The 288,358-nt window shown below is 42.1% G+C and overlaps 9 protein-coding genes and 4 non-coding genes across 30 annotated transcripts; 9 read left to right on the top strand and 4 right to left on the bottom strand.

The window, feature by feature from the left end:
• Window positions 1-318: 318 nt before the first annotated feature.
• Window positions 319-2,810, top strand: LOC135501826 (uncharacterized). Its single transcript, XM_064794188.1, has 5 exons — window positions 319-373; window positions 671-857; window positions 1,613-1,867; window positions 1,999-2,084; window positions 2,558-2,810. Exons 2-5 carry the CDS (start codon window positions 675-677, stop codon window positions 2,589-2,591), a joined length of 558 nt encoding a protein of 185 aa, XP_064650258.1. The 5' UTR covers window positions 319-373; window positions 671-674; the 3' UTR covers window positions 2,592-2,810.
• A 22,649-nt stretch (window positions 2,811-25,459) lies between these two features.
• LOC135501618 (protein transport protein Sec16A-like) lies at window positions 25,460-57,339 on the bottom strand. 11 transcript variants are annotated; one of them, XR_010449621.1, is made up of 29 exons: window positions 57,273-57,339; window positions 52,080-56,743; window positions 51,715-51,848; window positions 51,156-51,287; window positions 50,128-50,284; window positions 49,757-49,864; window positions 48,781-48,951; window positions 47,936-48,034; window positions 45,210-45,352; window positions 44,774-44,990; window positions 44,453-44,591; window positions 43,892-44,238; window positions 43,581-43,783; window positions 43,164-43,435; window positions 42,542-42,559; window positions 41,544-41,630; window positions 41,112-41,358; window positions 40,733-40,831; window positions 40,235-40,536; window positions 39,860-40,021; window positions 33,728-33,940; window positions 32,242-32,493; window positions 31,995-32,094; window positions 31,591-31,698; window positions 30,835-30,972; window positions 30,081-30,220; window positions 29,226-29,282; window positions 26,682-28,185; window positions 25,460-26,637 (listed from the first exon to the last, which is right to left on the bottom strand). XR_010449621.1 is itself a non-coding variant. In XM_064793829.1 (28 exons), exons 2-28 carry the CDS (start codon window positions 56,732-56,734, stop codon window positions 27,988-27,990), a joined length of 8,763 nt encoding a protein of 2,920 aa, XP_064649899.1. In that variant the 5' UTR covers window positions 56,735-56,743; window positions 57,273-57,339; the 3' UTR covers window positions 25,460-27,987. The 11 variants fall into 11 exon arrangements, 10 of the variants coding, with proteins under 10 accessions (XP_064649899.1, XP_064649893.1, XP_064649894.1 ...); XM_064793829.1 differs by having other exon boundaries at window positions 25,460-28,185; window positions 41,247-41,358; XM_064793823.1 differs by having other exon boundaries at window positions 25,460-28,185.
• Window positions 57,121-60,214, top strand: LOC135501619 (vesicle-trafficking protein SEC22b-like). Its single transcript, XM_064793834.1, has 6 exons — window positions 57,121-57,263; window positions 57,661-57,755; window positions 58,131-58,240; window positions 58,430-58,590; window positions 58,749-58,895; window positions 59,200-60,214. Exons 2-6 carry the CDS (start codon window positions 57,681-57,683, stop codon window positions 59,352-59,354), a joined length of 648 nt encoding a protein of 215 aa, XP_064649904.1. The 5' UTR covers window positions 57,121-57,263; window positions 57,661-57,680; the 3' UTR covers window positions 59,355-60,214.
• A 556-nt stretch (window positions 60,215-60,770) lies between these two features.
• LOC135501839 (neurogenic locus Notch protein-like) lies at window positions 60,771-128,351 on the bottom strand. Of its 2 annotated transcripts, XM_064794206.1 has the most exons (26): window positions 128,157-128,351; window positions 125,242-125,262; window positions 123,948-124,026; window positions 101,811-101,950; window positions 99,100-99,234; window positions 98,027-98,231; window positions 96,781-96,914; window positions 87,872-87,994; window positions 86,791-87,021; window positions 83,564-83,719; window positions 82,478-82,666; window positions 74,041-74,154; window positions 73,212-73,325; window positions 72,671-72,904; window positions 72,359-72,472; window positions 71,596-71,937; window positions 71,093-71,323; window positions 70,300-70,886; window positions 69,117-70,131; window positions 68,607-68,794; window positions 67,756-68,437; window positions 67,397-67,628; window positions 66,831-67,171; window positions 66,251-66,576; window positions 65,704-65,949; window positions 60,771-65,529 (listed from the first exon to the last, which is right to left on the bottom strand). In XM_064794206.1, exons 1-26 carry the CDS (start codon window positions 128,218-128,220, stop codon window positions 64,210-64,212), a joined length of 7,563 nt encoding a protein of 2,520 aa, XP_064650276.1. In that variant the 5' UTR covers window positions 128,221-128,351; the 3' UTR covers window positions 60,771-64,209. The 2 variants fall into 2 exon arrangements, with proteins under 2 accessions (XP_064650276.1, XP_064650277.1); XM_064794207.1 differs by lacking the exon at window positions 125,242-125,262.
• Window positions 128,352-131,377: 3,026 nt separating this feature from the next.
• On the top strand, window positions 131,378-136,105 carry LOC135501413 (U3 small nucleolar ribonucleoprotein protein IMP3-like). Its single transcript, XM_064793529.1, has 6 exons — window positions 131,378-131,527; window positions 131,718-131,825; window positions 133,848-133,922; window positions 134,063-134,142; window positions 134,391-134,442; window positions 134,735-136,105. Exons 1-6 carry the CDS (start codon window positions 131,391-131,393, stop codon window positions 134,832-134,834), a joined length of 552 nt encoding a protein of 183 aa, XP_064649599.1. The 5' UTR covers window positions 131,378-131,390; the 3' UTR covers window positions 134,835-136,105.
• Window positions 136,106-139,825: 3,720 nt separating this feature from the next.
• LOC135501509 (ATP-dependent RNA helicase A-like) lies at window positions 139,826-150,440 on the top strand. Of its 3 annotated transcripts, none has more exons than XM_064793655.1 (21): window positions 139,826-139,900; window positions 140,114-140,284; window positions 140,574-140,717; window positions 140,925-141,164; window positions 141,280-141,422; window positions 143,432-143,478; window positions 144,156-144,292; window positions 144,505-144,756; window positions 144,965-145,234; window positions 145,363-145,587; window positions 145,749-145,905; window positions 146,307-146,416; window positions 146,520-146,733; window positions 146,997-147,165; window positions 147,304-147,456; window positions 147,759-148,031; window positions 148,172-148,339; window positions 148,426-148,609; window positions 148,793-149,076; window positions 149,245-149,448; window positions 149,712-150,440. In XM_064793655.1, exons 2-21 carry the CDS (start codon window positions 140,171-140,173, stop codon window positions 150,013-150,015), a joined length of 3,792 nt encoding a protein of 1,263 aa, XP_064649725.1. In that variant the 5' UTR covers window positions 139,826-139,900; window positions 140,114-140,170; the 3' UTR covers window positions 150,016-150,440. The 3 variants fall into 3 exon arrangements, with proteins under 3 accessions (XP_064649725.1, XP_064649726.1, XP_064649727.1); XM_064793656.1 differs by having other exon boundaries at window positions 139,838-139,943; XM_064793657.1 differs by lacking the exons at window positions 139,826-139,900; window positions 140,114-140,284; window positions 140,574-140,717; window positions 140,925-141,164 and adding an exon at window positions 142,901-142,997 and having other exon boundaries at window positions 141,406-141,422.
• Window positions 150,441-153,258: 2,818 nt separating this feature from the next.
• On the top strand, window positions 153,259-168,420 carry LOC135501139 (solute carrier family 53 member 1-like). Of its 4 annotated transcripts, none has more exons than XM_064792993.1 (16): window positions 153,259-153,436; window positions 154,729-154,780; window positions 155,738-155,839; window positions 156,093-156,388; window positions 156,532-156,633; window positions 156,858-156,938; window positions 159,972-160,050; window positions 160,261-160,448; window positions 160,763-160,942; window positions 161,353-161,500; window positions 161,873-162,067; window positions 162,424-162,599; window positions 162,808-162,941; window positions 163,110-163,292; window positions 165,422-165,544; window positions 166,608-168,420. In XM_064792993.1, the coding sequence occupies exons 1-15, from the start codon at window positions 153,410-153,412 to the stop codon at window positions 165,540-165,542; spliced, it is 2,064 nt and encodes a 687-aa protein (XP_064649063.1). In that variant the 5' UTR covers window positions 153,259-153,409; the 3' UTR covers window positions 165,543-165,544; window positions 166,608-168,420. The 4 variants fall into 4 exon arrangements, with proteins under 4 accessions (XP_064649063.1, XP_064649062.1, XP_064649065.1 ...); XM_064792992.1 differs by lacking the exon at window positions 153,259-153,436 and adding an exon at window positions 154,158-154,376; XM_064792995.1 differs by lacking the exons at window positions 153,259-153,436; window positions 165,422-165,544 and adding exons at window positions 154,159-154,376; window positions 164,528-164,578.
• A 2,889-nt stretch (window positions 168,421-171,309) lies between these two features.
• Window positions 171,310-184,611, bottom strand: LOC135501177 (balbiani ring protein 3-like). The gene is made up of 7 exons (XM_064793074.1): window positions 183,838-184,611; window positions 179,198-179,334; window positions 178,737-178,852; window positions 178,382-178,645; window positions 177,749-177,801; window positions 177,247-177,313; window positions 171,310-175,572 (listed from the first exon to the last, which is right to left on the bottom strand). Exons 1-7 carry the CDS (start codon window positions 183,967-183,969, stop codon window positions 171,980-171,982), a joined length of 4,362 nt encoding a protein of 1,453 aa, XP_064649144.1. The 5' UTR covers window positions 183,970-184,611; the 3' UTR covers window positions 171,310-171,979.
• Window positions 184,612-186,085: 1,474 nt separating this feature from the next.
• Trnae-cuc (transfer RNA glutamic acid (anticodon CUC)) lies at window positions 186,086-186,157 on the top strand. The gene has a single exon. It is a non-coding gene; the product is annotated as a tRNA-Glu (tRNA).
• Window positions 186,158-186,252: 95 nt separating this feature from the next.
• Trnae-cuc (transfer RNA glutamic acid (anticodon CUC)) lies at window positions 186,253-186,324 on the top strand. Its single transcript has one exon. It is a non-coding gene; the product is annotated as a tRNA-Glu (tRNA).
• Window positions 186,325-186,417: 93 nt separating this feature from the next.
• Trnae-cuc (transfer RNA glutamic acid (anticodon CUC)) lies at window positions 186,418-186,489 on the top strand. Its single transcript has one exon. It is a non-coding gene; the product is annotated as a tRNA-Glu (tRNA).
• Window positions 186,490-191,852: 5,363 nt separating this feature from the next.
• On the bottom strand, window positions 191,853-191,924 carry Trnae-cuc (transfer RNA glutamic acid (anticodon CUC)). The gene has a single exon. It is a non-coding gene; the product is annotated as a tRNA-Glu (tRNA).
• Window positions 191,925-195,284: 3,360 nt separating this feature from the next.
• Window positions 195,285-277,506, top strand: LOC135501279 (LIM domain transcription factor LMO4.2-like). Of its 2 annotated transcripts, XM_064793308.1 has the most exons (4): window positions 195,285-195,508; window positions 199,606-199,667; window positions 229,385-229,664; window positions 270,900-277,506. In XM_064793308.1, exons 2-4 carry the CDS (start codon window positions 199,613-199,615, stop codon window positions 271,183-271,185), a joined length of 621 nt encoding a protein of 206 aa, XP_064649378.1. In that variant the 5' UTR covers window positions 195,285-195,508; window positions 199,606-199,612; the 3' UTR covers window positions 271,186-277,506. The 2 variants fall into 2 exon arrangements, with proteins under 2 accessions (XP_064649378.1, XP_064649379.1); XM_064793309.1 differs by lacking the exons at window positions 195,285-195,508; window positions 199,606-199,667 and adding an exon at window positions 209,301-209,380.
• Window positions 277,507-288,358: the final 10,852 nt, after the last annotated feature.

Raw genomic sequence — 288,358 nt, forward strand, 5'->3', positions numbered from 1 at the left:
TGACATTTCTTTCTCAAAGTGGCGTCATAGGCTTTTTTCAACTGGTGTCAGTTTTTTCTCGGAATGAAATGTTAGCATAAAAAAGTATATTTTACGGCGAATAAAAGTTTCAAATCCAAGATTGTCGTCGTACTATTAAAATCAATGCACATCCCCCAAACATGCCTTCGGTTGATCAACATGAAATAGTATTACATCGGCCTGTAGCGCAGCTAGGCCAGCTGTAGGGTCCGAGACTATGTTAGGTGAAAAGAGAAAGGGTGACATGTGGGTCAACTGGTAACATATTGGTCAAATGGTAGCCTTCCAATCCATAGGATAAGGCATTTGGTGTCGATCATCGGTGAGAAGGCGTTTGGGCTGAAAAATCGAGGTATGAAACTTTTGTCAATATCCATTGCTTTTCAAAGATACAGCAATTCAAACGTTACTAACATTTTGTTTGACGAGTGAAAGTCAAAATAGTGAATTGTGTATCGCCACAATTCACCTAAATATTGTCTCCCCACAAAAGTTTTATACTAATTGCATGCCACTGCATCAACGTGAAACTTTTGTGAAGAGGCAATCACTACTGGAACTCGAAAGTCGGTCTTAGTCTCCTGTGTTACAACAACGAACATTTTGTAAATCCGTTTGAGTTACTTAATGTACCTGTGGAAAATTTCAGAAAAATGAAATATTTGACGCTGATATACGTTTTGGTTGTCATGGTAACCGTTGCCATATGTCAGAGCCTTGGACACTCTGGAAAAGATGGAGTAGATGCGACCGAGCAGTTTACTGCGATACGAGAGATCAACCTGTTGAGGAAGAAGGAGACAAAGGATTCGACGGGGGGACAAGTCCCAGATGTGGTAAGATAAAACTCTACTCGATTTACGTAAACCTGGCCACATTTGAGGTGCCTCGTTCTGGCAAATATCCTCAGTTACCATATAGAACTAAAACACTCAAATCACCGGACAGTCGATAATGGAAAGAGAATCGACTCGAATCTTAATTCAAATCTGCCATTGCTGGACATCATTGGCGCCAAAAACTATTTCTTTTGACCCTGTTGACCTCGCTTCTAAAATTATTTTTTTAAACCATTTAAACATCTAAATCAACTGCAAACATTTTCTATTAAATCACCGAGCTATATACATACGATATATTAGGAAATATCTATAGAAATATTGAGTTATACGGTTACCTTGGAACTATTTGTACCCAATTACTCTTCCGCCAGCGTGACCTAGTCACAATCATGGCGCGTACCCCAAAGCCTGTCTTCAGACTGCAGAAAATCTCCGGTCAAACATGAACGCCCTGATGGCTCGGAGGTTAGAGCGCTGCACTATAGACTGGATGGTCACGGGTTCGAACCCCGGCGATCGTATTTTTTCGTTCTTTTTAAAAATCTTCTTCTTTCCATTTTTCATCCATGAACGTGCCCTGTGCAGGCGCACTTCCAACTTCCAATCGAGGAGGCATGTCGTCTGCTTTTAACACATCATCACTTCCTTCAGATATAGAAGAGGCAACCTCGAGAAGAGTTTAGTTCACCATGTTGGGTCTTTTCATTTGTCGTTGATAAAACCTTTGTGTCGTCTTGTTTTTTTCTCAGGAATGGGACGCGAATCTGGCCAGCATTGCCGACGTGCACGTGAGGAACTGCTATTATCCTGAGAGAGATGACCCTGACAATTATGACAAATACATAGACCTTGGAGGCACTGGGACTGTCGGGAGTCTGAAGACCCACCTGGGCGACCCAGGGAGGCTGAAGGATGCTCTCGACCTCTGGGACGATGAAGGCTATTTGTATAACTATGATACCCAGATATGCGTTGGAGGAACAACGTGTAATAACTATCTTCAGGTTGGTTTATTCTGTACAGTTTTGAGGGCTTTAAAACTACGCAAGGCGCGAGAAAAATATTCCAATATGGCTGGTCGGTGCGCAGACAGCAACTCACAATCTTGACGTCGACTTTGTCTTATTCTTTTCAGCTGGTGAACAGAGGCACTAAAAAGATGGGTTGCGCGAGAGGGCTGTGTGGTGGATATCATTACATCGTATGCCTTTTCAATGAAGAGTAAGTCCTTTAATCGGTCAAATGACCTTTGAGTCAAAGTGAACTTTATACAGTCCAAAGTTTCTATCATCACAAGCTAACATCGAAAACCAATTTTCTTCAAATTTTCGCTTTACACATTTGGACTCGCTCACCAGCAACGGGGCCTCTAACTTGTCGCCAACCTTTGATCTGACCCTGAACCAAAGAGTTCCCCAGCAAAATCTGGAAGACGCCAGCACCATCGAAGATCGACAATGATCAAGTGATTTCCTGATGAAGTCTCGTGGTGTGCAGATTGGCGGGAAGAAGACTTCAAAATACACGATGCACCAAAATATCGAGTTTATAAAGAGTATTTTCGGAGCAACAATCTTTGCTAAAGGACACGAGTCAACATTTAAATACTTCTTAATTTGTGAGGTGAAGGTGTCGTTAAGTCTATTATTCCTTTTCAAACAGTTACGATTACGACAATATTCTGCCTTTTACAGGTACGACATTCTTGCAGGCGGAAGGCCTTTCTAATAAAATGGAACTTGGACATGGAACACCAACTTCCTATTGCAAGTCACGCGAGTCAGATATATAACCATCTTTCGACGAACTACATTGTGGTGTATCGTTCCGCCTGCTGGTGATTGATCACATCCGACTGGAAGACAAGGCGCCTCCCAGATCTTACAGGCGACACAAATAACATCATACATATGTACTCCCAGCATATCCTAATCAATAATTACCAATACCCGAGACAAAGTTTTTGTTTTCAATGTGGTTATTTCCACGACAATTCTCATCCAATCAAACCGATCCAGTCCTCAGCGAATTGTTATTTCACTTGGGGTTCAAAGTTAGAGGGTACTGACGGCTTCATCTCAGCACACCTCAACCGAGGCGAGCCGTGCATACAGTGGATGCACTGTCAATACCGAGCGCGCTGGTATTCCTCGACTCGAGGTTGCCCACGTGACCGGACACCGGAAGCCGACGCCCCCTAATCTAGTTCATGACGAGTGAAATGCCGTCAAGTACCAGTCTCTGTAATAAGTGAATGGAGAAGACTTTAATTCAATTTTTTTTAATTCTTCACTTCGTTAAAGGTACATCATACATTTTACATTTTATAAACAATATTTGATTGCGAAAAAATTGGTGAGAAAAGTGAATAGCATTCCGCGAAGATGACGTCACTGCAGCTGCTGCCCTCTATTTCCCCATCGCTGAATTACAGGCCATGTCGGACAAACATGCGGTTTCGTAATGGATTCAGGCTTTCTAACTAGGGCAGTTAGATTCAATCTGGCACATGTCCGAGTGTTGGAAATACAACATAACTGTTCTGAATATTTCTCTCTCTGACTCTATGGTATCATTCATGTTAAAAAAAATGCAGGGTCAAAGATAATTGACTTTGAAATAAGCTCAAATGCGTAGAAATAAGTGTCGATGTCCGACTGTCACGTGACTAAAACGTCATCAATATCTTATGCAAATGACCTTGTGAGCTATAAATAGTAACTTCGCGGGATGCTATTGCCTTTGCTCACCCTTTTATCACAGTTGAATGTTTCAAACCTTTCAAGCCATGCGCCCAATTAGAGCTGAGATTTCAATTAAACCGTGCATTCTGCTCACTGAGCCTCTGAGTTTTAAAATCTGATAAAAACACTTTTCCCAATTAAAGCAATCAACTGGGAATAAGCCTTGAAATCAACCAGAGTTTCCTGAGATTGGTCTTTCTAGCCAATCACCATTGGTCTCATCGATCGGAGGTTCGTTTTCAGTTAAATCAACTGCAAAGATAATCTTTTATATCACTGAGGTATATACATACGATGTGTTGAGAAAAATCTGTACAACTATCGAAATATACGATTACTTGGAACTATTTCGGCTAATCACTTTGCCACCTGCGCGACCTTGCCTCTATTGTGGCGCCCTCGTTTGCATACCGCATAAAAGAGGCGAATTTTCAACATGAAAACCTTGACGGTTCAGCGCTGAAGGTGTTTGACTGTGGATCGGCAGGTCACGGGTTCGACCCCCGGTGAATCTGCCGAATTTTTTTTTCTTTTTTTCTTCTTCCTTGTCTTGTTATCTAATCATCCATGTACAGATGTAAACATTTTCATTATCATACCCCGCACCCAAACTTTTCAAACTCCAGCACATACTGATTCCGGGCGTTCGAGTACATGAATTATGAGGTAGATGTATTGTTTCAATCATCGCAAATCTGCCTAAAACGGCAAGTTTTCTCAGGTACGGGTACGGCAGTGGCGTGCGTCTTTTTCATTGAAACGACCTCGCACGGCCGGCACCGACATATATCGTCGTTGATGATGGAGAGAGCGGTAGCCGGTACATATTGAGCACGGTTCACTAGCAGTTCAATGTGCTCATGACGTGTCGAGAGCAAATCTCACGGGTGGGGCGGAAATTCGCCATATTGCTGACATCATCGGCGCCAACAACTGTTTCTTTTGACCCTGCCGGAGTCTTTCAAAACAATAAATGATTGTGTCTGACCCTGCTGACCTCGATTTTGAAAAACGTTTTAAAAAAGGTCATTCAAACGTTAAATCAACTGCAAAGATAATCTTTTATATCACTGAGGTATATACATACGATATGTTGAGAAAAATCTGTACAACTATCGAAATATACGATTACTTGGAACTATTTCGGCTAATCACTTCGCCACCTGCGCGACCTTGTCACTATTGTGGCGCGCTCGTTTGCATACCGCATATAAGAGGGGAATAAAATCTCCATTTCAACATGAAAGCCTTGACGGTTCAGCGCTGAAGGTGTTTGACTGTGGATCTGCAGGTCACGGGTTCGATCCCCGGTGAATCTGCCGAATATTTTCTTCTTTTTTTCTTCTTCCTGGTCTTGTTATCTAATCATCCATGTACAGATGTAAACATTTTCATTATCATCATTCTCATACCCCGCACCCAAACTTTTCAAACTCCAGCACATACTGATTCTGGGCGTTCGAGTACATGAATTATGAGGTAGCTGTATTGTTTCAATCATCGCAAATCTGCCTAAAACGGCAAGTTTTCTCAGGTACGGGTACGGCAGTGGCGTGCGCCTTTTTCATTGAAACGACCTCGCACGGCGGGCACCGACATATATCGTCGTTGATGATGGAGAGAGCGGTAGCCGGTACATATTGAGCACGGTTCACTAGCAGTTCAATGTGCTCATGACGTGTCGAGAGCAAATCTCACGGGTGGGGCGGAAATTCGCCATATTGCTGACATCATCGGCGCCAACAACTGTTTCTTTTGACCCTGCCGGAGTCTTTCAAAACAATAAATGATTGTGTCTGACCCTGCTGACCTCGATTTTGAAAAACGTTTTAAAAAAGGTCATTCAAACGTTAAATCAACTGCAAAGATAATCTTTTATATCACTGAGGTATATACATACGATATGTTGAGAAAAATCTGTACAACTATCGAAATATACGATTACTTGGAACTATTTCGGCTAATCACTTCGCCACCTGCGCGACCTTGTCACTATTGTGGCGCGCTCGTTTGCATACCGCATATAAGAGGGGAATAAAATCTCCATTTCAACATAAAAGCCTTGACGGTTCAGCGCTGAAGGTGCTTGACTGTGGATCTGCAGGTCACGGGTTCGATCCCCGGTGAATCTGCCGAATATTTTCTCTTCTTTTTTTCTTCTTCCTGGTCTTGTTATCTAATCATCCATGTACAGATGTAAACATTTTCATTATCATCATTATCATACCCCGTACCCCAAACTTTTCAAACTCCAGCACATACTGATTCTGGGCGTTCGAGTACATGAATTATGAGGTAGATGTATTGTTTCAATCATCGCAAATCTGCCTAAAACGACAAGTTTTCTCAGGTACGGGTACGGCAGTGGCGTGCGCCTTTTTCATTGAAACGACCTCGCACGGCCGGCACCGACATATATCGTCGTTGATGATGGAGAGAGCGGTAGCCGGTACATATTGAGCACGGTTCACTAGCAGTTCAATGTGCTCATGACGTGTCGAGAGCAAATCTCACGGGTGGGGCGGAAATTCGCCATATTGCTGACATCATCGGCGCCAACAACTGTTTCTTTTGACCCTGCCGGAGTCGTTCAAAACAATAAATGATTGTGTCTGACCCTGCTGACCTCGATTTTGAAAAACGTTTTAAAAAAGGTCATTCAAACGTTAAATCAACTGCAAAGATAATCTTTTATATCACTGAGGTATATACATACGATATGTTGAGAAAAATCTGTACAACTATCGAAATATACGATTACTTGGAACTATTTCGGCTAATCACTTCGCCACCTGCGCGACCTTGTCACTATTGTGGCGCGCTCGTTTGCATACCGCATATAAGAGGGGAATAAAATCTCCATTTCAACATGAAAGCCTTGACGGTTCAGCGCTGAAGGTGTTTGACTGTGGATCTGCAGGTCACGGGTTCGATCCCCGGTGAATCTGCCGAATATTTTCTTCTTTTTTTCTTCTTCCTGGTCTTGTTATCTAATCATCCATGTACAAATGTAAACATTTTCATTATCATCATTCTCATACCCCGCACCCAAACTTTTCAAACTCCAGCACATACTGATTCTGGGCGTTCGAGTACATGAATTATGAGGTAGCTGTATTGTTTCAATCATCGCAAATCTGCCTAAAACGGCAAGTTTTCTCAGGTACGGGTACGGCAGTGGCGTGCGCCTTTTTCATTGAAACGACCTCGCACGGCCGGCACCGACATATATCGTCGTTGATGATGGAGAGAGCGGTAGCCGGTACATATTGAGCACGGTTCACTAGCAGTTCAATGTGCTCATGACGTGTCGAGAGCAAATCTCACGGGTGGGGCGGAAATTCGCCATATTGCTGACATCATCGGCGCCAACAACTGTTTCTTTTGACCCTGCCGGAGTCTTTCAAAACAATAAATGATTGTGTCTGACCCTGCTGACCTCGATTTTGAAAAACGTTTTAAAAAAGGTCATTCAAACGTTAAATCAACTGCAAAGATAATCTTTTATATCACTGAGGTATATACATACGATATGTTGAGAAAAATCTGTACAACTATCGAAATATACGATTACTTGGAACTATTTCGGCTAATCACTTCGCCACCTGCGCGACCTTGTCACTATTGTGGCGCGCTCGTTTGCATACCGCATATAAGAGGGGAATAAAATCTCCATTTCAACATAAAAGCCTTGACGGTTCAGCGCTGAAGGTGCTTGACTGTGGATCTGCAGGTCACGGGTTCGATCCCCGGTGAATCTGCCGAATATTTTCTCTTCTTTTTTTCTTCTTCCTGGTCTTGTTATCTAATCATCCATGTACAGATGTAAACATTTTCATTATCATCATTATCATACCCCGTACCCCAAACTTTTCAAACTCCAGCACATACTGATTCTGGGCGTTCGAGTACATGAATTATGAGGTAGATGTATTGTTTCAATCATCGCAAATCTGCCTAAAACGGCAAGTTTTCTCAGGTACGGGTACGGCAGTGGCGTGCGCCTTTTTCATTGAAACGACCTCGCACGGCCGGCACCGACATATATCGTCGTTGATGATGGAGAGAGCGGTAGCCGGTACATATTGAGCACGGTTCACTAGCAGTTCAATGTGCTCATGACGTGTCGAGACCAAATCTCACGGGGGGGCGGAAATTCGCCATATTGCTGACATCATCGGCGCCAACAACTGTTTCTTTTGACCCTGCCGGAGTCTTTCAAAACAATAAATGATTGTGTCTGACCCTGCTGACCTCGATTTTGAAAAACGTTTTAAAAAAGGTCATTCAAACGTTAAATCAACTGCAAAGATAATCTTTTATATCACTGAGGTATATACATACGATATGTTGAGAAATATCTGTACAACTATCGAAATATACGATTACTTGGAACTATTTCGGCTAATCACTTCGCCACCTGCGCGACCTTGTCACTATTGTGGCGCGCTCGTTTGCATACCGCATATAAGATGGGAATAAAATCTCCATCAACATGAAAGCCTTGACGGTTCAGCGCTGAAGGTGTTTGACTGTGGATCTGCAGGTCACGGGTTCGATCCCCGGTGAATCTGCCGAATATTTTCTTCTTTTTTTCTTCTTCCTGGTCTTGTTATCTAATCATCCATGTACAGATGTAAACATTTTCATTATCATCATTCTCATACCCCGCACCCAAACTTTTCAAACTCCAGCACATACTGATTCTGGGCGTTCGAGTACATGAATTATGAGGTAGATGTATTGTTTCAATCATCGCAAATCTGCCTAAAACGGCAAGTTTTCTCAGGTACGGGTACGGCAGTGGCGTGCGCCTTTTTCATTGAAACGACCTCGCACGGCCGGCACCGACATATATCGTCGTTGATGATGGAGAGAGCGGTAGCCGGTACATATTGAGCACGGTTCACTAGCAGTTCAATGTGCTCATGACGTGTCGAGAGCAAATCTCACGGGTGGGGCGGAAATTCGCCATATTGCTGACATCATCGGCGCCAACAACTGTTTCTTTTGACCCTGCCGGAGTCTTTCAAAACAATAAATGATTGTGTCTGACCCTGCTGACCTCGATTTTGAAAAACGTTTTAAAAATGGTCATTCAAACGTTAAATCAACTGCAAAGATAATCTTTTATATCACTGAGGTATATACATACGATATGTTGAGAAAAATCTGTACAACTATCGAAATATACGATTACTTGGAACTATTTCGGCTAATCACTTCGCCACCTGCGCGACCTTGTCACTATTGTGGCGCGCTCGTTTGCATACCGCATATAAGAGGGGAATAAAATCTCCATTTCAACATGAAAGCCTTGACGGTTCAGCGCTGAAGGTGTTTGACTGTGGATCTGCAGGTCACGGGTTCGATCCCCGGTGAATCTGCCGAATATTTTCTTCTTTTTTTTCTTCTTCCTGGTCTTGTTATCTAATCATCCATGTACAGATGTAAACATTTTCATTATCATCATTATCATACCCCGCACCCAAACTTTTCAAACTCCAGCACATACTGATTCTGGGCGTTCTAGTACATGAATTATGAGGTAGATGTATTGTTTCAATCATCGCAAATCTGCCTAAAACGGCAAGTTTTCTCAGGTACGGGTACGGCAGTGGCGTGCGCCTTTTTCATTGAAACGACCTCGCACGGCCGGCACCGACATATATCGTCGTTGATGATGGAGAGAGCGGTAGCCGGTACATATTGAGCACGGTTCACCAGCAGTTCAATGTGCTCATGACGTGTCGAGAGCAAATCTCACGGGTGGGGCGGAAATTCGCCATATTGCTGACATCATCGGCGCCAACAACTGTTTCTTTTGACCCTGCCGGAGTCTTTCAAAACAATAAATGATTGTGTCTGACCCTGCTGACCTCGATTTTGAAAAACGTTTTAAAAAAGGTCATTCAAACGTTAAATCAACTGCAAAGATAATCTTTTATATCACTGAGGTATATACATACGATATGTTGAGAAAAATCTGTACAACTATCGAAATATACGATTACTTGGAACTATTTCGGCTAATCACTTCGCCACCTGCGCGACCTTGTCACTATTGTGGCGCGCTCGTTTGCATACCGCATATAAGATGGGAATAAAATCTCCATCAACATGAAAGCCTTGACGGTTCAGCGCTGAAGGTGTTTGACTGTGGATCTGCAGGTCACGGGTTCGATCCCCGGTGAATCTGCCGAATATTTTCTTCTTTTTTTCTTCTTCCTGGTCTTGTTATCTAATCATCCATGTACAGATGTAAACATTTTCATTATCATCATTCTCATACCCCGCACCCAAACTTTTCAAACTCCAGCACATACTGATTCTGGGCGTTCGAGTACATGAATTATGAGGTAGATGTATTGTTTCAATCATCGCAAATCTGCCTAAAACGGCAAGTTTTCTCAGGTACGGGTACGGCAGTGGCGTGCGCCTTTTTCATTGAAACGACCTCGTACGGCCGGCACCGACATATATCGTCGTTGATGATGGAGAGAGCGGTAGCCGGTACATATTGAGCACGGTTCACTAGCAGTTCAATGTGCTCATGACGTGTCGAGAGCAAATCTCACGGGTGGGGCGGAAATTCGCCATATTGCTGACATCATCGGCGCCAACAACTGTTTCTTTTGACCCTGCCGGAGTCTTTCAAAACAATAAATGATTGTGTCTGACCCTGCTGACCTCGATTTTGAAAAACGTTTTAAAAAAGGTCATTCAAACGTTAAATCAACTGCAAAGATAATCTTTTATATCACTGAGGTATATACATACGATATGTTGAGAAAAATCTGTACAACTATCGAAATATACGATTACTTGGAACTATTTCGGCTAATCACTTCGCCACCTGCGCGACCTTGTCACTATTGTGGCGCGCTCGTTTGCATACCGCATATAAGAGGGGAATAAAATCTCCATTTCAACATAAAAGCCTTGACGGTTCAGCGCTGAAGGTGCTTGACTGTGGATCTGCAGGTCACGGGTTCGATCCCCGGTGAATCTGCCGAATATTTTCTCTTCTTTTTTTCTTCTTCCTGGTCTTGTTATCTAATCATCCATGTACAGATGTAAACATTTTCATTATCATCATTATCATACCCCGTACCCCAAACTTTTCAAACTCCAGCACATACTGATTCTGGGCGTTCGAGTACATGAATTATGAGGTGGATGTATTGTTTCAATCATCGCAAATCTGCCTAAAACGGCAAGTTTTCTCAGGTACGGGTACGGCAGTGGCGTGCGCCTTTTTCATTGAAACGACCTCGCACGGCCGGCACCGACATATATCGTCGATGATGATCGAGAGCGGTAGCCGGTACATATTGAGCACGGTTCACTAGCAGTTCAATGTGCTCATGACGTGTCGAGAGCAAATCTCACGGGTGGGGCGGAAATTCGCCATATTGCTGACATCATCGGCGCCAACAACTGTTTCTTTTGACCCTGCAGGAGTCGTTCAAAACAATAAATGATTGTGTCTGACCCTGCTGACCTCGATTTTGAAAAACGTTTTAAAAAAGGTCATTCAAACGTTAAATCAACTGCAAAGATAATCTTTTATATCACTGAGGTATATACATACGATATGTTGAGAAAAATCTGTACAACTATCGAAATATACGATTACTTGGAACTATTTCGGCTAATCACTTCGCCACCTGCGCGACCTTGTCACTATTGTGGCGCGCTCGTTTGCATACCGCATATAAGAGGGGAATAAAATCTCCATTTCAACATGAAAGCCTTGACGGTTCAGCGCTGAAGGTGTTTGACTGTGGATCTGCAGGTCACGGGTTCGATCCCCGGTGAATCTGCCGAATATTTTCTTCTTTTTTTCTTCTTCCTGGTCTTGTTATCTAATCATCAATGTACAGATGTAAACATTTTCATTATCATCATTATCATACCCCGCACCCAAACTTTTCAAACTCCAGCACATACTGATTCTGGGCGTTCGAGTACATGAATTATGAGGTAGATGTATTGTTTCAATCATCGCAAATCTGCCTTAAACGGCAAGTTTTCTCAGGTACGGGTACGACAGTGGCGTGCGCCTTTTTCATTGAAACGACCTCGCACGGCCGGCACCGACATATATCGTCGTTGATGATGGAGAGAGCGGTAGCCGGTACATATTGAGCACGGTTCACTAGCAGTTCAATGTGCTCATGACGTGTCGAGAGCAAATCTCACGGGTGGGGCGGAAATTCGCCATATTGCTGACATCATCGGCGCCAACAACTGTTTCTTTTGACCCTGCCGGAGTCTTTCAAAACAATAAATGATTGTGTCTGACCCTGCTGACCTCGATTTTGAAAAACGTTTTAAAAAAGGTCATTCAAACGTTAAATCAACTGCAAAGATAATCTTTTATATCACTGAGGTATATACATACGATATGTTGAGAAAAATCTGTACAACTATCGAAATATACGATTACTTGGAACTATTTCGGCTAATCACTTCGCCACCTGCGCGACCTTGTCACTATTGTGGCGCGCTCGTTTGCATACCGCATATAAGAGGGGAATAAAATCTCCATTTCAACATAAAAGCCTTGACGGTTCAGCGCTGAAGGTGTTTGACTGTGGATCTGCAGGTCACGGGTTCGATCCCCGGTGAATCTGCCGAATATTTTCTTCTTTTTTTCTTCTTCCTTGTCTTGTTATCTAATCATCCATGTTCAGATGTAAACATTTTCATTATCATCATTATCATATCCCACACCCAAACTTTTCAAACTCCAGCACATACTGATTCTGGGCGTTCGAGTACATGAATTATGAGGTAGATGTATTGTTTCAATCATCGCAAATCTGCCTAAAACGGCAAGTTTCTCAGGTACGGGTACGGCAGTGGCGTGCGCCTTTTTCATTGAAACGACCTCGCACGGCCGGCACCGACATATATCGTCGTTGATGATGGAGAGAGCGGTAGCCGGTACATATTGAGCACGGTTCACTAGCAGTTCAATGTGCTCATGACGTGTCGAGAGCAAATCTCACGGGTGGGGCGGAAATTCGCCATATTGCTGACATCATCGGCGCCAACAACTGTTTCTTTTGACCCTGCCGGAGTCTTTCAAAACAATAAATGATTGTGTCTGACCCTGCTGACCTCGATTTTGAAAAACGTTTTAAAAAAGGTCATTCAAACGTTAAATCAACTGCAAAGATAATCTTTTATATCACTGAGGTATATACATACGATATGTTGAGAAAAATCTGTACAACTATCGAAATATACGATTACTTGGAACTATTTCGGCTAATCACTTCGCCACCTGCGCGACCTTGTCACTATTGTGGCGCGCTCGTTTGCATACCGCATATAAGAGGGGAATAAAATCTCCATTTCAACATGAAAGCCTTGACGGTTCAGCGCTGAAGGTGTTTGACTGTGGATCTGCAGGTCACGGGTTCGATCCCCGGTGAATCTGCCGAATATTTTCTTCTTTTTTTTCTTCTTCCTGGTCTTGTTATCTAATCATCCATGTACAGATGTAAACATTTTCATTATCATCATTATCATACCCCGCACCCAAACTTTTCAAACTCCAGCACATACTGATTCTGGGCGTTCGAGTACATGAATTATGAGGTAGATGTATTGTTTCAATCATCGCAAATCTGCCTAAAACGGCAAGTTTTCTCAGGTACGGGTACGGCAGTGGCGTGCGCCTTTTTCATTGAAACGACCTCGCACGGCCGGCACCGACATATATCGTCGTTGATGATGGAGAGAGCGGTAGCCGGTACATATTGAGCACGGTTCACCAGCAGTTCAATGTGCTCATGACGTGTCGAGAGCAAATCTCACGGGTGGGGCGGAAATTCGCCATATTGCTGACATCATCGGCGCCAACAACTGTTTCTTTTGACCCTGCCGGAGTCTTTCAAAACAATAAATGATTGTGTCTGACCCTGCTGACCTCGATTTTGAAAAACGTTTTAAAAAAGGTCATTCAAACGTTAAATCAACTGCAAAGATAATCTTTTATATCACTGAGGTATATACATACGATATGTTGAGAAAAATCTGTACAACTATCGAAATATACGATTACTTGGAACTATTTCGGCTAATCACTTCGCCACCTGCGCGACCTTGTCACTATTGTGGCGCGCTCGTTTGCATACCGCATATAAGATGGGAATAAAATCTCCATCAACATGAAAGCCTTGACGGTTCAGCGCTGAAGGTGTTTGACTGTGGATCTGCAGGTCACGGGTTCGATCCCCGGTGAATCTGCCGAATATTTTCTTCTTTTTTTCTTCTTCCTGGTCTTGTTATCTAATCATCCATGTACAGATGTAAACATTTTCATTATCATCATTCTCATACCCCGCACCCAAACTTTTCAAACTCCAGCACATACTGATTCTGGGCGTTCGAGTACATGAATTATGAGGTAGATGTATTGTTTCAATCATCGCAAATCTGCCTAAAACGGCAAGTTTTCTCAGGTACGGGTACGGCAGTGGCGTGCGCCTTTTTCATTGAAACGACCTCGTACGGCCGGCACCGACATATATCGTCGTTGATGATGGAGAGAGCGGTAGCCGGTACATATTGAGCACGGTTCACTAGCAGTTCAATGTGCTCATGACGTGTCGAGAGCAAATCTCACGGGTGGGGCGGAAATTCGCCATATTGCTGACATCATCGGCGCCAACAACTGTTTCTTTTGACCCTGCCGGAGTCTTTCAAAACAATAAATGATTGTGTCTGACCCTGCTGACCTCGATTTTGAAAAACGTTTTAAAAAAGGTCATTCAAACGTTAAATCAACTGCAAAGATAATCTTTTATATCACTGAGGTATATACATACGATATGTTGAGAAAAATCTGTACAACTATCGAAATATACGATTACTTGGAACTATTTCGGCTAATCACTTCGCCACCTGCGCGACCTTGTCACTATTGTGGCGCGCTCGTTTGCATACCGCATATAAGAGGGGAATAAAATCTCCATTTCAACATAAAAGCCTTGACGGTTCAGCGCTGAAGGTGCTTGACTGTGGATCTGCAGGTCACGGGTTCGATCCCCGGTGAATCTGCCGAATATTTTCTCTTCTTTTTTTCTTCTTCCTGGTCTTGTTATCTAATCATCCATGTACAGATGTAAACATTTTCATTATCATCATTATCATACCCCGTACCCCAAACTTTTCAAACTCCAGCACATACTGATTCTGGGCGTTCGAGTACATGAATTATGAGGTAGATGTATTGTTTCAATCATCGCAAATCTGCCTAAAACGGCAAGTTTTCTCAGGTACGGGTACGGCAGTGGCGTGCGCCTTTTTCATTGAAACGACCTCGCACGGCCGGCACCGACATATATCGTCGTTGATGATGGAGAGAGCGGTAGCCGGTACATATTGAGCACGGTTCACTAGCAGTTCAATGTGCTCATGACGTGTCGAGAGCAAATCTCACGGGTGGGGCGGAAATTCGCCATATTGCTGACATCATCGGCGCCAACAACTGTTTCTTTTGACCCTGCCGGAGTCTTTCAAAACAATAAATGATTGTGTCTGACCCTGCTGACCTCGATTTTGAAAAACGTTTTAAAAAAGGTCATTCAAACGTTAAATCAACTGCAAAGATAATCTTTTATATCACTGAGGTATATACATACGATATGTTGAGAAAAATCTGTACAACTATCGAAATATACGATTACTTGGAACTATTTCGGCTAATCACTTCGCCACCTGCGCGACCTTGTCACTATTGTGGCGCGCTCGTTTGCATACCGCATATAAGAGGGGAATAAAATCTCCATTTCAACATAAAAGCCTTGACGGTTCAGCGCTGAAGGTGTTTGACTGTGGATCTGCAGGTCACGGGTTCGATCCCCGGTGAATCTGCCGAATATTTTCTTCTTTTTTTCTTCTTCCTTGTCTTGTTATCTAATCATCCATGTTCAGATGTAAACATTTTCATTATCATCATTATCATATCCCACACCCAAACTTTTCAAACTCCAGCACATACTGATTCTGGGCGTTCGAGTACATGAATTATGAGGTAGATGTATTGTTTCAATCATCGCAAATCTGCCTAAAACGGCAAGTTTCTCAGGTACGGGTACGGCAGTGGCGTGCGCCTTTTTCATTGAAACGACCTCGCACGGCCGGCACCGACATATATCGTCGTTGATGATGGAGAGAGCGGTAGCCGGTACATATTGAGCACGGTTCACTAGCAGTTCAATGTGCTCATGACGTGTCGAGAGCAAATCTCACGGGTGGGGCGGAAATTCGCCATATTGCTGACATCATCGGCGCCAACAACTGTTTCTTTTGACCCTGCCGGAGTCTTTCAAAACAATAAATGATTGTGTCTGACCCTGCTGACCTCGATTTTGAAAAACGTTTTAAAAAAGGTCATTCAAACGTTAAATCAACTGCAAAGATAATCTTTTATATCACTGAGGTATATACATACGATATGTTGAGAAAAATCTGTACAACTATCGAAATATACGATTACTTGGAACTATTTCGGCTAATCACTTCGCCACCTGCGCGACCTTGTCACTATTGTGGCGCGCTCGTTTGCTAGCGCATATAAGAGGGGAATAAAATCTCCATTTCAACATGAAAGCCTTGACGGTTCAGCGCTGAAGGTGTTTGACTGTGGATCTGCAGGTCACGGGTTCGATCCCCGGTGAATCTGCCGAATATTTTCTTCTTTTTTTCTTCTTCCTGGTCTTGTTATCTAATCATCAACGTACAGATGTAAACATTTTCATTATCATCATTATCATACCCCGCACCCAAACTTTTCAAACTCCAGCACATACTGATTCTGGGCGTTCGAGTACATGAATTATGAGGTAGATGTATTGTTTCAATCATCGCAAATCTGCCTTAAACGGCAAGTTTTCTCAGGTACGGGTACGACAGTGGCGTGCGCCTTTTTCATTGAAACGACCTCGCACGGCCGGCACCGACATATATCGTCGTTGATGATGGAGAGAGCGGTAGCCGGTACATATTGAGCACGGTTCACTAGCAGTTCAATGTGCTCATGACGTGTCGAGAGCAAATCTCACGGGTGGGGCGGAAATTCGCCATATTGCTGACATCATCGGCGCCAACAACTGTTTCTTTTGACCCTGCCGGAGTCTTTCAAAACAATAAATGATTGTGTCTGACCCTGCTGACCTCGATTTTGAAAAACGTTTTAAAAAAGGTCATTCAAACGTTAAATCAACTGCAAAGATAATCTTTTATATCACTGAGGTATATACATACGATATGTTGAGAAAAATCTGTACAACTATCGAAATATACGATTACTTGGAACTATTTCGGCTAATCACTTCGCCACCTGCGCGACCTTGTCACTATTGTGGCGCGCTCGTTTGCATACCGCATATAAGAGGGGAATAAAATCTCCATTTCAACATAAAAGCCTTGACGGTTCAGCGCTGAAGGTGTTTGACTGTGGATCTGCAGGTCACGGGTTCGATCCCCGGTGAATCTGCCGAATATTTTCTTCTTTTTTTCTTCTTCCTTGTCTTGTTATCTAATCATCCATGTTCAGATGTAAACATTTTCATTATCATCATTATCATATCCCACACCCAAACTTTTCAAACTCCAGCACATACTGATTCTGGGCGTTCGAGTACATGAATTATGAGGTAGATGTATTGTTTCAATCATCGCAAATCTGCCTAAAACGGCAAGTTTCTCAGGTACGGGTACGGCAGTGGCGTGCGCCTTTTTCATTGAAACGACCTCGCACGGCCGGCACCGACATATATCGTCGTTGATGATGGAGAGAGCGGTAGCCGGTACATATTGAGCACGGTTCACTAGCAGTTCAATGTGCTCATGACGTGTCGAGAGCAAATCTCACGGGTGGGGCGGAAATTCGCCATATTGCTGACATCATCGGCGCCAACAACTGTTTCTTTTGACCCTGCCGGAGTCTTTCAAAACAATAAATGATTGTGTCTGACCCTGCTGACCTCGATTTTGAAAAACGTTTTAAAAAAGGTCATTCAAACGTTAAATCAACTGCAAAGATAATCTTTTATATCACTGAGGTATATACATACGATATGTTGAGAAAAATCTGTACAACTATCGAAATATACGATTACTTGGAACTATTTCGGCTAATCACTTCGCCACCTGCGCGACCTTGTCACTATTGTGGCGCGCTCGTTTGCATACCGCATATAAGAGGGGAATAAAATCTCCATTTCAATATAAAAGCCTTGACGGTTCAGCGCTGAAGGTGCTTGACTGTGGATCTGCAGGTCACGGGTTCGATCCCCGGTGAATCTGCCAAATATTTTCTCTTCTTTTTTTCTTCTTCCTTGTCTTGTTATCTAATCATCCATGTACAGATGTAAACATTTTCATTATCATCATTATCATACCCCGTACCCCAAACTTTTCAAACTCCAGCACATACTGATTCTGGGCGTTCGAGTACATGAATTATGAGGTAGATGTATTGTTTCAATCATCGCAAATCTGCCTAAAACGGCAAGTTTTCTCAGGTACGGGTACGGCAGTGGCGTGCGCCTTTTTCATTGAAACGACCTCGCACGGCCGGCACCGACATATATCGTCGATGATGATCGAGAGCGGTAGCCGGTACATATTGAGCACGGTTCACTAGCAGTTCAATGTGCTCATGACGTGTCGAGAGCAAATCTCACGGGTGGGGCGGAAATTCGCCATATTGCTGACATCATCGGCGCCAACAACTGTTTCTTTTGACCCTGCAGGAGTCGTTCAAAACAATAAATGATTGTGTCTGACCCTGCTGACCTCGATTTTGAAAAACGTTTTAAAAAAGGTCATTCAAACGTTAAATCAACTGCAAAGATAATCTTTTATATCACTGAGGTATATACATACGATATGTTGAGAAAAATCTGTACAACTATCGAAATATACGATTACTTGGAACTATTTCGGCTAATCACTTCGCCACCTGCGCGACCTTGTCACTATTGTGGCGCGCTCGTTTGCATACCGCATATAAGAGGGGAATAAAATCTCCATTTCAACATGAAAGTTTGACGGTTCAGCGCTGAAGGTGTTTGACTGTGGATCTGCAGGTCACGGGTTCGATCCCCGGTGAATCTGCCGAATATTTTCTTCTTTTTTTCTTCTTCCTGGTCTTGTTATCTAATCATCAATGTACAGATGTAAACATTTTCATTATCATCATTATCATACCCCGCACCCAAACTTTTCAAACTCCAGCACATACTGATTCTGGGCGTTCGAGTACATGAATTATGAGGTAGATGTATTGTTTCAATCATCGCAAATCTGCCTTAAACGGCAAGTTTTCTCAGGTACGGGTACGACAGTGGCGTGCGCCTTTTTCATTGAAACGACCTCGCACGGCCGGCACCGACATATATCGTCGTTGATGATGGAGAGAGCGGTAGCCGCTACATATTGAGCACGGTTCACTGGCGGTTCAATGTGCTCATGACGTGTCGAGAGCAAATCTCACGGGTGGGGCGGAAATTCGCCATATTGCGACATCATCGGCGCCAACAACTTTTTCTTTTGACTCTGCCGGAGTCTTTCAAAACAATGAATGATTGTGTCTGACCCTGCTGAGACCTGGATTTTGAAAAACTTTTTAAAAAATGTCATTCAAACGTTAAATGAACTGCAAAGATAATGTTTTATATCACTGAGTTATATACATAAGATATGTTGAGAAAAATCTGTACAACTATCGAAATATACGATTACTTGGAACTATTTCGGCTAATCACTTTGCCACCTGCGCGACCTTGTCACTATTGTGGCGCGCTCGTTTGCATAACGCATATAAGAGGCGAATAAAATCTCCATTTCAACATGAAAGCCTTGACGGTTCAGCGCTGAAGGTGTTTGACTGTGGCTCGGCTGGTCCCGGGTTCGACCCCCGGTGAATCTGCCGAATTTTTTTTTCTTCTTCCTTGTCCTGTTATCCAATCATCCATGTACAGATGTAAACATTTTCATTATCATTATTATCATACCCCGCGCCCAAACTTTTCAAACTCCAGCACATACTGATTCTGGGCGTTCGAGTACATGAATTATGAGGTAGATGTATTGTTTCAATCATCGCAAATCTGCCTAAAACGGCAAGTTTTCTCAGGTACGGGTGCGGCAGTGGCGAGCGCCTTTTTCATTGAAACGACCTCGCACGACCTGCACCGACATATATCGTCGTTGATGATGGAGAGAGCGGTAGCCGGTACATATTGAGCACGGTTCACTAGCAGTTCAATGTGCTCATGACGTGTCGAGAGCAAATCTCACGGGTGGGGCGGAAATTCGCCATATTGCTGACATCATCAGCGCCAACAACTGTTTCTTTTGACCCTGCCGGAGTCTTTCAAAACAATAAATGATTGTGTCTGACCTTGCTGACCTCGATTTTGAAAAACGTTTTAAAAAAGGTCATTCAAACGTTAAATCAACTGCAAAGATAATCTTTTATATCACTGAGGTATATACATACGATATGTTGAGAAAAATCTGTACAACTATCGAAATATACGATTACTTGGAACTATTTCGGCTAATCACTTTGCCACCTGCGCGACCTTGTCACTATTGTGGCGCGCTCGTTTGCATAACGCATATAAGAGGCGAATAAAATCTCCATTTCAACATGAAAGCCTTGACGGTTCAGCGCTGAAGGTGTTTGACTGTGGATCGGCTGGTCCTGGGTTCGACCCCTGGTGAATCTGCCGAATTTATTTTTCTTTTTTTCGTCTTCCTTGTCCTGTTATCCAATCATCCATGTACAGATGTAAACATTTTCATTATCATCATTATCATACCCCGCACCCAAACTCTCAAACTCCAGCACATACTGATTCCGGGCGTTCGAGTACATGGATTATGAGGTAGATGTATTATTTCAATCATCGCAAATTTGCCTAAAACAGCAAGTTTTCTCAAGTGGCGTGCGTCTTTTTCATTGAAACGACCTCGCACGGCCGGCACCGACATATATCGTCGTTGATGATGGAGAGAGCGGTAGCCGGTACATATCGAGCACGGTTCACTGGCAGTTCAATGTGCTCGTGACGTGACGAGAGCAAATCTCACGGGTGGGGCGGAAATTCGCCATATTGCTGACATCATCGGCGCCAACAACTGTTTCTTTTGACTCTGCCGGAGTCTTTCAAAACAATGAATGATTGTGTCTGACCCTGCTGACCTCGATTTTGAAAAACTTTTTTCAAAAAGGTCATTCAAACGTTAAATCAACTGCAAAGATAATGTTTTATATCACTGAGGTATATACATACGATATGTTGAGAAAAATCTGTACAACTATCGAAATATACGATTACTTGGAACTATTTCGGCTAATCACTTCGCCACCTGCGCGACCTTGTCACTATTGTGGCGCGCTCGTTTGCATACCGCATATAAGAGGGGAATAAAATCTCCATTTCAACATGAAAGCCTTGACGGTTCAGCGCTGAAGCTGTTTCACTGTGGATCTGCAGGTCACGGGTTCGATCCCCGGTGAATCTGCCGAATATTTTCTTCTTTTTTTCTTCTTCCTTGTCTTGTTATCTAATCATCCATGTTCAGATGTAAACATTTTCATTATCATCATTATCATATCCCACACCCAAACTTTTCAAACTCCAGCACATACTGATTCTGGGCGTTCGAGTACATGAATTATGAGGTAGATGTATTGTTTCAATCATCGCAAATCTGCCTAAAACGGCAAGTTTCTCAGGTACGGGTACGGCAGTGGCGTGCGCCTTTTTCATTGAAACGACCTCGCACGGCCGGCACCGACATATATCGTCGTTGATGATGGAGAGAGCGGTAGCCGGTACATATTGAGCACGGTTCACTAGCAGTTCAATGTGCTCATGACGTGTCGAGAGCAAATCTCACGGGTGGGGCGGAAATTCGCCATATTGCTGACATCATCGGCGCCAACAACTGTTTCTTTTGACTCTGCCGGAGTCTTTCAAAACAATAAATGATTGTGTCTGACCCTGCTGACCTCGATTTTGAAAAACGTTTTAAAAAAGGTCATTCAAACGTTAAATCAACTGCAAAGATAATTTTTTATATCACTGAGGTATATACATACGATATGTTGAGAAAAATCTGTACAACTATCGAAATATACGATTACTTGGAACTATTTCGGCTAATCACTTCGCCACCTGCGCGACCTTGTCACTATTGTGGCGCGCTCGTTTGCATAACGCATATAAGAGGGGAATAAAATCTCCATTTCAGCATGAAAGCCTTGACGGTTCAGCGCTGAAGGTGTTTGACTGTGGATCGGCTGGTCCCGGGTTCGATCCCCGGTGAATCTGCCGAATTTTTTTTTCTTTTTTTCTTCTTCCTTGTCTTGTTATCTAATCATCCATGTACAGATGTAAACATTTTCATTATCATACCCCGCACCCAAACTTTTCAAACTCCAGCACATACTGATTCTGGGCGTTCGAGTACATGAATTATGAGGTAGATGTATTGTTTCAATCATCGCAAATCTGCCTAAAACGGCAAGTGTACGGCAGTGGCGTGCGCCTTTTCATTGAAACGACCTCGCACGGCCGGCACCGACATATATCGTCGTTGATGATGGAGAGAGCGGTAGCCGGTACATATTGAGCACGGTTCACTAGCAGTTCAATGTGCTCATGACGTGTCGAGAGCAAATCTCACGGGTGGGGCGGAAATTCGCCATATTGCTGACATCATCGGCGCCAACAACTGTTTCTTTTGACTCTGCCGGAGTCTTTCAAAACAATAAATGATTGTGTCTGACCCTGCTGACCTCGATTTTGAAAAACGTTTTAAAAAAGGTCATTCAAACGTTAAATCAACTGCAAAGATAATCTTTTATATCACTGAGGTATATACATACGATATGTTGAGAAAAATCTGTACAACTATCGAAATATACGATTACTTGGAACTATTTCGGCTAATCACTTCGCCACCTGCGCGACCTTGTCACTATTGTGGCGCGCTCGTTTGCATACCGCATATAAGAGGGGAATAAAATCTCCATTTCAACATGAAAGCCTTGACGGTTCAGCGCTGATGGTGTTTGACTGTGGATCGCAGGTCACGGGTTCGATCCCCAGTGACTCTGCCGAATATTTTCTTCTTTTTTTCTTCTTCCTTGTCTTGTTATCTAATCATCCATGTACAGATGTAAACATTTTCATTATCATACCCCGCACCCAAACTTTTCAAACTCCAGCACATACTGATTCTGGGCGTTCGAGTACATGAATTATGAGGTAGATGTATTGTTTCAATCATCGCAAATCTGCCTAAAACGGCAAGTTTTCTCAGGTACGGGTACGGCAGTGGCGAGCGTCTTTTTCATTGAAACGACCTCGCACGGCCGGCACCGACATATATCGTCGTTGATGATGGAGAGAGCGGTAGCCGGTATATATTGAGCACGGTTCACTGGCAGTTCAATGTGCTCATGACGTGTCGAGAGCAAATCTCACGGGTGGGGCGGAAATTCGCCATATTGCTGACATCATCGGCGCCAACAACTTTTTCTTTTGACTCTGCCGGAGTCTTTCAAAACAATGAATGATTGTGTCTGACCCTGCTGAGACCTGGATTTTGAAAAACTTTTTAAAAAATGTCATTCAAACGTTAAATGAACTGCAAAGATAATGTTTTATATCACTGAGTTATATACATACGATATGTTGAGAAAAATCTGTACAACTATCGAAATATACGATTACTTGGAACTATTTCGGCTAATCACTTTGCCACCTGCGCGACCTTGTCACTATTGTGGCGCGCTCGTTTGCATAACGCATATAAGAGGCGAATAAAATCTCCATTTCAACATGAAAGCCTTGACGGTTCAGCGCTGAAGGTATTTGACTGTGGATCGGCTGGTCCCGGGTTCGACCCCCGGTGAATCTGCCGAATTTTTTTTTCTTTTTTTCTTCTTCCTTGTCCTGTTATCCAATCATCCATGTACAGATGTAAACATTTTCATTATCATCATTATCATACCCCGCACCCAAATTCTCAAACTCCAGCACATACTGATTCCGGGCGTTCGAGTACATGGATTATGAGGTCGATGTATTGTTTCAATCATCGCAAATTTGCCTAAAACAGCAAGTTTTCTCAAGTGGCGTGCGTCTTTTTCATTGAAACGACCTCGCACGGCCGGCACCGACATATATCGTCGTTGATGATGGAGAGAGCGGTAGCCGGTACATATTGAGCACGGTTCACTGGCAGTTCAATGTGCTCGTGACGTGACGAGAGCAAATCTCACGGGTGGGGCGGAAATTCGCCATATTGCTGACATCATCGGCGCCAACAACTGTTTCTTTTGACTCTGCCGGAGTCTTTCAAAACAATGAATGATTGTGTCTGACCCTGCTGACCTGGATTTTGAAAAACTTTTTAAAAAAGGTCATTCAAACGTTGAATCAACTGCAAAGATAATGTTTTATATCACTGAGGTATATACATACGATATGTTGAGAAAAATCTGTACAACTATCGAAATATACGATTACTTGGAACTATTTCGGCTAATCACTTTGCCACCTGCGCGACCTTGTCACTATTGTGGCGCGCTCGTTTGCATAACGCATATAAGAGGCGAATAAAATCTCCATTTCAACATGAAAGCCTTGACGGTTCAGCGCTGAAGGTGTTTGACTGTGGATCGGCTGGTCCCGGGTTCGACCCCCGGTGAATCTGCCGAATTTTTTTCCTTTTTCTTCTTCCTTGTCTTGTTATCCAATCATCTATGTACAGATGTAAACATTTTCATTATCATCATTATCATACCCCGCACCCAAACTTTTCAAACTCCAGCACATACTGATTCCGGGCGTTCGAGTACATGAATTATGAGGTAGATGTATTGTTTCAGTCATCGCAAATCTGCCTAAAACAGCAAGTTTTCTCAAGTGGCGTGCGTCTTTTTCATTGAAACGACCTCGCACGGCCGGCACCGACATATATCGTCGTTGATGATGGAGAGAGCGGTAGCCGGTACATATTGAGCACGGTTCACTAGCAGTTCAATGTGCTCGTGACGTGACGAGAGCAAATCTCACGGGTGGGGCGGAAAATTCGCCATATTGCTGACATCATCGGCGCCAACAACTTTTTCTTTTGACTCTGCCGGAGTCTTTCAAAACAATGAATGATTGTGTCTGACCCTGCTGACCTGGATTTTGAAAAACTTTAAAAAAATGTCATTCAAACGTTAAATCAACTGCAAAGATAATCTTTTATATCACTGAGGTATATACATACGATATGTTGAGAAAAATCTGTACAACTATCGAAATATACGATTACTTGGAACTATTTCGGCTAATCACTTCGCCACCTGCGCGACCTTGTCACTATTGTGGCGCGCTCGTTTGCATACCGCATATAAGAGGGGAATAAAATCTCCATTTCAACATGAAAGCCTTGAGGGTTCAGCGCTGAAGGTGTTTGACTGTGGATCTGCAGGTCACGGGTTCGATCCCCGTTGAAACTGTGGAACATTTTTTTTCTTTTTTTCTTATGAGGACAACATACATTGTCTCTTCTCAATGGCAATGTCTCAGTCCTGCTGAGAACAGACAGTCACATCCAGCTGAGAGTGAACGAGGACATCATGGATGGCATCTTTCATGAGGACAACATACATTGTCCTGTTCTTTTGGGCAATGTCTTATTCCTGCTGAGAATGTAGTCACATCATGCTAACTGTGATCAAGGACACCATGACTGGCTGTTTTTTATGAAGAATCAAAGGCTGAAGAATTTACCAAACCATCAACTTTTACATAATATAATATTCATTTTTATTCTGCGACACAAACAGAGATCAAATAATTTACACTGAAATAACACCGTATCACCAAATAAAAGCTACCAGAGTGTCTCGATGTCGAAACATGAATCACAAGTCATATCCTATATTGCAAGAAGAGTTATAAAGCCTTTTAATGACCTGACACCAAACCTGGCCCAAGAGTTACCGAGCACAAGCTGAGACCAGAGTCCGCCTGTTCAAAATCAGTTGTCACTTACTTTAATGCTCAACTCTTGCTCTTGTCTCCTTCAGTGAAGCTCATTAAACTTAAACATCAAGTTAAAGTTACCAAAAAGTTAGTGACTACCATCTTTTGAACAACCAGACCCAGATTAGTTTAAAAGATAAGAAAGAAAACATTAGACTAAGCTCTACAACCAGTTTTTTTGCTGAGAATAAGTGTTTTATAATTGAAATCATGGCATAGTGTCATATCATGAGACCCACTGACTCATGGCCCTACCAGCACAGCCACATCTCACGAGACCCACTGACTCATGGCCCTACCAGCACAGCCTTATGTCATGAGATCCACTGACTCATGGCCCTACCAGCACAGCCTCATATCATGAGACCCACTGACTCATGGCCCTACCAGCACAGCCTCATATCATGAGCCCCACTGACTCATGGCCCTACCAGCACAGCCTCATATCATGAGACCCACTGACTCATGGCCCTACCAGCACAGCCTCATATCATGAGAACCACTGACTCATGGCCCTACCAGCACAGCCTCATATCATGAGACCCACTGACTCATGGCCCTACCAGCACAGCCTCATATCATGAGACCCACTGACTCATGGCCCTACCAGCACAGCCTCATATCATGAGACCCACTGACTCATGGCCCTACCAGCACAGCCTCATATCATGAGACCCACTGACTCATGGCCCTACCAGCACAGCCTCATATCATGAGACCCACTGACTCATGGCCCTACCAGCACAGCCACATCTCATGAGACCCACTGACTCATGGCCCTACCAGCACAGCCTCATATCATGAGATCCACTGACTCATGGCCCTACCAGCACAGCCTCATATCATGAGACCCACTGACTCATGGCCCTACGAGCACAGCCTCATATCATGAGACCCACTGACTCATGGCCCTACCAGCACAGCCTCATATCATGAGACCCACTGACTCATGGCACTACCAGCACAGCCTCATATCATGAGCCCACCTGATTCATGGCACTACCAGAACGACATCCATTCGAGCGTCATTGTTCAGAACAGTGTCAGCTTTAATACTATCATTCACTGTCTTCAACAACAAGCCCATTTATGCTAAATGTAACATGACGATGGTTCATGAATTTGGACTGTGTCAGAACTACAGAATATACACATATACATGTACTCAAGAAACTTAACAAATTTACATACATTAAATTACCATCTTTTTACATCCACATTAGTTCTGACAATAGCAAAGTGAAGTCTTCAAATTGAAGCCATTTGAACCTACATGGACAGATGCAGATGACGTCATCACAAGAATGATTTTCAAGACGTGGTTTATTAGATTCAACATGCAAACAGAACCACCAATCTTGACAGTCTGAACTGACTGATAATACTCAAAGCAACAATCACCACCATGTACATTGGTACCTTCGAATCAAATGTAAGACCCTTCGCGAGATTGTATGACAAGCCTTCACCGCTCTGATTCAAGGTGAGGAAGACTACAATGACACTATAACTGGTAACTCTATTCTTGTAATATTTCATAATAATTTCTTGAATTTTTTCTCCCTTGAATAGCAAGACAGCCCTAACTCACTAAGGATACCTTACATGCATTTATAGTCAATTTCTCAGATAGAAACTTCTCCACAATGAATTCTATACATCAATGCACTAAATGTCTGTGTCACAATTCAATTCCGTGAATAAAGGTCTTTTCATTGTCAGACAATTCAACCTCAAATTAGACTCTGCCATGCATATCTTTTCATTATGTCATAAACCACCTCTGTTCAAGTTAACACTGTGAGGTCGGACCAAACACTGTTTGAACACCATGCAGTGCACACCACACATCCAGTCAAGTCCAAAACCAGCACATTCCAACGATTCACAAATAGCCACATTAAAGATTCTGTGATGTCATTCGCTCATTCTGTGATAATAAATATATTAATACCAAGGCTACACTTTACATGTACATCTATGTAGAGTGACAATTCAATAATCATGACCTCCAAGATCATTTTGACACTAATGAGACACACACGAATATATTTTTTCAGAATTACAAATTTTTTAGGATTGAGACTCAACGTCTGCCCATCTGCTCACACAACAGCACCGAGAGAATTAAATCTCAAAAGGCCTCCGAAAATCTGCTGGGCTAACCTCATGCCAAGAGAGATTTGTTGTGCTGATAAGTACACCAAAGGCTTGGTCATAGTTTTCAAGGTATGATGTTGTACCAACAGAATATTCTGTGACACTCATATAGTATTCCCAAAATAGGTGTGATTATTTAGGATAGGCCCTTCGTTGTCCGTAGCGGGGTCCTGCCCTCCCCGGCCCTGCCCCATACGCTGGCTGTTGTGAGTGACTGAACTGTGCAGGGTTGAACATGGCAGGCAGTCCTCCTGCTGTTGGTGGCCCAGTCTGTGGTGGCACTCCACCTTGTGGTGCTGGAGCTGGGGCTGCGGCTTGGTGTTGTTGAACCTGAAGAGGAAGGAGGAAACATTGAATAAAGATATCACAAAGTACAACTCTTAACATTTTGTGTCCTGTACTTAGCAACCTTTTTGGTTTCTGAAGACTTGGGATTTATCAAAGTCTCTTTGCCACTTACTTTTAGGCAGCAAATCACACCATTGTGTGATGTTCAATCTGGGCCCAATCTCTAAACATCTGGTTCAATCAAACTAGATGAAAGAGTTGACTTACACTAACTGAATATTACCTCAATTATTACTCACTGTTTATACCACTGAGTGTTATCTAACATATAGTCTAGAGCTGGTGCTGATTGATAGAGCAAGCAAGAATGATCAAGGTTGGCAGTGCAAGTTGTGTTATAATTGCAGGAATGAAGCACTGACCAGGTTAGATAGCCTAGATAGACTCTGATGGCAAAACCATGATATCATGTCAGATTGATAGCACTGCACTCTATTACTTCATATTCCAAGTAACGCAGTGTAGATTTCCTGTGTGCACCAGTGGCATGACATCCAATACTGTGGCACTGCACACTGTCGTCTAGCATTCACCTCCAAAAACTACCCATTGGAACGAGCCCAGTGGCCAGCCAGAATGATGACAATGTGTGATGTGCTCTACCAAAACTAGGCGCTTGTCGCATCTGAACTTGACAGGTTGATACGGACTTGTTGTTCATTTCCCTATTGTAGACCTTTTGTGAAATGTGACCAAATCAGTTTGTAATAGATTTCACAAAAGGTCTACAATAGGGAAATGAACAACAAGTCCATATCAACCTGTCAAGTTCAGATGCGACAAGCGCCTAGTTTTGGTAGAGCGAGTCACATGTGTAGGCACAAACCTGTAGTTATCAATTTTCAACTAAAGAAATTCTAGCTCAATTAATAGTAAGTTAAAGCTGTAAAGATGACACGGTTAGAGCTAGACTAGAAGTAAGGTTAGAGATTATGGGCAAATTCAAGTCAATACCATCACCAGTATCACATAGAAATCAACTTGTTAACGATGTGAAGCTGTGTCACAATCAAGCACGTTACCAGTGTTATGTTTTGGACCTCCTGGGCTAGGGAGCTCGCCGAACTTGAACGCGACAACTGAAAAATGGGGAAACAAATGCAGACAGACCAACCTACGGACCAAACGTGCACAACCAGCAAAACAGGGCGAGAAGCGACGCAGAATGCAGACGCCTACAGACAGGATGTGATTCCATCATCAGTGTGCTGACTCAAATGAATCCAGAGGTTATGGTCGATGGAAATTGACCATAGGCTCGCCACAAACCTTTGGGGCCTGGTGAAATGAAAGACACACCTGATCAGTTCCTTTAGCTGCTCAAAGGATTCTGGCAAGTTTGTCCATTTCCTGCCTGGTGTATTAATTTGAATCACCACATTGATTATCATTGGAAGATGTTGGATGTAGACTAGTGCAAGGAGTGTTCTTTGCCTTGTTCAGAAGATCTGTCAGTTCGACTCACATGCGTAATGCATTGTAAGTGTTTATAGAGGCTGAATAACTTTGTTGTCACAGTTAGTAAAAGCATCTTGATGCATCCAACTTCAAAATGATGGAATGTAAAGAGCTCAGAGGTGGTACACTCAAGAGATATCCTGGCTGGAATTCCTTCATAAGAATATTGGGCTGACAAAAAGGATCCAGAAAATGATGAAGTATGATGTGTGACCAGGGTTGATCTACCTTTGTTTCCTCACTGGTGTTTGGTTGGATAGGATCTGGTGGTTGTAAGATATGTCCTGTGCAGGGTCTGGGGTACCTCACTAAGCCCACCACCAAAGGTAGGTCAAACTAACATGCACAATACAGAACTAAAACACAAGTCTACCGAAATAAAACAAGCCACCCGAGTCAAGACGCCACGCTACACTTACCTCTTTTGACTGTGGCGGCATGAGATTGTTGCCCATAGATGGCGCTGGCTGCTCTGACGGGGTGGTCGGCTCTGATGTTGGATTGGCGACCTGCGGGTGGGTGGTTGTCTGCTCTCTACCTTCTGCTCCTTCGGTTGGCACTGGAGAGAAGAGGGGATGTGATGCAGCTACTGTCATCAAACATTCTGAAATATTGCCTGCTGCCATGTGACTTACTCAAGAATGGCTGGGCTTCTCCGAGTGATTAATCAGGACCAATCACAATGACCATATTCAGTCAGTTCAGTGATAGCTCAGGAGTTTCTGGCTGTTGCGTCTTGCCCTGCAAGCTTGTAATACAATAGCTAATGCATGTACCAAGTAGAGTATAGTTGTTGTCTTGATGAAGTGGGGCTGCTATGAGGTGTGCAGATGGGCTATAGAGATGTACCAAGTACCAAGTGATATTTCCTGAAGCAAAAATTCACCCCATATGAAGGCTAAATGTACTTCATAACCACCACAAGCTGAATGATAGGCAAACATAAGATACATCAACTACCAATAAAAACCGCGTTTCCTACATGAGAGGATCGAATCAAGGCACAAGTGTTTCAAACAGGATGACATCACAACTATTGTCATGTTACTGTTTAGCACCCATTGTGAGCTCTTTTACATGTTTTAGACCTGAATACACACAGACAACTAACAAATACCTTGTGTCAAACAAATTTCCTAACATGTATGTTTTGATCATGCATGACTACCCTACCTGTAGGTGGCATGAAGATATTAGCAGGCTTGGCCGTGCTAGATGTGCTAGGCATCACATTGAAGAGGTTGGGTGGCACGAATGGGGTAGCTGAGGACTGACTGGGGTTCATTACATCCACATACTGGCCCCGAGCTCCTAAAAACCAAAAATAGACACCAGCACTTTAGTGAGCATTTTGAAATTCTTGAGAATTTTTGAAAAATGGAAAGAAAAATGACTGAAACGTGCACAGCTGGATGTTTAAAGACTACTCAAGTCTTGAGTGTAAACATCTGGATGTCACGACCAAATTGAGCCCAGCATAGTAGATAGGGCAGATTTAGATAAGAAAACAGACAAGGGTAATGAAGACAGATGAAGTGTATTCTCAACACCTTGGGAAACACCTATCAGAAGTAGATTGTAGCGGATTATGCCTCCAGCATGGGTTGCCTCATATAACACCAAGATGGAGTTATCATTTCCCCTGAAAACCTAGCCTGGCACCTCCATCTTGGCCTAAATTGTATCTCCATCAGTTTTATGAGACAACCAATACCTCCAGTTCAGTATCAATTCCATAAAACCATCAATAGGGAATAATCGTTTTAGTTGTCAAATGTCCAACCAAGGCAAAGGCATTGTGGTTTCTAGTTGTGCGGTGATACCACACACAGTAGATTCAAATCCATGCTGGAAGCTTTCTAGTGAGCATGCAGGGTAAACTGAAATTGGATACTAAGCCAAGTCCTGATGGATATAAGTCATCCTTACCTCGTGATTTCTGTCTCGAGAACCTGTTCCCCATTGGCGGCGCCCCAGTATATGCGGCTGGCGCCTGTCCTGGGGTCGGCGCCGATGCACCAAATGCAGGGACAGTAGCTGAAAGTATACACACCATTACGATGGGTCACAACTTATCAGAAGAGCTTTTCAGTTCAGGAATATGAAGTGATCATGAGCAACTATTTGTTTCGTAGATTGCTGCATATCAACTGTAATATGCCTTGAAAAGCATACTTTACGTTGCTTGAAGCGTATACACCTCAAGGTAGAGCCATGAAATCAGCCAAGGCATGTTATATGCACAATACAACAAAGAGTCTGATAAACAATCAAATATATTCAGGAGAAAGTTTTAGCATTTTTCATTTCAAACAGGATTTTTGTCAACTTACGTTTGAGATCTGAGTCCTTAGGTGGTGGAGCAGCAGGGGCTGCGTCCTCCTCACCACCATCTTTACTGCTCCAGCGCTTATTCACAGGATCCCATGTGATCTGAAAACACCGAAATCTCTCATCAACTTGAGTAAATACAGTAGAATCTCTCTATTAAGGACAACCTTGGCACTAACAAGTGCTGTTCTTAATTGAATACAGAGGCCTATAAAAAGAATGAATGTATACAATTCAGACGGTACTCACGGCAGGATTTTTCTCATCAGGCAGAATCATTTGGTTCTTGCCCCGAAATGAAGGCAACTTGTTGAAAATGCTTCCAAAGATTCCCCCTCCACTTTTCTGAGGCTTCTGCTCCTTGGGTTCTGTCGGCTTGGATGGTGTCGCCGGTGATGGTGTCTTGTCCTCGATACCGGACTGTGCACCGGATCCTGCAGCGAAGTCACCAAAGTTCTTTCTCGTTGGAGACGAGGGTTGAGAATTTTGGCCGGCTGGACTCTGGAAAAGGAAGTATAAAAGAACAATTTACTCTCCTGGAAATTCAGCACCTGAGGACTCCAACTTTCATTTCTAAAGAAAGACATCAAGATATCAAGGTGTTTTGTAGACAAACATGTAAAATGAAAGTTGTATGATGTATTTTGATGAATTTGGCGAAGATGATGTTTTGATTTGGTATATAACTGTTATTTAAAAGATTTAAGAACATACACTCAAATGCAGATATGAACAAAAACATAAAACTCTAGAATGTGTGAATCCTAAGACCTAAAGTGAATGCTCAAAAGGTTTGACAAAAGCCGCAGTGAAGTGGATTGAAAACTACAGGTTGTTTTATACCCCATGCTTGAGTCTACTACAACTAGTATCGCTAGAGCAAGGTTTCTCTCAACCACAAGATCTACCCAGGAGGGAAGACACGTGGCCCGTGTCCAAGCTATCTTACTCTAAACCAACAAATCTCCGTAGGCATATAATATTTGTTCGTGCAGAGAGCTGATACTTCACAACAACCACAGCTGTACCTAAGCATATGTTGCATGTAAGTTATGTGTACATTGGTGTATGTTGCATGTAAGTTATGTGTACATTGCACAAACATACACAACTTGTTGGATTTGAATTGTAATTTGGACAGCAGCAGAAAACTAAGGACACGCTGCAAGCAAGCAAGGCTATGATGAAAAGAAAAAGTTCAATCAGTGAAGAAAACTATTTGTTAGCAATCTCTTCCAAAGTCACTACACAAGCTTCAATGAATTTTGTCCTGACTGATGACAAGTTTTCACCAATAGAATCAATGAATACAATTTTTTTGTGTGTTTGGCTTGATAAAACTCAACCAGTCCATGGAATGATAGAGGACAGCACATGCACAGAACCAGGGAGAGATTGCTAGCGGAGTGCTAATCAAAACATGGGCAATCCCAGGACCAAGAAGCCAACTACACTATCAGATTTCTCCACACGACTTTGAGCACAGTAGACAGAAACTATCCCAGAAGCAGCCAGATTGAGATATTTCTTATACTGAAACAGTAAACAGCTAAGCAACTACTTGAGCAACTTTGTGTTCAATGTATGAATTCAAGTCTGACATCCATATAAAGTTGCAGTGTTTTGAAATCAATCATCCTGCATGACACTTTCTCACCGAGCTTGAAAGTCTGAAATAGTTTCTGAGTGAGCTCAAAGTTTCTTTGGGAGAATACTGAAGGTATGAATCTGGCACCTGAGGGAACTGCTTTCTTCCAAAGGTAAACAGGGGACTGAGCTGGCCGATAGATCCTGGACTGTATGGGGCATTCCCCTGCGTCGTGTTGTAGGGTGAGTTCTCTGCACTGTAGGGTGGGCTAGGTTGCCCCGATGAGTTGGTCCGGGACCGAGAATGACCCGAACTTCTGCGGGGGCGCTGTAGGGGTGACCACGACTCTTGGATCTGAACCTAGAGTGAACATGCATTACATTAAGGAACCGGACAGAAAGCAAGGAAATTTGGCCTGATATTGGGCACTGTGATTGAGAACATTCAAGGTGGCCATGCATCAGTATTTTAGTGTGTATAAATGTGACCCGCTCTACCAAAACTAGGCGCTTGTCGCATCTGAACTTGACAGGTTGATACGGACTTGTTGTTCATTTCCCTATTGTAGACCTTTTGTGAAATGTGACCAAATCAGTTTGTAATAGATTTCACAAAAGGTCTACAATAGGGAAATGAACAACAAGTCCGTATCAACCTGTCGAGTTCAGATGCGACAAGCGCCTAGTTTTGGTAGAGCGAGTCACATATTGTCCCTTATCAAGTTCATAGTTCTTTAGCCAGAGCCCAAGACAATACACGCATCTAAATAACATTATAACACCAGTAGCATAGACGTTTTAAAAACATGCTGCAACATACATGTAAGCTCATTGAAGTGGTGCACTTTTCCATCTTTCTGCCAACACACATTCAGCCTTCAGACATGACAAGACAAACACAACAGACAGCACACACACACCTAAACCCATCACTTCAAAGGCTTCAAACTTGGAAGTAGCGGGTTTTTGCACCCATCCAATTACCAGGCACTAGAAACTGGTCAAACGACCCTCTCATCTTCCATTAGTAGATTTGTCTGCCATGGTCATCAAAATATCTGCGTAGCAAGCAAGGACTTCCAAGGATAATTTCTAGACCACTCAGATCAATCCAATCTCTTCCATTTGGAAAGCAAGTGGAGTTCTTCTTGTGTGGGTCCATGATAATCAGCCATAGCCAATGAACTCGATCACATCGAGATCCAAGGAATTTCCGGTACCAGTTGAAAGGTTAGCCAAGATGGTATCCTCAACCTTGGTTGAAAAGTGATCTTGGACAGAAAGATCCATCCACAAACATTAAGAAAACTGACACCAAGTTCTAACAGTATCACAGTTTTATTCAAAGTAATAAATAACACAGGGCCAACCACTGGCTGGTATTCTATGAAATGATTTGACAAATGCTCTTGGCAGTGGCCAGGTCATGGCACGGAGTAAATGGAAGGATTGGAGAGTACTATTGGATGACCCCTAAATGGAAGGCAGCGCAAAAGACAAAATTTACAAAAAATGCCTAACTTAAGTACGAATTTTCACCTACAAATTGTAAACAAACAACAAATGCAATACCTGTGTGTCTGGGCACGATAGAATTAACTTTGGCTCAAAACTCATGCAACATAGAGGGGGTCTCACTACTCTATGTGCCACACACTATGTTACCACATATATCTGCAATGTCAGTGGTCCTCATTCTTTAACTTCATACAATAACCAAACTACAATTCTTTGGGCCTTGAATACGGTGATGGTCGTTTTGGTTTTCTCCACAAGAGCTGTGACATCCAACTGAACCAACCATGAGAGTATGACCCAGATCCTGCAGATTTTAGATTCTTAGAAAGTTCTGCAGCTGAGACATCGATATCCGAGAAATCTGAACTAATGTTAGTAGGTTGGCCACCAGGGGGCACTGGGTACATAGGTGCCTGCTCGAAGCACAGTGCTGGCAGTTCATAAAGGGGCTGACAGGGGTCACCCTGGTTCAACACTGACTTTAGAGCAACGCGGCGATGTGCGGCCTCCTTTCGCAATCTCAGGTTCCGAGCTGTGGCGTGGGAGAAGAAATCGGAATAGTTCTTCTTTGGGGATTGAGGCCTTGGAACAAGATCAATAGTGGGTCTGAGCATAGGAACCAGAGGTGAGCTTGCCACAACCTGCTGCACAGGTGCACCTTTCTCCCTCCCAACAATTTCTCTTTCACTCTTTTCGATGTCTTCCTCCAAGTTGTCATTCTGCTGTAACTTTCTTAATTCTACATCAGAAATTGGTTCATCTATCTGGTACGTCCTTGGTCGCACTGATGTGGCTGTGGCAGACCTGTGTGGAACATCAATCGGCTCGTCAATGCAGTAAGTTCTGCCAAAGTCCGGTTTCTGCTGAATAGGGGCAGTGTGGTACAACTCTTCTGCATTGAGCTTAAAGTTCCCCAAATCACCATACCCAGCAAATTTACCACCAACATTTTTCCGACAGATGTATTTCTGGAAGTCAGCCAGTACAGTTCCCATTGGAACCTCATGTTTCTGTCGCAGGCTATTATCTTGTTCTTGCTTCCGAAGTCTAGCAAACTCATCAGCACTGATAGGAGTATCGATGGGAAATGTATAGGCAGTGCCACCTACTGGTGGTGCACTAAGGTGTTCTGGGCTATCGTCATCATATACCAGGGGAGGAAGTCTTTTTGGAGGAGCAGAGGGAACAAGTCCAGAAAGAGTTCCAGGATTATGAAGGCGACGTGGATCTCGTGCTCTGGCATGTCTTTGAGCAGAGAACTCCATTCCATAATCATCACAGAACTCTTCCTCCTCAGAACTGCTAGTGTTGGCCCCCAGATGTTGCTCCAGTTCTAACTCCCAGGGGTGACTGTAAGAGCGGCCATAGGATGGCCTCCTCCCCAGGGGTCCGGGCCTCACCTGATGCGGGTTAGATTGAGGGTAATCTCGAGACCTGTTTGGATTGTTGATATCATCTGAGCAATATGAATGTTTTGCAGCACCCAATTCATGCACACTTTGCTGGTAATGCTCCCAATATTCTTTCTCAGCCAAAAAGTTCTCATACCGCCGTCGCATTTCTTCATCATTAAACGTGTCATGAGAATCACTAGGAAAGTGTGGAACTCTAAGGAACTGGTGACTGGAGACTGCACGGCCATCATGGCTCCGGGCTTGGGGCAGCCTGGGTGTAAACTGAGACTTCTGTAGACGATAGGCCCTGGCACCAGCAGATAGAGTAGGATTCACTGGAACAACATGACCACCCCGTACAGGTACTTTACGTGTTGAACTTCGGTTTGGGTTCTTCATCTGGCCTGGTCCTGGACTTGGTGCACTCTTCTCTGAAGCAGCATCACCATCTGGTGGCTCTCGTGAGAACTCCGCAAACGGCATGAAATGGGGCTCATCGAGTTGCAAACCATAGCTATGCAGATCTTGCAGTGAAGCCTTGTGACGACCCATGTCAAGGTAGTCGGAGACCAGGTCATCTTCGAATATGAACCGGTCTTGGCATTCTTCATCAGTGGTCTGTCGTGAATCAGCTGAACAGCAGGACCCTGAAGGGCTATTTGGAGTTGAATACTGGTCTTCCTCATGACTTGACTGACTGTACGATTCACTGCTGGAGGATAGTCTCTCTGAAGATACAGACTCAGTGCCGAGAACAGACTGATTCTTATCAAGAGGACCAGAGTTGGAGAGTTCACTCAATTCAGTACAAGTTACATACAATGAATTCTCCTGATGAATAACTTGCTCATCCTGATTTTCCTGATGAAATGAAGATTGCATATTTTCACAAGAAGAAGTCATTGGCTCATCAGAAGCTGGAGTCACAGCAGATATATCAAGATCTGTTAATTCAACCACTTCCACAAAGTCAAGTGAAAGGTTTTCAGTGGTAGGCATTGGAACCTCCTGACCCGGCACCAAATCACCAGTATTCAGATCAGAGTCACAGATTTTATCAAACGTGAAGGACATCATGCCAAGATTACAATAATCAGTGCTACCTGTAACAACATTCAACTCATCAGAACAAGGCTCAGTGTCACTATCAACCAGAGCATGGCCAGGGGCTGTGTACCCAACTGTTTTACTGTCATTTGATAAGTTATCTGGACTCTTATTGCCATCATCTATACTGGCATCGCTATCTGATTGAGAATCTGCATTCTGATGTTGGTCCACAGAACAGCACTTGTCACCAATACCATCGGATGACGACACAGAAGTGCTCCCCATACTTGGTGGTAAGACGACACTGCCATCCAGCGCAGACACTTCAACAGTTCCTGTCTCATCACTTCCTGAATAAGAAGACATAGGTGCATTTCGATGGCGATGTTCCACTGAACACCACTTGTCACTATTCACGACATCATCAACCACAGAAGCAACCGGACTGATACTTGGTGGCAAAGCAACATCGGTGCAGGGACTATCACAGTTTACCTCCGGTCCTTGGACATATCGACGAGATGGTGCGCACTCGTGGATAGTCTCAAGCATCTCGCGATTCGCAGAACTTTGAAGAGACACTGATCCGCATTGTGAGCTGTCCCTCGAATGAGCAACATTTGAAGCCTGGGAGGGCCAGTTCTGCTGAGTCATATCACCAGAGTGAGATGTTATCACTGATTGGAACAATTCCGTCTGAGGAAAACTATTAGTTCTCTTCAGTGTCATTCCGGGTTGAGCAGATTCAACGTCGGATGCTCGACGAGTTTGTAGCGAGTCCCGTTGCACTTGGCCATACTGGCAGATACAGTCGGGATTTATGCAAGGTGTAGATGACCGACGGACTTGACTCTAGGAAGAGAAACCAGGGTGCATGGTCAGTATTATGTCACAATCCAAACATCACGTACATCAATGTCACTTCCTTCCTTCTTCCCTCCATTCGTCCTGATGGCCATATTTTTCAGCTTTTCTTCCATCCAAACTGCATTCCTCCAAAAATGTTGGAATGTTTTTATAGTTTCCAGATTTTTCCGAAATCTGCCACCATGGGCATAAATGTGAACAGGGCTAGAAATATTGACAAAGGCCAGAGACCACCCATCTCATAATCATACCCTTATCAACATTAAAACAAAACAAAACTTATTAGCAAAGTATACTTGCTTACAGAATGGACTTCTGCCCAAAGCAAGTGTTGGCCAAGTGTGGCATCCTGTCATCACATGTTTACCTAATTTCAATTGATGAAGCAGGTGAAAAGCCCAAAGCCAAGGAAGTGAAAGAGGAGAAAACTGGAAGTGCACAAGCCAAACGTTTGATTGTGTTTCATTCAATTAGCTTCATCTACCAACAGCATGCTAGCTAGAGTCTTGAACAACTCAATGGTTAGGCTAAGTATCCAACATGCTCAAGTCTTGGGTTGAAAGGAGCAAATTATACATCTTCTTGTGCCCAGACAACAGGATGAGGAAATGCACTGGCATCCTAGAGAGGTTCTCTTGATGACTGATCAAAGGAATGGGATTGTGCAAAGGGTGTTTGAATATGACAGGGGTGAGTTACGGAGAAGCTGAAGAGGATTGAGAGGAGGAAGGAGGAGAGCAGGTGAAGAGAAACACACAAGGAAAACTGAAGACAAAACGAATACATAAATATAAAAGGTATTCATGACACCAACAACACAAACTAGTCTAGAACAAGCTGTACACAGTCGAATAAAGAAATGATTACTACTACTACAAATACGACAGAAAATGAATATGATATTCATTACAGTTTCAGTTTTGAACGGAAGGCTATCAAGTCCTCTGTATTGACCCAACCTGATCACATGAGAACAAGGCACACCTCTGAGCTCTCATGACCAACCAAGACCAATCGCAGTGATCCCTAAGCAGATCATCCATCAACCGTAAACTCTACAATGCAACTTTCAACCAACACACAAACAAGATAAACAAACAGATACTCATCTAAGCATGCAATAGTTCAGCGTACACACAACATGCACCTACGATGAGCCACTCACTACAGCAAGAGATGTCAAGTGACCAAAGTTACAACACTATCACATCATTACGCAGCAGCCCGAAAGTACAACATCGAACACGAATTTGAATTTTGCATCACTAGACAAACTTGTCTCCAGTCAACAAGGAGACACTTGAAAAAGTAATACAGGAAAGATCTACTGACAATTCAAAACCATCCTGCTCTTTTTGGTTGAGAGGCCAGTCAGGACTTGTACACTTCAATGATACAAAATTCAAGTTCGTTTTCTAAAATACCGAAGTTCTTATCTTGAGATGACTTACCTCTGCGTTGCGGTTCATGCTGCCACCGAATGACTCCACTCCCCCCATGGTGGAGCCACTAGACGTCCTCGAGCGATTAGAGCGTGCTGAGTCTCGTCGGATTCGTTCCACTTCTTGGGCCCTGGCAGCTTGCATTTGTTTATTTGTAGCAGACGACGAGAACTGTAATGGAAAGCAAATATTTCAGGCCAGCTTCAAGGCCAAACTAGTTTCAAGGCCAACCATAAAGGAAGACTCGGTGGCAGACCAAAAGAAATGTTTATAATCATTTACAAAGGGAAGGATTGCCCTGGGCACACCTTTGTGATCCATTGTAAGGTAATAGAGCCAGATTTAGCCTGGAAGCTCGTTTCTCTTCTCCGACATGCCTCCTACCTGTTGCGTTGATGCGCCATAGTAATCAAACGTGCTCGTCGACTCCCCGAGGTGATCCTCCGTCTCCTCACTGGTTCCCGACACGGCCGTATACTGCGAGTTCATGCTAGCTTTCAAGTCCACGTCCTGACCTGTCTGCGCTTCTGTCCCATCAGTCTGATCAGCGCCATACTGTTGTTGTTGTTGTTGTTGCATGTCACCCCATTGTTGTTGTTGTTGAGTGTATGCGTTTGGGTCGTAGTAGTTGCCATACTCGTCGACAGACCATTGTTGTTGCTGTTGCTGATACTGCTGGTTAGGATCTGGGAAAAAGAAACATTTTTTAGCAAAAATCAAGACGTGTTCAAAAATATGATTGTTCTCCTACAGAAATGAAACTGAACAATCCAAGGCTTTCAGCACATTTATAGGCCATTCAAAAATATCAGTCGGAACAAAAATATTGAACAATTTCTGTCATACTGGGTCCATATTTCTATCTCAAGTCACGTTACCTACCCTGATTAGCACCATCTTGACTTTGATAATACCCCTGATATTGCTGTTGCTGTCCGTCAGACGTCTGCTGCTGGCCTGTCTGGTCATAGTTCGTATAACCTGCAAAATACGGACAAAATATCACTGAAATTGTAAGTTTCCACATACTAGATACTTGAACACTTTGAGAATAACGTCCGAAAAAATCATATTTGCTACATGTTTTTAGACAGTCATTGTTGAAATTAGCATCAATCACCCTGTGGAGCCCTTAGATGCAAACCACCATCGTGTACCAAGCCAAGCTACTGAGACAAGCAGTAAGATGAGAGATGAGTGAGGGATACCGTCGTCACATGTTGAGAGTATGATGTTATGTTACATGCACATGCAAACGTACCACCCTGCTGATCCTGACCACCATATTGCGCCACCTGCCCGTCATGGCCGTAAGCAGCACCGTCACCTTGCTCACTCTCCGTCGTTGTGGAGCCAAAAGCCGGCGTGGCCGACCCCGAGATAGGCTGTATCGTACCCTCCTCAAAACCCTGACACACTTTCTGTAGCTGTATCAGCCAGTAGGGGTCCTCGGTGTCATCTGCTGCATGGAGACGCTGTGGATCACTGTACTTTAACCGATTGCCAAGCTGAAGAAAAGAACGATTTGTATTGCAAATTACAACAAGAAAACCCACTCTCTCAAAATCACTTCTCTTCCAAAAACTGCTTATGTCTGTCCACTGAGGATCAAAACCCCTACTCTGACCAACTCAACAGTGAACCAATGTCACCCAGCAAGAAACTCGATGTAAGACTGAATTGATGTACTTACATCATAGACAAGGCGTACAAGGACTGGTGTAAACCTCCCTGGACTCCGCACTATACTCTTCGAGATGATCTCTACGTACATCAATGCCTGGAAAATAAAGGAAACGTATATACACATAAAATGTGAAAGAAAAAAAGATTGTCATTTAGCTAGCCCATTGCACCCAAAATCACCAAATACTCGAAGCCCACCGCATCCAAAATTAATAAAAACTGGAAAAAAAAATTTAATCCTGACCTCCGCCGTTCAGGTCCATGAAGCCCGAGAGCAAAATTTGCAACTGAAACTTTGCAACTGCTCCATAACCAAGTCCTCTTAACTTTTTTTATGACTTCTCACTATCAATGGTGGCATTGTTTGCCAGGTTACTGGTACCGGTCGTTTTATGAGACACTTCCAAAGAAAAAATTTGTGATTTTGGATTATGATGAAAATAGAAATAGAAATATAACAAGCGTTTCATGAGTAAACAACAATAAGAATTCTGCAAATAATGCGTGCGTAATAATAATCAGCATGTGATTGAAACAGTGAACGCATTAAAACATCTGAAATAAACGTAGCGTCAATTTCAAGTGTTCCAAGGTGTTGGGATATCTATTTGGTTCCACACAATAGAAGACTAATCTTGGGAGTATTTTTCAAGTAGTCGGATGGTGGTCATATAGTACAGGTCAAGGAGGAAAGATCTAACAATGGTATACTCTAACATAGATGTGAATATGCTTGCTATCATACTTAAACTGAGCTCAACCGAGGCCAATTTCACCCCGCTTTGGGGAGCTACATGACCTCAGGTCTTCTCTATTTTTAGATGACACAAACAACAAGCCCACCAGGCCTATAGCCATATATCCTACGGTCTGTCCACGTAATTCAGTCACCAAATAAGACCACTATTTTCAAAACACCAACTGAATGATCTTTGACTATGTTACAAGCACATAAACATCTATATTTGTAGTACGGTTTGGATTGAAAACAAAATAACATCAAACCTTATCCCTCAAACTTGACTGAAAGCAAAAACCAAAACACCATTACACAAACTAGCCAATTCAAATCTTCACTGGAAGACAGGCTAGGTCAACCAAAACACCATTACACAAACTAGCCAATTCAAATCTTCACTGGAAGACAGGCTAGGTCAACCAAAACACCATTACACAAACTAGCCAATTCAAATCTTCACTGGAAGACAGGCTAGGTCAACCAAAACACCATTACACAAACTAGCCAATTCAAATCTTCAGTGGAAGATAGGCTAGGTCAACCAAAACACCATTACACAAACTAGCCAATTCAAATCTTCACTGGAAGACAGGCTAGGTCAACCAAAACACCATTACACAAACTAGCCAATTCGAATCTTCACTGGAAGACAGGCTAGGTCAACCAAAACACCATTACACAAACTAGCCAATTCAAATCTTCACTGGAAGATAGGCTAGGTCAACCAAAACAATGTCGGACAACCAAGCTAATCCAATTCAACACTGCTCAGAGTCACTTCACATCAGACATGATCTCAAAGAGACGTCCCCAAAGTCCACTACTACTACACTTTGAGTGACTCTTGTAAGAGATATATACCGCTCGCTAATCAAAGGTGCTTCTTACCTCTTGTGAAAGACCACTTTCAGCCAGTCGTGTGGCATACAGGTATTTATAAGTCTGAAAGAATGGCAGCGAGAATTGAGGATTGCCCAGTCCCTGTGCATATTCGTACACCTCTGTACACTGGATGGCTTCATTCGTGGCGAAGTCCTCTAAGGCCAGGTTATGACTAGATCCAACCAGGACGATCTTTGACGTCTTTTTATGGTACGTCCCGAATGGCTGGTGGGCCATCAGATAGCAGAAGTGACTGGCGTGTAGGCAACCACGGGCAGCTGGAAAAGATTGGTTATGCATAGTTTAGTTGAAAGTTTACACAGATAGGCAGAGAAAACTGCAAGAGTTCACTTCTCAGTAACAGTTCAGAGTCACTGCACCACATCAGCAGACTATGTAGAAACACCCAAACTCACAACTTACCTAAAGTATCTCCAAGTTGAGCAATACTTTTCCTATCCAACTCAGGCTTGTTGGAGTTATTAGACAAAATCATGGCAATATGAGGTCTCCAGTCGCCCCAGCGGTTGTCTGAGATACAAGTGACGGCTGCTGGTTGTCTTCCCGACATCAACTGATACAACGTCTGTAACGGGTCGTTCATTTTCATGGAATTATTAGCAAACCTGAAAACAAGACGAAAGGTTAATGAACGATAATGATGAATAATACGAGATGGTTTGCTCATGAAAGTAGGACCTTGTGTAAGAGGGAGAAGGGTCCTCAGCATTTACCTTGTCATAATATTAGCATGAGTCCTATTGTCCATCTTCGATGCTAAGAACAGCGCATGCCCCCACAGATGATGCTTTGATGCCCATTCCAGCGCATCCTTCTTCCGTCCGTATAAGAGTAAATGTCTGAAACGATCTGTGATTTCATCCACTGATGGTGCAGATGAGACTTTGTTTATAATCGACCGATCGGCAACGACTGTCCCTGTTGGTTCAGTGGCGCCATCTTGATGGTCTTGTGACAACAAGGTTTGCTCCGGTATTGGTATGCCTGTCCGATGATATTCCTGTGACGTGGGTTCATGGCCCTCAAGAAGGAGGTCCGAGATATCACATCCAAGCACCGTCTGCAACAAAGACAATAAAGGTCAAGTTTGAGCAGACAACATCTTCATTCCACATTTTCTCTTAACCAAGGTGAAGGTTTGAAAATATATCAAGAAAAGTTGATTATATCAACCATCTGAATAGTAAGGTGAAGTCACCACGCTGAGTAGTACTCAGAAAGATTGGAACTCGTAATCCAGCTATAAAACGACAAGAAGAAGTTGGCTAACTTACTCCATTTTGCTTGATAAGCAGTTCCAGATACTTCCATATGAGCTCGGCAGACTCTCTGTCCACCATGGCGACATTCTCATGGCAGTGACGAGCTTTCATGTGGCAGAACGCCAGCACATCATTCTTGTGAGTCTCACCCCTGGAAACAAGATAAACAATCTCAATCAGTTTACATCTGGGAAGGGTCAACTGTTCAGACTCCTGGTTGATGCACGTCATGGGAGAGGGGAAACCTCTCACAGTGTAGGTTTCCACCAGGTCACTGGTTTCCTCCCACATCAAACTGTTGTTGATTGACATCATGATTGACAGCCAACTTACTTGATCAGAGGTCCAGGGAATGATTTCAATATATCCGCATCACTGTATTGCGAGTTGTACATATTCTCGACCTCGTGAACCTCCACGCATGCTGGCTGTCCGTCAGAGGGGCGGTTGGGGAGTACCTTGATCAGCTGACCACACGGGCCAAATCGGGCAACAACGTGGGGAATGGCAAACTTTGCTGGCGTCATGCGGCCCTTGGGTTCTTCTGTACCTAAACATAAACAAAGAGATGGAGTATATTTGCATTTTCCAAAAAGTCATCAGGCTTTCATTATGAAACCATCTGTTGCTTGATTGAGCTGGTGTTTTCTTCATTACAGCTGGTCTTACAGAGAAGTTAGTCACAAGCCTCATTAGCCTTCAATGTTCAAACTACTTCCCGGGAGACTAGTTTGCCTCCTGATCTCTGAAGAATACGCAAATAACTTACCAGTGCCGGCCTGGTCAGGCCATGCGCCAGGCTCCTGGTACGACCCATTGTACGACTGGTTATAGGCCTGGTTATAGTCCTGCCCGTACTCTTGCCCATAGCTTTGTCGGCTGCCCGGGCGGGATCCATACTGGTTGTACGTTCTGAAAGATCGGGAGGGGATGGTGGGTCAGATTTACATTGAGTCAATGTTTCCTTGGTGCTACATGACCAGCAAGGAACAACTTATCTATTTCTAGTACTGCATGGGCTTCTTTCTGGTTTGATCTGAAAGAGCAACTTGCAACGCAATCTTTGCAAATATAAGTAACTAGTAACCTGGATCTCTGGGCACAGGGCATCCGTGAGTCATTCATTACCCGAATATCAATCTATACAATTACTTATCAGCTATCTAATTGTTGCTGTCAGCAGTGTGAGGACATTATTTACTACGTTAAGATTATGGAATAAATTTACATTGAGACTTTGACAATCAAGGTAACATTAGGAATTGTGGATGGGAGTACATTAAGGGGAAATGATGGAATACAGGTTTATGATTATGATAGACAGGAACATCATGTCAACTATGCAATCTTAATCATCACCATGTGTGGCTAAGAGAAAACTGCTTCCTATCTGGCCTAGTGGTGTGGAGTGGCACTCACTCTCTGATTTTGAAAAGTGTGCTAAAAAATATCTGAAATGTGCACCAATGGAAAAAACTAGTAGAATGTGCATAGTGATTCAAACTATTGTGTTGTTCCTGTGAACTCATCCATTGCATCAGTAGCTATGAAAAACAATTTGTTACTTAAAGTTATTAAGAATAAGTAGCAAACCATATGTTATGTAATACATGTAGCTCATACTGACACACAAACCTATTGTACTTCACTATTTTAACGAACAAAGGTTATTTCTTGCACTTGGTACTTGTTGTGGGAGATGTAACTCACATGGGTTTGTTTTTGGGTGGAATGAGTTAACAAGTGAAGATAATCTGTATTCGTAAAAAATACACAGCAGGACAAGACATTTCACTACTGAAGATGGCAACTATTAGCTTGCAAAGCTTCAGGTCTCAACAGAATACATGTAGAATGGGTAACATGATGTTGTTGTGGCTCCACTAGGATACACTACAGATCAGAATGGGAAAGTATATTCTAAGTATCATGAGGCATTGCATCGATCTCCCTGTTTCTCAATAACACCATGACCCTGGCACAACCTCAACACCTTCCAACCCACCTCCCTTCTCCAATCGTTATGAAACCTGTACCATGTGATGATGTGAGATGTAAAATGTGCCCCTGATAAACAATGCAATATGTTGTCAAACAAGGCTGATGATAGTATACCACATTCGTGGCCATTGAAAAGAAATCTTCTTTTCTCCTCACATTATACACCTATTGCATCTCTGCACAACTTTTCAGTACATTGCAATATGGAAATGAGCACACTTGAGTCTTGTTATGGATGATGATTGGATGGTATGATGATGTGAACCCCATATTCACCACATATAAGGCCACATGCTGCATTAGAAGTTAGGATGGAAAGCATGGCAGATTGTTGATGGGATGGGCATCGATTCATGATGTAGGCCAAGCTTGCAGGAATTTCTAGCAAAATTTAACACAAGGCAAACTTTGTGCACGAATACTTCAGCAGGCTTGGATGGGATGAGGTCTTCATATTGAGTCATAGACCAACCCAACAGGAATAAATTGACACACCATATGTCTTGCATAAAAGCCAAATAACCAAAAATATTTGGACTTGGTGCAGCTACAACTGCAATCATTTCACAATGAAATGAGCACAGAAACAGTGGTAAGTTGTAGAATGACTGAGCAAGGAAGCACCAAATGAAGCACTGAATCTTGGCAAAGCTACATTTGATCAAATCATGCCATAGCTGAACTTGGAACACAGCATGCTACACTCTGTCTATCCACCATTAAGTCACAAGGTGAAAACCCTCACACTCAAAAAAGGCCTATCCCAACGGACGAGCATAAAACTGTACATTGCGAGAAAAAAAGGCCTGAAATGTGCATATTGAAAGAATCCATTTCAGGACACAATCAATACCTTACTGCAAAGGTAATGTTGACTACATTGACTGTTCATGGCACAACCTCTCATTTCAAAATGGAATGCCAGAGAAGTGTCCAAATCTTGAAATTTGTTGATGAGAAATTCCTTTCGGTTTCTCAAAACAAAAAAACATTTCATGCGTTTTATTTCCACGATTTCTAGGTTTGCAGTAAAGCAAGATCTTGTCCCCACATCTAGACCCTACACCACTGTGGAGACCTGAAGGAATAAGACAGCAAGTTAGCGTAGCCAGCATTCGGTGCTATACACAGCGTGGGCAACAACCTTGCCTCCAGGTCACGGACATGGTCATGGCTTGCGTCTATGTTTATACTTTATATATCAAATCTCTTTTCAAAGAAGCAAAATGCACTATTTCAAATTTTCCATCTGATTCAACTTTTTCAACTTTTCCGTATCTAGCCTCATAAGGGGAAGGCAAAGTACCTCTTTTGGCCCCAGTACGAAGCAAAACTTGAATGGAAAACACATCTTTCAGTGACCACCGCGACACATGTAACGTTGGTACCAACACCAATCTCCATTTTACTCATGTTAACAAGCATAACCACGCTGTAACGCTGGGAACAAGGTTGCCTAACGAACGGACACTCAGACTCTCCCGAGGTCCTTACCTCATGAAATCCTCATAATCATACGAGGTGAAACTCGTGCGGCTACCCGGTCGAGAACCTTGCTGGCTGCTCGACTGAGAGCCGTAGTACGGCGATGGTCTGAAAATGGACGTCATATAATCAAATTGGACGGAAGACACGTGCACTGAATGATGCGGTTAGTCGATTACGTGAGAACATCAAGACAGGACATAATGACAAAATCACCCAACAAAAACAAACCACCTTTCTCTAGTTAACAACGACGAGTCTCTGTGTAAACTTCTTATAAGTTTTGGATGACACACTGGTACTTCTCATGAGCTAACCCCAAGTTATGTTTTGAATATTTGTTGAAAGTTTCTTCAGATGAATTCCAACTAAAATGACCCATATTTTCTCTTCTTTACCAACATGTGACATTTAAGCTTCAACTTTCGACCGAGTATAGACATTTGCTAATCAATCTACTCTGATACACAATAGAAGCCATATCATCTATGGTCAAAATGAATGAAGAAGTTAGTACTGTTATCTGTGAAGCAGCAGTCTCAGTGATTAGGACAACACCACGGGAGACAGAGTATGTGACAAGTCAGCCTTGCACAGAGTGAAGGAACTATACCAAATTGAAACAATGAACACATTATCTTACAAACCATTATGTGTTATCAACTCGCACACAAATGTGTAGGTTTCCTGATCAAGTAGCTTGTTAGCATTGTATTGATGAGTGTTAGCTGAGATGGGCAGAACCTGAGAGGCCCCGGGCTACATGCAATTGGTCCGAGTCTGGTAGAGTGGGGACTAAAACAGATTAGCGGGGTTAGAAGAGAGCAATCAAGATGTATACAGATGTGACCTACAGCTCTCTGTACGGATGAAACGGCGCCACATCATGCCTGGGTTCAGGGCGGAATGAATTATCACGGGGATCATAGAAATCTTGTCGACTGCTGGGTCGCGAGCCAGGATAACCCTGGCGACTGCTGGGTCTTGAATGTGGCGCATGACCCGGAGTCTGTGGCCGCGAGTATCTGAAACGTAATGTCAGAGTCCAAACTGTTAGTCATGCTTCATGCTTGAGAAGAAAATCTGAAGATTTTGGAAACAGGGTATTGCTGGCATTTGAAGCATAGCAAATAAGCTAGTCAAGCAATCTGGATTACTGCCACAGAGGTGGAGGGTTTGAGTCTCAACTTCTAAAACTTCTTGGTTACAATGATGCACTGTTTACATTGTATAATACACTGTGTCTTTATGGCAGTAGTTGTTATGGTTGGTCACCATAACAGCTTGCATTGGTGCAAAATAATGAAGCAGTCAAAACCAAATGTCAGTGATTAGTTTGAGCTGATTTAGTATAGAAATTGATACGTCACTGTTTGTATTGGCATTGAGATCGGTGATCTCATCAAGCACCGCCTGGGTGGAGCTGTCAATTTGTCCAAAACCAAGGTGAGGTGCCTGGGTTAAGGCCTATACTTTAGCACCACACTTGCCACTTCTGGTCAGATAACCAATACCTCAAGTTTAGTATCAATTCCTCGAGCACAACGTGACCTTGAGTATTCGACATCAGATTTTCAATGAAAGACGAGGAAGACGTAAACAAATCTTTACAGAACAGAGGAGAACAAATTTCTCACCCAACTGATTGTCAGAACTAAGATTTATCAAAACTAAAAACAAAACATGCAAGAGTGTTTGATTAACTGCTTTTCTGTTCCACTTCCAAAATAAACAACAAATCCAAGCAAACATAAGATACAAATTTACAAATGAAAACAGGCAGAGGAAGATGCATTAAATGTACATGCTGTACACATTTACACTACATACCTGTCATACTGATCCTCTGGCCCAGGGGTGGCGCCACGAGAGTGCTGGCTCTGCCGGTCATACTGGTCATAACCAGTTTGGCTTGCACGTCGATAATAATCGTAGTATCTGAAAGTAGTTTGTTTTGTGAGAGTTGCATGAATTTTCAAGTACAGGCATCGCAAGTGCTATGACACATACATCTGCACATGTATCGCAAGAGCTATGACACAAACATTACACCACAACAATACAAGATATATTCACAGCTGGTTTGCGACATACAGGGTCTCTCTTTGGCTTTTGTCTAGAGACCCTTGTGACAAGATGTTTGGTGAATCCAAATAGCAAAACTCAACTTCCTCCATGTACTTGGATAAATTGATACAAACCTTTGGTTCTCATCTTGTGTGGCTGGTTGCTGACCATAATACGATCTCAACTCATCATAATAGCCACGGTTATACCTCTCCACACGGCGGTAGTAATCCTCATAATACGGGTCGTCGTAATAACTACGGTTATAGTCTCGATAGTCATATCCGTAATCTGGAAGAGAAAATGACATGAGTACCTCTGGTGCCCGTCGGGTTAACATCTAATCCATCAGACAGCAGTACAGTAAGCACCAGTTTCACATGACATCAATGATATAAAAGGCTATAACGGTTTGATAAGGAATGCAGAAGAAGAGCCACCTTATGAATGATTTCACTTACGTCCCATGTCAACTATTTCAAAGTCCTACTTCTAATCAGCAATACTACTACTAGAGATACATGTTTTCCCAAAGTAATTGACATCCAAAATCATTGACTGGATACAATTCCAACATCCTCATATCTGGGCATGCAACGTGTACAGCATCACTGCATGTAACATAATGTAGTAATGCATGCAGGAATATTAACTTATAAACAGGTCAATTCAATAAAAGAATCAATGTCACCAGCTGTGAGTGACTGACACCTGGTGTTCAGGAAGTTCTTTGAAAACACAGAGAAAAGCTCACAAGCGTTGAATACAGAAAGAGTCTTTGAATAAAACTAAGGAGACAAAGACTGAAAGTCTTCTTACCCAACCCAAGATGCATGCAAAATTCAAAATCGACCCAAAAATAATGATCCCAAACCATGCGATTGCGAAAACAACTATAACACAAGATTTACGTGATCTAATCTAACCAAGCATGCATCAAATGTCTCCTCCATATAAAATGAATGGAGAGCTACAGCAGCTAAACTAACAGCAACACAAGCATAAAATCACATCCATGCCACAAAAAGCGTGCAGTCCCTGAAATAAACCTTTAAAGCAAAACCTGGCACCCCATTTGCAACAACACAGACATCCTCACACCGACACACAAAACGAAACAAAGCATGCACAGCGAGATCTACGGAAAAGGCACATAACGTACCAATACTATATTTTCTCTCATAATCCCTTCGATAATAATCAGAATAGTCATCGCGTTCACGGACCTGCCTCGAGGCAGGGCGGTCCTCGCGAGTTTTTCCTGATGTCTGTGGGTCCACACCATCCTCAGAACCTATTTTGGACAAGTAAATGCAAGTACACCCCGGTATGAATTGAATCTCTGCTGGGCGAGTATAGTAACTGATAGCTGCCAATATCTAGCACATGCAAAACTTGGGTCACAAACTCTTTTAGGCCTAGGACTTGAGAACATTGTAGAGTGGTGAAGTGGTACTATGTTGTGGACATGAGGTTTGGGATTGTTCTACCTGTAAAATGACAAACACCTCAACTGCAGGAGGGCAAATCCACAACCACGATATGAAACTTTGCACCACGGTGAATGAAATCGCTGCCTGGTATAATTTCTAATCTCTTGCTCTTAATTCTCAAATAACCGCAAAGTTTTTCCGTCAAAGTTCACAGTTGAGTATCTATTAGCAGTTTTAGCATACCAAATGCCTTTTTCTGATGAATCCAATACAACTGGAGATACACACCTTGTCTTGACCTGGGTCTCTCATAGTAACCATACTGGTCCTTTTGCAGCTCCCTCCCATAAGGGTCCACGTCACGGAACGACTGTGTGCGGCTCGGGGGACGATTGTAGTCATATTCTCTTGGATCTCGATATCTGGAAAGATTTTCAAGGTTTATCATCAATCAAACTTCTTCTTAGTTTCTGCCCAGGTTTTAGGTGTTTAGATAAAACCAGGTGTTGGTGTTAAACTAAAACCTCGAATTGGTCTTATCCAGACATAGGTTTTTAGGGGTAGAAATTAAGAATAAAACAGACACTAACACCCAACACTAAAACCAAAACCAACTTTGAAATCACCCAATGTAGTATCTTACAAGGGCTCACCTATTGTGTCTTGGATCACTGTAGTTAGGATCAGCTCTCTGCTGTGGATCTCCACGGTCCTTGGGTGTCTGGTACCGTGGATCATCCCTGTATCTTGGGTCATCTCTGTACCTCGGGTCATCTCTGTACCTCGGATCATCTGAATAAAGTGACCGATCCTGTGTTCTATTGCCGTATGGGTCAGGAACAGGATTATCAGGGGTGAGATCCTGATTCTGTGCTGGTCTGTCTTTGGAGGCTGGGGTTGATGTAGCAGGGCTCGGACGCACCTGCTCGTGTCCTACAGCAGCCCGCAGTGGCGTTGAGGGCATATTCGCCACTGGATTCATCCCTGTTTCATCTTTGATAGGCGTTGGCATGTTTGAGGTATCAAAGTTTGGCTTCGCTGGCTCTGTCTGCTCAGGAGTCCGCTCGTGTGGCGCTGGACCCTGGGAATGAGGATCCAACTGGTTTGTTTTGCCGTACTGCGACTGTTCAGGTGTGCGCTCATATCTGGCAGGGACCTGGGAATGAGGATCAACTTGGTTCAGCTGGCCATACTGCGGCTGACTAGGAGCATTGTGGGGAGTTGTCTGCTGATACTGCGGACCAGGTTGGCTATTCGGTGGGTACTGAGTACCAGGTTGACCCGATACATTCTGCGGGTATCTCTGCGGCTCGTTCTGTGTCACTCTCTGGGGTGGATTCTGCTGATACTTTTCACCGGGTCTCTGGTAGTCTCTTTTATCAGGATGCTGCATTTGACTCTGTTGATAGGGATTTTGATGATCAGGTTCAGGTGGTGACCCCTGCTGAACCGTGTTCTCTATATTGGCATGACCTGAAGATGGCATACCAGGCTGACTGCTTACAGGTGGCACTCCAGGCTGACTGGACATGGATGGCATCTCAGCCTGGCCAGGAGCCGGATGATTGCCCCGACTTGCCGCAGCCGGGCTTCCTTGAAACTGTTGGTGTTGTATATTCTCTTTTGCCTGAGGTGGCACCATGTGTGGCTGATAACCCGGTTGGCTTCCTGGCTGCTGGACACCCTGGACCGAATGCTGCCGACTACCCTGATTAGGAGGGAGCTGTCCAGCATCATTGGTCGGCTGTGGTGGACCGCCTTGGTTTACAGAATGAACAGGTTGAGTCCCAGGCATATTAGACTGACCGAATTGTGGTTGGAAACCTTGACTAGCTGGTTCCTGCTGGTAGCCACGACTCGCAGGCTGGTTTGTCTGCTGCATGCTTTGACTTGTAGGAGGTTGAAACATGCTAGCTTTATCATTTGGCTGTGTATTCAGCGGAGGTATATTCGGGAGTGGATTCATGCCAACGACAGGCGGCTTCATCAAGTCACTGCTGACAGGCAGTGGTGCATTTGGAGGCACCACTCTACCTGGTTGGCTATAAGGTTGCACAAACTGATCCGCAGACATTTCAGGATTCGATGTATGTTTTGGCGTAGGTGGCGCAGCTGGGGCCAACGTCACTGCAGCAGCAGGCTCAGGGTTCTCCCATAGTGTCGTTGCTGGGGACATTGTCCCTTCCCTCTGGCCGTGATACTGGCGTCGCAGAGGATCAATCAGTCCAGTATCCTTCGGAACTGGCATCCGATCATCCCCAGGCATGGAGTCTCTACTGCCTCTCCTGTAGTCCGGTAACGACTGTTGCCCCTCTGGATGTGGAACACCACCTGTGAGATACATCTGACCCTTCATCCCCGGCATGTCGGCTGAAGCAGTTGAGACATCAGAGCTCCCACTTTTCGTACGTGACCTAACTGGCCTAAATGGACTGTTAGGATGAGACGTCAGTGGACTTGTCATAATCGGGCTTTGAGCAATGAGCTTGTCTTGAGTGTGTTGATGTTCTAATGTCTGGGGGAATGAGCGGGGAGCATTCGAATGAGTCGCAGGAGGAGACTGATGGGGCTGACTCAGTGACGACTGAGGTCCATGATGAGCATCATGTTGTAATTGAGGGTCCAGCTGATGTTGCCTCGAATCATTTTGCGGTTGTTGAGGATTAGATGAAGTCTGCTGATGTTGATTGGGTGCTGCTTGGGGAACTTGATGAGCAGGTTCCTGCTGCTGCTGGGGACTGACCATTTGTGGTTGCTGAGGATGACTCTGCTGTCCAGGTTGGTTGAACATCTGCTGGGCAGTAGTATGTCCCTCAACTCTCTTTTGGCCATCAGGACTGAAGTATTGCTGTGTCGTCTGGTCACGGTGCATTGATGGATTCTCATTAGGTTTGACGTACTGCTGTGGATCACCATGCTGAAAAGCAGGGCCAGGGTTAAACAACTGTGACGACTGAGCTTGCTGGGATCCAGGATTAAAGTACTCGTGAGTGCTCTGTGGACCTGTTTGATGAGCAGGTGGACTGTTCTGATCAAACATCTGCTGAGCAGTTTGCGGCTGTTGCTGAGGTCCACCTTGCTGAGCAAACATCTGTATTGCTGGTGGCTCATGACTCTGGGCTTGTCCAAACATTTGCTGAGCATGCGGTTGACTCTGAACATCATTGTGTGGAGTGAACAGCTGCTGTGCACTTTGAGGATGATTGAGTTGCTGATGTGGGTTACTTTGCTGAGCAGTCTGCGAATGATCTTGTCGTGGCCACTGCTGGTGACCAGCCAGAGCTTGATCAGGCTGTGAATGGTCTATACTACCAGCTGACATCTGTTGCACAAACGAACCATCACTGCCATAGCTTTGTTGCAGAGGGTCTTGGTTTGTTTGCAGAACCTGTTGATCCTGGTCTCCACCTTGTGGTTTCTGCCCCCACTGATCCTGCCCACCAGCACTAAAGCTATCCATCATCGCAGGCTGAGACGCATCTGGGTTCGCTTGTCCACTGACTTGTGTATTATCAAACTGAGTCGGTGGTGGCTGAGGCTGTGACCCACTAATGTTGGCAGGGGATTGAACACTCCTATTCTCACTCTCATTATCGGACTCTGTTAACGATCCTAAACCCTGTCCTGGCATTGGTTGAGTTTTCCCACCAAACCTTGGACTGCTCCTTGACCTGTACAGGTTATCCTGGGCCAGCTTTGATGGTTCATGTTTCGTAGGCACGTGCTGTAACTCTTGCATTGTTGGACTCGTTCCCCGACTGCTGGCCTTGCTACTCATAGACGCAGCGACCGGTGACATGACATGTGGTGGTGTCATACCCTGTTGGGGCGAATTCCTGAACTCCCCTTGAAAAGGATGTACATGACCTCGAAGAGAACTGCTACTTTTGATTGAACCTTCAGTGCTACGATTAGAGCCAACTGATTGTGGCCTTTCCTGCCTATCATGGCTGAGGAAAGGGAAATGTCCTGCCTGCGAACCAGGGAGAGAATCCTCAGTTGAGCCAGTACTCCTCGCTTCAGGAGAAAGAGGAGTCATTTCTGGACTAGTCGTTTGAGAGGCTGTACGAGCGCCTGAAGGATTGTAAAATTGAACAGCGCTAGTGTTCTGTTGCTGATCTGTTTGTCCAATCGCAGCAGGGTTATACAAGGGAACACCTGAATTCTGATCTCCACCAACAGGAGCAGTATTTCCAAGGACATCAGGTTGGTTTTGCTGTCCTCCATACATCTGTGGTTGGCCCATTGAATTCTGGCGACTATGGGCAGCGCTTGGGGGACCAGACCCAACTGTGAAGTTAGCATTCCCCTGGCTGCTCTGCCTGCTATGTGATAGATTCTGACCCAATTCACCATCACCGTAAGCTAATCCAGGCTGGCTATTCTGTCCGATAGAATCAAATGGTGATGCGGTATGTGGCGCATTAGCAAATGGAGAATTTGCATGGTTATCACCTTGTAGTCCAGACATGCCAAAAGGTATACTATCCTGTCTGTGTACAGACTGTTCATCATCTAATGCTATATCCTGCATCCGATTCATTCCAGCACCAAACCCGTCCTGGGCCCCACTTGGCACATCAGACTGACCACCCATATGGGCCCCCGAGTCATCATAAACAACATCGTCATCACCACCACCAAACATAGTGGAAACTGTCCCTGAGTCTTCATTCTCATCACCAGGAGCTAATGCACCATGGGAGAAAGCCTCTTGATTATTGAAAGAACTTTGGTAAAAGTTTGCCTGCTGGCTTCCATCTAGATTCTGACCAGTACCCTGGCTAAAGCTATCCTGGTCCAAATGTGTTTGGGGAGCATAACCGGGATTGCCCGAATTGTTTGCATTTGGGTCAACATGACCTTGACCCTGATGCTGACCCCATTGATTCTGATTCACATTTTGCAAATCCTGCCCATTGTTCCAACCCTGCTGGGCATTCGAGTCCTGGTTCCACTGATAACTATTGGGATCAGTCACAGTAGCTTGGTAACTATTTGGATCATTGGGGTCATGTAGTTGATAATTATAGGGGTTATTTGTCTGGTAACTGTTTTGGTCTGTCCCCTGATAACTATCACCCAGATCTCCAGTTTGTTGCTGGTCCTCATTGCCCCAATTCCACGCAGAATCATCCCATCCATTCCCTTCATCCACTGGTGCAGTGTTGTTAGGAATTTGATTCTGATTGCCTTCTCCCTGGGGTCCAGCTGTTGGTGTTCCCTGGAACTTTGTAGGGTCAAACATCTGAACCTGACCTGTTCCTGGGTTCTGATTGGCGCCTTGCATGTCCCATGGGTTACTCATGGTAGCCTTCTGAAAAATGAAACAAAGAGGTTTAAAATTATGGACATATACGTAATTGGAAAGGGATGGGAATCCACCAATTAATCTATCTCAAAGCTGATTTATAATTCCAAGCAGTGAGTGCCATGGGCACGGATTAGGCCTATGTGCCAACATCATCATTTGGCTGGCTGTGACGTGTCTGATTTGACTGTGACAACAGCAACGACATCCCTGCAGGCGACGACCGTCGCGTCAGCAAAGTAAAAAGAACAGCGGTTTAAGCACAGAATGATCCCATGCTTCACCACCCTTAGGCCTACTGGCCTATTCGAACCGCACAGTACAAAGAGGGCGTTCATAGTACATAATGTACTGCAAAATACACTGTCACAACCACACAAAAGTGTACTTTTTGAAGACAGCTGGTGGATGAACACCGAAGAAATCAATGGATTATTTGAGAACTGGGGCTATGATAACAAAAATGTGTGGTCCTATATATTAACAAGGGCCTTGTGAAGTAAACGTCGAGATCGGAGCGTCAGAGGTGACTCACGTAACTCGGAAAACTATTTTAGAAATTTGTCATTTCTGTCATCCAAAACTTTTCAGGATGCCATACTTTTGCTACGTGGTTATGCGCATGCGTCGCAGAATGTTAACCCTTGACCTCAAGAGAAAAGTTGGTTAACCAGCGTTATTCTCAAACCAATTAGTTCAATATTTTGAGCATGCAATGATGAATTTAGATAGAAGAAGTCCACAAAGTTTTGTACAAAACAAACAAATACTTTTGATGTTTCAGAAACTTCCGGTTACAAAACTTTTCCGGAAACGCTACTGATTTGAGCATGCGCAGTATGTAGACACGTCACCGACAGTTCTGCTAGAAAATTTTCACACAAATTTCTTAGCTTTTTCTCACTTCTTCTCATCATCAAAAGGGTAACCTTTGAACGACGCAATGATTCTGATGACAATGATAGCTAGGGTGGCTGATGGGCTACCGCTAGCGGCGTCAATGCAGGATGATCAGCAGGTAAACGCACGATTTCACTTTCACTTCTGAAGCCAGTGCATTGAATGCAGTGCAAATGTACAGCACTACAGGGTGTCTCATATCATCAGTAGCCAATGGATGCAGATGGCACGTCGTAGCCCATTATGGCTAATCCCAGACACAACACCGGCATCTGCGGCCTGTGTTTTTGTGCTTATGCAGCTTCAGCATCGCCATGATCCTGCGATCGGGGCTGTTTTCCCAATCCTCAGCCTCAGGAGATTGTTGTTATAATCATAATGTTATAGTCAAAGATGCATGAAATTTTACTATTTTGTGGCAAGGGGCGAGGGACGTAACATATCTAACTATACCTACTTGTGATATTGTTATCGACATGATTGTTATTTTCAGGCTGGACAAAACATGCTTGAATATCAGAACATGGCCAAGCAACTCTTCAAGAAAATCAATGCACAGTCACCAGAAAGATTCTCATTGGAAGCTGGGGCTCTCATATTCCAGTAAGTATGGGGATTGTGAATTTTCTTTTGATCGTCACTCTCTGTCAAGTCAAATAGTTCACTATGCACCGCTCAGTAGAAGCCATAGAGACAGAGAGCCACTAATAGAAGACTGTATGGTGGCATACTATGTGTTCTTTGTTGTTCTGCCCATATTTAAGTTTAACAAGTCTTAAATTTCCTTTGCAGTTGTTTGAATGAGCGAGGGGTTGTGTATCTAGCTCTCTGTGAGAAGTCTTACTCTAAACGGTTAGCGTATGGCTATCTTGAAGACCTGCAGAATGAATTCCAGTTACAATTTGGAGCACGTGTTTCAACAGTATCTAGACCATATAGTTTCATTGAATTTGGTGAGTATTGTCAGTCCTGACAGATGGAGTTATCCACATATTGTATAGCTTAGGTCTTAAGCTACATTTTTGTACCACTCCCATCTTTGTATCTATGTCAATACACAGCCAGATTCCTTCGGTAGGAATTCACAATGCTTGTGTGCTCTCCATTGCAGACACATACATGCAGAAAGCAAAGAAATCTTACCTTGATTCGAGGGCGAGAAGAAACCTTACGAGCATAAACACAGAGTTGCAAGACGTTCAGAGGATAATGGTGCAAAATATAGACGATGTGTTACAAAGAGGGGAAGCATTATCAGGTAATTGTCCCGTCTAGATCTACAGATGCTGTCAGTAAGCTGTGTTCTTACATCTACAAGTCATCTTGGGAATGGCACTTAGTACATACACTCTGAAACCCCCCTTAGTGGACACCTCTCTTTGCAGGACACCCTCTTTTAAAGATGGGGAGAATGATTTGGTCTTTAATCAGGAATTTCTATACAATTTGATCATTCGTCAGTCCCATGAAACCTTGTGTCCAGGTAATGAAAAAGTTCCCTCAGTGTGTGGAGGAGACAATGCATTCACCTTCTTGATTCATCATTTCCTTTTATTTTTCAGAACTTGACAACAAAGCTAGCAACCTCTCAAGTCTCTCACAGAAATATCGACAGGATGCTAAATATCTGAATCTTCGATCATCATACGCCAAAATAGCCGCAGTTGTAGTTATAGTCATCTTATTTTTATTTTATGTGCGATTCTGGTGGTTCTGATCACCATGGAAACATAAACATTGACTGACCACATTAAAAAGTCAACAGTTATTTTGTTGATGGAAATTTGTAGAGCGACTTTTTGCCACCATGGAGGTGAGGGAGGGTGCTGAGTTAGTGTCTCCATTGAAACTGAAAATATCGTGACGGGCACCTTTGAAAAATGTCATTTGTTGCAATTATGGGGCAATTATAGGAAAGACAACTGTTGGATGTTGATCCCAGGTCTTGGTGCAAGTGATATTTGAGGATAATCCCATGACCTCAACAGTTAGAATATCTTCATGCAGAGCTTCAGAATGTGCAATGGTATCTTTGTCTCCTCTGTGCTTCGATTACACCTTCATGTCTGTAATGTTAAATGTCCATCAATCACACCCATGCAAAGACTTCCCCAACGCGATACTGCTTCTGATATTTAGGTAGAGTTTGCCTGGTTGTTTAATCACGCTTGATATTGGTAATAAGTACGTAGCTGATGAAAGGTAGCTGCTTTATTGATATCCTTTTCGATGTACCCTCCTGTTTCCTTATCAATGCTAACACATGTACTTACTACTAGGAAAATGTAAGGATTCTACACTGTGCATCTTCAATTCAACCACAAGCTTGTCGCATATGACTGCATGTATATAGTTTGAATAATTTGTACATTATTTATCTGTATGTAAGAAAATGATTGTGAATGTATCTTGACGTCTGTCTGTGATTGTGAAGTACCTTTCCAACACTCATCCAGCTACCTAACCTCGTCTTGGTACAGATGAAGCCGTAGACTGTCTATGATATCCATGTTTTGTATCCCTGTACATAATGAAATGTTCTGTATGCATTTAGGATGGAGGAGAGACAAGGAAATAAACTTCTTATTCATAGTCATGGTCTTCCTTTTGTTGTTTTTGGTCTTCTTGGCGAGGACTGGTTGTTCAAAGCCTGTATGTGACAATCACTCACAGGAGACCTTCGTATCTTCATGGCGAGGACTGGTTGTCCAAAGCCTGTATGTGACAATCACCCGCAGGAGACATTCGTATCTTCATGGCGAGGACTGGTTGTTCAAAGCCTGTATGTGACAATCACTCGCAGGAGACCTTCGTATCTTCATAGCGAGGACTGGTTGTCCAAAGCCTGTATGTGACAATCACTCACAGGAGACATTCATGTCTTCATAGCTAGGACTGGTTGTCCAAAGCTCTGTCCACGAATGAGACCTAGGTCTTCATGGCTAAGGCTGGTTGATGTCAGTAATGAATGATAGGCACTAGCATGAGACAACCAGGAGTTCACCATGTTTCAGACTGATGTTACTGTCCTCCCTTACAGGGAAAGGATAAAACAGATGATCTCATGCCCTCCAGCTGGTTTCCAGGACTGAAAACACTCATTCAATAGAACAATAACCAAGGAAAGCAGAAATTACAATTGTATAACTAATTTTATTGACATCATTCAAGTATTGGGTCACTAGTTATTGATGATAAATGCATTCGACCAATTCTGTACAAGAAAATCTCATCAACCTATAACATTGATATGTTACAAACCATTGCTGTAGCGACAGCCTCAAGCCATGCAATTGGGTGACAGACGGACTGGGTCAGTGTAGTCCAACGTAAACATAAGTTTTCATTGGGGTTATCCTTGCATTGGCATCCTAACCTGCAGGTATGGGTCACAGCATACACATCCCAAGCCGGTTGATACTCCGAGTCTCAGGATTAACACACAACTGTACAACTGGTGATGATACAGACCTCACAAAAACAAACAAATGAGAAGTGAAAACATGCAAAATCTGATTAGAGTTCAAGTTCAGCATCCAAAACCAAGTTTCTTTATCTTGCCTGAGGCTCATAAAAAAAGGAAATTGTGCAGAACACGACAACCCAACTAAACCCAGTCCAGTCTTGCTAAACCCTGACAATAAGCATGAACACGTATTTACACTTCTTCTTACACTTCTGCTCTTAGCCATTGTCTTAATAAGGTTAAAAGGAAAGAGTATTTGTCAGTAAATCTCCACTGATACCATTGGTAACCATGGAGACATACCTTAAAATTCACCATGGAAACAAAATATTGGAATACTCTAACAAACTTTGACAAAAACTGTCAGATCAAAAAGATGAGATTCTTCATCTGAGAAACAAGTTAACATAGCAACCAGATGTGTCGTCATGCCAACAAACTGATGTGTAAACATTGTCTTACAAATGCTAAAAACCACATGAAAGGCACTGCAGTAAATCACAAGTAACGATATTGATAATTAACAGTGTGTGTCCTCAGATTTGACACTTAATTTCAACAACCTTGGAAGACTGTAATAATTTAAAATAATTTAGTGCATGAATTCTTCTGATAAAGATGTAAAAGGGAAACATTCCACAATACGTAAAATGGGACATTGTCAAAGGCTGATTTAAAATAGTTGTGAAATTATGGTATCAAAATGCTAAGTTTGGTTCCATAAAGGATAGTAAGGCTTAACTATGCAGATACAGTGACAGTCCCAAAGCACATGAAATGCATGGCCGAAGAGCAGATGCACAGATTGGATATTTCCTCAAACTTCCTCTGGATCCTTCAACATATCAAAGGAAGCTAACAACAGTCTCCCTCTGTTCAGCCAGCTGCAAAGTTTTCAAATAAATAATTTACAAAATTCTATGTACACAATCAACGCAAAAGTACCAAACTTAAAATAGCGCAATATGTCGAGAAGCAAAGCCCAACGTAAATATGGACAAAAAGTTTGCAAGAAATAAATTAAAGGTAACCCATAACCCAAGTAGCCATTCAGATTTTCCAAACCATTGAGAATCAAATCATTTTTGATTGTCGACCTATCATTATTAGGAACAGGAAAGCTTTCTTGAGTTTTGTCATAAATGACACCTCACACGCCTTGGAAGACATCGCCGACCTTTGACATTTGATTTCAACAAAACTTGAATTGGCTTTTTAAAAACTTTGCACCTGGCTGACTGAAGACGACTGGTTGTGCTTCATTCTGACTCGAGCTAAAACTCATCAGGAATATTCCCAACAAATTTCCTTGAAAAATTTCACATTATGGATGTTAATCCATTTCCATAAATGAGAATAAAAAATACCCCTAAACAATATCAGTGACCAATATGAGTAAAAATAACATTGACAAATAAATCATGTGATCCTTCAATATTCAGAAAATCACCCCTCCAGCAAAAATGAACCCAATCAATTTTAAGCCATAATGACAGTACTGGATCACGCTCATTTTGAATCAGAGGGGTGTACAAGACAAACCTGACACAAATGATAATGAAAATAGAATGGAGTGACCCAGAACACAAGTTTCAATGTGTATCTACATAACTACACTATTTACAGAATAATAACACAGATTTGCAGATCTTTACAAATGAAAAATAACCCCAATTTGTATTGTGTCACAAAAATGAAATATCCCCCTTAAAGACACAATAGTTGTAACAGGTCCTGTGAAACCCAAAATGCCAAAAACCTCGAAATAATCTCACCAACAAAGTCAGACTGAGGCAGAATATTCCCAGTAGAAAAATAAATATGAACTTTATTTGAGGGATTGATGAAGGAGACACCTACTCTATGACAGAGAGAAGACGTTAACCCTTTAAAGATATCACGTCGATGGAGAAAATATTCAACATTTTCTCTTTCAAGAAGTGTTGCTGAAAGTCGATGACGAAATCAAATCAAGGTTCTACGAAAAGACTTGAATAATGCATTGCAGGAGAACCTCTACATGTGGTGCTCAGGCAGGAAATGGTGACAAGATCTGTTAACCTCCAAAGTTAGAGAAGGCGAGTCTTTAAAGGGTTAACTATCTTACCTAACTACCATACCACACAATGATAGGAGAACATGCCTACACATGGAGAACTCGTATATAAATGTGAAAACATTAGAAAACGTGATATAGGTCATTGTTGTACAAAATATATAATATTTTACATCCCTGCATATACATGTATAGAACTCGATATGCACTACATACATGAACATATGAAGGCCAGCAATGAATATGGGTATATTCAGAAATGATGACTAAAAGTCATTCAATTCTCCAAGGACAACACCACCGGAAAGATTTAAGTCGCATAGGACTTGGATGCTTTCAGTGTTCTGACGAATGAAACCAATGTGAAATATATACATCTTTTCTTCAGAAAATAAGAACCAGAGTTCTTCAAAAGTCTATTGTAGTATCAGCTTCCCAGCAGGCACGAACACTGCGAAAGTCAGAAATCTTCTGTAATCATATTACAACCCAAAATGACAGTACTATTGGTAAGAAAATATGTATGGGAACACAAAAATGTCATCAAGTTACATGTAGGTGTATGCCGAAAGTATTTTCAGTTTGATTACTCACACTTGATACATTTACAGAGCACATTTGGTTTATTGGACTTTCTGCGGGTATATCCTTGCTGCCACTATCAGAATATTGAAGCCATCGTATAAAAGTGCATAGAGTCAATCTCTCACGGGCTCCGTAAGTCTCCATGAATCTCAGTCACATCACTAGCAGTCTTTGGCCACATTATTTACAGTTATTTGTGCATGGTGTTCAGGTTCACATTAGAAAACTATCCTTTGAGCAGTCACAAGGAATCATTTTCAAATCACCTATTCAGTTCCTTTTTACTGTTCTAACACAGCAATGTGTGTCAAAGCAGTTATAGACAGCAGCCAAGTTGGCCCTGCGATGATTACAATAACTTTAACTTCGTGAAACTCAACCGGATGATTTTCTAACGTGAGTACGTGAACATTTAATCTCATCACAGCTCTAGAAGTCTGAACAGTTCAGCTTCAACGTGAACACCTAAATGTAGATCGCATCCGCTAAATGTTTTTTCGCCGCTCGATTGGCGGGCATCTGACCAACTGGTTGCGGGGGACTCGATATGCCTTCTGACCAATCAGAGTGGGCGGAATGTGGTGAGGAGCTTGACCACTGACCTGGCGATTGCCCGGGTGAGTCTGGTGATGGTGTAAGATACAGCGTATCCGGCAGTGGTAGACCATTCACGTGTTGCGACGTTGAGTCCACATGATTGCTATGTTGCGACGGTGGCGTGGGATACTGATCGATTGGTGTCATGTGATGATTATGAAGATTGATGTGTGTTTGTGGAGGATAACCCTTTTGTTGCCGCGACATGTCAGGGCCGATAACGGAGACAGGAATGCTATTCAAATCTGGAGGAAGTCCAAAACTTTCCAAATAATTATGTGGACTATGCCGAAGATTGAACTGTGCATTTTGCATGGCTTGTATGTGTGTGGGCGAGGTTGGAAGTCCCAGTCCCTTCTTGTTGGGCGAGCCAACATTTTGATTGATCGGACTACTACCCGACGAACTCGGGCTGTTATATCCATTGTTGACACTACACTGTGATGCAGGACTACTGCTCGAGTACATCTCATTCATGCCGACCTGTCCATTAGGACTCGAGCTGATGCCATGTTGGCCGGGATACGCCGATCCCTGCACCCGCATGTGCTCCATCGGAGGCATCAACTTTGCCGGCACATACGTCATACGATTGTGGTCCTCGAGAGCTTGCGCCATGGCACAGCTTGTGGCAATGTCACCAAGGGTTTGCATATCCTGTTGTGAAATACCCATATGTCCATTACACGTTGGATCATATCCTTTACTGAGGTCAGGGTAACCCGTAGGAGATTCGATCTCCAAATCTGCCGGACACAGGCCACTGATTGATGAAACCTCGCCATTATGCTGCGCAGATGAGCGTCCATTTTGTTGCGGCTTCTTGCGCTTGTTCTTGCTGCTGCTGCGGTTTGGTACAGCCACCAGGCGGCCATTAGCCGGCGACATCTGATCCTTTGCATGATTGACACGTGACTTCCGCGATTTAGGACGAACTTGCTTCATCCCGGGCGGACAGTACGCTCCATTCGGCATTGATGGTGAATTTGAAAGTCCGTTGCTCATTGGGCTATTCAAATGGTACTCATCGAGAAGGCGTAAAATATCAGGATGCATCCTTTCGTGTGCGACGTCTCTTGGTAACCGATCCATGTGATCTGTGATGTCACGATTTGCATAGTGATCCAGGAGGCACTTGGCGGCTTCGTAGCTTCCCTCTCGCGCAGCAAGGAACAAAGGAGTCTCATCCTGCAAATAGAAACAAGAAACGGGTCTGAATAACTGGGAATGATTTCAGGATCAGTTACAGTCAAAAGGCTGATGTACAAGTCAAAATATCTAAACATCAGCCCCAATGTATCACAATATTAGAGTAGGTGAAAGAACCATCTTTTTTACATTTTCAATTTCGATTTCTCTCACCTTTGCATCTTGAGCGTCCCTGTTAGCACCATGCTGAAGGAGAAGGATCGTGGCCTCAACATTATTGACGGCCGACGCCCAATGAAGCGGCGTCTTTCCGTACTCATCGGTGGCATTCATGTCAGCATCGGCATTGATCAATTCCTCGACCATGCCTTCTACGGCTAACCGAGCTGCCATGATCATTGGTGTCGTTCCGTCGTGCATCCGCGCATTCAGATTGGTGGAGCGATTCCGTAATAAGATCTGAAAGACAATGAAGAGGTAAAAATGCCAGATCTTATTGGTAACAAATTCAGATAGAACTCCGACTGTCCTCCCCTTAAAGACACTTTCAAGCAAGCTCTCCACCCTCAGCATGTCCCCACATCAGAACCAAGTTCTTTAGAAATCCTGGACTTCTTAGGACCCATTCCAAATTTGTTGGTTCTATGATGTGTGGCTGTGGGACATTCTGTTATATACCTACCTCTATCCGTCGTATATACGTCCCAGGGTGGTTGGGAGCCAAATGATTGTCTTTGTGGAAACTCTCCAAATGACTTACCTGGAACACTCCCTGTGCGTCGGCACCAATAGCAGCATGAAGTGGTGTCCGCCCAGTGTTATCCTGGGCATTAGGGTCAGCCCCAGCATCCAGGAGCCGTTTAGCTGCATCAGCTCTTGCATGACGTGCAGCTAGATGTAACGGTGTCTCTCCGGTGCGATCCTTCTGAGCATTCGGTGCTGCCCCCTGCATCAGAAGATCAGAAATAATCGCTGCAGATCCGTCGTCGATTTCTCCACCTTCGGCCGATCCGGATCCACTTTCGTCATCTATACCATCCAGTCCCGCTCCCCTGAAGGAGGCTAGCATCAGGGGGGTGAACCCATCTGGAAGCAAGAAGACAAAATATTGTAACTGTATTGCGAGGCAAATTCACTGTCTATGATACAGCGTGATATCTGTGGCCAAGTTTAAGAAACTGACTGAAATTGTCTTCTGACGGTACAGGCAAGACCATTCGTCACAAACCTCACTCTGCACTCTCTAATAGTATCTTTCGGATCTTTGGGTCAAATCACTCAGTTTGTAAACGTTCTCAAGTAGGACCAGTTCCCACAGGTTTGACTGGTTGTCCTCTTACCAGGTCCTCTAACATCCACATCCTTTGTGTCGATAGCTTCATCAGCAGGTGGACTCATTGCCATAATCGGTGCTCCGTGAATATTGGCTGCATCGCGATGCTGCTGTGTCCATTGCCTTGTGTCTGTCTGATCTAGATCTCCATTGGGGACATCACCATTAGGAGTCGGGTCGGTGGAAGATTCCGTCATCATAGACGGTTCCGTTTTGAATCGTTTTGCCTTCGGCTGTCCCATGGTGTCCTCCTCTGTCCAGCTGCTGCCATCTGGTGGAGACACTGTCGTGTTGTCATTGGCATCAACACGATCTAGTTGTGACTGTTGCGACCCCTTGTGGACATTTCTGTAATGAGGAATGATGAAATATGAATATGAAAACATCTTTTCTGCATTTTCTCTTTTGAGTATTCACTGTGTGTGTAACCATGACTGAGCTCGAATAGCAGTCATAACCAGAAATCGATGAGGGAGCCTTCCAACTCCATTACTGGCGAGTGAGTACATCTAAAGCTCGATTCTACGGTAAGGGTTTGTTTTCTTACCCTGGTAAAAGACTAGCAATACTTACTTCATTTCTTCTCCATCTGGTCCACGACGATGTGATCGCCTCGTCCTAGAAGTCCCAGCTGCACGTAGAAATCCTTCTGGGAACCAGGTATTACCCCGCGCACGACGTCGAGAGACTGTTACAAGTACACCAAGCAACAACGCAATGATGACGATACAAACAGAGCCGGCCATGATGTACGTTAGATTCTTTGTCACATCAGTCGTCGGGGGCTCTCTTGGACCCGTCGTCGCTGCAAAACATGAAACAGAAGCATGAATACATCAATACATCATCGATTTGGCAGAAGCGATGCACACTTTCAAAATGTTCTGAGCCCAGAGTTGACATGTAAAGAAATTGAAAAAGAGGACACTTACAAGATATTTGACCAATCATCACTCCAGGTTCCCATCCTTTGTTCATTGAAGCGACGATGAACTCCGATGCATCTTTCGTATTATCGAAACACTCCAAGTTACTCTCCTTACACTTGCGGATGTCAATCACAAGATAGACTTCTGTCCCATACTCGGCAGCACGTTTGGTTCGGGAGAACACATCAGAGATGTATCTCTTGACACGTTTGACGGTGTTCGGCCACGGGTAGATCATATCATTCCCAGACACATCCTTCTTAATCCTGACAGTCGCACGAAGCAGCATACCCATCCGTCGCACAAACTGGGTGGAGATATTCTTAAATGCTGCTGGAGTCATTTTATAGATCACGACAACCAATTCACCCTTGGCGAGCTTTTCGTTTTCATTATCGCAATCGAGACCATCCCAGGCACATGCCGCTGTGTCACATCCCGTGTCACAATGTCCGTTAGCGAAATGATTGCTGCAGTACATGTCATAGAATGGATTACACTCCTCTACTTTCTCCTCACAGTCAAACCCGTCATAAAGACACGCCTCTGTGTTACAAATCTGGTCGCATTGACCGTTCTTGAAGAGTTCCCAGCATGCATTCTGATTGGTACAGTTCTTGAATGGTAGCGTCCCCAAGGAGCATTCCTTGTTGTCATAGTTACAGGCGTGGGTATTACATTCTTTCTGCAATGGGAGGAAGCAAATCATTAGTTTTGATGGTAGGACTATTGTTCTTTTTAGTTTCCTCATCCAACTTGTCTATCAGCAAAGTTAACCTTTACTGCAGATCAGGATTTAAGGGTGAGCTAGGTATATTCAACGTTTGAAGGGTTTAATAGGTTGACACACTTACATCACACACTCCATTGCTGCCTTTCTTGTCACACTTGTTGAGTTTACACAGCTCCTTCTGTTTATCGAACGGGATAGGTGTGGTTGGTGTGGTTGTGACATCAATGGCGATTCCTCCCGTAAAGTAAGGATCATATATCTCACAGTTTTTACCATTCCAGAGTGGTGGACAGCGACATTGGTACATGGCTGGAAAAGATATGGTTAGAATGATATGTTAGAGCACTGTGTGAGGAGATTAATTAGCAAAGAAGTCAAGAGAATAACGACGCTCTGTATGCAAGCAGGGTCTCCCGCTGGTAGAGGTGTCCGTTACGGCATCTGAATTCAAGTGGTGTCACCCACCAACACCAGGAGCAGAATTAGGCAATTCCAAGTATTCTTTTTTCTTTCAAAGTCAAATTTCTCTTTGTTAGATGTATGATGACTCTTTGTTTTCCAAATTGAAGGCATTTTGTTGAGTCAAAGGACACAACCTAAATTCAGTAGGCAACTTAAACAAAGTACTCACCAACTTGGTTTAGACAGAGTCCACTGTTCATACACGGATTGGACTGGCACTCATCATAGACATCAAACTCACAGTGTATACCAGTCGCTCCTGTCGGGCACTCACAGAAGTAGCCGACGGGACGGGTGTGACATGTCCCTCCACTACGGCACGGTGAACTGTCACAGTCACTGTTGGTATATTCACAGCGATCACCAGAATATCCTTGGGTACACATACAGACTGGTCCACGTTTTCCATTTTTACAAGTTCCACCATGATTACATGGGTTTGTTAGGCAGTAATTGATACGGTTCTCACAGAGACGTCCAGTAAAGCCTGCTTTGCAGTCACAGCGGTAGTTATTGACGAGTTGTACACAATCCTGAGTGCCGACGCTGTCGCATGGGTTAGAGAGGCATTCATTGACGTCACCCTCACAGCGTGCACCAACAAAGCCAGGTGGGCATGCACAGTCGAAGGAGCCAACCTTGTCCAAGCAGGTACCGCCGTGGAAGCAAGCACCCTCATAGCAATCATTCGGGTTGATCTCACACAGCATACCTAAAGCACCCTTCGGACAAGAACACCGAAATCCGTTGATCAAATCATGACATATTCCACCATTTTGACAAGGTTTCGTCGAACACTCGTCGATATCATATTCGCAATTCAACCCTTGGAATCCATCGGCACATTCGCACGTGAAGTAACCAATCAGATCTTTACAGGTGGCGCCGTTCTTACAAGGTGTCGATGCACACTCATCGATATCTTTCTCACAGTAGCTGCCTGTGTATCCCGGCAAACACAAACAGGTATGGATGTTATCCACATCTTTACAGGTTCCACCGTTATGGCAAAGGTTGGCCACCGTTACCCCTCGGCCTTGGGCAGCGACAGCACACGACACCATGCTGATGTCACAGAGTGTACCCGTCCATCCACCCCGACATTTACACGCATACTGATTGGACACCTGGGTACAGGTTGCTCCGTGCTGACAGGGATTCTGGCTGCACCAGTCTACGAAATCCTGAAAAGATAGACGCAAACCGTGATGTGAAATTTCTCAAATACAAATCAATAAATGTCATGGTAACAGATTTTAGACAAGACATTTTTGAAGGAGATCTAATCACACTAAACCAGTCAGCTACTATTGCCTGCCAAAGCCCTTTCCAAGCACATTCTGTACACCTACCTCACATCGTGGGCCAGTGAATCCAAATGGACAATGACACTTGTACGCGCCATCTTTCTCATCGCAGGTTGCCCCGTTCAGACACGGTTTCGACTCACACGGATTGATCCGATGTTGACAGTTGGACCCGGAGTAACCCGGAGCACAGACGCATGTGTAGTTGTTGACGCCATCTCGACAGGTTCCTCCATACAGACATGAACTAGCAGTACAATCATTATCATTCGTCTCGCAGTTCACACCACTGAAGCCCGGCTCACATGTACACGTATACGAGTTGACGAAATCCCGGCACGTTGCTCGATTCTCACACGGGTTAGATGAACATTCATCCACGTCAAACTGACAATGGCGTCCACCGAATCCCTCCACGCACAAACATCTGTAGTCACCGATCTCATCAAGACATGTGCCGCCATTTTGACAAGGGTCCGGGTCGCAGTCATCGTGGTTGTTTTCACAATGGCGGCCCTCGTAACCCGGGACACATTGGCAGACATACGAGCCGTTGGTGTTCTGGCAAGTGGCTCCATGACGACATGGGTTGGATGCGGCACATTCATCAATGTCCTGGTCACACAACAAACCTAGAGAAGGAAACAGGGTCAGCATCATAATCATTCAGTCATAGATTAAGGTGATCTATCTAGGGTTGTTTAAGACAAGGTTACTTGCAGCACAAACAGGGCTACCTGACAATCAAAGGGTGGAGTGCAAGCCCATTGAACCGAAATGGTACCCGAGACCTGATTATTCTGATGTTGAATAACTTTATAGTAATAGGCCTACTTACCCGTATATCCCAGAGGGCAGCTGCACATAAATGACTCGTAGTTTGGTAGAGCGACACACTGGGCGTTGTTCTTGCACAGATTAGGAGAACATGGATTCATCTCGATATCACAGTTCAGGCCGGTGTATGGTAGGTCACAGACACAGCGGTAGCTGTTGATGTGGTCGATACATTGGCCATGCTTGCAGGGACTCGAGGCACACTCGTTGATGTTGACGTCACAGTTCTTACCTGGAATTATAAGGGGTGGAGAACTTGAAATAATTGATTAGAAAAGGATCTCGTCCCATAAAGAAGTCTTGCTATAATTCAATGAGGAACTAACAAGGCACTAGACTAACAGCACCAGGAGCAAACTCTCCTGGACGGACCAGACAGTAAGAGACACACAGATGAAGCAAACTTAGAGTACGCCTTTCCAGACACTTCAACCTGCTAATAAGACGCATCTTCAATTGAAATAAGATACAATTTCTGGTGAGTAATGGGCATCCAGAACGTACCTGTGAACCCTGGGCCACACTTGCAAGTATATTCTCCCATTCCATCAATACATGATCCACCATGTTGGCAAGGGTTGGACAGACACTCATTGGTCTCCACGTGACATTTGAATCCCTCGTATCCTCGTGGACACGTGCAGTCGAACCGATTCAACCCATCGACACAGGTCCCTCCGTTGATACAAGGATTTGACGAGCATTCGTTGATGTCGGAGAGGCAACGTTGGTCATAATAGCCACGTGGACATTCGCAGCGATATGCATTCTCCATGTCGATACAAGTGCCTCCATGGGCGCACGGGTTCGACGCACACTCGTTGATATTTTCTTCGCAATTTTGACCTGGTAAGAAGAGCATTCAAAGGGTTAATGTCATTGTGTTACTTGAAAGACTATAGTAGCTATCTCTTAGACAAGCTGTAAATGAGCTGACCTTGGCAAATATTACAGAGTATTGGTATCACCTGACTGCAATGTTCAGTAAAGAGTCACTAGACAAACTGTTGGAACTGAACCTATCTGACCTGTATACCGACTGACATTAAATCAAACATCCTGTTTATTTTGGATACTTCTTCACAAAGGGAATGCATGTTTTATGATGGTCTGGAGTATGCCAGTTTACTTTCTGTGCTTTATGACCATGATTAGTATCCTGATACTTTAGTTTCTATCTTTTTCGAACAAAATCATAAACCATCAGGGTCAACCAAGGGTAAAACAACAAATAGGAATCTGCCGATGCTGAATAATTGCCACATACCAGTAAAGCCCGCTCGACACTGACATCTATATCCATTGATCGCGTCAATACAGAGGGCGCCGTGGCGACACGGGTTACTCGAACATTCGTTGATATTGTTTTCACAATTTATGCCTGAAAATAATGACATGAAAACTCATTAAACTTAGCAGACATCATTCATTGCCATATTTCTCCAAAACTAAGCCAAGGGTCGGAATATATTTGAAGAAAAGTTGATCATATAATGTCCCAACCATATTTTTTTCAATTTTTTCAAAATGTTTTGTGAGGTTCTGCCGACGACATCCCAATTTGAAAATCAGTCCTCACCTGTCGTTCCTCTCGGACAGTGGCACTTGTATCCATTGATGAGATTATCACACGTGCCGCTATATTGACACGGATTGCTCTCGCATTCATCGATATCGATCTGGCAGCGTAAACCCTTGTAACCAGGCTCACACTTGCATGTGAACTGTCCGATGCCATCCTGACAAGTCCCGTGGTAACAGTCAACGCCAGCACACTCATCGATGTTGACTTCACAGTTCGTTCCCCTGAAGCCTGCAAATTTTAAAATAAATATTCATGAGAAAAGTTCCTGTTCAGAAATTGGAAAGGATCTAAGATTTTGCTACTCTGTGAGAAGTTTCCCGAGTCTGTCAGTTCCTTTAACACCAGCTAGGTGGCAGCACTGCATAATGCAAAGCAGGTGTCGCTTATCATCTTTTCAAAGAGGAACGGCAATGACATCTTACTCCATGAATGGCAACTTGCTAACAAATATTAGTTTCCACTATCCCATTAACCATCGGACATAAGATGGAATCAGAGATCCTTTTTTTCTTCCTTTTCTGATTTTGAGACTTACCTCTTTTACAAGCGCACTGGTAACCATCGATAAGGTCCAGGCAGTTCCCTTCATTCTGGCAGGGGTCGCTAACACATTCGTTGATGTCTGTCTCACAGGTACGACCAGTAAAACCTGGAAATGTTACGAAGTGAAAATGGTTGAAAAAGGTATGAATTGAAGATTCTGCCGAGGGAGTTAGTCAAACCAGGGAAGCAGAAACTATGATTATAAGTATGATGATGATGATGATGATGATGATTATAATCAACTCCATCTCAAAACAACCAACAACAAAATTGTCACATTATTCAACGGTAATAATTGAAAAACAATTTCCGCACGACTGAAAGTCTGCAATGGGTTAAGTTATTACAATTAGCTACAATCTATTAGTACCGATCAGGTCATGGATCGCCAGCGATGGCTCAGATCAAAGTTGCATAAACTATTGCGGTTACTCTAATCGACATGAAAAACAACCGCGTGGAACAAAGCATAAAATCATCTGATTGGCCGATATGTTTTCATAGCGTAATTGTTGATTCATTTCTTGCCGCCATTGAAAGGGGCCATTAGACGCGTCGTCAATGAACACAGCAAGACGCATTGTCGTCAATGATTTGATTACGCAAAAATCGATCAGTGACATTCATCGGGTGGATAATGCAATAGACACGATACGTGATTATCATCCGGGTGGTCTCTATTCAGTGCGATTAGAAGTCTGGATGACTTTGACTGCTTATTTCATCAACCTGATAGAGAATACTCCAGTATATGAGATATTTTGTTATCGCCACTCTACCCGCTGAAATGAACAGGGTTAGAGCCGTTTGTTCAAACTCACCAATTGGACAGTTGCACATGAACTCCCCGATCTTGTCCTGGCAGACGGCACCATTTTTACACGGCTGGCTCGCACATTCGTTTATGTCAGTCTCACATTGGTTTCCAGCATAACCTGCAAGACATAATGAAAAATAAACATTAACAACAAAAAAATAAACGAAAAAGTTATTTGTTTCTGTTGGAAGGACTTGCAACATGACATCAGGAAATACCACCAATCAAACATAACTAATTGCATAATTAACTCAAGTCGTTCTCATAAATTGATATCACATTTTAATCCCTGTTGATTAAAATTTCAGAAACCCCTTCATCAACCATGAAATCTGTTTAATATCGCCCGCTCCCTAAGGGCTGAAATTTTCCCAAAGAATTAGAGAGAATGTGCAAATTAATCATGAAAATTGAAACAGTCTTTTCAACAAAACTTGAACTAAACTACAAGCACATAATCTACTATCAGTGTATTCAATCTTCTCTCTAGTTATGTCGGATCAGATTTGTTACAAAATTTCTCAATTGTAACTCAACCAAAAACACCCATCTATTAGGATTAAAAGGAAAATTTATTCAACGATTATTTGTGTCTGATGAGGACTTCTGTCATGCAAATCAAATTACCCCAAACAATGTTTGAAACGGCACCAAACAATCGCCAAAATTACAATCTCATGTTGAAGAGGAATTAAAGGTCATACGTCGCCTCGGGTCCGAAATTTGAACATTATTTTTCCAATCATGGATTTGTTGAGATTTCACTCGAGGTCAGACCTCACTGCTACCAAAATATAGAATAAATCTTACATCAACAAACACATTAATATTCAAATTTTAGATCAGTACCCTACGGCATGGGGCATTTTATGAAATTAGGGTTAAGGTTTATTATTCTACCCACTCATAATCGTTAGTCATCTAAGTGAATAGTTTACAACTTGTATTTTGATCTTGAGGCAAAATAATTGTGACAGGTTTTAGTCAATTTTGAAAAAAGGCCTCGCGACCTTGGATAAGGCTAATGTTTAGGGCTCATTCAACTGGAAGACCTTCTGCTATATTTTGTCCAGTTTTTTCTCATCTTTGTTGATTTTTGAAAATGGGTATATTATGTCCAAACTAGATGACCACCAATCTCCTTAACTGGCCTGAAATGGCCCAGAACGGTATGTGAGTGACTTGGTTTCAACAGAAAGGTATCTGGATCAGACTGAATGCATGTAAACAAAACACTAAACAACAACTACCAATTCATTTCACTGAGTTGGTCAAAGGCCAAAAAATTGAGGTAATTTAGGTACAAATTATCCAGATAACTTCTATTAGGACCTTTCCATTACTTTGGAATGAGCAAATTAGGTGGAATTTTTGAGAAATTTTATAGTCACTTTTCTTGTCAAAACTGTCCCGTTGAACAGATTATTGACTAAAGCTGACTGGAGATAGACCATACCCATCATCAGACGGTCAGACAGCGGTGGCCATCTTCGGTCTAGCCCGATATAGCCACAGTCAAAATGACCTGTCAGCACTGACAATAGGCCACCCCACTTCTCCGGCGGTGCAGGCCATCTCGTGAAAACACTGTTTCACTTTGTGTAAGGTTGGACAATCACAACTGACCCTTGGATGATATGTGAACATTGACAACGTCAAACACACAGCGTGGGCCGAAGATTTCATCGAAAATAGCCGATGTCCGTTTTGCACCGTGAACTCTGCGGTGATTAATGTTGTACAATGTACACACAGTATCATGTTGGTGCATCCAACCATGGAGAATTGATGTGTTTACTTCACCCTGGCTTCTGAGCCAGAATAGTACAGAATTCTGTGGCATATTTCAATCAAACTTTGAAGAGAGGTATGAAGAACCAGGCAGTTGAACCATCCGATCAGACATAACATCATTTCATTTTAACCTAAAAATACAAAGTCTTGTAGTAGCAAGGACCAGTAAGGAATTCCTGAAGATTCTTTTTTCAAACAGGAAATCTGAGAGTCAATCACGCACACAAAACAAACAAAATTTAAGTTTGTAACCCATTGTTGCACCAGGATCAGTACTGCACCTATCAACACTACAAGTTCACCTTAACGATCGTGGATAGTCATCACCGTCCAATCAACCAACACCAGGGGGTCATCAAAATCTCCACCGAGCAGATGGAATAGAACGAAGGTCATCGCGGCACACGTGGGAAAATTTGCTCGAGAATCAGACAGCTGGAGTTGACCGTACGCACGGAGCGGGACAGCGTGATGGATGCTGGGAGATCGTCCTCAAGACGAGAGGACCATATGGTCACCGAAGATAAGGCAATTCAAACGTCTTGAGAGATCTTATAGATTATTTATATGTTTTTCTAAGCAAACTTGATGTGGACATTTCTACTTGTCTTAGATGTACGAGATATTCATGTTCTTCAAAGCATATTAGGACATATCGCAAATGTGAAAGATAATTTCTGTATTCTTGTTCGATTATTTGGGACATCTTAGTCATAGATAGACACAAACAGGTGATTTGGCACTGTTCTCTAGCCAGCACAACTGCTATTATCAAGAAAGGGTTAATACCGAGACAGGCTATTCCCATCATCCATAATAATCTCACAGATTTCCCCATGAAAATAAAACCAGGGTAAATCGAGTTAACAATAGATTGAAGGTCTGTAGCACTTCAACATGGCATCGCCCCTCTCACTATACAATCTGTTAGCTAAGCTCCTTAAGCTTGATGAACGTTGACGCAAAAAATAATCACTGGCGCTGGCGAATGGACAACGTCAGGGATTGCCAGACCATTTGACATCGCTGCTGGGGTCAGTAGCGATGCGGGGAATCAACGTCGAGGGAGAATCTGAGCAGCCTCGTTAGGATTAGCTGCTTGCTCTGCCGAGACTAAGCCAGGCAGGTGGTGGTAATTGTAAAGAAGATAATAAATGGACCCATCAAACTACTGTAGCGCTCTGATTGAATCATAATCTGTCTGATGGCGTAATATTGAGACATCAGATCATCACATCAATCAGATGGGGTTTGTTCTTTGGCAATGATAGATGATAATCAAATTGTTGAGAGTTGAGCATCAACTCGGATATTGTAAGTTCAAAAGACAATATTGGGTGATTATGGGTAAATAAGTGATGTAGGAGGAGACTGGAGACCCCAGAGGAAGCTGGGCCTCAGAACGTTTAGAGGAATAAAAAAGACAAACATTCACAGCATGAGCTGCACAATATCTGACCATCATGGTGGGAAGATGAGCCACGTTTCAGACACATCAATTAAACCCTTTATGAAGTATAACAATAATTGCATGAATCCCTTTTTGAAAATCAAATAAGAAGCTGATGTTATTCTTCTTAGGAACATCTGGTGGACGTGAGAAATATGACAAGAAATTGACGACTTCTTTCATCTCTCGAGGAGAGTCGCATGAGAATTGGACAAGAATCTGATAAAGGGGACGTCACAATGAAAGAAGATAAGGTTTTAAGACAACACGCTCAAGGGGCTAGAATCGCATGGGAAAGGGGAAGGGGTCGAAACTCTAGCGCCAAATTGGGGAGATTTTATAGCTGAATGGGTGAGATTCTGTCTCTGAATGGTTAGTGTTTCGCCGACACAATGTCCTGGTCGAAATGATACCTCTAAATCTACAAGATTCTACTTTTGAAAGTGCTGAGGTTTCTCAACACAATGGGATGCAGGGTTATGAGGGAGGGTAGGAATTATGGCTGGGGTTGGAAATTCTATACAGAATGTTTGGTCACAGAAAATGAGATAATGACTATTGTGTTTTGAGATAAATGATGGTGTAGCACACTTTACTTGCAATCTGGTCCAAAATGAGATTGTGACGGAAAAGGTTGATGAGATTCCAAGAATGCTTAGCATCATAAAGAATGTGGGTGACCAGGATTGATAAAGAATGTTAACCCTTGCAACTCTGAGGGACCAATTTCTCAACCAAAACCATTTTGCCCCACTCTCAGCACAAACAGTTGAGTGACATCACATAACCCCCCTCCCCCACCCCCCCCACTTTTAAATCGTCTGTCTCCAGAACATGGCTGAAAAACCCAAGCTGCGTGCATGTACAGCCATTCCAAATTGCAGTCACCTTTTCACCAACAAAAAATGTCTTTGATGCACATGAACGAACTTGCCCAGTCACTTGAAAAGTCCTGAGGTGTCAATCTGCCCCTACAAGACTGCAAATCGTGCAACTGTATAATTATACCAACCCTCCTAAAAAGGCAGCTGGCTTTTTTATTGCAGGGAAAATGGCATGAAGAGACGCTCAAGTGAAGCATAGAAAGATTGCAGAAAAAATTGCTGTCCTCCTTTTGAGTTTGGTCAGATCAAGACCAAGGTACAGGCGACTTCGTCACTGCGGTGAGAAAAGAGAGTCGTGTTCCAGCGGCACCCTGAGGCCCTGCACCACTTCAGCCCGAAACAGGCCACAGCATTCTTAACAAGATTTGCTTATCCTAGACCCCGAGGACACTGTTGAACTCTTCTTGCAGATTGTGTGGCCCACTTCATGCTGAAAACACTTTCCTTCTCAAAGAAGCCGATGATGTAGGCCCACACATGGATGTACTTCTTATAATACCAATGTACAGGCTATTTCATCATTGTTGTCATGACATGGACTGTCACTTTTCATGTCCTCTTGGACTGTGCTTCCCCCTTTAATGAACTCTCCAAACAGAACTAATAATATACCTCTGGGGTGTGGGAGCTGACCGCAGCTTTTTGAGGAAGGGATGATGATCTTTGATTTCTGTGGTTAGAAGGATTTGCATCTTCTTAATAATATGCCGACAGGTCTGGTGGCACTGTCACAGGAAACACAATCCAAAGAACTGGTCCACCATCCCCTATTGTCAGACAGAGACAAGTCAAGGACTCCGGCTGATGATCAGACAGCATTGAGAGTCCACAACGATGAGAAGCAAAGTAAGAAACTATTCCACAAGATGGCCAGGCAGAGAACCAGTCGATGCTCAATAGCCAGACAGGGATCAGAAGCCCTCGAACAAGGGTCTTCTCTGAGAAAGACAAGACACCCCAGGCAAGAGATGCGGCATCATTGTGGTGCATCCTAAATGCGGTATCCCCTCTAAGGTTTCCCTTGTTGACATTGTTGCCGTCAAATCAACTGTAGCGTTACCACATCTTCTAAAGCGCCTGTCATCAGAACCCGGTGATAAATTAAGCGATTGGTAGCCATATTTAGCGAAAATGGTTGATAAATTCGTAGGTGGTATTGTGCTTGCCAAGAAGATGGTCTTGGCATTGTTACGGCCCGTCTTAATGACAGTATCTCATTCCACTTTGTTCTGACATTCCTTGTGGACGAAATGAAAGCTGACAAGTTATAATCAGGGTAAAAGGGAAAACCTTCTCCTTATCAGATTGTGTCTGTTGGTCTGCACCCTTGCAGATTCCACAAAGGATTGAGCTGGACAGGTTCAAAACTAGAGGTATCCTCAACTTATCACTGCTTCTTCAGAATTAGTCACAGTAATAACAGCAACTAGTCCCAGAGATTCTAACCCCTCAAAATCTTATTAACCAAGACAAGCGAGAAGGTCAAATCAGTATTCTTCAATCCTAATCAAATGCCAAGATAACACAGAGAAAATGAGAAGAAATTCATGGACATATGGTCAACGCAGCAAACCCCATAGCGGGTAAATAGCGGACAAGAATAGCGAGCACTGCGCTCCATTCTTGATGAAGCTGTGTCGTACGAGATGCGTAAATCCCATTGATACGATATTAGCTGTGTAATGTCTCTCGATGGTCTATTTGTTCCTGACAATAGCCCAGCGGGTGCACTCGCACTCGCCTTATCATGATCGTGAAGTGTCTCCTCTAAAAACCATTGTGGATTCACGATTCTACCCAGCAGTAGCGACGTTGAAATGGCATACGAATTGAATTTTGGAATGTGGTATGAGAAAATCATTATGACTCCATAGGTGGTGAACACTTCAAATTCGGGAACACCCAGTCAAATGGTCTTCACACAGAACATTAAACTTGAGATTTAGTTGAGGGAAAATTAGCATAGATTTGAGACAGTGTTGTGATTGTCTTTGTTTTGGTCTTCATGGACTTGGACAGCGCTGTTTTGATGCATCACCTGCTCTGGACTCTTTCCCAATCCACTCATGAGCACATGGTTGGTCCTTTAGAGAAGATGGGTATAGCATTCAAACAAGTTAGCTGGACAGTCTGTGACAGTATAACTACTGGTAGGTGTCAGTTCGGAAAAGGTACCAGAGAGAGTCGCCCCAACTGAATTCAATAGGGAACAAATTTAGCAAGTCTACATTAGCCTACATATTCAATGACTAACCGATGATGACACGAACTCAGTTTACAGGGGTGACACTTCGTATGTAACCCGACGACCTCACAATACAAAAGCACCTCACTGCTAATCTTATTCAAAACGCATTACACAACATCCATGTCAGGGGGGACTCACCGGAATCACACAAAGTGATACTATATTATCGAATTATTCATCACAGATATACATTAGATTACAAGTTTTTATCACTCCCTGCAGACTAGACCTAATGGTTACCCACAACAACAGTTAAACTAAATGAATTTGTCACTATGCGATGATGAGTGAACATGTGGTCCAGGTTGACATGCTGTAACAGTATGTTTTAGTATGTGGCTCAATGCAAATACTCCTATTCGACGAGTACTAGACACTGCAGCCGATGCATACCCAATTCTGTGGCGGACAGAAGTCTAGGAATGTCACAACCAAAGACAAACACCGTGATTATCAACGTCCACTTTCACTGATATTGCGCCTCCAAGTCTATCTTTATACGGACGCTTTATATCATATTTCACACCCAGCCTATTGTCATTGTATCAACTACAGGTTTCTACTGACACAGACCTGTGATTAGTACACTCCAACCAGTTGTTCCTGTCCCATATTTGAAACCCTCAGGGTCATTCAGGTGGATAAAGGGTCTTAATCAATTGAGTAAGGTTGGGATAGTGCTCTTGGCACTTCACACACTTCTCATGCACATGTTCGCTTGGTATCAAACAAACAAGACCTGAGCCCCACATACACTTGCTGCAGACAATGTACAACTGTGTTTACTCAAGCAGTTTCATATCCTGTTCAATGCCCTGGCGTCAGTTGCACATAATTTGATTTAGGTATTGTTTGCATGCTTCAAGGTATTAGTCAAATCCCTCTTTCTCAGGCTGTAATCCAAAATCAGGCCTTCCAGGCCCCTCCACCTCAAATCATGCATTTATCCAAAGGTTTTCTTACAATATCCCTTTACATTATTTCTCACTTTTTAGTCAAATCACCACAAAGACATTTACACCAAAATCAGATGTAGACAAAGTCACCACAAAGCCACTAAACAATTTTAATCGCACCCGATAACATCTCCCGTAAAATATTTCGGCAAACAATGGCAGATAATGCGCCAAATGGTTGCACGACCTGCCACAAAATAATGAAACTTTTTGACGACAAAAGTCACCACAAAATCAACAAAATGTGCCAAAATAATTTTTAATTCCATGCAAACAATTTCCCTCCAAATATTTCACAAACAATGATGGGTAATCACTGACAACAGACGAAATATTTCTAAACAGACGACCAAACAAATGGCAACAGACCTGTCACAAAATAACACAAAACAAAGTGCTCCGGATTCCACCCAAATTGAATGAAATCGTAATACATTATGTACAACAGATGTACTGTGTTCTGCACTCAGGTTTAAGTGGAGTGCTTTTTCACAACACAAGTGCCACTAATGAATGAAGCGACCATTACAACGAAATGACAGGTCAACAACAAAACATCGCCATCAGTTGGGGGTCCAGGTTCAGGCGGGCTATTGTTCCATGTCCCCCGCGCTCGTGAGAACGTCCTAGGACATCGGACACAGGAAGGAAGTGTAATATATTACGCACATGCTCTGTGTGAGTAAAACACCGTAGGATGGTACGCCGAGAGCGGGATGACAGAAATGGTGAATGGGCGGTGGGTTCTCTCCAGAGGGGGAGACATCATTAGAGTGATCCCTGATGATTCATACCCTAGAGGCTCTCACAAGGCTGATCATAAACATGTCAGGGGACAACTGTTCCAACTCCGTGACAACTTCAAAGACTGAACTGTTATTCTGGAGAATCATTTACAGAAATGTTGCAAGTCACTTTTTCTGACAAGGCCATGAGTCCCATCATTTATAGCCCCATTTTAAATTGCATCAATCATATCACGAAACTTATGACTTCCTGCAGCACCTCTATGAAGGCTAAAGAGTAGGTTTTTCATGTGAAGGGTCTGCTCTCTCCCCTATATTGCCACCTTTTGGCAAGAAAAGCAAGCAATAATCGGCAAAACTTACCTGGCATGCAAACACATCTGAAGGCTCCTCTCTCATCCAAGCAGGTGCCATCATTCTTGCACGGGTTCGATGCGCATTCGTTGATATTGATGTCACAGCGTTCGCCGGTAAAACCTTTGGTGCAGTTACAGATGAAGGAGCCGGCGGTGTTGACACAGAGGCCACCGTGTTCACAGGGCGAGCGGAAACCTAGAAAGAGCGGACAGATCAACTTGTTAACAACAACAACAACATCTTTGAACCATAAGTTTTCGATCATCAGACGTACCAGTTAAGGCTTTTGGCATTTGACAAACTTTTGAAATCGAAGTGCTCATATCCTCTTGTCCTTCCCCAAATGACCCAGTTTCTCAGTCCAGCATCTTAAACAAGCTATAACCAGCCATGGAAGTAAAAGTTATGGTCAAGTTTGAGATTGATGGTTTAAGGTACCTCCCACCTCCAGACTGTAACTTAGGGACAGTCATAAACTTTGCACCCGGTGACAAGACTGAGACACAGAGGACCTTTATAAGGTTTTATGCCACCAGACTGTATAATGGCCAAGATTTTCAAATACCATTCACAGGTTGGGTCATGAGATTTGTGTCTGCGTACTGGACCATTTTGCCATAGTCTCAATCCCAATGAGTTGACACTAAAATGGTTGATAATTGTACCAAATGCATTCGTTCTTTATGGACTGTTTATCCAAGGGCAGGACAATACTAACCCAGCATGGCATCAGAATGCCAAATATGTTATCACTACAACCAGCTTTTAATTATTTGCAGGTCTTTGTGAAGATTTCTCTGAACTTGTGCCACCAATTGACTTCCGCAGATAAAATCTCTGAACCTCAAACCAGGAGAGTCTGAGAGATAACAGTCTTGAGTGTCTGTGTCTCGATTTTCTCATTCAAACAACATTCTGATGCATGTGAACTTCCAGTCTGGTGTCAAAATTAACTTTCTGATGGTACCATTTGTAAACCTATTAACATGACCATTCAACTGTGAGCTCTTGAGGAACACTTCCTGATGGTACCAATTGGACAAGTCATAATCGGGCCTAAAGTATAACAGCACCTCACTGAATTCAACTTACTTTCTGTGCATTCATCGATGTCATCTGAGCAAGAGCTTCCCTCGTAACCTGTTGGACATGAGCATAAGAAGCTGCCATCTATTGGTGAAGTATCACATAAAGCTCCCGCATGACAGGGGCGGCTCACACAGGTATCATTCAAGTGACATCGCAGTCCTGGAAAATACAAAGTCATAATTTTTTTTAAGGAACTCGTTGAACTGTAGGCCTACAACTATATGTGATGTATCATCATCGAGACCATTAATAATGGGTAATAATCATTGAAATTTTGGATAATTTGTTGAAAACAATTGTAGTCTGGTTCAATCTGATAACAAAGATCATCCAATGATCATGTATCTATGAATAACCATCATTTGATACTGCCGGCCTTGCCGATTATTTATAATTGTCGGGACATCAAATACCCATCACTACATTATCTATAATTTATATTGTTTACATAATATTTGATTTCGGGTCATCATCAATATGTAAGCTTTGACTGTGTAGCCTGACTTCTGCATGAAAAGCTTTATTAACCCTTGGTATGATGTAACATCACAGATGTAAGTATAACAATGCATTCCCAGAAAAACTCTCTCAAAGTCAAAAGCTGAAAGTTGAGAACAAAAGTCAACTAACTTTGATAGATCATGGTTAAGTGATGAATTCAAGGTCTCAAGCAAATTCAATCAACCTGGGAAATTTTTAATGAAATCGATAGGGGAAAAGGTGAAGGGTACTTTAGTCCCTCCTAATGAGGAGAGTAATTCACAGCGGTCAACAATCCTGCTGCTCTTGAACGAATGCATCATGATCGGCCGCGTTAATTTATCACGTTTTCTGTAACCTGACACCGCTGTTGAATGGAACAGATAAAACTCACAATAGAGCTCAGATCGTGTTTCACTCACAGAAGTGGTGCACAAAACGTGGAGGTTTTGTTACGGGAGGTTACGGCCCGCGATGGTGAGACAGTGGGAATATTTACATCTCAGAGAGCCAACTGCGGGTTGAACAATAATATCATATTTTGCCAACCTTTTTTATTTTGGGAAAATTGGATGGGAACGCCCAGTATTTTATGATAATACAATCAAATGAGAAAATAGTAGCTCACGCTTTGCAGCAAAACACCTTTGTGGATGTTCACTTGAAAAAAATTGGTCAACCATAAGCATTCTTATCAATGGCTATATTCTAAAGCTAAAATAATTTTAATAACTTGTGATTTCCAAAAAATCTTATTTCACCCAAAAACGACTATCTGAGCATACCGTGTGAACTATTGTCACACTCCAATGATAGACAATTAACACAAGTGCTAATTAAAGAGGCAGCAAGAGAAAATGAATTAGCCTGACAATGGGTGATATCAAGGTACAGTTGATGAAGTGAACACTAGGTGACAGACTTCATGAATTTATAATCAGTTTTACTGAACATATTGTACTGGTGGCTTGAATTCTTTTAGTTCTAGTGTAAGACATTGTCTGCAGATGGCAGTGAGTTCAATCAAGGCAGAGAAGGCACTGACTCAGCAAGAATAGCATTATTAGAATCTGATGTCATCAAATCACTCCAGGGAACTTGTAATGATGAACTGAGTTAGATAGAAATATGTAACTTTTACAAGTCACAACAGCCATCCGAAGAAGAGCTCGTAACCCATTCACAATGCCCCTCGGACAAGATACCACGCAATTAAACGGTTAATTACGTAATGACAGTAACGACCCCTAGGTGACAGTGACCATGACAATACCCGTTGCTCATCACTGTCATCCCATCGCATCAAGTGGTCGCAGGTGGCAGCATTGGACAACTTGCCATCTGTCGCACTGACCGCGAGTGTCATCCACAACAAAAGGTGTATTGTTGATTTTGCCCACTGAAGACTTTTCTTTGGGGCAGTTGAAAGTTTAGACTCTTGTTTTCATATCTTCCTATTCTAAGATAACAGCAGATATAAGAGACTAGGTGGGTTGATTTCAATGATCTCTACCAACAAGTAAAGATCACCACAGCTCATATTCCAATATCTGATTGATTGCATATGCCTGAAGGTCAAAACATTGGTCAAACAGGACTTGGTCCTTTGGCATCACCAATGTATGATGCCTGGATTGTGTAAGTTCAAATGGGAGACACTGCAGACATTTATAGCAGTCTATTCGTACTCAAAGAATATCTTTTCAAGTTAAACACAGATGTCTTGAATTTGACACTTTTCAAGTTGCCTTGCACCGGCTGTTCATCTTGGTTCAAATACTCGTGCAGAAAAAAACTCCCCACTCGTAGCACCCGTGAAGACTGATCCTTCATAGCGTAATGAACAGCTGAACTGCCACCTTTTCTCTCTGAAAACACACACTACACCATCTGTCAAATACCAAACAAATATGCCGCAGAAAAACACAGTTTCACAGGAAGTAGCAAACAAAAAAGTGCCAACCACAAAATAACCTGGAATTTGGTATTTGACCGAGAAACATTCTATACTTCGTAATATTTCACATCATTTGTTGTGACAGAATCATGTTTAGATGCCAAGATCAAAGGTCTGAAGGGAGCCTCCGAACTGAGACGTTTTGTTCCCGATTATCTAAAAGTGTGAGATCATGCGCGATGGATCGCCATGACGATGAACCAAAAGGAGGCTCTGTACAATAACAGACGGCAGATTTTAATGACGATTGCCTGAGGCAAATCATTGAAATGAGTTTAAGAAGAAATGGAATATTTCACCCAGAAAAATGATGGCCGCCTCCCCTCATCGGCAATGAACAGGTGCAGCAAATATGGGCGCTGCGTCTAATATTTTGAGAGATAACATCTCAATTATCATTTGAGATTAGAAAGTGATTTTCCCACAATGAAACCTTACATAACAACATCACCTCTGTGACCTTCAGTCATGTCTTTCTTGCCTCATTGTCTCTCTCAGTGATCATTTTTTTACAAGTCATGTTCGATTCTAATGAAATTTGGTTGCATGGCATGAAAGACCCGACATCACAATATCTCTCTCAGTGTACATTGCTCTTGTCAACATTCTTCATGTTCCACTATGATTGGGCACCCATTGGTTTTAACGCCTAGTTTCAGGAAGTGGAGTCCATCTCACACTGATGTCGAATTGGATGGATCTTCAATCGCCCTGTCATGTGATAGGATCAGGTAGGCCTACAAATAATCTGAGTTTTAAGTCTCATTCAAGGACATCTGATGGAAGTACTCACCAGTCTTCCCAGGCGGACACTCGCAGTAGTAATATCCAACTCTGTCGTGACAAGTTCCACCATTGTAACACGGCCGATTCAAACAGTCGTTGATGTTCTTCCCACAGTCGGCGCCCTCCCATCCATTGACGCAGATACACAGGAACCCGCCATCATGGTTTTTACAAGTGGCCCCGTTCTTGCACGGGTTCCCTAAAGAGCATTCATCCACGTCTTCTGTGCAGTAAGTACCTGGAAAAGAAGGTTGGACCATAAAATGTGAAAATTATTTTGGCCTGATTTGAAAGCCCAAGGGGTCAATATACAAGAACCCCTTCCTCTCTGGTGCCCTTGTGGCTCGCACTGACAAGGTGATGGCAGTTGAGATGACCAACATGAGCTAAAGTCAAATATGTCCTCTGTGTATGCAGTAAAAGAGCCAAAGAAAACTTATCTGTGTCGACCTCACAACCTAGAGGGCCCTAAGACACCAGATAGCTTTCTGGTTTTTCCCTCTTTCAGAGACTTTTGTGATAATCTGGATACAGTACTGATCTCAGGTCCATTGCCTTGACATCAATATAGGTCAGCTGGCATTAGCAGTGAGTGTCAAATATACAGGCATCAGAACAGAATCTAATTCCGAGGTACATGACCATCCATGAACTAATAAGAGTCTACCAACTTCACTCAAGAGCGTGAAAGCCCTTTGTTGCTACAATTTTCCCACAGAACACAGAATACCAATGAATATATCTCAGAACTCGCGAAAACAACAACTTATTCAGCTGGCTGTAAATAAACACTGTTTTACAACCAAGGGAACTGAATGGTACTTCAAACCAATTGTGGCCGCTTTGCCTAAATTTCATGCATCTCAACGGCCAGCTGATAGTATGAATGGGGTCTACTCATGGTTGTTGTAAAACGTAACAAGTCAGTAGCTAAAATATGTAACTTTTTTCTGTAGCATACAGAGACAATTCCAATTGTGGAGGGTTTTATATGTATCAGATCCCCAAGGAGAATAGATTCCCCAGCTATTGCAATCCATGTGAATTGACTAGTTCAAGGTCACAAACGATATCTTAACACAGCTTACCATTATATGTTGGCGGACATTTGCATGTATAAGTTCCAATTCCATCCACACAGGTGGCGTCGTTAGCACATCGGTTATCCACGCAGTCGTTTATGTTAATCTCACAGTTTGCCCCGGTGAAACCTGCAAGAAGAGTCAAGAAGAGAGGGTTGAGAAATGCAATACATGTTTATGTACTATACTGAATGTGGAAGTAAAAAGCTGAAACAGAAATCTCTCCTTCTGGTGATAAATCACTGACAACGACTTAGAAAACCCTTCTCAAATGTTAAAATTGACAGTTACTGTATAGTACCCCCAGGCTTAACCCACCAGCCATGAGGGAATTCCTTTATGGCCCAGTGGTTGGCGCGTTTGCCCCAGAGTGGAAGTTAAGCAACATTGAGCGTGGTCAACCTTTGTATCGGTGACCGGCGCATACAATACAGTTACGGCCTTGTATTTCTGGAAAGAGACCCTCTCTTAGCGATCCAGGCCGCTACTGGGTTAAAGTTCACAGAGCAGAGCACACTCACTTACATTGAAGAATTATAAAGAAGCCAAAGGCCCTGAAAGCCATTTGCCTTTTTCACGGATAAGAAATGAACAGATCTTTTGGCAAGAACCTTGGAGACCAGGATGTGGAGAAGAAACAGGTGAAGCAAACAGCCAATCTGTCATAGAGCATGGGCTGGGGGATAGTGCTGTTTCGAACACAGAAGCGGAAGAATGTTTTACTGAAACAAACGCAGGAAATCTTGATCGAAATCCAGATTGTGCTTGTACCCAGACAGACCTTCTAATTGTTACCACCAATCTTTTGGTGTTTTTCAATTGAATTTGTTTTCATAATCAAGGACATTTTGTTGTTCTTTTGTTGTCATTATCAAAGACATTGTTGTGACTGCAGTTTCCACTACCAAACTACAAGGTTACTAAGCCCAAGCCACTTCACTGGAGTATCTCCTCACTAATTTGTTTGTTATAATTTATTAATCAGAGCTTGGGTCCAACAAATAAGTGTGCTGACTGCAGCTTTGTCCACGTAATCAAATTCAGGTATGAATACTAAATCAGATTTGAGTTTCATAGCACAAGATACGCTACATAAAGTCATAGTTTTATTGTTTGGTTATTGTACTCACATTAGGCGCGTAAATACCACAAATAGTCTACACCATTATACAAACACTTACAGTGTTCTCAATTAACACCATCAATTATTAATTTGTGATTGTGTTCTCAAATGCTGGCATGATTTGTGGGAACTTTCCAATCACAATCAATGTCGCTACAAGCTAGGGAGATGGCTTTGGGTTGGTGTAAAGCAGCTGATTTGTTTGAGCATCCCATCAGTCCTCTGGGCTCCATGTTACCATGATTCTGTCCTCAAATCTGAACTACATGCAGTGGGTTTTGTAGCCATGCAGCAGCCATTTCAGGAAGAATCCTGACTTGGCTTTCAATGTTGCAGAACATCCCTCTCCAATTCTTTTTGAACGTATTTTAAAAAGGTCATGGTTGAGTAATATCTTTTGCTTCTGACCATGACCAAATCAAATTATAGTCAACATAAACGTAATGGTGTAATTCACTCAGTAAGGTTGTTACAATAGAAACAAGGTTTAGTCAATAATCACATTGATTGATAGGAAGCCAATAGCCAATCACCCATGCTTGACAAACAAGTGGGGATCAAGCAATATAAGCAATAAGTTCATCACAACTTCATCAAATGAGCGTCCTTTGAAGTGGACAGATGTAAAGCAAGGTTACACTTCGTGAGTGCAATTGAAGGTGAGACTTTGGTCTGGTCACGTTGACACAGAAAATAGTGGGAAAATTCCGTTTTATAGTTTGTAATTGAGGCTATACATCTAGGTATCCAGAACCTATACAATGTATTTATATGTAATACCAGATCAATGCCAGGTTCATAACTACCATAATTTCCCCATTTTCTGGTCATCATTGCAATTTAGCACCGATTACCTCTGAGCGCCTTTCACTCTGGTGCATAGAAATCCAACCTATTTTTGGTAAGGACTCGTGTACAGGATGCACCAGAGCTTGTAGACAGACTGAGGCAAGGTTGGCTTGAATCAGAGCGATGGAACTTTCATACCTAAGTGGCATCTAAAACTAATCAATAAACCACAAGATCAAAACGATTCCCACACATACATAAAATTCAACCCAAATAATATCGCCAAACAATAACCGCGACAATCGTATTGGATATAAATTTGCATGAACACAAGATATTTGAGTTGCGAATGTGAAATCACGGAAACTTTCCCATGACATGCGATGTCTTTATTTCTCAACAAAGTAGTAATTACTGAGTAGCAAGGTGATTTCAATATTTGTTAAGATTTGCCAATCATAGGTTGGGTGCCTAACCCCCACCAGGTACAAAGGGGTAAACAAATACAGGCTACGTGAAGGAAGAAGAAGTGTTTTGGGGCAATACCAACTCTCACCTGCTGTGAGGGAAATATGATGGGACCTAATTATTCAGGGTTCAATACCACAGAATCTAAGAAATCACAGGGGCAGCTGTGACTGGGAGAAAACACTTCGACCCCAATGGGTGGTAACTCACCCGAGATGTTCACGTGCTTCAAAACAATCGTGAACGACACCCGAACAATATCGTCATTCGGAAGAAAAATTATCAAATTGCATGAAAAGGTGGAGAAATGTTGAGAAATGGTCCAAGGTTATGATGCTTTAGTAAAGAATTGTGACCGTTGAGTGAAGGAGACGAAAAAGGTCAAAATCCTCATCTCATTAATCAAATCACACCTGGTAACAATTAAGCCTAATTGTCGGCCATGATTTTTGACAATTGTATCATCAACATAGGATCATTGAGCAATTCTGATTTTTGAGCGGAGGGGGTGGGGCGGGAGGAAGTTTTTGACAATTCCGTTGCCTTTAACCAGGCTAATGAGCAAAGAGACTGATGGTATTTTGGTGGGAATAGTCGTAGTTTGAATTTTCTCACCAATAGATTGAACGGAAATGGTCTTCAATTATTTGAGTAATTATAGGTGAGAAGGTGTCAGTGGATACTGAAATATTCAAAACGTTTGTATTATTCGAAAATTTTACAGCTGTGCCTTACCATTACTTAGAAATCAGTTGAGAAAATGCCTAATCTTGTTGATCTGAATAATGTAGCTGTGTGTACCACTGGGAAAGACCACAAAACTTTCAATTTTATTTGATGTCATACTGACTAAAATCTACACAAAACCTGATGTCAGGATTTCCTATAAACATCCTAAAAAAGCACCTCAAATTTGTTATCGCATAATCGAATGAAAGAAGAATCTCTGACCTACAGCCTAATATCTCACACACAAAGATAGAACCCGCCAACGCAACAACACAAACCAAAATCTCAAAACGAGGCAACGCAAATCTGTGGGAAAGTGAACGAAAGATCGAAAACAGCATATTTATTCAGGAAAAAACTTGTCATGACAATGCTTTGGTCTACAATTCTTCCCTCGGGCTAGTTACTCTTTGATCAAATCTACACAGATGCGAATAATTCAATTTTCACCTCCCGGCAGATTTCGACGATGCCGTTATGAGAATTTTCACGATCTTGAGACGTGATTATATTAAGACAATAACATCGTCATTATCGTATGAATATGACAATCTCACCTGGTCCGTGCTCCAAGGGCTGACTTATGGCTATTGGGCGCAGAGTAAACTTAAACTTCCGACCGTAAACTCTGGATTAAGACCACATTTTCAACCTAGGGTTAGGGGGGAACAGTATTGAGCCAATTCTCCATCTATTTTGCCCAACATGTAACTTTTCTCTCACATATTCACATTGCTTTATGCACTGACCTGGGGCTATGTGAGACCAAGCAAATACCCCAACCTCGTAAGTATCACAATCTGAACCCACTCAGTCTAAATCACACTAAAGGGTTTATCCCTTCTCCACCCATTCTCAGCAAAAGTACAACTTTTTACAATATTCAATTTGCTTGGGGGATGACCCAGTGCAATCATAACTGAACAAACATTCACCCATACATTACTTGATGTGCTCCACACCAGAACCCAAAGCTTCAGGGGTAACTACCAGGTCTCCACCCATTTCAGCTGAAGCCTTTTTTATGGCATCATTGCTGCATGACTGGGGGTTGTCCTGCTGCATGACTGGGAGTTGTCCCGGTGGCATGAGTAGGATCCTTTATTACATAGGATAACCATTTAATCTTTCCCACCCCTCTCATGTTGAACCTACAGGCATGTTCCCCGCAGCAATCAATCCCTCCTCCCACTTTTGCCAGAAATATGTCATCTTTTGTCACATTCATTACAAAACAATAGTTGTCATTGCCCTTTAGGACCTTCTTGACCAAGGGTCAGAAGTCCTGTCAGGTATCCTCAGGGCAGCTGAAGGGGAACTTCTGTTACCTTAGACAGGCCCGGAAAATGCTTCAAGAACACTTGGATGAAATGAAAGGCCTACTTCAGGTTTAGTTCAATCAAATACGTCCAAATCACTCATATAAGTAGAGAATAAGCCCTATTTGGAATCACAATTTAAGTGGTTTTCTTAATAGAAACAGTGGGTGACAGGAGCCTTGCGTCTGCCCTCCACACCTCAATAGGCCTATTAACAGGGTGTGAAGCCGGAACAATTTCTTAACTTCCCAATATGAAAGTGACCCGAGGAAATTGATCATTTCAATCCAATCAGCTTAAGAAGGTCTATTTGCAGGTTGTGTGAAGCAAGAACACTTTCTCGACTTCCCAATTATTTCTATCCAATCAGTAAAAGTAGGCCTATTTGCAAGGGGTATGAAGTTAGGACACTTATTCTAAACCTAACTCATTGTGGTATAATGGGGAACAAAGAGAAAGGCCAGGCCAGTGCAGTCACTTTTCTGTTTCTGAACAAGCCATGGTTATACAACACTTTCATACCCAACCAGCCCAAATAGGCCTCTTTACATGTTTACTCTGGGGTTTCAAGTGCAGACACTTTCTAAAATAAATTGTATGATATGCCTATTTGTTGTCGGTGTGAACATGTCTGTTGAAATAAACTAATTATTCTGTTAAAACCAGACAGTGTGATCTTTTTGGCAGAATTTCCAGAATGCTGAACAGTGGGACCGTTTTGACAGAAATTTGTGTTCATCAGATTGACCAAATAAAGCCAATTTGTACTGAGAACTGTTGAGGTTGATATTGAGGGCAAATTTTATGGAAGGTCTGAAATAATATTCTCTATGTTAGGGGTTCAAAAGCATATTACAAACTAATTTTACACTTCAGGGGTGTTAGATCAAAATGCACCTGTTCTAAATAAAACATCAACAGCAAACAATCCAAGAAAAAAGTCCCAAAACTTACTTTATTTGAACATACTTTTCATTTGACTTGACCATGGATAACTGCACCCGGACTGTATGTTATATACAGTAGCTTTGGTCAGAGTTGACTTGAAAAGGACTCAGTATGGTTCTGTAGGTAAATGGAATTTGGTAATCCGACCCCAAACCACTTGGCCTATTGTCCCCACTGTGGTAAAGTAATTTATAAGTATTTAGATTCAAGTCCTTGTGTGAATTAGATTGGGTGTGTTACATCATTCGGTGAGAGACTTGTGGCCCTGAATAGTTACTGGTGAACAAACAAGTCAAGTGTTTATGCACAGTATTTGGTTATAAGTATGCACCAGCCGGCTGATTGTCATATACAATGGCGGAATATGGGGGCACACATATTCAGCAGTCCTACACTTACAGTACATTGACAAACTGTGCTATATCAACACAAAGTTTCTTTCAGGAGCAGCTAGGACTTTTGCACAAGACACTGTCATACACATGTGCACATGTACACATGTACACATGTACACATGTACACATGTACACATGTACACATGTACACATGTACACATGTACACATGTACACATGTACACATGTACACATGTACACATGTACCATCAGAAATTGATGTGTTTCATTACAACACAAGTTCTACAAACCACACCACATCCACAAAGATTGCAAACAAGTTCAAATCCCCCTCCCCCAGTCACAAAATCGTCATCTGAAGAAAATATCAATAACAATGCTAAAAAATCGGAGAATCCATCTCATTGTTGAGAGATACCTAATTGACAGATATCAATGAAGCATGTAATCATATTTCCCCTTACCAGGTGGCAAGCGGTGAAAATAGGAAACTTCACAGCCCACGCTGCCGTTTTTACACCTTCACGATATGTTACATCTTTATAGTACTACATTTCTTACTCAATCAAGTGATGGTCTCCATTTACGTTAATTAAAGCGATCACGATGGGCAATTAGACGTGTTTGCTTAACGATGTTGGTGTTCGGATGGGTTTCGGGTTTGATTGTAAGTAATGGCTTCCCACGATCATATTGGCAGAAAAAGAGGCGTATTCACAATGGGGAAGCAGCAGGAGCATCATTGAATCCAAAGGGAATTGTTTGAGAGTGTGAATGGCACAAACGTTATGATGACCTGCCATTTCCTTGATGGGAAAAGCAAGCAATTTGAAACTTGATCCGTCAAGACTGTTTCGAAGGGATTTGTTTTCTTCTTGTTGGGTATGATAACTATCTCTCTCCGGTTTGAGAGAGCTGCACGCCAAATCTTTGGTTTGAGATCTGTGAACCAGCTAAGGGAGTCTGATGGTAGAAGCCTTACATGCTCTGGGCCACTAGCACCCCCGACATAAAAACTCGACTGAGAGCTGACCAAAGAATGGCTGATGGACGAGAGAAGTTGAAAAAGAGCTCTTGACTGCAAAGAACACACACAAACATTGCTCATTCAGTTCAGTTTAAAGTACAATGGAAGGTTGATCATTCACTATCAGAAATATTACACACGTGAACCTATTTAGACATTCCTCCAGGTATACTGCAATCATCTGATCATCATTCAACAGTATGGTCTAACAGTAATGCCCTCCAAACATATGAAAGAGTTTGGCCCAGTTTTTTACTATGAACTGAAGCACACTCTGCAACAGAAAGCAAATCAAGATGGTGGCCACATCTGATAGCCATTGCCCTAGAATTGCTCATGGCACGTGTTCTCTAGTAGTGTGTCCGGCCAGCCACACACCACAAGCATTCAGGAAATCCTACTATAGATTTCAGGAACTGATAGGGCGGGCAGGCCTGAAGGAAATATCACTATTGTTGTGCAAGTTTCTTCTTTGCCTTCATTAATTTTCTTGTCACATGGTCCATGGTCATGGTTTCTCACTTGGTCAATGTTGATGGGGTCTTTAGCTTGCTCTGGCAAAGGCTCCACTTACAAGGAACTCTTACCATGAACTGCGAAGAACCATAAATTGTAGTTCATTCTCAATTTCATGCTGAAAAAGCACTGCTTCACAATGCACCAAACTATCAAATCACTTTTTTGGGTTGTGGAATGGGAATATGCCATTCTTATACGACACATGAAGCAAGTTGTTGACAAAGCGAGTGGGTCAACAAGAAGGTCGTTTGAAAGAGGCCTACTCAGTCATATGCTTCAGAGTGTACACCACCAAAAGGCCAAACGGATCTTTATTCAGGACACTGGTAATTCAATACTTGGAGAGGTTACAAGAGTGTGGAAGTGGGCCATCCAGAGGAGTAGGCCTACTGGTTAAACAACTTGTATGATCTAGTAAGAGACCAAGTTGCCTCTTGAAAAAGCACTTTTTTGTAGTTGTTGCGAAACATGGAAATGGTGAAAACTGCACAAGGACTGAAGCAAGACAGTTACTGAATCGGAGAGCATGTTACATTGAATTACAGCAACAATAGGCCTATCTCAGCTCTAAACCAACATGAACTTCACAAGTAAATCAGAACACAAACCCAATCATCTCGAAGTGAGAGTTCATGCTCTGGCTCATCAGCCATTTCACCACAATTGCAGACATCTGGCACCATATCTAACAGGCTAGTACACAGTTTATTTCGATCATGTTTTCCTGACACAAACTATCTGATAGGCCTTGGAATATTACACTTGTCTCGTTCACCAGTGCCCTTGTGTAATTTTCCTCTACTTCAATAACTGTGATGGCGATGATTACAGCTGATTGGCAGTCTAGGGTGTCATCAGAGTTTGACACTCATGTTTGTGGGGCATCGTCCAGTGGTTGCAGACAATGATTCATTGATTGGCAGCAACAAGGGAATCAACAAATGTAGACAATTGTCCAAAAGGTTTTTCTTCATACACAAAGTGTTCTGTGGAGACCGGGATACTTCCCATATGAACAAGGGGCTCAAAGATAGCAAGGGGTGAGGAAAACTACCTCCTCAATTGGCATATCTGTGTCCCCAGTACACACTGTTTGAACACCAATGTCAGTTACATTAAAAACACTTTGGGATATGATATTTTGAAAGAAATATCGGAAGTCTTCACAGCATTAAGCGGCTACTAGGGATTGTTTATACTGTACACCATGGCTACTACATACATCACCAGGTAGGAGTTGCTTGTTAATACTGTAACCCAAACCAAGAAAGTCATTTCAATGCTTACTAAATAACAAGAATTGCCAGAAGGGTTTATGTACGCAGAATACGAGAGACAGAGAGAGAGAGAGAGCAAGCAGCAGTTTCTCAGTGTGACTAACCAAGTGTACATGGAGAGCTCATTTGAAGATTATGTAAACTAGCTGGGTTCTTTGGTTATGTCTAGAAGTAGAAAACCTGACTGGCCTTACCTATTTACATTGTCCAAAGCCACAAGCATCTGAGGACTATGCACAACTTGACAGCCAATAGTGCTATTTGATAACTGACAAGGGCATATTTAGAATGTAGCTTTGCATACAACAAAGAATGTTACATCAGCCCAGTAGTGTCTTCAAGAGAAATTTATAAGTACTCACCAGGCTTGCAAGAACATTGGTACGTCAGTTGCCCCGTCTTTGTACAAGTGCCGCTATTCTGACATGGGCTAGGGTTGCACGGGTAGTAGGTCTTCTCACAGTTTTTGCCAGTAAGGGTTGGTGGGCAGTTGCAACTGAAAACAGCAAGATATTTCCAGTTAGTCAGAGATAATTTGATCAGAGCGATGAGTCTTTTCTTGAAATCTATCATATCTGAACAGAGATTACGACTTCTTGCCTCACTGCTTTTAACTCTGGTTTCTCTCCGAGTTAAAAGACAAAGGGCCACCTGTAAACTGAACTAACGTTTCCTGATAAAGGCAAAATATATCATTGACGAAAGCCACTTCATGAAACATAGTGCAGCCACAAGAGTTCACTCAAAAACCATTCGAAAACAATCTTATCCAAAATCAATGCTTGTTTCACCTCAAATGCTGAGATATCTATAATGTTTTGGTGTTTTTTTCTTTAAAGCACCAAAGAAGAGAACAATAGAACCATGTACAGTGGAGCAAGAACACCATAAAACACACTGATGATGATATACAAAATGTTAGTTTTTTCATTAACTTGTAAACTGACTGTTATCCAAAATATATAGTAGACAGGTCTGACATCCTGTTTTTTATATTGTCTGGGTTATGAAGATACTGACAGATATATTAATCAAAACCTGTTGCTTATTTGAACGGAACTTAGAACTTTTTTCAACCATTTGAATAATGGTTGACCAGGTTGTGCCTGGTGAAACATATCCAGGCTATTCTGCCAATATTGGTGAAGGGGAATATTCTAGCTACTGGAAGAAGTAACATCAACTGTACACCTATACCCTAACATACGTCAACAAGAGAACCTGGTCAGTCTGATTTGATTCGAATCCTCCCTGATTGTTGTACCTCGTAATTGTCTTATCTACAACATTCTGTTTGCGAGATCAAGAATGTTTCGATTCCAAAGAAAATACTGGCATTAACGGAGCACGGGTTGTGTTCGGCTGTTTCAGGTGCAGACGATAGCGTTGATTTGTTTATGTTTATCCTCCTCTGATCAATCACATCCTTCTCGACGTCGATGCTTATATTCGCTGTTTTATCTTAAACTTTGCAGCACCATCTTGAAATTTGGTACCGTTACTCCAAATTTTGAAACTCCAGTAGCGTACTTCTCATGAAACCCTTAAAAGGAAGTTTGATAATACTCTGGGACACCCTGTAGATTACTGACTCTTGCTGCCCCCTACCTGTAAGATCCATGGGTATTCTTGCATGTTCCTCCATTCTGGCATAATCCGGGCGTCTCCGTACATTCGTTGATATCCTGGGTGCAGGTCGTATCCTTAAATCCCGGCAGACAGTCACACTTGAATCCAGTGGACAGTGACGCACACCCCGCACCATTCCGGCATGGCTGGGAGGCACAGTAGTCATTTAACTCACAATGTGTACCTGAAAAGTGCAAAATTTTAGAATATGATACAGGTATTTACCATCAGATACCACCCATGGAGTTGGGGAGGGGGGGGGTTAAAGAACAGGGCACCAGATAGATATAATTTGTCTTTTTCCTCAGTTGTTTGTGGACGCTATACTAATGTTTGGATTTTACGTTTCCATGCCGGTGTTCTGAGAATCGGTCACATTCCATACAGATAGATCATCTATCATATATTGCATAACAAAACGACCAAAGCCAGTACCTGGATAATGACTGAACCTGATTCTTCCCATCAATACATTAAAATCACAGCCTTTATGTCAAACCACGACATGAAATCAAGCCATATCCGCAGATTGCAGACGCATAATCGCAATATCGATGAATTTAGATTTTTCTATGTCATCGCAGCGGTACCATGTTCAGTGTGTATAGTGCCCTTGTTTGATATCCCTATCATCAATTAAGGGACTTCCTGCCGATAATGGAGGTCTGTCAATGCTCAATGATGCTATACCGCATCATCACTTTTCATGTCGCGACTATCCGTGGACTTTAATGTACAATTGCACGCATCATAGGACAGCGATTTTTAACAGTGGGAAAGTCCGGTGAAATAAACAAGCTCCTCAAATTTTAATGTCAAGGACAGGTGGACTCGCACAGATATAAATTTGGCTTTATTTCCATGGAAGATTGACTTTTTACAACTACTCCAAGAATCTCGAGCTAGAGATTTGACCCCTCAACCGTCCTGAGGTGTTTTCTGACCCAGTTTAGATGGTCTAGAGCAGGGCCTACCATAGCTGAGGTGGGCTCTTTCCCTGTATCAGAATGAGCAGTTGCATGCCTACGCTTTCAAGGAAGCAAGATTCTCACCTCTATATCCTGAGACACATGTACACGTATAGTTCTTGAGGGTTCCGATCAGCTTGCAGTGTCCACCATGTTGACACGGGTTACTAAAACAGGCGCTCAGTGGGTCCTCAGTCTCACATAAAGTGCCTGAATATCCTGAAAATAGACAAGGGAGATACTTGGTTATATCTTTGAGGTGTTCTCAGGGGAGTTCGGAATCCACTGGGATAGTTGATGGGATGTTTTTTAGCGTTAGCAGCCACATAAAGTACATTTGACGGTTTATGCTAGGTGCAAGGAATACTTGGTGAAAGCCAACACCAGCATGAAAAATCTGCGCTCCGCTCGAGAAAAATGTAATTAGTAATGTCATAATGTTGTCTGGGTAAATTAGATGTGTAATTCTACAGAACAGCTTTGTTCTGTCTGAGTGGCTCAGAATGGCATGAGCAGTGAAGAAAGTGCCATAGTGATGGAGATAATAAGCCATTCTGCAGACAAGGGGTCATTTTGTTGCCCAGAGCAGCAATTACAATCACAGGTTTTAGCAACATATATTGCTTGTGTGCATGGTGCTTCAGGAGGGAGTCATTTTATTTGATTAGCAAAGTGATGCCAGAGTTTGGACTCATCAACTCTGCATGTACTTTTTCAAACTGGTTACAAGATGGGTCCCGAATGGATTGGCAGGCTTTGTTACATCCAAAAGATTTCTTTCAGGAACAACATTTTCTTGACAGATGTCTGCTGAGATGGTATCTTTTGGGAGATGGTGAATCTGGGAAGATGCCCAACTGTTCCTAACTGATCTCACTCAATGACTTCATTTATGACCAGAACACACCGACACAAAAAATAATTCACCATTTCTTGATTTGTGATGTTTCTGTTTCTTTCATAAAAAGAATTTATATTCTTAATAGCTTTTGATAAGAATGAAATGTTTTGAATAATACTCGAAGCAGATGCGAAAATTATTTCATTTTTCATCTTGTAGAATCGTGCTGTATTCACCAATTCGTACAGACCTGACGCACAGACATGAGTTATTGTTGACGTTTTGTCTCGATGAATAGGAAGAGCAAGAAAGACATGAACAAGACAAACGTCACGCATGAATGTGCCCAGAATTCGGTCGTGAGACCTTAAAACGCACGTCGCGCTTTTGTGAGCAGCAGATGGACGGCTTGAAAAACCAACATGTTAGTTGAATGTTGTACTTTGTCAAAAAACTTTCCGCGCTTTTGTTTATCAAAAATGGGAGTTTTTGACAAAATAATTTCTTTGTGCGATCATGAGCGCAGCCTGGTGTCATCTGGTACTGTTGTGGTATTTTGGCGCGCGCAACACCGTTGGTCCATTTTCTAGCCATTTGTGGTTGGGTTCGTTTTTTGTCACAGGTCACGCGGACGCAGGCGCTCAGTGATGTCATACATCAACGTCAATGTTTGGATAGAATATGTGCTTGTGTACATTCGGGGACACATGGCTTTGTGGGTATGGTCATTCAGACCTTCATGAGAAGAGCTATGTTTCTTGGCAACTTTCAGGACCAAAACAAAGATTGCACAATAATGACTTATCAAAGAAGTTAGATGACCGAGTTGAGACAGCACATGAACAACTAAAGAAGTCTCCATTCTCAAGAAGAACTTTCTTAACTTTCTGCAGATTTCACATGGTAAACAGTTTCACTTGCACAGAATGCAAAAAATACAGTTTTGACCAGCACTGACACCCAACAAACGAGTATGTTTCAATGGCACCCAATGCCATTGTATTGAAGTAAAATTTACGAAGCGATCATTTTTTCTGTCAATGTGTACTCCTGTTCCCCAGTGCATGCTGACTTGCAACCACTTTTTGTGCAGCGCAGCGTGATCACATGCATTTCACTGCCGGCAGCTCCCCTTAAAATGGAGGGAAAGTTTTAACAAAAGAAACTATATTTGCCATCATTCTTGCACCAGATGTACAACAATGGGTACCCGCACTATCCAATTTACATGTGTCGTGTCGTAAAGTGTTCTTTAGTTAAAAAACAAAAGATTTTACATCAGAGGTGTGGTGTTTTGGTTAGAAACGATGGACAATGAGGGAAGAGGAAGATGGTGAAGCCAGCGGTTTAAAATTTAATTACAATGGCCGCTTCCCTACATAGTGCAAGGTGCATCAGTACTATTCCACAGACTAAATTAAGAACAATTTAAGTTAATTACCTAATCATTGAGGTGACAGTTTTTGTTCTAGATGAAATTAAATTTTGATGGCTGATATTTAGGCCAGTTGTACATTACATATTAATATCATCACATACCCAGACGTTTCCTCATTTGAAAATGATACAGATAATGATATGAGGAATTAGACAGTCGGTTCAGGTGGTGATATTTGGAAACTTGACGCCACCAGTACTAAACATTTAGATTTCAAAGCGACAGGCAGAGCACTGATTACCCTGCTCATCAACATCTAATAAACCTCTAATATTTGCACACGGATTGCACTATTTGGCCCAAAGAAACAATGCTCCTCTATTTGCGGCCATATAGCAAGGTTGCCTCTAAAGCAGGGACTTCTTGATCCTTTCTAAAACCCTGGTAGAAACCCTGCAAGTGTTGAGGTGAAATGTTCACTATATGCAGGTTATCACCTAACACAACATCTCTCAATTTACCATGATCTGTTGGACCAGAAGTGGCAGGTACAAGAAATGGCAGTGACACACTTACCTATAGGGCAGGAACATCTTGGCACTATCCCAGAAATGCTCTGATACACTTGACAAGTACCACCATTCATACAACGATCGGGTTGGTTGTAACAAGGATCGAGGGATTGACAATAATCGCCGTGATATTGGTCTCCGCAGCTGGAAAGACAGGAAACGGAAAATGATTAGTAAGATTGGCTCATGATAGGGGGCGCTATCAACTCAGAAGGGTCTAGGACACATCTTTAGTTACAATCATCACCTTTATGGTACCATTCAAATCAGACCTATTGTTTCTTCTTTTTCAGATCCAGTAACAGCTTATGAAAAGATTGCACCAAATTTTTTTCTAGAGCTTTGGATGTGTGAGGTCCAGTCTCTCACAAAAGACATAACAAAAACAGAAAGCAAATTTTTCTACTTTTTCTATAAGTTATCATGATGATCTAAATTTTCTATGGTGGCACACTTCAGCTGATTACAAGTTGCCATGCACTGTGCTCAACAACCAAGACCATAAAGTAATTGTCAAAATATCATCAAGGTTCCAGCAACAATTTCTGTTTTTCTAAATTCCCTAACCAAACATCATAAACTGCTGCCAAAAAATCTTGGACAACCGTAACAATAATACAACCAGTCAGCTGAGATAATAAAATTTCAAACTCATTTAAGATGGCCGACACAATTAAGATGGCCGACACAATTAAGATGGCCAACACTTTGATATTGCCATAATCAAAACAGCAGCTTGTTGGGGAAAGGGGTGGACACATCTGTCTTGTTTGAATGACCTCATTGACATGGGAACTCTTCAGGGTGTTCACCAATGAATGGCTAAGTTTTCCTTCCTCGTAAACCGATATCCACAGATTGTTTGGAGTACCCCATTGGCTACTTGTGGCACCTGACTTATGCCACTGGTCAAAAGTGATACTTTTCATGCCAACAATAGGCCATTCTCATATTCAAGGTTTTAACCTCAAAACTGCTTTTAGTGACAATTAGAATGACTTACTACCACCCCTCTTGTTGGTCAAAATGTCAAAGAGAAAATTCTTGACATTCAAAACATTGTTTATGAGCCTCACCGTCATTGTAACCTTACACAATGTGCTCTTACAGATGACATTTTTTCCCCATCTTCAGTTTGAAGTTTGTGAAACATTTTTCAAAATGCCCAACAACATCAGCAAACTGCCTCAATATTCATTGTTTTAATCAGCGCTGTCAATAGACAAGTTACCAATCCTTAACTCAGAAACTTCTTTTTCTTCTCTTTCCAAGCCATTCAGCCGGGGCAATTTGCAGCAGTTTGGCAACTTGAGCAGCAAATGTTCTGAATTGACGATGATGTTGGCAAAATGAGGCATAGTTTTCTCGTTGAAGCAAGGAAAGCAATCTTTGTCCATGGATCAATTTTCTACAATTCAAACTTCAAAGGCAATGAAACAATCACCATCAGAAAGCTCATCAACTTGCTGGCACTTTGTATTTCAAAGTGAACAAAGATAAAACCTTATGAAACCTTATTTTTTAGATTGGAGAAGAGTAGGCCTACATTGTGATGCATAGAGCTGAACACATGATGCAGGAATGTCCTGGTGGAGCACATCTGCTTGGCCCTTGGCAAGGGATTCAGACTAAAGAAAGGCGATCTCTTCACCTTTAAGTCTGATTATGACTGTATACATTGTGTAGTGCAAAATCTACTTGCTTTTATTGAAGGTTCATTCACCCGTAAATCTGACCAGAAATTTCTTCAACAACAATACAAGAACAATGTTGACTTTACAGTTGAACAAACATTGCTGAGGACATTACCACTTCAATACCATTTATGATTGTACATTTCAATTTACGATTGTACGTTTCAGAATGAGCAGTCTCGCTCACGAGAGCAAAACATACACGCAGGATACTTGGTTGTTCGATAGTGTTTTTATAGCACTTGGGTACAAAGCTCAGTACATATCGCCCGGGCTCCTAGCTTTTTGTTTTTAGTGAAATACACTGGGTTAACTTACGGGTAGAACTGTACAGTAGGAATCCTATTCCACAAGAAAATGCCTGATTCAGTGACAGACAAGCACCCATAATGCACCAGCATAGCGGCTGTCTCCAGGCCGTTAATCTTGCTTGGAGACATAGGTTGCCAGCATCAGTGATTTAAGTACTGCACCCCTTACTCTCCAAATTGTACCTTCGGCGGATGTTTATCTTTCACATGTCTGTACGTCACAAGTCAAATATCGTACATTCGTTACACGAGTCCAATCCCTTTGGTGGTTGCCTACAGATCACTTTAGACCAAATCAGTTGTTTCTCGGAGTCCTTGAGCCTTGTTCAGCGCTCGCTGTCCTCCATCACAGGAACACGCTCTTGATCGCCACGTTTCCAGCCGGCCGTCACCCAAGTTGTACACACCGCAGTGAAACTTGAAGTATGCAGGTGCTACTCCTTCTGGAGTGTCGGTTCACCATCATAAACCGAAATTGAAATTCGACAAATTTTCAAATTATTTTTAATTTATCCGGCAAATTTCCGCACATCATTTTGTACAAACCACTCATAATTTCACTTGGATCATTCAATGCATTGGACATATGAGTTTATGGTCAGTGGAGTTTAGGGTGAATAAACTAGTGGAATTGGGTATAATTAAAGTACTGTAGATCAGTATTGTTTTCACTGTCTTGTTTTGACCATAATGGGAGGCAAACAGCAGTTGTCTACAGGAACAACACAAAAGAAAGTAGGTTGATAAGTGGTACACACTGCCATTGCTGCCACCAAATCTAGCAGAAGTGCCCAACAATAAAAGAAGAAAGAAGATTTTAAACAAATCATCGATTGTCTGGAAAAAAACTCCCAAGTTTTCATCAGATTAAAATTTCAGAATTAAAATTTTTAAATCTGCCCAAAAAAAGGACACATCATTTGCAATCTGGTGAAATTTTCTGCAGACGATAGGCACCCTTAACCAGCTGTTTGCGAACAAGATGATCAGATGCGGATCCAGTGTCGATTTCAACTCATTTCTTCCTAATGCAATAGGTACAGTCTCTACAGTGAAATGTACTACTGTTGCTGTAACCTTAGGTAGAAATCGATCACAGACAGAATCATGAGAATCTAACCCAACTTTTGTATCAATTGGCCGTCATGATTGACAAGCGCACGTGCAACGTCGGCATGCGCTGATGTCACATGATCACCGCCACCCCGTCATACGAGGGTAAACACCGCCATGTTGCACAACATGGCAGCAACCCAACGTTACATTCCCTGTACGCCAGATCGCTGGGAAATCTCGTCGCAGCAAGGGTACTTGGGAGTTTTGAACAATGGAACACCTGCGTTTTCAACGCGTGTCATAGAGACACAGCCACTTGAATCTTCTTGGAAGTACGGCAACGTGCCCTGCTCATCAAAACGACACTGGGGTGACTTTTTGGCAGAGATGTGTAAGTCAGAAAGACAATATACTGTGACAGCAACATAATGCATCATGTGCCATTTGCTAGAAAGACCATATTTATGAAAAACTTCAAGAATGATATCAGACTGTAAACCAGATGCTTGGAAAAGGAAGGGACTTGCATGGTCTCACGTTATGAATATCTCAAGCTATGTCTGAATCATGCAACTGTAGGTACGCTGTTTAAAGGATAAATAAGGGCATTCTTGATTCTGCGTTGCCAGGACTAATGTCATGGACACTTGTCACTTAACTTAACAGCGCGGCCTGCCTTTCCTCGACCGCCCTTTGGTACGACGGAGCAATCAAAAGGATCAACATGGCAAATAGGAGGACGGCAAAACTGGTGGTCAGAACTTTCTCACAGTCATCATGCAGATAACAAATAAATGAATTTGGACAAAGGTTTCCATCGCAACATAGATCATCTTCACTAGTTTTCAATTCAGGAGGGCTAAAATTAGCACTAATGGTCTAACAGGGGTTTAAATTTAGGGGGCGGACAATGGCAATGGTTGAGCAGGTCAGAAAGAGTCACATAACACTGTGGGGTCAGGCAGTGTCCATGTCTGGTAATGTTCCAAAAAAGGCCCAGACTGAGGAGCAGATGGTCAAGTTTTAGACCAGAGACATTTTTTCTTCAGTTTGAGCATGGTAGGAACCTTTCATGGTTCATATATCACAGCACCCTCAATAGAAGTTGCTATCCATTCTTGGACGACTTAGAACTGGACAGGATAGGTGGAAAAGTTGATTGAGCTATTGGACACCTAGATCATTATTTGCCTCGAACCATGAACCATATCATTAGCCTTGTCTTTCTAATGAACTTCATCAATCGAAGAAAAGAATATCAACCCCTTAAAACAAACTGAAGAAACCTTACAACTCCTTCCCATTTCACCCTCAATTAAACGTTCACAACCCCGTCAAACACTCAAGAGCACTTTTCTGTGTGAAAATTAACTTCTCGAGGTTTACACAGAAGCAAAGGTCTTAAGGGCAAGCTGGCAACCGATTGGCTATTATTTTCACAGCGCTAAATCATACGTTATAAGCGTGAAGTATGGTGGGTGCCTTCAGGGGAGAGATTGACCGTTAGTGGGGTCAAATGCTGAAAGGGGGCAGGTGTGGTTTCAGTTTTATGCCACAGGATGACAAAGGTGGGACTGATGGTAATATTATTCTTGGACATTTTAGGATCCAGAACTGTTCAAGAGTGGATGGTGTCCAATATGGCAGTAACACAATGAAATAACAGCTTTTAGTAAGATAATGGAATGGGGTCATCCCACTGTCTGTGTTGATATTCAAATCTGACAGATTGGGACCAAAGGCAATGTCTAAAACTGATCAAGACCCAATGGTATCCCATTGTCTAAAGATGATTCCAGGGAGTTTTTCCCTGATCATGTTTAACACCGTATACTTGTGGTTGCTGAACTTTACTGACCATCTTTGCATAAACCCCATATCAAAACCAACATGTTGTGCTATCTTTGTTCCATAACGTTACATTCTGTTAGCAACTAATACAAAATAAATAGTTATGCTAACATCCACGTTTCCACACACAAACAAACAGTAATATTTTACAAATCGCTCACTCGATCATTTCACGCTCTTTGATGCAACCCATCGAAAAATATGCATGTTTTCATAATTTCATAACTTTTTCCAACTTCTCTCAGCAACTGAAGCGAGTTCTATGCTATTTTCTACTTGATTAGCATTTACACGTTTTTGCCACCAGTAATGCCCGCTAACTCCAGGTACTATTTTCATAGCTGTAGAGCACAGGAGCAGAGAGTGGAGCGCTAAGGTATAATCTATCCAGGGTCCGATCAGGTGCAGCGAGATGCTAACCTCTCAACAGGGATTTCATGGCTTGAGTATAACCTGAGTACCTTCTACAACAATAGGACCATTTTTCATGGGTCACATAATCCAAAGCTGAGTACTAAACAATTATGTTCCAAACTGTTGCACAACTAAGTCACAATGCTTGTCAATAAACAAACAACTCTCAACAATAGTAAACACTTCAAAGCCTCTGGTTGTCCAAACACAAGAAGTTTCTCACATAAATTAGCAAGACGGGAGTATTGGTGTCACAATACCACATAGTTTTTTTGGCCGAGATTGAGGTCATGACTTTTTGATACTTTATACCACATAATTGGGTAATCTACACAAATTTATTTCAAATATCTTGCCCTACAGAAATGCAGCCTTTGTGTGATTTAGAAAACTAGTTTTCTCTGATCTCGGCCAATTCATTGGGGCTGATTTGCATTGTAATTGAATGCCAGTGTGTCCCTTCTACATGGATTATGTCAATAGCTCTATTACTTGTTTCAAACTTCTTTCATACCCTGATCGTTTGACCGAATCTGACAGAACAATGGGTTAAAGTCAACACGTCATTAGCATTGTGCACATTACAGTAAACATATACAAAAATCATACTTTAGTATAGTACCACTGAGCAAGCAAACAAGTTGCCAGAATTTTACCAGATATATCAGCCGAAACAATGATCAGGCATCGATTAGGCTGCGTAACATGGCGGTGATCTCTAGGCAACCACTTCCTGTGCGGGACCGAAATCAATCTGATCTGACAGCTTGATTTTACGATGTTTCTCGCCTGTTTCAAGCCGGTGCATATCCCAATGTTACAAGGGCACAATTGGATGGTTTAACGCCCTGACTTGGTGCCATCCCACATGTCCCACTAAATGAATTGCGAGTTTCTGGATTATCTGTCTGAAAAGAGCAATGCTAATGGAATAAAGCAAATTGCTTTGAATCCTTCCATAATTTGACATGACTGCTGTAGTAAGTTGGACACAATCATGTTGGTCATTGACCTTTGTTTACAAGTGAGATTAAGTACTTACAGACTAACTCACTTTGTATTGGAGACTTCTGACAAAAGTCTCTTGATTACTGCTACTAAATATCTCTTGCATCAAACAACATTTGCCTTCAGTTGGATTTCGAATCTAGAACGTTAAATATTTGTATGAACAAGTATTTCTCTCCTTTTGTTGGTGCAGGTGCCATTCTGTTTGCTCTTCTCCATACATATACCTTGGTACAAGGGTTTGAGGTTCAAGGAAAGACATTGAGGCTACCAACATGAATGTTCTCCCGCTAAATGACTTCAATATTTCACCAAATTTGATGACTCATAACAAAGGAAGAAGTTTGCAAGAAGGTTGCAGATTAACATTTGAGGAGGAAGAACCATTCACTCAGTCTCAGGGTTCACAATCTTAGTTAATCTCTGATTTAGTGATTTAGTTGGCGCTAATCACCACATCCCCTGTAATGCAAATGGATCATTATGAATCACCAACAAGAATAACAGCATAACATTTTAAACGGTGATGATTTCAGAATCCTGAACTAATCTGAAGCAGATCCGAGGAATTCACTTCAGATTCCCAGGCCCTCCTTGCTCTTAAAGGTGAGAGGTCTCCTGCAGAAAAACGTGCCTCAGGTATATCATGAAAATCGACGAAAAAAAGAAATTGACAATTTACTCTTTTGCACAGGTATGAGAAAATAACCCGCAGTTGAACAAAGGTAATCTCAAATAGACTTTTTACTGAAGGCAAATTTGTGAAATATGAACTCAATGCATTCGTTGCTAACTCCATTTTCATTAACAGCAAAAAAGAAACGTCCCAGGTAAAGAAACTGCATGAACTTTCTATCAAGAGACTGAACTTGTTATGAAGAAACCGATCTTTGTTTCAAGAAACTGAATGTCCAATCAAGAAACTGAACTTACTATATTCTATCAAGGAACTGAAGCCAACTCTCTTCAATCTTAGACTACCCCGCTAACAGCAACAGATCTGTCAAACATAATTATTCATCATCTTGGTTCGCCACAAAGAAATACCGTCAGTGTCAACAAAGTTGTTAAAGATGAAAAATCTCCCTTCCATTTCATCGCACATCCCCACCAAATCACGTCGCAGCGTAACTCTACGCCACAAGACATAATTGCTTGCTGAGAATCCTCAAACGTCGCCCATTAAAACATGACTGTAACATCGCTGATACCGTGCCAAAAAAGGATGTCTTGGAATGAGAACAAGCGGCATCATTTACTCCACTTACTACAATTTCAACTTGCGCTTGCAAATCAGAGACGTTTCCTAAACTGAGTATGGATTTTCGTCTTCAATGCTCCTAATATTTACTACGTTCGCTTCAGAAACGCTCGCGTAGTACCGAGCGTAAATGCAGCAATTTTACTGTAAGACATTGTAAATGTCAATGAGCGGAACTGCCTTGTTACAATATGAGGTAATTACAACTGCTTGAATGCAGAATCGTGGAAAGGGGCAGCGAAATGTCACTATCATACCTCATTTGTTAGTGGTTATTTCCTTGTCACGAAAGCAAGGGTTAGGAACTTGTATGGAGCATAGAAAGTAGAGACCATTTCCGAGATATCTGGTGTTACTAGGACCTCCAAGGCTTGATGGCTCAGATGGACATCATGAAGTCTTTCAATGACTTATGACAGGAAAAAAGTCTCTGGAATTTATTCCTCAAAGGTTTTGTTGGAAAACTTCTCTTCTTCCTTGTTTCCTTCATTTCTTGTGCACAAGCATTGTGATTCAGAAAACTTCAGTCGTGGAGAGAACGTCTCAAGTCCCAGAAGCAGATGGGCCTACACAAGATGAAGTGTGGCGAAAATAGGCGGGAAATCTTGAGTGTGTGCAGAAAGTATCACAAAAAGTTGATAAGAATGCTCTGTACTTCAGTCTACAGTGTCATCAAAGATACATGCATTCTTTTGGTCACTTGGCATGAAACCAAATGAAAGTTTGTTCCACAATGTTTAGCTGAACCAAACAGTGTATAGAAAGAGTACAGACGCATACTAAAAACACTAGGGATCTAAGTTAGGTTAGATGAGACAAATTCTGGTCCAAAGTACTTGAAGAGACTGTCAATACACTCCATACACTCCATAAAGTAGGTTACAGGCAAATACCAAAGGATGGACAAGAGTTCTTTCACAAAAGATGCAGTGTTGTCAAAATGAAGTTCAACATCACCCACAGACATAATATTTAGGACATGTTTTGTTCAGGGTTGTGGAATCATGCTGCGATATGTGGCAGCAAGCACATGTCTTCCCCGGAAACATGGTGATGGGGGTCGCCCTGTGAATTACTCGCGAGTGGATTTATAAGTGTTTGGCGGGTGGAAAGGAAATGGTATACTTGATAATCGTGGAGATATGCATCTGGTGAATGGTGAAGCAATGAAGCTATCAATGGAGTGTTACAATATGTTCATTGTTGGCCACCATTTTGGTTGCTCATGGTCACTAATAGCCCCAGATAAGCTTTAGCTGTGGGTCCTTCAAATGGTGCTGTGTGCCGAAACATCCAAGCCATACCTTCTCATGAATATGTCATCTTCAAACTACAAGCCAGTCTTCTTGTAAGTTGCAAAGACCTTGCAAATGATAAACAAACAAACCTACATTCCAAATTCATTTCATTATCAATTTCAATCTTTGTTCATTTTTTCTTGAGAATTTGAAACCTGCTCTGAATGCGGAAGTTGGTATGGGGATTCTAAGCCGAGTTACTCTTGCAGCTACACCTGGTTTGTAACGAAAGCCAAGAACAACATTACCTACAAATCTACGGATATAACTGATCTTCTCGAGATCTTATTCAGGATACATAAACCCGCTTTAAATTACATTTTATGAGGCAGCAAAGTGTGAGGGAATTCCAAACACGCCTGCGTTTTTTTAATTGAAAATGACCAACAAAAGATTAACAAGAAAGCAACAATAGTAAAAAACCGACAGGCTAAAGCAATATGCCACATCTTCCTCAACAAGGTAAACACTAAGCTAACTGTCTTATTGGCCAACAGCAAAAAACTCACACAAAAAGCTGATGAAATTATGCAGAAATCTACAAGTATTTCTATATTGCACTGTGGATATTGTTTACTAGCAAATGTATGCAACATGTCAAACACATCGCAAACAAGAGGGATTATCTTACAATACTACCCTGGGATAATGACGTGGAAATTGAACAAATATTCTTGTGTTTTTTGCTCTTTCTTGCACAGAAACACTTAAGTAGTTTGTGCTGAATGTTTGCTTTCTTTGCCAGATGCTGAATTACTATCAAAGTGGAGACAGTGAAACAATATGGCCAACCAAATGAACTACCTGACGGCATGTTGTTTAGTATTCCGGTCCCTTCCTCCACTTTATGATGAGCAAGGGAGCCACGAGCCCCTAATGTAATGATGAGACATTTATTGCAATTTATTGCAAAAATTTGTCATGGTTCCACCACAATAACTGATAGAGTACTATTAATGTTCCATGGAACGCTTCAATGTATCATAGCAAGGTTATTTTGAGGCTATTTTGTGTCGTTCCCACAGCGACCCAGGTTACAATGCACTTTTTAATGATGTGAACAAGCGCTGTTACATTGGCACATGGATTCCAGGTCACTGCTCAATAGACAGTTTAGATCACACCGTGGCCTTGGACAATGCCATTACCAGAGGTGAACCCACTTGTCAGTCTTCTGTATAACCATTTCCCTCCACCAAACACGGACAAACTGTATCATACATCCTCTGCATCTTGTTTATGCCTTGTTTACATGGCCTTTGCAAATGTTCTGAAGCAGACAGACCCACCATATCATATCCTATTTCTTCTAAGAAAATAAGTGATAAAGTTCACTTTCATGTTCATTGTTCTTCAACCTGGTGGCCTTTTACAACTTAAGATAGCTTTTGGAAGTAAGGATGTTTTTCATTAGCGACAGAGCAAAACAATGTCAAGGCTTTCTATCATCATACAACAGACACATTTTTTTCAACTGAAGACCCGATCTACAAACTCAACAAGATGATCTTGAGTTGTTACTTGAGAGAAAAGCACCAAGTTTGAGTTACGGACCCTGAGAAGGCCAGCCAGCAATGACCGACTCACCCCTTCATCATAGTAATTTCACATGGGCATGGAAAATAAATCCACATAAAAAATGAAAATGAGACACGCACAATAACAAACCAGCTGCAGTGGTTGTCAGATATTATCTGTGATCATTTGTAGAGACAAAATCTCTAATACGCTAAACACAGCACATTTGTGTCGGGATTCAACGGGCTTTTGTTTGCCCAAATGTTACGAAATCTCACTCATCCTGACAAAAGGTAGCTAGCGGGCTTAGGAAACTTGAATTGCTCCGTCTGGCATTTGTCTCGCCCTTGCGCACCATGTCTGTGAATACGGAATTAAACACTGAAGGAAATATGGTCACGTGTTCACGTGCAATTTGTTCGGTTCCAAACGTGAGTTATTTGTCCGTGAGTTATTTGTCGGTGACATCTTTGTCTGAGAGTTGCTCACAAAAGATGTGCGAGTATTTCTATTGAGTGTTCCATACCTGGCCTAAAAATTATGGCGGGAGAAAAGGACGTATTGTTTACCCCTTTCTTGGTGGACAATTATGTCTTTTTTTTGTCGGGCATTCCATGAAAACAACCCATGACTATTTCTGTGCACAGCATTCAATTCTTGGCGATTTTGTGCGTACGTACAAAGATGGCAGTGAAACCACAATTCACGGCACGTGCCGGTTGTGTGTTGGCCTACAAGTCCATCTGGCCATCTGAAACAGAAATAGTCCGCACCGTCTCAAAGCCTCTATTTGGTTTCATCTCCCCCCTGAAGGCATGAGGAATATTTGCCCCAATATCACCTGTCCCAGGACTAAAGGTCATCTGAGCTGAGGAAACCCTTTAGCAGTTCGAGACCAGACTGTGCCGATTGAAAAGACTCTTTCAGATTGCCCAAGGGAAGAAGTCGTTTTCAAATTCAGACTATTAGAACCTACAGATCGTATCAGTTTTCTCTGATGAATATTACAGGTCTGATATGTCACCATTAAATGGGGGTCTTGGCCAACATATCTTTGGAAACGTTTTGGACTGAGCTCTCTTCTTCCATAGAATTCTTCCAATAAATGGGACCCATGTCATTCACTCCATCCAACCATGGCTCATCACATAGTGCAACAAACCAGCCAAACTGATAGATAAAATGACCAACATGATCAACAAAGGAAAAAACATGAATGTACCACATAATATCCGCTGTAAATGGCAGGCATTTAACTTTTCTAATATTGCCACCCCCACAATGCCCTCAGTTACTTGTGTGATCAACTTTTACAGACGTGAGTCACCACTGTACCTGACAGGCATGCACAACGATTTTGCTTTTTTTCTGGCTGGGAAACTAGGTCAGTAGTAAATATGTGGTGCACTCTACAATACTCTACAGTGTTCCTTATCTCTGGGCAGAGGCGGACAACATCTGCCACGCTTTTAGGTCTTTGACTGGAAAGTAGGCCTGTTAAGAAGCCTTTGATGAAGAAAAAGAATCCCCTCACATCCAGAGAATAAGATATTGTTATTTGACTTCATCTACTGTAGATTGGTTGATTCAGCAATCCTAAACCTCCCAGCCTGAGCTCTGGGGATAGGGATCAAGAGTTGTCTTCTGATACAAGGATTGGCAAAAAAGAGAGCTATATGTTGTACCAATGTACCACCCGACATCCTGCAGTGTAATTGAACAGGCCGTAACTTAAACTCAATGTAGAGCTTTTGGACATTTTCAAACTTAGTTTAAAATGTGGGCCCTGGGAGGAAAAGACTTATGAGCAGAAGTCAGCAAAATCAAGGTGTACATTTAAAAGTTGCAGGTATATCGCAAACGCTGTATCACTATCAACAAATCACCCCTCAGCTATCTTTAGCAATGACGCGAACAGCTGATTACCACAGAATACTTGTCGATATTGTATCTGAGGTGAAAACGTTGAGTTTTCACCCTGAAATGGGCCTAACAGTTGAGGTCTTCAGTTTGTCTATAAGCCAAGGAAGAAAAGGTCAACTGTTGACCGAAACCTTTTTCACATCTTCATCCAGAGTTACCAAGTTCAAAGCATGCCATGTTCATTAGAGATAGAATCATCATACCGTTTTGTAACACCTTTTCATGATCAAGTTGAGACTAGCTTACAACCCATACAAAGTCTTCTATAGACCAGTAGTATTTTTAACACATTTTGGTAGTCTTTGGAACCGAGACAGTAAAGTATTTGAAAAACGTCAAGGTAGGTCTAAAATAAAGTTGAACAAAATATTAAGTTGTGGAAAAGAGTATTCGTTTACCGCCAAGCTGACTTTACCAATACAACTCATTGCGTAGAAAACTAACTGGCAGTAGCACTCATTCCCAACTCAATCTAAATGAGATTCATGGATTGCTATCTGTGAAACGTGTTCACAAGCAACTTTCAACTTTCCCAACCAGCACATGCCAACTTCTCAATTTTTCATCCAAATTACTGGGTCAGCCAGTCAGCAGTCATTACCAAATTATATAATTGGTCTCCGGTAGAGTGCAATCGTACTTTTTACAGGTTAATACCCATCCCAACCGGAAGGCAATCAAAAATTACTTAAGCTATTTCCTTTGAAGCCCTTCATGTCAAATGACGTATATAGATACAGTACTTTTCCATGCTCCGGGACGGCTGATGTCCTATCAAGCACAAATAGTACACCAAATTTGAACAACTCGATAGCAACCAAAAGTAAAGATGCTAGACTTTTGAACATAGCCTATCAGCTACGAAAATCATTGACTCTTCAAAAGCCATCAGATCTGTTGATGCTCACAGCAACAGAGCAACAGATACCAACAGCCTGAAGCCATTCTTGGCAAACAAGTGCCCCAAGACATGACATTCATGATCTCTACTGTTGTTGGCCTCCATGGTGAGGGCACGGAACAGCAGGACCCAGATAAAGCAGGCCAAGCAACCCGGCAGTGCCCTTGGTTAAACTGAGTGACCTTAGGAGAGAAACACCCCCTACTGGTTCCTATAAGAATGTGGTCCACAGCTATTCAATAAAGAGGTTGAGAGCAAAAGATGCTTCTCCAGTTCCACAAAGCCTCAAATCACCCCTGGTCATTTTTTGGTAAGGAGATCACAAAATGCTAAATACTGCATGGAATTTCCTCAAAAGAACATGTTTTAAATAAAATGGAATTTGGATTCAACAGAATTTGGAAAAGGTTGGTTATAATCATTATTTTCGTCAATAGAATTGGGCATTAAACAAATCCAACCTTAGGATCAGTTTGCCTTGACAACACAAAGTGTCTTATCAGAGCTATGGGATAATCCTGCAGATCCAACATTAACCATATTGGGGTAATCCATAACAATGGCAGGATATCTTATTTGGTGTTGTTGGCAATTAACGGCATACGAGACTAATATTTAGTCATATAAACAACTTTCGCATTATGAAATCTGTATTAGTTTTGGTCGTATAACCACACGGACAGATGAGATAAAACTTATGAATGGAGTTGTTTTCAAAACTGATCGAAAGAGATAAAACTGTGGCACATCACTGGAAAAAGTTCAGGGGGTCAGGTTATTGAGCGTTGACTCGTCCAGTCAACATAGGAATCTTAGGCACACTTCGGGCAGTGATAATATTTTTAAATTTTAATATTCCTGCCTTATCATCAAACAAGTGTTTGGATAAACTTATTTTGACATTAATCACTTGAAATTATTGGACATATGTGTTGGTATCTGAAGATATGAGGGTAAATATTAAAAGATCGTCTGGTTTAAGATATACAAGTGGAACATCTGCCGAAGTTGAATTTGATGGTTAGAAAAATCATGGCTGGAAGGCAAGTTTTTGCATGGCATATATTTTTGTATAGTGTTTTTTGCCTAAAAAGCTTTTTGCCTAAACAGCAATGTTTCAATCCTTAATCAGCTTGAGCTCAATCTGCACAAAAATGGTGGTTATTGATGAAAATGTTGACTTAAGCAGAAGGAGCCGATAATGTTGACATGTTTTTTGTCCTGTTGACAGAAAGACAAAGAAGTCCAGTGCAAAGTTCAGCTAACTGACAAAACAATGACATCATAGGCTTACACTTTTTACTTAATCCACAACTTACTGGCTTACAGCCCTGGATTTCTCTCCACTTGGTCGCCACACTAATAATTAACGCTGTTATTACAGGTAATTACCATGCATTGTGATTTAAATCAAATCCAATGATTGCACTGTACAGTCAATCATCAACAACCTGACCTGATTACAGCTTTCAATACTTTGGTCTGAGAAATCACCAGAAAAACATAATTGAAAGAAAAGGAACACTCAAGGAAATGGCTTCAACAGCCTGTCCACAGAACCTGCAAAAGCATCTCCACAACCAGTTACAGCACCAGTTATAGCACCATTTACAGCACCAGTTATAGCACCATTTACAGCACCAGTTACTGCACAGTCACTCCAAATTCATATCAACCAGGTAGCTTCACACACAAATTTTAAATCTAGCAATGTTTCAATCCTTGATCAGATTTTTTCAAAAAAAAGATTTAAACGTCAGTGAAAGCCAACAAGTTCAATGCGACTTAGTGCAGTCAAATGGCAAATTTGATGCAATAGTACAGTGGTTACCATGGAAATCGAACTTGTTAAGGTCGGACTTCATGTAGAACATGGCAGAAGCTGATCATCAGGTGACGTTAATTTGAACATTCATGCTTCATTTGTTCAGTTCACCCTCTGACTGTAGACACTGAATAAACTACTTCAACCCTTTCTACGCGAATGGTACCCCTTTGAACCCTTGCAAACTGCAACAATTTCATTCCCATGCCGTATGTTTCTGATTTGGGGAATAATAGCGATATCACACTCTCACCAAGGGGACAAATTCATACCATGGGGGTACCAAAACAAATTAGTTCAATTTGCGAAGGGTTCATTAAAAACGGCTACAATGATACTGTGAACCCTTAGAAGACCCTGCAAGAAGATTTAGAAGAATCCTCACCCCTTACGGTGAGGGGTGTAAAACGTTAATTCAAATTATATGGACCCCTTATCAAGATATTCATGATATAAGGGGGAGGTGCCGAATTCTTTTAAAACCTTCAGATCATTATTTCATAACGAACGCAAATACAGGCAGATGTAACTCCCAGATTGAAGGGACCTGATTTCCACAATAATGCCTAATTTTGTTTATGACAGATCAGGGGGTCTACATAGCATTGTCATTCAAGGGTTACAGATTTTGTCCCTTGGGGTGCCTGCCTAAAAACCTTCAGATAACCCCTTGGATACATGAATACATTATAAGCTTTTTCAATTTGTAACAATTGACCTGAGGTCGGCACGTTTTTTCTTCTAAACGTCGAGTTGCCGACCTGGCAAGCTGTACCTTTTTCGCAATGTCTCATGTCATGAAGGTCCCGACCCCACCGACCTACGGAAGTGTATTGTTACTACTGAATGCCATAAGACCCCACCTTTTCTTCGTAATGAAAATATCATTCATGCTATGCGGCCCCATTATGTCCTCAAATCATGATAATGCCCTAGGGGACATCGAACAATACTGAAAAATCCCTCACAAAACGAGGACTCAGACTTACACAATTGGTACCTCAGGTGAAAAATGCACCAAATTGTCCCAACTTATCCGCTGATAAAAGGGATCAACCACACCTAATTTAATCCCTTTTTAAGTTTACAACAGCAGATTGAGAGATTCTTGAGAGGGACTCACAGCATCAAGGATTTCAAGGGTCGGCTTCAGCCCTAGTTGATACAGCACCCTGTACTTCAGTACATCATTTGTTGATCAATGTACAGTGGATTTCAGTCACTTTTACATGAAAGGAAACTCAACCCTTGACCAATTTCTCTATATTTGGCATGTCCATTTGGACTCCTTTTCAAAAAGTTTAGTCCTTAAATTGAGTTTATAAATATGATTCTAAATCTGGGTAGAGTGAGATGGTCACTATGGAATGGATGCTGAATGGATGCGAGGACCATTCTGAAGAATTGAACCATTGCTCCAACTAACCTCAGAGACAGTCTTCTCCAGATTCAAGTTCTATACAAATGTGGTTATGGCAAGCCAGGAGAGATTCCAATGCTCACCCTCTTGGCTCTGGATCCAACCTCTATCTCTTCCTGATACTTTTACTCATTTCCCACATTCTGTGTTCATTCACCCTTTATGCCCTTCCTTGAACGCCGGGGCGTCCAAGTAAAATCATGAGTCCTAACTTCACTTATCAAAACTCGGCCTATTTCATCAAACTTTTTAGAATTTACATCAACATGAAGAACCTTGTGGGCGCGTTGACTTTTTTCGACCACAATTTTGATACAGAACCAGTACACTTCATAGGAAAGTGTACAACGTTACACAAGCTATTTTAGTGAACTTAGCCTGGCCTGGACTTTCCACGATGTCAACAACGCACAAATTAACACACCTGATGCACGTGCTGACACCTGGGAGTCAATCATGATGGGTGTGTACGCCACAATCTGCGAAAATTCCCACACTCCTGCATGCAGCATCAGCACCAAGAATAGCGCCAGAACCTGCTTCAAATTAGCCGCAGTTAAACATCATTTTAACGAGTCATTAAACGATATTGGTGCCCTTCAATATCCCCTTTGGAATACAGCAGCACCATAAAGGGGTGAACCCTTGCAAGTGATCACAATTGGGGCCCTCCTGTTCGCATCAGTAGACAATTTGTTAGCATTGGTGAACTCTTCTTGAATAAATTCCCATTTGAGTTTTATCAGACTTCCTCAGAGGCTGAATGGAACCAATGCACAAAATGATGGACCATGTCAAGTAAGACCTTGAACTGAGAAGATACCAAAACGAGAAAGTTTGTGAATCAATGTTCTTGCCAAAGTCAAGTCCAGACGTGATCAAGTCAGCGATGGGAAAGGAACAGACTGCTCGGTAACATGAAGATCCATGCTATATGCCCCTGCTTTTCATGCATGGTCACCGCTAGGATCCACAACATGAACAAGAAAGGATTCGCACCAGAACTTCGAAATAGCTGGTGTCCATGCTTCGTGAACTATGTTTGAGATGGGAGCATGTGAACAGATGAGCACATCAAAATAGCTAGAGCAGAGCATATAAAAGTACAATTATAACTTATAATGAGAGTCAACAAGTAGAATGAAATGGGTGCCTTAAAGACGTATGGGTTCAAGATCTCACCCATGACTGAAAACAAGATTTGGCAAACTCCCCAACAGGAAAGACAGGCTGAGAGTTTTCATACCTTATGCGTGCTTCTCAGGCCATGATAATTACAGACAGTTCGCTCTAAAATGTATGTGAAAATCAGTTGATTCAGGGTCTACTTAGTCATAATGGTCATTTATACAACATATTAGCCAAATGACTTTATACTGGTCCCATTTCCTGCCTTGGTGAATTACAAGTCTCCGCTGCAATCAATTAATCTCCATCATAAACAGTTTGAAAATCATCAGTCTCAAGGCATTGTGCAGCCAGCATACTTAGCAGAGATTTGATGAAAAAAACTTTGTGGAAATACAGGACAAGACTGTAACAGGCAATGAGGGCAACATCTCTAATGAACTGTTGATTGCTGGACAACCCCCCCCCCCCCACCTTTAAACTTTTCGAACTCTCACTCAAATGATTTTGTCTGGTCGTGACTACTTCTAGCCAGAGTATAACGCAGCATGTTTGTAAGTTACTAAATCGTCCAAATGATTTCTGCCCCTACTTGGTCAACTTTGTCACTTTTGGACCTGACCTTCTCAAACTGACTCATTTGCATCCTGCAGCAAACATAACTACACTTAACTCGCCAACACATCATTTTCGCATGTATCGACTAGCCCAGTGCACACGATGGCGTAAAAGCATCGTCGCTCCATTGAGGCACTGAGCGCCGGTCGGATGTAACATTGCCTAGAGCAGTCAATAGCTTCCTGGAGACTTGATGGAGGGCCACAAGCCATACACATTCAAGTGCTTTAATTCACATAATCTGACAGAAAAAAGTGCTCACTGCACGTACACTGGTGTAGGGTACAACCTAGTCAGAGTAGAATGTCAGAAATTTCATACTCGTTTTTTATATTTGAACAGCAAAATGGTTCTAAGTGGCAATGTAAAACAGTTGCATCAATATTTAGTAATGGAGCCCATGAGAACTTATGTCATTAGGCCTACGATACAGGTTTGAACTCCAATCATGACTATGTTGTATAAGGTTGTTTTGAAGGACTTATCTCTTTTTCTCTTCAACCAAGTGACATTTTCAGCAAATCTTAGTGATCAACCATGACATATCTCAACCAACTCACAGTTAGTTGATAAAGGAATATTTCAAGTAGGTTGTGGACTTGTGCAGATTGCCAACTTGACATTGTGATAACCCAGGTTTTTTCATTAAACTTTATAGACTAAGGCTAATTCTGCCATTTGATTGTCAAACCAAAGCAGTCCACAGAACACACTGCTTTTCTCACATGTAAGACATAGGCAGACCGACTTTACAAACTTCCAGTGTCACAAACATGTATTTGTAAGCCTTTAACCGCTTACTGTTTAGAAAAAATACAAGTTCAATAGGCAATTATGCTCAATCAAAAGCAAAACAGGGGTGATCCTGACTCATAGTTCTTCCTAATACATGCACATGCCTGTAAGTGTTGTAAGCCCCTAGCATAGTTATGAAGCTTAATCCTGGATGGATTATCCTTAACCATTCACCCTTAACTTAGGCCTACATGGTAGCAAGTGCACTTAAGGCTTCCAATCTTTCTGTCAGAAGGAATTTATTTGGTCACTTTTTAATCAGATTCATAGCCTACTGAATTCCCCTGCACATGTAGATGTCTGTGCTAAAAGGCCTATGCATGGCATATATCATGACTAAGCCACTTGAATTGTTCCGAAATCATAACTACCCTCAAGGTTGATCAGAGTTTATGAAAACGTTAAATCCTTTCGCCAACAAGTTCTCACAATATTCTAGGCCTCGCTGGTATAAGAGATTACCATATCAAAACTGCTGGGCGATTTCTTAAGGAATGCGCCTTGGGTTTACATGGGGTTTATAAAATTCTAAATAGGCCTACGCTAAACTGGCATTCAAACTAAGTAATTGCTTCATAAAGACACTTTCAGAATGCTCGAAAAACTAATGCGAAGAAGAATGCCAAAGACCTCGGGCCTACAATTGCCTGAGACAAGAGTGAGTTAAGGGGTCTCTTGCACATTCAATTCAATAACTAATATTAGACAGTGCCAAGGACAACAGAACAGTATTCTTGTTCATGGTGTGTCAAACAACAGACTCATCCATATTCAGTCAAGTCAACTTTCCGACTGAATCTTTTACCAAGGCAAAACCATCTGACACGGTTATCTATAAAACTCTCAACGCATAAAATTAATATCTGGGAAAAATGCTACAACTACAAAATAAACACTTGATGATGCAATGAATGAGATTCAGATACCAATCAACAGCTCCGCTACACTAGGCTGAGGGAAGTCTTCGAACAAAATCATGGATCGTTCCGTCGTAGTAGTTTTCTGCAAACTTTGTAGTACTATGTCTCGAATTTGAAGGAGGAAGTCGTTGCAAATTAAGTTCATCACAGAGAAAAAACCTTCAAGGATGTTGTGCTTCAATGGCCACTTGGTCTTTATGTGAAAATCTTCAAATACATCAGTAGTGTGAATAAATAAGACTAAGTTACCAAATACATTTCTAGTTGACCAGGAAGAATCAATGTAGAATCAATGGTTCAATTCCAAAAGCCTTTCTTGAACGCTAAAGATAAGTTTGTCTACCAGCTTTACCAAAGTTCATGGCTAATTCTCATAGAAGAGTGACTGCCAACGGTCCAGACAGACTACACCACTCACATGTATATCTCAACAGTCGAAACAACATCTTTTTCTTGTTGTTTTTTTCTCCAGGCTTCATATCTTTCGAATTCAAGGTGAATACGGTTGGTTTAAGAAACATACTATGAGAGGTACAGCTTCATCAATGCTCATACCGCTGGTTATGAATACCGTGTCCAGATATAACTCTGCCTTGGGACTATGCCTTACATGCCAAGCATTTTCATAAATTGTATAAATTCTTTATGTCATTTCAATCAGAAATGTTGAGGTACATTGTATATCATCTCATGATGAATTGTACTTGAGCTGGGCCAGTTTTGATAAACACCTGATAAACAACTTAGAAAAATAACATGATCTATTTTACACAAACCCTTAGATCTTTTGGCAACTACTTCTTTTTGGTTTTGTAAGTTGACCTGATTTCGGCAAAGGATGTAATTGCACTTCTAAGGACAAACTGACTACATTACAGAAGTCCTGCTAAAGTTACCTCTCGAAGGCAAAATCAAATCTCATTGGGCAATTTATTAGAAGCATGGATAGCTGCATTAACCTTGGTCGACCATGCAAGGAAGTAGCCGAGAATTCCCTTACACTTTTACAAGATGTTCAAACCTTTATCTCACAAGCGAATTATCAGCAAACAAACTGTTGGTATTGCAGCCACTGTAGTCGCAAGAGATACCGAATTGTAGTTTGATGTTGTAGATAAGTTTCACTGAGTGCTCACACTTACATGAGGAGGAATGGGCTAAAAATAAGCACAGGGCAATTGAGTTTGAATATATTGTTCTTGTCTCGGAATCCCTTGATTTCCATACTTGAAATCATGAGGTTGTACTGAAGCTTCTTTAAGTTTGAAAGATCTGCTGAAAACCTACTTGGATTTGTCTCAAAAGTTATGGCTTCAATTTCAAAGTTTTCTTTCAGAAAATGTCACCATTTAGAGGAGGATCTTAGCAACCACTATGAATATCTAAGTGTCGTCCACCAGGTATTTGGTGCTTGGAAAAAGATCTGAAGTCTGCATACAGGGAGAAGAACAGGAGTTCCTAAAGTGAAGTTTCAGCTGCAGTTTAGAGCAAACTCTGAAGTGACATTGGCTTTTTCTTCAACCATTCTACTTGATATAAGTTTGGTAATTGCTCATCAGCTTTCCAGCGCATTCCATTCCAAGATAATTGCAAGGAAAAAATGGTCTACCAACAGTATTTTTCACCATCATTCTGACGTTTTTAAAATTTGAAGTAATTGTGTAATAGAGTCTGGTTCTGGTTCATAATGTTTGAAAGCTTCCCAAATTGGAACCTCAACAACTTTGTTTATTTCCGTTGTCTAATTAGATATGCAGGTAAGAAGTTTACCATCCTGGGTCCAGACAACAGCGGCATGCTAGTACCTAGCAAGATAAACAGTTTTCTTCTGTGTTTGAATAGGTTTTTATAATTGTCTAAAAAATGCAAGCTGTAATGCGAGGAGATAAAACTTCTACAGCAATTTTCAAGCATATCTCAACAAGCATTAAAGCTGAAACACTGAAAATGAAATCTGTATTTTGAATTTTGAATTTTGAGAGATGCCTGATGCATATTCCAGTTACACGCCACCAATGATGACAACACTTCCATCAGTTGAAGAGAAGACAACAAGCACTTGCCCAACAACTTTTTTCGGAAAAATGGAAAAGGCAAAAAGGCCCGAGAGATGGTGGCCGACTGGACTGGGAATCAGCTCTATCAGCATGAACAATACAACAGAACCTTCCATCACAAAAGATATACGAATGACACTTACTTGCAGTATGGGTCACCTGTGCTGGGAGTCTGACATTTCGCGTTGTTCTTGCAGGGGTTTGGACTACACGACTGGAACCCTAAAAAGAAACAAATTTGCATTATTTGATATCCACCATTATAGAGCAAACATAACATGGTCAGCATTGATCTCAAGTGATACACCATGCTATAGCAAAAAAGTGTTTTTGTATTTGCTGAGTCTCTCAAAATTTAATCTCCAGCAAAAGAAGATCTTATTCAGTCGAAGGAACACTCAACATTCTTCTTTTTCGTTTCTGCAGTGCAAGTATACAGGCAGAAATGGCCATTAGGACATTTACTGCTTGAATGCCCTCACAATACAGCATACTCACTCACTGACTGACTGCATGCCCTCACAATACAGCATAACTGCTTGCATGCCATCAAAATACAACAACGTATTTCAAATGTCATGCATAAAATGGATTGTCAGGAAACAAAGCCTTTTTCGTCATGTTATGACAAGGTGAAGAAGCCAGTCACTCATTGCAACCTTTCAACCTGCCAAGCTCAGCCAGAGAAACAACAGTCAAACTTCATGCTGGATATCATACAAGCTCAGTTAAGGCCAGTCCAAGAGCTTTCAATGGCATGTTTGAATATGCCCTTCATGCAATACTGTGTTTACTGGAATCGTGTCTCAATGACATTCTTGACAATTTTAAACACTTTCTAATATGTATATAATAGACTTTAGAGATGAATTCATGATAGGAGAAAGTGCTTGATATAAATCACATACGTCTAAGTTAGTGCAATTTTGGTGAAAGATGAAAAAAGTTTAAGAGATTTTCCATCAATGGATAGTTGTAGCTGAAGACACAAAGTTAGTGAACTACATGTATTGATGAGAAAAACGTATCTAACATTCTTTTTCAACTTGACTCCAAATTGGTTCCAGAATGGGAAGAGAGGGTCTTGTGCTTGGAAAGCGATGATTTTCAAGTCTGCCAGGAATGGGCAATGAAACTTATAAGTTATAGGTGGTAATGTGATGCCAGAAGGGGCATTTTGCAAAAGGAATAGACCATTTTTCTGGAGCTAAACTTGGAGAGAGCACAAGGTGGAACATTTTGAGGCGTATGAGGTGAGTATAGAGGCGGGGTTAGGTAAGTAAGGAGGAAGGAGGAGTCATTGGGTGTCCCAGGAGAGGATGATGAGCAAGCAAGCCACTTTTACAGCAGGATAGAACAGAGGAGTGAGGGTCAATCAGGAAACTCAAATGAAATCTACATTCAATAAATCCACATTCAAACATTGAACAGACTTACTTTTGGGACCATCGTGTTTGACTTTCAAAAAATATTTAAAAGAATATTGTTCAGGTTTATGTGAATTACAGTACACAGCTGGAGTCAGTATATTTTAAACTACTAAGAAAATGATAGGATGCAGTACTGGTAATAAGCATAGGCATAAAAAATAAAAACGTACAAAATGAAAAAGGAAGGAAAATCATAACAAAAATAGGATGCATCCACAGTTGATTCTATTGTTGCCTCAAACTGTTGGAGGTTAGGGATGTCAGATAGCTTATCCTAGTTACTGTCTAAGCTATGTTATGGGTTATTTCTGATATAATTCAATACTTAGATATGCAACAGTATTGCCACAGGATGTCAAAGTAGCCACTGAATACATATAGAGTAATATTATTCAACAGGTCTCTCAATAGGACACAAGGTCATACCCTCCTACACTTAGAGAATGATATAAACGGACTATTATTTACCAAATTATGTAGTGGTCAGCACACTGATTTAACCCTTCAAGGACAAGGCATTGCTGATGCTATTTTTGAGCCAAACTGTATCAAGAGAAGCTTTCCCAATCAGAAATGATATAGAGTTGGGAATGTGGCTGTTTTCATAATTTTCTCTGTGGCAACTAAAATTCAAACTAACCAAACAATGTCTAACCAGGAATGTCTGAAACCAATGTAATTTGCACACAATACAAAGCCTGTAAGTGCAAGATATATAATATCAGTGTCAAAACCTTGGAGACCATTGTTTTCAACAAAACTCAAATACAAGTGCCAACTTAACAATTTCAAAAAAACTGAGGTAACTAGTGACTAAACTTAGGAACTATTGCTTCTGTACAACAGTCAAATATAAATGCTAACCCACCCATAAACTAAACAAAACTATTGGAATTTTTCTAAATCAAATGTCAATACCCTACAAAGCCTACTAAAAAATATCAATATTGTCCCCAAAATCAATGATCATAAATGTGAGTGGCCCTTAGAAGGTGTCAATGAGTCCTTTGTTCAATTTGACCAGCCAATTTAACTAATCAATGCTGGCCAATTATCAGTGCAAGGTTAACACTGTGAGAAAGGCAATCGAAAACAGGTCATATTTGCCCAGAGGAATGCTTGTAATTTTTCATGTTTTCTCATTTGGAACAGACCATAATGCACTGAATTCTTCATAATTGGTTTATAAATCTTGGCAATATTAATGACATATGGAAATTGCCATGCAGTTACACATTGATTATAACACAGATTATGGAACCTATAGGCCCTAGCTTAGTTATAATCACCAAAGGATTATCATGAAATCAACTTAATCCAAAATGAGGCTCAATAATCTCAATTCAATACTGGTACATGTAAGCTTGGTTTTTCTGGAGTCTAAGAACCAAGAAGGGCCTATTTCAAGCAACCTGACCAAATTATATGATCACCAAAACTTTTCAACAGATAAAAAATTTATGCATGTTTTCAGTTATTCCCACATTTATAACCTATTCTTATCCCAAAACTTTCAAGCATGAAATTAAATTCACCACTCATTAAGAACTGAATTGACAACTCTTCACGCACAGAGTAACACTAAGGCTGTGAAGTGACATGAAGTATATTCTCCTTGCTCAAGTATTCAATTAAACTATAAAAAAGTTAACTTTTGGGTCAACTCTTGATTGAATTTACCTTTTTGCATTTCAAAATGGGTCATAGATTTCGATGGCCCAATGCTCTGGGTTTTTTTCAGGGTTGCTATATTAAGTGTACACTTGTAAAGGATACATGACTATTTGGCTTTTGGATGTCAAATGTTTAGTAACAGTTTGATAGAGACAGACTTTGTGAGGCAAAATAACAGTAGGCCTATTGCCATATTTAATCAATCTATAAATGAAGCCTGAAGGCTATGCTATCTGCAAATTATAACTCCAAGCTCAGCTTTCAATGGGAAAACTTTCATTTTGTGACTTCTTTCCGAAGCTGAAGGAAACCACCAACATAATTTGTAGTAAAGGGGGGAAGTTAGGCCTACTGTAACAGTTGCCTTTGTTAGTGAAGCCAGTTTGACCATGGGAGGCAAATATTCACTTCCACACTGAATACACTCCAATTCTTCCACACACCTCTGGCTTCACCACAGAAAAACACTTCTTGATGTTTTTCTTGCTAATTCCTTCAACAAGTCAGCATGTGCCTCAAGCTATCCGAACCCAGGTCGTGGGAATCCAATCAGAGTGATTTTCTAGTATTAGTGTATAGTAACTACCAACAACACTACTGCTACATGTACATAACCCTAAAGACCTTATGCCGCACGGAAATGTCTTCGGCCTTATACTACACATTTACTTTTAGTAGGCAGTAGATGGTTGGTTATGCGCCTATCATACACACAGCTCTGAGATAAACACATTTCAATAGACTCCAGTATATTTTACACCGACGACCATGCTCATAGCCCACAGTGACCACTAAGCTCTTAAGAGAGCGAGTTTCTCACGCTCAAATATCTCATTCCCTGTAAAATGAAGTGACGCCAAACTTTTCTTACTTATAACTTATAAAGTTTTTTAAAGCCTAAAAGTGTTTTAAGTGTCATAGACCTAGTCATAAAAAAGTTCGAGGCAGTTGAAAAAGTTGACATCACTCGAAAAGTAGAGTTCGGCCAAAACAAAGACCTAAGGAGTTATGCGATAGCGTGGGAATCCAACAAAACTAACGAAAAGTAAGAAAATTCGCTTATTTATGAACATCTAACAATTTCATATGAAACTTTATATCAATATTGAAAAGTTTTAATGAAAAATATAAGCTGTCGAACTTCGGAAACTTAGGCATTTGAGTTTTTAAAAGTGTCCCGCAAAAGTTGACCGCGAGTTTTCGATGTCAAGCAGACGAGATATCATGGGCAAAAGCACTGCAACTTACCTGCAGTTATTGGACAACTAAACCAAAGGCCTAACACCAACACTGGTAAAATCCACAGCCTCATACTAACTCCAACGTATTCCAAACATGAGAAATGAATAAAAATCCAATATATCCAATGTAAAAGTCCGAAATAAACACTTATTAAGTCCAAGCGACGTGATGCGTCTGATCTCACTTCTCCCTTTTCTTGCCGATACCATTCGCACTGAGAACAAAAGTTTACTCTTGAGAAGAAGTCCGGGACACTTGGAATTGTGTATCGTTGCGCGTGGGGGGGACATTTAACAACTTTGTTATAACAGAAAAACCTACGTGTTAAAGAAACTAATACCTTACAAAGGCCTAATTGGAAAAGTTCTTCTTCAAATTGTTTTTAATTTTTCCAACTTATACTCTGTTGCAAACATTTTGCTGTTGGACTATGTTGTGCATCCGCGCATAGTATGGTGTGAATAGGTGTGGCTGTAGCCTGCAATGCGCCTGGCGCGTGTCGTGTTAGTGTCTTATAGATGAGCAAGCATTTCTCTATCTTTTGATATATAAGACCATGAGAAAATCGGGATTACCGTCCACCTCGATCCGCATGGGTTCAGAGCGTACTTCATTTTTTTCATTATTTAAAACAAAGCTATTTATATTGTTGCGGTATTTTTTTTTATTCAAACAATCTTTCCAGTGGTTCATCTTTACCTAAACATATTGAAAAAACCAATAAAAACTTGATACGGTAGGGTCTTCACCATAATAATGATTTTTTTCAATGCCTCATGTTGATGACTGACCCAATTTCCATTTACTGATTTACAGGAACTTGCCGAAGTAAATCAGGCTGTACCCGATAATGAATAATGAAAAATGGTTGTGGCAGTATCTGCAATCTCATCAGGTCTGGTTGTGCCAGCATCTCCTGTCTATCATGTCTGGCTGTGACAGCATATGCTGTATTATTAAGTCTGGTTGTGACAGCATGTTATGGTATGGTTGTTGCAGTAGGCCTATCTGCTGTCTCTTAAAATTGTGTTCTGATTTCATACAATCCCTTTATGAAAATAATCAGCTATTCACCATGTGAAAATGAGACACATTTTTCCTGAGACAAGGTCCACCCTGTTGAAACATGGTGCACTACGTTCGGAGAGTACGCATCTAGATCAGATAGAGTACGCCTAGTAAAGGGTTATGGGTGGACTTGGTACACTTTGTAGCAACACTGCCATGGTGGCTATGAAGGGGAGGGCACATCTAGAAGACATGGGGCACCACGTAGAACCTGACACAATTGGGGTCAAGGCGCACCAAGTAGCGAAAAGGAACATCCATTACTGAGAGGGAAGGGCCAGGCCGGTCTACTGTCTCATTGGCAAAAGTCATTTCTGAAGAACACAGTCCTCCCCAGCAGATAAACAACATAGAGCCACGGTAAATCCATATGACATATAGTGTCACATCTTTACAAGTCTTCGTCACTGCCAAGTACCGCCATCTAAGCTAAGAAATTGGAACTAGGCATTTACGTAAAATTAAAAATATCGCCCGTTTTTAGGGCGGGGGACGATTTGCAGCTGGAACCCCTGAACCAGCTCCCGCAGATCCGTCATTCATTGAGTCAAAGCAAATATGAACCTGGTTTAATCATGCGGTTTATCTTAACTATGCTATACCTATCAAGTTCTTTATATACCCGTCCGTTTCTTGCTGCATTCTTCCCATCGGGACGTCTTGTATACGTTTCATGTAGTACTACTGGTCCACGGCAGGGGAGCGAGGGAGGAATAGCTTCTCCGTCTTTCAAAGAAGGTTAGAGAAATGAGAAAGTCATAACAAGACTGAGTCGGCCAGCTTCGCCGTCTTGCCGGCACAGTGAGCGTATTGAGATAGTCACAACCAGACTAAATCGATCGGTCATTGCAGCTCCACCGTCTTGCCGACACGGTAAGAGATGATGCAAGACAGTCAGAACCACAAGCCGAATGGGACCTGGCTGCACTGCCGTCTTGCCCACACGATGTGGGGAGCCGATGTGACTGCCATCAAGTCAGGCTCGACCCTGGCTGCGGGCCTGGCTGCTCATTTGTCAGGCCGACACGGCGACGGAGACTGCCAAAACCAGACCGAACGGTACCTCAACGGTAATGCACAAACCGTACCATCGTCTTATCTTGGACCGAAGTTCCGAAGTTCCGAAGTGTCGTATTGTCTATTTAAAATTGCCCGTTATCTCATCGCATGCCTTTGAAGTGATTCGTAATTAAGCTGGTTCTAGCAGTTTAGGTGTTTTTCACCATCTTACTATCATAGCCACCGCCCAATGTAACGTGATGCCGTAACGCATTCAATCGAATATGGTTGCTTGATTATAAACTTCAAAAGGAGTGGTAATTTCGGGTGTTGTTGGGTCATTCGCCCACGCCTGAAAATGGTAACAGTCCTAGCATTCTGAATGTCTACACAACGCTCATTCCAAAACATTGCCGCTTGGACAAGGAAAGTCCTGCCACAGTACGTCTACAGGCGATTCCTCTGATCCGCAGGAAACAATGTCCTCGGACCTCAGGAATCGCCCGGGGTCGTACAAGTATGTGAGTAGGCGCTATTAATCATGGAGACGAAAGGGCACTCAAATATCAGGATGAATACGTGTAACAGTTTTAAATGCCCTAGCCGAGATAGAGTGTTCCGGGAAAGAATGATTGATTTGCGCTTGAAGGTCAAGAGTCTCAGTACACCCTCATTGAACTCTATTATCGAAGAGGGTATAAAAGCACCAGACCCTGGCCTATTCGAGCACTTGGCATTTGCGCTCGCATGTAATGAAGGAAGTTTCCATTCTATCCCCAGAGTTTCCTATTTGGAATGGTGACAGGGTAATATGAGATCGAGCCTAAATTGCTGGGCATCAATCCATCTTCCATACCGCTAGAGATATTAGGTGCTCTGAATTTGTTGCCCCTAAATCATTTAGTTTCTCATGTTTGTTTGAGCCAGCTAATTAAGTCCCATCTTATTGGTTTCCTTTACCCACCCGCCCCACCCTTGGTGCCGCTGTCTCTCGTATTTCTTCTTACACTGAAGAAATGCTTGTTGCTCCCAATACTCCCTTGAGATGATAGTGGTCACTGAGGGTGTCGTGTTTCTCATGTCACTGGCCTAATTTTATCCTCCCATGTGCCTGTTCGCAGCGCCGCCGTGTGATAAACGGACGAATTACCGAGCGCCATTTTGTAAACAAGCATGGTCAGAAAATTGAAATTTCATGAGAAGAAACTTCTCAAAAAAGTCGACTTTATATCATGGGATGTAGACAGAAACCTCCGTGAAGTGGCTGTGATGCGCAAGTATTACATACAGCGCAGAGAGGACTACACAAAGTGCGTAAATCTTGAGTTTGACGCCGTTTTCTCCCACTTTTTTTTGCCTATTTTCACTATCATGCTATTTAGCCTTAGCCCTACCCTTGGGCCTTACATAGTTACGGTCTTACCATGGCCATGGGATGGGTCCAGGGAACTACATAGTATGTTCAGGATTTTATCTATGGACGTGTTTCTATAATTTCAGGTACAACAAACTCTCTCGCCATGTGAGAGAGTTGGCGAGGAAGATCAGAGATTTGGAGCCAAAAGACCCATACAAGGCAGAGGCATCAAACCAATTGCTTGATAAACTGTAAGTCGGTTTTATTATTAATCATGATAAATACGTTTTGTATACATGTAGCATTAGTTCCACAACCACCACCACGACCTATATATTACAAGGCAGCAGATATATCATCAGTGTTTGAAGGTTGATAAGGAATACCGACCAGGTGGATCACGGTGACCCTGACCCTGACAGTTGCTTGTCATCATAAGGCCATATGAAATAAATTACCTGATTGCTCTTCCTTACCAAATGTCTTGTCAGCAGAAGTCAAAAGTGAAGTCGTGGTCTAAAATTAGTTCCCATGCCTGCTTCCTAGACCTTTCATCCTTGAGACTCCTACCATGGTGCTTTTCCCTTGGGCCAGTGTCCCTCAAGCAGCTGGTGGCTGTCAGGGCAGGCAGCCGTCCTCCACTGAGACCCTTGGGGATGATCTGTGTCCATGGTGTACCTCCCAGTCAGTGGACGTCGTTGGGACACCTGGTTCTTTGACTCGGATTATTTGGGCTGCAAGGACCCTTGTTATTTTTAAGGGTCTTTTTCTAGGTTTTCAATTGGGCTCATCACCTGCCTTTTATCTTTCCGAAGTTCGGGAGTTGAAGAATTTCAAATTGCAAATTGTTGTTTAGTCTTTATTAGCTGGAGCTGATTGTTGCTATTCGTAAAGGAGATAAACGAATCGAAGTTCAGGTTCAGTCAAACGTTTCTGGAACTTATGAAGAGGCAGGTCAATGACATTGACAATCAGACTTAATGTTGAAATCTCAAGTTGATCAAGCTGATGTTTTAAAAATGATGGGTTATCACTGTTTGATACAGGGGGCAACAGAATTGGTGTAAATTCCCACAGCTATAGGCCTTACCTTATTGATAATTTTATACATTTAATTGACAAAAATGTAAAAAACTTTTCTTATCTGTTCAGATTGCTTTTTGCCTTGACCTTTGCTACAATTAGGGAGAGCAGATGCCATCTTCTTCACGCCTGGAAAAACATTCTTGAAAACTTGATAAATTACAATGCACACATGCTGTCTAAAAGTCTTGCAATCTTCCTTCTGAAACAGTAAGCCATGTTGCCACCGTTATCGGAATTTGGGGCAAAGTGTGCGAGCCACGTGGCTATTCTCGTAAACCACAAAAGACAGGAATCTTGCATCCAAAAATAAACCTCAATGTCAAACTTCACGAAGTCTCTGACTGTTCTTTTTTACTAGAATTAAATTGCTAGCCAGCTGCGATATTTTTGACAGGAGTCTTACACGTGCTTACTGTCTTCAAAGAGAAAGGCAAGGAAATAATCAAACAATTGCAGAATCAAGTTGAATAGGCGTCAACAATAGTTTCTTGAAAGAATATCGCTTCTCTTTTGGTCACATCCTATGAGTGGTTTTATCTATTGTAGTATTTTACCAAAATGGCCTCCTATTGTTGTTTTGTGCTTTTATAATCCCCTCGAGCTGGTATTGGGGGTTATCATTATCTTCATCATCAGGGATCAACATATGCTGGCTCAGGGCTCAGGGGTTTGATATTGTTGGCCCTTGTTTGAAAGAAGGGCAGGTGGTTGGCTGAGATCATAAAACCTTAACGGAAACTTTTAAATCAAAGAAAAAAACCTGCTACTCCATGACCTTTGACTTCATCTTCAAGCTGCTGATGATGGTGGGGAGTAGCTCATTCCAGAAATTAACTTTCATAGAAAAGTTTGAAAAAATATTTCATTGGGGAGGTAATCTGAGAAAATGTCTTCATACTTCATTCTTCATGGCTGTGCCTGTCTTGAGAGCCCTTGGTGACAACTGCCAGACAGGTACAGGTTAACTGGGGTCAAGAGGCTGAGAGCTTGTTAGACTCACTTCAGGTATCATCTGTGATGTTTATTTGCTAACGAAAGGAGTTTTGTTAGCATTGTTTATATGGTGGAGATTTTCAGCGTGATTCAAGGAGGATGACATGTGCATTACCTCCGCTAGATTGTTCTTGCCCTGATTAAGAACAGAGTTGACTCAAAGACATGAAGATCATCTCCACTTTCTCTTGCAGTTATTCCATTGGTTTGATATCAGCAACGAAGAACTTAGAAATAGCAGACAAAGTCTCTGCCTCGTCATTTTGCAGGTAAGATTTGCAAAGAGAACCTGAGCTTAGGAGGCCTCCTTTGATTTGTCATTCAACCAGACACTGGCCACAAGCTTCCAAATTGGACAGAAATGAAAAACTAACTTTGTGTATCATTTCGTTATTACTCTCTTTCCCAGGCGGCGTCTCCCAGTTATCATGGTGAAAAGTCAAATGGCCGAAACCTTAAAGGCTGCAGTCACGTTTATTGAACAAGGCCGTATCCTTTTTAAACACAAAATAGATCTGTAGAGATGACCTGATGGAGGAGTGGTGTTGTCTAATGGCGAGCCTCGGAATCCTCAGGCACCCATTTAGAGCCAGTGAAAAAAAGTTGAGACCGTCCATGTTGGGGGCACTGACTGCACTGACAGCCATGGCAGTGGTCCACATGGCCTTGGTAGCAGACTCGTGAGTGTTATTGGTGCAACAACTGACGCAGTAAACAGTTCCTTAACCTTTTGCAAGATATACGCTGTGGTCCTGAAGTGGTGATGGACCCTGCTTTCCTTGTAACTAGGTAAGTCATTATCAAAGCATCTCATCTTATCCTGATAAGGCAAACATATTTTGTCCCGAGCCCGGGGCTTGTCTGAACAACAGAGTAACATGGATTTCTTCTCCTTCTTGGAGTGACAGAATAAAGCGTACTTATATGAGCTTCGTGTTAGAGCATTAGTTAAAAGTTCTGTGTAGTTGGAATATTCAAGCACACTATCAGTTGAATCCTCAGTAACCATGCTGCCGCATTGCCGGAACATTGGCTCATACTGTAATTCCACATTCTCAATTCTGATTGTCTTGTATTGCAGGAATCTTGAAGACTTTGTGACATGGACAGACACATCGGCCATTAGGAAACATGTGTTGGAGTATAATGAAATAAGAGACGATTTTGATATGTTTGCGTAGTGACTGATATTGAGTGGTCACACTGAGTAACACGGCGATGGACTACACTATACTGCTAGGAAGTCTTGTGTTTGTGTTGAACTGACTGAAGTTCAGTGGAGATAATGGTGGACCCTTACACTGCCACGGCAAAGTGCAGAGAATCTGATGTTTGTTGTGTATTTTGTATATCTATATCATAATACTATAAGGCGGCTCGCTAAAGTGCCATTTGGGGGTCGTGTTTCGTCTCGAAATTTTGCACGTTTGCAGGTGATATGTTATCCTGATGCAACGTCATGTTTATTTTCGGAAATTTACTTCAGCGGAGCAGTAATGAGGGATTTTTAATTGGACACGGTCAATTCTCCTTATCACTCACGGAAGCCAAGCCATTGCTGTTCAGTTATGCAGGGGATTAATGAATCACCTGCACTCCCTGTGGGGTGACTAACACTACCTGTTGAACGGCTGGCTGTAGGGGGATGATTGGAACAGCCTGTACACGTGTTGACCTGCTGAACCAAGGTTAATGTTATTTTCAATCCACGATTGTAGGTCACCTGATCTTCGAGATTTCGCGGGAAAGAAATTGTAAACAAACGCATGTGTGCAGTTCAAATGTAAACAAAAATGTATTTTGATACTTTTGGTTGCTGGACTTGGGTTTTCCCGCAGTAAGGAGCTGGGGTCAAATTGATGGTCTATCGTATATTGATACTGTATTAGCCAGAGCTAGCCCTTGATTATGAAGGGATTTTCAAATTAAGGTTACAATGGTATGTTTATGTGCTCACCACAGCTTTCAAAACTTGATGTATCTGAAGAGGCACTCTGAACTTGGCATGGCCTTATCAAGGAGCTGCTCACGGTGCTGAACTTCTAGCTTGCCTGTCGACTAAGTGCCTTGCCCGAGATCATGCTACATGTAGGAGGAGCACGCATTTTAAAGTTTTAGTAGTGATAGTGCAATTGGTCCGAGCCATTTGGAGGCCGACATGTGAAGGCCTATCTGGGTTCTCCTTCATCTCCGTATAAAAAGGGGCATATTGCTGACTAAGGAACGAGGTATATTCACATTGCCTCATCATCTCATTCGGACCAATTGATTTACTTTTATATGCACGCATACAGCACGCCACAGGGTCCGAGTCTGTGGACAAATGGTTGGTTTAATTTGTCTCTTCGATATTGCTCCTTTGATATTGCATTATATTTTCATTGCAATTCAATCTATTCAAGGTATAGCCCATTTGAACCTGCCTGCGCCACGGGTACAATGCTAGTATTTTAATAAAACAAAACAATAAAATCTAAATCAGAGTTATTGGTTCTATCTTTGTTTCTTCATCAGAATCTAGTATTCCAGTTTCCTCGCCAGGTAGCTGGGTTGGCACTGGTTGGCCCCTTGTGACAGGCTTGTCGGTGTTGTTGTACAAACTGCTCCATGTCTTTCTTGGCCTTCACCATCATCATGCTGCAAGACAGAGTACCTCACAGTCAGGCATTCATTTGTCTAATATATTTTGACTTAAGACTGGAAAGGGAGATCACCTTTTTCCTTCATGTAATCCTTTCGTGATGATTATTAACTAAAGACAACTATGAAAGTTCACCACATATTTTGCTGACGTACGTACTTGAGTTCTGATAGATCTTTAGTTAGCTGTTTGACCTTTGCTGTACCTTCCGTCTTCTGAGGTTGGATGGAACACTTCAGGGCTAGTCGTGTTGACTGAGTTGAGAGGGTACATCTTGGGGTAGAACGACCAGGTTGAGGAGGTGGCACACTGGAAAGGAGAACAGAATTCGGATTATTGCACATTACTGACATCTGGTTAGCTAAGAGAGAGAGAGATGAGATAGAGACAGCATTGCAGACCCCTATAAATACCATTTCTGTTCTTCTATGGCCTGGTCCTCAAAGTCCATGAGCTGCGAGTCCGAGAGCCCCATCATCAGGTCATCCTCGATAGTTGTGATCGTCTTCATCTCCGTAACACACTGTCTCAAGACCGTGTCCTCCCTCGGCAATGTCTGGTCTTGCAGGGCGAGGTTGTCTTCCATTTCCTCCAAGGCTTCATCTAATGTCATTCCCTCCTCTCTCAGACTCTCCTTGTCACACGAATCTGTTTCCAACCTAGGCAGTACTAGTATACCCTGCTTCACCAAGTAATCCTTCAAACCATCTGATTTTAATTTCATCTCATCAACCACATCCCTTGAAGATATCAATCCTAGTTTTTCAAGATTAGCCTCTTCTGTACTTCCACTCTGTTCTTCACTGGAATGACTTGCCGCTTCCTTTTCACTCAAAATTGTCTTGCCAGGAATCCCAGTTTTGTCCCCTGAAGCTCCAGAAAGAAGCTCATGGACCCTATCCTTCAAATTCTTGGTAGGGAGTCTTTGAGGTGAGGCTGTATTCAGAACTGTTTCATCCATGCCATCCACGATGTCTCGCCCATTGTCATCTCCAGCTGCAAAGTCACAACCTACCAGAATCCCTGTCCCCATTTCCTCATCCATCATCTTCAGGACACTTTCCACAACATTGATTCGAAACTCTTCATCAGAAGATCCAACATCCAATGCAGAAGTTTTGTCCTCCCTGACTGGATATAAGCTCAATTTGTCCTGTGGCTCAAGCTGACCAATCATCTCCATTTCAGACCGATCTGGACTTGTTTCATGGCCGTTTAAACCTAAACCTCTCAGTAATATCTCCTGACCCTTTGCCAAGACTGAATCAACCTCACATCCTTCCCCACCTGCTGGGTTCAGGTTCATCCTCCTTGGATGTTGTCCTTGCGACCGAAGGATACCAGCACTGTACCCCATTGGCTTTTCAACGGAGTCATTTCCCAGTAAAGACTCAGGCTGGCCTGTCATTATACCAATTGACTCTGCCATTTCAGCCTCTTGTGCTGGGTCCACATCAGGCACTACAGACTTGTCAATGTTTAGTTTACCTGCAATGCCGAACACTGCTTCGTGGTTGAAATATGTTGTCTCAACAGACAATGTCTCTGGCACAACCAATGTCCCTGGTACACTCTTGGCTGCAAGAGCCTCATTCAAGCCAGAATTACCTACTTCTGATGCAGTATTACAAGCTCCTGTCTTGACCTCGTCCTCAGTCTCTTCAGCTGCCGTCACATCCTGAAGAACAACTTCATACTCTACAGCACCCGGTCCTAAGTCTGATATTGTTGGGACATCCACACCCTTTTCAATTTCATCATCAGGCTTGTTCCATGTTGCGTCAGGCAACTTTTCTGCATTAGTCATCTCTGGAACCTGTGAGAGATCTTCTGAAATGTGAGATGTCTCCAGAGGCTGAGCGAGTTCTTCTGAAACGTGAGATGTCTCCAGAGGCTGAGCGAGTTCTTCTGAAATGTGAGATGTCTCCAGAGGCTGAGCGAGTTCTTCTGAAACATGAGACGTCTCCAGAGACAGTGAGAGATTTTCTGAAACATGAGACGTCTCCAGAGACAGTGCGAGATCTTCTGAAACATGAGACGTCTCAAGAGGCTGTGACAGATCTTCTGAAGCAGGAAATGTCTCCGGTCGGTTCGTAGGCTGTCCGACGTCTTCTGCAATTGTCGGTAACTTCCGATCTTTTCCAACTGCTGCTTCAACTACAAGTAGCTTCTTATCAACCCCTTTGCCTTGAGCTACAGTTGGCTTCACCATAACTTTCTTCTTCAAGAACACCGGGATGAATTTTCCGCTGGTAGATTGTGACACTGGAAATGACTGTGACGCTGCAATAGGACAGTCATGTTCCTTCCCTTGGGTATTTTTGTCCCCCAGATTCCCTGATACTGCAAGACAAGTCTCGTCACAAGATAACTTCTTCTTCTTAGGGACTTGTTGTTCTTCACAAGTTTCAATCTCTGGAAAGATATATTTAGTATAACTTACTTATACTGAACCATAATTTTACAACTATGCCTTATCTTTTATCTCAGTAAAAGTTATATGACATCTGCATTATACCTGAATTGAAATAAAGCTGGACTGAGTCAGTCTCCTCAAAAAAAGAAAGTCTCTTTAGTTTTGGATTATGAAGGGGATACCTAGGAATTACATCAAGATTACATTGTCTGTGACTTCGTATACTGGATCTCTAAATTCTTCCTATCAAAGACAAGAGTTGGAAGAGAGAATCACTCAATCGGTTTTCACCCGACATCCTAGAAATTCATTGCGGGTGAATCATTGCCATCCTTTTCTCACCACTTTTAGCTTGTCGTTTTCCCTTCTTCACACCAGCAGCTTTTCCTTTGGGTCTTCCCATGGCAACAGAAACAGTCCTAGAAAATTCCGAGAAAAACATATCAATAACTGAACATGCTGAGTGAACACCCTCCCACTCGGAAATCGTAAGCGGTATACATGTAGCTCGTGGTCATGGATGGAGCCGGAGGTGGTCATTTTGAGAGGTCAAACTTTGATCGGACTCGATCAGGATTTCAGTCTGTTCAGCTTTCTGATCTAGGCCCATAGGCCTAGATTGTTATGATATATAAAATCATAACTGATCACAAGGTGTTCCCCTTGCCAACTATGCAGATGCTAGAGCAGATTCGGACTATACATCAGATATATCAGGGATAATTTCTTTGTAAAAATCAAATTTACCGCCACGAAAACTTGACAATTTCTCAAGTTCTCGAGATCAACTACCTTATCCCTGCGGAAAAGATACCGCCATTTTGTCCAAAATTTTTACATTTTTACAAAAAAATTGAATAGTCCTAAGTAATCTTTTCACAAATTAAGGTCTTTCATTCCTTGAAATACACAAATTAAACAATCTGCATGTTGCAAGAAAAAAATTGTATAAAATGTTAAATATTTGCAATAATTAGTTGCACTATTTTTATATCGGTACAACACAATATTTGATATGAGTTAACAGTCTATATACTCATACACCGTGAGGTCAGCGCGTGGTGTAACAGGGTTAAAAATGAATTTTGGGAAGCGCTAACGAATCAACCCTAGAGTTAGGGTGGAAATATCCGGAAATATAGCGGTTGAATCTCACAGAAAATTGGCATCATTTTTATCATTCTCTCCTTGTAAGACGTAGTTTTTTTACGTTTTGTTGACATCTCCCCATAGGTAATATTTCTTTGAACTGTTAGAACACTAGACTTGTTTATATTCTAATTGGTTTTAGCCGAAGTTGAAAAAAAATGTATTGTCCGAGAATAGATCACTTCCCTATTCATCATGAAATTCATGCATTGATCTCATTGTTATATCGTTGTTAACAGTTATGTTTTTTTCAGGTCTGTTTTTCTGTCTCATTTGGGCTTAGTGAGACAACTACTACATGATAACCCACCATGACTGACTTGAAGCAGTTTCTATACGCCTGGCTAGGCAAGAGAAAAGTTGGACCGCCAAATTATGAAGTGCGACCATCTGGTCCAAAGCACAGGCAGAGATTTATGTGTGAGGTATGTAGAATGGATGATCGAGAGGATTTCAATACGGCCCTTACCACAGAATGGCACCGAGGCTCTGAACAATAGGTCCATAGATATTGTCTGGCGTCTATAGTTAAGGGTGTTTCTTGGTAAGTGCAAACCGTTCCCAGAATCTGGCCAAACTGATCCCATTGATCCCAAACTGTGTATTTGGTGTAAATGAGATACCTGAGTGCTAGCACCTTCACCAACAGATAAACTACAATCTTCATTATCAGTGTGATCAACTTGCTCATCCAGGCTATCTCTTCCATTGTAGGTTCGCGTGGAAGGTTATGACTATGTCGGCGCTGGTAACTCGACGAGTAAAAAAGATGCCCAGACGAATGCTGCCAAGGATTTCATGCAGTACCTCGTTCGTATGAACCACTTAAAGGAAGAGGATTGTCCGGATCTCAATCAGGTAGAGACACTTATTGAAAGAAGCAGAGCCGCTCTTGCTTGGTTTATACAACTCTTGTCATTTTGAAAGACTCTGTCCCAGCGAATGTTGATCTGGTGGCCAAATGTGTAACAAGTCTCTATGATTACTGTAGTTTCATTATTCCACTTGGAAAACTTACCAGAGCTTATGATGATGGTGTCTGACAGTATCGTTTTATCTTTACAGCCATTAATGCCGACTCCAGATAATAACAGTGGAATGTCTGGTGGTGGCTCAATGCTGCCCTCTGGTTCTAACCTGCCGCCCCATATGAGCCTGGGTGGAGATATGGGCAATAGTGATGGAGGAGGGGGCGCTCGAGGAGGGCCAGGATTTGGGCAAGGAGGGCGTGGAGGCTTTGGGCACGGTGGTGGAGGTGGGTTTCCATTCAGAGATGAGGCTGCAGACAGGAGAAATGTGGAAGATGTGAGTGAACAATTTCTTATAATTTTAGACTTTAAAAAGTTTTTCTTTTGTGGAGCAAATTCATAGGTTTAGTCCCAAAGAATAGTAAGGAGAAATGTTCATCTTTTTCCCACAGGCTGAAGATGCCGATATGAATGCTGATCTCCATGGCAATTGGACGGTTGAGAACGCAAAGAGTCGTCTACATCAGTACCTACAGCAAACAAAACAGTCGAGCGTTGATTATAAATATAGCATGGTGGGGCCGGATCACAACAGGTATGTATAACTATCAACATCTTGAAGACATCCTGAAAGGAACTGCTTGGTGCAAGTGAGGGTTCATTATCCCCAGTTGATACCGTCTCAAAACTGCAGTGGCCCTGATGTTTCAAAATGCAAAAAAGGTTATGAACGCCTGGGTAATTTGGAAGATGATAAGTATGTTCATTATGGGCATAGAGTCTAGTGGGTGATGGGCAGGGCTTGGTAGAATTGTTTTGGATTACTTTTTATCAACCCTGGGTGCTTTTTCGCTTTAGCCAGGGTACCAAAAAGAACCCGTTGGTCAGCGCAGTGACAAAAGACTGCTACCAACGTGGTTGTCTACTGGGTTGTGACACTCTTATGCGGCCAAAAACTGCCTTTATTGCAGTAGTTATTCTTCATTGTGTTGGTTTGCAATTTTGTAACTGTGAAATGTTTTTGAAATTCTAAATCTAATACTGATGGATTTAAAAAAAGATTCTTGGTGCCATTGCTTTTAACACCAAGTAAACATAATTCTTATGTAATTTATTTATTTTTTATCATGTTTGGTTTTAATCAGTTTTTTTATAAACTTTTTTGAGGTCAAGGTCAGTGGGTTGGGGGTCAGAATTGCCGAGGTCTGCTGTAATTCTATTCGATGTAGGGACTGAATTGGTTTCTCACGCTTGGCAATTTAAAATAGAGTGCGGCCATCGATTTGCTTTAAAAAATTACCTTTTCAGGATGACATTGTTCAAGATTTCTTTCTTAGGGTATTTCTGTCACAATTATACTGGAGGCCAAAACTTTATCTAGCACTTTTTGAGTGATGGTATAAAAAACGTTCTCCAAATTGTGCCAAAAGGTACCTTAAGTCACATTTCTCATTTCTAAGTCACGTAATGAGAAATGTGCATGTTGACACAATTTTTATTGAACATAGACTCAGAGAATGACGCTGGAATCAACAAAACGAATACTTTTTGGGTAATGGTAATTTCTTCCCGATCTTGAGTAAAGGCAATACATTACCCTTATAGTGTTATCACTCTTTAGGTAATGGAATACATTACTTTCTCAGTGCTACCACTCTTTGGGTAATGGACAGATTGCGATGGGGCACATCCACAGAAGTGAGGGGACGTTTGGTTATGTGTTTGTTGCTAAGAAAAACATTACTCTTAAAGTGTTCCTTTGGATTGTACGTTACCCTTCCAGTGTTTTCACTTTTTGGGTGATGGAACTACATTACTCTTTGAATATATGATTTGGCTGTCAGCTTAGAATAACTCCACTGGAGTGCATTCACTAATATAGTAATGGGAATTTTGCAGTACACTACTATTCTAGTGACTTTACCCCATTTCTAATGGAAACATTTCAGACTTTACTGACCACTTTTTTGGTAATGGCATACATTACTGTTTCTAAAGTGCATCGAGAACAACAACATTACTCAAGTCAGCAAGTTGCTGATTGAGTTATGGTGATATCACTCTCGATTCCAGTGTCATTCTCTGTAGTGTTCAAAACCCCTGGTGGCCAAGTGCAGAACCATGAATGCCACCTGCTACCTTGATGTCTGTGTTTGCAGCTACTTTACAGGTAAATCTTTATAATTGTAGTTTAATTAGAAAGCTCCTTACTCGTATTTCATTCAAAATGCCATTGCCGTCCTCTTCCAGGTTGCATTTCTTCCACTTTTGAATGCCCAGATTTGTTTGCAATGCTTCACACTGTTGGATCTCTGTACTAAAATTGAGATCGTGTGGTGAAGCACAGCCTCCGTTTTGGGCCTACGTTTATTTAGCTCCAGCCTCCTGGTCTCAGATTATGTACAGAGGAGGTCTGCCATTGTTTGGTTTGTGAGCTCTTGGCTTTGTCCAGTTACTCCACAATATAGCTACCCTGTGTTTCAATCACCCCTTTGCTTTATCTGTCATTAGCTTCATAAGATGTTTGCATTTCCTTCTCTCAGCTAGCCTTGCCTTTTGAATACTACATAAATCATGTAAACAGTCACTTTCCGTTCATTCTAGGAGCTTCATTGCCGAGATGGCTGTCTTCTGTCGGAAGTTAAACCACAGTGAGTATAGTAACGTAACAGGAAGTAAGTCTTGTTGGTGTCGGTCGGCGCACATGATGTGATTTTTTGTCGGAAAATCCACTTGTGTGCGCCACAAGCAAGTCTGTAGCACCATGCAATACATAGCTTTGGAAGAAATGATGTGATGAAGAAATTGTTGGAGGAATGACTTAATGTCAACGTCTTTTCTCCGCATGAAAAGTTGCATCTAGTGGCCGACTTTTTAGTTAAGTTGAAATTTTAATTTCGGCTGCCTCCAAAGTTGGCTGCCACTGAACAAATGCTTTTAATCATATCAGTGACCAGATTAGGACCAGACTTTGATTTGTCTAGTGACTTGCTCATGTAGCCTTACTGATAGTACTGGTAGCCATAAAGATTGGTGGATTTCCATTCCAACCTTGTGCAGTAGTGGCTATCATAGTATCAAGATGCTAATATCTTGAGTTTGCCTTGTAACTTTAAAACAATTCATGGGTTCTCTGGTATTGGCTGCCATTGTCTTGTATTTTGGTGAGCCGACTTCTGTGATTGTATTTCACCTTGAGCTGTACAGCTGGGGGACTTGTCACTGGAGTATATTGTAATAATGATACAATGACTTGCAAAATATACCATGGTGACAATCTTTGCTAGCCTCTGCCTTGCTTTTCCTAATCACCGGTCCTTTCTTCCAGAAATTTCCTCACGAGAACATGGCTCCAATAAGCAAGTGGCCTCGAAGAATTGTGCGCTTTCGTTGGTTCGTCAGATGTTCCATTATGGAGTGATTGAAGCATTCACTGGCATTAAGAAGAAGAAAGATCAAGAACAGGTAATTGCTCTGTCAGATTTTAGTGATAGTTACTGTTACAGGACAAGAGGGATCAGTTTAAAGGACAAGTGGGATCAGTTTAAAGGACAAGTGGGATCAGTTTAAAGGACAAGTGGGATCCGTTTAAAGGACAAGTGGGATCAGTTTAAAGGATGAGTGGAATTATCCATTCAATAAAGTTGTTCTGCTCATGATCATGTCGTGTATTGCAGCTTCCTGAAATCGAGGTCGCCGTTGACCCAGACCTCGTGCAGCAAATCGAGTCCTGCCTGGAAGCCATGGAGTTAACTCCAGCACCAGCACCCTCGGAAGGCTCTGAACCGGTCTCGTTAGTCCTTGATCAGGTAACACAACGCTTTGAGGAGGGGAATCGTCAGCGTGGTGGTGTGGTGTCCTGGTCTCCACCGCAGCAGAATTGGAACCCGTGGACAGCCTGTAATATTGATGAAGGACCCTTGGCTTATGTAAGTTGACAGTCGTTTGGAGATCTCACTTTGTATTTTACTTGTCATTTTTGAAGTGTTATTTAATGTTGGACCTTGTTGAGTGCATTTGGGCAGGAACGCACTGACCAAAACTATTTGTTTAGCCATGAATACGGTATTCTCAAAGTGCAGTCCTGGAGGGAAGATGAAGTGTTCTTATCACTGGTTGTTGACTCTCTCTCTTTAGGCTACAGTGGACCAGGTGAGCCAAGACCTCCAAAATGAAATGTCAAACCGTCTGCAGAACGACAACCGCCTACAGAAGATGGTGTCAGAGCGTGCTGGCCTACCTGTCCATAATTCTAAGGATGAAATCCTCGAGTCTGTTGCACATAACCCAGTTGTGTTGATCCGAGGTGAGACGGGTTGCGGTAAGACCACACAGGTGCCACAGTTCATCTTGGATGATTACATTGAACACGGACAAGGTGGAAACTGCAACATCATTATCACACAGGTAGGTGAAGGATGACTGACCCAGAAACTGAGATATTGAGTCGATTAACAAATTCCCTATTGGGAGCTTGTGTAACTTGATTTGTTCTACCTGGCTCCTGTCTTTTCACAGCCCTTTCTACTTTACAGCCGCGTAGAATCAGTGCTGTGAGTATCGCTGAGCGTGTTGCGGAGGAGAGAGCTGAAGATCTTGGTGTCAGTACTGGTTACAGCGTGAGGTTCGAGTCTATCTTCCCACGGCCACTCGGAGGGATGATCTACGTCACTGTCGGCACCCTGTTGAGGAAGCTGGAGGGGGGTCTCCGAGGCATATCGCATGTGATTGTCGATGAAATTCACGAGAGGGATATCAATGTAAGTTAAAGGTTCATTATTACTAATAAGATGCAGATGGTAGCAAATGTCAAAGATCACAGGCAGATCACTTGTTTACATTTTGATGTTTTTAGACCATAAGCCCCCGCGTGGTATCCTCTGCCTCCCCTGGTTTCAACCATACCATGTTTGGTTTCCAGACTGATTTCCTGCTCGTATTGCTGAGGGACATGGTGAACATGTACAGCGACCTGAGGGTGATCCTTATGTCTGCTACGGTCGATGTCACACTTTTCCAAAACTACTTTGGGGCTTGTCACGTTGTGGAGCTTCACGGACGCGTCTATCCAGTACAAGGTAAAACGCTAGACTTGTTATGAAGACTGAAGAAGGGCAGCTCCCAACACTCTCATGTGCACTGCTCTGCACACATTCTGAGCACTGTTTTATTTGAAGCTTCTTGTAGCCCCAAGGAGTGCCCATGTGGAGCCAGAGGATTGTGACAGTTGTTGTAAAGGGCTTTCTTACAGATCAGGTTCAGTGAAAACTCATCTTTTATCATCACTTGGCATTTAGCAGTTGAATGAAACTACTGATGAAGGGTTTTAGAATGGCTGTCGTTGGAACATGTCAGCAGGCTTGCAGGGATCAGTCAGGTCTCTCTCTGTTGTATCTAAGTTATGCAAAGCAGTGGCTCCTCTGTCAACAAAGGCTTACAAATTCTTGTTGATTTGAATGTGTGCTGTGTGTAATTTCAGATTATTTCCTGGAGGACTGTATCCAGATGTTGAACTTTATGCCCCCACCGCCGCTCAAGAAGAGGAAGGACCGTGATGATGATGAGACTGGCAATGAGGATGGTGGAGAGGTGAGAATATAACCTAGGAATCCAGTTCATAGTGACTGCTATGTGACACCTTGCTGATTCGTTAAGCCACTATGGCACTTTATACATGTTTTACCTCTTCCAGGAGAACTGCAACATGATCATCAGCAACGACTACTCTGACAGCACCCGGCGTGCCATGGCCATGTTGAACGAGAAGGAGCTGTCATTTGAGCTAATTGAGGCCATATTGAAGTACGTTCAGACTCTGAATGTCCCTGGAGCAGTTCTGATCTTCCTGCCAGGATGGAATCTCATCTTCGCTCTCCACCGGCATCTCACCATGCATCCTATCTTTGGTAAGTTACAGACATGGTCAAAGCAGGGTAACAATTCCCTGATTCTAGCACATGTCATGTTTTCAGTGGACTCTAATGAAGGGGAAAACTGTCAATTCATTGTTTCCCTCTCCTGCTACAGTAGATGGCTCTAGATGCCACCAAACTTTGTATAAAGGAGTCACAGGAAGAGTTCTGAAAGTTAACATTTGCACCATCAAAGAGAGTTCTCTACTTGTCAAGAAAGTATTTGTTTTGATTTGAGCAATTTGTAATATTTTCAGGTGGCTCACGCTATCGTGTGCTGCCCCTCCACTCGCAGATCCCTCGCGAGGACCAGCACAAGGTGTTCCAGCCTGTACCCGAAGGTGTCATGAAGATCATCCTGTCCACTAACATTGCTGAGACGAGTATCACCATCAATGATGTTGTCTATGTGATTGACTCTTGCAAGTGAGTATGGATGGTTTAAAGTAATTACTGGACTACGGGGGCTTCCTCAACATCTTGGTTTAGTGGTTTGCATCATGTGATTCATTCAAACTAGAAATGACAGTTTTTCAAGGTGAATATTTTTCATTATAATTACAGAGCCAAGATAAAATTGTTCACCAGTCACAATAACATGACCAACTATGCCACTGTGTGGGCATCTAAGACCAACCTTGAGCAGCGACGCGGCCGTGCTGGTCGTGTCAGGCCGGGCTTCACCTTCCATCTGTGCAGCAGAGCTAGATATGATAAGTAAGTAGTTTGAGAGCCGTTTTAAGTGCTTTTGTACTGGGGGAGTTGATCTGAACAGTAGGATCAGCAGTGCAGTTATAGTATGACTTGATCTCCCTGTCTGGCTATTCTTTTATTCCCTGCTAGAGCAAAGGGTACCAGTTATCGGTCTCCCTCTTGCCTGCTGATGCAGAAAAACGTTCTGGCTCTATGAACTGATCCCATTTCAAAACTGGTGCCACTTTCACTAATCTTACCATCCAATCTCGAATGGTTGAATAGGATCTTGAAGTTTATATCTCTCCATTCTCTTCTCCTCTCAGGCTTGAGCAGCATCAGACCCCAGAGATTTTCCGCACTCCTCTTCATGAGTTGGCACTTTCCATCAAGCTCCTTCGTCTCGGCTCAATCAGGATATTCTTATCAAAGGCTGTTGAACCACCTCCTATTGATGCCGTCATTGAAGCAGAAGCGTTACTCCGGCAGATGAAGGCACTGGATAAAAATGATGAGTTGACGCCGCTCGGGAAGATCCTGGCAAAGCTGCCAATTGAACCTCGTCTTGGGAAGATGATCATTTATGGATGCATTTTCTTGTGAGTATAAAAAGTTATTGTTCATTTCAAAACTTTACTGAACAGGAAAAATCAAAACCATGCATCTTTGCTCTGTCACCAGATTTACATTTCTCTAACTTTACTCACCGTCTCTTTGATAACATGCTTTTCCTCTTCAGCTGTGGAGATGCCATGTGCACAATTGCTGCAAGTACAACATTCCCCGAACCGTTCATCACCCCGACTGACCGCCGACGTCTTGGCTGGGTCCACAAGAGTTTGGCTGGCTCGAGATGCAGTGATCATGTGGCACTGCTGAATGCTTTCGGGTGTTGGGAGGAGGCAAGGTAGGTGGAAGAACATTGAAAGCTCATTTGCTCATTTTGTCTTCATCTTGAAATGTTTTTGACCGACATATTCCTTTCAAATTCAGGACTGGTGGTGAATCCTGTGAGCTACAGTTCTGTGAGCAGAAGTCGCTCTCAGTCCCCACGTTACGTATGACGTGCGAGGCCAAGAACCAGTTGCGGGACATCCTCATCATGAGTGGGTTCCCTGAGGAGGCACTCTCAGCGCAGTTCTTTAACTATAATGGACCTGATAGAAAGCTCGATATTGTAAGTCATGGACCTTTCTCTTTCTTTTGTTTAAGATAAGGCGACTCATGAAAGGACACAAGTCCAGTTGTTTCGGTGTAATCAGTCTGTAGTGGACTTGCAATCTGATGATCTGTGGTTTGAATCCCAGTCAAGGCAACTTGATAGTCATCTGACCAATCATATTTGAATCTTCTCATTTAGGTAATCACACTCCTTACCATGGGCCTCTATCCCAATGTTTGTTACCACAAAGAGAAAAGAAAGGTTCTAACCATGGAGAGTAAATCAGCATTGGTCCACAAGTCGTCGGTCAACTGTAACAACAGAGAGGTCAAATTCCGCTCGCCATTCTTTGTGTTCGGCGAGAAGATCCGTACGCGTGCCGTCTCCTGTAAACAGATGACGATGGTGACACCGTTACAGCTGCTGCTGTTTGGAGCGCGGAATGTCAAGTCGGATGGGCAGGCCGTCTGTCTTGATAGCTGGTGAGTGATTGATCACCAAAACAAGCTGCTGATCTCCCTCTGGTGCACAGCCTGAGGAGTTTAGTCACAAATTTCAGACCGCAAAAGAGTTGATAACGCTCATCATAATGCATTGAATGAGGAGTAACTCGAAAACAAAGACCTGACTTCCTTTTATTGTGATTCCAGGATCAACCTCAAGATAAACCACCAGCTGGCAGCGAGCGTGGTTGCCCTGCGTCCTGCCCTTGAAGGTTTGATTGTCAAGTTCACATCGGAGCCGGAGCTGGTAGCAGAGCCTGGGCTTGTTGATAAACAGCTGATGAAGGTCGTACAGACCATGTCACATCCTCAGGCTGGCAAGTTTGGCATTACAGATGATTCCACTGAAGGGTAGGTGGTGTTTGGAGTCCGAGGTAGTTTAATCAGACTGCTCCAACTGGACGCTGGGAATACGAAGGTTTTTAAACAAAGAATAGGGATCACCGATCTTCTTGTTGAATCCATAGATGCTATTTAACATCTCTTAATAGTGTAGCTATGTTTTCTTTCCCAAACGAGGCGGAGACATAGATATTGGAGTATTTGAACAAGGACATGTTGGCAAAGACATGCCCAAGTAGAAAGAAGAATTATGATTTCAATTCATTTTTCAGATCCGGTTATAGTGGACATCGTGGATTCAGTCGAGGTGGAAGTTTTGGAGGAGGTGGAGGATTCCGTGGTGGCAGAGGTGGAGGTGGCTACGGTGGTGGTGGTGGTAGTGGCTATCGAGGCGGTGGTGGAGGTGGTTACCGAGGAGGCAGTGGAGGCGGCTATCATGGAGGCAGTGGTGGTGGTGGTGGTGGTGGTGGTGGTTATGGCCGTGGAGGAGGATATGGCCGCGGAGGAGGCTATGGAAGGGGAGGAGGTGGTTTTGGAGGAGGCCGAGGTGGTGGGGGATATCGGGGAGGATATTAAACACACCTCTGACCTAAAAAAACAAATACACTTGTCTTTAGTTTGGTTGAACATTCTATGAGCGACTCATTTGTCACCAACTAACAAATTGATTGAGAGTACAAAACTATCCGAGCTGAAGAAGCCAATTGACACTACATAACCCTGGTGACACTCTGTCCAACGTGTCAGGAGACATTGCACCTAACCGCCTTGTCCTTCTCTTCAATTCAGAGGTCAAGAAGTTTCTATTGTGCAGCAGCATTAGGTTATTTCAAACTTCTGCACTGATCAGGGATAGCTTATTAGCAATTCTTGTTAATCAAATAATTGTCAAAGAATAAAAAAGAATATCAGTGAAACGTGGTAAAACGATGTTGTACTTGTTCGTCATGTGAGAAGTGATCAACTCGAGTCATTATTAAATAAATGTAAACAAACTTCTTCTTGTGTTTGTCTGTAATGTTCTGTGAGACAAATATTTGATTTTTGGAAAATTTCGGCCTTATGAAATGGATATACCATTTTTCTCTCAAAATTAATGGTACTTTAAAAGTATGTTCCTTTCACATCTTTGGATCGAGAGAGATGGAACAGTCACAACTGGGCAAAATGTGACAAGGCGGCTTCACCACGTTCCCACCAAGGTGATGTGTTTGACAGCTTCAACCAGACAGGCAGTCACAGCCAGGTCGAATCAGTCCTGGCTGCCCCACCGTGTTGACAACATGATGAGAGAGATGAGACGGTCACAAACAGGCCAAATCAGTCTTGGCTGCTCTGCCAAGTTGTCAACATGATGAGAGAGATGGGACGGTCACAGCCAGGCCGAATCAGTCCTCGCTACTCCACTGTGATGCCAACATGGTGAGAGAGATGAGACAGTCACAGCCAGGCCGAATCAGTCCTGGCTGCTCCACTGTGTTGACAACATGATGAGAGAGATGAGACAGTCACAGCCAGGCCACATCAGTCTTGGCTGCTCTGCCAAGTTGTCAACATGATGAGAGAGATGAGACAGTCACAGCCAGGCCAAATCAGTCCTGGCTGCTCCACCGTGTTGACAACATGACGAGAAAGATGGGACGGTCACAACCTGGCCGAATCAGTCCTGGCTGCTCCACCGTGTTGACAACATGATGAGAGAGATGAGACAGTCACAGCCAGGCCACATCAGTCTTGGCTGCTCTGCCAAGTTGTCAACATGGTGAGAGAGATGAGGCAGTCACAGCCAGGCCGAATCAGTCCTGGCTGCTCAACCGTGTTGACAACATGATGAGAGAGATGAGACAGTCACAGCCAAGAGGGCAACGTTAAGTCGGTGAATTGGTTTGGATGGAGATGACCCTTAAGAAAAAAATCTCAGATTCACCATGGTAAAATCGGAGTTGACCATGCTCACCATGGTGAATGCAGCAGCGTTCACCATGGTGAATTCAAAGTTTACCATGCTCACCATGAATGTAGAATTTACCATGCTCACCATGGTAAAATATTTCACCGTCCCAATTCACTATGGTGAAGTGCTGTCAGATTGCCATGGTGAAATTGAGACACATTATTTCATCCTTAGGGTAGGCCCCCTACACCAACACCTAACACTTTCTCAACCCCAATACTTGACCTGACCCAATGTATGTCTGCCCTTATCAGCCCAGAAACTCCCCAACCCAAGCAAAATCATGAAGCCCATCGCACTATTGTCCGTCTTCTGTCATGGTACAGGCAACGGCAATTGCGATTGGTGAAATCCCAATATCTTTCTGTCTGCATGGTCTGTGGGATGTGGAAACAATCAACCTCTGCCAGCTGCTTATCTATTCAGATTGTGAAGGCCTTGACACAACATAAAAACTCTGACGCGAAACAACTACCCTCTGCCAGCTGGTTATCTGGTCAGGTTGGAAAGACCTTGACACAACCTAAAAATTACACTAAGGTTACCGCTAATGAACTTTGGAGACGACAGGACAGCCTACGTAACAACCAACCTCTTCCAGCTGGATATCTGGTCAGGTTGGGAAGTCATTGACACAACTTCAAATGGTCATTTAGCTGTACAAGACAACTGATTTGGTTGTACCGTGGTAATCATCTCACAAGGACGGACACCCGCCCCCCCCCCCCCCCCCCCACATCCATAGTCAAGGAGGCCGCAGGCGCGTTCCCGATTTTTCGGGAAAAGGGGGTTAATTTTCACTCTTGTTTCGGGGAAAAATCCCCGAAAAATCAATAAAATAGGGGTGTTATTACTGCTATTTTCCCTTCAAAAACTGAAAATAGGGGTATATTTTCTCATGTTTTCCTTCCCTGGGTCTTCTGAGGATCCTCAGCAGCAAGGAGATGATGTTCAGGAACACGTTATGCATTTCCATGAAGATCCTGATGGGGATGTGAACTTTGCTGCTCCAGAAGTGCAGACCCACCTTAGACATGTTGCTCAGGAAGCCCTTGATGATGATGAAGAGGAAACACAGCCTGCTATCACCAAGGTATCAAACACAATCCTCGGGGTAGGGATCCAAGACTCCCTTCAATTAGGGGGGTAAGATCAAATCCTTCCTTCAAATAGGGGGTCAATTTCCTCACAAAAGCCCGCAAATAGGGGGTACAAAAAAATGCTGTTTCCTTCCATTAGGGGGTGATTTTAAAACTTGGGAACAAGCCTATGTACCCCCTAAATAAGGGGAGTGAGGGGGGGGGGGCCGGGGACGGACAATGGAACAACCAACCTCTGCCAGCTGGTTATCTGATCTCACGAGACTGGCAGTACACAATATCTACCTGACAACTCTTTAAGTACAACTTGAGTACTACTTGGGACCACAGTCATCTTAAACGTGCCACCAAAATGACGTCAATATCTACATAAAAATACTTTACTTGATCAATTTATCTGCAGTGCTCACAGTGTTGGCAAGATCTTTCATCATGGTGAGTGCAGGGTGAGAGGGATATCAATGTGGTCTAATCGCTCAGATCCTGGACTAGTGATCCAGAGGTCCCTGGTTTGATCCACACAGTCGTTGTGAGACTGTAGGCAGGTCTTTGTCTTACTTGCTTTAATTCACCCAGTTGAGTATGAGTGTCTCGACTCAATGTCTTGATGGATGTAGCGACAATGTCACAATCAGGTTCCGAAGACCAATGAGACAAAGTCACAACCGCAACTTTCATTGCACTACACAACACATACACCGATGACAACTTGAGTTCCTTTATTGTCAAATATTGCACCTTTCTCTCTTTAAGGTCGACCTTCCAATGACACTTATGACTACCCATACAGCTGGTGCCAGCTATAGTATCAAAAACCTCTATCTCAAGATGATTAATACTTCGAATTGGAGCGAAACGACTGGGGGCGAAAAGGTCAGGGAGCGAAACAACCGGATACTACGTGACCTTTCTCGCAATGAACAAAGGGAATCTTGCTGAAAATGTAAGGTCATTAGGGAGTTTTTTTGGTATTCATGCGCGGCCAACCCCTATCCGTAGGTCCTAAAAAATCATTGATTTCTTTGTTTTCACAGTATGCCAGGGTTGATTTAGCAGTTGTTTTGGCAAAAATATGTTTTTTTTGTGTTTCTGAAACCTAGAGCGCTACTCAATAGGCGGCTAACAAGAAACTACGCATTTTACTGTTGTTGCTGACGTATGTGTACACCGAACTTGGGATGTACGTCGGCCCCGTGTTGTAATGCCAAGGTTGTAATGCCGTCCAGTGCAAGTTGGTGCGTTTTTCGCTGAATTGTGCAAAATTCAACATTTATCTCAATGGTTGACCCTCGATTTTTTTAAATTTTTGTGTAGCGTAAGCAACTGTCTTTCATGGGAGAATGGTCACTGTAAGAATCATTCAGGAAGAAATGTATAATATTTGGGGTTTTCCGTGACTGTCCAGCCCAATTGTCAATATACATATATTGCCATTTGGGATGGTGAACAGAGCTAGGAGCAAACGTGACGCTTATGATTTATTTAAAGAAATAAAATGCCCGATTTAACATTCTGCAGAATCGGGGAAATCGGGCGTTTCCAGTGATATACGGCACAAATAGGTTGTCCTCATGCAATCACATTGGAAACGCATTTTAAAATAGCTGTTACGTCCTGTGGTACGTCATCATCGCGTACATTCGGGAAAAACTCCCTAACGAGACCTAAAGGAACCAATTAGATCATGTGACAGGTGCAAGAAGTGCTCAAAATGGTGGATGGATGGCCCTGAAAAGTGACTTTTCCTTCAAAATCATATGTTTTCTCATCGATATTCGCATTGAATTAACGAGGTTAACAGACAAGAAGAAATAATGAAGTTCACAGAACATCTCTCTGCCCATATCACGCCCGAGTGGCGGACTCAATATATAAAATATGAGGTTTGTTATATTTGTTATACAATTCACTAGCCTACTGCCTTGTCTTCGTCTTGACAATAATGTAGAGAAATCTTGAAAATCGCTCTCCAATTCATAATTTGGCTAAACTTTAGAATCCCCGATCGGAAATGACGTAGTTTGATCGCATTCAACTATAAATCCATTGAACAGTGGTGCTTCGTTAGTCAACCGATGACCTTTTTTTGGGGTGTGATCGGGGATATTGTAAACTCGTTCCCATAATTTCTGATGGTTTTAAATGAAACCTACCTCAAAGGACACTACACTCGTTCTTTTTATCACTGTTTCCTGCGGTACCAATGTGCTGATGTCTGGATCCTTTTTATTTCAGGCAATGAAAGAAATCCTCTACAGGGGGCAAGAAGAGGCACCCTCACCAGAAGGTAACACTATTCATACATTACTATTGCAAGATAAAACAACAAGAAACACCAAACAAGAGTGTGTTCATACTTCTTTCACAAGTTTGGTCTTGATTAATATCTATCCCTTTATATCACTAGCAGGCCGTAGCCTTCCTAAAATACTTGCACTCAATTGGATTGAAGTGTACATTCAGGAATGATGATACAACAAGGCTTGCCCTCAGCGAATGATCATACTTACTTTGCTTTGAGAGGCCTATTCATGATTTAGCTTAATTTCAAATTAAAAACCCAACAGAAATATTTTTTAGAATCATAGGCCTGCACACAAACAAAATACCCTAGCTTTCCAGAGCATAGGTCATCAATTCTTCATTGCAAGAACTATTGACCTGGGCTCTGATATCTATTACAACATAAGTGGCTTGCATTCTTTGACCTGAGGCCAGACTGTTGGACTAGCCATCAGTTTTGGCTGCTCTTAGAGAGCCTTTGACTGCTGCTACTCAAGTCAAACACAGCCAAATTTGTTCTCACCTATAAAAGGCTTGGATGGCCTCATGAACTCTGTTGGACACTCTGTTATCATGACTTAAAAATAACTTTGCATAGTGTTATCATTGTCTTGTTAGACATCAAGGAAGTTTAAATGTGCACTGTTAGAAAATAAGAAAGATGTATTGATTTATTGAGTTTTTGCCTGGCTGTACAAATAACTCTGAGTATTTTTCTGAGTGATTTTGAAACAAAGTTGCAATATTGGGAAGTTTGCCTGAGATTTGTCAGTGTTCCTGCTTTAAATAAATAACAATTGTTACATGGTAGTTGGCCCATTTATGATTAACAGCATAAAAAATCAACTTCCCAGCTCTTGCCGAGAATCAGGTTGGCCTTCCAACTTGCGCGGTTGGTCTCTGTTCAGAAAGGAGACCTTTGTGAGGCTTACATTCCTAACTTAACATGTTTCCTTTGCAGAGACAGACCCTGCTACTGTCGTCCGGTACTACGCCAGATTCCATGAGTCCTTCTTACATTACTGTGAAAAGGAACTCGCAAAAATCAACACATTTTTTTCTGGTGAGTGGTTTCCTGCCTTACCGTAGTTTGGCTTCACTTCACTTGAGATATTAAATCAAGGCAAAGATTTTGTCTGTGAGTGTCTTCGTTCAACTGTACTCCCCTCATCAAGTGATGGAAGTGTCTCAGAACCTGTACACATAAAACACTACTGTTTACAAAACTGACATTTTATGATACTAAGACATGTAGTCTGTGAATTCTTCACGTACTTCCCTGATGATTATGAGTTATGCATGATTTTCAATTCCAGAAAAACTTGCCGAGGCCACCAGGAAGTATGCCACCTTAAAGGCTGAGCTGACCGCTCATCTCGAGCTTGCAAAGCGCCATCGACATTCGAAACTACCCGCCGACTTCCGTAAACGGCGTAGTAGTATCATGTTTGCCTCCGGGACACCAGAGGAGAAACAGGCACTACTGACCACGAGGAAGATGCACGATTTGAAACTAGCATTCAGTGAATTCTACTTGAGTTTAATCCTCCTGCAGAACTACCAGACGTTGAATTTTACTGGCTTTAGAAAGATATTAAAGAAACATGACAAGGTGAGGCTGATTATGGATTCGTAATTCATCTTAAACAACAGTCTTTCTCTCATAACTGTTGTAAAACATTATATTGTATACAAAATCAAGTCCTGGATCTGTGTTCATCTTCAGTTATAAAACTAGTCTCGCTTATTTTGCAGTTGTTTGAGACGGACAAAGGCCTGGTGTGGAGGCAGGATCATGTGGAAGTGGCACCGTTTTATACAAGCAAAGAAGTGGACCAACTCATTACAAAAGTTGAGGTGAGTGCTATGATGGTTTGGCATCTTAGATTCAGGGAACAGACCAATCGGTGAAACCTGTGCTAAGAACACTAGCATCTCTGGTAATAAAAGTAATTGAAGGTGTCATTTTACGCTGCTGTGCCGAGACTTCCAACCACATGCTATCTTGACATGACTACTTGTTACATGCCCTGTTGCACCTCTACCCTGTTCTTGCTACCAATCTCTTGATCTCATTGCAGGCGTTGTTTACAAATGAACTTGAAGGAGGGAATCGTCAAAAAGCCATGAAGAGATTACGGGTCCCTCCTCTTACAGAACAGGTCAGTTTTCCACCCAATATCCTAATTTATTTGGAAAATTCACTCCCTCTTGAGTCTTTTCAGAGTTGGCCTTGCTTCTTATATCCAAATTGGGATTTTCCTTTCGATAAATATCTGTTATCACTCATTCTTGCATCTAAGAAATAAGCTGAATCCATTGAAAAAGCAATGATCGAGTGGAAATTACTTTCAAATGGGACAGAGCCTGATAGGATCATCTCCCAAATTAGTTTTTACCAACATACCTTGAAAAAGACCTTTCTATTGGTATATATCAAAGTGGTTTGTCACCAGTCGACATGAACAGTTTGCACCTCAAAACATTGGGAGTGAAAAGAATTTGCATTGTACTGTATACCGACAAAATACCTACTGGTTAAGTGGTAGTGACACCTGGCAGTGGAGGGCAAATCATATCAAATCACTTTAAAAACTGAGTTAGGAATCCCTTTAACCTTCTTTCTGGCTTGATTTAATCCAACAAAAATGTCACCTCATTTTTCCCCGATGGGTTCTTTCACATATATCGTTTGATCTCATTCCACATTATAGTTAAGGGTAAGGCAGTTTTCACCATATTTTTGTTGTACACTTTCCCATTTGCTAGGTTCATGTATTTTAGTGAATTGACATGTTTAAAGCTTCGCGTATTGTCCGTTATTTTGCCCAGTGTTACAAAATTTTTCTTGAAAATGTTCAATTTGTTCTGTGAGTTCTGTTATGTTTTGACTATGAAAGCATGTTTTTGGCTTCTACGTTATATTCTAGTGATAAGCATGGTAGATGCAAAGATTAGGATAGTTTTGAGTGAATACTGCGGCTGTTTGTGTCATAGAGACAGAATCAAAATTGTGTGCAAAGTACCGTAGATGCTGATAGACTTGTAATGATAGGTTCATTTCTTCTGTCAGTTTGGCTGATCAGGGTGATGGTGAGGTTCTAAGGTTTCATGAAAATGAGAGCGATTTGCGACACTTCTCAACATCTTGAATCAAACTCTCATCCCAACATCGGACCATGTCCAATATCATCATCAGTTAGGCTTCATGGTCCAGATTTGGACCTTTGCCATTGATAGTATGATCAATTACAAATGTTGTTGAGTTTGTGACAGGACTGATCTGATCACTTGCACACCTGTCATTGACCCTATTCCACCTTATGACAATAGGAAAACATGTTCCATTTCTTTGTCGCTAGTGTGTCAACAATCTCGATAAACATCTACACCTGGCTGACATGGTGAATTGATACATTTTTTGGAACCTTGTTTTTGAATATAATCATATTGGTTGAGAGATGTATATGTTTGATTGATTAATATAAATTAGGCTCGGTGCTGGACAGACAGTAGTAGTTATCTCTCGATCATCAAGACATGCCAGTGCATGTCATTGTCAGGGCAGCCTAAACTCAGGCCATCTAAGTGCACATCCGTTTGTAATCTTCCAGTGACGAGTGTGTCTTGGCAAGTGTCGTTTTTTTTGTGACTTCAATTTGAAATTCATCAAATTGGATGAGTCAAGGGGCAAAACCTGTTCATGTCTTGTGGTCTTTTTGCTCATTCGGCCATGTTCAACTAAAGGGAGAGGTCTGTAACATGCATGTAGACCAACATGATAAGTGTCACACTCTCTTGTTGGTGTGTGTGAGAGATTAACACCTCCGCTCTTGTTATTTATGCATGCTAGAGTGGCACCATTTTCACATTCAGGTAATCAGTGGTCTGTCAGTATGAGTGGTACCACCAGAAGGTTATGCTTTTGGTTGATAAGTCCCTCAGCCAAGGTCACGTTCTAGACTGTCATTGACGTGTTAGTTTGTCTACAGACATGGAGGTCGGATATTACTTTTTATATAAATTAGAACAGATCGTAATCATTCATAGGTTATCAAACTTATGCAAGATTATAACATAGTCTTGTTGAGGTGAAGTTGGTTAAGAAATTCAAATTGTGGCGTCTTCATTGGATATTTGCATGGATTTGTTATGATGTTGCATTCCTAGTGAAATGGTGTTTGATTATAAACTCATATGGAAGCAGTTGCACAGGCTGGCATATAATATGCAGAAGAATGTGCTGCTGTCTTGTTTTGCGTGATATACAGCTATTGTATTTGCAATACTGATGACTAATTCTGATGACTGATATGATGAGGAATCATTCTGCATGGCTTCGTTATGGACTTCAGCATCATTCTCAAGGGTAGCCAATGCATGGATGTTGTTTCTCTTGTCTGATCTACATGTCTGTACATGTACTGTGGTTTGAATCTTATGTTCTGATTGATAAAGACTTCAGACATTGTTGGTTGGCTATAGGGTGCTTTACTGGTGAATAAAAAACCTTGTCGAAACATTACTGTTGCCATTAGCAGGGTTGATCTCGTATCGGACTATAACGAGTGAACTCAACTCGCCACTGTCCTGTCCTGTTAAAACAAGACATCTGTTCATGCATGCTGGAACCCTCATTGGAATCTACTTGTTAATCGTGACACTTGAAACAATAAAGTCGCCATGGGGATCCAGCATCAAGAAACCATGACATTCGTGCGTAAACGCCCAAAGACGCTTTCGGAAAGCACAGCAGGAGACATGGGAGAATGGCGAAGTTCTCTGCCAGATATTGAGTTACATCACAGGGCGAACAAGATTAATAAAGAGAGGAAATATTTCAAATTTGAATCTTATATCAGCCGTTATGTGCTTTCACATGATACTCCGATTAAAGTGAGTAAAAGCGCTCTTTAAGTCTCATCAGCAAAACTTGGTGTTGAGAACATTTCAAATCGGGAGATTGTTTTGAAAGAGCAGTCTTCGTCAGCTGCCACTTCAGTTGGTGGTATCTACACGAAACTTTAGGTGCAGTGCTTGCCTGTGCAGTGAATAAAGAAACTCGAAACTTGTTCCTTTATAAATCCTTTCATGTAGAATTAGTGATGTTTCCTCTTGTAGTTGATCTGCGTCCAGACCCAGCTTCCAGTATTCTTTCACTTATCATTCAAAATATACTTGATTCATATTTTCAGCAAAATCCGTGGACCACATTCCGAGTTGGCCTCTTCCTTGGCATCTTCTTCATTCTCCTCGTTGCTATATGTATCTCAGGTAAGAACCAGAAACTACGTTACCATAGTGACCGACAATAATAGAAGATTACACTTACAACATGTACACATCAAGAGTTTGATAAAAATCTAGGTCTCTCTGGGTTCTCAAACCAGCATGTGACCAGCAGTTCTGGTTCTACCCCCTGGAATATTTGGCTTCATAAAATGATGCTGGTCTAAGATGCCTCACACCTATCCATCCTTGTAGGTCCCCTACTGAAGCCTAAAATCCCCTGGGTGCCAGCGCTCATCATGTACCGAGGTCTCTTCCTCACTATCTACTTCATCAGTCTGCTCAGTGCCAACACATACGGGTGGCGGTCGTCTGGGGTGAACCACGTCCTGATCTTTGAGTTGGATCCAAGGAACCATCTCTCTCATCAGCAGCTATTGGAGGTGAGTGAAACTTGAATTCCCACTTGATGTCGCAAAGACGTCACATTACGAAGAGGGGTCAGGGATACTTCCATGACGTCAGAGAGTGGAACGCACTAGATTTAGCCACCCTGAAAAACATGAATTGAGAAGCTCTGTTGGGTAAAGTGTCTTGCTCAACAAGATGGAGGTCAAAGGGTTGTTGTTGTGCCAAGCATCACGGCGCCCTGATGGTTTTATACATGTATGCCAATGACCTTTCAGTTGGTCAACATCATCCCTGAGATTGAGTCATTTTATCTTGAGCTCATTTTTCACTGCATCGTTTCTTTCAGATTGCAGGTTTCTTCTCTGTGATCTGGGCGATGAGCGTGTTGGCGTATCTCTTCAGTTACCTCGTGCACATCCCGGTGTTCGCCCATCCGCTGGCGATGACTGGCTTCCTCATCATCTATCTACTTAATCCATTCAAAATTCTCCACTACAAGTCGAGGAGATGGTTACTACGCTTACTGGTAAGACTCTTACTCAATACATGTTGATGACCTTTTCCATAGCCTAGCTGTCTTCCCCCACTTCCACTAGTAAGAAGCCAATTTGAGAACATCACAAAAGTGTAATTTACCCACCATTCTATCAGAAAGGGCAAGTCAGAAATGAACATTTGAGCATGTATGTTTGGACAGGTTGTGGTTTCAGTGTCACATGATACTCTGGTGCTTAATTATGTCCATTTCAGAAGACCACACCAGCCTAAAATCGAGCAAAGTGAACATTTCGGAAAAGTGTCCAAGAAGGCGTCATTGGCCTCGTTTGTGGTAGAGCTTCCATCAAATCAGATGCCAAGGAGAGGGTTGACGAGAGAACTTCTTGAAACAGCTTTAAAACAATTTCTACCATGTTTCTTATTTAAATTTCGTTTCAGTATCGTGTGTTCACTGCTCCATTCCACTATGTAGGATTCGCCGACTTCTGGCTGGCCGACCAGCTGAACAGTTTGAGTGTGGTGTTCCTTGACTTTGAGTTCCTTGTGTGTTATTATGCATTTGAGGTGGACTGGATTGGCCCCGACAGTAAGTGACAGTTTAAAACCTCAGTTCATTCATCCAAACGTTGCTGTCAGAGGGTCCACGGTGGTGTAGTGGTCTCTGACCTCTGGTCTAGTGGTCCCTGATTTGATCCCAACTGTTGGCACGATGCTCTAGGCAGTTCTCTTTGTCTTACGTGCTGTACTTCACCCAGGTGTATAATTGGGTATCAGTTAGAGATGCTCAGGTTGTAGCAGCTCATCAAAGTACTACTGAGAGGCTTCAGGAGTGATAAGACTAAGACTTCGAGTGTGTAGTCAGATGATAACCTCTACCATCATTCTTATCAGACAACTGGGTGTCTCTCCACATCTAGTGGAAACTCAAGTCATTTCTTATGCTTCCATTTATTTCTAGGACCTGCTGTATGTAGCAAGGACTTCTACGGAATCCGTCCAATTATCTCCTGTCTTCCAGCTTGGTTTCGTTTCGCGCAGTGCCTCCGCCGTTATCGGGACACAAAACAAGCCTTCCCTCATCTCGTCAACGCAGGGAAATACTCGACCACCTTCTTTGTCGTTTTATTCTCTGCCTTGAATAAATATTTTACTGGTAAGGAGGGTGGAACAAAATATGCTCATGTAATGAATTAGTTTGTATGTTGAACTTGGATCACACCTATTTCTGGTGTTCAAATAACTTCATCGGGTGTCGGATGTAGTCACAACTATTACTGAACAAAGATCTTCCACAGTGTGTCCTGATTACATAGATCAGTGCCTTTTATAGAGAGGGTGTCTGTTTAGGAGATTCCACTGAATATTGACCATTGGTGGGTTCAAATGCTCCGTGTTATGGTAATCTGTAAGTCTACCGGTAATCATTATGCCAGCATTACCTGAATAGGTCAGTTTGATACTGTACTAGTCAGCCAACATATGACCTTGAGCTTGTTCTTTCTCTTTCAGGACACCACGGGCCCTCAACGATACAGAACAATGTATTCTTCTATCTCTGGATTATATCGTGTATAGTTAGCTCTTGTTATACATACACATGGGACATAAAAATGGACTGGGGCTTGTTTGATAAAAATGCAGGCGAGAATAAGTTCTTACGGGAAGAAATTGTGTATGCTTATAAGGTGAGTGGAATTTTGAGGAAAATTTGAGAAACGGTATGATTACCCTAAATAATTGGTACCAGCTGCAAGTGCTCCCTCATTGAGAGCTGGTCCAATTGATAGGTGGCATCAGGACTTGTCCATTTCTTCCTTGGTTTGGCCAGAACAGGTTTTGACAAAAACTGAAATCGTCTCAGATCAATAATATGTTTTGTGTTCTTTCCTCCAGGGATACTATTACTTTGGTGTGATAGAAGACTTTATCCTGAGGTTTGCGTGGACGTTTTCTGTGTCAGTGGGCGAGGGAGGGTTAGTTCATGGCGAAATTCTCAAAACAGTATTAGCAGGTTTAGAGGTGACAAGGTACGTAATGATCACTTTTAGAAAATGTCAAAGTTTTCAGGATTATTTATTTCCCACTGCATGCATCTACTTAGAAAAGGAATTGGTAATGGTAATTTTATATGAGTATTTGCCAGCGAAGAGATAAGAAATGAAATAAAATAAAATTTGAATTTTTTTGTCTTCCAGACGTTTTATATGGAACTTCTTCCGACTAGAAAACGAGCATTTAAACAACTGTGGTCAGTTCCGTGCAGTCCGTGATATCAGTATTGCACCAATCCACGCTAACGATCAGTCCCTGTTGGAGAACATGATGGATGAGGAGGATGGTGTCGTTAACCGCACGAAACATAAACGCAAACCTAATAGGTGAGTAGTGGCACCATCTTAGATCTAGTGGTGAGCGGTGAGCGGTGAGCGGTGAGCGGTGATCGTTTGCTTTCTAGAAGTTGGTGGTGAAGTGTCAGTTTTCCTGACACCATTGATACATTCTATGGGATGTACTACTAGTGTGTTTCATTGTAGTAGTATTGGGTGACGGTTCCCACATGTATCACAGTCTTTTCCCATTGTCAGTATTAAGGTAGCGTGTGACTTGTTGTGTGTTCAGTGGTGGTGATGGTTGAGCTGGCCAGAGTCGCTGGTGGCAGTGTTTTTGTAGAGTGTTAGTTAGAAAGGTTTACATGTACACAAAAACCATAGTCATGAGTGAGTTTCAGGACTACAACAGGAATAGTTTGCTAAAAGTTAAAATGGTGGCACGATGTCAAAAAAGACAATTGGACGTAATTTGACGAGAGGAGGAAACAACATGATGAAATAGAGACAACTTGATGTTTTCTTTGTATTTGATTGAATTCATGTTGTTAGATAGAATATGATGTTTGTTGTATTCTTCTTGTGTCAGATGGTTTCCATACCGTCCCGTACATCAGTGTGAGTTTATCGGTTACCATGGCAACATGCAGCATGTTACCATGGCAACATAGCATAGAGTGTTTGTAACTGTGTGTTTTTCTTTTCTAATCATCGGGTTTGATCTTCTGAAGCTATGCAAGAAGCTTACTGTTATCCAACATTGTTATTAATCTCGAATGCAATTTTGTATTTTCTTTAGATAATTTTTGGTGTATATCCATGTAGGTCTGGTATGTGCTAGTCGGCTATGTCTGTTTTTTGTCAGTAAAGTCCGTTTGCGTTTGGTTTCTAACCAGTCCCTTTCCGTATCGACAGTAACATAGGAAGTTGTTTTGATTGTCTAACTTTCTGTATGATCTTATCCTTTTGAAGGAACACATGCTCAGGTGTCCACTTATTAAGTTTTGGGTCCCAGTTTTTGTTTTTCTCTCTGTCAAAGTGATGGCATGTTTTCAGATGGCCCATTTTTTGCATTTTTCTAATTCCTGGAATCTTTTGTTTTTGATTCTTTTTGCTCTGAGCACACTCAAGTATAACCGTTTGCCGTAGCATTTCTGCTGGATATAACCTGGGAAGACTTTACTCTTTGTGTTGTTTTGATTATATAAGTATGCTGGTTCTTCTTCAGTCTATGAAACATGTTAGTAAAGAAAAGAATAAGATTATCAAACTTGAAATCATTGTAGGGATGATGTGTCGGAATCTCCATCGATGATTCGGAAGCTACGATGTATTTGGTAAAATGTTTTCAGAAATTGTAGATGTAACCTCGGCTGCTGGTTCTAGATCTGTAATAAATTCAAGAAAAAGTTATGTTTCCATCCTAATACATGAACAATCTATCGTCAGGTTAGTGGAGGCCACGGCTAAACTTTAGAATCCCCGATCGGAAATGACGTAGTTTGATCGCATTCAACTATAAATCCATTGAATAGTGGTGCTTCGTTAGTCAACCGATGACCTTTTTTTGGGGTGTGATTGGGGATTCTAAATTCGTTCCGAGGCCACTGTGCACAGCCACAGATAAATTCTGTTATGGACATGTGCAGTACATACATAACTCCTAGATCACTGTGGTGCTTCATATGAGTATACTGGTTGCAGCCCACAACAGACTTGTTGGAATCATGTGTAGCTGGTGAAATTAATGGGCTAAAGGAACAGAAAGGAATGCCTTTGACACTTTTAAAAATCTTTTAACAGGAGAGTATGCCAAATCTGTTGTGGCCTGAAACTGGTATAATAATTTGAATCCACACCATGTAGATCCATTTATCAATAAGATACTACAATAGGCAACCTAACCAATAATGTTGTCATCTAAACACCTTTCAATATGTATGAATATTCTAGGTATTGTGTAGATAGTTAAAGTAGTGTGGTATAACAGGCCATGTAATACAATTACAACAGTAAGACAACAATAAGTGATTTTGGAGCTATGACATCATGAGGAGTGATTAATTTCAACCAATCAGAAGCCCCAATCCCAATCTGTGTTTCTGTGTTGACCTCATTGGCTATTTCTGCAAAAGCTATCAGAAATATCTTTCCAATCATAAATTTTCTTCCAAATGTAGACCATCCTGCCCAAAGAAGACAAAATATTTTGTGAAAAATGAAATATTAGATATGCAGGAATATGCTCCTATTATGGGGAGTGACCGACAGTTATACGAGGAAATGTCTTTTAATACCTGAGAGTAAGTGGGTTAGTTTCTGAACTCCTCTGCCCAACCTAGGCTGGTTGCAAACATAGAGAGCTTATAGCGTTGTGTTGGCTTTGTAGAAATGATGGCTTACAATCGAAGATCCATTAAGGCTTCACATTACATTTCTAGTTGTGCTAGTGTGTACAGTTGGCAATAGAAGGCACACATGACAGAAAATGTTCTTTCACTAACTGGTTGCAACTTCACCATCAGTTGTCTTTGGGCCTGGGTGGTACCAAGGATGGCAACTTCGATTGTCAGTCTTGCTTCGCTATAAAGATGACCTAATATGGTTCAAACTATCTGTTGCCAAAGATGAACTATGTAACAACCCATATCACTGAAAATGGGACATCGTCGAGGTAATACACTGGGCATATACATGTAATGCTTTAACCATGAATCTTAGTTTATCATTGTAATCATGTGTTTTCTGGGGTTTTAAGGGACAAACATAGGTGTAGGTAGTTTCAGTACATGGCTCATACTAGGTGCTAGAACTGCAAAGATTGAGAATGCTGCAGTCAAAGTCGTCCAAACCCCAGACCATTGATATGTGTACCCCATTGATAAACTCTTCATAATGCACACCTGATTGTGTTCTGCCCAGTGTTGACATCTCTACGATGTCCGTTTCAAGTTCTCCGAACCCTACTGGTTTTGGTGTCCAAAGTTTGTCCCCACTTTAACCAGTCGTCCACTTTGTCAATACCCGAGATAGCCCTTCCTGTACATGCCTGGTGGTGGGGCTTGGATGGCTTTGAAACTTGGCCTTTGGCAACATTAGTAATGATCTGTCATGATTTCATTGGGAAAAACATGCTGGAATCTTTGAGGCTAAAGCACAAAACTGGTTGACTTGCGACTGCACAGTATGCAAGCTTCACCAAGCCTGAATTGTGGTATTGATCAAACTTGAGACATCACATTGGATCAACTTTGTCTTTTTCATTATGTAAGAGTAAATTCCATTCATTCATTCGAGTAAGCATTTGGCAGTTTAGTGCCACTTTTTATAATGACTTCCGAGACTAATTTTCTGTTTCTTTTTAAGATCCAAGAAAGAACAACGTCAGTGGTTTGATGACGATATTGAGGCCTAGTGTTACAAACCGTTGAGGTTGGAGTTGAGGTGTCTCCTCGGTGAGGTGGCTCAAGAGATGCAGAGGGACTGATGTAAGCTCCGAGTTGGAGTGTCTCCCTGTCAGAGTTGGGGCGTCTCATCGTTAAAGTGTCACCTGTGGAGAGACTCAATTCACTGGATTGTGGACATGCACAAAAAGACATTATTACTTCGTGTAATCATTGATCAGGTGGTCGAGATTTGAGGCATACTCGTGTGGAACTGTCACATGGCCTGTAACTCAGGGTAGAAATTGTGTGATCCAATGATGAGGTATCTCATTGTAGAGGTATCTCATTGCAGAGGTCTCTCATTGTTTGTATCTCAGTTGTCTGCCTGTGATCCTTGTAGTAAGTACCAGTTCTCATGTTTATACTACATGTACGTATAGGAAAACTTTTGATTTATCCAGAATAGGACATCTGCCGCTCTCAAGGAAAGGAACAAAAATGCGTTGGAAGTGACATTTTGCCTTCTGATTCTGTTTATTTATTCACATATGTATAGATGGTAGTCTTTGTGTCACTCACCTGGTGCAGAGGTTTGGTATCAGTTGATGCCAAGTTAGAAATCTGAACAACTTGGTCAAGTAGGCCCCTTGTAATTGATTTAGTTCACAGAACAGTTAATTTTTTGCTCTCCTCTTCCAAAGGTGCTATTAGTCTAGAGGTTGAGTGCTATTAGTCTAGAGGTCATGGGAGACAAATAACTATCTCGTCTTGATCAAGAGCCACTCAATCATTGTTAGGGGTTTTATCCTTGAACTATGGAGACCCTCATATGAAAGTATAATAGTATGGTCACGAAGGGGTGCCAAAAAGTTATTCCAAGGTTTCGTACTAATAAGAGCGTATTCTGGAATGATCCTGTGGCCTGCTGTGAGAGGATTTGGGGGTAGCTGAATGTACAGTCAAGGCAGCGGTTGTTTCCAATGCTGTCCCTCGTTGATTCACCAAACAATATCTATTTTGATATATTATGTACAATGTAGTGCATTTGATAGTGTGGCTTATGATATGATTCAAACAACAGTGAAACAATCTGATTGTACACTCTCTATGCTATCAAGATTGAATAAAGACGTGTCTTTATTGATTCTTGGTGTGGACACTTGTATTTCTGAAATTTGTGGTTTTCATGAGTGTGAATATGTAAATGTGACTAGGACATCTGTTTAGGTCGTAGCACTGATTGAGCAGCACATCTGAGCTCTACAGAATGGTTCTAGGACAGACCGGGTTAAAGTGAAAAGACATGATAACATATATCGTAGTTGATACATGTATCAGACTATAAACGCAAACTTTTTTAGTGAGCTGAGTGTCAGCTCTGTAGATATATAGGATGAAACGCAAGAAATGGTTGTCAGTCCACACAGTGTAGGTTTGAGTTCTTGATATTGTTTATTGACATTATTATTGTTACTAATGTTATTGTAAAGGTTTTGTTTCATCCAAAAAAGTTATGTTTTGAAACTATGTGAATTGTGAAAAATAATCATAGATTAAAAATGTGCTTTAAAGATGCTGATCTTGAGTACGAGGTTATGTAACCTCGTATCGAGGTGATAAAACTACTTGTGATTGCATTAACAAAGTTTTGTAGTCAATCCTGGTTCTTACCCTAGGATGAGGTAGAGCAACATTGTAATCGAACTATTGTAGGAATCATGATAAGTCCTCATCGAATATTGTTTATATGCATGTCTGTCCTCAACAAAATGAAAAGTAATTTTGTTATAAAAAACTATTGAATTGATTTGTTCTTTGTGTGTGATGACGTACATCCATCTGGCAGCTGGAGGACAGCAGGTGGTTGTGAGCTGAAGGCACTTCCTGGTTGTATAGGGTCTTCAGACTTCTGGAAGACAGAACATGGTTAGGTTGGGTCTCTTCTTGGAGACGGTACCCAAGCTCCAATAGGTCTGGTTGTTAACGTCTCAACTGTCTCATCTTGTTGGTGACACAGTGAAGCTGCCAGGACCAAATTGGTCTCACTGTGTCTGTCTCATCTCGCCCGCCATGTTGACAAGGTGTATGTGCTGCGAAACCGATATCTGTTTGGTTGTGACTGTCTCGTCCCTCTCGCCATGTTGGCAACACGAAACTGCAGCTCCACACGAATCTAATTGTGACTGTCTCATCTCTCTAAACGTGTTGGCGACCAGGTGGAGCTACCATGTCCGAATTGGTCCAGTTGACACTGTCGTGTCTCTTGTCTCTCTCTGCGACGCGGATTAGTTACAGCATAGAAAAGGTGATCCGGTTAATAGTTTCTGCATTTCTTTAGCGAAAAAAGCCTTCCCCAGATCGCCCTGATGATGACAATGACCTGTCAGAGTGTTTGCCTCCGTTGGTCCCCTTGGTCCTCTTGCTCTCCTAGTTAGCTGTGAATAGAATATAAAAGCAAGTCGGTCATCCCCTGGCAGCTGACGAACTGGAAATTGCTCGAATCTCTTCAAGGATAAGATGATCTTGTTGTCTCTTCGCACACTTGAAACAGTCAGATTTGGTGCGCCCTTGGAGGAATTATACTTGACAAGTATAATTCCTCTAAGGTTTGCCCGAGCCTTTTGTAATGAATGAACCAATCCCATGCGGTTATTATATGAAAACGAGTAGGCACGGTGTAATGTTTTTGAGTGTTTCTGTTTTTGAGTGTTTCTGTTTTTGAGTGTTTCCCCTCATTGTTTGGGAACGCTCAAAAATAGATTGACAAGATTTTCTGTGTATCCCCCCTATTGAAAAGTCGTGGTCTCTCTGGCTGCCTATTGTTTGGAAACACTGACACATGGGGAACAACCACAGATGTTACAACGGGCCTCTCAAGGACGAGTATGTTGTGAAGCTGTTAATTCGGTTAATTTTGATAAACAAATGTCAACACTATGTCTTTTTCATGGGTGCGGCACCTCGCAATGTCATTCAGTGGTTCCGCCCAATGTTATATCATGTATCCTGCCGATTGGTTGACGTGATTCAATGTGTGAACGTCCGCACGTGTATATATAAGGAAAATATATAAGCGAGCTCGCCTTACATATTTTTGATATAAGGTTGTATCGGAGAATAACATCTGGGATGTTCTGCGGTTATGAAAAAGCACAGCCTCGAAGCGGATTATAACACTGTCCATACCAGCATAAAGAGGAAGACAGGAGACAACGACTAGATTACTGACTCGAACTCCGTCAATCATTTGGCAGGCCTACATACTGTTAGGTTCGGGAGCTAACAAGGACATTTGCAGCTAAGCTAACGTATAAGCTGGGTCAATCAGTACGTACTGCGCATCAGTCCAAAACCCCGGTCCAAAACTTCCAAAGGGGGTTTACAGCCTTACTTTTACGCGTTTATCATCAATTGAATGAGAGCAGCTATGACCGCGCCCCAGCCTACAAAACTCATCAACGTGAAACCTGCCCCGCCAGAATCACGCATCGGATTACTTGACCAGAGTCAGGGAAGCAGAGAGCGGGATATGGAAGCAGCCGTGCGCGCTGTTGGGGCATCAATTGGTAAAAAACGGAGTCCCCAGCCCATGGCCAATCATGTCAACAGACAGCTGAACAAGCCGTCGGATCAGCTCAAGAAGGAGAACTCGGTGAGTTTGAAAAGCGGGATTGAAAACGATCCACAACAGGGGTTTGAATATCAACTAGACCATGACCTGGAGGTCCTCTACCTTTGATCTGTCCGCAGTCGTTTAATGAAAGCAGATTAACTCTGTTACTCATAATGATGTTATTATATGGTAAATTATTGTGTTGACAAGCGTTAAAATAAATCAAATAGTGAACAGATCAAGCAGCTTATCCAATTTGTATTGCCTGGAGAAAAAAAAAGTAGGTCCACGCATTGAATGATGCCCTTCGGGCAATAACACCACGAGGAAATGGCAATGGCGGCCAATTAGCAAGTGATGAATAGAGTTCAAGTCTTGCGCAAGGAGGATGCTTGCGAGTGGGCTCAATGAAAAATGGCCACAATACTTTGACCCCTCGTGCCCGCATTTATTCAGAAATCGCACTTTTCAAGATGAATTGGACCCTGTGTAAAAGGAATGGACGTACTAGGAATGCAGGGCCCCACACAATAGCTGTGTATTGTCAACGAATGTGGTTAATGGTTTGGTTAGGGTTTGCTACATAATCTTCAACAAAGGAACTCTGCGACTCACTTACACAAAAGTAGCGGACTTAGATTCCGGGGGACTTGCATTTCTTTTACACCGGGTCTGTGCAGAAGGGACTGGGTACTAAAGCACGTGCCATATGTTCCCAACGTCCTACACATGAAGGTCTAGAATGTTCAAAGGGACCGTTCTCCTGCTGCGTTCACAACTACAGGTGAACGTGTGACCTGGTAAAACCACGCACCTCCCTCGGAGATCTCATGATATTCGTTAACAACACGTCCATCCCTCCACGAGATGAACAGCGCATGTACGGCAGATCGAACTTCCTATTGGTTTAAATAAAAAATAGGACTGGAGAGCCGGCTACAGTGATTTGTTTGACTTGATTTTTTGCAGTGCGTTTTCTGAAAGGCCCCCGCCTCTGTAGATGTGCGGCTGAAAGGCCCCCACGTATGTTGCAATTCGACTCATTAAGTGAAAAAAAAGACAACAAATCTTTGAGTCAATTGGCATTTTATTGTCTTATTTACAGAACATCTATGCATTTACAATAAAGCAAATCCCAAATCGCTGTTAATTGACTTGTGCAAAGTGGTCACATCGACGTTTTATTACACAAGCTCGACATCATTCCACTACGCCGTTATATCGATGTGCAGTGCCGGGTCATTCACACTACCAGAGAACTCTACTCGAATGTACGCAACGTATCACTAAACCACTCATTTGTGGAGACACACGGACCTTTTTATGTTGCAGTTCATCAGTGAACCCGTTCTTCTCCCAAAGAAGAGAATCTAAACTCATCTATAAATGTCTGAAAATATGCAGCGAATGCCGGGATCTTTCTTCATTTAGGTAAGCATCAGCTTCTGCGATGGCCAAGTTCGATCACATAGCAAACTCAAAGACTGGCGTGGTTGTTTTAAAGCACTTTACTTTCTCCGGGCTACTGCTACGTGTAGTACAGGATCCAAAGTGCGGAAACAGCAGCGAACAGCCCATCTCATGGGAGTATAGTCAACTCGCAAAACCTTACGAAGGAATACAATCTATCAAATGTACAGGGCATATCACATACATGTATCATTAAAAGTCATAATACTGGCATTACTCTTTAATATATCTAGAATGTCTCAACCCAACACGGCTCTGGAGTGATGGTGCTAAGGTTCTTCTTCATCTGTTTCACCGGCGGGGTTCGAGGCTATTCCATACGCTGGCCCCACTTCCTGTTCACGAGGGTTACTTTCCGACATTTTTGGGGCTACCTCGTAACCGGGCGCTACTTCCCCCGACTCTACCACATCAACACTGCCAATATTTCCCATCGCATCCAGAATAGGAATCGGAGCGTCTTCTTGTAGTGATGGCCGCACAGCCTCGGTTCCGTCACTGTCTCGTTTTGGCCCAACAACAACATCAACCTGGGCTATGGCGGCGTCATTCTGCGTCACATCCCAAGGTTTCAGAACTTCATTAGCGGAATCCAGGAGGCACGTACAGATCTCGCAGCCGTTCTCGTCCTTTCTCATCTTATAATTAAAGCCACACATTGCTGAGCAATCTTTTCGGCAATTCTCTGGAAGCTCTCTCCTCTTTTTTGGCAAACAATCACATGATTGACAGCCATTTGCATCTTTAAGGTAACCATTCTCACAAGGCAAGCATTTTCTCATCGGACATGGCAGTGCTGGAGAATCAGGTGGAGCAGCGCACTCGCACGTGAAACAACCATTATCATTTTTCAAGTTACCGTACAGACAATGGAAAGGACACATGGCCGGAATTTCGTCACATTCTGTCACCTCACCACTGCCTTCTGGGATTGGTTCATCTACTTCCGGTTTACAGCGACACGTCAGGCAGCCGAATCTATTCAAAGCATATCCGTTCCTACAAGTCCTGCTTCGGCAATCCAGCAGCCCACAGGACATGGTTGGGAACTCAGGCCGAAAGCAGTCACAGGAAGGGCAGCCATATTTGTCCAGCTTGGAACCATAGCGACACGGGCCATCCCAACAGGCTGGGAACTCACATTTGCATTCGCAAGTTAGGCAGCCAAGTTCATTAGTCCTGTAACCATAGGGACATTTCAGCTGACACGCATGCACTTCACATGTCACTGGAGGAGGCGCGAATGACAAACACTCACATTTCTGACAGCCTGCATCATCGTTAACGTAGCCATTTTCACACTTCAGATCACAGGAGAATTCAGGACAAGCTATGGTCCCTGGCGGCAGGGGCAAACACTTACAGGAAGCGCAGCCATTCTTATCTGGAAATGATCCATATTTACAGCCGCCACCTTTGCAGTCAAGATACGAACAGGCGAGTGTTGGTTCTTTCGGGCGGATACAATCGCACGTATCGCACCCATTTGGATCAGGCACAGAACCGAAGCGACACGGCCCATCCCAGCAGTTTAACTTAGCACAGGCACATTCGCATGTATCACAGCCTGATTTGTCCTTGACCCTTCCATGCTGACATTCGTTTTCACAGAACGGTACGGTGCAGTTCGACTTCAAGGCCAAGGGCTCTGCAATGGGGTCCCCAATGGGCATCCCGGTGAGACCTTTACATTCACATGTCTGACAACCAAATTCATTCACCAGATACTCAGTGGCACATGGCTCTGAGCAGGTTGCTGGTGGGCAGTCACACTCGCACGTGTGGCAACCATTTCCGTCCCTCTTGTAACCAGACAGGCACACACTTGGACATGGCAACAGCTTGCACTGGACGGGCTTGGGTCCGGGTGCACACATACAAATGGTACATCCATGCTGAGGCTGGAGCAGTCCGTAACTGCATTCAAGCTTACAGTTCTCTAGACTGGGACAGGCAACCGCTGGAGGTTTCTTACACTTGCAGCTATCGCAACCGAGTTTATCTTTGTATGATCCAAAGTAGCAGGGTCCGCTGGGGCAGTCAAGATAAGGACAAGCTATGTCGGGTCTTTGGGGTCGAGTACATTCGCAAGTGTCACAGCCAGAGACGTCCTTGACAGACCCGAATATGCAGGGGCCATCCCAGCAAGTCAAAGGCGGACAAATACACTCACATGTCTCGCATCCGTTAGCGTCTTTGACGCGGCCTAGATCACAAGTATTTTCACAGAATGGTTCCTGGCAGACGGCGTCTGCTGGTAGTCCTACTGCTTCACACTCACATGTGGCGCAACCTGCTTGATCAAATACATAACCATTCGGGCACGTAGGATCGCAGACAAGGAAAGGGCACTTCGAAGGGTCCTTCAAGTTTGCTGGTGTGCAGTCGCAGGAATAGCACCCCATGCTGTCCCTCCGGTAGCCACTCGGACACTTATTCTGACAATTCAGACCCTCTAAATCGAAGCAGGTATCCTCAGGCGGACCCTTACAAGAACAGGTAGGGCAGCCGGAACTATCCTTGAACGATCCAAAGTCACAAGGAGCGCCAGAACAGGAGATCTTCGGGCATGGTATAGTTTTATTCTTTGGGCGTAAGCACTCACAGGTCGCACACCCATCTTTGGTTTGTTTCGAGCCGTATTTACAAGGTCCATCCCAGCAGTCGGTCTCCTGACATGCGCACTCACAAGTATCACATCCATCAGGACCTTTTACTCGATATGTGGCGCATGCGTTCTCACAGAAAGGTTCCACGCATCTTGTATCATTCTGGCTACATTCGCACATCGGGCAACCGAATTCATCAGCTTTGTAACCCAAGAGGCACGGTTTGTTACATTCAAGTTCACGACAAGCTACCTCAGGTATGGTTTTACAGTTGCACGAATCACACCCGTATCTGTTCTTGAAAGATCCGAAAGGACAGGGTGGACAGTCTGTTGGTGGACAGGTCGCAGGCCCCATCTTGCATTCACAGGTGGCGCAACCAGCAGCATCTAGCTCTGATCCATGGACACAATCGCCGTCCCAACAATTCGGGTCAACGCACAGGCCTTCTGCTTCACATTCGCACGTTTCACAGCCGTCAAGGCCCTTCAAGCGCTTGATACATTTATTCTCACAATAAATCTCAATGCATGTCATTGGTTCGTCACTACATTCGCAGATATCGCAATTGAACGGATCCTTCTTGAGGCCATTTTTACAATCAAGAGCACATTTGACAACCGGGCATGCGACGTCAGGGAGATATTTACAGTTACAAGAATCACAACCGGCACTATCTTTGAACGAGCCATCAGGGCATGGCGGGCAGTCAGGTGCAGGACATGGAGGTGCATCCGCAGCCCGTGTGCACTCGCAGGTGTCGCAACCATGATTATCCTTTAAACTTCCCTCCAAACATGGCCCATCCCAGCAGTCAAGTCTCGGACATGCGCACTCACACGTGTAACAACCAAGCTCGTTCCTAACGCGGCCATCTGGGCCACAATCATTCTTGCAGACAACATCAGGACAACTCGTATTACCGCCAGAGGAGCAGTTACAGACACTACAACCATTCTCATTCTGCATGTAACCATTAATACATCGAAGAGTACAGTTCGCAAGAGTATTGCACACAACCATTGGATTATCTTTACATCGACAGGAATCGCAACCATAGATGTCTTTGTACGATCCAAATGCACATGGTGGACAAGCTAACTCCGCGCAAGGCGTGGCAATGGCATTGGCTGGCCTCCTACATTCGCATGTCTCGCATCCATCGTTGTCTGGTACTGAGCCGTACAAGCAAGGGGCAAATCCGCAATTTAGATCCGGGCAGCTGCCACCACTTCCACTTCCACTTCCAGCTTCTGAAAATAGAATTCAGAAATTTGTTGGCCATAATTGCAGAAGTTGCATTGTTATTAGAATCACTGATGTGGTTGACATCGCACTGTGGTACAGTGGCACAGCACCAAACAAAAACTGTGAATACATCGACAGCGTGAAGGAAAGACTGAGTAAATATTAAAGGAAGTAAGCTACTGCATGCTAGTGGCGTGAAAAAAAGATGTCTAAAGAGAACATGCAGGAGTTGCTGAGAAAGAGGCAATATTCGGTGTTGCCGAGGAGCGGAAGTGGCTTAGAGCAGAGGAACGCCATCTTGGTTCGAATCCAAATTCACGGACAGAACTCGAATTGACACGTCTTTTCCTTTTCTGGGTAAGTTATTGACAACAAGTCCTCCAATTATTACATGTACCTGATCGTGGAGGTTTCCCAGTTATGTTCATTACTTGTTTCCCTGGGCCACTGCTTGTTATCATCGTGATGGACCCGGTGCTCGTGGAAGTTGTTGCTTCTATTGTAGTTGATGTCCTCGGTGCTGGGATGGTAGTCGTGGAAGTTGTTGGTTCTGGTGTTGCTGTTGTGGTGGTGGTGCTTGTTGAAGTAGTTGGTTCTGTCGTTGTTGTTGTGGTCGGGGTGGTTGTGGAAGTAGTTGGTTTTGTCGTTGTGCTTGGAGTCAACGTTGTTGGAGTGGTCGTCATCGTAGTAGTGCTGGTTGAAAGGGGTGGTGGAGGCTTTTTAGAATCTGGAAATGCCACACGCCAAAGCCAGCTGAAATCATCATCATCGTCACTTCGTAATCTTGGCGGCATTGGGTGCTTTATTTCCTCACTTTCCTCACTATGGTCTTCCGCAATCGACGAACTAAACCAGCTGAATAAATCTCCACTGGCTTTGGGCGCCGCGGGCTTCTCTTCTTTGCTCTCCTCTTTCTGTCTCAGCTGATTGTACCAACCGAAAGGCCCGTCTGCTTTCTTGCCAGGTGAAGGAGAAATGTCTTTTACACTGTCACTACTCCATTCGTATGGCTCAGGTAAACCAGATAGTTGTGACATTGGCGTAGGGGGTCCATCTTTGCTACTTTTTTCCTGCTCGCGTGTTTGCTGGTACCCACTGAATACCTCTTTCGATTCCGTGGGTTGAGGAGCAGAACTGTCTTCAAGAGGTTCACTTTCGTCACTGCCTTTCCCTTGTTCTTTCCAAAAGGACGAAGCAACAGGTCCCGTCATCACAGCAGCCAATGGCACACCCAAAAGCCTCTTCCTCGGTTTGCATGTACATTTCGGGCACCCTCGGCCAGGTCGGGAATAGCCATAATTGCAAAATACTCTACAGGTGGTTACGCATGCAGTTTCTGAAATTTAGGGGACATGCTGTTAGACACGCAAGTAGGTTTTGGCTTCAAGCTTAATTTCCTCACTCCTGTTGCTAGCTGTTCGCGGCTAACAGCAAATCAGGCAGGATTTGCACCTACAACTAGTCGGGGATCATGAGGAGATGCCGACAAAGGACTTCTCTTTTAAGAAACCCTGCGCATGTCTAGAACCACTCTTTGGAGCGGGTTCTCGTCTAGTGTGTAGAAACGTGAACATATATAGTGTTCTAGGGATGAAAGAGGAAGTACCATGCTGCATGCGATATCTAAGTGTAATGCATATTTTAGCGATCAGCTTGCATGTATTTGTTGATTTACACACCTTCTGATGCTATTTGTTCGGGACGAAAAGAGATGAGGTCATCTTCAGTCATTGCATCTAAACCAGCCTGAAATGAAGATGGCGAAGCTTTAAATCACTAACAACTGCACAAGATGGACATTTGCCAAATCTAGCACTTCTCAAGTTGAACGATCTCGATCAAGAGACGGTTATCAATCAAGACAGGCATCCACAAAACAAGTTTCAAGGTACTGTTACACGATCATTGCCGCAGTTGAACGCCACGTCGAGCTTTTCCTTTTAACTTGTGCGTGTGCTAATCCTCCTCTGGCGGCAACTCACAAACCAACCACACACTAAGTCACATCGTCTGATGGGCAAACCCTTTTAAAGTGACAATGATGGCACAATCAACTCGAATTTCGTGTTATGGGTGAACGTGAAGTGACACTGTTAGCTCATTCAACTCCTTTTTCTTCTTCTTGAAGCACTACAGTTTCAGATTATAGTTGTATGGATATGAAGTCAACAGTACACTTACCCTAAGTTGAGTAGCCCAGTCATGAGCGGCCAAGTCTGCAGCACGTTCAATATCTGCGAAACGGAGCAGAGGAAATCACTTGACAGATAAACAATACGGTAGGGCTATCAGCAAGATATGCAAGGGGGGATCAAACCCTGGCCTCCATGATGAAAGCCACAAGTCCTAATCAATGTAGATTCTTGAGATTGTACTACTTGTTCTTTTATTTGGTAGAAGCACAGAAGAACCTGTCATATTGGTTACTTCTTAGTCGGTTCACGAACGTCTGGAATGATGTTTAGAGAGGCGAGAAGAAGGGTGTGTAGGATCTTTGCTCGAGTTGTTCATTCAAAGTTCACACAGCGGCCGGCTGCCGACATGGAACAAGAGGGGAGTAGGATATTTGCTCGAGTTGTTCATTCAAAGTTCACACAGCGGCCGGCTGCCGACATGGAACAAGAGGGGAGTAGGATCTTTGCTCGAGTTGTTCATTCAAAGTTCACACAGCGGCCGGCTGCCGACATGGAACAAGAGGGGAGTAGGATCTTTGCTCGAGTTGGCCATTCACAGTACACACAGTTTCCGGCATGTCGATATGGTACAAATTCTTGCTCATCTCGTCGCAACATTTAGTCATCTGAGCGGACTTACCTCGTTTAAAAATGTGTGAAGTCTCCCTGACAACATCCATACACGAGACAGTCGTGTGCGACACAAGCTGAAGCTCATCTTCTTCAGTGCACAGGAACTGTTTGGCCATGTGCTGCATCCTCTGAAGGTCATCAGAACTGACGTCACTCGATCTGCTCAGGATAGTTACAATGCCTGCGCTGCTCTGGCGACATATCTCGGGCTGGGCATAACACTCGAACACGAGGGTAAAGTTGTAGTCGGTCCACACGATGTTGTATGTGCCTGGAATTAATGGGGAAGATTAAGACCATGAGGCGCTTGTTTCTCTGAAAGGAATGTAAGGATGGAGAATAGAAGGGTATACGACCATTACCTGTGATTCCAATGCCTATCACCGTGGCCGTGTAAACACCATTTCGAGGGTCATCCGTTACTCCGTCTAGCTGCCCTCGTACTGGTGGAATACACCCTGTTTTTCGCGTGTCTGGACTGAAATCGAGAAGGGTTGTACATATACGTAACTGTGTTGTTGTTTGGTGGTGTAAAGACTCTCGAGATGGTTTGCAATGGAAGCCATTTGTCTCTAAGTTTTCGTTATGTTTCTTTCCAACAACTTTATTTCTCAGCAGTATTGGTTGCTATCAGAACACTAGCTCGACCCTGAACGCATTGATCTGATGCAACGGTATACTCTCGAAAGTCACTAATGACAAATATCGTCATCTAGAATCCACTCGTTAATGTTACGGTCAATTTTAGCTCTAGTTTACTCCAACGATATCCATGGACGCTACTTTCTTAGAAAACGTAATTTGCCACCGGTTTTGAACTTACTTTTTGAAACTAAACAGGCCACTGACGGAGCCAGCCGCATTGCCCATCGACCCATAAGAGTAGACGCTGCCATCCCACGAGTATTGCCGCTCGTAGGGGCCATTCGTCCTCGCCAGCACATACCACTCGCCAAAAAACTGAAATGAAAAAAGAGAGGTTGATCCTACACCCAAAGATATGCGGCAGTTCCATTGTGATTTTCTCGGCACCAGTGTGATGTGGTCACTAACGGCGAGTTATTTTGATAGTCAGTAGGTAGATCGGAAGAGAAGATTCCCCGAGCGTTTACAAAGTTACACTTCCATATTCAGAGAAATGGATCTTCAAGTCAACTATCAGTGATGTGGAGAAATCGCCTCCCGTGAGGTCTGAAAAGTTATCAAAACATTGATGTTGATGTAACCATCTATACTGTGCTAAAAAGAGTTGTTTTCTCTCCGTCAGATCGTTTGATGATTAAATGGATAGGAACGTTCACCTCCTTGGGGGCGTATGCCAGTATGCAGTAGGCAATGCAGCAAGGTCTGCGAGAAATTATAAGAGTGAGCAATCTCTAGTCAAGTAGGACTGGGTGATTCTTACTAGAAATTACGAATCGAACCACCAAAAGGTTTTGCTATTGAAAGTCCATACTCCAATGACCCATGATCAAGATGGTCCAGCTCTGTGCAGTAACAACAGTTACACAGCAATGCGCAATTACTGTACATGCACATGTTCAGCAATGCACACTCACATGAACAAGGTAACATTGTATTCAATAATTTTTATGGACATATAGCGGAAGTATGTAAACTAAAACTCCATCCTAGCCCTGATTCATCAGTCATGTAGTGAACTAGAAACCCCGCCATTAGCCCCTGGAAACCCCGCCATCAGCACATCTGGCAAGGTTAATCAAAACAAGCGTGAACAAAGTTTATAGATAGCTAATTCCATGGTGATCATACTGGTGAGTAGGCTCCCTTTCTGTATCCAAGGTAAATAAATCGAAACAGGTCCGTATACTGTCTCATGGCTAAAATAGACAGTCACTGACTGCTCATCAGGAGGGGTGGGCACAATCATAGGGACTACATTGGTGATCATACGGTCTATTACCATTTGACGACCTAGCAGGAACAATATTACACAGAAGCAGTCGGCTCAGAAATTGATTGAACCTTGAACGCATCTTTAGGATGACATTGCTTCGAAAGACACTTTCCAGTGGTCAACTGGGCAAAGGAACTAAGCGATCCCAGTCCCAATCATCCCAAGTATTCACTAGACAAACTCATGATTCCTCTAATCAAAGTGATCATTCGGTTAATTAGGAGTACATTGCTAAAGGTCAGAGGAAATCGAGGCTTGGGGCAGACACGCGAGCTCAGCTGCTCGGGCAGGTTGCATGAGTGCGCTTTGGTACCTGGATGTCCACACTGCATGAACTTTGGAAGGTCTTTACCGGTAAAATTTAAACTTTGAGGTGGAAAAGCGTTGTTTCAAAAGCTACATATACCTCATTGAGGTTGCGAGTGATTGGGCATAGCGGTTCAATCTATGCCCTTTAATACTAGGTTCAAACATCAAGAAGTGCATATCCAACTCATCGCATATTGATTGTCCATTACGAACTTTTTTATGACACATCATACATATCAGTTCGGTAAATACCTTTCCACTCTTTTGCCTACTGAAACATTCCTTTCCTTAAAAAAGTGACTGTTGGTTTACCAAGTCTGATGCCGTTTACCGTGGCTACTGCGTATCCCCAATAAACTGCAAGGAGAGTCGATCTTTTTGTTTACCTCACAGTTGGACGGCGTGAGAAACGTAAAAGTTGAGCATTTTACGCTGGAATGTATCTACAACCCGTTTGTAAACAATTACATAAAGATGATGTTACTTTGAATTTCCTCGAGCCCTGTCTGAAGAATTCATGTTACCAGTACGATTGCAAGGAATTGCACTTTCTTGCCAACAATCTGGGGGGAATAGTAGTGATGGTTACCATGAGCACAGACTGTAGAAAGAATATCAACATGGTAGAACACACATGTTTTAGGACACCTCCACGTCGATGCAGTCGCAATGAGTAGCCGGGGAATTATAGAGTAACCCATTTAGCCTACTTGTCACTCTACTAATTTCACGATGAGTTGGTGAGGTTTACCTACAGACCTTTTGGCCTATCTGCCACTCTCATTCAGGATGAGTTGCAGGGTAAACTTGTCACTCTAATTTCACGACGAGTTGCTGAGGCCGTAACCGCTGCCACTCGCATCAGTTCACAATTTAAGAAGGTCTAAGTATGAGTTGCACCGGTTGAGGTAATGCAAGGTAAATGTTAATAGGCAAAGATTAGAACAAATCAAAGAGGTTACGTTATCAAGGAAGGAGATAGGTCGGGGTAATGGCTTGTAAAGGAATGCGCTAATGTTCAAGGAAAACGAACCACATTCTAGAAAACTATACTTGGGGAGCCAGTTTTTTTTTAATATGAAGAAATGAACCATCGTTCAGATAGAAAGGTCATCGACACAATACCGGTAGCCCACTATATTTTGTTAAGACTGTTGGCATCTCGCGCTCCAACCAGAAACACAGCCATCCAGAAATCGAGAAAAAAGCCTTCTCAACATCAATTTTAAACCTGTTCTCGTGAGAACAGTTTCTTCAGACTGTGAGAGATATTAAAACGAACAAACAAAGTGAGGTTTGAATGACATAACAGGTGGTAGGAAGAGTATAACCACGTAGAATATGACAAGGTGTTTACTATTGGATTCAAGGCAAGTTCGCCTACCTGGAAAAGCCGCAGTTAAAAAGAATCGTAAGATACAAAGACAGACGATGAGTTAGGATATCTCCTTTGGGAAGAAGGGAGAGAAACACGTTATATACTCTATTGCTTTTACTGGAAATGACCATGGAGGTAAACATTCACAGAATTGAGTCTTTTTGATTAGATAGATTAATCTAGATTCGATATGACCAATCAAGTCCACTACACCATATGGTTCCGATGTAGAGTGACCTCACGACCGATGCAACCTGTCAATTCGTTAGGTTGAAGAAACTCTCTGGGCAGACCTTGATTCTTGGTATGGCGCCCAAAGATTATTCTTCAGAGGCAGAACGATGCAGATGCACAAGTGCTAAGATAGGATAAACAAGAGAACTGCTGTCTTATTTCCCTGAACCTGGCAATGTTTTTATCTGATGTCCACAATCAGCCATCAGATAGTGAAGCTCCCTTGCAATGTAATGTCCTTTTTTTCGCGATTTCATCGTATCATTCTTAACTACGCAGAAGGGAGGTAATTTCACTCGTGTTGCCAGTAACTGCGTCGATACTAATTCTTTCGGGTCATCACAATATTGTTTCAATTTTTTTGTTATTGGCATTTAAAACGACCTTCTATCTAAAGCAGCACCGCGATTTTTTGTATTGTTTTTCCTGGCTCCAAGCTCAACATTTGTTTCTTTAGTATTCTTGAGTCTTTTCCAATGAAAACTTTCTCTCTTCGAAGTTGAGATTTTACTTCAAGACATCGTCTCTAAATGAAGTTAATAAGATCCATTTTAACCAGACTGTTAGAATCTTATTGTCAACTTGAATTGATATCAGTATATATTATGATAAGCATTTCCCTAATTAGGGTGAATTCACGTCATCTTGAAACTGGTCTGAGAAACAGGTTTTTCCGGAATTGGTGACATATGCGTATATCAGCGTACAGAAAAATGTAAATTCCCTAGGAGTAGGCGCCATATGACTTGATGAGCGGAAATCGCCAATGAGACCGGAGACCACAGGAAGCTCAGTAGTTGAAATGTTGAGTAATATAGCTTAATTATATGTCCATCAAAGGCCTTACATATATCCTGGGGGTACTGTTGGGGGTATACATATAGAGCCAGTAGAAATTATTGACAAAATAGCAAAGCTCTTGACATCCATTCCTTAATTATATTTATATGACGAATGGATGTCAAGCACACTGCAATTCTGACAAGGACGTGTTGGCAGGGGAAGTTAGCCAATGGCTTTAGGAGCCTTACTCGATTTGATTGCTTCGCTGGCCTGATTTGATGGTCTCGATAATCTAATTGGCAATTAGTGTCGTGTGCGACACTATTACAACAAGTTACGACAATACGCCCACCATCACCGGTTCAAGGATGCATACTTTTGCTTAGTGCTGTCTTAGAATTAACGAGGTCTATAGGGCAAGAAATCAAATGACATGCGAAATCTGAGGTTTGGACAGTGCTCAACAGTATCCCACCATGACAAATCACCGACCAGGGCTGCAAGACCTAGTTGCGGCATTGCTTTTGCCCAATACTAAAGCAAGGACATGGACCAATATTTTCCTACGATGAAATGCCACGATTACAAGTCGCCGTTGTACCAGAGATGAAATACCTAGTTGTGTAATAAAATATCTTTTACGGTCGCAGTGGCACTCCAGTATAGGTCTCTGTTGCCATAAATTTCTAAACACGAGGTTATGAGCTGTTGATTTTCTTTGGAAAAACTGTTAATCTCAGTTGACTGGTATAGTGGGCAAGGCCATGAGTTAACCAACTTTGGCCGGACCGGCAAACGAATGCGAGAACAAGAATACGTACAAATATATTGTACAACTAACCTGCGTGATATCGACATCAACCCTGGGTGTCTCCGACACCTGGCAGTCCGACCGTCTCTCCCTCAACTTGTATGACGGCGCAGCTACACAAAGTCCCAGCACAACTAGCACAGCGCCTAATTTTAACAACATCGTCCCTTCTTGCGTTGTCCTCTACGAAAATACGAGGAATATTAATCCAGTGTCGTCTTTCGTTATCAGAAAAGCATAATCCGCGATAGTTTTAGGCATTTACTGTATAGCCCTGGCCTTCTATCTCGTCAAGGCTTAATCAAGTTATCTGCAGTCGTGTTGTTTACTAGTCTTAATTGGTGCAAAGTCACACTCGAAATGACTTGTGTTTCCGGGAGTATGACACAATCCTCGTTTATTTGCATTGACACGTGCAACACAACAGGAAATATTACTGTTGACGTTATCTTCTTTGCATCTGCTTAAAAAAGTTATGCACAGTCGAAGTTAGAAAGTCACAATTTGGTTAAGATGTATAAAAACGTCTCCTTGCCCAGTTGCCTAGTATACAGCCTATAACTAGAAGTCACAATTTAAGAGAGTTATTCCCAATGCTGTTACCACTGCCTCACGATACGTTTCCGGGAGAGAGAATTAGCGCAATCCAGAACTTACAAATTGGCGGAATGTTTAACGCGTTATATCGTCTGTTATGCTATCTGAACACCTGGTACCATGTGTTATGATTCCCTCCTGTACCTTTCTTAAACAAACTGCAACACTAAAGGTACTTAGTTTGCACGTGTTGTTATGTTGCGCGATGTTACTTGTTAACCGCCAGAGCTGTCTAGTTTTATACTGACCAACTCGGACGTCACGTCCGGTGACTCAGAAACCAGAATGAGGCTAATTTGCGATGGTGACTTCTGGGAAACTATGGCCTGATTATGACAATACGTATTAAGATAACATTAAAAGAAATTGTTTTTTTTTATATGACGACAAGCGTTGATTTTATACATATATGGACTACGGTAATGACTACACATTCCCACACATAAAAACTTACATTTTTTTATTTCAGCATCTTACGGGTGATATTTATGGACTAAATTGTAATTGAAATCTTGTGGAAAGTTATTTACTCAGATGCCAACCAAATGTCAACCACAGCATAATTGTTTTTAAGGTGGTTTCATGACACTTACCAAGGAAAGAATGTCGCGAGAACGACTGGTAATCCTGGTAGTAAACTTTCATGTTTACTTTCCGCGGCGTATTTCAGTGAACAGTTTGGATCAAAGGTTTGGATTCTGAACAAAAAGGATAGGTAACTTGGTACATGGTGGATCTGTCAGGGAAATTGTGCCGAACTTTATATCATCGTTATTAACAATACATGTATATGGCTGTATTATGACGCATGCATCCAGATGTATATCCACGAAAGGATGCCAAATTAGCTCTAACCGGCTACATGTATTGATAAGCCAACAACCTAAACATACCATTCGCTCATGCCGTGGGTCGCGTGATCAGAGGCGGCATTCGCCCCTGCCCCCTCCCACTAACTACGCCCTTGCTGTGATGCCACATTCCTTTCACCGCGCAAAAGCTCTTCATCGGCACATCAGCAATCCATCTGAGAACAAATATGGTTGTCACCATAACTGGGCCAAAACTTACATCACATGTCCTATGTTTATGTCTGGCGACTTAATCTCTATTCAATATTTACGACAAGAGATGATGGAATATATCACATCACAAAACTTAGGCCTACTTCATGACCATGATGCCATTAACAAAAAACATCTTATGCTTGGAAATTGACATATGAAGTCTCAGTGTAGAAACTCAGCCACCGGACTACATATACGCCTACAACACCCGAAGAGACTTTCTTTCTGATTATCATTTATGGGCAGCTGTCGTCTTAAGCTAAACTGCCGGAGAGAGTTTGAACGAAATACCAGACTCCAAATCCCGATATATGGAATTGGGAACGAGCCTTCTCTGTTCTGGGGCCTTTCTCTGCGGCGATCACTGCTGAGAGATATTCGGAAGGTCAGACGGGAAGATCATTCAGATGAGTGTGTCCTTTCAGTGGTAAGCTTATATGGAATCCATATCAAAATCTCTTTACTTTTCTAAGCAGACAAACTCCAATTTTAAGAGCCGGAAAGCTATCCGTGTAAAACTGACTACCCGGTGCAATCCAGTTGGGTCTGCGCAGCACATGAGAAGGCCTAATGAGAAGGTCTAGTAAGAAATTGCTTAAATCGTTACCATGAAATCCCATATGGTCTAGCGGTTAGGATTTCTGGCTCTCACCCAGGAGGCCCGGGTTCAATTCCCGGTGTGGGAACGCAATATTTTATGCTGTGTCTCATTTTCTTGGCAAAAATTTTCATTTTTCATGAGAAGGCCTAGTAAGAAATTGCTTAAATCGTTTCCATGCAATCCCATATGGTCTAGTGGTTAGGATTTCTGGCTCTCACCCAGGAGGCCCGGGTTCAATTCCCGGTGTGGGAACGCAATATTTTATGCTGTATCTCATTTTCTTGGCAAAAATTTTCATTTTTCATGAGAAGCCCTAGTAAGAAATTGCTGAACATTTCCATGCAATCCCATATGGTCTAGTGGTTAGGATTTCTGGCTCTCACCCAGGAGGCCCGGGTTCAATTCCCGGTGTGGGAACACAATATTTTATGCTGTATCTCATTGTTCTTCACAAAAATTTTCATTTTGATCCTTGAATACGTGTTTTGAGTCTTCACAGTTATGGACAAATAATTTCATTCGCCTCTAACCTGATCTTGATATCGATATTTATAATTTGGAAATCGATGTTACCAAATCCTCTGTCGTAATTTCTGAGAACGGATTACCCAATATCCTGGCCACTAATGTCAGAGCTTAAGACGACGGATAAAAATATAGCACCAATTAAATTATTTAATTTGTTCTCCTGACACATGTATGTCCCTAATAATGTTGATGGGTCCCGGAGGGAATGTTGCACTTGCTGATCGAATTCACGAGTGGTTCCGCCCTGATCCTGTGATCGAGCATTGCCCGAGCATCGCCCGAGTGAGGGCCTGCCCTCCCCGAAAGGCGAGGGTGCATGCTCTCACTCGGGCAATGCTCGTACGATCACAGGATCGTTGTATTTCGCGTACGCTCGGATGAATCTGTCTCTCATCGGCTCATCATATTGTCTGCATGAGCTGACCTCCTCTTGTGCCATGAAACACGTATGATCCATTTTTCTTGCGGATTTACGACGTTTTTTGGTTGGCGCAGCTCTGAACAAGATACCCAGCGCCACCACGAAACAAACCGAGGAACTAGCATGTAGTTTCTTAATGAGGCCGTAATGCCCAAAGACATGAATGCTTCGCTAATGGTCTGCAAATATTGCGCGAAAAACAGCAGAGAGTTCGAGAAGAATGGAAAATAATTCGTGATTAGACATATTCATCTGATGAAGGTTCTTAATACTGTATTGAACCGGGAGAGAATATACCCCGTGATGGACAATGGCTGGTAATTGGGATTCGAGGGTCGGCCCACCCCTTTAATGAAGGGGGTCTCAGCCAGATTAGCTGTGGCTTCATGCTGGTAGCTTTGCTGGACGAAAACCAGCAAAAAAATTAAATGCGCTGGACATTTGGCTCATTTTAGGCTTGCTATCCACACGAATAAGTCTGATAAGAGATTCATGCTAGTGGAATTAACATTTTTGAATAGAAACTGTCAGAAAAAGCAAGAAACTCGCACTCTCTCCCAAACATTCTTGGCCCGAAGAAGAGCTAAACAGTTCTGGATATACTTTAATGGTGACATCGTGTTTTTAGGTTGAAAGGACTTCGACGAGGCAGCAGAGTACGATTCACAGAATACCTAAGGTAAGAACAGTTCAGTCAAATGCACATTTTCCTTCATCAGATACGGGGTGCATCTTTACACAAGACACAGAAGGACCCAGTCACTATAATAATAATAATATTTATTGCACCCCCATAATTGGGGAAAAGAAATATACAAGTACAGTACATTCAAAGACAGTACATAGTAGTTTAAACTTATCAGTACATAGTATAGTAAATTAAAATCACTTGAGCAAAGGCCTGGTCAGGGCCATATACATAAAATATATATAATGAAATTTAAAAACTCTTCAGTAAGAGCCTGGTCAGGGCCAACTCAGTTCCCCCATTATTGTAAGTAGGGGAGCAGAGGAGAGATCGAAGAGAGTCCACGACTCCGTCTGACATGGGCGCGGGCTCTCCCGCTCTCTCCTCCCCACCCCTGTTAAACTATATATATAAACTATACTATAAACTATACAATAAACTATACTATAAACTATACTATAAACTATAAACTATACTATAAACTATACTATAAACTATACCATAAGAAGGTGCTCTCAGTACACGTATATAACGGTTTGTATGAGGTGGCGAGCGACATTGACCGCTTCCACGATTCTTGTTATCAGCTAATATTTGTGAGGATACTCGTCCTCTATTAAATTGCTATAGTGACAGAGAGAACGATTATCTGTTTCTGTTTATTCAGTGTGATCCATGCATTCATGTAAAAAAGCACGTGAAAGTGACATTTTTCGTAAATTTCTGTCAATTCTGTTTATCTATTTTGACGCAACATGCCACCTTTTGGCCGGCGGTAACAAAGTTCGACTACATCTCCAAGTGACTTGGTTGACTCAAATCATCAGTTTTCATTTGATCACGATATGGCCATTATTTCCTATCGTAAATATTTCAGTTCAATCTTTACCTGATAGATGGCATGAACAAAGCTTCATACGGGTCCCGTCCTGCCTTCGTGACGATGGTCCGTCATGTCATCCAGTCCTGTGATAGGCCTAATTTATTTACCTGTAGGCCTACGCGATACTCGTGAATCATCGTGTATGTGTACTCTTTATTCAGTCCAAAAAGATGAACATCCATACAGATGAAATAACCTGCCAGGGCTTGGGCAAGAAGCATTTAGTAGCCATATTATGGTCTTCGGAGTTTGATATGCCGCTCGATGAAGGGTGTATTGAGAAGTCAGAGCGCTGATTGTGGGATCCAAGGACACACTTGCTGGTCCGTTTGTCCATTGGCGAAACACCTACCAACCTAAACCATGGCAACTTATTTCTATCAGGAGAGGTTTTCTACACCTCCCTGTTTCAAATAGAGCTATAAAATGCCTCAACAAGCTCAACCCGCTGGGGGAACCACCTCATTGAAACATGTATATGCTCCTCTATTATCTTATAAGGCCCATTGTGGTCTGATGAATCAATCATCATACCCTCGAGCAAACACAAGCACAGACCTGGAGCTTTTAGTACAAAAACACAAGAACTTATAATTAACAAAACAATACTAATTAATCATGTTCCCAATGAGCTGATCTACAGGCAGGACTAATCACGTTGTTTGTTAGTTTATACAGTGATATTGTGGCCAACAAAAGGCGCGCGAACATTTGGGGGAAATATGTACTTAGGTACTTCTTAATTGGTCTATTCTTATTTCAATTAAGGCTGTACTAATCAGGGTATTGTGGATAGCAAGGCGGGGGCGAGTGCAGGCGTTAAGTATACTCGAATCATGGTTTCCGCTGCCTGTAGTTTAAGAAGAAATAAGAAATGAAAAACCGGTTTCTGTGAGTAGTGTTTTTGGGACACACTGTAAGCCTTCTAATTTACCAATGAAATCTCTTGCCTATTGAACCTAATGTGACAAAATGTGCTCTAAAAAGTGCCGACTGAGGACCTCTGTAACGGATACCTTAAGTTACCTAACAATGGGTGTATCACATGGACCTCTCGTCTGCTCAGCTCGACAATAAGGTTATGATATGATACCACCACAAAGACGCGAAGATAGGAACCTGATCACCGGATGACGAGATCGATACAGATAGGATGGTATGTTGAGAACAATGGGGTGAGACGCTGGGTTTGTGATGACAAGATAGTGGAGCAGACGCTGTAACCTTCATGAGCCGCACGAACACTTTTGGAAATTTTTTTTGTGGAAAACCTAAAACCCTGATCATTTTTGAAGACAAGTGGAGTCTTACGCATTGATTGACGAGTTTTCCTATTTGAGATTATCGAGGAAGCTGAGTGTAAAAGCCCGTGTGTCTTTCGCGATTTCACATACATGTACTTAGTCCGAGTTTCAAGCAACTCCCAACATCCAAGATGGCGTCCTATCGTCTGCCCCCGTAATCAATTTACCAACGACGGTCTCCAACGTGTCAAGTTGTCACCGTAGCCTCCGGTAATGTCTGCTAATCTAATCGCACAGTTTTAGACAGATTATCCCAAACCATTGATCAACAATTTAACCATATTTATCAGCAATATTCTCGCGAGACGGTCACGAGGTTAACTGTAGACTGTCATCTTGATACATTTACGGGGTTATCTGCAGTCCAGTTATTGGATCGACCGTGCTGAGGATGACAAAGCTGTGAGGTAATGACTTGTCGTGAAGATATTGGTTTGAGATTGGTGATAATGTGATTTGGAACCGAGGCCAGGGCGTCTGTCAACAGTGCAGGGATCGATTTTAAAGGGTGGGTCAAGATATACATGTATCTTTCTGTAGAGAATGACTGCAGGAATTGAGCGAGGAAGCTGTTTGGTATGTTGGCAGAGTTGGTTTGTTATGGCGAGGGTAAGATTTCATCATCGAGAATGGCCTCACACATGCTTGAGTTGTCTGAGGCATCCTGTCAGAGTCATTTTGGCATTGTGAAGTTACAAAGGTTTCGGAGGTTTGTGATGCGGAGTAGAGATAAGTTAGCAATTCACACTCGTCACTCAGTCTACTTGTCATATGTGTTGTATCTAGTTGTCCCTTGATCCGACCAAGGCAGTAAAGCTGACGGCGTCCGTCTCCCCCTGTCTGGCTTAGGAGAAGGGAATGAGCCAAAAATCAGATCTTCCTTACCATGTGGCTGCAGTATGAAGAAGGTTATGCAGCGAAAGAGACAGTGAACTTAAACCGATGGAACACGATAGAGTGCACACATCGACCCAACACGCTACTCGCCCACTGCCCTTACTTTGCGTAACTGATACTCTCCGTAGCGGCATGACTAAATCGATTTCTGATGAAGATGCTGCACCCAGTCATTGATCATTCAATCACCACACAATAGAACGCTGTCACACCCGAACCCTGGCTGACCACAAGCCCCAACCACGCGACAATATATCACAACCAGGCTAACTGATAACTAAGACCGTTTTACCAGACAACAATGCGACACGAACGCCTTAACCGAAAGTTCGATATTCCTGACCAATGTCACACATCACTCGGACAATGCCGGAGGAGTTGACCACAGTATCATATTAGCTGGCCTTCTGATATAAAGTTACTTATTGGCTGTATTGGGTCAGTATTGGTCTGAATGGGCGGTCAAAGGTTCCCGAACCATATCTTACCAGGCATGCCAGGACCAGATCAAAGCCGAAATTGTCCAGATCTGTCTTTGAAAACGTTCAGTGTGACTGGACCTGGTATCAATTGTTCGCCGAATCTAAAGTAAACTTTCTGAAAAAAGCTGTGGTGTTTTATGATTGTATCATAAAACAGCCTACACCACAGCCTTTAGTCTATCATTTACATCAGCTTCAGCTCCATTATACCAATCGCCTCTGACCCAGATCTGTAAAGACCAATTCATATTAATAATAAACGAATAAATATTTGCTGTATCACTAACACATAATGTCTGTGGTATTAGGCGTCCATTAAGGTTCAAAGAAGTATCATGCCATTCCTCTATAAGGCCAATATGAAATGCTGTAGCATAATGGACTGATACCGAATGGGAGGCTCATTCATCTCTAAAAAAATCCTTGTCTGTCTACGGTCATGACTGACACAGTATACACGTACAAATTAAAACAATATGCGTTCCCACACCGGGAATCGAACCCGGGCCTCCTGGGTGAGAGCCAGAAATCCTAACCACTAGACACAGTATACACGTACAAATTAAAACAATATGCGTTCCCACACCGGGAATCGAACCCGGGCCTCCTGGGTGAGAGCCAGAAATCCTAACCACTAGACCATATGGGATTGCTGGTGAAGTTCTGCATTCTGTTTTTGGTGATGAACCCGACCACCCGCGTTGGATGTTTTGGGTCTTTGGCCACTCGAATCATCTTGATCCAAACGCTCACGACTCCGAAATGGCAACCTCTCGCAAGTTGATGTGGGGATGTTGTCGGGTCCCTTGGTTTGAAATTGAGATCCAGATAATTAGTTCATATAATTAGTTTACCAATTAGCAGACTATGACGTGTATTAGTCTTTAATGAATATAAACACCATAAGTTGACTTTCAACATTCCCGTTATTAACTCTGCTATAATAATATTTGCTCCAATCTCTATTCCTAGGGTTTTGGTAGACGGTCAATGCCGTGACAGTGTGAACCAGAAAGTGCATGAAGCGTTTCGCTAGAACCTGTTAATTAGCTAAACAACGGTCAAACCTGATCAAAAGCGCTATGTGCTGTCGACGTGTGCTAGATTCACTCCGAAAATTAACAAAAACAAACGGAACTGATCAGCATGAGCCATTATTAGTAGAAATGCACAAGTGATCCCCGTATGCTATTGGAACTCGTCATAGACAGACCAACTCCTCTTCTTATTTGTGAGGACCTGTGTACTGAGTAAAAAGTTGTACTTCTGAAATACCAGGTGCAACATCTGTGTGTGTGCCTTGTCTTTGCCCATATATATACATGCATTTCAGCAATTCAATTCGATAGATAGCTGGAGAGGCCGCGACTGAAGAGGGAAAACAGACTCACAAAATGTGTCAATCTATCTTTCAGCTTACCCCAAAAATAAGGGGAGACTCAGAAACAGAAAGACACTCAAAAACGTTACACCTCTCTGCTCTGAGTGCGAACCGACTCTGTCGCCAGCTCATAATTCTAACGATTGGCGTCGCCACTGTCACTTTTGCCCATTCAGTTGAAAAGATGTTCTCGATTAAAAAACATTTACAATTATGCTGATTAAATATTTATCGAGCGATAGAAGAATTGTTTGTTTGTGCGTACACTGTAACAATGGGCCATTGTCATTTATCGTATTGTTATTTCAATACTTTAAAACTGCTGCTTGTAATTACATGCACTTTTGATAATTATTTTCTTAACCTGATAAACAAACAATTGGATGAAAAGGGACTACTTTAATATCATCTATTTGATCGCACGCTGACTATAATGTGAGGAGCCAAACAAAAAACTGAAGCTGAACAACTTGGATTGTAATATCTAGATCAGATTGTGGTGGATGAGGGGATCGGGGTCATAATTTTCATTGAAGTGAACTGGGACTGGCCCATCCGGAGCATTCATACATATATATTTCCACCTTCCTGCACATCCTCAGAAATGCCAGCTCAACAATGGACTTCTAGCGTAACAATGGTGCAGTAACGCAACAATGGAGCTTCTTCCTTGAGAGGAAATTGGCCAAACGAACGCTTTCAATAATCATTGCTGGCTCTTCATTAATTTCCTTTCTTGTTAAAACATTTGGTTAATCTTCATTTCCACAAAGATCCAACAAAGGGATGGCTTTACGTCAATAAACAGACTGCTCACATCAATGTGAGCAGCACAGCAATTGCGGCCTCAACTTGTTCTTCGCCTAGTCTATCTTGATTCAACAGGGACTATAGTCACTGTGGGTCGACTCTTTCCAAGAAGCACCTCAACGATAGAAGGACAGAACTGAACCATCGTAGTATACTATATGTTCCTTTTCTTCTGATGTTATAATCTTGAGGAGGATTGGGATTACTAATCAGTAAAAAATGATATTTAGAAATCCTCATAAGTGACGATTTGGTCAGGTTGGTGATTCAGTTTTAGCATGCACCCGATTTAACATGACAGGCCAATCCAATTATCGCTAGATTATTCATTTCTAATACCGTTTCCTTGTTTTCGTTTCGACCCATTGCCTCATGCACTGGTTGGCGCTACCAGTGGGTGGCGTTCATGTGTGCACTCCAATTTGGCCAATCGCTCCATTTGTTTTGTTTTAAATACAACATCCCCCCTGTGTTTTTATTGCACTTTTATACTTATCACTCTTAGCAAAGTGAGCCTTGAACGTGTGTTACTGGGCACTACAGCTCCTTTTTCTTAGACCATCGAAACAACTTGACAAGAAGGAAAACAAAATCGCAATTCTGGGGGTTGCAGCTCTTCAATTTGTCCCGTCCGAGAGCGTCTTCGTCACACTGGAGCAGGGCGTTCCTTTAACGTGAGGGTTGCACAATGAAAACAGTCATTTATTTCCTGTATAAAACCTTGCAGTACATGAATATCAATAATACATCCACTAATTAAAAGCACTATCGATTAAACGTAAATCGGCAAATTTACACACGTCAATCAAATGATTAATTAAATTATCCTTGGTTCGTGTCTTAATAATGTTGAAGCGGAGATGAAATACATGTAATGACAAAGGCCCGTCAAACACTCGAGAGAAAACCAAACAAGTCGCCAGAACTTGGTGACAGGTTGTATGGTTTGTGCGGCTGCCGTTGGCCCCTAATATAGCAACAAACAGCCCAGAAAAATACTGATGGAAGGTCATGGATGAACAAATAACAGCCGATTTTAGAGCTTTTAGACTTCAAAAAATTGGGTTTGTCTCAAAGCGCTTCAAAACAACTATCATGGGGTGATAGGGGATACCAAATACAGCGCAGGACCGCTGAACTGGACCCGTGAAGGACGAGGCAGCGGCAGGTTCGAACCCAAGACTCAACCGCGCTCTATGGCGAGATCACTAAGAAAGTAGCTATTGATACAATATAGAAAGAGTCTGCCAAGAAGCAAGCAGAACACTGCATAGCCTCAAGCCTCAAGCAACCAAAAGAAAATACGATGTTTTCGTCAAGTATCCTTAACTCTGCAGTGTCCTAGGTCATACATATCACACATTCTCATGTCTAGTCCCTAGGAAGGGCCTATCATTTATTCACACTTAAATTTGAGCTGAAGAATTTATGCCAGTTCAGATGATGATGCGTCAACTACAGAGACTGAACAAATTCTCCAATGTTTGCATCCATTATTCTTCACTTCGCCGAGCCTGGGGTCTCGCAGATTACTCAATCCTCTAATGACACTCTCATAACTTGTACCTAGATCTATAAAGGGCCTATTATTAATTCACAGCAGTAATGATCCCTTAAAGCGTCAATTAAGTTACAGCGAGTGCTCTGGAGAAACCCAGTAAAATCGATATAAGTTATACTCCCTTGCGCGCTAATGGTTGAGCCCAAATGCCTATTATCCGCGCTATGGTTCGTCCATTGCGAGGGGTGGATTTTCTGTTGGCTCCATTCATGAGTCACTGCAGAGAATGCACATGACAGTTGAGTGTATATCGGCAAAGTGAGAGGTCGTCTGTCTATGACCAAGTGAGATTGTCAACATCTCCTCTATTTGATAATCCTAAGGATAAATAGAAATACAATTAAGTCTATACCCATTCGGATACAAATCTTCCCTTGACATTCAGATTGTCGTAGCCGGGTTTGGCTGATTTTTTTTGTGCTGGCCCGTTTAGGAATTTAACATCACTGACTTGGAGAGAGGGAGGGACGTAACTTTCAAGGTAATTAGTGTTTTTGTAATTAGAGTAGTCTAGAAGGTGGCAGTGTCTTGTTCACAGGGCAATAATGCTCATCTCTTGATCAGTGGAAGGTGACCGTTGATTGGCAACTGATGCTGGTTGTCATAGAGATTTCAAATCGTGATGCCATGGCGATACATCGTTGACTTTGGGTTGTTTCTGACATGCTTGAAACAGGGTCAGCCTAAGGCTTTCAATCCTTCTCACAATCGGTTGTATTGACTTTCACATCCTCGTCGCCTTTTAACGAAGGAAGCTTGGTACCACGACGGATGGTGCAAGGAATGGGTCGTCCAGCAACAGTCAAATGCATCGTGTGGGATCCGTGAACATGTTAAACACATTCCGGTCAATGGTAGAGTATGCGCTGGTTCTATGCGTACTGTTCAGCTTGCATGCTGGCTGCGGCGGCATGGACCTGCGAGCTATATCCCGCTGGGTAGCACACTATGCAGGTTATCCGAGCCTCTTTGAACAGCTGAAGTAGTAAACAGCTTGCTCTATCAGCTCTTGGTTGGCAATGCTATCAAATTCAGCTTCTTCTTGTCCTTGGGATGTCAGGCTCAGGGTCATGCAGTAGCCTAATGCCAACAGTCGTCGAAGGCAGTCCTCGTTTGTCTCAATACAAAGGTTAGCCTCTGGAACAGGGGCATGGGCCTGCCGTGGGTGGATGGTCACTTGCCCCCCCCCCCCCGAGGTTAGACAACGAAGTCATGAGGTATTTGTTATCAAAGCTCCTGTAGGCTCAATTTGCCTGCTCACTCGAAGTCATTCGTATGGACTGCAAAGAATGCCTTTTGTGTGGGACGCTCAAGGACTCCGGGATCAGGAACTACGTGATTATGAAGCCCTTTGCATCACGACACCACTGAGGCCGACCGCGACTGTGCAACGATGTCGATGTTACTACTGTCCGGAGTGCAGCCATAGTATCTGCAGCCACTGCAGCATTGGAGCCAAATCAGATAATAGTCTATGCCACGCATCTACGCTACACGAGCACACAGTCCATTGACGTGCCTGCATTCTCATTCAACGCTGTACAGTCTGAACCTGCAGCTGTCTTCCATTCAATCTCTGCTTTCAACAACCTGAGCACTTGGTCTGCTCTCCATGCAAGATGCACTGTCACTCCATATAACTGTTCATGTCCTATTGGCCTAAATAGCCCAATATTGTATTGCACTCCGTTAAAAATGTTCCCCCGATAAAAACTTGTCTCATTGACGACAGTAAATGCAACCTGATTGTCTATGTCCCAGACATTGGCATGATTAAAACAAGTATTTTTTTCTTTTCTGTATGAAACATCCATCCCTAGCTAGGATCTGGATGGAGTGCCCTGAGCTGTCTCAGTGGAAGTTCTTAGAGCCTACCCCCTCCCAATCGGGTAGAACTGGCACCAGCTGAAAGGATAAAAACAGATAGACAAAGTGTGGATGCACTCGGTCACTCTTCACTGTCCCCGTCCCATTGACTTAGAAGGTCATCTATTCTTTGCAGACCGTTAAATTGGTTCCTTGCTGTGTTTGAACTCTCATTGCAATGTTGATTTGGGCCTACGTGTGACATTTACACGACACATGCATTAGCAAGCAATCGCGCCATATCAAAGTATGAGTTTCCACGAAACCATTAGCAGTAATTGGCAATTTAGCTGAAAGTCCATGTTTCTTTTTCATAGAGGTGTACCGTTGCAAGGTTGGGCAAGTCATTGGTTGTCAGTGCTATGCACACTCACTATTACTTTTGTCCATGTTCTCGTTATCCCGCCCAATTAACGTGCTTCTGCTTTGAAGACGACACACAACTTGGTCAGAGCTACCTGAAGTCTATTCGTACAGACAATATTACGAAATTTGGAAGATATCTTGCTGGGGAATGTCGCCATTCTTTGAATAGTCGATTTAATCTCATCAGAAATGAGGTCTACAGATAAGTGCACTGAAATGCATGTTCAAATTAAATGGATAACAGGAAAATATCAGTAAATGCTCTTCTTCGTTAATCAATTGGTGGTGTAAGCTCTGTTAATAGGGGAGAGAGCCACTGTTTCTTTAACCAAACCATCGGAGCTCTCCGTCTCCCCTGGTTGGCTATGGATATATCTTACCATGATAGCCAACCTCCATGTCATGCTTCACTATAATGTGTGATCACATGTTAAAATCCTTTTCCATGTTTTAAAGAACCAATGGACGGTTCATTTGCTGATAAACCTCTTGCTAAATAGTTTTGATGGACACTTGAGAGTGCTGATTTTGGTATTCACGTGTAAGGTAGCCCACCGTATCCAAGATAACGATGGTACACCCACGGGCTACTGTGGTTGCCCAGCTATCAATGGGTTAACTCTGTCTCTATTCGACAATGTTCTAATAAGAACTGAATGGCTGGCACCTATTAGCGGCGACCGTGGGAGCAATAGATAAAACCAGAGGAAGTCAGGAAGCTAAATTGCCAATTAAGGCGGCCGAAGAGTCCTACGATTATTGTCAGCAAAATGACAGCCTTCTTTCAAAGGCGATGTCAGAGTGATTACATTGAGAGATGGAGCCAATCACACCGTAGAGTAAAAGTCTTTATATTATTGAGATTGGCCTGGTTTTGTAGTCTCTCGTCAGTAGGCCTGAAAAAAGCCTCGGGATACGACGGACTAGTTGAGAGTTTATTCCAACAATGGTGGAAGAAGGATGTTTTCACAAATTGGTTATTAGCAAAGCCTTTCATCAGAGGTGTATGGAAAACTAATTGGACTTCTCCCTCAAACAACTCCGCGGATTGCCAATGCTCGTAGGCGAGTTATAATGACCTAGTCATACAGGACATTGACATGAGCACTGTCCGGTCATCTTTATGAACTTGGCAGCTTATGATGAATTTATTAGTCAGCTTGTTTATCCAAGTTGATTGGAATTTTAAGGTGTGGTAGCACTGGGACTATTGTTCAGCGTCATGCTGGTGGCTCTAGAAGAAACCTTAAAGGAAAGCTATCACGAAACAATAAAAAAAAATTAGAATTTGAAATTACCCGTCGGAAACAACAGGCGAAACACACCCCCATTCATAAATCTACGCTGTTTTGAGTACTCAAGACAGGTGGGCCACTACTCGACACAGCCTCGCCATTTAGCATTTTCAAGATGTATTGTACCAAGTAATCTTAATCAGGCCATCAATGACGATCACGACTGGCGCCAAAAATTCCGTAGTATTTGTTACATAACATGTCGTTCTCAGCTTTCTGCATCATGTCAGGAGCTCATAGAGTAGACTCATATTCTGCAGGGTACAGTATTTCCTCCTCCTAAAAGTGTTAACACATCGACTGTGCTCTAATAGGTTTCACCAATTATTCTTATTACATACCAAGGTAGTCTTAATGCATGGACTATACACACACCTGGCCCCATTAAGAAGTGCATTTTCCTAGACTAATATTTGGCAAATGTAAGCAAGTCATTAGTGAGAGTGCTTTGGCTAAGTGAAGGCACTTTCTAAAAAGATTTGAACATGTCTAATGTACTGTAGCCTATTCAGTAAGAGATTGCATGGATAGGGAAAGAAAATGGGGGTTTGAAAGCATATTGAGCTGGTGGGGGTTTAGCAGGACAAGTGCTGAGATTGATGTTCGATTTGTTTTACATTTGCACGTATCTAACAAGTAAATCTCGTCGCCACTTACAACTGGGACCCTACAATGATGCACTTAATCTGAGAGTTACTAAAATCAAATTGCATGAGTATCATGCATGATTGATGACCAGGGTTTTTCACTGAAAGGGAGAAAACAATCGAACAAAACGTCTTAAGATGTCATTCGGAATGCCAGATAGTCGTTCTCTCAAACGAAATCGACTGTCCTAAAACGGGTCTGCTGCAGAGCACCAAACTTGTGTTGTCACAGTGGTATCCGTTGGTCAATAGGCATAGTCTCTCTCTTCTTCAGGGGCTGGTGAGATATGAGATAACTAATAGAGCTTTCACGGAAAAATTGAAGTTTTCTGTCTTATAACCTAGTTGATTCCTGAACACAGTATTCAGACTTGTAACACTGAGTGTTATTGGGTCAATTTCAGTGACTCGATGTACGCAGACCACGGTCAGCAAGGGGATATGGATGGGATAGATCAAGCGATGGGTAAGTAGGACCACGGTCCTTGCCATGCAACCCTCAAATCCTTCATTGGTCATGTCATCGTCCTTTCACTGTGAGTTTGTGTGTCTGATTGTATACGTCGTTTGAAGTTTGATGTTACCAAGCCTACTAGTACTGTATATCATTCGTCTCTTGAACTTTGCTGTTTCGTGTTTTGTTGTCACCAAGCCTCTCCCTCATATAATTCTCCTCCTGTAGGTACTAACAGCAGAGTTACCCAATGTCATCCTCCTATCATCGATTAACTACTTGTTTCTTATTCTGGACTACTTCTTGTGTTTCTTCGTCAAAATCTCTGTCATCTTTGGGCAGGTATATTGTCTTCCTGACGTCATGGTCATATCTTTGACCATTTGCGACTCGTATTTGTCTGCATGCAACATGGATCTTTCTGAGGACCTCTATGGTGAGCAAATGGTATTATCACTAACCGGTGTTCGTAGACACAATATGACACAACATGTGATGCGCACCTCTAGTTAACCCCGCTTGGGTGGGGAGGGGGCCAGTCAGGTGAAACAACCTGATGCTCTGGGTACGTTTCACGAGGTAGGTCCTACCAGCTACAAATGCCATGAGTAAATATTACACACTCTTACACTGATGTTGAGTGAATGGCTCTATCATAGAATTCAACGCAAACCTGTATTTCAAATCAATAGCAATTCCCATTCTATCTGGAATTCGAAGTTCCGCCATTAAGGGCTAATTGACCATTTACTCAATCTGCCCCAAGTATTTAAATGACGCTTAATGGGCTATAAACATACATAACTGTTGATAATTGCACTAAACATACACAATAAAATCTGAAAAAAACCACACTCTCCTACAAACATCAATAAATGCATTAGTCTAATTTGAATGTCTCTGTCTGATAAGACGACATTACCATTACACCTTCCATTCAGATTTTTAAAATTGTGAATTAGCATGCTCTATGAAAGAAAGCACGGTCAGGCAAAGTTACAATCCAATTCAGTTTACTGCATCTTGTCCAATCAAGGATTCATACGGAGAGGGAATGTGCAATGGTCAAAGTGACCATGGTTTTTTTTTTAGTGCTTCAATCTCAGGGTACGTTTCAGGCGCGAGGTACAGTGGGTTGCCCGTGCCCTGGATGCCTTTGCTGTTACACATCTCCATGGGATGTGGTTCTGTCAAGGCCAACAACCAGGGAACACGGTGAGCGGAGGTCGGGCACTGTGGACACGACCTGTATTTATCCTAGTATGCGATTAATCTGAGAACTCCAATTTCCATTTATGAAGGTGAACAGATTGGCTTCGTAGGCTGTAGGCTTTTCCCTTTCTCCTGTTGTTTGAAAGTACGAACTGCCCATCCAATAAAATAGCTGGCAACTAATTGCTGTCTTTTCTGCGCTGAAGGTCCTGATAATAAGATGAGATGACACAGACCCAATAATCTGAAAGATTTAATTAAAAGCCTGGCCTATCTAGGGTTGTAATTATCTCGGGCCTAATAACATGGGGTGTATGAAACGCGATATGCAACAATATTATCAACTGCTATGATGTCTGACTGTGGTAAATAAATGGTGGACACTGGACAAGGTATGCCAAAAAGTGTCTCAGTTACCTTGCTAGTGGAAATCGAACGGCGTTACACACGATGATACCAAAACGTGCCTTCTGTTTGTAATATTAATGGATATGATGGACCTACACTGCGACACTGGAAACGATAATGTCAAGGGTGAAACAGTTGTCACTGGACACTGAACATGTCTAAAAGGTGAAAACAGCTGGAAGGTACACAGTCATGTGATCGTTATATTTGCCAGGTTCCTTGGCACTACACACAGCAATGCCATGCTACATCGGACAGCTCGACACACAACTGATCCCATCGCGATGCAACCGAACACCCAATACATTTCAATGTGGCCCAATCCGAGAAGCAATGAAACGGTGCACAGTTGACATTCAATTACAGCATGATTGCCCGGGGCGGCTTGATAGCTTTCGATTGGCACAAAGCAGTGGCTGAATTACGTCCGATTTAATCAAGAATCAAAACTACCAATTACGGGCACACAGAAACCATCTAACATCTATTTACCATTGCTGTACCAGTTCTGCTCGGTTACAGCACGTTTTTGCATTCATTCTAAGCTGGTGACATTCCATTCCCTGTTATAGCTACAAGCTAAGCCCCTCTTCCCTTTTACCAATTCCCTTCTCAAATTCATTCCTCCTACAACTTTATCCTCTGAGTGTCTTGTTCTTATATCATGCAGTCTATATAGATCCATATTGAACCATGCTCCCATAATAATCTTATTACTCAATTAAATTTAATTGAGGCCCGAGTGCATTATCGCGGGGCAGCAAATTAGGAAACTGGAGACGAAAAGAAAATGGCGGCGATAAGATCGTGTCGTGTAGAACTGGCTTAATTTAGCATCCTCGTATCGAGCATTCAGACTTACTTATTTAATTAGTCAATTAAATTTAATTGAGTGCACGTGATACTTGTTAGGGTAGTACATGGGGTTCCTTACTAAGTATAGCTGTCGAGGTTTGAATTACCATAGGCGTCAGTCTGGGGTAAAATGTGGCTTAGGATCAGACACATGCAGAATCTGAGCACGTGAGAACATGTATAAAGCTAAACTGACAGTGCTTTGCATGTATTGCACACATGCCGTCTCTGCACCACATGTGCACGACATATTAGCATATATACTCAATTCTATGGACACAGATGTTGTTACAAAATAAATACATAATGGATATAAGTAGGGATGCGAAATGTTGGCTGTTTAAATGAAAATGTTTTGTAATGCTTTTTGGCAGGTTTCGCAACTCTGCTTTCTGGCTGTTACCTTATGGTGGATGAGTTCCCAATATCATAGTATTCATTTTGCCAAATGACATAAATGCAATGTAGCCTGCAGCATGCACTCGTTATTATGACTGCAGCGTTACACATACACTGAATATGATGAATCACATCAGCTGCACATTATCTAACACTGATTTTTGTATAAATACAGACTATAGCTAATTCATGTTCTACAGGAGTAGTCTTGTTGTATCCAAATGATTATGTGTTCATTAATTAATTAATCAGCGAGAAATTCAATTAATTAATTGTACGTGGCATTCGTTAATCTAAAAGCAATTTAAAATATTGGCTGGTATGAAGTAATTGCTTGACGGCAGAAAGGACGACAACAGTACAGTACATTGCATTCTGTTAGCATGGCATCGTTTTTGCTGGCTTGCATGTATGTGTTTTGTGTGGCCAACTCTCACATGTAATCTGTTTTTGTTTTGGGAAAGTAAGACTGAGGCGTTGACCTTTTGCGTAAAAGCATGACTGGTTATATAACTGTCCAAATTTCCTCACGAGATCAATAATTCGTAACCTCTTCATTAGCCATCGTCTGACTTCTCTGCTCTGGTCCTGTAAACCACGTTCTCAGCATGTACCAGGAGAGCACGCAATGCGGCTGTGGTTTTGATTGGTCGACATATGTCCATCGAGGAGGCGTGAAATCTCGCCACATCACGCGAGATGCTGCTTCGTTGCTGAAACCAGTGTCAGGGGCAACTACTAGGGAATGAGATCCTTGGACCCCGCTGTATAGCTTTAGCTTTGTAGAACGGATAATTACTTCCAAAAAATGTTGAGGGTTAAGTTGTTTACAAGTAATGTTTGGGGAAACCATAATCCCACGACCAAGTAGGCCCAATATAGTTTACTAGTCCAACACTCAGTCAGCCAAAGATTGCTCATTAAAATCAAATTGAAGATAAACATTCAGCAAAAGCAAATGTAATTAGGAAGGCCTGTTAGTTTTTCCATGTAGAGCTACACAATGCATGCCTCATTAAAACGAAAGAAAACCCATACAGTTCACGCATTCACTTAACTAATTGGTTGCCTTGTTAATTTCTGTGTGTCTTGTGAATAGACTTTCCCTAATTAGTTTAGGGGTAGATGGGTGGTACACATCGTTATTGAGTGTGCATTTGTGCAGTGTGTACAGTGTAAATATAATGCTTTTAGTGCATTTTAGCATTGGGCTGCTCTCTCTGTTGTTCCATTAAGTGGTTTGTAATGGAGGGACACTGATGGTGATGGAGGGAGGTCATGTACCTAATGGTGACTGCCATTACACTAAATCGCATCAGCTAAATGGCACGGCTGATTGAGGAACTGGATTGGGATTACAGAAAGTAGCAACGGCAGCAGTAGTTTAGCAAATCATGTGATCAAAATAGCGGCTAGTCCTTCATGGATTCACATGTTATCATATTTCGAGAGAGAAATAGGACGTGTTGTTTTGGCGGTCAACGAACCCCATATTCAGGATGGAGGGACTCTTGTTAGGCCATTGCAACGCAGCGGTAGAAGACAAGCATGAACATAAACATGCTTCAAATGACTATCCACTTGAATAGCCAAATATCCCCTCTGCTTAGTTCCACTGAGGAGCAACCTACTTTTATCGCAACTCCTCCCTTACGCATGTATCGGCGTGGCAAACGCAGCGTTCCACAACACTATAGCGGAACTGGATCGATTCATTATCGGTTTCATATAACTCTTTGATGAAGGCAGATATCACTTTATGTACAGATACTCATCAAGATCAATGCTGCCAAAACGGCTCCGTTCCGTTTGCACTCGTCTTTTACAACCACCCGAGTGACGACTGGCCGCAATGGCGATTGTCTCCATGAGAGGAACGTTGATGATGAAGGAGAGTCCGAAGCTATCGTAGTTCTGAGAGTAAAAATACACATCTGGAAAACGAGACGATCAAAATGATCTCGTGATTCCGCCACACCTTCTAAAATGGCCAGACCCAACAGCATAAACTGTCACGATCGATGTTTTCCTGTCCAAGCCTCCGCCTTCCACATCCATATCATCATTATATCACAACCCGCCCAATTAGTACAAATGTTCTTCCCTCCAAGGCACAGGAGAGGCGGCCATTACTAGCTCGCGTTTTTGATATTTTCCCAGTCAGGACCGCTCATTAGTTTGACTTAAGTAAACAGGGCTCCCGTAGGCCCGGGGAATTCTAATTGGAGCTTGTCCCGCCTTTATGCCTCTGACAATCGCCACCTCATTAGCAAGGCATTTGTTGTCTGCACGGGCAATATATAAAGTACGCGTTAAGTACAAATGGGTCGTTTTGTTGTTTCGAGGCCAGGGTCGAAAAACGGAGAATTTTGAATTAACTTTATTAAGAAATAAATACATTACATCCCACCGCATTATGAGGTAACTAAACCGTTGGTTGAATGTTACGCTGATTACGCTAGGCAAGGTGGAATATTTCTTCCTCGGACAAAAAAACACTCCCCAATCAAGAAACGACCACAGCATCAAACTGGACCTGACTGTCTTTGATTTTTCCTTGGAGACGAGGTCGATCTATTACATGTCGCCTGCGTCCATTAGGCGGCCATCTTTGTTGACGTTGTCGTGATCTACTATGACACATTCAATACGTTAATTGCCAATCCTGAAATCACTCCAGAGCCATTATGGCCACTTCCGGGTGCCAAAACCCCAGATCGAACACTGCGTCTGATTTTACAGCGTTCCAGAATCAGAGAACCATTAGCGAGGGACGCACCATAGATCACTTGGTGTAATTACACATGCTATGGCTAATGTATTGAGATTTTCCATGCCGCGTCCATTCGCTGGCCATGGCACTCTAAGTAATTTTATACTAATATTGGAGAAGGTTGTGCGCCGTTATTGGAAGCCGTATGATGTATAGAGCGTCTAGGTGTCACTCCATTACATTGCTACACCAGTTATTATTTTGTATAACATGAAGCAATATGTATCGGTGGCTATAAAATAGCAATCGCCTAGGAGTGGACTGCTGGTCAACGAAATCAAAATGGCCGTCATATCCAAACAAACTAGAAACGTAATAGTATATGTAATTAACCTTATATCATTGCTGACAAAACCTTGCAGAACATGAAGGAATTGACTGCAGTGAAAGCAATCTTGAGATCAGGTAACTGATATGACCAATACTAAGATGAGGGTGGCAAGACTAATTCGACATTGTGACAGTTTTACTACAACACACGCTCTCACAGCGGTCAGTAGTATAGGATAACTACCCACATCACTTCAAATTATTCAACTGCCCCTTCCACACCAGCCCCTCCCTCAACCCAGAATGTACCCTTCATCAATACAGGGTTAAATGATTGGCAATGTTCTCCGAGTCCATCACGATATCACGAACTGAAGCTATATGATTGCACAAACAACATCCCAGCAGAATCCATCTCCATAACATAAACCCTGCCGCCACTGCCATCATAATCTATAATGGTAAAAGCAATGTCTTAACCACCATGATCCACAAAAAGCATTTAAACAAAAAAGAATAAATTAAAGTGTGCTTTTATCCAATCACGTTAAAAGCCTGACATCAGTTAAAGCTGTCAAGACCGGCTAGAACATTTACTTTCAAGCTGTATTATTTAGATGGTGTTTGCAGTCAAATACCCATTACGTTAATGCCTAGCGCTTAGATTCCATCGCCTCGAGCAGGTTATGTTCCGACGGCTAGAGTGTTGGCAACCATTATCTAATGGATGGTACACAGGCGATTGGAGAAAGGCACCAAACAAGGTAGCTTTTAGCACTGACCTCAGAATAGGATATGCTTTGAGAAAACAATAAAAAAGCGGCTTGTGGCCGTGGTAGGATTCGCATCGGTTACGTCGGACATATTGTCGAATGGGAAGCAAGTGCTCGTACAGCTACAGTCGTGCATACGCCAGTTTGAGTGCCATGGTGCAACACGTGCCCGTTGTGAGTGTCCTGCTCTCAGCCACGGAAGACGAATCAGTCGACGGATTGTCAAAACTGTGCGACGGTATACAACATACTTTCTTTGGTTGTGATTGGTATACCTTGAGTGCAACAGTAGGGTTGCTGGTGTAACGCATTTGGAAACGACAGATGAAGTAGGTCGAAGAGACGTTCTGAGCATTCGCCTCCGTTAAATTGAATATAGCTGTAGTTGTTGTTAAAAAGTTAACATTAGGACAATTTTCGGGGTAGCCGAAGAGTTGAAAAGGTTAAAACTGCAGTCATGGCGCGAACAAAAGAAGAAGCGCCAACAGTGTCATTTATGGATAATCCCTGTAATTGTTTGAGATAGTTTTCAACATGTTCCGCGCGCCTTCTTCTAATAAATGTTCAAAGATCGCAATTTGTTGGTCATTATGGGTCGGGAGCTGGCAAGTAAATGTAGAACTGATGACAGGTTATAGGCTGCGACACGCAACCATTTACCCTCAAGTGTGCTGGGTGTGATTTAAGACAACGATGCGGCTATGATGAATAGTAAATTGTGGAATTTGTGAGGGGGGATTATCACATGGTGCTTGGTAGGATTTCTATGGAAGAATGGCACGGGGTGGCCGTGATATTGTTCAGCAAATGTGGTGGTTGATGGCTTCAAGATTGTTAGAGATAGAGGGTAATAATTTTCTGCAACACTTCCTGGCAGAAAGGTGTCATTTAGACGATGAGCTCAGAACATGATGAATAGCAGTTGGTCAGGTGGTGAAATATTGCTTTCGTAATCTGTATTTGCGATGCTGTAGGGAGGCAACACGAAGGCAACTTGAAACATCAATAACTCGACCTACTTTAGCGTTGAATTTACCAATAAAGAGTATAAAATAGTAAACAAGAACCACTCATCACATTTTTTACTCTATCGAACTATTCCCGAGGCCCACATACTCCTTTGGATACGGAAGTCTTTGTGGAAAATTATCTTAAACGCTTAAGCATAGTACATGCACAAGAAAAGCCAACAAATATATGCTAGATTTGTAAAAATAACTGTGCCAAGTATTATACCGTGAAAGGTTTTGGGCCTAAGGCATATCTTCTTTACCCGATATCTGCATCACAGATATACTACAAACCTATATCCAATTACCAAGGATCTCTCTTCACAATGCATGGTTTACCGCGGCTTTGTCCTAAGTATCATCACACATCATTCAAAACAACAGGAAATTAAAGTGCCATTTTTTCGTTTAAATTCACTTTTAAAAAGCCTTTATAAACTGATGACTTTAGGCATTATATTTTGCATAAATCTTGCTTTTCAGTACATATATTTATCCAAGAGCGAAATTTTAATCCATCTTTGTCTACATCAGATAATCAGTTGGCCTAAGGGAAAGAGAGATTCACGGAATTACACAGCATAAGCACACCAAAAAACAACTCAATGGCACTACGTCAATATTGGACGTCTCCTCGTGAAAATAAACATGTTGTCAGTAAATATCGCAACATTGTCCAAACCGCTGGAAAGTTTCAGGCCTGGGGCCACAGCCTTATTTTTATCCATGATCCAGTTTCATCGCTTTGCTTTCTTTCTCATTCTCCGCTTGCCAGGTTGCTTTGTTTTCACCCTGTCTCTTTGTTTGTGTATCTCGTTGCCATTTCGGCGGATGTCTTTAGTCTTTAGTTCTTTAACGACACCACTAGTAGACTCTACCGACATATCTGTATGCGATCTACAGTTTAACCAGTCATACTTGTGATGAAGTGGACACCAAACTCTGTATTGTCTGATTATCATGTTGCGTATGAGAACCCATTGTTTTGGAGACGTGCCTTTCGCTATTGCGACTCCTCCCTCCGGTTGCATCAGGCCTATCAAAAGATTGCGTTTTAGCCCTAGGCTTTTCGCAAGTACCCAAACATAAAGGCTTTTGTTTGGCAGAAAGCAGTGCTTCTGAACAACCACTCCAACCTCTACAAGTTGAGAAACTTCGGAAAGTTGCATGCCGTTTTACCAGCGTGATAGTGTTACTCCTAAAGTCTCCTCCTTCAGTGCGGTTCCAAACTCTTGGGAGGAACTTGCTTCTAACTTCTCTTCAATGCGTCCCTTCGCAAGATGTTCACAGGGATTGGACTCAGGCAAATGTTTTACGGAGTTCATTATTCAGAATATTCCCTTTGCGCTTGGAAATCCAGGCGCTGGACATGCATTGAATAGGCCAGGGTTCAGACAATTGGAATTCCTTGTCTATTAATGCAAATCGATCTTTCACACTAAAGTCCTTTTTATGAGTTATCTAAAACAAAAAGGACAACTTTGTTCTGTTGGAGAATAGGCATTTAATTTTTAGTGTCATTGAGTAGTTCACGTTAGTGCACTTGATTGTAAGTGTATCGCAAGTTGTCGTGAAAGCTTTAAAATGCTCTGAAACCAGGGTCGGCGATGTGTCTAAATCGATTCCTTGATAAAATGTCTATAAATGCTATTAACTTAATAGGAACTCATCAGTTCGTTCAATATTCCATTGAAAGCAAAGCTTGAAAGCCAATTATAGACCTCCAGGCTGTAGAAATTAAAATGAAGCCTAGTGACGTCACGAAGTATAAAAACACGTGTGCTAACAACCTTATCCTCACATCACCATTATACATTCTCATCACATTGTCATCACGACACCATAACTCCCTATCAACGAGGTTTAACTGGCTCCTAGCAACCCCATCATCAGGCTTAGCTAAATATTGATTTGCAACATAGCTAGGCCTTTAGTTATTAGCGAGCGAGTGGGTTTAGCAATACTTCTTGGATTTTCGCCATCTCTCGTTTACAATGCCGCGGATTCGTCAAGCCATGTATCATGGTAAGTTTTCGTATTCTTAGCGAGGTTTTTTTACTGGATTCAGGATATTTTCCCAATTTATCGATTCAGTCTTATAAAAGGTAGCCTTAGGCCTAAGTTAGCAGTAAATACTATCTATACAGACTGTGGCATAACCAATGAGTCATTTTATTGTTCGTTGAACTATCTTATTTTTCGATGAGGATTTGCTGGAAAGTGTCTTGGCAGTTTGAAATCACCTCGATATAGATGTCGTAACGATACTTTGATCCTCCCGAGACCTGAGTTTTCTCAAATCTTCTCAGTTTTGTTTACCCGCCTCTTGTTAGTTGATTAGCTCTATTTTAAACATATACATGTTGTACGTTTTTTATTCACAAAAATTGGTATATTTCCCAAAGGTCATCGCACCGTTCTCGTCACATGCGGCATCTATCCACCTTAAAAAAAAAGGGTCATGTGGCGTAATCCTCAGCATCACACAGATTCCCCTATGAATCGCCAGGAAGCTCCGTTCATAGATTTTTACTTTAGTCTGATTTTCTGCCCGCCATTCCAGTCATTCATAGTTTTACCACATCTACGTTTAAGCTCATGATTGCCCTTTTCTTCTTTACAATTACCAGCAAAGTTCTACTCTTCGACTTCGTTCCTTACTTCTCAATATAACAATGTTCTGACTAGTATCATACCTGCCCGATTCCTCTACCTCTCACACCAGATCATGAGCAGGCTTGACGTCGAGGCGGACACGTCCAACATCAGCATATTAACTAATTTTCTCAGCATTAATGGTTCCTTTAATTCTCTTCTTTATCATCTTCTGCATTCAGCGTTCGTGTCCTGTGTACGATATCCAGTAGTGGTGAAGATGAAGGTGTTCTGAATCGTTATAGATACTTAATACATAATTAAATATCATATCGTCTATCCTCGGACCTGTCATCAATACTCAAGACACCCTTCACACCAGATGACTTTACCACCAGACACGTCCACCACTTTCCTTCAGCAGTACATTAACATCTCCTCTCAGTATTATTGGCTATACTTTAATACTTAGTCAATTAGTCAAGCCGTTTTCCGCCATTACTCGCCATCTTTGATAAAAGCACGTGTTAATGGATCCGTGAGTGACACTTAGACTTAATGCATGCAATCAATGGGACATTCTCCTAACACCCCCTTGGCGGATATCACGCAGTCTCTTGGTGGTCCTTTGCCCTTTTCATGCCTAGGCCAGTCTCGAAGAAGAATGATACCTTCTGCTGTTTATAAATGGACCAAAAAGCTAGGGAAATGGTGGATCATGAAAAGCAGTACGCTTTTGGCTTATCCAGCCAAGAAAAGGTTGAATAAAGGCTTGTGGTTGGTGTTTGGCTGTGGCATACAACCAGTAGGCCCCTGAGAAAGGTGTTGTCTACTTGCATCTCTATCAACATCAACCCCGTTTGAGTACATGCGAGTGGTGACAAAAAGTGGCATGACAGATATCATTGCTCGTTAGAACAGTGTCAACAAAATATGAATTAGAACATAAAAGGCAGAAAGCTGGCAACTAGTTCATCACACTCTCGTCGGCTTTCTGCCCACGAGGTCTCGAGAAACCAAAAATAGATGTAAACATATGGAAGATCTAAGGGTAGAGGAATCTGTTCGTTTTAATCAACTAAAATGTACAAAGTGTCCTACTCTCACTAAGATATACAGCTGACCATCAGACAAATTACAACGTGACCAAGAGCGAGGAGTTTTATCTCTTCTTCAGATCCCACAACTCAATTATTATATGTCCCATTACATCCCTCTGTCAGCCCACCATTCCTCGGAAGCTAAGAATATCCAAAGTTGTCAATTACTGAATGTAGCACATCTAAGAATAAGGGAATCTGCAAGTTTCAATCTACTAAAAGGTTAAAGAAGTGGGCGCATTGTGATAAGCAGAAGTAAATGGATGTTGAGCTCGGGGGACTTTGCGCTGAGTAGTAACCGCAAGTTAGCTAACAGGCAGAGAAGATGCAGCATCGGGCTGACTGAATGTGGCCTATTTTTGGCCCATTCGTGCCCTTACACGGCGACATATGACCAACTTTTCCGAAGCGTATCTCGCAGAAAAGGAAGGTTCGAGTCAGTTATAGGTGACACATGTGCGTACGCTTCGTGCCGTGGTGAAGCCTTTTCATTATTCGGAAAGGTTAGCTTTGTTTTAGTTGGTCATTTAAAGGTTGCTGCACCTTATACATGCTTCCCGAAATTGGTGGCTTGCATTGGAACTAACTTTTTCCCCCGTGTCCGTCATCAAAGGCATTCAAGTGTGTTGGTCAACCATGACTATCTCCTTTGTCCCTTCACCATAAGGCCTAGTTTCCTCTTATGACATCATTATTTCGGACACTCAGCGCCCCATTTCTGGAAAGGTGTATACAGGCCCTTGGCAAAATTTCAGGTGTTCGTTTTTAGACTGATCCGAACTCCTTCTCCTTGGTTGATTACAGCTTTCTAGGCTTATTCAGGTAAACTCTCGTGTACCAGTCATGGCGAGCAGAATCATGAGAACAAATCAAGAGAGAAGGACAGCTAGCTGTCATCATCACAAACACAGCTTGCTTCCCAAAGCATTCAAATCTCCATCTTATTCTTTTGTCCAAAATCCGCCAATTATTTCTCTAATGAATTTTAGTCAATGGGTAAATTGATGATTCTGAAGGTTCCTCTTAGATTCTCTATTATCCTATAGTAATCAGAAAACCAATTAAGAGTGATTATAGCAGTTTCAGAGATCGTTAACAAATGGTTATAGTAGTGATTTCGTAATGTACAAAAGGAGACCCTATGATTTGGCACCGCTCATTGTTGTTATGTTATGTCACGTATTTCACTAATTCAATGGGACGCTGATAGATTGTCATTTTACTGTTACCTAGACGTGTATGTCCTATATAGAGCAATGAATGTTGAGAGATTCGTCATTAGGCTAGATCCGCTTGTTGCAGACACCGTAATTTACGTGGCGTGGACTTTCGTGAAGAACTGGTGGTGGTTGCCCTTGGTTGAGGCCACTCAGCCCGGTGATACTGGAACCGAGGCACCATTTACATTCACCAATAATTCCATACCAACAGGGCCAGAGAATGTACACATTAGAGTACGTAAGCTGAGTATACACCGGTGGTAGTTGAGCCTACTCCAGCTTGTTGATGCTTGTGCCCTGTCCAAGCCCTTTAATCCCATCGCTGACCACTCAAACCCTTTCACAGTGATTGCCAAGAGAGAGCTCGAGAGAGCACTACGACAACATCTACCACTCAGCCTCTCCATTAACTCTTGATGGCTAAACTAACACTGAACCACTTTGTTCACGTAATAGGTGCGTGCTTCTAATAGACATTACGGTTATGGATTGACATTGAAAATTGCCAGGTGTACATGGTGTCACAAAATGAACTTGAGAGGCTAAACCAAGAGGTTATACCAAAAGCATTGTTTATGTGATACAGAATGGCATTGAAGAAGGGTAAAGAGTTTCTCAAAAAGCGACACCCATTCGCAGACATTTGCCATCTCTGTTGTTAACCATTTGCTATTACACCCGGGTGCTTCTAATACTGAGACAAATGCTTATTGACTGACCTTGAAGGAAGCCAGATACAGGATGCCTGAAATCACTAAACCGATCTCAACGCCAACACCCCAAGTTTATGTGTTAGTAGTACAGGTTCATTGTAACTGTAATACATTGACACTGGGAATGGCCAGGCATACAGGTTGTCCCAAAAGAAGCTGAGAGAGACCCACCATGCGTGACAGCGACTGCATATTTACATTCAGAATAGCCAGTTCCTGTCAATGCATCGATTGGACCTCACCACGACCAGAAAGCCAACCTTCACGGTGGCACTCCTGGGAGTGTACCAAAGACAATCAGGTCTATCATTATTTGGTTTCCGAGTGTATCGACAGTTATCGTATAGGGTCGGTAACTTATGTGTCAAAATGTTTTATAGCAGGTTTTCGCACCTCATAGTTATTGAATAGACTGATAAAGAGCAGGTGTTAGTTACATCTCTGTGATATCGTCTTTTATTGAGATAGCATCCTTTTTTGCTGCGCCTTTTAAAAACTTCTCGATTAAATCACAAAAGTCACATTGTAGCTGAAAGGTCAACATGATAAAAGTTAAAAAATGCTCGGTTGCTGTTTGGTAGCATGGAGGCCTTTACCTTTTGCGCTTTCGAAAACAATGGCATTAGACAAAAGACTGGAAAAACTGGGGAAAGCTTTTTTGTGCATTCTATTAGCTATAGCTTTTAACTCCTGTAAAATCTAGACAAAAACTCCACATTTTTTAAAGAGTATGTCCAACGCTAATGTACTTCCTTAAGCTAATGCATAAACTGTTTTTGTCAAAAGTTGCTGAATAAAATGCAACAACAAATAAACTTATACCTTTTGCTCGACAAATATTTTTTGAGCTGAATGCTTTCGTTAGCTGTGTATTTATGAGTTTTAAAAACTCGCAGGCTTTCTGCTGTTGCTCAAAATACAAAAATATGGTTTTTGAGGGAAAGACTTTTCCATGGCATAGATCCATAATTGACTCAGAACCATTTGTGTTATTAACAAAGTGCTAATGCGTTGCAAGAAAAAAAATCACCTGGTATTTTAATATTGCGACAAAGTACTGAAAATGCATTAGCCGCATGCATTCATATTCAATTTGCACGGATAAGCTAGTAAATAATAGGATGACAATTACGTCCCAACTCAAATTGGACCAATGCACATGCATCGCGTACATTGAATGAAGTGCGTTATGTGCACTGAAATGTATTGATTTTGCAAGCATGAAATACATTAGAAAACACATGTCACCTCGAAGTAAAACCTATACGCTATGTGCACTGAATGTACGTGGCGCACTGATCTTTTAACCATGGAATGCATAAGGGTTGGGACACGAAGAATTGTATTATGCGACTATAGACGATATGCTTAATATAAAATGTAACATTTATCTAATAAAATGGCTTCTCTAAGAGCATCCGCCTACATGTCAAATTTTAATTGTCTGCTAATGTTTACCTGTTCTATCCATTTGATAACAATGTACATTGTTTACTTTTAATGTCGATGGATGAATTATAATCTAATGCCATTACCGTCTGCGTGTTGTATAGAATTAGCTGATTGATTAATTGAATTTAAATTCACTCACTAGTTCTTCTCCCAAAGCAATTGAAATCATTGCACAGTACAACCATCCCAAGCTTTCAGAGAAATTTCCTTCAGCTCTGTCGGTTGAGTGCCTGTCGTGTCAACATCAGTGTCTTTGGTTCGAATCCTGTGTTCTCAGTCAGGAAAGGTGGTTTAAAGGATGGTTGTGATACTAAGTGAGCATAATCTGTATCTTCTTGACATCTAACCCCACTTCTAGACATCGTCGAGGTGTGAGGGCACAACACCCTCAAGCATAGAGAGTATGTGATGGTGAGCGAGCTTGTGGGGAAATCTAAAAGTCGGTGGAGTGCTTCTCGTGTCAAACCTTTAGGGTTTGGGGTCGAACCCCGAATGACTACACATGTAGTTTCATTCGACCTACGGCATCGAAAAACATCATTTAGGCAGATGATATCTCTTTGTTGACCAAGTCGTAAATCATTATCTGTCACTTGGGTTGCCTTAAACTTGTCACTCAAAATCCATCACAAAAAAACTCAATTCAGAAATCACCAAAATCTGCCGACATCTGACAAGTGACACCTGATGATAAATAATTTTTTCTCGATCACTTTGTTGTACAACCATCTGCCCTTGGCGTGCCGACGCTGTTTTTACGTTTGCCCGGGGCGACGGCTGCTGTGGCGGCACGTCGTCATGTTTACCGCCCCATCTTGGGTAAACAACGCGGTGCATCTAAAAAGAGAATCGTCTCTGATGACGCCACTTGCTTTCATTAAAAATACTATCTGAGGGACAATGTAAGCTTTTCTTCACATCCATTAAGGTCATCATACCCCATTCATACAGACAATCGCAAATTTGCTTACTCAGAAAAGCCATTTTACATGAAATTACACTCAAATTAAATTGGCTTAGTTTTGCTTTTGGACGGTTCTTGTGTTTGTTCGCTGTCGTTTGTGGGCTATCCCCTTGTTGACTGACTTATTAGAACAACATCAATGCATTAAAGCTCGTTCTGACGATTCCAAACTAACTTGAGCGAAACAGGTGTGCATTTTCGACATGAAATAGCCATCAAAAGGCTCTCAAAAGAAAATGCATTTCATACCGACCAATATCAACAGATTTGTACTACACGAACTATACGAAATCGTAAGTGCACATTACTGTTTTTTGGTCAAGCAATGGTGAATTCAAAAGACGCATTTAATTTCATAAACACAAGGACTTTCAAAACAGTACATTATATTTGTTATTTCATCAAAAGGTATGAAGTTTTTGGCTCTTCCTTAACTGAAAGACGGTGCCGTGTTTATAATGCAAGAATAATAGGAATACATTAGTAGTAGAAAGGAAGTGCATAAGATGTTTTTGGTATCTAAAGGATCTCAAAGTTCCCTAATGGTCTAATAAGGCTCTGTTTGATCAGCTAAAAGGGACAGAAAAAGGAAAGGTGTTTATTGACCCCTCTTGTCCTCGTTTACCCTCTCTTTCGATTAGTAGTCCAATTATTGTCGTAAATGATTCCGGCAAGTTTAGTTTGCACTTATCCATCAGACCAACAGAGTGTCACATGAGGAAGAGGCACCGTCCAAAACGGTTTACAATCATTACTTCGACCGCTTTTGGATAGTCTCGTACTTGGATGGCGATATCATTCTATAAGGTAGGCGTTAAGGAAGATCCAAATTCAAACACGGACGAATGAAGAACGCCTCCTGCAAGCTCAGGATGCGAGGAATTAGGCTTTCTACCGCATCCAGGTACTTTCCCGAGTGAAGATGCTGTCTTGTTCAGTGTCTGGAACACTAGATGCAGCAGGTAGGACTGATAAAACCGAGGCTGTTCCTTTGCAGCTCTTCTCACAAATGACCACCTCCCCACTACTGCAATTTTCTCAGCGGCCAAAACACGTCTGCAACGAAAAATCAAAATATTGGTGTTTTTAAAGCATGTCAGTATTGATGTGATTTCCCCAAAACATACAATCGATCATCAAACACCCTTGAGAATGTGTATTAATTTGCCATTCTTCTGTGTTTGAGCCAGAATTCCAGAGGGGGTCGCCAGTTTGGATACGGCCCATCTCACCTTGTGTTGGCTTTTCCAAACCCTCATCAATCATTTCATGGGAACAGCGCACTTTTTCTGGCATATTCAACCTTATCCCTTGGGTCCTTTTCCATATGCTTTAACATTGATGGAATGCAACTGAAGGCTTCTGGGAACGGGCTGGCTGTAATTTAGGTCGTCAGGTTTTGAAGACTAGAAGCACGTGAAACTTGCGGAAACTGTTGATGCAGTGGCGAATCAAGAAAGAAAACGTCAGACAAAAAGCTCCCTTGAATAAAATCGGGTCATTCTTTGTTTCAGCTGTTTCTGTGAGTTTGCTTTTTCCTTGCTTTTAGTCGTCTTTTCAATTTTTTCTGCGTTCGACATATTTTGGTCTGTTTACACGTCAACAGAATCCACATATCTAGCACATGTTATCGCTGTTGTGACCAACAAGAGAGCAACACCTGTTCCTGCTCAACTGGTCCACACTTATCACTTCATGAAACCAGCCCTTTGCCGTACGTACCGATCGTCCGTCTTCAGCCGATTCCGGATCCTCATTTTGCGATCAGCCACTTATCTAATATTGATTATCTGTATAGAGAAACACGTTATGAGATAATTACAATTTGTGCTTCCTCAATTTACAACCACCCGGACACAATTGCCGCTTGTTCGGCTGGTAATTCGTCGGCGTTCGCTGCTGCATACTAAACGGATGTCCTATCGTGTGGTCAGGCTCAATGAAAGTAGTCCGATAGCAATTGATCTTTTACCGCACTACTTTTGGATGTGATGACGCTGGTTCTGAATGTCTCAGGGTAACTCTTCTCATTGACCATCTGTAAACTGTTGTGATATACTCGCCATATTTTTAGGTCAGCGTTCCATAGCCTCGGGAGTGAAAATGCCCTTGGATTTCAGGTAGCATGAAACTTCTGCTCTCTCTGATGGATCACCATAGATGTTGTTGGATACCGTAACAACTTTAATCATAAATGTACATCCACCCAACTTCTATAGCTCGAACTCTCTCACAGAGCACTTAGCATCAATTGTTTTCCAAACGTAATACGGTTTATTTTCAAGCTGTTCAGGGCCATTACTGGCATTGCTATCAACGGTAGGCCATTAATGTAATTGTTTACCAATGAGACTATAAATGCCATTGGGTCATAATCGATCTAGTTTACAGAGAAGACAATTTTTTTTATACATATCACATAGTTTAGACATGTCAGATACAATGTGACCTATCCCTCCCTGCAAATCACAAAGTATTGGGGACGACTTGGCAATCGGTTGAATCACTTTCAAGTCTGTGATCATTCAATAAAATGCATTTTGCTGACTATGTTCAGCAGTTTAGTGATTGTAGGAAGCATCACCGTTTATAGTGCTTGCGGCACCACAACTGTAAACAAACAATCATGCCTCTTCAGTGTCGACCATCTCAAACATATGAAACCGAAACCATGCGTATGTTTTGAAAACGATAACACTTCCTCGTTTCTCGTTGCCTTAATGTGCCAGCTTTGGAACCAATGTAGGGGCATAGGCTACAGCACTAGGTTGCCAGTTATGCCCCCAGAAAGGAATTAAAATATATATTAATTGCCAATTTGGTACGATTATTTCAGTTGAGTAACGAACGCAAACAAACCTCCCAATTTGCGACCTGAGAGATAATAAGCCAGGAATGAAATTAGTCGCCATATTCCAATTAGGCCAAGCCAGATCAGCTCAGCTTAGTCGTGAGCCAAAACACCGACCGGGGGTCCCACTCAAAAATTGGCTAAAAACTGATCAAGAGTGATCATTAGCGACTTACTACTAATGAAAAAGTCGCCTAAATCCATCGGGTGTCCGCAATTAATTCACTGTGGCGAGATGGCACGTTCATTAATAAAGGCTTAGGCCTAGCGACTGCCAATCAGACTTAGATTGACCATTAGGACACCAGACACCACTAAGGGCCACTTTAGCTGGGTTTAATGGGCATTCTTTTGCATTTTTTCATGAATTTAGTGGATTTTGGTTTGTCATGTTGTGGTGAAGTGCCTAGATAAACACCGTAACTATAAATCTCGATTTTAGGTACCATTCAGGTTGTGTGAGTGTTCTCAAACAGCGATCCAAAGAACTATTGTGGGAGGATGATAATTAGCTCGAAAGGCCAAGATTTCCGATCTGTTGCAAGTTAGAAACATTGCTGGAGATAACACGGGGAGATACCAATTCACTGTTAACCATTAGCAAGTAAAAAAAGTAAAAAACACACAATCGTAACAATGACTTCGATAGTTTTGGGACATTCACAAGCAAAATGTTGTTACAGCGGAAGTGTCTCGGTATACTAGAAACCTTATATTAGGCTATAAGCACCAATGATAATACACATAGCTCACTCAATGGGAAAATGTCGTAAAAATTCCAGAGGTCCTCCTCAATTTGTGGACATGGATTTTAACTCCCGAAGTGGTGTCATTGGGTGCACGGAATCCAACTGTTCCTGCCCAGCAGACCAAATATCTTTTACCATACAATGGGACCATCAAGTTGAGGAAGCATTCAAGCTCAACAAACTCAAGCTTACCACATGACCGAAACAAATACCTCTGCTCTCACACAATTGCTATCAATTGGCATGCCAGAATTGAAATAAGCATACGATCAAAGTTTAAATCACCTTACGTAATACATGAGATCACTGGCAGTGACTAAACTCTCTGTCAATACCTTACTCCATATAATATGCCACTGCTGTCAATACCATAATGTTACTTTTACTCCATCAAAGAAACAACTTAGCTGATAAATTTTCTGTCTTATTTCGGTTTCTAAAACACCTCGCTTTTGATGGTTTGTATTGGCAGATGACTCACAAATAGCCATAGAAATATGTCGAACACAAGTCACATTGTACATGCATTATGCACTTCTTAACTATAGTGATGGAACTGATAAAAAACTACTATGTAAGAGACGCAGCGTTCCTTTTAAGAGAAAGAGAGAAGAGTATTGAAAAATCCTCGCTAATGTCTCCTGGTGAGCAAGGAGGGTTAGAAATACGTCGGCACGTAAGTCTCGCTGCTAATGTAACACTTAGCTAGATCAAAGGCGGCAGGCTCTAAAAGGAAAACTAGCATTTAGCTTAGTGCCATGTATACTGGAGTCAAAACATTAGGGTATCACCAGGAAGAACTGTGAAGTTGCTTGTCAAAAACCTTAAGGTATCACTAGGTACAGCAATGGGGCAGTTGGTCAATCAAGTACATTAGGGTATCACTAGGTACAGCAATGGGGCAGTTGGTCAAGTACATTAGGGTATCACTAGGTACAGCAATGGGGCAGTTGGTCAAGTACATTAGGGTATCACTAGGTACAGCAATGGGGCAGTTGGTCAAGTACATTAGGGTATCACTAGGTACAGCAATGGGGCAGTTGGTCAAGTACATTAGGGTATCACTAGGTACAGCAATGGGGCAGTTGGTCAAGTACATTAGGGTATCACTAGGTACAGCAATGGGGCAGTTGGTCAATCAAGTACATTAGGGTATCACTAGGTAGAGCCTCATCCAGAAAAAGGCCAAGCTCACATCCATCGCTTTATACACGTGTAACGCATTTAAGTTTCCATATCACATCCACATCCAGGTAACTATTTCCAACAATTAGTATTGAGTTTAATGAAATCGTTCTCTCTTTAAAACCTTTTGAAGTTATAACTCGTTAATTTCGCCAAGAACAAAAACACAAATTGAGAGACCATTAAAAAGTTTATAATGGGGAATTCGAAATTCACCCACCCTCTCGAGTGCAATAGTAACTCCATTTAGTTCCAACGTTTTATGCCATTAATGCGGAATTTAATGAGGAAAATTGAAGGAAATTAATGCAATGGACAGCGATCGTTACAGACGTGCTTTAACGCGCTAATTGCCGTCTTTTGTAAGTCGATATCAGGGTATTGAGATAGAAGCATTGACAGTGAAACACTTGTCAGAGGGGAAGGGACACTCTAAGATGAACGCCGTGTGTACAGCGTTAATGCCATTACTAGAGATTGATCTGGTCCAGTAAGAGGGGAAGGGAAGAAGAGGATTTAAGGTACACTTGTATCTCACTCACTAATCTAATTGGAGAGGTTCTGTATTACATGGAGGGACCATTAGTATGGTGATGTCGCACGGGAGGCTCGAGCCTGAGGCGATACCGAAACACTCCGTATAATACGAGCGACTCGGTGCTGGATTTGGTGCAGTTATCGACACTCTCAAAGCAGTTGCATCGTTCAAACTTATGTTGATATATCCTAGAATTGATAACATCGAGACTTCAGACTCGAGTGCAGTGGTCGTCTTGCTGTACTTATTTTCAAACTACGGCCAATGCAAACTTTGCCTGAAAGTTTTCAGTTCTTTCTCATGAGAGGATATATGACCATAAACGACCTTTCCTCATCCCACAGATCACGACTATTGTCAACGATGCATGTATCGGACTACAAAGTACTATGATTGTGATAATGACGCTTCGGGTATCAACATCTCTTTATTTACGATCAAGGGCAGCGCTGAAACAATTGCAAAAATACCACAGTGCCGAAGGCTTCGTCAGAAAGATCGAATCATTTCTAGCAAATTCTCTCCTGTGTAAGTCCCTGTAGTGAGGCAGAGGGTATCTGCTGGTAACATAATGGTGATCCGAAACTTTCCACAGCAGAATTCTTTATCCGCCAAAACAATTAGCATCAAATCTGCTGGCACACCTTGTTTCAAATATGACACGTTTCTCAATGACATTTTCTTCAGGTATGGTTCCTATCACCAAATTGGCAGAATTACAATGAGAATATCATTATATGGACATTTCAGTATGCTTCAGTGGAGCTTTATTAAGTCTTTGTGAAGCCTAGAACCACCCTCACAAGACCAAAGCCAACAGTAACTCATCTACACCAAATGTCATCTATGTAAGTCTAAGTTTGGATGAAGCGGTCTGAAGTCATATTCAAGTGGACTTGACCCGACCTCCTGTGCATTTTCTACACATATTCCACGAGCATCCTTGTTCAACTTTGGTTAGACCGAACGCGAGAGATAACCGTGACGGAGAACATATTTTGGGCATTGTTTTGGGTGACCCGCCGTGGGTTTTAGCCAGCCCACAATAACTATCGAAAACGGTAAATCAAATTCTTAAACGGTTATTACTTGAGATTGTGTGGGAGAAAGGAGTCTAGCCTGCTGTGCGGTGTTGTTAGCTCGTGTTTGGATGGGATGTCTTGGCTTTAGTGGTTTTAATTAGGTGTAAAGGTGAGTGAAAATAGGGTTAGCTGGGCTCGCTAATTGGGCAATGGTGAATAGAAATTCCGAGGAATAAGCCTAAATATCATTCTGTTTACCGCATTTTGCTCAATTTCTATTTACAAGTGAGGATGCATCTGAATGTACTTTTCTGTTACTAGTATTTCCAACTTCAATCGTGGTGGATTATCCCCTGGATATTTCACCGCCAAAAGTACAGTCACACATCCCCCCAACCTCAGGGTAACCTGCAGACAAGTATAACATTATTTCCTCAGGGTAACAGACAGACATATCCGATCAATGGCTTCACCCGGTGTAAAAAAAGTCGGCATTAGCAAATTGGATCTCAGTGTTAAGAGACAGCATCAATTTGTGTAATGGATTGCTATTTTGTAATTAGAACATTGTAGATTATGAAAGGCTGACCTTCAATTTGGAGCAGAGAACATTAATAAGCCCCTGACGCTCTGTCTACCCTTTCTTAGCTACTGCTGAAGTGTTAAGTCTGATGATAACCTCCACCATAATCAATATTATCAGACTATAAGAACTTTCTCTCGTATTCCTTGAAGAACAATGACATTGTGACAGCATTCCCTATCACACAGTCTCCATGCTCTCATGGTATCTTTTCTATTCTGGACATAAGACAGTATTTCCGACAGTTACATTGCTCGGTTAGGTAAAATTGCTATGAAATCATCACCTCGCCCACTTCAGATGGTTTCAGCTTTGAATGTGTAGGTTCCAATACTGATCAAGTGTTCGGGAGCTTGGGCTTAATGATGGAAGAGGAAGCCTACCATGGTAACAGCAATCGTGTCTTTCAAGTGATCACATTCCGACAGTCCTCACGCCATTGTTAAAGAATATTATGGTAACGGAGTCACCATCGGTTCTGTTTATTTGGTACACTTTTCTATTTACGTCCCATGCTGAGCTCAAGATGGGCGTACTTGAATACAGCTTGACATTATTCTTCCAACAACAGATTTTATGTTCCAAAATCAGTTTTTATCACTAAAACACTTTGCTGTTGATATTATAGTTTCAGCGAGTTATTGCTTCTTGCTAATTATTGGTCTCTTAGCGCATGGTGATGGGATTTTTTTTCTATTTCTTCACTCGTCGTAGGACACCCGATTCGCGTGACATCCTTCTCATTAAGTTTTTTCCCTTTTTTGTTTGTATTCTGTTTAAATTTGCTGCGTGTCTGTTGGATATTTACTGCGAGCCTGTTGGATACTTGTGTTCAAACGTGAAAACGGATTATGTCACGTGATAGACGCTGTGAGATCACGTGAGAAAGACGTGCTTCGACTTGGTGGCGAGATCTTGAGATAAGATGACCACGTCGGATGCCATGTTGTTGAAACTCTTTGTAGTGATGAGTGCCTCCTTTTGCTTGACATGTGGAAATGCTGAATCTACGGAAAACATTCCACATTACGTCATACTGTAAGTTTCAAGAAGGGACCACTTTTCCCAGCAACATGTCCTAATGACACAATTTTCACCTGCGCTTCGAAGCAAAATTTGTCAACCGCTCATCATCTTGGAACGGAAATAACACACAAGAGTTTAAATATAACCAACTCAATTATAAATTCTCCCAGAGTGAATTTGCCATAATGGCATAACCAAATTGAAACTGCTCACCTATTATGAGAGTTTAAGTGGTTCTCTAGTGAGAACTTGTACCCCTAATAAGACTAATGGGCTTGGGCTGCATTGTCATTCTACGTCTCATCCGCCTTAATTGGCTGGACGGGGCCAATAAGCAACTCTCGCATGTGCTATGGCGCTACGTCTAATTAAAGCGAAACCTCCCAGGATTAGCTGGTTGGACATGGAAGTGCATGTTCCCATCACGCACCTCACTTCGTGTCGCTTACGTCAATGAAGACTTCCTGTGTTTTGTTGTCAGTGTTGCAGGGGACGGGGCGTCTGCTCGTGCTCCTATGTTGCCAAACAGACTGATCAGTCACACTTATTCATGATGTGCAACAAATTAAGAAGTAGTCAAAGTTCAACGTAGTCTCCAGGCTCCCTTCCAGAAGCATCTTTGGTGCACTTAGAATAAGACGGGGTGTCCCTGGTTGCGACTTTGCCAACAAGATGTTGTCATGATCGTCCGCCATGGTGCTCACCATCCGTTTCCGTTGTCCTGGCCATTAATGAGGAAACTTTCGCTGCCAAGTTCTATGAACCACAATAATGGCGGTGGTAGCGCCAAGGCAAATTTCCTCCTATTCTTGCTGACACGGAATCCTTCATTTCGCACACCATCCCACTGTCTTTACTGTGAGTCTATTTCACATAAGTTCGCACTGAATTTGCTATACATTTGCCTGCGCAGAATGTACGGGTGCTTTAACAACTTAAAGATGAAACGTACTGACCCAAACCATCACGAATCGCACTGTCTTACTCGAACAAATCACCCAGCTCCCAATCAATCAGGCCTAACGAACTTACATACTCCACGAATAACAATAATGGATTTTATAATAGGACTAATTATTTCACCATTAGTATTAATATATCATGAAGAATACATGCCACCCGTCCGACATCACGAAGAGACACAAATTCCGTATATTTTTTTTAGTTATTGTCCGTAATTGATATTGGGTCATCTTATTCTCTTTCGTGTGATAGACCGAGGATGACCGATTCACTGGTTGTGATCCAGATACTTGTTCTATGCAGAACAAATACTTCATCCATGACGTGCATCTTTGATGGTTTATATCACTTTGCTGTATGCTCCCGATTCTGTCATCCTCATAGCGGTGTCTACCATCGTCTTCGATAGGTAAGATTCTTTGGTTCCTTCTACAGTAGGTATATGTCTCAGTTCGCATCACTGGAAGTCGGTATCCTCAAAGTATCATACAAGTTTCTCTCATTGTATACTAGTTTATACACTGCTGTGCTGTGAAATTTCTTTGTTCTAGCATCTGACGCGTTTTGAGTTACTAAACCTTAATTGAAAATGGTTGCTGCGAGATATCCGTGATCTACCTGCGATTACTGGGCAGTATTGTTCATACAAACCTTAGGGTCTCATTGGTAAATGCCCCGAAAATTTGTCATCTGCATCAAGAGTACATTTTCGAAGATATTCTGATATCTGATGTATTCTAAGTTCACTCACAATCATACATATGGCACAGTGATGATTTTAAATTCATTACCAGTAAATTGAAATGTCGTAAAATATCGAAACAAACTTGAATATTGAGATATACAGAGTGCTAACTAATTAAACTCCAGTTGGTCTCCATAGCTCATCTGCAAACCAAAATAGATGCATAGGAAGCTATGAGCTCATCATAAAAACTGTGAGTCATTTCATAAGGCCAAATTGATGATGTAAATTCATCAGGGGATATCCGTTTGAAGTGAACTTCGTCCGCGGAATAACATGGTTCCAGTGTTTCAATCCATGTGACGGCTCATACCAGCACCATCCTTTTAATTGTAGGGGTAAGTGTTGTCTTAGATGCATGTGGTGTTTCTTACAATCAAGGATATCTTCTGGCATGACAATCAGAAGTGTCCTTCTTTGGAACGGTTGTCATTAGACCAGTGGTGTAGAAAGCTTCATGGAATTAGTAAGAGTCGTTTTCGGCATATTTGTCTCCATTCTTTCACGAAGCCTTTGCGACAAATGTAGCCTAAAACTGGACTTCTAAAAAAACCTGAATTAAACATTAGGCTCAGTGTTTCATTATGTAGTGTCTCGTTATGTTTTAATAGCAAATGTTATGTTCTATCCCTAATCTCACAAGTTGTATTACCCAGTGCTTAGGCTCGTTAGCGAACCTCACTCCTAAATCCCGTCAGAATTTGGCAGAAGTCACCTGTCCCTCAGACTTACCCCTCCCTGTCAATCAAACCCAAATCTAATTGCAATTATCACTGGTTGAATGAAACTTCCGATTCCTGTGGTAGTGCTTAGGTATCAGTGATCGACGATACTTGAACGATCAATCCACCAAAACACTGCCAAGAAAGATTGGCTTGTGTAAATAAAAGTCAGTCGCTCGATGCTATTACCTGCATGAGCCAATATTCTTTCGTCTTAAAGCTGACATGCATGCACCCAAACGGCCAAGTTAGAAAACACAAACGCCCGACCACAAAACGACCACAAAACGACCACGTGCACTTGAAACATGATTGCACAAACAACACGAGGTCACACAGAGACGCTCTCGTGTAAAGACAAAAATATAAATATTCCTCGAGCGGGTTCGACCTCGGATCCCTCGCCACCTGATCCGTGCCATCCTACCCACTATGCCATGAAGCCATTGTTGTGAGTGAATATATTTTTCAGTTTATTATTTCACGTACAAGCTTGACGGAATGGCGCCTGTTGTGCCGTCTGTACCATTTCAGTTTCAAAGTGACCTTTAAAAAATTGCCCTTTCACAATATTGGCAAAGTGAATTCATAAGATACATAATCAGGAGCTAAACATGATACCATGTGATGATTATAGGAGCACACAGTTATTTTACGAGTTTTAAAGATGCAAAACAATTTACCGCTTTGCTAGTATTAAAACCATGCGAGTATTGAGGAACTGTCTGATCAGGTGGCATTCGATTTCAGAGTAAGATCCATGAACTGCTCCACCTCCAGTGCTCTGTTGGTGAATACCGTAGCGCCACTGCGGCTTGCTGGTAGTCTTGCTGGTAGTCTATCTGAGGGCGTTTGAAACATGGGGACGGGTGTTGGTGTTTTCTAACTTGGCCGTTAGGGTGGTTTTTATGCGTGCATGTCAGCTTTCAAGGTCACATACCAAGCAATACGTCTATCGTGGGAAAAGAAGTAAACATTGAGGCCGACTTACGTCATTTTATAAACATGACTTAACCCCGATGGTGAGCTGGATACGTTGATCCCACACACCTAGAAAGAGTCCCTTGATGCATCACGGTAGTGACAAGATAGTTGTTGTGTTTGAATGCTACGCCTGATGCTCATTTCATCGACATAGCACTGCATCCCACTCAGAAGTGTCTTCTTTCTCTTCTTCATCTCACTTTGATTAGCCATCTCATCAGACTGATTGGGTAATTACCACATCTCGTAGCGTCACATGATCACACCTACCTCCAGTGTATGGGAAATAACCCCGACGCGGTCACATGATCGCTGTGTTAGCATGGTGTATGTTACATAGCGCCGTACTGGCAATAACGAAACCAATTAGCGTGATCCACAGAGGCAAGTGTCGCAATGGTCTTATCTACTAATGATATTGCTTATGGAGTGAATGTAAATGTATTGCCTGTGCATCTCAGGGGATTTATGTACAAACTTACATTTAACCCTAAAAAATATCGCTCTTTGCATCCACGATATTGCCCACAGCACTGAGGCCAGAATAGCGACATGTCAGTTCAGTATCTAAGCTAGTCAAAGCACGCAACCTGGAAAGAAGTTTGAACCCAATGCAGTCGAATCATTAAGATTGCAGTTGAAAGTAAAACATTTCGTGTCCGTGATTTCCACAAAGGGTTGCACAACACGACCCCCATGTTTAAGGATGGATTTAACCTATTTAAGCTATCTTAAGCTTAACTTAAGATAAAACAGGAACATTTATCCAATTACGCCTACTTGTCATCCGAAATCCAGATACAGTCGATCAACTTCAAGAGATATACCTAGTCTCCAAATAATACCCTTTAATTGGCCCCTTATAAACCCTTACCCAACCATCTACTGTTGTATTAAGAAGTTCTTATGCTCCTACACAGGGGGGTAACGAGGTCCTGCAGGACTGCAAGACCCTGAGGGATTTGACAGGCCAATTAGTCCCCGAAAGTCCTCCTCGACCGGACTGGCGCTACTTCGTCTCAACCTGTATAATTTTAATGTGCGATCATTATTGCTTGAAAGCTCAGTGGCTCCGGACTACTTCATTCCTCAGACTTGTTTATGTTGCAAACTCTGGAATACAAGGATGGACAGCGAGGTATCGACGATTCTCACTCTTGAAGGTTGGTGTGTTCCCCCATCTTCGCCCCTGATCACTACCAAATCTCTTCTTCCCGTCTTTGTCTCTGAGCATCTTTACTGCTTAGGGTCTCCTCGGTGCCTGACATTCTTCTAGAAGCGAAGTGATCGGAGGATTCGCTGATCAGAGGTAACATGTTGGTATGTGGCCCTTTTCAACGCATTCTCTCGGTCCATATGGACTATAGCATAAAATATCAGTGGTATGGACCATCCGTTTGACTCGGAGGAAAAGGGAGGTCACTTTCGTTGGTCGTGGTGGTTCCTAATTGAAGTCATACCGTATTTCGTCGATCTTCATTCCATGGCTGATAGTGTCAGTGCCATTGGTATGCGAACTCGATTAAACCGTCCCGAATGAGACAAAATCAGACAGCGTGCAGAATAGAGTGTTGTATCATACAATCTCTTTGACAACATCATCATATTGACAGTTTACTCATTCAAACCAAAAACAGCAAGTCTGATGAAATCTAAACACCACTGAGAGCGTTTGTGTATCCAATTCTTCAATTTATACATATTGTTCACATTCAATTTCATTCCTAATACATTTCCTAACACCAGATATCACTCCAATGCGTTGACAAGGCCTCCCAAATGGTATAATGTTTCCCAAACTAACTTACAAATCAGATATATTCTCTTTGAGCCAAACAGGAAAGGACAACTAACCCCTTGTGGTCATTTTCCTCGTTTCACATTCACCCAACCCTCAACGGTATAAATGTGAATAAAAGACGCGTATGTAACACAAGAGAACACAAAGTATATAGATATTAGTCTCTTTACCCTTTGTTAGTTCTCGAAATCGAATTACAGCTTTCAGAGCTTCTTTCATAATAGATGCCCTGAGTCATCGGACTCGGGCAGAGATGGTTGTGACATTGAAACCCGGCACTGGGACGACTGCCTACAGATGTCTCCGATTTCGCGGTTTGTCAGCCTAATGTTAAATTGATTTTGTTGAATCCGCAGATTGAGAATCAAATGTTTGATAGTGAGAGACTGGATTGCCAAGGGACATGATAAACTGGTGGGTTTCATCCGAGAGCCGGAGCTTGGTTCGCGACGGCTTCATATAAAATTCATCGATCAATATTTCAGTGTAATTGGACCAACCAGAATGCACAAATGACCACTGATAACAATACTGAGTCGACGCTCTTACTGTAGATGAGCATACCCAGTGGTGATATTCATCTTCGAGGAGACGGTTACAACAATTGAACACACTCATTTTGTTTCAGGGTCGTCTTTGTATATCCTCTTCAAGACACGTTTCTGATCAGTAAGAGCTGTATTGCCGCTCTTCAAAATGGCATCTGCCGTCTATAATGTTAAAGCTTCCTTACATCATTTCTTCTTTGCAGTTATATCCGATCAAAGGTGGTGCCTTATGCAATTCTGACCGTCATTTTGTCTCTCTTTCTTGCAGGCAATCCGGCCCTGAACACATCAACCGCCAACACAATGACGACAAACGCCACCAACAACAATAACAATAACAACAATAACAATAACAATCGTGAAGCAAACATGCGCAGTTGCGCAGGATGCGGCGCGCGGATATGTGACCGCTTCCTGTTACATGCTATGGATAGATACTGGCACACAGGTTGTTTGAAATGTTCCTGTTGTCAAGCACATCTTGGAGAAATAGGAACATCTTGTTTTGCGAAAGGAGGAATGATACTCTGTAAAAATGATTACATACGGTAGGTGGCGCTTTTCGATGTTATCTAATTCTCATTTGTGTAAGCAATGTGTCGTGTTATCCGATCCTCGTCCGACATTTGAAAAGCTACCAGTAACGTCTTTTTATTATGGGATGTTGCGACCACATGGTCACAGCAGTCTGCGCGCGCAATGATTGGCCGAGAGAATGACAGGGACGCTGCTATGCTACATGATTGTCGGTGCAGCGCAGATAATCGCGTGCGATGAGACGTCACATACTACAAGACGATACTGGTCGGTAAGCTCCAGGGCAGCGGACGGACGATCGGCAAAAATTTATAATTCAATTCGTACTTTGGTCAATGAAACAATTTTGAACAACTTCCAGAAAACTTTGATCTTCTCAGTCTAAATGTTTCTCAACTTCGGATGTATGCTTGAAATCATAATGAACAGTATAACTCGCCAAATCTCGTGATCCTAATGAGGCACTCTTTCGTGCAAACTTCCTTTCATTGACGTTACCGTTTTTTCCCCCAGCAGACGTACATAAGAAGCGCATGCGCACAGTCTTAATTGGCCCAGTCCCTTTCTGATTGACGTGTATTACATGATTTTGATGATTGGTACATGACGTGCTTAATTGGCGGCCAGCATGCAACAATCTCCGAATGAAACGACTCCGAAATTCCCAAAATATTTAAAATAAAACGGATCATTAGCACTTGCACATACATCATTAAGGGTCTAACACTGCGTGTACCTTGCATCTCAATCGAGCTCCATTATAACCGGCTAATTAGTGTCCCTCCCCAAGCAGGGACGTCGGCTATTAGCTACAATGCATCTATCCGTATCCTACACATCGAGAATAAGTGCAGATCTCATTTTGGGATAATTAACCGGGATCTATAAAAGGCCAGCACAGACCACTGGCCAGTCATTAGAGAGCTTTGATGAAACCCAAACTTGCCACATCAGCAAGTTGGACGTTGTTTGTCCAACCCGCTAATCACCTAATTAGTGCATATCTTCTAGTGGTGATTTTTTCCTTTGCATTGGAAGGGTTGTGAGAAAAAGTGACAGCACCTTGCACAGTCGTAATGAGCATGTTTGCTGCCGAGCATTGATGTCAGCACATACATGGCGATGTCTGTCCAGTCTTTGGTCTAATTGCATATTCCCCCGTTTGTCACCATTGGAAACAGAGAGTAGGCAAAGTTGACCACTCTCGTCAGGATCTGAAATCGAAGGGAAAAACTGAATGGTCCGTATTACTGAGCTGTTTGTACCCCGAAGTTCAGGCACTAGGATCAACATTTAAAGACTCCATTCCCGTTTGGTTACAATTCCTTTCTTATCGTATTGATATATTGAGCTTAAAAACAGGTCTAACAACAGGCCACCGATCCGTGGCGATGTTTCTTACCTTCAATATAAAGAGAGCGATACCCTGGTGAAATTATCTTGCACTAAATCCAACATGGCTGCCCCTGTTCTTTCCTAAACCAGCGTTTCTTCTCTAAGCTTCTCTTAACGATCTCCTAATCATACCTAAGACGCTGAGACGCTTCACTTTGATGACAGCGCAGGACATGTGCCGCCTATTATTAATTAGTCTACTAAAACAAGAAGAAATATGGAGAAACAAAGCTTTGAAACCTGCCCAATTACCGCGGCGTTCTAACAAGCAAATTTAATTGTTTTCCTTATTCCACCTGCGTAGGTTCCACGGTGCTCTTGATAATTTCTAAATAAGGCCTTGCTTTCTTACTGTATCTGGCTTAAATCCTTTGCCATCCCAAGAGTAGTTTCGGGACCTTTGTGATTCCCGAGTCTCATATTGTCTTTACCCTTTGTCGAAAGTTTAAAGAGAAAGTTCCAAAGGACATTGAGTTTTGAATTGGCGAGATTAAAGGTCGTGTTGTCTTCTAACCTCTACCAGTTGACGTCTTTGTCATGGGAGTTTAATCAGTTGAAATTGTGAAAAACGCCCGTTGTGAAATGTTCCGTGGCTTGAAGTGAACATGAGAGTGCATTATCTCACTTTGAATGACTTTCTCAGCATTTTTATCCAGAAGATAACTACGGAAGTATAAGACTTTGACAAGGTATACCCTCAATGGTAACCTTTGACCACAAATACAGCACAAAATGAGTCAATCTCGTCAGGTTTGTCCGTGCAAAGTTCTCAAAGTTTAGAGCTCTTTTTAGTAAAACCTAGCACCCATTTGTTGTTGCTGTCGGTATCACATAACAGGAAGTGATGAATTTCTTGTTACCCGTGACAGAAACTCTCCCAACGTTTGCCTCGCCCAACTGTATTTTATCCAAAGAACGAAAAATTGCCACTTTCCAACGTGCAAACGCCATGAAAGACAAACACGTTAGACGCCCGTCTCTGTTGAAATTGGAGCGATTCAATTAATCTTCAATTCGAAATTTAAAAATAATCATTAATTTCATCACACTAATCAAAAAGTCGGATCGTAAAATAACTGAAACCAATTACATGATGAGCGCATTATTACAGTGTCGTCTGCGTTCGTAAATGGCTCATTATAGAATAGGAACTCATTACTGGCGCGGATGGAGACTGCCGGACGAGTGATAAGGCATCCGAGAGCTTATTAGACAGAAATAATTAGAGAAATGTCTTTGTGGCAGAAATCTCTGGATCGTATTAGTAAGGGTTATAATTAGTGCTTGATGATGACGAGAATAATGAACGATTGCATTCTGTCGGAAAGACTTTGGTGGCCAGTGCGCATGCTCTCACGTGCAAACAACTTCTGTTTCACGTAATTATGGTGACCATTTTATTGTTTTTTATGCTTTAGAAGTAATGCATCCTGATACGGTGTTGCCTATTGAGTGCCCACGACTTCATCGTTTGGGACATGGCTCTGCCTGACCGATGAGGCAAATCGCCACTACATTCTGGGGGCCTCTGAAAACCCGACGTGAACTGGAGTGCCCATGCCCCTAGCTACGGTCTACTTGGACCCCTTCATACATCTAATGTAAATGGATCCAGCAGTCAATAATTCAATCTCACTCCCAGTCCTAATTCAAATTTATTGACTGGAAAACCTACTCGATTATATTTACCAATAAGGGTGCAAAAACCACACTCCTCTCGCATCCCCTGTAACTAACTCATACCTATCCAAGACTCGATATGTATGAAAAAAACTTCTGCCTAATTATGTTCGCTATAATTGCATCTGATGGCTGAGGCTGTAACAAGGTTGTCCGTATAATAGGCACACCACACTCGGGGTCTCATTAGTGAGGCAAACTAACGAACGCAGGCCGGAAAGAAACCACTAGCTGAGACTGCGGGAACGCCGGCCATTAATTGACCAAGTATAGCTACATGTAAGAATGATACGATCATTACATCGGATGCAGAACGCCCCCTTTAGTTCTGGCAGCGCGATTTCGTGTAATTTCCCAAACGCTGAACACTCAGCTGGAGCATCATGTACTTCTTCATCCTTCTAACATTATCAAAACATCATTAGGCAAGGCCATCAAGTGCATTGCGTAAGAGGATGAACTGCAAGCCACACCAAGCCATCTCGGGTTCGTTTTATAGAAATAATTGTCTTGGTTTCCCAATTATGTCCCAACAGGCTGTGCAAATTAATGGTGTCGATTCCTGAGAAATTGGCTTTTTGCAGCTTGTTAGTGGAGACTGTTTGCCACCAGGGGTTAAAGAAAAACATGCCAGGGATCAGGTTCGACGGCAAATTGACGTGAGAAATTAGTACAGCCCTAATTGGCTGTGGTTAATATTACACCACCGATAGGGGGAGCATTGATTCATTACGACGCGTCAGGGTATGTTGTGATGACTGGTGACAAATTGGCGTAGAAAATAGTGCAGTGGGATTCATACTGTCACCTCTGACACCAATGTTTGTCATTCCGGGTTTGTTTTGGAACACTGACCTGAATTGCTACCAAACATAGCATTGAAATGCATCGGTAACAGCCGATTGTACATTTCAGGAGAATAGTAAAGGAATGGCTGTATGTAAGCATCAGGCAACGATCGTTGAAAGACAGTAGAGTCAGTGAGTGTGTGGATAACAACCAAGCGATGCGAGATAATGATAACTCCTGGCTGAATGGCTTAATAAGCTTGGTTATAGCTAGAGCTCGGGAGATACCCAGCAGATGGGCTGTTTTTTGTGACTACTCTCGGGTTCAGTCATAAGATCCCGGATTGGTTAGCTTCTATTGAATACAGGGCCTCTGATTGGCAAATACCTGATTGTCCTCGAGTACCAGGGTCTTCAAATCCCGCTAAGACGAGTTTACCGCATTTCACAGAATCACCACTTTTGTTGGTAAAAAACCATCTGTGATATTAAGTTCAACATAAAAAAGCAATCTCAAGGCGTTGTACACATAAAATCTTAAAAATTACTAACTTGTCTTGGTGACCATTGTTTGCCCTAGCAACGCTGTATTTTGGTTAGATACCCCGCGGTTTCTGTCGATGTTTTTGTAGATTCCAAACCACAAAATCAAAATTTGTTCAAACGTGATCGGCCAAACTGAATGACCCTCTTGACGTCGATTCAGTTTGATCGTTAAAGGCTTATCTTCAGTAAGATCTTATTGGATCGAAACAAATAATGATTTAGGTTTTTGTTTCCCTTATAATTCCTGAAAATTATCTTTCCGTATTTTCGCTGATTTTAGGCCAAGTTCACATTAAAAAGAACTAAAATGTTTGTAGATGCTTAGAGTTAGTGTACTGAGTAGCATTGCCTACCTAACTTTAATCTTAGGACAATAAATATATTTAAGACAGTTCAAAACGTCAACTCAATTTCTCACTCATTAACCAAAATATAAACAACTTCGCACGCTGTTTGTCTGTGTTTTGGCCTTACGAAAATCCGATCTAAACCTTCCTTTCAAATTCAAACATGCGTACTTTTTCAAGTGTATAACGAGCCCATTGAAAGTTTAAACTCGATCCTTTATACCACTTGAGGAGCAAAGCTAGGCTTTAAGAACAATAGAATGTTCATTGGAAGCTTCTTATTAGAAAAAGTATAGGTGAGCGAAAGTCTTAACATTTTGTTGCAAACTTTTTTTCATTTTGGCACATTTTTGGTTACAAAATATATTTTCCCGTAGAGTGGAAGGACGAAAACATAACACACAAAACACTATCAAGCACTGCTATAGTTATCTAATCTGTGATTTCTCGTGTTGTCATTCCGAAAACAGAATTTGGGAACACTTCCGGTCGCATTGGCCAATTAGAAGTGCAACATTCTAAATCAACGGTATACACATACGAACCAATCGCAAGCTGTTATTTTGGGCAGATTTCAATTACTTCGGGATAGGGCTAATTAGGCTATAAATGGACTTGTTGCATGATTTTTATCAAACATCCCTTCATTGACCATTCTCCTCCGACCTAATTGAACGGACTGTATATTCTGCGCAGATCTGCTGCTGTGGCAGTGATCCTGCGGTTTATTCTATCATCATCTAGCATCATCATCACGCGGGTCATTGTAAAAGCTGGACTCGTCTCGGCGAGTCTGATGAGTTGGTTATTAAACTGGCATTAGGCTTGTGGCCTCTCAATAAGTCTGATCGCGGTAATTAGCCCCTGATCCGATAAGGGAAGCCATAAATGATATTAAGTCAACAGGTTTTGACTCTCTGGCGATATACTGGACGGATTTCGTTAGGCATATCGTTCCCGGGAAAAGTAGGGGTGAAAGATTCATTTTCATTTCGCCGGACTTCTCCTCAAGTTTGTCCTTTCTAGGGCCATTGCACGCTCATTGCTCAGAGTATCAGGTTACGTACAAGCCAATACTATTGGAATGCAACACTTGTAGCATTATGGAGGGCGGACGAAAGGCTCCAAAGAATATAATCTTTTGAATGATTCTGTCATCAATATGATGCTGTTTCTCACTTCATAACCAACGTCTTGAAACATCTACGTAGACACTTTACAGCGAGCTTGCCGAGTCCTCTCCTTTCAGCCAGCTCTGATGACAATTTGGTATTCAATAGATATCTAATTAATCCCGAGTTGTGAGGAATATTTGTGAGAGCTAAAGGTACATTTATCTCCAATCAAAAGTGACATATTGTCCTTGTTGAGACACATCTTGTTATAATCTCTCCCAACTTCATGAGCATCGACACTTTTCGCTCGAGCGGAAGTACTCAAACCTCCCAACAGGCAATGCACTAATTCAGAAAAATGCATTTTGAATTAGGACGAGCGTTCGGTTGGAACAAACGCGTGGCGTGCAATTAGTGGGGTAATGTGATGAATTATGAAAAGGCACTTTACAGAATCAATTTTCATAACTATCCTCATTAGATATTAATCATATTGATCAGATGAATGGCCCAGCCACTCTAGGTACGAACATAAACTCATGAAATATTTACTGCTTCGTGGCTCTTGGTTGTTACTAATGGAAGGTGGTGTAGTGCACCGTTGAAGCCGTGATGTTGTGGATTCATCCAACGCTTTAGAAATGGCTCATTAAAGAAAAAGGTACGCTCCTTTTCGACCGAAACAGAGAACGACCTCTGAGGTTGGGTTGGCGGTTGATTCACGTTGTCACTTGCAACGTCCACTGTCACTGTCATGACCTTACATGTAGGCTTCCTGTCGGTCAGTTTCTGTCCAACAAGGACAAATGTTAGGCCCTCCTGGAAGCCACCAAAATAGCCCTGATAGAAGTCTTGGCCCCTGCAGCCGAATCATATAATACACCCAGTCAGTGAACGGGACACAGGCATTACAACATCAACAATTACTAATGGACTAATGGCCTCACTGTCCAACGTCATGGACCAATACTCTGTAACTTTATTGACTAATACTAATTAATGCAAAATTCCTTGCGGCACCCATCAAGAAGTGTGGGCTGTCGGCTGCACGCACTTTGATAAACATGTAGCGACATAGGTTATCTTTGGTGAATTTCTCACTGTAGCTGAACCCTGTTCAGGCGTATCTCGGACTAAAGTTCTTTGCCGGCCATCGGCCCTCTGCCATATCTTAGACAGAATCTTCTATAAACCCTTCTGTTTGTTCTAGTGGCCCTGAAATCTTAGGAGTGACAGCGGCCACACTTTTATTATTACATGTATATTTAGGTCAAGAAAGGTCGATAGTTTTTCTGTTGAGATTCTGGCTCAAGGAAGTCCTGAGACCTGAGCTCGGAGACGATGCATTAGTCGTAATTGGCTTGAAGTCAGAGGTGCCCAACTAGTAATTAGATGATGCGAAGGTAGATGAGTTTTTCTGCCTAAAAGTCATAGAAACCTTTCAAATTTGCCAACTGATGTGCTTATAAGAAGCTATCTTATAGCTGATAATTACCGACGGCATTGTCCAATATCCATCGGTACGCAATGTACGCCCAACCTAAATGCCTGTTTTCACGTTGTCGTCGTTTCTTTCTCACTTTGTTCCTCAAACATTTCATAATGGAAGGTATTTCTAGTTAGAAATGTTGGCTTTGGAACAATTAAGTTTGTATGTTAAAGGATCCGCAGGCACAGACCTTGCGTCCATTCAGATTCCGAACGCAATGTTCGACAAAAGCTTCCGAATAATCAGATGAGAATGTCCAAGTTGCCGATATAATGGCAACTTCGTGTATCATCAAATTATACCCAAAAGTGGCTGCAACTCACCCAATATCTGTGATCTTAAGAAACATGGCAGAACGAGCACGTTGCACGATCAAGGCGTACTCTTGGCCGTTAATTCATTGCTCATGATATTTGCCGTGTAGCAGGCGATGATATAGGTTAATGGCCTGGCGAATAACAGCTAAAGGATCGTTACGAAAGAGCCTCCATTACCAGATTATCATTAGCAAAGTCGATGGAGTTTTAGACATCAATTAAGGCTGCTTTTCAGGGCTGACTATGTTTACATATACTCGAGAGTGAATACAAATTAATTTTAGCGAAGTAATACATCTTTGCTGATGAAATGTATTAATTTTGATTCTATCAAGTACGTTGGATTATTTCAGAGTTTAACGCAAATTGGTTTTAATGAAAATCGTCAACGCCTTCCTATGCTGGCTTAATGGAGAGACCTACTTACTGTTTCATTTCGAAATTAATGATAGCTCTATTCATTTCCGGTATTAGTAACATCAAAAACGGCACAGGAATGCGCATGCGCGGAGTATCATTCAGAGGAATGCAATTCATTAGATTCAAAGTCGAGTATCCACCTATTTATATGTTTTTAAACCTCAATTAAAGCAGGGGAATCATGATTATAAAGGACGACGTAATGAGGCCAAAAGATATGGATGGAGATAAAACAATTTGTACCAGTACCAACAAGCGAAATGTACAGTACAGTACAGTAGCACGTTTCTTAACCACTTGACCCAGAAGGTTCATACTTGGTGTGTGGGTACCCCTAGGCAAGACCTTCTTTCAAAATGAAAATTAGAGCAATTTGACTGATTGTCTGCCATATAGGTGGCGTTCTTTGAAAACCTATTTTGGCTATAACTTATGAACGCTGCTACCAATATGGCTTATAAGCAATATCTCACTTAAAAGTGATTTGTGATTTTACTAGCCCTAATTGATTCGTCAACACTGCTGTCACTGTACTGCAATGACTAAACGACCTGCTTCTTCAGCCAGTCAACTTCTTCACATCTTATCCTTTATATCCACTTTGAATAAATACGACTCCAACCGTGATACAGACAGGGTTAAACTGTTCAAGTAAGTACCCATATAACCCAAGTATATTTTTGTGATTTACACCCCGAGGGCACTTGATAATGTAACATAAGGCTTTCTATTGACTTGACACAAAATCAATTAATAACATCGATGTATGAAAGCAAAAGCATGAACATTTATATAAAATTCGTTGTTCTGAGTTTAGTCCATTAGCACATTTTAAGTTGCCTTTTTTACGGAAGTCTGGATGTAGATTTAATTGAGAACCATTTATATAAAGTGTGGAGTATCGACATAATAGATTGCAAGTAAAAGCGTAGTGGGAAAAGGTTGGATACAGTCTATGTCAGCTGCCTGATTTGAGAGTCAGCCTATCGAATGAAACTGATACCGACATTGAAACCCTCCCTCAGCCCCGGACTTTGTCGTTATTTGCATGCAGTATCAGCTTTGCATGTGATTTCTGGTCAGTGCACGTTCTTTTTCATGCCGCCAATTTCCAATAATGTAGCAATCTTCCTAATCAATGTGATGACCAATTCTCTTACTAGGGCATTCTCAAGCCGCCAATTCACTTACAGTGTTCTTTAATGGAAGTCAGCATCAATGTTTCCTAACAGATCTTGAACTTTACCGAGGGCGATGTTTTCCGAGTAATCCCGATGTTACCGAACTCATACTGATGTTTGGTGATGGCATGTCAGAGATTTGGTGAAGAAATCCCGAGCGATCGAACCTCTCCATTAGCGTGCACCTCTTGCCGTTGAGTCCCGGTTAAGAATAATTAACCAATTAGCCAGAGTCAGCCAAGTGAGCCGTCGATTATCGGATCTGTAGATCTCAATTTCTAATTACGACATCGATGCTTTTATAGATGCGGAGTGGCTTTCTGCAGTACGACAGTACCATCATTATGGTGTCGGCATCAGTAAGTTCAAATCTAGTTGCCTGCTTGGTCGTCTCTGTATTACATCGCAATACCAGTCACATACCCAAAAACAATGACATCTCCTACAAGACTTGTTTGGTTTCTGGTCTCTTCTTTCTTCTACTGAAAAATGCCTCATCTAAAAAGTATGGTGAGATGAATATCATTCAGTGAGCAGGTTGGCATCTTAAATATATATGTGAGGCTTCTGCTTCCTCAAGCTTTGTCTGATCCGTCATACTTCCAGCACTGTACCTGATGTGACTAAATGCTTTTCGACCGAAAGTCAGATTTATACTAAAACTGTCGAAAATGCTGCATTTGATCAAGGGACTCCTGAACTTTTTTCTGTCAAACGTTCTGTTCTAGGCATGTTGAATGTTCACGAGGCCTATGGTAACGGTTTATTCCTGCACTATGGCTTCCAGAACATCTTATGCTTTCAAGCAAGCTTGGTTGTAGAAATGAGTTCACCACTGTTCGATGGAAGGGGGTCGGTAGACACTCTCACCAGATGCAGAACACCAATTGCCCTACAATCCCCGCAACAAATACAGTTTGAAAATCGTGTTCTTCGTCACTTCACTTCGTCTATCCTTCATACCATCAATCTTAGCTCCAACTTCTCCTGCGAATTGATAGCAGATAATTACATTGCTTTTATCGCTGTGTCCTTATTTACCTTAATGGCATTAATGCCTTGTTTAAAAGTAGACCATTGTTATTATTGCCTTGCCGTTATTTCATATCCATTAGCCGTGTGTTCAATGGTCAGCAGGCAATGCCATTAACGTGGTCTACGTTGACATTGCTATTTGAAGCTACATGAATGTACACAGCAATGTACAGCGTAACACATACAGAGGCACGAGTACAGCAAAGCCCTTCTCTTTCCAAAATACCGATGTCTTTGATTTCTTGATACCCAATGGCGCAAAACAAAAAAAAGTGAAAAGTGTTATGTAATCTTTCAGTGATCAATCAGTAAAAACATGATTGTTATACAGTGTGATTTGACATCTTTTTCACGAAGAATACACCTCAGAGGATGGCGGCCTCAAGTAAATTGAAATCTACTCCAATGCCTTCCCCGAAAGCCATAGGCCAGCAGCCAATCAAAAACATTGGTCATTCAAGCACTCGTCCTCATGTTGTCTGGTCCAGAGGCGTGCATTGCTTCAAACGAATCTTCATTTGTCGAATTTTTGAACCCTGCTGATACCAATAAGGTGGTGGCGGTTGCTTCTCTTCAACATCGTTTATAGAACGCCCAGCCTAAGCCCATCAGCCATCTAATATCCTGGCGATGTCCATTGGTGTTCATGTGTTTTCATTATATTGATGCCAAACCACAGCAGTAGCAGTAGGGGTTTCTCTTTTTTCTACCATTTCATCATATCAATTATCCTAATCAATATGTTTTTGATTATTTCAATAAGTGCTCAGCTGATATTGATACCCAATGTCCAAATGGTGTTACATTTCGTCATGTTAATCAACTAAATGGGTTCCATGTTTTTTTCATCACAGCTAGAATCGAATGGTCAGTCTGAAATGGCTTATCGATGTAAGGTACATGATCGCACGAATAACAACAACAATCAGAATACTGTACATGTATATAACAAGGATTTATTTATGTCTTGGGAACACAATCACCTTTCGTGACATCCATGATCATTTCGATAATTGCATAGCTTCTGTATTGACATTATACCCCATTAGTGTAAAAGTGTAATCTTTTATTAATGGTCCCTGTGTTATGTCCATTAGAGGAGATTTGAATGACCAGCCCCTCTGATTCCATTAGGCCAAAGTACGTGCATGTTGTAAAGTGTATACGGCGCCTCAGCCTGCATTAGCGACTGCTGCTGGTACTGCTGAGGGTGGCAACTCAAATCAATTACTTGCAATGTAATACAGCAAACACAGACTCGGCAATCACATTAATCAATGGCTTCAATCCTCACTGAGTCGGAGGTCAATGGTCAGTAGTGCCACTGACTGGTTTATGAAAACCGTATATGTCCTGCTTGACAGACAAGGCTTCGAGATCGTAAGGTCCCTTCTACGATCCAGCGCTGCCTAATCTTGACCCACCAAGTGACTTGGATATCAGTGCTACAAACCACATGGAGCATGTATGGCACTGCTTGATAATTAGGGGATCTCGACTCCTATTTGGGCAAGAGGCAACCATGCTGTCGCCTGCGAAGGGAAATGAAACTAATCAGCACACAGTGTGCGAACTGTGAATTTTGAGTCTGGAGCAGTCTGTATAGGCTGAAGGTCAATAATGCTGCATGATATACGGCTAGTGGTGCATCTCCAGCATCTCATCACATCCAAATCAATTAGCTTCTGTGTGAAGAGTAATTACAGCAAAAACAACGTTTGCTTATCTGCGATGCATTGTGTCACGAAGGAATTGGATCCGTGAAGCTGGTCTGTCGTATAGGGCAGTTACGCTATAGCCGATGTCAGTATCAAGCATTCGTCGACTAAATACGTGAAGCTTGCGTACATGTGTATGGCTTGAGGGAGTGGACTGAAGTCCCAATGTCGAGCAAGAGAGTAGGGACCAGTATCAGGGCGTTGGGTGAAAAAAAACAGGGAAAAAAATGTTTATGCTAACTTTTATCTTCTTTGTGTATCACAATAACGTACCTTCCAGGGGAACTGAGGTTGATTGTTTTCTCCATCGACTTTGGCAGGGATGAGGGTTTTTGACCAGTCAAGTGGCAGCACTCGTTTTAGTACAAGTCAGCTACACCTTCAGTGGTCAGTTACACACACACAGGTTCTTTGGGAACCCCGGTGTTCCTTACGTTGTACTCAGTTTCACTAAAGCCTATTAGCTTGGGCAGTAATTATAGAAAAATGTGCTTATCTCTGAGGCGCCGGCTGGGAAGAAATTCAATTATAAAATTGTATTGCCATTGTAGGCATTGGTCAGTCTCAGTCCCACTTCTCACGAAGCTGATGTTCAGCTATGGGATGATTTAGTAGCACTCGCCTGAAAAAGAATTAAGCAGCCAATTAACTAGAGCAGTAATTATAGAAAAACGAGATTATCTGTGTTGAAACGCAATTATTGCAAGAATGACTGTGGTCAGCTTTCACTTAATCATCATTTTGGCATCCAGCAACTTAGATGATGGACGACGGTCATTGCGGGGAATAAACATGACTGTTCACAGATAGAATTCCTTCATAAAAATTCCTCGTTAGCATCAGTCTGTAGGATAGTCCCGGAGTCAAGTATATTTACTATGAGTAACTGACATAGATGTGCAAAAAGACTAAAAAAGCGTAGTATAGTGCTTCGAAGGTATGTTTTAGAGTTGCAGACTGCGTGACTATGACACACGAAAACCCATTACTATTCCTGCCTTCAATCGACACGTTCAAACCAATTAGCTTTCAACGCTAATTATCGAAAGGCTGCGTATGGTTATCTTTAGCAGAGGCTGATGGTTCCCATTTCTGTATTAATACCGTACACACTCCCAAATCAAATCAGACTAATGCTAATACTAATGAGGCGTGATGAACTAGCTATGTTATTCCCTTGGTTCATGTCAAATTCGAGGTGCTGATGGCGACACTGCGCTACTCTTAATCAGGCAAAAATCGTTGCGGATTGGGATGGCCTGGGACGACTAATTGCTTGCCAACATTGGAAGAGGGATTGAGTTGAGAAAATGCATTGGCCACTTAAGTGTGTCTTGCTATATAACGTGCCACGACAGCGCTTCTTTCTATACGGCATTGTGTGTCCTGCTACACAACATCGGAAACAAATGCTGAAACCTGCCCAGAGATGACGACAGGTGAAACTTGGGGTTGTTAACAAAGGTCCAGGACAGTACGTTGCAGGTAAAAACTACTCTCGAAAGGGTGCAAAACAGTCGGTAAAGTGTCTGTCCACTTTTCCATTCACCAAAGGACTGCCCTTACAGAAACTCTGTAACTTTATTTCTGCCAGCTTGTGATTGACGGTTTGTCGCCAATATCGGTTCGTGATGCCCCACTGAGGGAAGAAAAGGCTCGCCACGTGTCGGCCATACCCACGAAGTTATCGATCTCATCATAAGGCCATGTTTCTGAGCGACCGGAAGTGGCGATGATGTCGCCTCCTGTCTTACGATGGGAGCTCTGGGAAGTACACTTCCTCAGCCTCCACGCATCAGGATATCAATGCGCTTGACCCAATATATTTTGGGTTTAGCTTTGGAGCCTGAGAACATCCCTGATTGCGCCTCTGACATGAAAAGACCACTCATCCCAGCCTCTTTGTGTTGATAGGCAGGTAATTCTATTAACCACTAGGAGATGTAATTAAATGAACCCTGACTTGGACCGAGCATACGGCTTATGTTCCATTAAAGAGTTGATTAAGGCTTATGGCGGGATGGTGTTGGGATGCACGATTTCTTCAATACTAATGACACAGCATATTCATATAAACGCCTCCAAAGCTTTCTACATAATTTGTCAGTTTTTGTCAGTATGCAGAAGATATATTCAATGAATGCACCCACAGTACCATTTCTCTCTTTTCCAAATTAATTAATAAGCCCTGAGCTGATGTGGAATGATAAACTTTTCCTCAATACTAATTGCGAGCAGGACTAATGTTGGAGATATTTACAGAAATGTTATTCCAGTTTTATAGACCCTTTTTTGTTACTTTTCAATACCCCTCCTGCATTTGTTCACATCTTATCGAACTATAACATCCCCATCTTCCTTAAAGCCCTTTCTGTGGCCATGTTGACCTTACGGCTGCCCTTTGAGATTATGTAGATGGGGGGGATAGTCAAAGCTAAACCCATCCATAGCCTTGGGTAATGTCTCATAAAGAGGAGGGGGTTTCCTCCGACTCAAGAAATGTTGTTAGTGAGAAAAACTTAGCTGATTTCTCCGATCTCACTTCCATTTCAAGTAACTTTTCAGTCATTAAAGCTTCAACATGGGTAATCAAAGTCACTCTCACATCTTCGTGGATGGCGGAACACTCACGAAATCTCGCATTTGCTTCTCTTTCTTAAACCAAACACTTTAAAGTGACACCAATGTGAGTGAAATGAATGGGAAAATAAGTAGGATATAAAACAAAAACAGTACTATATTGTCAAATAGATTGAAATACTGCTCATGGAATTCGAATACAAACGGGTCTAAATTGAAAAACAAGTAGGTTTCATTGCTACTTGAATGGTTCAATTTCAAGACTATAGCTTGTCAAGAGTGAATTAGAAACCTCTGAATGAAGGCACGGTGAATAGCCTCTTGACTACTTTTCAACTCAGCTGCGTTCAGGCTCTTTGTTGGGTGGATTCCAGGTGTCATTGCCAAAAACCTAAAATTGAATATTTCTTTTTAAGTCAATAACATGCACGCGCGGTTCGATTAAATGGTGTATAATGAATAACGCAACAATGCGACCGCACGCGGTGTCTGAAAATAATCGTCCGCCATTGTTGAATTGGGTCGCGTTTTAACATGGCGCTTGTTAAAGTCATGTGATTTTAGATATCTTCTGCCAATGCGTTCCGTATTAATATTTCATCGACGAAAGAAGCCTGGGGATAGTTTGGGATTCTGACATGTTTTATTAGATTTGAAGTGCACCCATTGTTATCATTGTTGTCAGTCACATGAAAAGGACGCTGGGGCTAATTTTACACCAAGGGTGTCGGGTTTTGTACGGATGCATTTTATTAACGCGATCGCTCCATTGAACAAATGCAGAAACAGATAGTAAAAACAGAAGACATTACTGATGCAATTCATCTTCAGCATGATTTTAGGATCGTAGAAAGATTTTACGATTTTCGTCCAGTTTGACCAGTTGCAAATAATTCTTCGTAATCACTGAACATCCGTTTTGGTCAACAGATTCACAGACTTGCGGCCAATAGAACTAGGTGCGGTGGGTGGACGTGTGAAATCTGATTGAAACGGTCTATCCACATAATGGCGCCTGCACAGAAATATCTAAACGACAGGTTTTCACCTCAAGCAAATACTCAGACGGTCGTCTGGACATCAAATTATCAAAAATGATAAGATTTCCCCTCAAATACCATCATCTCAAATTACACATCCTCGGGGCTACTGACGCGCGTTCAACCAAACGATCAAGAAAAAGGGCGCCAAATGCTTGTATTGTTGCCTATAAAGGTTAACAGTGGGAGCGACGCACTTTAACAATCGGACATTCCTTCTTCATTTATTTCCCATCATATCAGCCCAGTTCCCGTCTAATTGAATAAAGACCAAGTTGATCAAAGTCATTCGAAGCGTCATTACGCTAATATGCGTGTGTGTTGCAAAGAATTCTTCGCGGCCCGAAATGACAGATGGGCATGCGTGGTGCGCACAATACAGGTTCTGACCTACAGTATCATACTGTGTCTCCCCCTCCACCATGCGTATGCTCATGTATACATCAGGCATAAGCTAACGTGCTTCAGAGTGCATTTGTAGTAGTAAATATGGCGGATATTTATCTGTTTCATGGTGATAAGCCCGAGAGAACGCGTCAGTAGTTGCAGCATCTTGTTTACAATTTCTGTTCAAATAAGACTGAGACCATGGCATCATTTGACACACCGAGATAGCTAATGACTTGCACTAGGGCACATAAATTTGGATCAGGACTGGTGTATTTTGCTGCACAATAGGTAACCCACTAAATCGTGTTATAATAAAGTCGAGACGGACTCGTGATGTTGGGGGTGTTCCCAACGTCTGGCAGTATCGAGAATGCTGCACGTTCCCCCAGGCTAGCGCAGAAAGAACTCAACTAGAAGGACAATTATAAGGCAAACACATTAACTAAATGATAACCATTATCCCTGAACGCTTCATAATGTATTTTGAGGAGCCACGGAGGTCCATTTTAGCTTCATGTTACAGGACTTTGTTTCAGAGTATGATAGTCTGGGAGGGGAGCTATAGGCAGGAACTAGAGGGTCTAGTTGTGTTGTGCAGGCGACTGTGCACAGTGAGTTGGAGGGGTCCCTCGCAAAACAACCTTAGTCCTATTCTTAACCATATGACATAGGTAGTTTTGCCTCGGAGTCCATCAGTTAGCGTAGCTGGGTTGAATGGTGATACAAATTCCTCGTATCTAGTGTAAATACCGCCGACATTGCCGACATTTTACAACATTTCGCTAACCAACTTTTCGAAGGTTTTGATAAGAACATATCGGTGTCAGTCCATTGTCATTCGATCTTTATTCGCACTGCGTCTTAAAATGTGCAATATAATACACGTTTCAAACTTTTTTAGGCGGAAATACCACTAAGAGCAAACAACATGCATTTTCCTTAGATTCCGCAACTTTAAAAGCATCCTCTACCGAATTGAAAGAAATCAAAGGTTTTATAAAATTGGCGAAAAAAACCTCAGTAGGCCTGGTACTCTAAATGGTTAAAAGCTTCCTGGTGAATACGAAAAAAACGAGTAACAAGCCCGACACTTTAGAAGTTTCTACTTCATGCTCTGGGAGAAGAAAATCCTCCACTTTAGACATTTCAGAATAAGGAAGGAAGTATCCTACTTCTTGAGATACCGCATTTGAAAAGTACTTTAAGATAACGCCTCTATTTACCTCGAAATTGAAACAAATTTTTTTCACAGGGACTCCGACTTTCAGTTGTAAGGAGTCTTCGGGAACAAGCGTGATATTTGGCAGTTTTGCGGTGTAAATACTCGATGCAGTATCGAAGCGAATTACCCCAAGCTCATAGAGACGCTGAGATTCGTCCATGCTTAGGTCGTGAGAATCTCCCGTCTGGCCAATGAAAGAGAAAATCTCGAGTATTGTTTGGAGGCGATGCAGTGTGTTGAAGTAGACGCTGACACAGCTAGGATGCGCTGTCGTGTCCTGCCAGGGAACACCGATTTTAATGGGATATGGAATATCATATTCACCAAACACGTTTCTCATTTCATCTGTATCGTCACTTTGAATAGTGATGGGAAGCTTGTTGAGAATACTTACGCGACCCTTCTTACTTCTCGACGAGGGTGATTGGAGTGAAGATTTTCTCAGGTTTCATGGATCCTATGTTGATATAAGAATGAGAGGGTTCTAACTTGATGTACGTTAGGGAACAAGGCAAAGCTCCACGACAATGATACAATTCATTTGTCAAAAACTGAGAATCTAAAGTCATTGCAAGCGAAGGTTCTAAGAGTGAAATTTGTCCAGTACCAACATGGAAACTACCAGACAGAGATAAAAACAGATATGTAATCACCACTCCTCGGAAAGCACTAAACTCTCAAACTGCTGACAAGACTTCAAAGCCAGATAACTCGTGGACACGCCACGTGACATCTGATTTGTCACCAATCACAACAAATTTTGCCAATTTCTGCGTTCCACCTGACGACGGGATCAATTACACCTAGAAACGCGGCGAATTGAGGTAGTTATCATACCTTGATTCCCGTGCGTTCCGCGGCCTTTTCTGAGATCAAAGTCAGCTCAAGCTCGAGCCATCTCCCGCGCTAAAGGTCTTCTCATTAGCCCGGACGATTAGCATGCTAAGATGGCCGGACAGGGCTTCATGATATAACCCGTCCCCAGCACATATACTTGTATTCAAAAGTGCAATAATCTCATTGAGTATCATACTCGACCCAAGGTGGTATTTTATGGTGGCATTACTGATTCTTCAGGCACAGATTGTCATCTTAGGGACAAGGTTTTCTTCTGACGAGTCTTCAACAATGCCAATAGCATGACTTCGCGCGCCATTACACCTCGAATCACCAATCTCTCCGCATCATAAGATTAACAAGATCAAAGTCTTTGAGATTACCCTCCTAATGTCTGTGCGTCGCTGAAGATGTCTGTTCGTCTTCTGGTCGACTGATCCCGACAAAGGGTCACTTCTCATCCCGCGCATAGTGCAACATGATGGAACTAATTGTCACGTGCTAATTGGCTTATTTATACACGCGGTGTATAAAGCTGTGAGGTAATTGGCTGACTTTTGATCACGTGGCGCATGATCGATGAATGATTGGTTAATAGTGTAGGCAGAAGTAAACAAATGCAACGATCTCCAGTCTAAGTCTATTCAGACGTTTCGTGGAAGATTGGAGAAGTCCACTTTAAAGTCTCTCTGCGAAGTATTATGTCTCTTTATAAATCAGTGAAACTCACCATAAGTCAGTCTATTCAGACGTTTCGTTTAATTGATACTTTTTTAATGAATGACTTTACAAATTTGATCAACCAGGTTATATACTGCTGTGAACAGAGATTGTAGTTCACGCTACGTCCTAACAGAAGCCAGCCGCCACTCCTCATCGTAATCGGGTTTGTTGTTGTTTATCTGTAATTTCATTCGCTGAGGTTCGACGAAGGCGTGGCTTCCTAGAAGTTTAGTGGGTGATCACGGCCGATAGGTGGCTCTATAGATGTGCGTTCCAGAAAGCAAAATGGCGGTTCAAGTGAATGATTGGTTGATGACACACGACTGATACCACTGATACCATTACTTCTTCGTATATTTCATCAGGTCAAAACAAGACAATTATAAACCTCCTAAAAAATACTTGTCTCAATCCTGCTGTAATGATGGTCGGCTACAGTAGTTGTATCGTTTCCGTACTTGAGCCTGTAATTCTGCATGGAAGTTCTGTGTCTTCATTTGATGACTACACGGCTTCTGAAGAACGCTCAGCGACAACTATTTCTCGTATATCCTCCCGTGTTTCCAGGCAAGTCACATCTAGTACAAAACCTTAAAAGTGTTGCTCTTGATCGGACAATAATCTTCCAATTTATATAACACTCATCTGGCTTCAACTACGGACAGAATAAATCGGGGCTAGAAGCCAGAATCCAACCAAGTCTTAAGGTTTCTCTCTCTAACGTTTGGGATCACGTGTGTGTCTTCCTTATACTGAGTGAAAGAGCGTCTTGATCAAGTGGAAGATTGGAAAAGTCCACTTTAAAGTCTTATGTCTCTTTATAAATCAGTGAAACTCACCAAGTCAGTCTCAATACTCACCTGAGTTCTTATGACTTTATACAACTTCTTTGAGAACTATCGGTGAATTTATCACATGTCCAAGGAAGATTACATGAAAAGAGCAGATATCGCCAAATTTTATATCACTGCCCGATGTCCATCTCTCTCACTTCTAATACATCATAGATGACGCTTATCATATCCCCTGGCGTTTACTCTCCTTTGAAGGTGTTTGGCTTAACTTTGTCCTTTATCGTCAATAAGTTTTTTGGGGGTTGAGCGTGTCGCCTCTTTATCAACTTGGAACTTATGTAGAACTACTGATCAATGCCATGTGATTAGAACATGTGGTATCTCTGCTGAAGACCCACATCAAAAGGGCTTGCCATTAGCTTCAGGCTGAACTGGTCACAGTCTACAGATACCGTGATCACCAAGAAAACTGACCAATGTCCGTCTCCAAAAGAAGCCTTCCAGTATTCTTCCATATCGTCTTGCCGTTTGACGAGATTCTGTCTTGGACTGTCCAAGGCATAATCACTGTATTTTATCTGTTTTATATCATATGGTCGTATTGAAATGTGCCTTCTCACTCAGCTGCTTTGTAGACTTGTTTGAATGCATCATCAGTTGATGAGTTGGTTGCAAGTGCTAATTCCCCATGCATTCATCGCCAGCAATGTCAGAAGACAATAAAGTTCGTTCATCAATAGGTATTTGAACAGATTTCGCCACCTGCGACCAGAAATCAAACAGAGCTCATTTGTACTTCGATTTATCACATGTTTGTCTGGGTGCTGGGATCTTGTCTTTGCTGACAACATCTGTTTGTAAGTATACACAGCCTGGACATCCAGTGGCGCCGTAATGTCTACTCAGGCTGCATTGGACTCACAGAACCCCAGCTAGAGTGTCAACACAGCTTTACTCTCAACGCGTTTGCTGTAATATCCATACCGATACCACACTCAAAGGTTTAGTCTGCAGACGTGCAAACAACGTGTGCTGAACATCACCAGCCTCTGTTGAATATCCACATTTCCTGCACCGGGCACACGAAGCTTTCACAGAAATATTCTCGTAGTTTCTTCTGGACACTCAAAGTCCCTAAAGTTAGGCTTCAACACCAATAGTTTCGGCTGAAATGTCCACACAAGCCTGCGCTAGACAGGTAAGCTTTCTGCGGAAATGTCCAACACAGCTTTACACAGGGCACCAGAAAACTTCGCGGAGGCGGCCACACCTTTCGCTGCTCTATAAGAAACATCAGGCACCAACATTCAGTGCTTTTGTTGAGAAGTCCACACAGCCTGTGTTGGTCGGCGCTTGAATGCGATGTCCTGTCTATGCAAACATCAGCATCGGCTTGCATTAATTGATGAGATCGATACCGAGCAATTAGCCAGTGATGTGTGATCTGTGCAACCACTGCTCCCCTCAGCTGTGTCATCATATACCACTATCACGCATATGGATCGATTGCTCATGGTCCAGAGTCGGTTGGAAAGAATCGGAATCTTCGGATCTACTATCTTACTCCATGAAGTAAACATGCCAATTTGATACGCACACGCTAACACTTCTGAAGAGACTTCTAAGCATTTTCTCAAGAATTTGACAAGAAGATGTACAGTTTTTACCTCATGTTAATCTTATGGACTTGTAGTTAGATGTCCTCCGTGATTCCACTTTGTGCAAACTTCGCTCTGATTAATTCAGTAATGTTTCGATTTACCAAACCAACCAAACCAACCTACTCTCTTGTATTTCGGGGATCTATTGATCTCAGATTTCCCAGTTTTGACATTGACTTAGAAATTGCTTATTAAACTCGCCAACACCTACTCTTCAATCCCGCTAAGTTTGTATATGATCGTTGATGAAACATCTTCTCTTCAATCCCGCAAAGCAGATCTTTTCAATTGCCACACAGCGCATGCGCAATGACTAGCCCAATTTGAGGCTACGGTCAGTAGAAACAGGTGACGCTAAAAGCCGGAAAATAATCTTGTCGTGCTCCGGCCAGCGCTAATTAATATCAGATCATGTTCTGTTGAGAAGCGTTCCTCTTCGAGGGGGGCATAAGCTTTTCGATTACCCATAATTCAGTGGACAATGACACCGGAAGTCTCCCGTTGGACTAGATTTCCGGTGACGTGGTTTGATATGATTGAATAAACCTCGTCCTGAGCTACAGTTTCACTACGACAATACGTATTCTTCTTACCACACTGGCCTTTCCTTAGACCCTCGGAGCGAGCTTGATGATGCTGATGACTGCATTATAGGTGAAATGAGTTGTAAGAAAGATTGTTGAAGGCTTCTCTTGATGTCCATCGCCTTCATTACTTATAGTCATGGAGCCTTCAATTATCTCTCTTTATCAAGCGAACAGCAATTTGGAGTTAAGTGGCCAGTGTGCTCACAGCCTGAACAGGTTTAATGTACTCTGATTATAAACAAGAGACTTTGCCTTACTTTGCTTTCCCCGGGTGTTTATCGACGATGTACTAGGCAATCTGACCATTAGTGAAGCTACCGGCGAGTGGAAGATCAAAGGAGAGTTGGCTGAATGGGCCGAGCATTAATGGGTTTCAGAAAGGTTTCAGAAAGAAGCAAGGCAGGTTGAATACGGATGAAAGGTCTGGTAAACAATGCCTCATTTAATGGATCTTGAGCTCAGTTTGTAATGGGATTTGTCTTGTTAAGATTTGATGAGAAAAGTAGGTCTAAGATTGTTGAAAACAATGGCATCATGGCTTAAGATATTGCTTTAGAGTCAGTTTAAAAGGTTGACAAATCATATGGTTCCACAATCGGTGGTTAGAGAGATACAAGGGAGCATATCGCTTCTCCAAAACCTACTCCTTGTTTTCGTATGCCAGACGTGAGGAGGGAGCTTGATGAAAACCTGTCTATTAGAAAATGACAACTGCGAGGATGGCCAAAAATCAAGAAAACAAAGGCCGAATCTGTCAAGTACCTTCGAGAGTAAGCTTAAACTTATGTTGGGTTACAGACCAGGTCTGTTTGTTGCCATTTCACCGCCCGATTTCCCGATGATTTGCCGCAGTTCGGTTTACCAGGCGGAAATCTCAGAACGGAAGCTCAATCGATCATAAATCATCTGTCCCGCAGCAAATACCATGTCGATGCTCATTGGAGCGCACAAAAACATCCTGTAAAATCCAGCCTCGTTTCCAGCTGGGTGCGCCATTAATGAATGACAAATACTGGTGGTCTGTGAAAACACGTCCATTCCGTCGCATTAGCGGAGGAATTATACAGATAAGCGCTCAGGATGTCATCAAGGTTTTCCGCTTGTCTACACGTAATTGATGGGCCGCAATGAAATTTTAGTAGCCCCTCCGATACACTCTCAAGGGCTTACAATGTCGTTTAAAATCATATAATCATTTTGAGGCATGTTTTAATGCATATCTGCTGTCTGGTTAGTCGTGATTAATGGAAGAGATTATGGTGGTTCGGCCAGTGTTATTTCCTCGGGGAGTGGCTGGGGAGAAACCTGCCAATATCGCGACCGGGACAACCCACAGGATGGGACAGTAATTGTATAACAGATGTATATAACATTGTAAATACAACACGACAAGTACATTATGATTTTGGGTAAATTCGACAGTCGCGTTCTTGAGATTGGTACCAATGTCATTATGGATGATAGATGCCGAGGGTCCCGGCTGATAACACTCTGATGGCTTGGGACGCCGAGCAGAAAGTGATAACGCAAGACTGACGGACGCTCACTGACGCCGTATTATATTTTGACTGCTGTGCCATTGCCGGGAGTTTGATGAAATCTGGTAAATAATTTTATTACGCATTACAATCGGTTTCGATTAGCGTGAATTTGATATGGGGATTGCTGTTCTTTTTTACGTTTCGTTTAGCTCGTTCATAGAATGATAAAACCCATCTTTTACAAGCGAATTGGATTCCTTGCTTCTATCTTGCTCAAATGTAGACAGTGGTTCAGATTTTCAGCTCCGTTTGAGGTATTCGCTTCAGTGTTGCTTTTCCCTGATTTCCATATGGCATCTTAAAAGTACTGGAAACATTGTCTCCGGGACGGGTTCTTTTCGTCCCATCGACTTGTCATTCAAAATCATTGTAATTAGTCCACTGCTTATTCATGTTTCTGCTTTTCTTCTCTTCTAGGTAAGTAAAGTCAAAGTCAAGGTCAAACTTCTCAAGGCGAAGAAGGTTCAAGGTCAGGTAAAATAATTCAACAAAACTGCCATGTAGAGGGGGAAATCGTATTAATGACAATGTCGCAGTCTCATTTTACGACTTGGAGGGATTTACCCCCGTCGTTTCGCTCCTCCAACACCTGTGCCCTACAATCTACAAACCTCATCACCAACTGATCAACCCGTATAATGCAAGTTAATTAATCAAGGTAATTGGCTGCGACTTTGCCTATCGAAAATCTATTATATTTGAAAATAGATTGTTGATGTGATATGCGGCGGCCGCATATGGCAATAAAGACAATGCGGCGTTCCAGCTGCGTTGTTGACGAATCATCTCAATGCAGGCAATTAGGAAATGCTCTTATTGAAAATAATCAAACTGCGAAAATTGTTGTTTCTAATTTGCGATATGATCGTTCAGTGTTCGCGACAGATAAAGCCTATACTCTTTGACTTTAATTTGTCTATTTAATCTCGCATCAGCATGAGATGTGTGTACAATCTAGGAGACAAACAAATAGAAATCTGCTCTGCATTCAGTGATCAGGCAGCAAAACAAGTACAGTAGAACCTCCCTTAGCGGACACCTCTCTATTAAGGACAACCTCTCTATTAAGGACATTAGTTTTGGTCCCAAATTGGTTCTTTCCATTCAATTTGACCTCTCTAATCAGGACACCTCTCTATTAAGGACAACACTTGTCAGTCCCGAGGGTGTCCTTAGTAGAGAGGTTCTACACATACACAATGTATATGTATTCAGTTTTCTAAATTTAGCTGAGTTTTTGCCTTTGAAAGTCTGAAAATGGCCATGATGAAGTAGTTACTTTTTATCTTCGGTACTTTATTCCTCCTCACCGCAGACAAATACAGCAGCTCTGTACCCACAGTGACTTTTACTTTAATCCCGTGATGCCCAATCAAACCTTACCTCAAGTAATGAAGCAGATAAAGCTGCCAATAAACTTTACTATTCGTGCTAAATCACGGCACAAGAAGTTCTCTGGTGTCGTTTTTTCAGCATTGGTCCATGGCTGTGCACAATCAAGTTTGCTTGACCAGCCTGACGCGGCCATTACAGGTGTGGCTATAACTCTCAAGCGCCATCCATAACAATTCAAGCAGATTATTGGTCACCAGCTATAACTATCACAAGCATCACATCGGGTGGTTTCAACTTCTCACAATCAAGAGAAGCACCCTCTGATTGCTTGAATAAAACATATGAATTACTCTCAAGATTGCAAACTGCAGTTTTTCCACAGAATAATTCTGATAACGGTTGTCTTGGCACGGCCGCTATACCGCCATTACTCCCCGTGGGTTTTGCTAAATTGCGACCGCGAGATTAACTGGATTGCAACCGTTGATGCAGAGAAGGTAAAAACGTTGAAGCATCCAACCTGCAGTGATGCAGAGATGGAATAAATGTCGAATTCCACTTCAAAACAGATTTTCAACTGATGTTTATCACTTTATTTGTTTGTTTGGACATCTTAGATTATTTGGAAAGACTTTGGTCGGTTTTATATCCTGTTGAGGAGTAAAATGATGATGTTCACACTCAGGTGTACGCCGACGAATCTCCATAGATCACGTGATATGGTTAATGGGAAAAGCAGTTGTCAAGTCGGTCAGAACCCAACAGGATACATTTCAAAAACAGATGCGATTCTATCAGAACTGTGTTTTGCCAGTGAAAACTTTTCAGACACTTCGATCGGAAAACGAATGGCATAAACCATGAAAAACCAGTCACTGGTCTTGAAATAACGCATCGCAGGGTTAAGTAAAACTGCAGTGGCGGCCACATCCAGCCCACAAACATTCCCTGTCGGTACACTTATTTCCAAGAGGACCACGACGAAGGACGTATCCTCTTCAACGTTTAACCGAAGTTTACAACAAACTTCGTCAACTGTGATAATGGGTGATATGAATAAAGAGTAGTAAATGCTTTTATCTAAAACTCCATGTACATTTATACTTGGCCTTTGTGTACAAAATTGAAGTAAAAGCATTTGCTAGCCTTTATTCATATCACCCAATATCGTGAAACTTTCTGCAAGTGCACGTTTAGTAGTTTCGAGTGGTAGCTGGTTGTTTGTTTCTCTCCAAACTTCTTCCAAAGCTTTATCCACAAAGTGGTTGTTTTTGGCTCAGGTCAGGCTTGAGGGAAACGGCCAGGTGTTTGGCGAGAAAGTAACAAAACAAAAACCAAATGTGCGAATTATCAACCGGGGATGCGCGGCCGAAGTTGTTGGGTCCGGACCAAATTGCCTCAAGTAGCTAAAGCACACGAAACAAGATTGACACGTAAGAGATAATTGATGCTTCCCACTGCGTAATTAACTAAACGCTCCCTGGGACCATATTATGTGAAGACACCTGTCAGTATGTGACAGACATTTTGTGTAAGCGTCGCCAATGAAAGGACAATTGGATGGGTACTTTATAGGGTGACATTGTGTTAGATTGGGACACAGAGTGACACTGGTCAGTCGGATTAGGTCCATCCGTGAGTTAGAGGATAGGAATGTCATTTAGGCGACTAATTGATGTGACATCGTGCTCATCACATTCCAGGGATGACATGGTCAAGCGAATTACGTTACTCTTACTCACGCCAGAGCATGGATGCCTCGTCAAGTTGCTGGATGTTACAGTGGTACCTTGGCCAGACAGTGACACACGAAAGAAAGTAAAACAGCTAAGAGAGGAATAATAATAATAATTTATTGTAAAAAACCTCCAAATAAGGAGCAGACAACACAAATATGCAATAAAAATCATACACAGAGAACGAATAAAAAAGCGATCAAAAGGGTGAAAGTAAAAGCTTCAATAGTTTATGGCTTTTCCGGTTTAGATTGGCACATAAGGTTTTTACCGAATCGACAATTCCATTTTCCTCCCTGGTGATACTTCTAGGCCTACATGTTGGATTTACAAACAGGACATTGGTGGCAGAGAGGCCCGACGACTAAACACTGATACTATGCTAGAGGTGATACTATGCTAGAGGTTATTATATTGTTGAAGTTACAAAGATAATCATCTTGACTCCGAAGACTTTGACACGCGTAAACCTCTCCAAACTGAACGCCTGTGAAAGCTCGCTGTGTTCTGAAACCCTGGTGGTAGGCTGTATGTCCTGCTCGGGCCCCATGGTTTTGGTTGCACCGGTGGATTGAGTCCAACACCAAAAGCAGAACAAATGTGACAGCATGTGCTCTGGCGCCCAGTAACTGACGTAACTCGACGAACGATCCATGCAGATGCTCTCTCTTCAGAGAAGTCTGCGTTGTCTGGATTTCCTCGGCTCTGGGGTCGATTAAGAACATGGTCTCACGACGACGCAGAGCAGACTGCCGACATCATGCACAGCAAGTAAGCAAAACACACGGGTCGTTCTGCCGAACAGTATGTATTTCTGACCATCTTTCAATTGCAGACCAAGGTCATTTGTCGAAACTGAGCTGATATTTCCAATTATTCTCAACTAGTTGAATGTATCAACATGCGTTTCCATCCGGGACAATCCCTGTGGCCACGTGACATCGAAACAATATGTTTCATCTCCACCCGAGCGGTTAATAAACCAATTTCTAATCCGAGACATACGGGTCCCCAGAGCGGAGTGCGTGGCTCGTAATAAAATCCGGACAAGGACGGAACAAAGTGACGGCGGGGCCTCACACTTTGCATTATGGTGACGAAAACGGGCGTTAACTATGAACTGTTGCCTTTCTTTTCTTGTCAATAGTTATAAGATGAATTTATTTGGGCTACAATTGTGCATGTTTCACATTATATCTTTAGAGGTCAATACTCTGCTTGGGCATCACTTGGTCTGATCCGAGACTATGATCCGTCTTTTCAGACAGCCTCGTATCTGAAAGCAAGATGGCGGGTGGTAGTCATGTCCCGTACGGCGCGAACCTTGAGACCCCGGGATAACTGGCCTGAGCGAGAACTCACGAGATCCCTTTTGTTTAGCATTCCTTGTACATTGTTGTACATTCAGTTCTGAAAGGTGACTGTAACTTTACCTCCATTGAGAAATAAATGAACGGACAACGATATACATTATTCATTTTACCACATTAATCATATCTTTGTGGTCGTAGTACAAAAGTTTATTCAGCGCCCAGTGTGATATATCTTAGAGAGATTTACTGTATTTTGGAAGATAAAAGAAGAAGTTAGTGTCTTTATTCAACAGGCAAAAATTGGCTGAATGGGCAGAAATGGCTACATCCAACCCCTGCAGTAGTTTACAGACTACAAGGAATTCTCGTATATGGTCGGGCCAACCCAAGCTTAACCTTGAAAAAGTTCAAGTCAGTTTCATACCGGGTTGCTTTCTTAATGGCCCCCTCGCCCATAGTAACAACTGGTCCCTACCAACGAGGGGTGTGACCCACTTCCTCCCGTGATCCCTCAAACAGAGCACACCCGCCCCAGGGCCCATAAGGGCAACAATTACCACCATCCCCAAAATGACAACCGATAATTTCATTACCACATCATCAGAAGGACCCTTTTTGAACCCTTTTTGCAGGCGCCACATTAAGCACTATTGAATTAACCGCTGAGGGTAAGGGCGTACACGGCTGGTACCGCAGGGGAAACGAGGGCCATTTGTGTAGGTCTCCATCCTCGCCCCGCTGTGAGGGCTGCAGGAAGGGTCTGGCGCAATCTTTAGGTAATCCAAGACCACACCGTGATTACAAGCTTATTTGTAAGTTTAGAATGACTAGCAATTTCAAGGCAATTTTCGTTTGTTTAAATCGGGACCCCTCAGTCGCCATTGTGATCTTTAGTGTAACTTGAGTGGCGTGGAAGGTTTCGTTTATATTAGTCAATTTAGAGGATATTCAGTTCTTCAGAGCCCATATTTCGCTTACGTCCTATAGAGGGCGCTAACGTCCTAGAGAGGAAGCCACCGACGAGTATGGCGCCCGATCTTATAAGACTCTCATCTTTCGCTAATCGGCAAAGCAGCTCTAGAATCAATCAAGACTTTCAGAAGAGTGTCTCTTTATTATCCTGATACTACAATTATCATACACCAGAGGTAACATTCAAAGAAGCCAATTAACTGTTCGATGCTTTGTGATACGCCTGGTGTAGCATAATGGAAGTACCGGTGATTTCAGGCAGAGCTCCTCTCGCCCGAATGGATAATTTCCTGCTAATCTAATTACTACAGGATCAGCCTGTGATTGGGCTATTCTTCTGGTCACCTGACCACACTTTTTCTACACTAGAAGTTGGTGATTAGGCTTTAATGAGGAAGACTTAGGACTAATGAAGTACTGAATGAGATTGTGAGTTGTGCTTGTAAGAATGGAGGAGGGCACTTGTGTAACAGAAGCCAAATACCAAAGGAGAGCAGGAGATGGACATACTGGGGAACTATGGGGCGATTTCCTCTCACCATATATTCAGTAAGAATCTGAAGTTGTATTGATCAACATCAGTGGTGTTCGAGCCATCTGCCCAAAGCTGTAGTAATCATGGTGATAAATCTATTGGTGGGAAATGCGTTACATCAAAATTAACACTCATCGTGTTCCCCCAGCTGCTGAACCTTTGATGTAATGCTCCCACAATCAAGACCATGAAGGGCAGAGTGTACTGCATAAAAATCTAGACTGAGTTTGGGTTTGGAGTCGCATCGACGGCTCGGCGACCGAGACTCTGAGATCGTGTGATGTAATCTATTTCATGATTTATAGCCGCCACTTATCCTCTCATCACCAAGGCGATGACGAAACCTCATTACCGCCAAGACTTTCATGTTAATTAATTTCTTAATTGGCGCGGACAATTGATGAAGAGTTTAAGACCTGATTCGTAGCCACCGATGCGCGCACTGACACCAAGTTAATGAAGGAAGTTGATCATACTCTGATTCGATAGCAATCAACATTCACGGAACAAAATCAGATACGAGTGGCGACGGTAATTAACAACCAGATATATCATAAATGACTTACGTCGCGTAATTAAGATTTCATTATTAGACAAATCACGTGATGAAGTGCACTTGATTCCAATTGGTTGAGCAGATCGTGTTGTTTCTGGAACCAATGAGACGTGGTTTGAATCAACCGTGAAATTTCAACCAATCAAATGTTTAGAATTGATGGGGCTTGTGTTATTGACCACAATGGCGGTCATTTTTAGAAAATCATAAATCTTGGACTCGTACCTTCGGCTGGATCTTGACATGATTATTCATGTAAGAAACTGATGAGTTCGTACATACTGTTCTTTCAGTTGGTTTCCCTCGAAATCGCCAGGTCGAACACAATATCATTGGTAGATGGTTGCGAGCAGTCATAATAATAGTGCTTAGCTTTAACATGTTAATCACCAAAGACTAAATTAAATTTGTAAAAACTTCTGCCCGATATCATAATCATTAACCTGTGACTACCTTCTGTTTCTTTGAATCATCTCCAATTCGTCTTTGGAACTTTAATAGAAAGGCAGGGCATCACGTGGGTACAATTAAATTAGATGCTCCCATCACGTAGCAGTGATTTACATAAAAAGTCTGAGTAGCTCAGGAGGTTTTAGGTATCGATGTGTGAGTTCCCAGGGGTCCAGTGTTATTTCTACCCAACCCACTGGGAGAAGATGTTAACATCCAAGAGAAATGTTAAGTTTCTTTGCCTTGGGGTAGAGGAATGCCGAAACATTGCATCGGGGATTCCCCCCTGACGCTCGGAGAGACTGTAGTCCTGCCGACAATATGTCAAGCTACAGAGAAGGCAAACAGGAAAGTGTATCCCCCAATACGAAAACGCGGCCTGTTTTAATTAATATACGAGGAACGCCACCGACCAGATTGCCAACTGACCTTCACGTATGTTTGCTCCGGAATCGACAATGAAACCAAACAGATTCATTCAAATTCCGCCATTTCGTACGTGTACAGATATGGTGTCTCAACACTACCAAGGCAATACTGACTGACTTCACTAGAATTCACCTTATGTTTCTGACTGGGTGTTTCAGCGCGACCTTCTCATCAGCCAGGTTTATCTACCTGCAGTCATCGCATTTCAAACGTTCCCATAATTACTCTCACCTGGGCAGTAATCATCAAAACATCTTGTAAGAAATTGCTGCATACCAGCAAAAAAGCTTGTTGTTAACCTGGTCATTACACACTTCTCAATGCACTTCATTTTTTAACTAAACTATGTGCGCTTTATGTATTGCCCGGATGTATTGCTGAATGCGCTGCACACCCAATATGTATGCGGTACTTTATGTATAACTGAATGCACCGCGCCCTGGGTACACGTATATACCTGATGGTGCCCGCATTTCGAAACCATTCCCGATCAACACACTCCTTACCTTGACAACGCAAATCTAAGCAGTATCCAACTGATACGGAAATTATAAACTAAAAGCCTTCATTACTCGACAAATCATTCTCATACCTTGATTATGCCACCAGGCTGTTTCAACTTTGTCTCAAATTGACCCAATTTCTCAACACATCCAGATTTATAATCAAGCCTATTTCTACCTCCTTCGCACCCCCTGCCTCAAGCATTGAACCAATCTTTGCGACGCACACAAAGTTGGTTTATCAAATTATTTCTCCTAGACCTCGGATGCTTCCCTTGAGCCATGGTGTCTCTCAACAAAGTCGGTTTTTACTATTACCATCTCGTAATCAACCGCCATTAAACAAAGCCTCGCTCTGGGCTACATGAGCGCCATCTTTAATCAGCCTCGTTTTAGATGACGTACCTTGTTCCTACTCTAATTATTGAAATAACGAATCAAACCGGCCAGGTACACCTTTTCATGAGAACAATAACCAATGATGGAACGACGAAAATATCGGCCTCTTTCCACGGCACATTCTCTGGTGATTTCCAACTGTAACATGATTTTGTTTCGTGATCATGCTCCCGACAGGCCAAGCGACTCGGCGACTCCGCAACACACAGTCCCATGACTGGTCGTGTTATCGGGGTTCCACTGTACTAACGTTGCTCCGGATTCTAAATGTATCTTTGCTGCCCTCATTTTCTAGCAGCTGTATTTTGCTCGGCCAGGTGGCCTTCCGTTCATTGCAATTCCTTCATTTTGGGTCTTAAGTGATCCCGCCCTGGAAGGGTTACTAGATGGGGGCTATACGATCAAATAAAGCATCATTTGAGAGAGCTAAATCAGGAGTTTAATCTTGTTCTACCTCTAGATTGGCGGCTAATCGCGTCACACACTAAACTGAAGTTTAATGGTGATAAATTCACGGGAACTCTCAACAAACAGACCCAGTCTGATTAACTATTAGACACTGATCCCCCAAGCCATGTGCAGATGGTACCACAAAATTAGTCCGCCGAATTTGGGAGCTGATATTAGATTGGGGTTTTTACCATTTTTCTCCAGGTTTTTCTGTTTATTTTCGCCTTGGGCACATCGCTGTCTCGTTCTGAATCTCGGCTAATTACGTCAGCCAACAGTGCTCTGTTAGCTTATCTAATTATCTGAAGGGAAACCGTAGATATTAGCCGATATACACTAAATTAAACTCTACAGATGTAACCTCGTTCTCCGCCGACTGATCAGGTGAACTGGGGACGAGTTTCTTTAGCAGATATCTGCCATATGAAGATGTTTGCCTTCACTATCGAATCGATGGAACAGGGAAAAAGTAGACCTCTCCTGCGATTGCCGGGGGGGGGGGGGGTTACACTTGCGAGAGAGAAAAAAGGTAAATTTAACAGTTTTCCCACCACATTTAGGAATCACTTCGGTTTCAAGCACCGCGATCCAGTGGCTGATTAGAGATTCGGGAAGGCAACACTGCTAATTGTCTCCTCATCAATTAGATCAGTTGGCTTAATTAGATACATCTATGATGCGTCAGAACACAACCTGATACCATTAAGAAAACAGGAACTTGCCAACAATGTTAAAAACAATGGCCCAGGCGATGTAACAATGCCCACCATTAACAATGAAACATCAGCATCAGAGTGAAAGATTTACTTCTTTTCTCTCTACGACTAACGTCATGGGAACACCAGTTACGAACAAATTAACCAGACAAAAGCCACTTCTTTATTTTCCCCTGATGCCTATTGTTATTCACTTGTGCGGTTTCATTTTTCTTCGTGGTGTAAGGGATGCTTGATTTCCTGGCGGGAAGCATCGTCTGCCGCTGCTGCAGCTTTTGTTTACATTTGTAAAGGAAACCTCAGAGGTGTCTTCTGCAGGTTGGCAACATTACCTCCCGTCGATTCCTAAGGTGTCTCACGAGGTTTTTAAGAAAGAACGAGGACCCAATGGTAAATCCAAAAGGTCTATCAGTGCGAAACCTAAGAGAATGTACCTGCTTGATTTCGAAGACAGTATTCTACTCCCTACTCCCATAAGATTTCTAAGAAAGAAATGAAGCACTAGATTTGTGTTGGTGAGCATAAATAGGGCTTAAATACATATCTTTGTGCTCATTGTCATTGTCGAGTTAATCAGCAAGGTCGTTCCAAATGCCGACTCATCCCCAAAAGGCACTGATACACCTGAATAGTGCGCATTTCTTAACACTGCTTGGTTTCTTAAAATTCTGACAGCAAATGGGAGTATTTTCTCTCTTTATCAGCGTGTTGTATTTTCAGCTAAACCAGGCAAGATGTTCTTACAAATCGGGAATAGTGGATGCCAATATCGTCTCACTTGACATTGTCGTCACGACGGAGACGATTCATTCAAAACACCAGAGCCACACCAGCATTGTTGCATTGTGTCACTGGATACCATCAGCCAGCCTAAGAATATTGTGCATGGTTGTATCATTGAAACTAAACTGAGCCTTGGTATGGCCGCCCCTCATCCGGGCATCTTGCCATCCGGGTATTCCACAGCTGTCACCAATCAGGATGCAGATAGTCCTGACGGAGGGTGATCAATCTTCTTCAAGTTATCTTTTCAGTGATTCTAACTTGATGAAGTTACCCATGCCAGTCGTAAGATGAACTGATAGCATTCAACAGTAGTTGGCCAAGACATAGGAACCTGCTGACAAGGTTTTCGTAGTTCCATCTTTTGCCTTGGTCCGTCAAAGAAGTCGGGTTAGAATGTCCCGATCTCATCCCCTGAGACAACGCTTTAACGAATAGGATAAGACGGGTCATCCATCTTACTCAAAAGATATCTTTTTCGCCCCTATCTTCCATACGTCATGTTTCTCCACATTGACATTATCCAGCCGGGTCTTCCAGCTTAGAGCGCTTACACAATGTCTCATGATAATTATCTAAACTTGCTTTGATACCAAAGGAAATTAACCTTTCCAATATGTCAGGGACCAGGTTGTACTTTTTGCCGATTATCATCGTCGACCCTGACACTCTGATGATCTGTCTGAACAAAATCTGCATTTAAATACGCTTGTCATGTTTTTATGAAATAATGATAAAGCTGTGAAAGATATTTTAAATTGCCAATCCGTATGTCTGATATTGTAGGACTGCATTAGAAGTTGCCTCTTGGCTTGATTATTTATCTTTTGGTTAGTTTTCACGCCAAGGTCTTTAAAATGACACGTTATGTGCACATCCTATCTGCGTCTGACACAATGCAAGTTCGTAGCCAGAAGCAGAATACGAGCCATTATAACGCACCGGTAGTATTCGTACAACATACACATTATAGTGATGTGAGATTGAAATATGGTACCAGCGTTACAACCACTCCTCCATGTGATATCTTTGAAAACCAGGACTTTTCTCTTACTACGTTTGGCTTGGCTTGCTGCAGTAGTATTCATTGAATAAACTGAGCTGAATACATCTTATTGCAGATTGTGCCTCAAGGACATACTCCCATTCACCGGCGGCGTTTTCTCGTACAGTCCTCATCGCACTTAAAGCTGCATAACCTAACTTTGTGGCTGCAGTCATTGTTTGATTAAAACATTAGATCATAGGATGTCCGACCTGTGTCAGGCTAGTGTCTCTTTCACCTACGCAGTACGCTGGCAATTCACTGTGTAGCTCACGCAGTACACTAACAGGCAAAATATTCCCCCAAGGCAGTATCATGGATAACTCGCAGCAATACATGTGGCCTACCAAGCCTCGGGGAATACAACCCCCTCTAGCCGGAGGGGTGACATGATGCAAGATCACCATCAGTCATGATAATCCGGAGCATACGACAAATCAGCTTATTCATATAATGGGGTAGTTTAAAGTCGCAGGTTGTATGTGCACGTCACTTTTATGTCCATTTGGAAAAATTTAATGAAATTGCCATCGGATCCATTGTTTACCATCTCTCATAAGTTGATAAAGGTTTATCTGTGATCTTGTCTTGAACACGTTTAGGGCTGCAATGATCAATATGTCTCCATTAGGACTTGTTATCAACAAAGGTGAAAACACTCGAACCATTCAGATGCGATGAAACTTTCAACCATTCCACCCGCTCTCCAGTAATGCACATTCTTTTGTATTATTTCAATCACTCTTAATCTTGTGTTACATTCCTTACATTAAATATCAAGATAATGTTGCTAATTATACAGCATGGTGTATGTTGTTACCATCATTTAGACCCCTTGTTGGTGATAAATACAGGGCTTTTAACGTTCCAATATTTAATGGAAAAGCCAGCCGAAGATATCCAAGCGATTATTCAATGTTTGTGTCAACAATCGGCTAAAAGCCACACTCTGTCTTCGCATCATACGATCCATTTGTCTTCTTTGCTCACAGAATATTGAAACTTGAAAAAAAAAGGTAAACCTAAAAGCTAAAACGCGGGAAGTACTTTCAAAACAAGGGAGCTTTCTAGTTTTTGGAAAAAGTGAGACTAAATGGATTTTGCAGTGTGGTGGGTAAGCCTGAATAGCTTCAAAAAGAGATGATCGCATGGCGTCAGGAGTGTCTCTGACATTACATTTGACTGACTTAAACTCTGCTTCCTAATCATCCATCATGGTGTTCAACAAACATGAATTCTCACACAGGTTCGGACCATTCATGCAAACGTCAACAAGCAAAAACGGCGGCCATCTTGTCCAGGTGGTTGCCGTGAGTACCACAGATTCACATCTCCAAAGCCTTGAGAGCACCAGGTGCACAGTTGAGAATGTTTGCTTCAATAACTACTGCATCCATGCTTTAAAATGCCTGGTATTATCTTGTCTGTTCAATTGACTTCAAGTTGAACACAGCCCACCATGTTCAATGGTGATAAAGTGGAATGGAGTCCATTGAAAATGTCTAGAGCGTTTTGGATCACTTTATGAAATCAAACAATGGATTATCAAGTTTATGGTTGTGTTATAATGGGCATGATATTTGACAAAAGTTTATGGGTTATGATTACAATTGGCCTGAAGCTTCTGGTGTGCATCCACGTAATGGTTGCTAATTCAGACTAGACCCTCATCTTCTTTCTTCATCTTTGGTCGGTGCACTGTGCTTTCGCCTGCATGAAGGTAGGATGTAGCTGTAGCTGACACTGCTGGTAATAGATATTACCATATAGAAGTCACTTGAAGTTTGTGAGGTGTTGATCTCGTCGGAAAACTTCGGGTTTAGATACCAGCAACATCAATACGTCTGTTACAATACCAACTCCCCTCCCGCCTTTTCCATCATCTTTACAACTGGGCTCACACAAGAACTGTAATCCTGATGATATTATTTTTCAAACTGATATAAAGGAGACAAATGAAATTACAACTGCATTATGACTATGATACTGGCGGTAAGGTACGCTACCATTTATCATGTGGCATTATCCCAAAGCTTTTAGAAACGTCTGTTTGTCCTATTATTGTCTCTTGACAGTCTTCCTTCCCCTCTCCCTATTAGCTAGACTTCCCTTCCCCGCTTACTAAAAGCACCCACATTCAAAATGTAAATTTTAACGTCAATTATTGGCCTAATAGACATTTTAATAGCATAATACAGTTTCATTTAAAAAGCTTTTAATGTGTCATTAATGGAGGGAATGAACCAGTCCCGGGGGTGTCATGGATCTAATTGTGTTGTATACCCCCTCCCACTGGTCTGTCTGGTCGACCCATCCTGCAGCCTGTCTCTTGCAGACGTAATGGGCAGGTCAGACTAATTGTTCGATTTACGAGACGAAAGCTTATCATGTCCTTTAATTCAAAATGTATATCATCCCGTGTCTTGATAATTTCGTTTCGTAAAGGAAGCCCGGGTTTGATTTACGAGAAGAAAGCTCTTCCCGTCTCAGAGTTCGAAAAAGCAAAATCGTATCTTGACGACTTTAGTCGTATACAAGTAAGCTTAGGTTAATTGAAGGATTGGTTCTTTAGAAAGAAGTCGTGTTTCAGAAGGTAGGTTTTGCAATCGCTATGCATCATCAAGATTTGTTCACCATTTTGTCTTATCTAATAAGTCAAGCCTATATGGCAAGCCGTTCGTCCAATAATTAAGAAAACCTAGTTTTATTAAAGAGAAAACCTGGTTTTCTTCTTAAAAAACATAGTTTTCTTCAAGAAAACCATGTTTTCTTGTTAAAAAACTTAGTTTCATTGAAAAAAACTAGGTTTTCTTGAAGAAAACTATGTTTTTTAAGAAGAAAACCATGTTTTTTTCAAAAAAACTAGGTTTTCTTAATTATTGGACGAACGGCTTGCCGTAAGCCTATACCAACCAATTTCCACTGATTTCTACTAGAATATAAAAGTTTAGCTTTATTTATGCGGCATGGTCTGATGTGGGATTATTAAGATGTATGAAATCAGCCACTGTACTGACTCTAATCCGCTAAATCCGAAATTATTCCAGATAGAAATACCGAAATCTTTTGAAGTCTGCCGACTTTATGATAAGGCGAATGGGGAGTTGAATAAAATCAAACGAATCAAAAATCTAAATCTGAGTTTAAAGTGTTAGGCACTGTTAAGACTTAGCTGTGACACATTACAGGTTTATCCAACTGACATCGAGTCTCCCTGGAATTCTTAGGTTTCTTTGTCTGATCAGACGTTCTAATTATCGCCCTGACCCAATGTTAAATATAATGACATTTTCAACTTGAAACAGAATTCATTATAAGTCTGTCAAAATTTGTATGATTGGGTGAACATATATTCTGACACTAAACTCTCCAATCCGAACTTTCAGCAGTTTAACAAATTGTAAGCATTGTTTTTTTATCTTAAGTCCTCAAAGTGCCATGACTTTGCCAACATAAGGAATCAGTTGTGGAAATGGTTTGTAAAATTAGTTTTGACCAGACATAGACACTGATCCTTTTAGTCCAAGATCAACTTTATAAAAAAAACTGAACATTTTTATTAGTCTTGGCAGGTTAAACATTTTGATAATACTCACAATAGATTTTGTTCTAATTTCATGGCTATTTTACCAATTTGTAGCATGAGAGAAAAAGAGCTTTCTCACAACAACAAAACAATTCTCGTGTCTGATATCAACAGACTTAACTGACGAGTTTTTCCTAACTAGCTTGTTAGAACGGAACCGAAAGAAAATCAAGGTGGATTGAAACTGCCCCCTTTAATCAGGCCGCAACTAATTAGATTCACTAGCTTTTTGTGATATTCCTAAGTTCAAAGAAAACCCTCCAAATTATTAAAGCCTAATTTCAATTTGAACAAATCACATCTATCAATCTCACAGACAGATACAAAACGTTGTCCCATTATTTGAATCTTATTAGTTTCAATTAGATCTAATTTCCCTTTCTCGTTAATCATAAAAGTCTAATTAGCTTTTGTACCCATGTTATTTTTACCATCACAACAAAGACGACTGAAAATTATACAGAATTTGTCATTCATGTTCCTGCATTTCAATTCAATGGTATACATGATTGTGTTCAATGAACTTGAAATCCGATACAAATGCATTTAGGGCTATTTGACAATTATAGGATTATAATGAGCCTCAGCCTGGTGTCATCTGAACCAAAGTATTACCGTAATTGCACTCTCAGAGTGACTTTACTCCAACCGGTTCACTTTTTATATCAACCCATTTACAATGAGATTTCACCTTTGAAATTGGATGTTGTAAAATGCGAATTGGTGAGATTTAAACAAAGAAATGATTCCCCATGAGATTAGATATGGTTTGACAGTTCAGAATACATGAAAACTTCATCATTCATCTAAGATGTCAAGACTCCAGTCGCCGAGAGAAGGTCTGAACACAATTCCCCTATCATTCCCTCGTTGAGCACCCATGAAAGTTATCATAGTGCATCAGGCTAATGCATTATGGTACGCAAAAGCAAGCTACCTGGAAGAGTCGTATGTTGCCACCATTGATTGCTTTCCTGCCCATGTTCCTCGTGAACACCTTCAACAAACGTAGAGGGCCGCTGAAAAAGGTTACAGAGGACTCTACAGGTATGAGGCTATCTACAGGGTCAGTCACAGTCACCATCTCACAGATGACTCTACAGGTATGTGGCTATCTACAGGGTCAGTCACAGTCACCATTTCACAGATGACAAATAAACCTATTATTCCTCCATTCATGGCTTACACCAATCAAAATGAACTAAACTTACAAACCGGAGTAGTTCTGAGAGGTTTTTGACACAAACGAGTTTTCACAATTATAGTAGATACGACGGTTAATCGGGGCTGCATTCTAACATTGACACCTTTCTCGTGTACATTGTTCCTATTTCCACTACCTGCCCCATTCACAATTTGAAGTGCTCTCTACATAACATTAACCACGGACTGGGACGCCGACTGTCTCGCTTTCTAAGTGGAAGTCCACTCGAGATACTTGTAGTTTAAGTTGCACCAGTTGAATGGAAGGGCCATTCAGCCTAAACTGTATGCAAGTTAGGCACTTTAAAAAAATGACTTGATTAACATTACGTCAACTCACCTGCCATGCAGGTTCAGATCAAAAGGAAGACCTAATATGTAGTGAACTTGGAGAAGGCAAACAAGCGAGACATGATATTGATACTGACAGATTCCTCACGACTAAGCAAATAGTACTTAATCGTATTTTCATGGAGAAAAAAACCTCTATTGTCATTTTGGTGGGAACAACCTGTTTGAGTATTTCGCAATCACCATTAACTGCGGGATCGAAGCAACATTATCACTTGCTACATCCGGTGTGCTGGGTACTCATCAGTTCAGTCAAAACATCCACTGTCTCTGAAAGATATAAAGCGTGTCTAACATAATCGTACTTGACTTCAAAAAGTCAGGAGAACATGTATTACCATTTAAACAGGAAGTTATGATCACGAAAGTCAATAAATAAACTTCCGAACTCGCTGCAGACCCATTTACTCAATTGAATTGGTCTGCTGTGAAGCTTTACTGTCAGAATTGTGGGTGTGATTGTTCCGGTTTGTGTGTGAAGCTTTGACTAAAGTTTTATCTACTTGGCTAATTTAGACAAGTTAATGTTTTGATGAGAAATACGGAAGTGGCTTAGAAGATCACTAATAGCCTAAATGATATCACCATATCATGACTTCAATTGTTTGGAGATCAGACAAGGCTTCCCACGATGTCAAGAACTCAGCTGAAGTCCTGCAAGCGAATTCCCATTTGAAACAGAATGTTATATTCAATGTATGCCTCTAGAAACACTGATAGAAATCACTTTATGTTGACTATAATCATCTCAATGTCGAGATAACCCCTCTCCATTCGTAAGTTCACATAGTATCAGTGTCTCTTCACCAGCATACTCATTTATGATAAAGCTTATACCTCACATGTAGATCAGTCCTCCATCTACTTGTTTACTTTTTTGAAATACATTAAGCCAACAATGGCGACGTGGCAATCTGAAACCTAGACAATTCATTTCATAACAAAACACACAAATTCGTAATGCGTTCCGTGTCATATGCCATTGTGATATTGCAAAGAGATACATTTTACAATATGGTAGATTTGCAGTTTTTTCCAACGCTTGCCCCAGGCGTGATGATGTTATTATTACATTACTGCATTTAGCCTTAGGATCGAGTTACGCAAACGTTTCAATTCAAATTTCAAAATGTCAATTAGGAGGTTTGAATTATTTATTTTGCAATGATTTTATAGAAAGAAGTGTTTTTATCCTCAGTGTGTTGTTTCTTAATAGGAATTTTTAATTTTAATTTCATAGATGTCAATTAGGAAATGCGAGTAGTTTTGAACTGTTACAAGTCCTCAAACAGTTCACTGGAAAGTGATCTTTTTCTTCATTCTATCCTTTGGTTTTTTTCCAAAATAAAATTTAATTATCAATCCAGGAATTCATTGCTGCTCTGCTGATGCGTGTAGCATCTAGTTGGCTTAACGTTTCTTATCTCATATATCATTATGGCTGACAATTTACGTGTTTTCCCATTCTATCTTTGCAGGTTATTCGGCAACAGCGGCACTTGTTCCTCATGCGGCCAGTCCATTCCCGCCAGCGAGTTTGTCATGAAGGCCCAAGGAAACGTCTATCACCTTAAATGTTTTACATGTGTTTCGTGTCATAATCAGCTCGTGCCCGGCGATAGGTTCGGCATTATCAATGGCAGTCTATTCTGTGAACAGGACTATCCCAAGGTTATCAAATCTACAACAACGTCTGTGCGAGGGAGCCACAAGGTGACGAAACTCAGAAACACAGCCATGGCAGGATCGGTGCCTGTGATGTAGTGCATCTTTTCATGTGCGAAACATGGACTTTCCCTCGTCAACAGGAGTTTCATCTACACTCAAGACATGGCGACTCGATGTGAACACACCTGTTAGCGAGGTTACATGAGACTCAAGAACATTTGTGTGAGCACTTACCACTTTGTGACTTTATACGATACGTTATGGTATGAAATACTGGACGAGATAGTGACAGAGGCCTTACACTGAATCTTCATTTGTACATTTTGAAAAGATTGTGTAAATTTTCAGATTTTATATCTCGATTAGGTCGATACTTTGCAAGATTTCAGGGGTGCGCGCGCACGCCAGATGTTGCAACCTTCCTAAACACGGAGACAAAATACAAAATTCATTGACCATTGGAGACATCTCCCGCCATTTTATTGTGGCGTTTAAAGGGTGTATAGATATTGTGTGTGATTTATAGTGAAAATGCACGGCACAAAGGTTAATTGGCGAAGAACTAGTCCACAAAGGTCTACGTAACAAGAGCTTTACAAAGTTAGCCTCAAATCGAGGCACACTTTTCTCGTGAGATATGACGAGATAACACCTTCTTTGTTGTATATCTTTGAGTGAACTGGTAGTTTTGTGTCTACAGTTCATGATAGAGAGAACTGGTTTTGTTATGTTGATTTGTTTATATGGAAACACTCCGTGTTTTATACGAAATAATAATTTAATTATGTATTATGGGGGTGACACAAGTGTCAACAGCATTTGTGAATGCAAAGTAGATTATCAAGCCTTGATCATTGAGCCGTAGATACATATTGACATATAGTTGATTGCAAGTACGGCTCAATGACCCAGGCCACCTTGCCAAATGTCCGAAAGCGCTGATTGGTCAATCAGCGGTTGATTTAAGCCACTGAAGTTGTCCAATGTTGTTGCTGACTCAATCAATTTCGGCTAAGGTTGGGTGGACCCTTTTAACGCCTTTCGCTTGGACTTAGTGCCAAATGTATTGATTGATACAATAGGTTCGGGGAAAGGAGTATGATATAATTTTAGGGTCAACTTGGTTTCCATGAGGTTATTCTGTCAATCCTCGAGACCTGTGTGCATCGTGTATGCACATGAAAGACATACTTTGTGCAGACCAAAAATTCCCATGGACCATTTCAAAACTCTGCAACATGATAAAGAATTGTATATTGTATGAACGTGTCTCACAGTTTAAGCTCGTGTAAGTGTTCTCAACAATAATGTTTTAAACAGATGAAGAATACCCTCTTTACAATGTGACGTTTGTGACGGTTCCGAATTTGTGATTATATTATCGTCATCATTTTTCCCCGCATTAATTTTGAATTGATATTTTAGTTTGTTTCTTCTAAAATACAACACAAGCTACTACTAAGCCAAGGCTATTGTTTCAGTATTGAACTCCATTAGTTTCTAACCTTCTTTATTGGAGAATGGGAAACTAGTCACAGGCATTTGATGTAAATACCCGCAGGGAGACAGACTACGCATTCAGCTAATTTTTGTGACAATGCACCTCAAAATGCAGGCGATTCTTGGTGGCTATGTTTGTTCCTAATTCTACCGAACTTTATACAATGCGTAGGGGAAGTAATGAGAAAGATACCAATGAAACTCAGCTGAAATTAACAACCTTTCTCAAAATCGGGGACAAAATATGTAGAAAAACATGGCCGCCAAGGATCTTCCTGAAAGTATGTACATCCAGTTACTTGATTTGCATATCATTCTGTTGATACTCAACACTGCATATTGACTTTAAGTCACGTGTTTTGTGACACTCTTATTTTTCTTCTTTACGAGCGGGAGACACTGATAAGTATTTTGTATGTTTTGCCATCATGTGCGATCTAGCTCATCGCATTGCCTTTCGTTTTTTAGATTTGCTTCATGTCCCTAAGGTTTCAAAAGTATGCTAATCTCCAACCGTGTCAAATAAATTTCGTTTCATTCAGTATTTTGTGGGGAAAAACCATTAATCAATTACTCAAATGTGTTAGCATGGTGTCGAGATAGTTATAGTATTTGCCGATAGTTGGTGCTCACATGACAAAACATTTCAATGCTAAACACATGCACGTGTCAACCATTGCACGGATTACGAAACCTTTCCCTGGACTTTGTACACCATAAACAACGCCGTTAAAAATGCCCAACGTCGACATCACCCAACTGCCCACTGAACTCCTAGATATATAAACAAAACATTCTGCCGACTTCTTCCTTGGGGAGGAGGCCATTGTTAAAGTCCTACTGGCCACGGATTAATGGCTTTCATTTTCCTATCATTCTATCACATTACGCATCGCTTGCAAGGTTATCTAGTTAAACAATATTGCACAACATAATCTAACGTTTCAAACTCTTACTCATAACTCTTGACAGTATTTTAACTAATCAGAAAAGGTTGACATTTATCTGTTATGCTCAGCTGTCTTCACGAAGTCGTCCTTTACAAGTCTCCTGCAAAGACTCACAGTGAATGAAGGTGAAGTTAGGAAGGTGTTTCGTTCCAAATTTGACCGAGATTTCAACAATTTCTAACTACGAAAATACGCACTGAATGCAAATTACACTAGTTATAGACTGATACACAGTTACGATGTTGGTCAACGTCCATCGCATCTGCGTGCATAAAGACTGCTATGGCTATGCTTGATATACCTAATTACCAGCGGGCCACATGTAAACAATATGTACACGAGTAACTTCTCTATCTCAGAACATTGTTTGAGGTTCTTTTCTTATGCCGACGGCTGACTGAATAAGTCTAATTACAAATCAAGTCTTATTTTGAAGTATATTATTCGTTGTTAGGTTACCGTTGATATGTTTAAAACCTGTCCTCTAACAATTACATAACGGGATATTGAAATAAGTGAATTTGACGTGACACTCACACATTACCATGGTAACACTGAAACAGTTGTGATCATATTTATTATTTTCGGCAAAGTACACTCTTTCTCACTTAGCTGTCGAGTTGATTGTCAAATAAGTGATGGCCTGCCAAAAAAGTTATCAACAAATTATCAAGCCATGAATACATGAACACGTTGTTGTTTAACTCGAGTGGAAAAAAAGCCAGTAACCCGAATTATCTACCGCTCCAAAAACGTTTACCACTACTTACATGACATAAAGCTGTCAGCGACATAGACTAGGCAGAAGTCCCAGAACGAAGTCTGGACTGGTCGACATGGTTTTGACTATCCACGTGAAAGAACGCATTTGGTGCTCTAACTCAAAGGTATCCCTGTTGTTATAAGTCTGCATATCTTCACAATTGGCCGTTTCTCTAATTATTGGCGAATTATGCAAAAATGCTCTAAATGTGTGGGGCATAACCGCACATGTTGCTCTATATTCACTATCATAGTTGGTCAGTATGTACACATACAGTTATAAATTCACTACACATAAGTCCACTACGATGCAACCCATTAAAGGTTCAAAGCTGCGCTGTCATACTGTCCATCGCAAGGCCTGCACAGTCGTCACTGAGGCCGTTTCTTCCAAGTCGATTTACTCAATAAAATTCTTAATGAATCCATCTCTTATAAGTACATGTATATCTAAACATACTCATGCTATAACTTACACAATGAACGGCACCAAGGCTCTACCCCATCACTGATATTTTCAAATTGGTACCCGATCTTTTGACTGGATGGCTTGACGAAATATAAATACCGGTTTCATCTACAATTTTAAAAAGTCTAAGACAGAAACGCAAGCACGCTGATTGTTCAAGAGAGGTTAAAATGTTCAATCTGTGAATTTCGTTCTGCTACCTAGCGGGCAGATCAAGTGTCAATCTTTAACGACATGTCTCAATCCCGGGAAACTCACTTAGGATTTGTGTTACAGCTAAATGCGCGCTTATTGGTCATTGCTGCCGCTAAGTTATGCTACTGTCGATAGCTAGCGAGCACAATATAGTCTGTATACCTGGAACTAAAGCACTTGTATAATCTGATAATGCCGCCTGTCTAATAACAGTACCAGTTATCATGAGGATATACTTCCAATTAGGCCTGCATTTAAGTCATGTGATGATATTAAGTAAGTTTTTGTCATTCTCTCCCTTTTGGGTTAGAATATCCCAAAGCTTATTATTTCGTGTACATTTTGGTATAAAAAGTAAACAATACTCACAATAATTGGGATGAAGGTGTAGCACATTTTAAGCATAGGTTTTGACTCAAATTTGTGAACGTTTTGGTTGTTGTGTCTGTGTGACGTCACGACTTCTTGACCACGTGTCACTCTTTCAAATGTCAAGATCGTATGCGCTATTGGTTTCAATAACTGATACTGTTACAGGCCATGTAAGAAACGGCCATCATTTGCATGAACTATAAGTTCAGCAATCATGCGCACCGCGGTAAGCGTTTTTATCCTAAAAACGTGCAAATTGACAATGATAGAGTGACATGGTTTATCACAGTACGACTGCCTTGATATTGGATATGCATAACATGCTTGGCACTTTATTGAAAACACCATTTACACGCACCTGTATACATCGTTTACATCACTACGTCAACCCTGTAGTAAAAAATTGTTCAACGCGCTAAAGAACATACTGTGACAGAACCATTTATTAATACTTTGGCGAATATATTGTTATCTGTAGTAGATGTCAAACATGCTTCAGTGAAATTAACCTTGTTTTCACTGCAGTACGAGGGAGGGGGGGGGGGTACTGGTATATGTCTCTCAGGAATTGTTCAAAAGTACGTAGTTACACGTCAAGTTATCAAATGAACGGTGTTGTACACATCTGTGAAATATCTGCAGTTTCAATATCTTGTGCTCTAACGAATTCTACACTAATGACGCCTATCATCAACCAAATAACGACAGCAGAATGGTATAGGTTTGACCAGCAACTTGGACAGTCTGACGTCGGATTCTGTAACCTTTGCCAGAAGTTTCCGCAATGGCTATACAAAGGCCTTCTTTTCTCATGATAAATCCTGATCAATATCGATAAAGTTGGTGGCTTGTCAAATTGGATATGACTTAGTGTTGCATTCTGGGTGAAGCGTTGCGTTCTATTTCTGAGATTCTTTTACTGTAAAGTTATAATTTGTTGCCACGTGATATCAACCATTGCCACTAATAGTCGGGTTATTTCCACAACTATTCGGTTTATTTTGTAAGGTTTCGTTTGTTTCCGTAAATGATCGGGTGTTTCCGTGACTTTTTATCTCAGTTTCTGTCGTGTTGCCACATAAGTTGTAGAAGATAGAATACTCAAGGAATTTAATATGACTGTCATCTTTTGCCGTTACCTGCGGCAACATGGATATCGAAGTTCAGTAATGATAGTCAATCAAGTCAAAGTTACTTAAAATGCTGTGAAAATTAATAGTGCTTAAAATGGTACTGGTATTATTAGTGAAACATGTTGCCTTCTGACAAAGTGTATAGAAATTTTCTTTATGAAATACATCGGTGTTTACAGTCAAACTGACAAATTTAATTTAGTAATTGAGCAATTGATGAGTCAATAATTTCCTTTTATTTTGATACTTCTTTTGAGATTATTTCGTGTGACATAGTTACAGGTAAACCACCTTTGTTGTGAACAGGTTATCATTCTGATTGACACAGGCTGGTTATTCAGTAAGGTGGTGCAACATATCATAGTCTCTCTCTGTATCATTGTACCACAAGTTTAATCACTGTTTGACTAGAGTTGTAACAGGGCGATCACTGTACCGCTTTGCCTTACTCGTGCTTGGGGTCGACAATTGACTCTCGATCCAGAATCTTAGGTGGCAGGTGGCATTGAGCGATAAATGCAATTGGAAGGATTGCCTGCATCACTCATCTCTCCTTTGGAAAAAGCATTCTGACGTGTTCATTGCAGCCCAGAACTAGTATACGCATTCTTATGAGCCAGTGGCAGACTTGTTCATCAAATTTGATATACCAGTCCTGGGCCAGGGTAAATTCGCCAAAATCCTTTATTCAAGAACCTTTATGGCACTTCTTCTGTTTCGATTACCAATCCAATTCATACGAGCCCGCTGGGTCTGTTGTCACCCTTAACCAGCATATTCAGGTAGATAAAGCGGTGTAAATGTGTTCTGATGAGAACAAGGGAAAGAATCAGAGTTTCAAGTGAATACAGTGCAGTTTCGACTCAAGATTGCAAGGAGTAAGCGTGTATAAATCAACATCCTCCAATGCTGGATTGAGGTTGAACGTACTGTGAATAGTTGGCTCATGGATTTTGTACATTTCTGTTTCGGTTTTTGTGTTGAAGGAACCATCCGACTGTCAGAGAAATATTAAATAAATAACTTGATATCTATATAAAAATGGATTGACTTTGTTATTTCTCAAGTTGATATTGTCTTAGTTCAAGACAAGTTGCCGTTGCTCAAGACAATGAAAGAGATGATTGGAAGACAGGTTTGTGTTGTCCGAGACAAACAAACAAATGCAAGGTTGCGCCAAAACTCAACGTAGTCTTACAAGATTTCTGAAAGACTAGTTTTGTGTTGTTGGAGACAAACCAACAAGGACAAAGTTGTGCCCAGTTTCAACTAAGAATCTCACAAGAATTATGTGAGGAATGTACATGTACATGTACATGTACACGAATCGAAATGCGTTGTCATGAGTGCCCAATCTCCAACAGAAAACGTATTTCCCATGCTCCGAAACTGGGATATCGCATTCTAAATGCTCTCGCTGTGAAATTGGCGAGTAGGCTACGGTTGGAACTATTCTCCATCGCTGGAGATCATCCATCCGCCCAGGATACCCCCTTAAGTGACGATTCTGCGTGTGCGAATGCCGAACATAGATGTATCTTTTGGTTAGTCGTTGGCATCAGTTGGTAGCGAAAGCTCTCCATCTGCTCAGGGTAACCAGCCAACAAACTTACTCTAAGCTATCTCAGTGACACCAGGACCCTGACTGTCATTGGTTTCATCGGCGAGTGTGCTACCGCTTGACCAATTCTCCATACCAAGAGTTCTCAATCACTGCCCCATCATCAACTACCCAGTCCTCGGCGCCTAGGTTATCGGATCTTGAGATAATGCAGTGATTGAGTCAGAAGACAAGTCTTCTCCATCAGGATCGTTGATTAGTGAGTCCTTCCAACCGACAGAAGCAAGGAGCTTTACTCCCAAACCTCACTAGTCCATTTTACTTAACTTCAGTCTCCCTTCCGTGGCGCTGGCAGACTAATCTGATTAAGCTGATTAGGACCTTTTGATAAGTGAAAATTAATGTTTAACTAAGATCTGAGCGAGTGCTGAATGTTGTCTTAAGATGTTATGGATTGATTCTAACAGGAATTAGAACATCAATACCTTATATACAGTGGATACACTATATTTTAGTCCTAGTTGCGGTGAATATAATGTAAACAAGATTGAATGCTTCTTTTGCGGGCATTTTGAAAGCGCAAGGGAAAATCTACAGAACGAAAGGGAGATTCTATAGAATGTCGTCTGCTGTGTTGCGAGTTTGTGTTTGTCTTTCAGCGAAACGGAAATTAATAATGTGCTAAGGAAATTTGGCAGTTTGTTGAAGGAATTACAGGAAAGGTTTAAGAAATGAGGCGATTGCTTCATCATTTTGTTCTATGTCTATCACTGATGACCTTCTAAATCCAAATAGGCCAAAGACAAAAAAAATAATCGTTAAAATCAAACTCATAGAAACTCACTCGACAGATGATATCAGTTCAAATGGGTCAATCCAACCATAGTGCTTTGAAGAACACATAGGAATGTCACCTTTTTTCTGACGTCTTACCCTTTGACAAATGACAGATTCTGAAGACTTGTCGACGAATTAGTTTGGTTCATGTTTAAGCAATGAATTATCGAGGGGAGAAGCAGTTTTCAGACAGTTGGTCTGTTTATCCTCGGTAATCACAACAGAGGGAGAGTCTACACAACGACACAGTGACGGTCTGATAATTCCAATTATGACAATTAGAGCTGGTTTTGAGGAAATTAGCGTTATGCCCAAGTGAATTACGTGTTTATTCCCCGAATCAAGCTATTGACTGAAGCAGTTCGCGGTTTTGATGTGGCGAGGACTTGACGTGACACGAATGAAACACAGCGGTCAAGACCACATTGTCATATAAATAATCTTCTTATACGCGTTCGTAGCGTCAGTCAAAACTTCTAGAGCAAATCGGATGGAAGATTCATATTCTAACGAAACCACTTGCAAGTAGACAGCCCAGTTAAAAGTTAAGAAATCTCAGTCAGCAACCTAATCCAAGGTGAATGCATGCATTACTAAATGACTCTGAGCCTCAGAAATAAATAATTCATTCTGAAAAGCTAGTGTTTTGTTGATACCTCCAAAATGCGATATGGGGAGTCTGTTTCATAGTCTGGTGTACGCGAACGCTGCACGGACCTAATGAAATATCTTTCGGTGAGAGCAGCTCACTTGTGAGGATGATAGCTATCAAATTAAAAGCACTAGCTCGTTCTATACCGAGGGGTCATTTTCGCTGCAATCTTGCTTCCAGCTCCCAGGAGAGGTTAACGCAGTACCCCAGCCACAGGATCTGCAGCAATAGCAGAAGCTGTTTTCATCGCGATGACTACAGTTTGTTCTCATAAGACCAGAGGACATCTTGGGATCAACTCACATATACGTGCACATTTTTGCTCCAACCTACCAAAAGCGGTTAATGCATTATTGCCAGCAACCTCAGCAGCATATACCAAATGAAGTGGCAGCCTTTTTGCAAGCCTATCAGACTTGTTTAAAGACCGCGTAAATTGAATTGAAGCTTGTATTGATCTCCCTAAAACCAATTTGCAGTTTTGAATGTATGTTAGGATTCGTATCAAATATTCATGAATATCATAAAGCTGGCATTAATAGGAATTTAATGGGGGATAACTAATATATGACTGATGAGATGAGTACAGTCGAGCACAAGGAGAGAACTTCAATGTGGCAGAAAATTGTCTTACGGTAAAATGGAGTGTTTGCTTCTCTCATATAAGGACCAAAGATTACCACAGTAATCATTTAATAGTTAACACCAAAAATATTAGTATAATTTTGATTTCAATAACTCCCAAAATATTAACCTACTTTTAAGCAAATTTTTTTCATGTGGCAGATATCAATATCTTTGTTTTCCAGGTGTGGTTCGATTTCATAACTTCCTTCCGTATTAATCAAAATCGGTGTGTCTCCTAGAACATGCCCTCAGTTTCTCCCTCTCTTCTCAAAACATGGCGGACATAATTTCAGACGGGTCGAATAATGACCCCAGGCTAATGGCATTACAGTGGAATCATCCTGTGTTTATGATCCAAAGTGTTTCAGTTGTTTCCGATATATAGATTTTCCTGTCAGCTTTGAGAGAGGTTGAGGAGGGTCTGGGAGCGGACAGGTGGTGATGGGAGAGTGATCAGATGACGGCAAGTCAATCGGAGCAGACGATACCATGGTGACACGTGATGAGGACGAGTTTGGCCGTCATGATGGTGTAACACGGTAAATGAGAGCGGCCAAGATGGCACAAGAGAGGGTGAAACGTCGGGTAATGCGAAAGAGAATGGCCTTAGAAGTGTGAGAGAAGACGTTAAAACACCTGAAACAAATGAAAGGAACATTCATGCCACGCAATTACAACTGTCATCTTCCTTAATCATCGTCTCCTTCTGTGAACGTGTACAATATCATTAGAAATGAAATTTGAAAAGCGACAGAAGTTTCACGATGATCTCAGGTGGCTGCAAAGGCCTGGTTAATTGATTCGTTTTATACTTTAGTCTCACACTTTTGATGGCTTAAACCATATTGTGGGTTTAAGTAAATATATATACTTAAGTGACAACCTATTTGTGGATGACATCAGTTATTTTGCAACTACAGTAAAAATCTTAGCATTGCCAGGCTAGCGGCACAGAAGACCGACGGAATATGTTGCCTAATCACTTCTCCTGAGCGCCCTGTAACATGTATAATGGAGTCATCAATCCCCTCACCGGACACGGCAGTGCGTAATACCCTAGCGCTTGCCTAAGCTAACCTGGCCAGCTAAAAGCCCTCTCCGCGGACGCTAATGGAACGCTAATGATCTATACCTTAATCACGGAAGGAATAGAAGTCGGTGCCACTTTTAACGTTATGGAGTCATGAAATGGAATCAAGAAGACAAAGCGACATCTCGACCACTTACGGCGTTTTGATGTATACACGCGCGCGTCTCCATTAAACGACAAACATTAGCGTTATATAAGAACGAGGCGAACGCGTGCTGCGTTATTGGTTATAGTATCCCATTAAATGGACGCTCTGTCAATGGAAATGCGAAACAGACTAAAAGGTCTGGTTACGGGCCTGAAGTCAACACGCTACAATGCTGTACATGGTGTCCTAATGAAACGACATTCACTTTTTGGCTAGTAAGACTATAAACTTGAGGACATTTATGATTCAAGAGCAGCGAATGATCCTAACGCATTCGACATGTCAGAGCTTGAGCACGCGTGCGTCTTCCTGGTAGCGAACTCATCACTGCCAATCCTCTTATAGAGCCTAATGTAGTGGATGGAAAATATATGTCGTTCTCTAAAAGCCATTTTTAATAATCGAATCCACTCATGTTCTGTTTTTATCTTATTTGTGAGAGCGAGTCACGGCAGCCATTAAAACATCCATTCAACGCAGCGTCGATGAGACTTGGACTGAACGGAAAAAGGGTATCAATGCAGGGTAGATTTCGAATCGGTTTTATGCTAGTGTTTCCACCGTATGTTAAATCGTGTCATTGGTATATGAAGAGCGATCACAGTCTTGCTATAGATCATAACCCTGGGAATATATTCCGTAAGCTAAGAACCTGTGAAGTGCTGCAGTAATATTACTAGCAGATCTGTCTGCAAGCTACTCTCCTCTCGTTTGCTAAAATTGTCCTTGAGTTAACAAGAATTAGGAGGAGACAATCACTTATAACCATGCTGAAGAAAGCCCATCATAAATTGAATCCCTGCCATGTTTCCTTGAAATTTCCCAACAGGATCAACCGTCAGTTGTAAAATCATAAAACTTGAGGTTTTATGTCTCGACGTCACTCTTTCTCAAGGTAATACAATAAAACTGTCAGTTATTATCAATGCATCTCTTGTGTTCATCTGATCCAATAATGCCTAAGCATGGTTCTTCCTTCAACAATCCTATCACTAAACCATAAAATCAGCTTTTCTCCACAAGCAATGACTACCAAACTATTGATGGATTTGTTGAGGGCTAGTTGCGGGTGCTGAGACAGATGTAACGTGACGCAAGGAACCTTGACTAAAATGGGGAAACGAGTATCAAATGTTTGATTTCGCTCCCATGACCTTGTCCCAAAAGCCTTTCTGTTCCGCAACCTCAATATCGGCGAGCACTGATATCTGCTTGATATGATAGATGACCGTGTGTTTATAGTTAGTGTCTCAGAGATCTCGTGTGTCAGTGGTCGCTTCATCACGAAAAAGGGAAGATTTGAAAACATGTCACAGATCAATGGTACCCCACTGATCCAACATTTGAATGTAGAAGCTAGGAGAAAACGTTACCAACTGTTGCTCAACAAACAAATGGCAGTTGGTGATAAAGACGACAGTTTAAGTGACGTTTTAGTAATGGTTTAGTTATTGTCTAATCAAGGACGGGACAGTTGTTTTGGGTAAACTATTTCATCTTACAGGCGACAGAATATCAACAAGCATGGCAGCTCAACAACTGTTGTTGAACAACGGCGGCAATGATAGAAGTAAGCTTATATAAAAAGGAGGCAAGGAACGGCCACTATCTTCTGACAAAACATTTTTTTGAATCACCAAATTTTATGTTTACAATTTTTGAATCAGCACAGTTTTTTTCTGGGCATAATAAACTCTTCACAGTGTTATTGCAAGCCATTATAAGTACATAAACAGTTTTGAAATACCAATGCCAGCAAACTGCTTCAGGAAAGAAATGATGCTGGTCACGCAACGGGGACTAGGACAAAGCAGTCTGATCAGCCACGGGCAAACAAATCCGCGGGGTACCATTACTAAGTAATGGTTTTTCAATTCTTCTGTGGTTTTCTGAAGGAATGACCACGGTCACGCGATGGCTGAGCTCAGATTCACTAAACGATGGGGACTTCGAGGAAGAGGGGAATAACCAGAGTGTTCAGCTTCAGCATTTCTTAAGCCGTCATGTATGCATAAAAACCCTAACGGTCAAGTTAGAAAACACTAAATTGTTTTGCATCTTTAAACCTCGAAAAATAGCTGCGTGCTCCTATAATCATCACAGGGTGTCATGTTCATCTCCTGATTATGTATCTTATGAATTCACTTTGCCAATATTGTAAAAGGGCAATTTTAAAGGCCACTTTGAAACTGAAAATGGTACAGATGGCACAAAAGACGCAGTTTTGTCAAGCTTCTACGTGAAATGAAAACCTGCAAAATATGTCCATATACAACAACGGCTTCATGGCATAGTGGATAAGACGGTAAGGATTGAGTGTCGAGGACCCGAGTTCGAACCCGCTCGAGGAATATTAATCACTTTTTCTTTTAATGGGAGCGTCTCTGTGACCTGTCGCATCTGTGCAGTCACGTGAGACATGTCGCTGGGAGTCTATCATTTTCAAGTGCAGTTGGTCGTTTGGTGGTCGGGACTGCAGTGAGTGCATGCATTGAGTTTTGACCACAGCACAACTCTCATAGTGCTATTTTCCGGAAGCTTTCTCATTGCAAATACCAGATTCACGTAACTGCTAGACGATAACACAGCTGCAAGATCATCGGTGGACCCTTTTACACGACTGGAGAAATAGAAGGCAACTTCGATCATGAGATTTCTTTCAAAACTGATCGCCCTTGACTTCTTGAAATCTCCACATTACCAAGTGAAAGCAAGCTCGTCGCAGGTGCGCATCGGCGGCTTTTGATTTGCAAATTGGTCTACGATACGTATCGATAGCCTTTGATAAACCAATAGCTCTAGTTATCGTGTCAAGTGCATCATGGTCAATTCTGCACCGTCATTATCATCATTATCTCCGCACCTTTTGTACAAGAGTTATTTCATCCAATCTAACCCCGCATCTCCCAAGGAGAGAGTGGTAGGACTAAAGAGAGTTGGGTGACTCAAAGATCGAGCCTACACAAGATCATCGAACCGACTTTGTGAAAGAAAAACTTTTAATCAGCCCCCACTGCTGACGAGGCCAATTTGTGAAAAAAGGTTCCCTCTGCCCGCGGATGGTGATCTCAGAAAGCTAATGTGCTTTGCTAGATGTCTAACATCGCCTGCAAGTAATTGGCGAACGCGATCTCCAAAATACAGAATTCTTTTTGAAAGTTCAAGTGTCCTCTCTTTATGGTAGAAGGGTCAGTTTCAATAGCGAGAATTCGATGTCACTACCATGTCCAAACTGATTTAGAAATCTCCACCTCTACCATGGTCGGAATTGAAAAACATAAGATTGGGCAATCCACTCCCAACGCGCAGTGTAATGGCCAGGAGCAATGGAAGGAATGATCTCTAGATTGTTGACAGATACGAGAGACTCCCATTTCAATCCGTCCTTATTATCATCGTCAGTCGCGGGAGGTTAATCTCGAAAGAAAGCTGACGAGTTTTTGATAGCAATCCTACCAATTCACCTCTGAATCCGGGGATGTCAGGGTAGAACAGCGGGCGCGATGGAATCACTCCCTTTCTTCACTGACTTTGATACAACCAACACCAAATCACGCTATTATCCAAAATCACATTAATGACTCTAAAGTATCATTGATTCCTCCGCTGCGTCGTCGGTAAAACGGCAATTTGGATGACACCACCTTTGTCATGGCATTCCTGCGCGTCTTTGACACAAGATACGGGCATTTGTCTCCAAGAGGGAGAAACGCACGATGGGCAGATTGGCTCTATTGTTGTGAGCACTGAAGGCGCGCTGCCTAATGACGCTCATTTTGACTTGGTAAGGTGATATGAAGTAAAAGGTTACCTTTTCACGAGCATTTTTAGAAGGAGAAAGCTCTATTTGTCAGGTTTGACGTCTCCGGGTAAGAGGAGCGGATTATGGCAATCTCGTCCCCCAGGTTTTTATGTTTTTCCATCGGTTTTTGCAGACGAGTAAATGGTCCAAGCGCCACAGTGTGGAACTAGGCTTGCTTTTTGTATCCATCAACAACAGACAAAGCAAAATGATGTGTAACAACTTTGAGGAACCGTGCAAGAGTGGATAGATATGCACCAAAGACCAACCATTGAGATCATTGCCCATCATATAGGGTTGTTTTAAGATCTGGGCATGACATTCGGCTGATGGGCACGTATTTTGATGAGTGGCAGAATATCCACAGCTCAAAATATTCTTTCCATTACGACTACATCCGCCATGATGACCAGGATTCAGTCAAAGGTGTTTTTACATTCATTTCAACCTGGTCTCGATATTTCCTGGTGTGTAGGTTTTGTCAATTTCACTAACACACCATAATCCAGCGCTTAAACGACGAACTGACTCTTAACCGGTAAAAATGGCTTCCCTGGCCTATTCAGGCAGCCATTTCCTTGGCCGATTCACAGATTAGTTTTGTGCATTTAAATGGCGATTATCATCCCACTTGGCTAAAGAAAGCGCAGTTCAGCCTGGAGTCCAATCAATCTATGGCGAGATCCATTAATGAAAGTGCACTACCGTTATTTCACGAGATTAACAGTCAGGATTTAAAGCAAGAAGTAGTTGTACAATCTACTCTTTTCTTCTAACTAAAATGCTAAAAAGGCACAAGTAGACTTCTTTCTCGCGTCTATCACTAAAAGTAACATTATGCACTTGAATCTTTGATGTAACTGCATATCGATCAAGCCTGGAGATCGATAGCTGGTCCAATGTGTGGAAGGAAAGAATGCCAGCTTCTTGTTGATTGTAACCAAGGCTATATCCCATGCAATACTTCCGAGTTCTCTGTACATATCTTGCAGGTGCTTGTACTTTTTAGATGATGACACAAAATATTACTATCACTGGTAAATTAGGCCAAGCTAGTTTCTTCTTCAATTTAACTTCGGCCATTGAGTAACTCAGTCCGACTCAGCTACCAAATAAAGATACGGTTTCACAGCTTCTTACCTGCTTACTTATGATACTCAACGATTAACAGACCCCACAGTTCACTCTAAAAACCATCCATCAATGGTACAAAAGCCATTAATGGAAGTGCAGCAATTTCACTAGATTGATAGTAGAGATAAAGTCCATAAGTACGATAAGTTATCCATTCTTCACGAGAAAGGTAAATACTAAATGCTGAGTGATTGCGGTTAAATTCACCAACTGAACCCATTATTTTAATTTCCAGTAATATTTGAGAGTGCCTTTCTTCTTTTTTGGTCTTCTTGTGAGAGATGGTGATAATGTAGTATCACGTGGTAGCAAAATAAAGAGGTGACCATGATTTATTGCTGGCACAGGCCCTCCATCGAAGTGGCAACCACAAACATATTGTCAAAGTATTCAACATGATTAAGTAGGCCTCATCGGCTACCATGGCCATGAACTTTGTTGCTAGATATTTTAATTGTTGTTGTTGAAAATCTGTTGAAAATCCTGTTCAATAGAGTTACTCATTGTGTTAATAAAGACATAGGGTTAACAAACACATAAATATCAATTCTTCAAATGTCACACAGGAAGAGCAATGACTACCGACTGTTTTATGTCGGAGTTAAAAGGCTTCAGTAGCTCAGAGCGGAACTCTCGGATCGGTGACGGGCCTCGTTAGGACCTGGCTGCTTTCCTGTGAGTTGATTACTCTTACATCGACAGAATAATAACGATTACTGTTTCATGTTGTTTCCTCTACTGCGTACTGTCGCGAAGAGGAGGTAATGGGTGGGTTGGAGGGGGATGGGTAGGCATCGTCTTCGACGGGCATCGTTAAAGTACATCTAGGCCAATTAGTACTACAGAGCGAGCGAACCTTTAAACTAACCAGATACTGCTGTTCACTTCGACCAGCATTTTTATCGAATTGTGCTTCTACGCTGGGCAGCACTGAGTGAAGTCTAATGTTACAATTCACGACCCGCTGCAACTTCCTCGATGGTCAACATGCCTGACAAAGAATTATCGACTAAACTGGCATTCCGAAGGTTTGTTTGTACATTTACTCCCCTTTTCATCAGGAAATATATAATGAGCCTGACTATTCCTTTTGCGCCTGTTTTCATTTCCAATTCTAGATCAATCCAGCTATTTTCCATTAGTTATTTTGCAGAGTAATTGATACTAAGGTGGTCAAGCTTCACCAACAGGAAATAAACCATGGAGCATCACACCGAAGCAGGATGTGAACATTACTCTGATTGGTTGATTCTTTCTGGTGCACAAGTCAACAAATAATGTCTCGGTTTACAATCAATCCCTCCATTTTGCCACCTCCTTAAAATATCATTACCCTTGTTGCACTGATGAAAAAAGGCATGACCACTTCATTCCTCTGGTCACTTTGGCCGGAAAGTTGTCAATTATTAGGCTCAAATGAAATGAATGTCTATAAAATGGTCATTTGACATTTCTCTTGACCTGGATGACGAGGGAGGTAACCGTGAGGCCAGGCAACTAACACCTTTCCTGTTCCTGTATGATGAAATCTTGTAAAATCTTCTGAGGAGGGTTCTCTTTCTCAGCACGTTATCAGGCAGGTTTCTTGACCCATGCGAAAAGCTACGATCGTATCATAACGTATCAACGAGGCCCCTCAAGTGGCGTGTAAAGGAATTTGCGCAGGGCTTGACGACACCACAGACCTTCGTACTCCGTCGTTCGGAAGAGAGGCAAAATCTGTCTCTTGCAGAGGTGACCAACGACTACTTTTAGCGTAAACTTAGAGGCCTGCATCGTTTGCATTCACAAGGCCATTACACATTATTGTAGTCGTTTTTCTTATATCTGTTGTGACTAACCGAACGCTTCATCACCTTAATACTCCGAAGATCAGCCCAGCTTGCTTCGGATCACCTCTGCTCGAGTCATCTTCAGGCCCAACAGGGATCTTTAATTCACTCACAACATCCATCGAACGTCCATTTATCTGAGGTGGACGCGTGATCAAATTTTCATGAATCTCAAGCGATCATGAATATGGGGCATTCACCACAA

This window comes from Lineus longissimus, chromosome 17 (assembly GCF_910592395.1).
Source record: "Lineus longissimus chromosome 17, tnLinLong1.2, whole genome shotgun sequence".
In the NCBI taxonomy this organism is placed as follows: domain Eukaryota; kingdom Metazoa; phylum Nemertea; class Pilidiophora; order Heteronemertea; family Lineidae; genus Lineus; species Lineus longissimus.

What these genes read in the sequence shown, in the direction of transcription:
- LOC135501826 (XM_064794188.1), top strand. Translation starts at nt 675, where the DNA reads ATGAAATATTTGACGCTGATATACGTTTTGGTTGTCATGGTAACCGTT. An exon ending in CGTGTAATAACTATCTTCAG is followed by an intron (nt 1,868 to 1,998) that starts GTTGGTTTATTC and finishes TATTCTTTTCAG; the next exon opens with CTGGTGAACAGAGGCACTAA. An exon ending in GTATGCCTTTTCAATGAAGA is followed by an intron (nt 2,085 to 2,557) that starts GTAAGTCCTTTA and finishes TGCCTTTTACAG; the next exon opens with GTACGACATTCTTGCAGGCG.
- LOC135501618 (XM_064793823.1), bottom strand. Translation starts at nt 56,734, where the DNA reads ATGAGTAACCCATGGGACATGCAAGGCGCCAATCAGAACCCAGGAACA. An exon ending in TGCTTATCAAGCAAAATGGA is followed by an intron (nt 44,239 to 44,452) that starts GTAAGTTAGCCA and finishes TCTTTGTTGCAG; the next exon opens with ACGGTGCTTGGATGTGATAT. An exon ending in TATCTTCATGCCACCTACAG is followed by an intron (nt 30,221 to 30,834) that starts GTAGGGTAGTCA and finishes TCTTCTCTCCAG; the next exon opens with TGCCAACCGAAGGAGCAGAA.
- LOC135501619 (XM_064793834.1), top strand. Translation starts at nt 57,681, where the DNA reads ATGATTCTGATGACAATGATAGCTAGGGTGGCTGATGGGCTACCGCTA. An exon ending in CAATGCAGGATGATCAGCAG is followed by an intron (nt 57,756 to 58,130) that starts GTAAACGCACGA and finishes TGTTATTTTCAG; the next exon opens with GCTGGACAAAACATGCTTGA. An exon ending in ATATAGTTTCATTGAATTTG is followed by an intron (nt 58,591 to 58,748) that starts GTGAGTATTGTC and finishes TCTCCATTGCAG; the next exon opens with ACACATACATGCAGAAAGCA.
- LOC135501839 (XM_064794206.1), bottom strand. Translation starts at nt 128,220, where the DNA reads ATGAGGCTGTGGATTTTACCAGTGTTGGTGTTAGGCCTTTGGTTTAGT. An exon ending in ATGTGTCTCAGGATATAGAG is followed by an intron (nt 98,232 to 99,099) that starts GTGAGAATCTTG and finishes TGCACTTTTCAG; the next exon opens with GTACACATTGTGAGTTAAAT. An exon ending in ACTCTGTCTAAACCAAGTTG is followed by an intron (nt 68,795 to 69,116) that starts GTGAGTACTTTG and finishes TATCTTTTCCAG; the next exon opens with CCATGTACCAATGTCGCTGT.
- LOC135501413 (XM_064793529.1), top strand. Translation starts at nt 131,391, where the DNA reads ATGGTCAGAAAATTGAAATTTCATGAGAAGAAACTTCTCAAAAAAGTC. An exon ending in CGCAGAGAGGACTACACAAA is followed by an intron (nt 131,528 to 131,717) that starts GTGCGTAAATCT and finishes CTATAATTTCAG; the next exon opens with GTACAACAAACTCTCTCGCC. An exon ending in TCTGCCTCGTCATTTTGCAG is followed by an intron (nt 133,923 to 134,062) that starts GTAAGATTTGCA and finishes TCTCTTTCCCAG; the next exon opens with GCGGCGTCTCCCAGTTATCA.
- LOC135501509 (XM_064793655.1), top strand. Translation starts at nt 140,171, where the DNA reads ATGACTGACTTGAAGCAGTTTCTATACGCCTGGCTAGGCAAGAGAAAA. An exon ending in ACAGGAGAAATGTGGAAGAT is followed by an intron (nt 141,165 to 141,279) that starts GTGAGTGAACAA and finishes TTTTTCCCACAG; the next exon opens with GCTGAAGATGCCGATATGAA. An exon ending in CTGATAGAAAGCTCGATATT is followed by an intron (nt 148,610 to 148,792) that starts GTAAGTCATGGA and finishes CTTCTCATTTAG; the next exon opens with GTAATCACACTCCTTACCAT.
- LOC135501139 (XM_064792992.1), top strand. Translation starts at nt 154,308, where the DNA reads ATGAAGTTCACAGAACATCTCTCTGCCCATATCACGCCCGAGTGGCGG. An exon ending in AGAGGCACCCTCACCAGAAG is followed by an intron (nt 154,781 to 155,737) that starts GTAACACTATTC and finishes TTTCCTTTGCAG; the next exon opens with AGACAGACCCTGCTACTGTC. An exon ending in CTTGAATAAATATTTTACTG is followed by an intron (nt 162,068 to 162,423) that starts GTAAGGAGGGTG and finishes TTTCTCTTTCAG; the next exon opens with GACACCACGGGCCCTCAACG.
- LOC135501177 (XM_064793074.1), bottom strand. Translation starts at nt 183,969, where the DNA reads ATGTTGTTAAAATTAGGCGCTGTGCTAGTTGTGCTGGGACTTTGTGTA. An exon ending in TTCACACATTTTTAAACGAG is followed by an intron (nt 177,802 to 178,381) that starts GTAAGTCCGCTC and finishes TCCGTTTCGCAG; the next exon opens with ATATTGAACGTGCTGCAGAC. An exon ending in ACTGGGCTACTCAACTTAGG is followed by an intron (nt 177,314 to 177,748) that starts GTAAGTGTACTG and finishes TCTTCATTTCAG; the next exon opens with GCTGGTTTAGATGCAATGAC.
- LOC135501279 (XM_064793308.1), top strand. Translation starts at nt 199,613, where the DNA reads ATGTACGCAGACCACGGTCAGCAAGGGGATATGGATGGGATAGATCAA. An exon ending in TGGGATAGATCAAGCGATGG is followed by an intron (nt 199,668 to 229,384) that starts GTAAGTAGGACC and finishes TCTTTCTTGCAG; the next exon opens with GCAATCCGGCCCTGAACACA. An exon ending in TGTAAAAATGATTACATACG is followed by an intron (nt 229,665 to 270,899) that starts GTAGGTGGCGCT and finishes CTATCTTTGCAG; the next exon opens with GTTATTCGGCAACAGCGGCA.